At 37.4% G+C, this 288358-nt stretch overlaps 6 protein-coding genes across 10 annotated transcripts; 4 read left to right on the forward strand and 2 right to left on the reverse strand.

The window, feature by feature from the left end:
* Positions 1 to 12405: 12405 nt before the first annotated feature.
* On the forward strand, positions 12406 to 108869 carry LOC306885919 (muscarinic acetylcholine receptor M3-like). Of its 3 annotated transcripts, none has more exons than XM_079442737.1 (4): positions 12406 to 12607; positions 37973 to 38084; positions 46471 to 46592; positions 105313 to 108869. In XM_079442737.1, the coding sequence occupies exon 4, from the start codon at positions 105332 to 105334 to the stop codon at positions 107114 to 107116; it is 1785 nt and encodes a 594-aa protein (XP_079298863.1). In that variant the 5' UTR covers positions 12406 to 12607; positions 37973 to 38084; positions 46471 to 46592; positions 105313 to 105331; the 3' UTR covers positions 107117 to 108869. The 3 variants fall into 3 exon arrangements, with proteins under 3 accessions (XP_079298863.1, XP_079298865.1, XP_079298864.1); XM_079442738.1 differs by having other exon boundaries at positions 12421 to 12607; positions 37973 to 38103; XM_079442739.1 differs by lacking the exon at positions 37973 to 38084.
* A 2925-nt stretch (positions 108870 to 111794) lies between these two features.
* On the forward strand, positions 111795 to 153139 carry LOC306886751 (formin-2-like; the record flags this gene model as incomplete). The annotated part of the gene is made up of 17 exons (XM_079444066.1): positions 111795 to 113892; positions 115409 to 115587; positions 123482 to 123586; positions 125804 to 126783; positions 126933 to 127077; positions 130061 to 130148; positions 137173 to 137234; positions 139246 to 139337; positions 139506 to 139635; positions 139781 to 139927; positions 143760 to 143819; positions 144439 to 144559; positions 147137 to 147229; positions 150096 to 150147; positions 150688 to 150837; positions 150985 to 151066; positions 151167 to 153139. The coding sequence occupies 17 exons, from the start codon at positions 111795 to 111797 to the stop codon at positions 151191 to 151193; spliced, it is 4611 nt and encodes a 1536-aa protein (XP_079300192.1). The 3' UTR covers positions 151194 to 153139.
* Positions 153140 to 154825: 1686 nt separating this feature from the next.
* Positions 154826 to 155467, reverse strand: LOC306886556 (gremlin-2-like; the record flags this gene model as incomplete). The annotated part of the gene is made up of 1 exon (XM_079443745.1): positions 154826 to 155467. One exon carries the CDS (start codon positions 155465 to 155467, stop codon positions 154883 to 154885), a length of 585 nt encoding a protein of 194 aa, XP_079299871.1. The 3' UTR covers positions 154826 to 154882.
* A 9850-nt stretch (positions 155468 to 165317) lies between these two features.
* LOC306886557 (regulator of G-protein signaling 7-like) lies at positions 165318 to 215858 on the reverse strand. The gene is made up of 17 exons (XM_079443746.1): positions 215736 to 215858; positions 184590 to 184686; positions 182026 to 182076; positions 180076 to 180182; positions 179635 to 179686; positions 178962 to 179026; positions 174391 to 174467; positions 173861 to 173942; positions 172344 to 172418; positions 171884 to 171982; positions 170290 to 170351; positions 169206 to 169316; positions 168988 to 169113; positions 168682 to 168868; positions 168481 to 168570; positions 166804 to 166843; positions 165318 to 165980 (listed from the first exon to the last, which is right to left on the reverse strand). The coding sequence occupies exons 1-16, from the start codon at positions 215811 to 215813 to the stop codon at positions 166823 to 166825; spliced, it is 1380 nt and encodes a 459-aa protein (XP_079299872.1). The 5' UTR covers positions 215814 to 215858; the 3' UTR covers positions 165318 to 165980; positions 166804 to 166822.
* A 3341-nt stretch (positions 215859 to 219199) lies between these two features.
* LOC306886554 (receptor expression-enhancing protein 3-like) lies at positions 219200 to 230032 on the forward strand. Of its 3 annotated transcripts, XM_079443742.1 has the most exons (8): positions 219200 to 219523; positions 221679 to 221751; positions 222175 to 222251; positions 222933 to 223053; positions 223373 to 223486; positions 224443 to 224572; positions 226306 to 226442; positions 226600 to 230032. In XM_079443742.1, exons 1-8 carry the CDS (start codon positions 219492 to 219494, stop codon positions 226672 to 226674), a joined length of 759 nt encoding a protein of 252 aa, XP_079299868.1. In that variant the 5' UTR covers positions 219200 to 219491; the 3' UTR covers positions 226675 to 230032. The 3 variants fall into 3 exon arrangements, with proteins under 3 accessions (XP_079299868.1, XP_079299869.1, XP_079299867.1); XM_079443743.1 differs by lacking the exon at positions 221679 to 221751 and having other exon boundaries at positions 219215 to 219523; positions 226600 to 228545; XM_079443741.1 differs by lacking the exon at positions 219200 to 219523 and having other exon boundaries at positions 221486 to 221751; positions 226600 to 228545.
* A 42015-nt stretch (positions 230033 to 272047) lies between these two features.
* LOC306886553 (cytochrome P450 26B1-like) lies at positions 272048 to 278592 on the forward strand. Its single transcript, XM_079443740.1, has 7 exons — positions 272048 to 272106; positions 272834 to 273182; positions 274436 to 274660; positions 274823 to 275098; positions 275267 to 275422; positions 276048 to 276473; positions 277291 to 278592. Exons 2-7 carry the CDS (start codon positions 272979 to 272981, stop codon positions 277666 to 277668), a joined length of 1665 nt encoding a protein of 554 aa, XP_079299866.1. The 5' UTR covers positions 272048 to 272106; positions 272834 to 272978; the 3' UTR covers positions 277669 to 278592.
* The last annotated feature ends 9766 nt before the right edge of the window (positions 278593 to 288358 follow it).

A 288358-nucleotide genomic window follows, 5' to 3' on the forward strand; every position in this document is an offset into this window, starting at 1 on the left:
CATTTAGTATCTCTAAAAAGCCCTGAATGTGCTCTGTACAGGACAAAACTGTGACATGTGAGGTCTCAGAGAAATTCACTAAAATAGAATGTCCACTACAGAGGCAAAAACTCCATAGCTGGGTCTCAGGAGGGTATTGACTGCAAAAACTTTAATCAAAAGATATATCCTCAGCATAATATTCAGTTTTTACTATGCGAGCCCGGTCTCATGAAAATGCGAAACAATAGCTTGATTTTCTATTTTTATTTTTGTAATTTACATGCTATTTATACGCAGGAATTGATTTTGGCGTGCCTACGATACGCACGTGTTGGACGTGCATATAATATGCAGTTTTTGCGTGCATATGATACACACTTTGTTGGTGTGCATATAATACGCATGTTGGCATACATATGATATGCACCTACCCCACACCCCTAAACCTATACCATACTATAATATACTATAATATCATATGCATGCCAAAGTCCAGTTTGGGTTATATTTAACATACCTCAAATCCCAAAATAACAGGGAATACTCAATTTCACTTCTCTGAAAGTGATCATTTAGGTCTGAACTTTGGTTGAAGTTCATAAAACATAATAACCTTTTAATAACTTAAAGGGTGTGTCTGTGTGGGTGTGGAAGAAAGAAAAAAGAGATGTGGACAATATAGGATGGCGAAGAGAGATGTTGAAAGAGGCAGCCTGAAAGAACAGAAAATAGAATGCGAGAGAAAATGACCTTCGAAGATAGAGAGTGAGCGGATGGCGAGGAGAAAATGCCAGACAGAACAAATGACCTCAGCTATAAAAGTATTAGTTAAGGCGAGGGTGTGAAAAAGGTTGGCCAAAGAGCTTTTATTTATAGCAACAGGAATATAACTCTATCTCCTACCTTAGTGCAACATGTGCAACTGTGTGTGTGTGTGTGTGTGTGTTGTCTTTGTATCCCATCATATCTGTTTTAGCTGTGTTCACAGACCACATTAATGATTCACTGGTCACTTAATGTGTGTTTTCACTCATATCTCTGCTCAAGGATATTGATGACACCCTCATTTCTCAATATCTGCCCACAAACTTCCCCCTCTCCACCAGATGTGTAAAATAAAACCTGTCCTCTGGCCTCAGCCAGTATACGTCACGATCGGAAAACAAACACCAGTCAGTGAGCCAATTCGTCTCTATTACGGATTTATATTTAGCACATCATGATAATTACCTATTCAAGCGCAGCTTCCCTCCCGCAACCAGATATCAGAGGTGTCTTGGTTTACCACTAAACGCTGTTTGTCATGGTCAACCACAGATTCAGACGGTTTATGAGATAAGAATTTAAATGCGTAGTCAATTTTAGGAAGTTGATGTTTATTTGGTTTGGACTCTAATTTCCTGACCCAAATCTGTTTTGGCAAACGTGATGCTTAATGACTGTAAATCAAGAAGCAAATATAATTGTCAGAGTAGTAAATCTCTCTCATATTTAAATATTGATGCCCATTCGCTGCCATGCAAACAGCTGTTTATTTCTCAGCTCTGCAAAACATGTTGATTAGATAAACTAATTATGAGGGTAAATGTTTCCTTTGGGCTGAAACAAGTGATTCTTGATGCCAGGACACACAATGGGAGTGTGTGATGGTGTGTGTGTGTGAGCAATGATATTTACAAGTCTTTGATTGCTTGTATGCCTTTCAGTATCATTGATTGCTTTGATAGTACCCTTGACAAGTCTGTGTCCACAACTGACCTTTTCTATCTTCCCATCCAGTGAGGTATTAATTAAAATGGTTATTTATGCATAAAGGTTTGCCGTGGGTAAGTGATTGTACAAAAGGTTGCACAAGGAAATAAGCACTTGAAAGGAATGTTTCACCTAAAAATGAAAATGTGCCGAAAATTTACTCTCAGGCCATCCAAGATGTAGACGAGTTTGTTTCTTCATCTGAAAAGAAATTTAGCAATACATCACTTGCTCACCAATGGATCCTCTGCAGTGAATGGGTGCCGTCAGAATGAGAGTCCAAACAGTTGATAAAAACATCACAATAATCCGCAAGTAATCCACACATTTCAAGTCCATTAAATAATGTCTTGTGAAACTCCATGTTTGTAATAAATCCATCAAGATGCTTTTCAAACCATTGCTTCTGGCTTAAATACAAGTCCTGTACTCATAAGGAACAGGCCAAGTCGGGGGAAGTCGTGGCCTAATGGTTAGAGAGTCGGACTTGTAATCCGAAGGTTGCAGGTTCGAGTCTCCGGCCGGCAGGAATTGTAGGTGGGGGGAGTGAATGTCCAGCGCTCTCTCCACCCTCAATACCACGACTGAGGTGCCCTTGAGCAAGGCACCGAACCCCCAACTGCTCCCCGGGCGCTGCAGCATAAAATGGCTGCCCACTGCTCCGGGTGTGTGTTCACGGTGTGTGTGTGTTCACTGCTGTGTGTGTGCACGTTGGATGGGTTAAATGCAGAGCACGAATTCCGAGTATGGGTCACCATACTTGGCTGAATGTCACTTCACTTCACTTCATAATATTTCTTTCCCCTATGAAAAAGTTGTCTCGTCTGAATCAGGAGAGAAATATGCACAGATCAAGCACCAAGCACAAGTGCAAACAGTTCTAAATAGGTCTAAACAAATATGCCGGTGGATTTTGATGTGAAATGGCAACAGGGGATGGAATGGTCTCTGTGACGTTTGTTGTTACGTCAACATGTATTTACTGTACCTGTTTTTGACCCTTGTTTTGTTTTACATTTATTTTTTTAGCAGATATTACATTTTGAGATACTACACAAGCTTTCAAACCGAAGAGGGGAGACCAGCTGTAGACCAAGCTGGTATTTTAGAAAGGTTTGTCTGTGTACATGCAAATCAAATGCCCTGATTATGTTTTTTTCTAACAGCTGTGAGACAAATAAAAGTCCTGCTTCATCTCAACCTCCGTTTGAGACCACTGTGTGTCCCAGTTTGTGTGCATGGAGGCACTGGCACCTGAAGTGATGCTCTGAACGCTCCATCTGTCAAAAACCTGTCTTGGCACTTACAGTAAGAGTAAAACCCAGATCTGTCCACAGATATCACACCACCGAAAGTGATTGTAATTTTGGAGTTTGCAGGTGGGTCCACAGGATATTTATGGTCATTTTACTTCCAAAGACATCATTTCCAATATGGATTCTCCCATTTTAGGTTCAATTAACTTTCTTAATTAAATTTCTGGCTTGATTTTGTTTTAAGCTTGGCCTGTTCTAATCTCTATTGCCTCCACAGTTCAAACAGCACTAAGCATTTCCAGCCAATCCAATTATTTTCTTGTTTTGGTTTGCAGCTGATGTGTCAGTGATGAAGGTAATATCTTCCTGACTATTTCCATATAAATAGAGATCTTCGGTACCAGAGTCAGAGTCCTTTTGTAGGTTTGTGCTACGGGAATCATTTCTTTGTTATAAAAAATAAAGCCTGTGAAGAGCCTGTGACTGCTTCTGATCTCATTCAGTGTGTATCAGATGGTGATGGGATAAAAGCAAGATATTTTTGTGCATTTGCAGTTTTTGGAGCATCATTGTTCTTTTATAAAATACTTCATATGCTAGCCGCTATAGAAATCTATATAGAAAAGTTTCGAAAATATCACTAAGCATTGCTGACCTGCTTTGATTGCTTGCATTCCTTCATTATTAGCTCACAGTGTGGCTCTTTACCATTATGTTTATTTATAATCGGTAGTGTGATATGCTAAAATATACAGTGACACAATCTCTCTGTCTCTCTCATGCAGACACACACTTCAGTAGCGGCGTTCAGCTCTGGGCGAAACAGAGTGGAACAAAGGGTTTAGTTTCTGACTCCCTACCCTGCAAAACAAACCCTGATTGCAATTAAATCTCACCTGGGTGGAAACCACACAGAAAGACAACAGCAGCGTGTTCAGTGTAATAAAATAGGATTGTGCTAACCACAACTCTGAGGCCCAGGTTTCATTAAGCAAAGATGGGAGTGCCAAACCAATATAAAACGAATTATTCTGTCTGACGATTTGGTCCGGTGTTCTGCAACTGAGTTCAAAGTCTTTCTTTCTTTCTTTCTTTCTTTCTTTCTTTCTTTCTTTCTTTCTTTCTTTCTTTCTTCCTTCCTTCCATAATGTTTTGGAAGCAGCTCTTTTGGAATTGAACCTTAGCAGGAAGCTTGATTCACAGGTGATCTGACCAATCATAATGCCAAATCCATTATTTTGACCGACAAATCAGACAGTAGATTAACTTAGAAAAATGGAGTGTATTGATGTCTTACAAATACCTTCTGATGTTCATTCATGTTTATTTCATGCTTAAATAAATATGAGATGATTGGTTCATGTGCCGGTTGAACTGAGGTGCTACAGCAATCTGTCACGACACATTAAAGAGCCACAAAACGGTATTTTTTGTTTGAAGTTCTTCAAAAATAACAAAATTTAATGCCGTTTTGTTACACTGTAAAAAAAACAACCGCACATTTTCCAGTTTACGAAACCTTTTGAGTCTCAAATACTAAAAAAATTATATTTTCTTGAAACTTCATAAATACCCTTGTTAGACCAACAAAATTACCACAAATGTTGTCCCAATTAGTCAAACACAGTTGTCTGAACAAAGAATTTTATATTGTTGAAATGTTAATGCTTTGTCAATTATTTTTCACCATCATCCCGGACACCCTTCAGAATAAACTGACACAGCTCTCCGTCCCCACCTCTCTGTCTCTGTCTGTCAGTGGATCATCAGCTTCCTGACAGTCAGGCAGCAGCTAGTGAGGCTGGGAAAATTCTCATCCAGCACCCGCACCATCAGCACTGGAGCTCCTCAGGGCTGCGTTCTCTCCCCACTGCTCTCCTCCCTCTACACCAACGACTGCACCTCTAAAGACCCCTCTGTCAAGTTCCTTAATTTTACAGACGACACCACACTGATCGGCCTCATCCAGGACGGTGACGAGTCTGCTTACAGATAGGAGGTTAAAGAGCTGGCTGTCTGGTGCAGTCTTAACAACCTGGAGCTTAACACGCTCAAAACTGAATGATCATGAACTTCAGGAGAAACCCTCCTGCTCTCCCCCCACTCACCATCATGAACAGCACTGTGACTGCAGTGGAGTCATTCAGATTTCTGGGCACCACAATTTCTCAGTACCTGAAGTGGGACAATCACATTGAGTCCATTGTGAAAAAGGCCCAGCAGAGGTTGTACTTCCTTCGCCAGCTGAGGGAGTTGAACCTGCCACAGGACTTGCTGAAACAGTTCTACTCCGCCATCATTGAATCCGTCTTCTGCTGTCTGGTTCAGCTCAGCTACCAAATCTGACCTCAGAAGACTACGAAGGGTCTGAACCAAACCAACTAGCTGATATATATAACTTTTTAAGGAAGACTTTTAAAAAATCTATTAGGGAAAAATGAATGGGAAAATGCAATTCTAAAATAATTTAATGTCCCCATGTTTACATATTTGGAAATTCTCCTTGTACTAATCAATATAATATACAGTCAACTTTGGTAAACATCGAATGGAAGAAGTGGATGTGTTATTCAGGATCACTTATCCAGGTTGCTTCAATCTATCTGTCCACATACACTCACTGATGTGTCTATATTTTATGTCTGACCAAAAACGAAATCTAATAATAACGCTTTCTGTTGTCATGGTAATTTAAGAGAATGTTCTACCTGTGACTGACCTACTGTTCTTCAACGATCTTCCTTTCTATTATACTTCTTTCAAGGTGCAGCCTCACCTATTACTACTGTTTATGAAGACTCTGACCATACGAAAACAGCATCATTATGATAGAACAAGGGGCTCTTTGAGACGTTAATCAGATCAGAGGCCTCTCCCACTCCATCAGCTATGCCTTATTCTCCATTACAAAGAGAATTAGCCTGCTCCTGCAGTACGCCACCTTTACAGAATACTAATATGAGTCCAACACATAAACCCAGATGTGCGCCCAGGAAGGTGAGACAGGACAAGACATACACGCACACACACATACACTCACACACACAAGCATTCATACAAGCACACACATATCCACCTGCTCACAGCTTGTCCTCCGCTTTAATGTCTTCTGTCCAAACAAGACCTTCAGTTTCCTTCTGCATGATCCTGCCTGGATGTCTTTCTCGGAATTCATTGAGGCAGATGAATGGCAGACTGCAGAGACACTGTTGAAGTTAATGCGAATTCAGTTTTTTTTTCTTTCAAGATGTGGAGCAAAATTTAGATTAAAAACGCAAATATTTTCCCATTACGACCATTCATCCATTTTCATTTTAATTGAATTTCAGGAATGCACAAGTGAGAGAAATTGAACTGACGGCAAAAGGTGAATGTGATCCGGGAGTTTGATTCCTCAGAGTCTCAAAATGCCACTACATGAGAAGAAGGATGAACCATTACCCATAGTCCACTGCAGTGAGTCTGTGCAGATGCAGCTGGATCTCCTTGATATAGAGAGACTGTGTGTGTGGGTCCGCATATATATGCATGTGCAAGCAAGTCTTCACATTTTTGCATCTATGTGTATGCGTTTGTCCATGTAGGTGACTCCTGAAAATGGAGATGACTCTATCAAACATCTGTTAAACAGATGCAGCGCGTATGCAATAACCACTGAGAATTTCCTTAAAAGAAAATTACAAAACCACCCATCTCCCATGTTCTTCAGAATGAACTTTTTCAGATACAAGTGGTCTTGATGGGTTGCTGCATTAAAAAGGTTTAATGGTCTCCAATTCAGATTGTATTAAAGCACACTATGCGTTTGAAGGTGAAGTATGTCATTTACTGTGAGTATTTTATTGGAGTTCAATATAAGTAATCAATAAATGCAGTTTCACTAAAATATCTTGCACTGATCTGAATCGTCTAATTAGCCCAGATCTCTGCACACAATGTCCAAAAAGTCACAGACAGAGAAGCTAATGCAATTCCCTCCATGGTTTTTTTCATTGCTTTGGAGATGTTTCCTACAGATGCAAGTGATAATGCACACCTTAATTCAATAGTTCATGATGAAAACAGTCTATGATCAAATTATTGTTGATTAAACTATTGACAACAAGGCCATAAGCAATTTGTGGGAGGCATGGCAGGCAAATGAACATGGTTAAGACGATGACGCTAAACATAGTAATGTGAGTGCGGGACTCTTGTAAACAGCTTGTGAGATCATTATAATTCCGACTGCCCTGAATAATATGAAATCAGGGAGGGTTTCCACCAGTCAACCATACAGTATAAGGGACAGTAGGCGTGATGGCTCATTCTAATAATAGCATTTCTATCATTTCTGTGTGTGAGTGATTCTGGTCAATAATAATTCTGACTATTTCCTCAGTGAGTCGGAGCACTTCATCAAACAACTTTTCTGCTGTACTCTGACGCAACCTGAGTTCAAGGAGCAACTCTCCTTTTCTTAAGGTAATAAAAACGAAATTATTCATGCTAAACGAGAGCGGGAAAGAAAAGAGAAAGTTATTGCAAGTAAAATAACTTCAGATCAAAGCAGAGCACTTTCATTGTTCATTTTGAAGAAATTCTATTCAGTAGTGCATACACAAGGCATATGAAGATTTACCAGTGTAAGTCAGCGGCTTTTACCCTTCTGTTAGCACAATCATTTTCAATACAGTGGCAATAATTTAGAATGCATTGACATTCAGATTTTAAGGACACCGTATATCATATCACATATTTGAATTGTAATTATTTGTGATCATTGACCATGTAAATAGTAATATTCCCAGTATTTCTCCTAAAGATATGACAATATTCATGCTAATGCACTTAATCTTTCTTTGTTTGTTTTATAATTATTATTGTTTACATTGTATTATTATGATAATTTTTAAATAAAAAATACACATGCAATGCATGTATTAGTACATTTGCTTGTAGAGGACACTTTTTTCACTTATATCAAATGTTAAAATGTTTACAATTTCTCACTGCATTACCAGCTCATTTTTTTCTGGTCTATTCATGCTCTGTCAGTTTAATTGTATCTCTTGTATTTCGCATTTGCATCAGTGATTTTGTGAGAAAAGCATTTACATGTAAATTGCATGTGCACTTGACAGGCTATTTTATCCAAAGTGGCAGGGCGTTCAAGTTACACACTTTATCATATTTTGTCCTACCAGCAAATCAAATGCATGACCTTGACATTGCTAGTTCCATGATCCACTGGTTGAGCTACAGGAATACTAAAAAGCAAAAGATAACCCAAAACAACTACTATATTTTGAGTCTAAATGGAAGGGCAGCTGGAATAGGGCCTCACTTGCAGCCAATGAGGACACTCCTTTTGTGTGTGAGTAAAACAGGAGCCAATCAAGTAGTAGTAGCACTGGCAGGAAGTTTGTATAGTATTTAGTTTCTACTAAGCCCTCTGTTTCAAGGTCTACTCCTGATGTATTGAGACAGACACAACGATCTACAGCCTAATTAATTGCAAACTATCTTTATGGTGCATCTGTGCGTCTGCGTTTTACTAGCCTTGATGATAGCATGGGCACAGGTGGTGATCTGTTTTACATGTAGATGAGCCTTTCACTGTGGAGACGGTCTGGTGGTTAAGTTGTCAGGGAAATGAGTTTGTTGATATGGACTCGCAATGACAATGTAAGTCATTTATGACAACAGTGTTTGCCAAGCTAATACTCTGTAGGTGAAAAGACATTCAATTTCCTGGAAAGACACCGGTTTCTGACATAATTAGTCCCAAAGGCAAGGCAAGGCAAGGCAAGTTTATTTATATAGCACATTTCATACGCAATGGTAATTCAAAGTGCTTTACATAAAATAATGTGAAATAGTCATTAAAAATAATAATCACAGCAATAAAAACAGGGAATTTAAAAAATATATATAATTTTAAAATGATATAGAAATTGATTTAAAATGAATTTAAAACAGTTAAGAATAGAAAATGATTATACATAAAATACAGTGCAGTCAGTTTGGATGTAGCACAGTGCTCATTCAACAAATACACAGCTAAATAGATTCGTTTTGAGTCTGGATTTAAATGTGGCTAATGTTTTAGCACATCTGATCTCTTCTGGAAGCTGGTTCCAACTGTGGGCAGCATAATAGCTAAAAGCGGACTCCCCTTGTTTTGTGTGAACCCTTGGTTTCTAACTGACTTGATCCTAATGATCTGAGTGGTCTGTTAGGTTTATATTCAGTGAGCATATCTGCAATGTATTTAGGTTCTAGGCCATTGAGTGACTTAAACGAGAAAAAGTACTTTAAAATCAATCCTAAATGTAACTGTAAGCCAGTGTAAGTACCTGAGGACTGGTGTGATATGCTCAGATTTTCTGGTTCTATAGAATCCTGGCAGCAGCGTTCTGGATGAGCTGCAGCTGTCTAATGGTCTTCTTTGGAAGGCCGGTGAGGAGACTATTACAATAATCCACCCTGCTGGTGATAAAGGCATGAACGAGTTTCTCCAAGTCTTGACTGGAAACAAAACATCTAATTCTTGCAATGTTTTTGAGATGATAGTATGCTGATTTAGTTACTGCTTTGACATGACTACTAAAACTAAGGTCTGTCTCCGGAATCACTCCAAGATTTTTGACTTGATTTTTAGTTGTTTGACCCCTAGAGTCAAGGTATGCATTCACCTTGAGAACTTCATCTTTGTTTCCAAATGCAGTGACTTCAGTTTTCTCCTTGTTTAACTGAAGAAAGTTCTGGCACATTCAACTGTTAATTTCATCAATGCATTGGCAGAGAGAGAGTCAATGGGGCTGTAGTAATTTGGCAATAAGGCTAGGTAAATCTGGGTATCATCAGCATAGCTGTGATCATCATCAGCATTCTTTCTCATTATCTGACTTAGTGGGAGCATATACAGGCTAAACAAGAGCGGTGCAAGAATTGAGCCTTGTGGGACTCCGCATGTCGTGGCCGTCCACTTAGACTTATGCTCTCCTATACTCACATAATAACCTCTCCCTTCTAAGTATGACCTGAACCTTTTGAGTGCCATCTCAGAAAGCCGACCCAGTTTTCCAGTCTCTCTAGAAGTATGTTATGATCGACAATGTCAAAAGCAGCACTAAGATCTAATAGTACCAACACTGATATTTTGCCGGAATCAGAATTAAAGCGAATATCATTTATTATCTTAATGAGTGCAGTTTCTGTGCTGTGATGCGCTCGGAAACCAGATTGAAAATGGTCCAGGTATCCATTTGAGTTTAAGTAGTTGTTCAGCTTATTAAAAACTACATTTTCAATACTCTTACCTATGAAAGGAAGATTTGATATTGGTCTATAGTTGCTCAACATGGTGTTGTCAAGATTGCGCTTTTTCAGAAGTGGCTTAACAACTGCAGTTTTCAGGGAGTTTGGAAAAGTCCCAGAAAGAAGTGAGGCATTGACCACTTTTAAGAGATCAGCTTCTAAACAGTTAAGCACAATTTTGAAAAAAGATGTGGGAAGTGAGTCAAGATAGCAGGTTGACGATTTAAGATGCTGTACTATTTCTTCCAAAATTTTGCTATCAATTTCTTCAAAAACAGACATAGTCACTTCTTTTTTAAATTGTGGTCGAATATGTGTGACCTCTGCATAACTTGAGGATGTGCCAATCTCCTTTCTGATATTATTGATCTTCTCAGAAAAGAAGGAAGCAAACTCATTGCATTTGCTGTCGGAAAGCATTTCACTGGGAATCTGACTTGCGGGGGTTTGTCAGTCTCTCAACAGTCGCAAAAAGAGTGCGAGTGTTGTTTAAGTTACTGTTTATAAGGTTTGAGAAGAAGGTATGTCTAGCTGTGGCTAGTTCCACATTGCAAGCATGAAGGCTGTCTTTATAGATGAATTTCGAGTTTCGTCTTCCGCCACATCCGCTCAGCTTTTCTGCATTGTCTTTTCATATTCTGAACTGCTGTTGATTTTCTCCAAAATGATTTTTGTCTGCCAGTATTCTTGCTGACCAAAGAGCTAAACAGGGAAAGAGAGAGGACATTGATAAACAGTTATCAAAGTCTGACTTTTGAGTTTGATTTTCTTCCTTTCTACCTTCGTTTCACATCAATAATCCCAAAGTCTATTTGTATACTTTTTCTTCACATTTTTGCTCTGCTCACACCCCTCTTCCTCCATCTTTTCCTTTGGCTTTCTCCCTGAGGTGAATAATCATTAGGATTGTAGACAGTGGAATTGACTTTGAATCTATATCTAAGTTCCTTCACTTTTTCCAGACCTTCACTTTCTGAAATGAATAAAAACATTGTGCCTTGGACAGGTTTGTTTAATATCACCGACTCACAAATAACAAATAAAAAATGCATACAATAGCATATTCAAAGAAATATAATTACAGCTCCTGGCTTTATTTGGGAGTTTAGTCTAACATTTTTATGGTGTATGTAGAGGATCACTTCAAACAGTACTGTATAATACCCCATAGTAAACTAATCACAGTGAGTCATTACCTTCTCTATAAAGTGAAAGTGACATACGGCCAAGTATGGTGACCCATACTCGGAATTTGTGCTCTGCAATTAACCCATCCAAAGTGCACATACAAAGCAGTGAACACACACCCAGAGCAGTGAGAGCTGCTAAGCTGCTAAGCACTTTTTACATTCAATTTCCTTCTTGGCATATTTATTCACATTAAATCAGGGATAAACCAGCCTCACATTCATGTAAACATTACATAGTACACTACTTAAACTGTAGGTGTCCATATGTTTATAATCTCCAACATACTCTGAACACAAAAGACAAACAGTGGAATTATGGAATATTCATTTAATTGGGCATCATTAAAACAACCCTTTTACAGCTGTTCTTTGAGTATGCTGGGTAATTAGTTCTTATTTGTCATAATGCGAATGGGAGATCTGAAACAAGCTAATTTAAAATCTCTTTTTAAAAAAGCTGGTCTTAGCCTGAGATGAAAATAAATAAATAAATAGCATAATTATTGGAATGCACTAGTTTGACAAATCAGTTAAAGCAAAATAAAATAAAATAAAAAATATGTAGGCTTTAGTAAAATATATTGCCACATGTGTTTTGAATGTTATCTAAATGATATCTCGGTCAAAACAATATTTTGTATGTTTCCTATTTTTGCAGTTTGATTGTTCTGTATTTCGTAATTGTTTACCATAAGCTTATCATATATATATATCCAAGATATCATTGCAGTTGCTAAAGCTAAAATGTTTTTTTTGCAGACAGTCATCTTCAACAGGTCTGTGCAGTTTGTGAATGTGTTGGTGCGGTCTGAATGGCTCTTATATATGAACGCTCTGCCACCTGCTGGTGCGTCACTGACACTCTAGCCAATCACGCTCACGCGCCGGGAGAAGCCTTCCTCTCGTGCGCTCCGGGAGATTCCAGTGGCCTGGCAATTAGTGACCAGGGTGATACGGAGAACCGACAAGCAGATATCCGGACGGCAACGGACGATCGAGGACAAGCCGTGCATTTCTGGAGAGGAACAACGCGCTTTTAGTGGATCTACCAAAATGCAAAGGAGTGACAAGAACAAGTTCTTTCCTTTGAGCATCTTTACCTTTCAGTGAACTCTAGCTAGTAAGGTAAGCACTGTTAATAACGTTAAGAATTACATTAAATTAATAGCGTAAATAATTAATAAATTAAACTCTGCATGTACAGTAAAGCTGTTGTATTTTACAGTTTCAAAATTGTTTCTGTGAACTTACATTTGTGAAATTTAGTTAATCACATTGTTAGAATATGTTTCTGGAATATAATTCTGGAATAATATTATATAATCAATCTGAATATAATTTTTCATTATTTACAAAAATAGCGTAGGGCAGTGTATCGTCACTATTGCAAGCTATTTAACATTTCTTAGTAATGAGATGGTATATTTTTAATTAACGAGGCAAAACCATTTTGCTGATAAAGTAGCGGACTGCTTTATAAAATGTTTCGCTGGAAGTATTACACAAATCAAATATCTTGCCTCGTGTTTGCTGTCCTCTGTTTGGACTCGGAGCTAGCGATGCGTAATCACGAATAAATCTTTTGAGTAGACAAACGGGTTCGCAAAATTATGTACCCTATACAACTGTACCAAGGTATCCTGTGTGCTTTATATCTTTAATATGTATAAACATATGAAGTATTTGATATATGAAGTAAACAGGCCTATCTTACTTTTTCACATTGCACCTTTTTCCGTGGAGTATTTAGTAACTTTGCTAGCAATTTTTGTTTTGTTTTGGGGAGCACTGTGCAAAACCTTTTGCTTATACATCATGACTGACGCACGACGATTGTCTCAGTGTTTTAGCGTTTAAGATATATGTTTAAATTGCGAGACAATTTTTAACCATTTCGGTTATTCATTTCATATGCCTTAATGCGGGGGAGAAGCGATGACTGATGTGTTATAATAACCCGGTGCCAGACGTGCTCATCATGAGATATTTTGTTTGTTTCGGGAAATCCGAAAGCGTGAACTAAAATAGATCTGAAACATCCTTTAAATGCTGTGAAAGTTCGCACGGACCTTTGCGCACAGGGTCGGAAGCTTTTAGAAGATGAAACTGATGGAAACGGATGGCGGGGGTGTAGTGAAGGAATGTTCTGACAATAATGAGATGTCAATCAATGTATTCTCCCTTTAGAATAGAGAAGAGTCAGCCTGCACTATCAACAAGTAATGTGCAATTATGCATAGCAGATAAGTTTTATGGGTGTAAATAGCCTAACACAGGCCTAATGTAAGGCCAAATGTAAAAATTGTAGCACAACACTGTGCAAAATGTAAAAGAAAATATTTTTTTTGCATGCATAATTTGTAATTAGTGAACGGTGTGAAGTTACACCACAAAACACATATGACAACTTACCCTAATAAAAAGATTTGACATTTATGAAAAATTCCCATGTGACAAGCCCTGGTCTCCCCTATATATAATAGAAGCCTGATATTATTTATAAGGTAATCACTTTTGACATTGTTTTACAGAAGAGCCTTTCATTCAATAATGCAAAGGCCAATAACCAAAGTGCACAAAATGTTTAATGCATTTTGATTCGGCCAGTGCTTTTAAGTCACAGGTGTCCACAGACAGACGGCATGCTCATGTCAAATAGTGATAAGAGCAGCTCATGTTTAATGTATTAGGTCTTATCTGTGCTGTTCGGCCCTTAATTTTGTGGAAATGGCACCAAAGAACACAGTGTCTTTTCCTGTCTTTGGAAAAAGAGTTTCAGATTGTGTGCGTCTATGTCTGCGTGAGAGAATTGGCCAGAGGATCAGATTAAAGGAAGGAGGGAAGAAAGATGCGGTGGAGTGTGCGCTATGCCCTTATATGAAAGGATTTAAAACACCTTCTAAGAAGTGAAGTGATCCCTGAAAATTTAGGCAGACCTGTCTTTCTTACAAAGTCCATTTTCCCTCATTCTTTTCCTTTCATTCTACTTTCCCTGTCTCTCCTCAGTCTCATACTTCCACACGCTCACACACACACACACACACACACACACACACACACACACACATGCTTTCACAGCCTCACGAGGTATTGTGTTAGATTTGATGTCTGTCTGTCTGTCTGTCTATCTAGCTGTCTGTTTGTTTGTCTGTCTGTCTGTCCACCTACCTACTTGTCTTTAAAAACTTCTGAAACACAGTTAGATGTAACGCAGCAAGAACAAACATCCACATCCACAAAGTACCCACCTGTCTTTCCTCCTGTCAGTCATGCCTCATTAACTTGTTATCATTAGGCAAACATGATTTTAAAATGATTTTGTATGCTTCACTAGTCTGCTAAAGCTATTAAAAGATACACCTCTAAAGAACATCACTCAAGAACAACAATGTCAGTGCTAGGCATCCCTATTTTTTTATTTTATTTTTTACTTGTCGAGGGAGGTCAAAATTGTCAACTCCACATGCTAAAAGTATTTTAAATAGATCAAAATATCGTTGATTAGCTTAATGTGTTAATTGAATGGTTATGTTAGTTGAATGCCATTATCCTTTGTGAAACTCTTCAGGTGGAATGAAGTAAATTAATGGATTAAACCAATCAAGGTGTGGCAAGGCCAGTCAGGGTCACACTGATGTGCAATGCATCAAAAGTGAACACATTTCATTGGTATTCCATTGTAGCAGTGCTTGTTTGGCCTATCTTGGATTCTGTAGTCTTCTTAGACCTCCCCAATGTCAAATGGCTGAATGTGGTGCCTGAAGCAAACACTGACGTGCTGGACTGCATGTCCTTACTTGGAATGTGATTAGACACCTGTCATGCTTTAAAGACATTTCCAAGAATACGGGGATAATTATGTTTACAAAACCCTGTCCAGTGCTGTGTTTAGGTGGTTGGCAGAATTACGGAAATAAGCACGCTCCATCTACCTATATGTTGCCTCTGGTTGTTAATATCTGTACTGATATCTAGCCTGAAGGCTATATGAAAACTTAGGTTAGTTTGTCGTCTATCACTCACTGCAGAACCTGGTGTGCTTTCATGGTCAGATCGAGCTGATAAATATCCAAAGAATCTGGACCGATGGGTTTGGACAGATTTACCTTTGATTTGGATTTAGTTAGTACCCTGCAGTGCTAACTTGGTTGGAGATTTGCTGTTACATAACTTCTGAGTACCATTTAATATTGGTGTTTCACTTTGTCATTCTTAGTAGTGGATCATTGCACATGGAAACGAACACATTAATTTGAAGCCTAACTGTTTCCTTTTCAACTTCCTCATGTTCCTAATTTCACTGCTTTAAAAGCCTTTGAGGCTGCTCATTGATAAGAGACCAGTTTTCTTTGAAGCATTGGTTTAATTTAGTCATCTGAGATCAAGTCGTCTCTGTGCTTTATTGCTCGAGAGAACTTGGTTGGACTTCACTAAACAGTGATGCAATGCAAGACATTATTATGCTTAGGAGGTTATATCCTCCACCTGTGTCACACCCCAAGGAAGTTGAGTTCACATGTTTTCATTGTCTATCATTCCCTTGTGTAATGCGTTTTTATTTACGCAAATGGGTGAACTTGGTTTTACTAATGTGTATCTTATAGCGGTGCTGAGGCAGTAACTCTGACACACACCCCATTAGCACTCTAGATTGCTGGTTTATAATCCCTCTTATTAAGTGTTCTTCTGACAAATGTAATCCAGACATAATCCAGGAGAATTGTGACTCCCACCCAACGGTAGCTCTTCATCTCCCACCTAAGCTGATTTACTTATATACGAAGTGGATGTGACACTGAATTTATAGTTAGCACAATAAATAAAGACTGTGATTTAATTTAAAGTCTATTTACAGTAAATTCAGCATTGAATGACATCAGAAAAGCAAAGTGGCTTCAGAATTCATCTGCAGTGTTTTTAAAGTTTTTTTTTTTAAATAGGTTGTATTTGGTTCTTGGTAGGAGCTACTGTTCATGTTTTATAATGCAGACCAACTAATTTGTGGCAGGGAATGTTGCACGTTCTGACTCTTGTTACTGAATTCTTTCTATTTTCCAAACATGACTCCGCTTAAATGCTTTAGGCTATATACGCTGGATAGGCTACATTTGAAAATGGCGTTTTCGTTTCAAAACACTCTCCATCCACACTAGCATTTGTAAGCGTTTTCTAAAACTTCCTCATCCACACTGAAAACACTAAATTCACTTTGCTGCGGATGCGTAAAATCTCATAAAAGGTCACTGAGATGATGCAGACAAGTGTTTTGGCCTTTTGTTTTGGCTGCGGAAGCATGGTAGCGGGCTTTGTCTTGAACGCACGTCATTCCACAAAGCGTTTATTCCTTCTTCTTGTTTATTTAGGTAGATAATTGACCAACAAAAAATATATTAAAATTAAGAAACAAATTATACCAAAGAAACTCGTTCCAAAAAAGGGATTCTATAAACAAAAACGTATGAAGTGGTAAAACATTATGTCTGACCCACTCCCTTTCTTCCGGCGTACTGCCGTCCAATTTACCACGCCCTTATGACGTTTACAATTTTCTTTCTTAATTAACAAATTGAACTAAACAAAACTCAAACAAACAATATTTAAACATAAATAATATAAGATAAAAATACACTTTCTTAAATGGCTAGGCAGGATAATTTTATTTAGGAAAATATCTCACCATTCACTGACGCATCCAGGTTGCACTCAGACAGCAGTTGCAAGTGCATTTTCTGTCGTCTTTGCATGACTGTGATATGAAGAGTGTACAAAGTAACTCACCCTTGCAAAAAATCCAGTTGCAATCAATTTCTTATTTACATACTGTTCACACTTTGTTGGTTATAATGAAATGATTCAAGGAAGTGAACAGAACAATGTTTTAAGTGCTATTAAGTGGACCTAAATGTCTCTGATTGACCATTGCATTCACACGTTCATGTCTGTGAGTGGCTACAATACATTGTAAATAGAAACTCTTGACACTCTTCATTACTCAGTGCTCATTACTCAGTACTGCAGAAAAGCTAGTATCATTACTTTTTTACAACAGGTCCTTTGTTGTTGTCGTTGTGCGCTAGTTGTAATGGCTGCAATGATTTTGGATGCATACTGATCCCAATTGGCATTGATGCAGCATCATGCAAAAACAAAAGGTTTCATTTACCAATACCACTAGAAATGCTTCTATTCATAATCATCCATGACTCATTTAGTCCATGAAAGTAGGGTCACATGATGTCAGCATGTAAGCTCCCATTCGTCAACCAACTTCATGTAAGATATTGTTAGTCTATTGATATGACTGCAGACTGAAGTCATTTCTTCATGTGTAAAACATTTTATTAAGCAAACATTACTGATAGCAGCTTTATCCACACCACAGAACAATTCTTGGTTATACAAGCACCATGGACAAAATTGGTATCTTGCTGCGTCTTTGAATGTGCGTGGTTTGGTAGTTCTTTAGCGCGAATTCGAAGGAGCTCATTAAAGGTCATGTTCACTGCCAAAGCCACAAGAGCCAACCACAGAAAAAGTCCAACCTGATCATTGTTCTCCCACAAAGAGAGTAGCTGGAGCCATTAAAATTGGGAACAGGACTTGTGTTGGCAGAGCTTTCAAAACTCATCCATTGTATAACCAACAATCGATGGAAAATTTGGTTAGAAAGCTGCTTGCTTTATAGGACTAGAGCCCCCAAGTCTAAGTTGACATTCAGAAGCCTCCAAAAACGCAAACAAAGCAAAGTGAGACGAGGTCCAGGCGTGTATTGTCCATTATAAATATGCTGTAATTACTTCAGACATCTCAACAACTCAGACTTACAACTTCCCTTCAAATATGACTGCAACAAAGTGCACTCGCTCTAAATAGAAGCCCACAGCACCAGGCTTAGGGTTGGGCGTTATATCGAGTTTGTACGATATATCGATATATTCTTTATAAGCAATACGATATAAGGCAATACCGTTTATATCAATATACCGTAGTTTGAAACGAGCGCATCTGAAAATAGAGGACACAGACTGAGCTGCTGCGGAGAAAGTGCATAGTACAATTTGTTCTAAACATGTTACAAACTTTATATGAAGGGCTTTAAAAAACTCGTAAAATATAGAAGCCTATAGTTTAGTTTCATTTTAAAACTGCTCTGACAGAAAGGCTGCGTGTGCCACTGACAGAGACTCATGCTGTTTAATGTGTTTGAGATGTGCTGTTTTCCAAAATGCATAACTTACATTTCACAGGTATATTCTCCATCTGTAAATGTTAGAAAGCCATGGAAATATTTCCATTTTGCTGTCAGAAGTGCATGAGCCTTCTGCTTTGAAATTCTCCGCTAAACTTCACAGACTTCATTTAGAACGAGCGCCAAACAGACGAGCAATGTAATAGGAGAGCAATAATTCTTACTAAAATATACATTTTGCTGAAATACTTGTAGTTAATAAACAAATGTGACATATGTAGAATTTTAAACCTACAAGTGTATTTGTATGATTGCACTAACTGTAAAGTGACTCTAATGGGGTAATCAAAACAGCCTTTTTACTCAATTAGTCTGTGCTTTTTTATTATTTTCATTTTTAATTTTGTAAATTTAACTTCTGCTTTAAAATCATTATTTTTGTTTTTAGATTGCAATGTTAGAATGTAATGTGATTTTAAACCTTTTTTAACATAACATATGCCTATGTTTACATTCACTTTATTTGTTTATTTGTTTAATCCAAATACAAAAGGTGAAGGTGAAGTGACATTCAGCCAAGTATGGTGACCCATACTCGGAATTCGTGCTCTGCATTTAACCCATCCAACGTGCACACACACAGCAGTGAACACACACCCGGAGCAGTGGGCAGCCATTTTTTATGCTGCAGCGCCTGGGGAGCACTTGGGGGTTCGGTGCTTTGCTCAAGGGCACCTCAGTCGTGGTATTGAGGGTGGAGAGAGCGCTGGACATTCACTCCCCCCACCTACAATTCCTGCCGGCCGGGGACTCGAACCCGCAACCTTCGGATTACAAGTCCGACTTTCTAACCATTAGGCCACGACTTCCCCACCCACGACTTCCCCACACCCCACACAGAGATATATACCGTATACCGCAAATCAGCCAAAAAATACAGAGATATGAATTTTTGCTCATATCACTCAGCCCTAACCAGGCTACAATATACTTTCGATATGTGTCATATTATATAAGTAACTCGTGTCTAGGCTGAATCTTGCATGGCAGAGGCGGACCAGTCAACATTGGAATTAAGACGAAATTGACAGATTTTGCTTCTATTATTTACTGTTCAGACTGTAGTGCTTTATCCCTGAGGGCTCCCGGAAGTGAATCAAGCTTTGTAAGCACCCCGACAGAGAAAGTGACCCCCGCCCCCTCACTGTGCAAGGCTGTGAGGTGCAGAAACACTCTAGAAAACATGAAAGCCTTCACCAAGATGGCCTCCACAGGGTACCCTTGGGGAAAAATGCCTAGTGAATAAAGGAATGAACGTTGACAAGGTGTCGTTTCTGTGAACTGGACCGTTTTTGTGGAGGTCTTACCTTTCTCAAAGGTCACCTCAGAGCAAGTATCACTTAGGTTGCTCCCTTCTTTGGAAAATGTTACATTGACATCTTTTTCTTTTTCCTGTCTATTCTGTAAAACTCAAAGAAACATTTTCCATCTAGTGAAGTGAAGTGAAGTGACATTCAGCCAAGTATGGTGACCCATACTCGGAATTCGTGCTCTGCATTTAACCCATCCAACGTGCACACACACAGCAGTGAACACACACACACCGTGAACACACACCCAGAGCAGTGGGCAGCCATTTATGCTGCGGCACCCGGGGAGCAGTTGGGGGTTCGGTGCCTTGCTCAAGGGCACCTCAGTCGTGGTATTGAGGGTGGAGAGAGCGCTGTACATTCACCCTCCCCCGACCTACAATCCCTACTGGCCCGAGACTCAAACCCGCAACCTCTGGATTATAAGTCTGACTCTCTAACCATTAGGCCACGACTTCCCCTGCTTTATTGCTAGCTTTATTGCTAATAGAATAACAAGTTAAGCACAAAAACAAAGCTATTCTTTTGTCAGCAGCTGCTCAGTGTTGTATGTTCGTTCAGATTACTGGCTTGTGAGAATTTGTAACGTGCTGAGCGGTTTCTTTCTGTATGGGTACAGACATTTTATGTGCCCTTAAACTACACTGTGTGTTGCCACCAGCTGTGGAAGTCTGGTTTGCTTTCTCTTGTTGTGTTCAATTTTAACAGCTCAGTCAAACAGCTGTAAACAATTTTTCTGGCTTTCCAAATCCTGTTGATTGTTAGTGGAGCCTGTTCACCAATGCAATGTTCTGCATCAAGCTTGGCGTTAGGAGATATTTATTTTGTCAGGGTAAAACCTAAAAAAATATGGAACTATTCCTTTAAAAGCTTTATGGGTAGAGCCTGCATAGGAGGTTACAGATACTGTAATTTTTTTGTAAGGCTATATTAATGTTTTACTCTTGCTATTCTCTATATATTGCTATAAATACTTGCACTTTTATGTGTACATTTGCTGTTGTGTGTTAGATTTGAAACAGAGTTAGTGTTGAAAACAGAAGTTAGCATTATTGTGGCAGTAGCCAAGAAGTGAGGAACCTCCTCTGCTTCTGGAATTCATTTTCCTGCAATGAATAAATAGTTTATTTCTTTGCAGTGTAGAATGTGTGTAGTCTTTATCTATTATCACATTCTCTCTTCACACACACACGCACACGCACAAACTTATCTTTCTCTCCTCTCATCATTCAGTGGTTAGTCTGTGGTTACTGATAAGTAGAATTTTGAAACCAGAGGTCACCTGGGAATCATCTGTGATTGGAGGACACATGCCTTCTAGTCTGCTCTTATCATTGGGAGAATGCATGTTTGGAAAACCATATTGACATACTCTTGATATTTTTGCAGTAATATGTATACTGTGCAGTTACATGTATAGTGTGTACAGAAGCTGTGCGATAGATCATACTAAGTGGCAAACGGTATTTCACAATGCAGTGCCCTTATTTGCATGCAATAAATTTACTAGAAGTAATACGATTTTTAACCAGTGGGTCAAGGATGGTTGGTTAGCAACCATCTGACACCATCTGGTTCTAAAAAGCATTTTTCTTTTTCATTTTTCTTTGCTCTTGCAAATTCCACCATGTAAATAGCGAATCTGCCATGGCACGAGCGCAACTGGCTCTTAAAGGGAATGGGAGATGAAACTCTGATTGGTTTATTGCACGTTATGCCCAAAACATACCCATTACTCATTGAAAGAATAGGGACAACCCTTCTACACCATGCGCCGGAATATATATATATATATATATATATAAAATTACATGCTCATTTCCTCCAATATTTACATTTAGATAATCTAAAACACTAAAAACGTTTACAGTGTTTTATTTTTAATTTACTTAACTTGAAATCAAGGGTAAATGAAATGAAAAGCAAAATCGTAAAGTTCTAGAATGTAGGGTCTGTTGTATTGGCTGAGATCTCCAGAAACTGAGTTTATTCTTGATTTGTTCACACTGGATGCAGTTCACGTACAGGTATTTCCTCTGGACTGCCTCCCTGCCGCATCATTAGTAAAATATCTATTAAGGTCATTAAAACAATATAAGACTTTCCAGTTAATCAGTCAGAGCCAGACTGCTCTCTCTCTCTCCATAATCTTAGCCTTGGTCTGCAATCTTAATCTTCATTTTAACGTGTGCTGTACCGTCATTCATTACATCTCTTTATCCCTCCCTGACTCACTGAGATGAACAAACATGAAGTGATTGAAGTGTTCAGACCTCATAACCCCAAATCAACACAGATAATGTTGGAACAGTGGGAGTCTTCCCCATTTCAACACCATTCATTTCACATACCTTTGCTTGCCTTTAGAGACAAGTCATATACCGTCTGTCCATTTCATTTACCCTGCTGAACTTTTCAGTTATGTTGTATAGTATGGTACTGCAATGTATTTCTTGAGGTTAATTCAGTTTTTTTTTTGTGGAAAATTCAGTTGCTCTTTCTCAATCTATACTGCAAGCAATTGACACAATGCAACTTGCAACGCAGGCAGATGCAAAATGGTAAACTTGAAAACAACCTAAATTAAATTCAGATTAATTCACAAAATATTTAATTGAGCCATTTATTTTGAATAGTGAAGCAAAGCATCAAGATATGTAAATACAGTCAAAACTGATTGCGAATTTGTTTTCTTTAATATTAATTATACGATATTTGCATGCCATCACAGTTGAGAAATTCAAGTACTGGATGATTACATTTTATATACATATTTGTAAATAAGGTTTACATCTTTACATTAACATTGACTGTATTCTTGATAATGCAGTGCGTGTTTCAAAGTTTTGATGAATAAACATATGAGGTTTTAGTTTTAAGTATTACTTTTATTGGGTTATTCAAGTTACAAGTCTTTGTATAGCAGTGTCAAACTTGTATTCAAAAAATAATATTTCTTCAACCATTGTCTTTAGTTAATTCAGCAATGAATAAATAAATAGTGTGAAGGATAAATCTGATTCTGTAATTGGAATTGTCATGATTATTATATCATTCTGGCACTGTGAATGATATTTGATCATAAATTGCTTTAAGTATGTCTAACATATTAAATAACAATTATAAACCAATTTTTTGGCACTTTTTTTGTTGACAATGAGGCACTATTTTGAGCTCATTTTTTAAAATTGATTTTATGTAATTCCAAAGTAAATAAACTATGACTAAATGTTATTTGCCAGGTAATTAACCTCAAATCCAATGTTCGAAATGCATCGCTCAGCTCCAGAGCGCTGCTAACTAAGCTAGAAACTTGCTTTAGTGGCCAGACACATACACTGCCTCAGCTAATGTGCTGTAAAGTTCATTCTGGTTACATCAACTCCTTCGCGACCCCCCACACCTCTCACAGGGGGAACCGCAGGCCGGTTCATCTATCTGAAAGACCCTTTTTTGCTGTTGATGCTGGACAGCGTGACCAGGGGATCTGTGACTTACATTTCAGCGAGTTTTAAGAATGTCACTTATTTGAGGCAAGAAGGTCAGACTTTCCACTTAAAGTCTCTTTCCCTCTCTTTCTCTTTCCAGCTTCCTTCCACCCTCCCTTTTCCCCCCTTATGATTTTCCCCAGTTTGCTATGAGTTTGATGTTATGTCTGGCAGAAGACTGCATAAATTCATTTTCCACCATCACAAGCTCGCTGAGTGCTTATGCAGGAGTTAATGAGCCATTCATTCAGTGCTGTCTCCAGCAGACCACAGCCATCTCCAGCAAATTAGACTTTCGTTCTGCTTCAAGACGACGCAAGGAAAACACAACACAGAGATTTAGTCTAGGCCTCGGTGGAGGGTTTAAGCTAGCAGGGTTAGCTTGAAAAATATGTGGCAGAAACCCAAAAATTAATTTTTTTTTGGAAATGCAGCTGTGATGCAATTTAATGCAATTATTATGCTACCGTGACTTTGAAGGCTTGTTTCAAGGGAGTTATTCTGACATTATTTACTGTAATTTTTAGCTGTAAACAAATGTTTGCTTATTAATAACATCAAAGCATTTTGCAACATTGCATTTTGTTGTGTTGCGTATTCTTAAACATTCACATCTCTAATGAGAAGTATAACAAACTAAATTTAGATGTAAGCTGAGATCTTTGAGAACATATGAACATCAAAACTGGAAATAAATATTTCCTTAATGTGTATTTTTCTGGTTTTCTAGTAAATTTTTTCTTTGCAGCCAATAAATGCACAGAGCAGGGCTATCATCAGGAATCACCAGAGGAAAGGATAACATGAGCATATCGGACATTCAAACTAATGTTTTATTGAGAATATGAGATTGGTCTGAAGAATGAATGCTGGATCAGATGCATTTTATCACACTTTCTCAGTCAATCTCTCTCAATAAATACTCTACTGCACATAATACACTGCTTTTAATACATTAATGCAACCCGAATTCCGGAAATGTTGGGACATTTTTTAAAATTTGAATAAAATGAAAACTAAAAGTATGAGCCAATATTTTATTCACAATAGAACACAGATAACATAGCATAACAAATGTTTAAACTGAGAAATTTTATGCACAAAATGAGCTCATTTCAAAGTTGATACCTGCTACAGGTCTCAAAATAGTTGGGACGGGGGCATGTTTACCATGGTGTAGCATTTCCTCTTCTTTTCAAAAGAGTTTGAAGATATCTGGGCATCAAGGTTATGAGTCTCTGGAGTTTTGGTGTTGGAATTTGGTCCCATTGTTGCCTGATATAGGTTTCCAGCTGCTGAAGAGTTTGTGGTAATCTTTGACGTATTTTTCGTTTAATGATGTGCCAAATGTTCCCTATAGGTGAAAGATCTGGACTGCAGGCAGGCCAATTCAGCACCCGGACTCTTCCACTACGAAGCCATGCTGTTTTAATAGCTGCAGTATGTGGTTCCCTTCCAGGAACTCGAGCTGCGTCAAAATGCTAGGGGAACGTCTTCAGCGTGACCGCGCTCTGAATCACGTGTGTAATCTGACCAATGGAAGGGCGAGACGTCATAGGCGGGTGACGTCACCGACCAGGAAGCATAAAAGCACGTGCGGTGGAGCCGGCGTTTGCTTTTTATCATTCAGCAACAGCCACTCTGTCTGTGTGTCTGTCATTTCATGTTGTGAGTCTTATTTAGTGTTGTTTGTCTCTTATAAGCACACTATAAGCTCCAGTTAAACATGTCTAAGAGTGCTCAGAAGTCTAAGCACTTGGGCGACAGCAGATCACATTTCAGACCGTGTGTTCCCCCTTGCAGACACTACATCACTGCGGGGGATACTCACGGTCTGTGTGTGGTCTGCTTGGGAGCGAGTCACGCAGAGTCGGCTCTCGAGGGAGCTGCCTTCGCCAGCATTCCCCGCGGCGCTGGTCCCGCTGCCGCCAAGGCACTCGTGGGGTTCGCAGGTGGATCTGATAGAGGGAATGGAGACGGGCCAGTCCCTATCTCCTTCCCCGCCTATCAGACCCAGGGGCCGCTCCCCGGGGAGGCGGCTCGACGCTTCTCCTATCTTCCTCCGAGGAGGTTGATGTGGAGAGCGCCGATGAGGTTTCGCATCCTCAGTCGCCCCAGTATGAGGAGCTCGTGGAGGTGGTTACTCGTGCAGTGGCCAAGTTAAAGTCAGGTGGCCCGCCGAGAAGCCGTCCGAACCGCAGAAAAGCAAGTTAGATGAGAGATTTCTGCGTGTCAGGCCGCCACCTTCACGTCGGAGCCGTTTTTCCCCGATCTACACCCTTCTCGATCCGTCTCTTCATCCCCGCACGGTTACAGAGTGATGCCCCGGGTGGAACAGACGCTTGCGAGCTATCTGTTCCCTGGCGCGGTGTCATCTCTGAAGGCTCCGACCTTGCCTACCAAGCCGCTGCACACAACTTCAGCGCTGGTGGGCAAGGGGTACGCAGCTGCAGGTCAGGCTGGTGCGTGTCTGCACACCATGGCGGTGTTACAGGCGTACCAAGCCGACCTGCTCAAGGAGCTAGATGAGGGAGAGGAGTTCAGTCCTGAGGATATTGCTGAGCTCCGTAAAACCGCTGATTTGTTTCTCCGCCCCACCAAAGAGACCGGCTGCGCCATCGGCAGGTCTATGGCAGCACTGGTGGCTGTGGAGAGACACTTGTGGTTGACCCTATCCGACATGCAAGAGAAGGATAGGATCTTCCTCATGGACGCCCCGCTTGCGCCTTCTGGCCTGTTCGGCGACACCGTCAATTCCGTCGTCGATGGGTACCAGGAGGCCCGTAAACAAGCGGCGGCGTTCCAGCGGTTTCTCCCTCGTCGGTCTCTAGCTCAGAGGGCTGCTGGGCGGGAGCCGAGTCGACAAACGCTCTGGGTCGGAGACTTCTAAGGCTAAGCCGGATCTGCGGACCGTACTTCAGTCTAAGAGGTCCTCGGCCAAGAAGTCCTGACGAGTGTGGCCCAGGGCTTACGAGGGCAGGCCCCTCTGGGGACGAGTGAGTTACACCTCATTATATGGTGTCCGTCTCCCCCCAGTGCCCTCGGGAGAACAGTCTGTTCGTATCGACGCAGCTCGAGTTCCTGGAAGGGAACGTCTCAGGTTACGTATGTAACCCTGGTTCCCTGAAGGGAACAAGACGCTGCGTCTCGAGGGCATACTTCCGGCATCCCTGCAGGCGGATGCTTCATTCCTAGAAGCAAACGCCGGCTCCACTGCACATGCTTTTATGCTTCCCGGTCGGTGACGTCACCCGCCTATGACGTCTCGCCCCTTCCATTGGTCAGATTACACACGTGATTCAGAGCGCGGTCATGCGGAAGACGTTCCCCTAGCGCTTCGACGCAGCGTCTCGTTCCCTTCAGGGAACCAGGGTAACATATGTAACCTGAGACGTTTTGCATTGACCTGCAGAAATACACAAGGCCTTCCCTGAAATAGACGTCATCTGGAGGGGAGCATATGTTGCTTTATATACCTTTCAACATTCATTGTGCCTTCCAAAACATGAAAGCTGCCCATACCGTATGCACATATGCACCCCCATACCATCAGAGATGCTGGTCTTTGAAGTGAACACTGATAACACGCTAGAAGGTCTGCCTCCTCTTTAGCCCGGAGGACAATTTTTAGGTTTATTTGAACTGTGAGAGACAGAATAATAATAAAAAAAAGAATCCAGAAAAACGCATTTAAAAAAAGTTATAAATTGATTTGCATTTTAATAACTCAAATAAGTATTTGATCCCCTATCAATCAGCAAGATTTCTGGCTCCCAGGTGTCTTTTATACAAGTAAGAAACTGAGATTAGGAGAACTCTCTTAAAGGGAGTGCTGCTAATCTCAGTTTGTTACCTGTACAAAAGACAACCTGTCCACAGAAGCAATCAGTCAATCAGATTCCAAACTCTCCATCATGGCGAAGACCAAAGAGCTGTCCAAAGATGACAGGGACAAGATTGTAGACCTACACAAGGCTGGAATGGGCTACAAAACCATCGCCAAGCAGCTTGGTAAGAAGGTGACATTATTTATAGGTGATTATTCGCAAATGGAAGTAACAGAATAACTGTCAATCTCCCTTGGACTGGGGCCCCATGCAAGATCTCACCTCGTGGAGTTCCAATGATCATGAGAACGGTGAGGAATCAGCCCAGAACTACACTGGAGGATCTTGTCAGTGATCTCAAGGCAGCTGGGACCATAGTCACCAAGAAAACAATTTGTAGCACGCTATGCCGTGAAGGACTGAAACCCTGCAGCAAGCAGGGTCACCCTGCTCAATAAAGCACATGTACAGGCTCGTCTGAAGTTTCCCAATGATTCAAAGGAGAACTGGGTGAAAGTGTTGTGGTCAGATGAGACCAAAATCGAGCTCTTTGACATCAACTCAACTCTCCATGTTTGGAGGAGGAGGAATGCTGCCTATGACCCCAAGAACACCATCCCCACCGTCAAACATGGAGGTGGAAACATTATGCTTTGGGGGTGTTTTCTGCTAAAGGGACAGGACAACTGCACCCTTTAAACTTGACCTTCTAGTGAAGCTTCTTATCATCTATATTTTGAAGTCCACATAAATTAATGTTTTGATGATGGTTAATTTAACTCATATATTGAGGCACATACCTATAGATCTACACACACACATAGGGTTCATGGTTCAGTGAGGCATATAGTCAGGACACACCCTTTAATTAGTGCCAGAAATAGTTTACCTCTGAGCGCTTTGGCTTGGATTTAATATAGTCTTGCAGATATCATCCTGGCTGACATTAGTAGCACCATTTCCTCTCTTAATCACACCATGTCTGTGTATATACATTCTCCCTATACATGTTTTAAATACTTCACCTCATGAATCATTCCAAGACTGGGCATGGAAAAACACCTTATCAAACACATAAATAATAAAGAACGCAGGGTGAAGAAATATTTGATTATTTGTGCGTAGTTTATGCATTCTCTACAATGTGGATTTATGTCAGTCAGTGCATAATGTTTAAAAGTTTGGGGTCAGTAATATTGTTTTTTTCCAAGAGAGAAAAAAATTATTCTCATTCAGAAAGGGTAATTGATCAAAAGAGACCATAAAGACATTTATAATGTAAGAAAGATTTCAAATAAATGCTGTTCCTTTGAACTTTCCTTTCATCGGCAATAATAACATGTTTCTTAAGCACCAAATCAGCATATTATAATTATCTCTGAAGGATCATGTGACACCGAAAAGACTCAAGTAATGGCAGCTGAAAATTCAGCTTTGCCATTATAGGAATAAATTATTATTTTAAAATACATTGAATAGATATAATTGTTTTGAATTGTAATAATATTTTATATTACTGTTTTTAATGCATATACTGATCAAATAAATGCATTGGTGAGCATAAAAGATTTCTTTCAAAATGATTATAAAATCTTACCGACCCCAAACTTTTGAATGGTATTGTGTTTCAAAAAATCTGAAATATTTATTTCATTTCATTGGACCGAAATAGAATGTACAGTATGAAGTTAGTTTTTCATTCCCCTAAAATTCATACAGATGTCCAAATAACCACCAGTGTAGTTCATTGTTAACAATAAGCATATTTCACAGAGATTTAAACACTTTTGGTCTTTATTTTAAACAATAGCACTTTCAAATTCTGATTCTTCATAAAAACCTAATTTTGTGAAATGTTATATATACTGTAAAATGTATTGTGCTTGTACTATATTACTTTAAATGCCACTTTGTTATATAATATAATTGGTTTTTAGTCCCTTTGTGTTTTCATTTTTGTATCCAAGACGTGACTAGCACGTTTCTGAGCAAAATATAGCGGAAATGACTGACATATTGATCAAATAGCTGGTGTCTGAACATTGATTGATTGGACGTTTGATCTGGGGATTGATTTGTTTCATGCAGTTAATGTGAAACAGTAGGTGATGTAAAATGCTCTTAGCAGCCAGCAACCTCAAGAATCATAAATCGTCTCAGGTTACGTATGTAACCATGGTTCCCCAAAGGGAACGAGATGCTGCGTCGAAAACGCTAGGGGAATGTCTCCAGAATGACCGCGCTCTGAATCACATGTGTAATCTGTCCAATGGAAGGGCGAGACATCACAGGCGGGTGACGTAATCGACCAGGAAGCATAAAAGCACGTGCGGCGGAGCCGGCATCAGCTTCTAGGAATGAAGCAGGTCGATTACGTCACCCGCCCGTGACGTCTTGCCCTTCCATTGGTCAGATTACACATGTGATTCAGAGCGCGGTCACGCTGGAGACATTCCCCTAGCGTTTTCGATGCAGCTCGAGTTCCTGAAGGGGAACATTAGATTTCCCAGTGATTGGATGGTTTGGTTTTTCCTGAAATTTTCCCCTTCGTTCCTTTCTCTGGTTCCCCTCATAACCCCTGAGGTCTCACAGTATGGAGGCAATTATCTGTCCAATCCACTTAGAGTTTATTAAGGACACACACACACCCCAGTGTGAGTTAACCCTCATTACTGGAGCTTGATTTGTAGCGGTCAGGAATTTACCGTTAAGGTCATTGGTAAGAAAATGTGTAGAGAAGTGAGAGGATTCATTTAAATTAGTTTTAGTTTTATAAACAAGGCAGGGTTAATAAAAGTCATGCTTTTCACAAATGGATTCTATTGTATGCTTTCAATAAACACAGTAACAGGTGATATAGCTCTGCAGATTTTCCAAGATCATTGATTGGGGAAATAATTCAGTTCTCTTACAGAAGCCAGTCTTAAATTATTGTTTTGGGTTCAATAGGCTCTTTTAACAGCATTGTCATGCTGTCAATTACTTTAGAAAACAATGTTTTCCATGTAGGGCAATACATGGCACTGGGATAAATGCTAAAAAATACAGCATTTTTTATTGTACACAATACTAGTGTGATGAAGTTGCCTGCTAATCTTGTTTGTGCCAAACTCAAGTTTTAGTCAATGAAAATTTAGTCACCTTTTCATCATGCCGTATAGTGGTTAAACTATTAAAAAATAAACAAATATTTTTGCTCAAAATTATAATCACAATGATTTTTGTCATTTGAGAAAATTAGTTTTACCATTTTTACAACTATTTCACAATAACAGAATGTGGCTATTACAGGCTATTTAATATTTAAAGAGATCATTGGATGCCTATTTTGATATGATTCTTTAGGGTAGGGGTCGGCAAGTAAGCTTGGCATTGAGACAAAAAACTATTTCGCCACTAAATAGCGGGCCAGGATAATTTATTAATTTCAAAGTAAATTAATTGATTAAAAATGCAACTAGAATTGCCTGTGACAGACTGTTACAGTGTCTTTTGTAACTGGAAGTGAATTGTTACTCTGTGTTAAATCCTGTAGTAGGACAGTCATTAACAAAAACCCACATTTGTGTGGCAGTGTCTGGCAAAGTATGTGAATGGAGTGGAGCGTCAACAATTTCCCCTCCGCGCTAATATTTCCCACTCCCGCTCCACTCCTCGCTTACTGATATCAGAAACACCGCTCCGCCTTCGCTCCACGTCTAAAGTATTTCAGTATGTTTGAAATATCACAGTTCTGCTAAATAACAGGAGTTTCAAAGTGTCTTTTTGGAACACTAGTGTGCAAACTTTTTTCCTACCACATGACAAGCTAATAACATAGTTGTCTGTCAGCATTAAAAGGTATAATTGCTGCTTTTTGCAGTGCAAATTTAGTTTGTGATGAAAATAACAGTAAGTTTTCGTCAGTTATTTTACCTAGGGATCAATGCATTTCTTACAGATTTCTGCTCATTCGAAATCGGATACAGATGAAGTAGCACTGTAAGATTAGCACTCTCTCAGGCAGAACTCTCTAAACTCATCCTTTCCAGTCATCCTACTACCTGTCCGCTTGATCCTATTCCATCTCATCTCCTTCAAGCCATTTCTCCTGCAGTTGTACCTGCACTCACTCACATCGTTAATACATCCCTTCACACTGGAATTTTTCCCTCAGCATTTAAACAGGCTCGTATAACTCCACTTCTTAAAACACCCACTCTTAACCCAACTCCTTTAGGGAACTATAGACCAGTTTCCCTTCTTCCTTTCATTGCAAAAACACTTGAACGAGTTGTGTTCTCACACAGAACAACCTCCTGGACAGTAACCATCTGGCTTCAGAAGTGGACATTCGACCGAAACTGCCTTGTTTTCTGTTGTTGAAGCCCTAAGACTTGCAAGAGCGGCTTCCAAATCTTCATTACTTATCTTGCTGGATCTGTCTGCTGCTTTTGATACGGTCAACCATCAGATCCTCTTGTCAACACTATTGAGAAAGGGCATCTCAGGAACCGCACTCCAGTGGTTTGAGTCTTACCTCTCTGATAGGTCCTTCAAAGTATCTTGGAGAGGTGAGGTATCCAAGTCGCAACATCTAGCTACTGGGGTGCCTCAGGGCTCAGTTCTTGGACCACTTCTCTTTTCTGTCTACATGGCATCACTAGGTTCTGTCATTTAGAAACATGGCTTTTCATATCACTGCTATGCTGATGACACTCAACTCTACCTCTCATTCCATCCTGATGATCCGACGATAGCTGCTCACATCTCAGCGTGTCTAACAGACATCCTTCAACTCAACCTAGCTAAGACAGAACTGCTTGTAGTTTCAGCGAACCCATCGCTTCATCACAATCTCACCTACCAGTTAGGCTCATCTACCATTACTCCTTCAAAAACAGCCAGAAACCTTGGAGTTGTGATTGATCCTGCAGTCCTGCAGATTTGCATTATACAATATTAAGAAGATCAGGCCCTTTCTCTCGGAACATGCAACACAACTCCTTGTTCAGGCTCTTGTTCTGTCCAGACTTGACTATTGCAATGCTCTCTTGGCAGGTCTTCCAGCCAATTCTATTAAACCTCTACAATTAATCCAAAATGCCGCTGCAAGATTAATCTTTAATGAGCCGAAAAGAATGCACGTCATGCCTCTGTTCATCAATTTGCACTGGCTACCAATAGCTGCTCGCATTAAATTCAAGGCATTAATGTTTGCCTACAGAACCACCACTGGCTCTGCACACCTTTACCTAAATTTATTACTTCAGACTTATGTGCCCTCTAGAAGCTTGCATTCTTCAAGTGAACGACGCATTATTGTGCGATCCCAAAGACACACAAAAACACTTTCACAGACTTTTTCATTAACTGTTCCCACCTAGTGGAATGATCTGCCCAACACAATCCGAGCAGCCGAATCCTTACCCATCTTCAAGAAACAGCTAAAAACTAATCTGTTCCATCTTTACTTGACCCTCTAAATCTAGCACTCTCTATTCTAATTTTATTTTATCTATATGTATTTTTATTTTTAAAAAATAAAAAAATAAAAATAATTATAATAATAATTATCTGTACTGTGTTAGGCTAACCAAGACTTGTAATAGCACTTGCACGTTGTTGCTCTTTTGTTGGTTTTGATTGCTTCTTATGTCCTCATTTGTAAGTCACTTTGGATAAAAGCGTCTGCTAAATGACTAAATAAATAACGATTACATTTGTTTGAAAGCATTATTGAGAGAACGATTGCATGTGAATAAGTATTGTAGTAGGCCTACTTGTTTAAATCATGCTTTCAGCTGAAAATATTCAGTATCTAGAAGGAACAAACCAATTCCTTGAGAACTATAACTTCCCGCTCATGTCTATTGCCTTCATCATAGCCTTTGTCATAGGGCAGTCGTGGCCTAATGGATAGAGAGTTGGACTTGTAACCTGAGGGTCATGGGTTCGAGTCTCAGGTCCGGCAGGGATTGTAGGTGGAGGGAGTGAATAACCAACACTCTCTCCACCATCAATACCACGACTTAGGTGAGACCCTTGAGCAAGGCACCGAACCCGCAACTGTTTACTTTGGCTGCCCACTGCTCCGGGTGTGTGTTCACTACTGTGTGTACACTTGGATGGGTTAAATGCAGAGCACAAATTCCGAGTATGGGTCACCATACTTGGCCACACACCTCTTCCCTTCCCCTTCCCTTCCCTTCACATTCTTTCTGATTTGAGTGATACTTCTCTATCAAGCTAGCTAAATATGTTTAACATGTGAAGTCTTGCTAAAATATGCAGTTACATTACGGGTCATTGGCATGAATTGTACTCGTGATGGAGTGGTGGTAGAGTGCTCTTGGAGTGAGTGAAAACCACGATGTTCCGACTTTAAAAAAAATCCGTTCCTCGCTCCAGTCAAAATCACACCACTCCACTCCGCGCTCCGCTCCACTCACATACTCTGATTGTGAGTTTTAGTTTTAGCACATGTTCCTTTAAATGCTAATAAGCTCTGCTCATCCCGCCCCTCTCTTCCGTGGGGTGACAAGCTATTCTCATACTGTTTACTTTAGCCACGCAACTTACTATCTAGAACGTTATTAGGAAAGGCGATTTGCAAAGATTCCTAAAATAACCTTATACTCACTTCTTCTGTATAGGTGAGGCTGGATCACGAATGATTTGCGTGAACATAAACGCCTTTAGGTAGATCGGGGGGGCGCATTCCCTTCAAAAACAAAACTAATCCACTGCGTCTTCAGCGGCTCAGATGTCGGGAGTAAATGATGCTTGCTATGTTCATTATTACATCCAACAACAGAACACCTCAATCTCTTAGGGACCATTCTTGTCTACTCCTGCTCCAGCGTCGAAACAATGGCAGACTGATGACAGCACACTCAGGGCGGGTCTAAGGTAAAACGCTAGTGTCAATCAACAATCGTGGGAGGGGCCTGGGTCTGTGTGACGTCACACAGACAGGCATCTGAGAATGGCTTGATATGAGAAAGGGTAAATGATTTAACAAGATTAAAAAAAACACTGGGTGGATCTTTATCATTATAGGGTGGTTGTATACACACACTGCCAACACACATTTCAGTTCAAACAACTTGTAAAAGCGTGTGTCGCATCCGATGACCCCTTTAAATTAATATCAAAGACTTGCACTCTACATGGGAAATGAAAATTGGTAAAAACAAACAAAATATCATTACAGTAATATTCCTAATAGTAATTCCAATAATTATAAATTGCTATAATGTTTCTCTATTGAAAAAACAGCGGTTGAGTGAGTGTATTTATTCAGCAACTACAATAGCAAACAAAATATTTGAGATCTCATGAAAGAGCACAGACTGGCTGAATGACACTTTCATTTTAGCCAAACATCTCGCATGGAGATTGCTGGACTTCAGCTTGTTTGTTGGTGTTTTCAGCTCATCGTCGGCATTTCCGTAATGAAGAGTGAAGGCATGCACATGGTTGCTTGATTGCAAAAATTAAGCAAAACACAGGGCAGAAAATGTATCCCTTTTTTGTTATTTTGCCTTTATTAAGATAGCGAGGGGGTGGGATCAGGAAATGTCCTCAAGCCGGGATTCGAACTCGGGACACCTGCTACGCAAGAGTGTTATATGTCGACGTACTGCCCATAGGCTATTGGCGCAGACAGAAAGTTTATCCTAAACAGAGAAGCTCTGATTTGGGGATTTTAATTCTTGATATCTGGCAACCTAAAACATGTAAACTCACATAGAAAAGGCACGTAAAGCAGTCAGCAATAATACGGCTGGCAGGAATTGTAGGTGGGGGGAGTGAATGTACTGCGCTCTCTCCATCCTCAATACCATGCCCTTGAGCAAGGCACCGAAACCCCAACTGCTCCCCGGGCGCCGCAGCATAAAATGGCTGCCCACTGCTCCGGGTGTGTGTTCACGGTGTGTGTGTTCACTGCTGTGTGTGTGCACGTTGGATGGGTTAAATGCAGAGCACGAATTCCGAGTATGGGTCACCATACTTGGCTGAATGTCACTTCACATATATATTAAATACATTTTACTCTCATCTTTTATCTTCAACGAAACTGCATGTTGATATAGACACAGTTATGGTTTATTGACCTTATTGTTGTCTCGTTTTAATCGTGGTGGAAAAGCTTGTCAACGAAAATTTTTCAACAAAATTAACACTATACTTAGAATTTTGGCTAACATTCTGGCAAGGTTCTCTCAAAGTTATTTGGGCTTTAATAATGTTCTCAAAATGTTAGCACAAAAACATCTTCTGGAACGTTTTTCTGAAACATTTTATTTGGATGTTTGTCTAACATTTTTTAAACGTTACCAACTAATTTCAGATGGTTTAGAGAACATTAAAAAGTAACATTTTCATGATGTAAAATAATAAAATGGAACTTCTCTTAATCTTGCATTTAACATTCACATAACCAAGAAATGTAATTTAAACATTAAACAAAACTGGATGTTTTGAATGTGCAGAGAATATTCAGAAAAAAAAGGTTTTCATAACTTATTGGAAATGAAAACGTTTTTAGAACATATTTTTGTTGAACAGTTTGAATCGAGCAAAATCTACTGACAGGAATTACATCAGTAACACGTAACGATAAAACACACATCAATGTATGAAAGAATTAAAATAAGTGTTTAAAGCTGCACATTTCTGCTCCGGTGGTTTCAGGGTGATCGTTTAAATTGCTTTAATAAAAGCATCTTCTCAGTGATTGCATATTAATTTATTAAGCTGACGAATGTTATTTTAGGGCATTTAAAAACACTTCAGCATTGCCTGATTTAAATGATTTTGCATCAGTAACGTGATGTCATCATTGACTGCGGTTAGCAGCTATTGCTGTAGTATTACCTCATTAAACTCATGCCTGAATCAAACGGCATACTTGCAAAAACCTTATGCATGACTCACCAAGAAACGTTTGATTTATCAGGTAAGATGCTTGATGACATCTAGGGCTTTAAGTGTTTTATATTATGGGATGTTCCTATTCTTTCCCACATACAAATTGGCATTAAACCAAATGCATGTAAATGCATTGCAGCATTCAGCCTGGAATGATTTCTGAGTGCTGGCCTTGTGCTGAGAACAGCTTGGGGGACCAGGACTGTGAGTAAGCAAACAGAGCCTGTTCCATATTTTTATATGCCGTTTATTTAGGGCTGTCAACAGTTTGTAATTCTGACATCCGCATTGAAGGGAAGGAGAATAAATTCAACGGGAGATATGCCTGACAAGATTCAATGTTTGTGGAAGTAACTGTGTCAGAGGCACACTTTGATCGTATTTGTTTGTGTGGAGGTGTGACTGTGTTGAGTTTGTGTACAATTATAAAAATACTATTATTTTTGGACTTTTTAACGTGATGATTTCTGTCAGAGCAAATGACACTTGACATTTCTTGCAATGCTGAACAGTATATGTTGAGTTTTTCCTGCAAGCATTAATCAGTGCATCCACTTGAGAGTGTCTTTGAAATCATTATTCATAAACCCACAAAACAAGTCTGTAAGGACAAAAGGTTGTGTAGCTGGATTTTTTTCTTCTGTTATTTTTAATAAAGACAAATAATACCAATAAAGGTCAGATAAAGACATAATACAACTTAATTTAATGTATATTCTAAAAGCAATAAAATAAGTTTCATTTATGCACAGAAAAAAATAAGAAAATAAACTAGAAATAAATAAGTTTATTTAAAATATTTTAAATCATTTAAAATTTTCACATTTTAAAAGCACACTGTAAAAAAGCCAGTTCTAATGTACTTTGTTAATATAAAGCTTTTTTTAAAAAAAATTCAAAGTGTTTTCACTGTATTACACATTGTATTGTGTTGTGTATTAGGGTTAAAGGAAATATCCATAAACTTCACAAACTATTGGAGATAATTACTAGTACCTCAGTTTTTCTACAATTTCTTTTCATACAGTGCAATTAATCAATGAAAAAAATGAAGAGTTCATTTGCAATAACAGTTTTCAAAAAAATCATGTTTTTTCATCGTGCATTCCAATTAATCTCAATCAAACTGCAGTCGGGTTATTTGGATTAGGTAAAAAATAACTAATACAGCTAACTGACACAATAAAACACAATAAAAACATAACATAATAAAAAAAACATGATTTTTGAAAAATAAAATGGAGCTATCTGTTTTTGCAAATAAACTCTTCAAATGTAATTGCAGTATATTATTTCCAATAAAGTAATGAAATGAATCAAATTTATTTAATGTATCTAGATATGCAAAGAAAAGCTCACAAATAAAGATGAAACATTTTTGAAGCAGTAATTTTATTCACCTTTTTTAAGTAATTTACACAATAAATTGATAGCTCTAGTTAAACTCAGTTATTAATAATTATTTATATAAAGCAAAAGCAAGACTGTGCCATAGTTTATGTACTGAATAATACAAGCATATCGTAATGGAAAATATGAAAATGTATTCACCCAATTCAACAGGCTGTTGAAAGTAGGCACACACCGTTGTCTCTGTGTTTCCTCTCGTCTCTCATAAGGAGAAATCTCTGTCTGATTTATCCTGCCTGAAACAGACAGTGACACTTATATCATCTGTCTTATTGCTATGGTCCCTGCAGGAGCAGAAACATAAACACAGCGAGGCAGGAGACGGCGGCATACACCTCTGCCTGCGGTGAACATTGCTGTCAGCGTCAGGAAACGTTCTCGAGAAAACCTGTCTACACTCTGGTGAGCTCGTCTCTCAAGGGTAAATCTCAAGGGGCTTTTAGGCTAATATTCATGGATGACTGAAAATAGTTTTTTTTTTTTTTTTTCAATAATAAACTTTGGGAAGTGTAGGGAACATTCGTATAAGGTCATCATCAGCTAGTTGTAGGTGACATGTTTATAGACTGAAGTAACCCCAGGTCGTGTGAAGCTGTTTATATGTGCTTAAACTCATTCTCATGAGAGTGTAGACAGCTTGTACTCTAACTACAGGAGCTTCAGCTCTCATCTGGCACCCTTTACCTATTTTCCATTCCATGACCTACTAGTGTCTTCTCACTGCCCTATTAGTCAAAATGCCACTCACATATAAACGGCCTGTCCTTTAGCATTACCACAAACTCACTCACAATGGATGGGAGGTCTTGATTATTATCCAGATGTGTTGTTATGGTTTACGAAAACAATCTTTTTTGTTGAAATGTGAAATAAAAAGATTATAAATATTATATTATATAATAAATATTATAGATTACAAATAAAAATTAGAAATGTTTCTTCCAGGTAATCAACTGAAATTTAAGTTGAAGTGTGAACATTTCATAAACTAAATTTGAGATAAAAAAATAAAATATATTTACATTTATCTGACGCTTTTATCCAAAGCGACTTACAATTGCTATATATGTCAGAGGTCGCACGCCTCTGGAGCAACTAGGGGGTTAAGTGTCTTGCTCAGGGACGCATTGGTGTCTCACAGTGGATTCGAACCCGGGTCTCTCACACCAAAGGCATGTGTCTTATCCACTGCGCCATCACCACCCATATAAAATATATAGTTATAGAAATACAAAAAAACTAATAACTAAAACTAAACTAAAATGACAAAAACATACAATAACTAAAATATAAACTAAATTGAAACTGAAAACTTGACTATATATATATATATATATATATATATACATATATATATATATATATATATATACACACACACACACACACACACACATATATATATATATATATATATATATATATATATATATATATAGTCAAGTTTTCAGTTTCAATTTAGTTTATATTTTAGTTATTGTATGTTTTTGTCATTTTAGTTTTTTAGTTTAGTTTTAGTTATTAGTTTTTTTGTATTTCTATAACTATATATTTTATATGGGTGGTGATGGCGCAGTGGATAAGACACATGCCTTTGGTGTGAGAGACCCGGGTTCGAATCCACTGTGAGACACCAATGCGTCCCTGAGCAAGACACTTAACCCCTAGTTGCTCCAGAGGCGTGCGACCTCTGACATATATAGCAATTGTAAGTCGCTTTGGATAAAAGCGTCAGATAAATGTAAATATATTTAATTTTTTTATCTCAAATTTAGTTTATGAAATGTTCACACTTCAACTTAAATTTCAGTTGATTACCTGGAAGAAACATTTCTAATTTTTATTTGTAATCTATAATATTTATTATATAATATAATATTTATAATCTTTTTATTTCACATTTCAACAAAAAAAATCTAAATATTAATAAAACTAATATAAAACAAATTAAAATATAAAAAAAATACTATAGTATATTAATAATACTACCACAACACTGCACAGCACAAGTGGACATTTGATTTACCAGTTCTTACCACATAAGCAGATCAATATAAACAAGTATAGATTATTAAAGTCAGTTTAATTATTTAATAATATTAGTATTTACACAGACAATCACAAATGAGTACTAGCAGCATATTGGTAGTTATTTAAGCAACTCAAAAGCAGACGTGTATATATTAATTGTTTTTAGTGGCACTTCAGTCAACTTAAATAATCTTGCCTATTCCTATGCATCAAACATTAAAGGCCAAAAAACATACGTACTCAGTATTGACAATGTCAGAACCAAGTTCTAAGTTATTGTTTAGGTTTTAGAAAGCTGGGATTCAGTTGAGTGTCTTCAAATTAATTTTCACCAAAAATCACCTCATTTGAGCTTAATTGAAAGTTTTGTTGGATAATGATTTAAATGTGGATAATTCTTAAATGTAAAACATTTTTAAAATGAAACCATAATATAATAATTATTTCAATCCTCAAATTAAACAATTTTCTTAAAAAATTTATTTTAAAAATATGTCACACAAAAATTAAGACATTTTATCATCGCATGCATGCAGCAAATGATGTTTTCCTTGCTGAATTTCGAATGAGGAATCTGATCCTAGATTAGCACTTACGGGCAGCTTTACCCTGGAGCAGCAATCAGAATTCCCAATCAGCTTGTATGTTCATATATACGCATATCATGCCTGCCAGAAGAAGGCTAAGCTTTCCCCAACCTATCATGTGCTGTGTTTATGCCAGTTGACCAAACAAGGAAGACTTCTGCACCCTTTTCTCGTCCATCACTGGAACATGCACATAAACAATAGCTGTTTTTAACGCAAGTGCATGCCAGAGCCCACTTAATACATGTACTAAGTCACATTTGAGCCACATGTACTGAACCTGTTGTGCCTGTTGTCTCATACAGGTCTAGTGAGTTGCATTTTCTCTCATTCATGATGCTTTAAAGATGATGCTGATTTTATTTTTAATGTATACTATAGCTGACCCTCGTATAAAGAAGTGTCATGGTTTTATTGACCAGAACTGCTCTGTTTGTTATGATAAAGCATTAGTCAGATTCCACCATGATTTTTGTGTCAATTAGAATGAATAGCACTTTGAACAAAATCATGTGAGGAACATACGACTTCAACCATGATGTGAGCCATGTTTCGTTTGGCACAGACTCTGGGTTGTGAAAGGGTCAGTTAAATGAGCTTTTACAACCAAAAAAGGCCAGAGACATGTTCACATTAAACTAAAACTGCACAAGTAATAAATCAACAAGTAATAAAAAAAGTAATAAACAAGTAATAAAAATCTGGCACACACTGTCTAAGGACACTTTCATTATGTATTTTTGAGCTTTCTTTGGTTTCAAACCAGTGAATTAGCAGGGCAGACTTGTAGGTTCGGATAACAATTTGTAAGTGTTCTTTGTAGTCAGCAAGTTTTGTCATTTAGATGAATTAACTGATTGTGATTTCCAGGTTGCTGTAATATTCCTGAGATCTCAGCAGTTTCACAGTGTCCTAACCAGCCGTGATAAGATGGGCAGTTTTCCCATACTAAAACCGAAAATACTGTGGGGTGCAGCAAAGTCATAACTAATCAGAACAGTGTGTGGATGAGTCCTTTTATGGTTTTCAATGTAAATGAGGTGTGGGATTTTATTGTGGAGTAGATAGTAAAAATAAACAAGCTTTTAGTACTTTTGTTGCGTTGCACCTGTTTAGAACATGCTGTAACAGGGACGTTTCTGGATCAGAATGTACTATACTTTTTTTAAGATTCCACAAAGGATTTTTTTTTTTTTTTTTTTTTGCAGTGATGCCATAGAAGAATCAGTTTGAGTTCTTAAAAAAGAATCATGTTTTTCTTAGTAGAAAGAACATTGCAGTGGAAAGGTTCCATGGATGTTAAAAGTTCTTTATGTTTCTTCATCCATTAATTTAAATAAAAAACACAGGACAGGATAATAAGGACACACAGGACACTGAATAATGAGGTGAATTTCAAATAAATATGCTCTTCTACAAGTGACACACTACTCGCTTTGTTTCATTCGTTCACTGGCTCAGTTTATGGTGTCATGCTCAGTTTGTTGGGTTCCATATTGTAGCAGATTTTTGTTCATGTCTGACATAAACAGAAATTGTGTGTCCCAAGTAATTTGTCAGACACCCTGTTGCATCCCAGGTTCGTCTAATGAAAAAGTGCGAGTATAATCTGTGTCCAGATGGAAGGATGAAATTAATTCTGTCGTGCCTTGATCAACTCGTTTGTTTCCTCTTGCTTATAATTCACTGAAAGGCTCTACGGTACGCCTCAGATGCTGAAGATTTTACACATGGCAAAAATATTGTGCAATATTTGTTGACTTACAATTATGTCAGTCTATTTAAAATTTTAAACGAATTAATCACATTACATGCAGATTAACTAATGAGCAGTCAGCCATCGTCATCGCAAAATAAACACTGACAGGACTCCCACACGCTGCTCTACAATTAAATAACTACATGAAATACTGATTTAAGTGGACATTCTTTTAGATTTTTTACCTGTCTATTATCTGTTGTTCAGCTAAGAAAAGAAATCCAATAATGTACAGTCGGTCTTGCAACAAGATGTAGGCTACGTGAAAACTGAAGTCCTTTCAAGAAACAAGAGAGCTACTTTTAGTGTGATAAATGTAGCTTTGGTGTAGTGAGAGTAACCGAATTAAACAAAAACACCCTAATTTACATAACCAAGTCGAAAACAGTTCATAGAATTGGTGACCCATTCTTATTTACATGAATCACACGACGGGCCGATTCACTAGAGTGTATCCAGTGCTGCATTTGAGAGAGAGGACTAAAGTAGGGTGAACGATTCACAAGTGTGTGTTATTACTCCTATATCTATACATTTGAATTTTTTTTGCGTGCGCGCTACACAGCGACTCTTTGGAAAAAGTGGCTTGTTTTTGGAATGTCTACTTTGAAAGCTCCTGTCACACTAAAGATCACTGTAGGTAAGTTAGTAAGGATACTTCATTTTTGTCAGCAATGCATTTATTGCTGCACATACAGCATTTTACTGTTCCATCACATTTCTTGTCAGCTGACTGTTGATTTTCAATCAAATATTAAAGTGGTATGTAATGATAGGATGTTTCCATATTATTTTTTTGTGTTCCACTACGCTACTTTTTAATTTTTTTCTATATAAATGCAGTGGACGGGCGTCTTTGAACATTGCGTCGCATCATTTTTCCTTTCCTATTTAGTGTCTTGTGCATGAGCGTTACATTTTTAATAGGCCCTGTCAAATAGTGTCAGTTTCAAAACATTGGGCCGCAACGATTTGATTCAATTCTCAGCGCTACGTCTCGCATTTTTAAACACAAGAACAGCTCTGTCATGGTCCTTTGAAAGTTTAAATAATGCATGATTGACAGCTTGTGTAAGTCATGTTAAACATAAAAAAGTTAACAAGACAGAGTATTTTGGTCTTCAAAGATTTACAATGTTTTGCCCCTTACACTGTTACAAAATAGAAAAAGGATAGCAATTCATTATTTCTGGCACATCATAATCAATTCAATTTGTGGGCATTATTAAGGCAGCTGTATGAAAGTGACTTCGTGTGATAAGTCCATACTGCACACATTTTACCACAGTGGATGCTTCTGTCATTATGGAGGAACTGTCTTTGTTAGGTTGTATAAATTATTTCCAGTGGTTCTTTTTCAGCGCTGTGGTGGTCTATTGTTTGGCTCAGACAGGGTCTTAAACAAGGGGGAGATACTCATACATTTTGCATGCTAAGAGACTTGATAGCTGATATATTCTGATATATTTCTCTTTTCCCTCATTCTCGATCTTTATTATTTGAAACATTTCATTGTTAATGAATTCTCATTAATACCTATATTATTCTATTCTTTGGGGCCATTGTGCTTTGTTGATTTTAGACCCCACATAACATTCACGTAGTCAGAGAGTAAGAAAAAATTGTTTTCTGAAAGAATGGCTTAGGAAAATTGTAATTCTCTCAAAATAACTATCTATCTATCTATCTATCTATCTATCTATCTATCTATCTATCTATCTATCTATCTATCTATCTATCTATCTATCTATCTATCTATCTATCTATCTATCTATCTATCTATCTATCTATCTATCTATCTATCTATCTAATATAAATTTAGTGTTATCGCACTGCAGGCATGCTTGTAAAAGTTGTGTTTTTTTAATGTTGCTTGTATCTATGAGCTGATTAGGTAAGTGTGAATTATTGAATTTTCTTTAATAAAATCTAATTTCAACCTGCCATCCTTCACTTTTGATCATACTGAATAGCAAATGATACTAATGCTATCTAATGATGAGCAATATTTGTCTGATATTACGGTGCATATTAAATTTCCCTGATTTCACATGCCTTCATCACATCTCGCTGTGAGATCCAATGGGGTTGTATGTATATTCGTTTTTTACCAAAATCGTGCCGGATATCCTGCTGCGAGCTGCTTTCACAATTGCCCTGCATTTGCTGAATGATGATTTAACCGTCTACATTACTACATAATCTGCCCACATATTAACATAACACATTATAGTGTTTGAAGCTTAGGAGTTTTGAGCATATTTTAATATTCAAAGAAATGTGATTCAGTGCCTTTGTGTAATAATGAGCTGTTTTAATGCAAGGTCAAAAATTGCAATATATAAAATTCTTAGTAAGCTCATATTAAGCAATCCTATCTACACCGATGTTAGCAGTCTCTGATTTGAGACCAGCAGGTTTTAGGGATTGATATGGAAATTTTTATTTATTTAAACAAGTAATTACCTTAAGACTAGGCACTGGCTGTGGCATTAGTGAATCTAATATGCCATTCAGTGTTGCTCCTCAATGAGTGATTAAAAGGGGGGAATTCACTGTTGGCACAATGGGCTTTTAATAAAACTCGGTTGTCTTAAGAAACTTAAGACTTAAGAATATTCATTTGAGACTGTTGCTATATGACCAGAGAAAAAGGGATGTGGCCTTCACATTTGCCACAAAACTTTAACACCCATAATCCACTTTTGATTTTGGCACTGCTCCTTTGTTGATCCGGCTTTAGATGGAATACGACAATGCTTCTACCTATAGTTTTGACAAAACATATGTGTTTTGAGTCACCCAGCATATTTTGGCTGACAAATACATGGAGATGTCTAGGTGCAGGTAATGCAGAGAAAGAGTACACATTGTTCATTTACATACTAGATCAATACAAACATTTAAGAATCATTTAATTATGGCCAGAAGAGGATAATCTATTAAGGATAGGATATATAGGTTAATTATGTGTTGGATATTTAGTTTGCTGCCAGGTTTTTCAAAAATAATTCTTAAATATTTATTTATTTATTTAGTCATTTAGCAGACGCTTTTATCCAAAGCGACTTACAAATGAGGACATAAGAAGCAATCAAAACCAACAAAAGAGCAACAACGTGCAAGTGCTATTACAAGTCTTGGTTAGCCTAACGCAGTACAGATAATTATTATTATTATTGTTGTTATTTTTTAATAAAAAGACATAGATAAAATACAATTAGAATAGATAGTGCTAGAGTTAGAGGGTCAAGTAAAGATGGAACAGATGAGTTTTTAGCCGTTTCTTGAAGATGGGTAAGGATTCGGCTGCTCGGATCGAGTTGGGCAGGTCATTCCACCAGATGGGAACAGTTAATGAAAAAGTCCTTGAAAGTGTTTTTCTGTGTTTTTGGGATGGTACAATAATTCGTTGTTCACTTGAAGAACGCAAGCTTCTAGAGGGCACATAAGTCTGAAGTAAAGAATTTAGGTAAAGGGGTGCAGAGCCAGTGGTGGTTCTGTAGGCAAACATTAATGCCTTGAATTTAATGCGAACATCTAATATCTAACATTTAGTGCCATGGACCAAACTTTGTCGAATCTTGTGAAAGTTCCTTTGTATGAGACTGGTACCAACGCTCAGACAACATACAGAATTACCAAATTTTGCCATAAGTTAAATATATTACGTTTCTGCAATATATAAATATATTGTAGAAACTTAATTTCCTGTAGAGCTGCTTTGCAATGATTTGTTTCATAAAAAGCGCTATACAAATAAACTTGAACTTGAACTTGAACTTACCTTGTAAACACTGCAAAGTGATAAAATTGTGCATCCTGAGTCCACAAAATAGAGCAAAAACCAGCCTAGCAGATTGAAATGGGTGATTTTAATCAGATAATGTTGTTTTTGCATGCAGTATGCATCAAACATTTAGTGAACGGTCTGTGGACATGTCATCTAATGACTGCAACTAGGAACAGAGTGATTTCAAGAATAACATCACTGATCTTAGTGGCCTATTGAAATAAGCATGATTTATGTGTATTCAGATTGAATACACATAAATTCACATGAAGGCAGATGGTTTGGAAATCTTTCAAGATGCTTTGAGATGCTGACTGTATCCCTTGACTCGTTCTGTAGCTTCAGTGGTTCGAGGATTAAATCCAACAGCAGCCCATGACTTACTTGTTTATAAGCTTTGGATGGAGCAAGTTATTTCTGATGTGTTGAAGTTTGAATTCTTGTCAAGTGTTCAGCCAGTGGCAGCTAAAATTACACTTATAACGTTTTTTACAGATCAAAGTTGAGTTATTCATTTGTTGATGAGAATGTCTGAATACAGATAGGAGAGTGCTACTTCAGACTGATTCTTTTTGAGATCAAACAGGTCTGACTGTATATTTGTTTGTGTGCCTACAGGTCCGGTGCAGTATGAACCTGACTGATGTCCTGTCTCCATGCCAACCAAAGTCTCTGGTCGAGGTAAATCTAAACCATCCTGTCAGAAGGTGACCTCTCTGCCCCAATCCAAGTTCTACAGGGTGAGTGATCAGAATTAACGCCCAAACGCAGCACTGTTGTTAAAAGGTAGTTTTTGTTCACTTCTTTATTTTAAGCTTTATTATTTATTTAAGCAGTTTATTCTTCTGTCATGAAATCGCAGCTTAGGTGAGTCTTTGGAAATGGTAGTGAAATGAATTTGATAGGGAGTAATGATTATGAAAATAACTCATTCTGACGCCTGTCTGAGTTCAGACACCTCACTTTGTGCTGATTATTACTGAAAGACCATTAAAGGTTATATACGTTCGAATGAAGGAAATGTCAGTGAGGGAGACTTTTTGTAGAATAATTAATCTTCATGTTCTTAAATCTCACTTTGATTCCCTCAGTGTTTCTTTCCATGTATGTTTATGTAGAGAAAGACATTGTTTTGTCATATTTTCTCATAATATATCCTCTTATCATAAAGTGGACATAAAGTATTTAGACTACAAAAACTGAGCCAAAAAGGAACAAATTTCACCTGTTTTTTTATATACTGTATGTAATGCAATGACATTTATTTGAAAGAAAAACAAAAACAAACTATTCATCCAACAAAATTTTCAAAATAAATTATATAAATGAAGAGTTTATTTGCAAAAACAGATAACTCAAAAATCATGTTTTTTATTATATCATGTTTTTAATTGTGTTTTATTGTATTAGATAGCTAGTATTTTTTACCTAATCAAAATAACCCAAATGCAGTTTGATTGAGATTAATTGGAATGCACAATGAAAAAACTTGATTTTTAAAAACTGATAAAAACGGAGTTATCTGTTTTTGCAAATTAACTCTTCAAATGTATTTAAATGGTAAAAAAGCTGAGAGAAAATTTACACACAACAGTTCAAGAGTTTGAGGTCAGTAAGATGTTTTTGACACATTCAAATTATTATTATTATTAAAAATTAAAATACAATTTAATCATACTAATCTGTTCATTTGGTGCTTAAGAAACATTTCCTCTTGTTATCAATGTTTAAAAACTGTTGTGCTGTTTATTATTTGTGTGGAAACCATGATACAGTTGATGCTTGATATGTGATACATTCTGAATACTTTGATGAATAGAAAGTTAAAAGGAACAGCATTTATTTGAAATAGAAATATTGTGACTATAAATGTTTACTGTCACTTTTGATCAGTTTAATGAGTCCTTGGCGAATAAAAGCATTCATTTCTTTCAACAAAAAAAATGAATGAATGAATAAAATAAATCATACTGACCCCAAACTTTTGAACAGTAGTGTGCATTTGTCGATATGATTGAAGTGTATAAATAGTCTTTGGTGCCACTGTGCAATCTCTTTGTGTCCATACCTAGTTCTGAGGTGCTCAGGAAAAGCATACGGTAACTTTAATGTGTTTTGTGTTCAAAACTAAAGTAGTGATTGCTCTCCCTGTCAGAAAGGTTTCTCTCTCTGTCTCTCTCCGTGGGTGTGCCGGTAAGCAGCTTGACAATGAAATCTTTGGAGCTTAATTATGGTCCTGTCACATCGGGAGAATGAAACGTTTCGATCTCTCACCGTAATCATTAAGCATCAAAATCGACCCATCATTAACACCATCCGAGGTGCATGACTTTACATAGAACGACATGTGTTTGTTTGTGTGCTGAATGACAGTAATAGATGAGATTTATGATGGATATGGATTAATCATCATTAAAATAGCCTTTCGCTACCTAAAAAGTATAGTGACTATGTTTCAGTAATGGTATTTGATCATACTTTGATACATATACAGTTCATGCCAATACTGAAGTTTAGTAGGGTATTTAAAGTGTGCTTCTTGGTCTTTTTTCAGTGTTGATGTGTGTTTGACTCAATCACATAAATGGTATTTACATGATACACTCACATGATACACTCAACAGTAAATCAGGGATTTTTATAAACATTCACTGAGAGCAAAACAGTGTCACGTCCTGCCATATTATCAGCTTTGTGTTGTCCTGCAAGTGGAGAATTAGACAGTATTGGACTGAAATTGTGTTGATTATTTGTGGTTGGTTAGTCAGGATAAAAGGACACCCATTGACTATTTGTAGGCAGCTTCCTGTTTTTTTCCCCAATCAGCTTTTAGATGTTTAGGCAACATGATTAGGGTACAAAATAACAGGGGACGCTTTCTCAACATCTCTAATCCTCTTCTGGTGACCCGCTGAAAGATTCAGATAGATTATTTTGCTCATCTTGATTAGATCCAAATCAGTTTTAGAGAGGCTGTGTTATGTACACATTTGATTTGTATGAATTGCTTATTTATGGATTTAAATGACCAGCACAATCTGTGTATTTACAGACAAATCAGGGGTCTGTCAAAATGCATTCAGTGTGGTGTCACTCAAAAAGAAATTACATACAATAATGCAGAATATGAATGTATTTATTTATAAGCAGTGAGGTCAGGCCAGTTCTGTAGAAAATAGTCAGACTGTTCTCTGTGGTTTTAGGTAGGGCTGAGTGATATGAATATTTGAATATTTCTAATGGAGTCATTATTATTTTGTTTTATAGATAATATAAAGTTAACCAACATCATAAACATCGCAGTGGTTTTGATATATCCTTTTTATACATTTCTGTGCCATTAGGTCAGTGTTTTGTGATTTCAGTGTTTTAAGAAAATAATATATTAATAGCATTTCTGATTTAAATGTCAGGAACAAAAGATAGAGCTGGGAATGTTTATTTTTTTTTTATATTTTTGAAAAATGACAATAAAGAATGTTACAATAAAAAAAAATCTATTAAACATGCTGTTCTTTTAAACATTCAACATCAATAATAATAATAATAACTATTTCTAAGAAATTTGAATGGCTGTATTTGCCACCACAGGAATATTTTTTTTAGGAATATATTAAAATAGAAAACAAATATTTTAAATTGTAATAATGCTTCACAGTATTACAGTTTTTACTGTGTTTTTGATCAACTAAATACAGTCTTGGTGAGCATAGACACACACACACACACACACACAATCGATAATATTTTATTTATTACTTTTTGGGGGTTTTTGTATATGTATCGTCCTGTACCTTCTAATTCACGGAAGGTTTTCACTCAGCATTGATTTTGTTTCTGTAGAATATTGTTTGTTGCTTCTTCAGCCTCTCTTTGAGTGTGTCTCTTCATCTTTGTCTTATCGTGTACATTGTCCATGCTGAGATACGACCTGAACTTTCTGCAAAGTTGCCCCGTGTTTCAAACAGATAAGACTGACATGTTTCAGGTTTTCTGTAGGATTAGGCTTCAGCACAGAGGCTGATGTAAGTTAGGTCTCCTTTGCCTCCAGTTACTGACAGCACAGAGCGAAAAAACCCCAGCAATGCTTCTCATATCTGAAATGAAGCTCTGCTATTTTAGCACGTTCTCATTTGATATACACAGACCTCCCCCGCATCTGTCTGGATTCTGTAGGTGTGTGTGTGTTGGTTCATCTACTATCAGGGATTAATTAACACTCTGGAAGGGGAAGACTGGAGGGAGGTAGAGAGTGTCCAGTGCTGAGAGGAAAAGATGGATTGCGATGAGGGGAAAAGTGCAATAGAGCAAAAAAGAAAGAGGGCGGTGAGCCGTTGATGGGCGAACGAGTCTGCGATGGGATTTAATTGGCTGCTTTTACAGGCTGTAGGGTATTGTACCTGCCTATCACACTAACACACTCACCATAGAGTAAAGTTTAAGTGTATGAGGCTGCATATATGTGAGTTTGAACATGTTATCAGCAAACATGACATATGGAACTGAACAAAGGAATAGTTAATTGAAAAATGAAAATTCATGTATTCTCCCTTATATTGTTCCAAACTTGAATGACTTTCTTTTTTTCTGCATGTGAAAAGTGCTATTTTAATATTTTTATGTACTATTATGGTATTTGAATTAGCTTTTATTTTCAGTGTGCAACCCGTTTGGGACGTTTTTTTAAATTTGAATAAAATCAAAACTAAAAGACTTTCAAATCACATGAGCCAATATTTTATTAACAATAGAACAGAGAGAGCATAACAAATGTTTAAACTGAGGAATTATCCACTTTTATCCACTAAAGGAGCTCATTTAAAATTTGATGCCTACTACAGGTCTCGAAAAAGTTGGCAGAAGGGCAACAAATGGCTGAAAAAGCTAGATTTTTTATTTTTTTTAAAGATTCAGCTGGGAGAACATTTAGCAACTAATTAAGTAATTGACATCAGGTCTGTAAGATGATTAGCTATAAAAGGGATGCCTTAGAGAGGCAGAGTCTCTCAGAAGTAAAAATGGGCAGAGGCTCTCCAATTTGTGGAAGAGTGGGTAAAAAGATTGCCGAGTAAACATCACCTCAGCTTCCAAGCCATGCCTATCCATACAGATTCATGGCACTTATTTGGGGTACACTAGCACAGGGAATTCTATTTCATTGTACGTTTAACCTTTGGATGGAAGCAGCACCAAGAATTTCGGATGTGTTATCAGAAACAGCTTATTGGATTTGTCTTACAATCATGCAAGTAATCATCGTAGCATCTACCCCTTTTAGACAACTCAAATGATCCTGAGTATTGAACTTCCTGTCAGATGCTGCAAGAGCACTTCCGGTGGAGCAATATGTTTCTATGTCGACTACCGGCGAGACTCACCCATCCGATGCCGTGAGTAGTGAACTCTCGTCGGATGCAACCTCGCTTTTCCGTCCGTCAACCGGCGAAGCTAACACGTCCGATGCCGCAAGTGCGGAGCCCCCGTCAGATGCTGCGTGAGCCTTCCGGTTGAGTGAATCCATTTCCCTTTCAACTACTGGCGAGGCTTACCCGTCTGCTGCATGAGTATCAAACTCCTGTCAGTCGCCGCAAAAGCCTCCCAGCCCAGCAATCGTACCTTTTTGTCCTACGGTCCTCCCATCCCTTACCGTCTCCATCCTACGTTCCGTGAGGCTTACCTGTCCGACACAGCGAGTATTGATCTCCCGTCGGATGCTGGCGAGAGCCTCCCGGCCAGACAACCTCACCTTTTCAAGTCCCAAGCTGGAGATGCTTACCTGTCTAACACAGTGGGTATTGTGCTCCCATTGGGCGTCGACGAGAGCCTCACAGCCAGACAACTTACCGCTTCATCGCTACATCCTACAGAGACCGACCCGTTAGACTCAGTGTGTATTGGCCTACCGTAGAGCGTCAGCGTCAGTCTTGGCCACCCACCTAATTTTCCGTCCGACGGGTGGCGAGGCCTAGCCTTCAGCTGCTTAGGGTCTCGTCCGCCCGCACCGAACACCGTCCAACTGTCTCTTCTTGCCTCACACCTTTTCCCCCCGCCTGGCGAGGCTTACCCGTTCAATGCTCTGTGAGTCTCAATCTCTCATAGGATGCTGCGAGAGCCCTCCCAGTTCCGGGTTTTCTCTTCTCCCTACTCGCCGGCGAGGCTATTCGTCTGACATCGTAGTCTTGATCTCGTGTCAGACATCGACGCTGGTCTCCCGATGGGCTCCTATGCTTGCTGCCCGCAAGAGAGGCTCATCCATTCGATGTCGTGAGTCTTGATCTCCCGTCGGATGTCGCGAGAGCGTCCTTGCCGGGCGTCCCAAACTCTTTTTATCTGCCAAGCTGATAGGACTCACTCGTCCGAAGGAGTATTGCGCTCTAGTCCGAGGCTTCATGGGCCCTCTCTGCCAGACACCTCCCTCTGTCCTCTGATTAGCAGGGGCTGAAGGCCAGTAGAGTCCGTACGCTGACTCCGTGAACTAACCCACTGCAGGCAACTCGGGTCCTCCTGGTCAGGGCCTTAACCACGCTGATCCTCCAACGGTGGGCAGGGCTCACCCGTCCCAACGTGATGAGCACACCGTTGAGCTTCGGTTCGAGCCCTCCTCGACCGGTCACCCTAAACCACACAGTTCACACCAGCGACCGGTGGGGCCTAACCATGCCAAAACGCTCCCTCAGAGCTCATAGGCTCCCCCGGCCCTGCAATACAGGCCACTCCTCGTAACTAGCTCCCGCCAGATCTCTAGTGCATGTTTTGGGGGGGATCTCAGTCTGGCGGCTGTACTACACCCATTGCTTTTTGGGGGATACTCTGGGTTCGGGCCATTCCTGAGCTCAGAGCCCTTCCCCAGGACAGCACGCCAACTACGTATTACTATATTTGCCAAATTACGCATTACGTAACTCGTGCTAAATATATGTAAGTGTGAACTCGTGAAATTATGTTTTATTAACAAAGTTCGGGAGGAGCACGCCTAATTAATCACAAGTGGCACGCAATCAAGTCAATCAACTCACGGATATAAATACAGCTGACATACCTGCACTCATTTGACGGTCTATCAGCATTCCTCCACCACCCCTTCTCCACCTATATCATTAAGTTCTCACCACACTATAGGGGATACTCTGGGTTCAGGCCATTCCCGAGCTCAGAGCCCTTCCCCAGGACAGCACGCCAACTACGTATTACTATACTAACCAAATACGCATTACGTAACTCGTGCTAAATATATGTAAGTGTGAACTCGTGAATTGAACTTTAACTGAAATTTTAGTAATTTTGTTATGCGCTTTTCTCATTTTATTATTATTATTATTATTATTTACATTTCTATTTAGCTTAAATTTATTTTTTTTAATTTTTATTGGTATTTTTATTTGAATTTATGGAAAGAGGGGAGTTTTTGTACTTCAACTTAAACTAAAGTTATTTCAGCATTTCTGATTTAAGTTTTTCATCCAGTATTTATATTTTATTTCAGGTTTGTTTTAATTAACAAAAGCAATTTTAATAAGTTTAGTTGACAGTAACAATGTGTGAAACAACACAAAGGAATATATTTAGAACTATGCCTTTTATAAGTCAACATTTGCGCTTTCATAATTTATAATAATTAATAATTTTCATAATTTAGAAACCTGCATGTTTTAGGAGCTAATCATACTCTGTGTATGGTGTATTATTCATTGTCATTCTCTGTGTTACGTTGTTCCCTTGACTGATCGTGTTAAACAGCTGCCATCTGAATTCCAATTTTTCTGAGAAGCTGAAAACTCATTTGACTCTCTCTGGTTGATTGGGTTCAGTCATAAGCAACTTTATCACAGAAAAGCATGCATAATGCCATAGTTTTGCCCCACTGGCCCAAGGCCACGTTCACTATTGAACCTCATGCTTCTCAACCAATCACATCACAGCATCCTCCTAAGCATGACAGGGAGAAAGTTTATCCCCAAAGACATTGTTACGACACACACACACAAACAAACACACGCATGCTGCCACCACTACCACGACTCCATAAAAAATGATCACCACTGTTGAAATTGGTAATTATGGAAAGAGGGGAATAATTTTGGTTTATCTATGTCTGTCACGCTTGCTACACTCTGTCTTTTGGCTTCGACAGGAACTGCAGCGCAGAGCGTAGGAATGCGTTTCTAACAGAGCGGGAATAATCACATTGAACTGCCGGCCTGCATGAGTAAATAGCATTGAACAGTGTGTTGAAAAATTGTGTTTACTTGACGCCACTAAATGCCTCCAAATGCTTGGATTATCCAACGGTAATTCTGCCTCTTGCAAAGATCAAGTCTCATTTATCAGTGTTTAATGGTGCTGTACTGTATATCATGGTAGACCAGATTTTACATTTTCAGGAAAAAAAGAGTCAGTGGCGCTCATCACCACAGTGCTGTGGTGTTTATTGTTGCCACCGATGTGCAGTTTTAGCTTTATTTTATGATTGTTTTAGGTGGTTGTTTACTGGCATAACCCATAAGAGCTCAGCCAAAGTGATTTTCTAGTTTCAGATATGACCCAGGTTCCTCCTTCAACGTAAGTCTGTTTTACCAAAAATATATTTCATTAAACAGTATATAGTATATTAATATACTGCATATATTATCTTGTGGAAATAATCAGCTTTATCCCACAACCCTGTTTCTGGTTATTTTTCACCATATCGTTCTGACTCTTACTTGTCAGGCAGAAATTTATAAACAAATATTTATTTATTAGTATTTCAGTTTAGCAATAACTAAAAGCCAGTATTTGCTCAAATGAGTAGATTTTATTTGATTTTATTTTACATTGTGTATATCCAGTTTAATGTTTGTTTTGCTAGAAAATGGTAAAAAAAAAAATATTTTTACCAATTTTCAATTATATTTTATCTATTTTTCAACTGTATTCTTTTAAAAAAAAATAATTTTGTATTTATTGATGTTTTTGTGAAAAAAAACAGCTTACTGTATGTAGTTTAAATATTTAAAATTTAATGGAGTCTAAGACACTATTTTGAACTGTAGTAATGGAAAGTGCCAGTAATAGTGAATAGGTTGCCTTAGCAGACAGCGTTATATACAGTTAAAATCAAATTCATGAATTGTGAGGCCAAGTGCCTTTAAATGCCTGTTTAATTAGTTATCTATGGACTAAATAATCGCAATGAAATGAATGACACGAAAGAAAGGTCACACCATCACAGTTGTGCAGCAATCTTTGAAAAGCTCATTTGAATATTCTACATATCTGCAGACGACTCACTGAACAGATGGTGGGAGGCAAAGTTAGATTATTCGTATGAAATGAGAGACAGACAGACAGACAGACAGACCGATAATGGTACGTGCATGTGTGTGTGCTATAATTGAAGTTTCTTGGGGCATAGAATAGAATCTTCTCTGAATAAGCTCATGTTATGCCTCCAGAGGTAAATTCCTCATCTTCACAGGTGCTTTCACCTGCACCTGTTATCTTTTCATCCACTTGGATGGATTTCAATGTCCATGTGCCTCTCTCTTTCTTCATATTCTCTTTTCTCTTTTCACACACTCAGTTCGTCTGGACTGGCATTGTGCACACACTTTGGCAGGTGTTATAGTGCAGGTGAAAATATTGGGTGTGTGTCATAATATCTTTAACAGAAGGCCGTCACCCAAACCACATCACTTCCATGCTGCTCTTTCTAACTCAAAGTCGAAACAATTTTTATTCAACCTATTGTTTGACGTCACTCCTTCCTTCTCCCTTCACTGGAGTTTCTATCTTTCTGTGTTTGTCAAACAGCTGCGGTATTTGGTAATTAACCTGAAACACTTTGTCAGAGATCGCAGAGCAAAATTTGACAGACCGAATCTCTCCCTAGATGCGTTCCCTTTTGATCATCTGAGATGTGAGATATGATTTCACAGAGCACAGGCAATTGTGATTTACGTGTCAAATTTTGAGCAGACGCTGCATTTTGAGTTAGATCGAACAGTTCATCTGTGGTCACTTGGTTCATTTCATTCTTAGCGTAAATGAACAGGTCAGTTTAGCAGATGTTGGATTGTTGCAGGAGAATTGACAAGCATGGAGCTGTGTGTTTCAAACCTGTCATTGCTGAATAACAGTTTTGATGTTTTTTTTTTTTTTTTTACTGACCCCAAACTTTTTATTTTTATTTTTTTTCATGTGTGACTGCCTTCAGTTCTTATAGTGCAAACCCTGCATCAGTCCCATCTTACAGACTGAGGATCCCTGTCCTTGTAATATAATATTAATAACAGAAACTACCATATTCTTGACAACTGACACAGTGAAATCTACAACTGCTGAAAGAGGCCGTTTCAGGTCACTGCTTGAGAGTGAAATGCCTTTACTCTGTGCAAATATCCCTGAGGTTCACTGAGAAAAACACACTCGATCCACATCCTACATCGGTTCAGTGAAAGATGGAGTTTCTGTTATTTCTCTTAATGTATACATGAGGAGGGCAGAGATGATGGCATGTAGACAGAATCCAATGCTGAATTGAAAAACTTCAATTCACTTCTTTCTTTTCTTGATAATATGGTGCAGTGAGCTAGTAACGTTATCACTTTTTGGCACCTGTGCTACATAATCACTCTTTTTTTTTTATCCTGAAGTAGTAATTGGAATAAATGAGTTTTAAACTTACCCTGGGATGCAGTTGATTTTGCCATTTTCGTCAATAATTCTGTACTAAATGACTCATTCTCTCATTTCGGTTTCACGTGAAATTAGTTCCTAAATGGTTGTCCACACCACAACCACTCATGAACAGATGCTTCACCCTCACTGCAATTCAATTTCATTATATAGCTTGTTCATTTATTTTTCAATCTGGGTTTGGCTTGAGTGCAACTCATGTCTGTAATAAGCATTTTAAATACCTCCAGTATTTCATTGTATTCTTCTTATGATGTGTTATGACAGTTTATCTCAAACTGATTGACTGTAAGCGATCTGTCTTAATTTCAGGGTAATTTTATATGAATCAATCAAGACTTGCTGAATATGCTTTGACAGTGATGCAGCGTTGTTACAGCGCTTTCCAAGGTAACAGCTTTAATTTAACATTATTATCGTTAAATCTATCATAAAATGCCATAAACTGTCTGAATCAACTTGTTGTCATGGAGAGATGGGCTAGTTGTAATTAGCCTAATGACAGAAAGGAAGAGACCACAGTGGAAGCCAGACAATTATTGCATTATGCTAATGTGAACTAAGACCATAATGGCAACTAGCATTGAGTAGAAATATCATTGTTTCCTTCTAAATACCTCTGACCGACATTAAATGTCTCCCAGCCATAATGACTGCTCTTCAGTTAATTAATCCTGACCACACCAACATTGACTTTCCCTGCTTAATCAAGGCCTTTTTAAGGTTCAAGTAATCTTGGAGACATGATGTCAAGCCAAAACTTTCAGTCCAATTTAACAAGGTGTGAATGCACTGATAGAGCAAGAGCACTATAAGTATTTATTATTGTAATTCATTATTATTCAGGGCCAACACGCCTCCTTTATATGTAAATTTGAGTCATTATAAATTAAACGTTATTCGCAAAACTCGCACCGTTTCATTTAAAAGAGGTGTTGGTGTACATTTCCAGTTAATTATGGATGCAGTGATTCATCAAATGATGATCAGTTAATGGAGAAAAGCATTATAAGCAGGCATATATGCAGAAGTGTAGATGTTTCCTGGCTTGTTTCTAGATGTCTTACAGTCCCAGTAATATATGCCATATCTTGGTAGTCTGATGCATTTTTCTCAACCTAGCACTAGAAAATGGCCAGCAAGGTCAGAAATTGCACCATGCAAATTGCGTTGAGCAGAATGTGTCTTTGCATTTGTGGCATTGCACTGATTTGCATGCTTCTTTTAATAAATTGGGCGATACAACAATGCATCCAAAGTGTGTGCAAATAAACATCTGTGATTCATTCTTTGTGAATATTCTGAACATTTTTATATATGACAGTTAGTTGCTATGAGCTTATCTATTTATTCAGAGCCATGCATCATTCAAACATAAATAATAATGCAGGAGACAGGGGTTGCATATTGTGAAGAGGATAATTCACAGAGAAGATGTTTAGTGTGATGAAAAGACCCTCTTCGGGGGACCCCTCATTTCACATTCATCTTAGATTTCCAAGAACCCCTCATATTTGTTTTTACTCATGATGACTTTGCTCTGAACGGGTTAGTTATTGCCATAATCACATGCCCTGTGACATACAGATGTTTATTATAGGTTAGTCAGACATTCATCTTTGTGAGAGCTGTGACTTTTGAAAAACAATTGTTTTTGAGAAACTATGGCAATTGTGGAACAGGGATGAATTGTGGATCTGCACTGCGATCTGAAAAGGGATATTATTGCACCGTAAGTCATATGATGTAAATAACAGCCCCCCCCCCCCCCCCCCCCCCCCCCCCCAAAGGTGTGTTATGACTGCAGTTCAAACACGCCATTATGCAGTATCGCCGTTTTTCAACTTTTGCTTTTGTTCAAAAACTTTCTGATGAAAACTAATGCTTTTCATTTACAGTGCTGCCTTTTGGAGGGAAACCTTTAAAAATCCTGAAGATCTAAATTGATGATTCTGGCTTTAATTAGTATAGCCTGTTTTAGTGATCACATCAATTCTTTACAGGCTATGCTAATCTATGCCAGAATTAGCAATGCATGTGGGACGGACTTACTCTTCGTTTACGGGCATCACTTTGTGTTAATAAGTGGCACCAGAACAAGTTTTGAAGTTTGTGTGTTATTCGATGGTTATGACATCGCATAATGCTGATGGCTTAAATTAATTAGATTATCCTTAAATATTTTAATGTTTCACAATTTTTGTGTTTTTAGTGTATTTTTTTTAATCAAATAAATGATGTCTTGATGAGCAATGAGCATAAAATAGTTATTGTTTGAAAACTTACTGACCTCAAACTGTATTATATTATATTATAAAATTCCAAGTATTGGGGACAAGTAAAAAGTTGCATGTTTCCACTGTCATTTCCATTCTTTATGATGCCATACTGTAATGTTATCTCTTAAAGGAACAGTTCACCCCAAATTACCAAGCTGTTCTTTTCCATACAGGGATAGTGAATGGTGAAAACAGCTGTCAACTAAGATTTTTTCAGTTTTTTTGTGCTGGTCCCCATCCACTTTTATTGTATGGAAAAGAACAGCTCAGTCCTTCTGCTAAACGTCTCCTTTTTCAGAAGTAAGTGGTGGAGTTTGGAACAACATAAGGGTGAGTAAATGATGACAGAATTTTTATTTTTTGGGTGAACTAGCCCTTTAAGATTTTTTTCTCTCTTGCTCACTGCACATTTTACATCCTAAGATATTAAAAGTATGCATTTACACCTCACTTACAGAGCAACTATATTCCATATGCTCTGAGGACCTTGATTTCATTCAGTCTAGGTATTTGTGTGATTGCCTGACCAAAATTGTACAATACCACCAATAAGAAGAATAAAGCCAACATATACAGTAAAGGCATTTTACCTAGCAAGATGTCAATCCATTCTACTTGTCAGCTTATCAGTGGCCCGAGATTAGATAGTTTTGTCCACTGACCAGAAACATGACACAAAGAAGACCTCATACAGACAAGAGCTGTGTGTCATCACCTGTTAGATGGTAATCTCCATGCAGTCCTGACTCAATGTTATAGGGGCAGCAATGAACGTAAAAAATAAAAATAAAAATTGGGTCAGGCTTCAGCCCTGATGTAAGAGCATTTTTCGTTAACCCAGGAGGTCAGAGGTCATCAGTTCGGTGAATGGCCCTTGGAAAGTAATTTAACACAACACCGCACCTTTGGAGAAGTCATTATCAGTTGTTTGAATGATTTCTGCGTATAGTGGGTCGATACCTCTGTGGCGTCCCTCCAAACTTGTGTCATGCTCCGGTGCACTTGGACATGTTCCCAACATGTATGTGAGTGGCTTCACATTCCAAAAAAGCTTTAGTCCAAGTCTCAAATATGCAGTTTTTTTATTCTTTCTTTTTAAGAGCAAAATAATAAATTATTTGTATTGTAAATGTTTATTTGTTCATTCTGCCTTTTTATCACCCCTCTGTAATCTCTCTCGGCCAGACTTTTCTTCGCATTAACCTTCCCTGTGGCACTCAGGAGAAATCGTCTTGGGAAAGGAGCCATAGTCCTAATTACTTACCCATGTTTTGTCCTTTTGCACTATTGACAGGTGATATTAGTAGACATTCCCTTGTGTGCCTGATCCCAGATCGGCTTTACGGCCTAATCACATATCTGACCTTGACAGGGCTGCTGATCTCAGATCAGCCTGAAATGTCCACCTCTGCCCGGTAACAGTTTGGCATTTGAGTGGCAGAGCAAAAGGCCGTGAGCGTCTGTAGGCAGCTGCTACACACCCCTGGCATCCAGGTCCATGAATGTTAATGTGGCGCTGTAAAGCTCACGGGTACCAGATCTCTCCACAGTGGGATCACCCAAATTTACATACCCCGTCAGTCATAATATTGCCTACTTAAAGGGATAGAGACCTAAGCTGGCGTGGGCTGCAGAAAAGAGGAATAACTTGTATTTACCTGGATTTTATAAAGGGAATTTGCATTTCGCTGCAGGGCTTATGTCGTTAAAGGGGAGTAATATCATGAGAAAGTGAATTTCCTTGATCTTTTGAGATAAAAGAGTTCATTTACTATGAAAACACACTGTTACTTTCAGAGCTTAAAACTTCTTTCCCAGTCCAACAGGTCCATATTTTGAAACAGAGCTGCACTCCAAAGTCCTTGGATTTCTTAAAGTCAGAAACCTGAAAACATTACTACTTTTCAAGATTCAGAATTTGCCAGTCATGATGGTTTTAATACTGAAAATGTAATAGAAATTATCTCCAAACACTATAATGATAAGATTAAGATACGTAAAAGTGTCAAAAATTGTGCGGTTCCTTGCTTCATATCCACTCCCTGTATCCATTCAAATGATCCAAATATTAGGAAGTTTTTTTATTTTATTTTATTTTAAAAAAATGTATCAGTGTCCCGGTAATTTATTTGTAATTGCAAGGGTCAGAGAGGCTGTAAATATTTATTACAAACTAAATTATTTCTCCACAAAAAACTTTAATGATTTGATTCCTCAAGGAATTTAAATTAAGTCCTCATCATCTGTTTTATCACTTGTCCTGCACATTAAGACTGGTTTCTCAGCTTCAAAGAACTTATAAATATATTTTTATTTTGGTTTATACTTACATATTGTGATAATAAACTCATATCAGTTTACCTAGCTTGTAAAATAATTCCCCAAATTTATTTTTGTCGCTCATAAAGTTGTTAGTGTTTGAGTTTAAACGTGGAAATTCTTATTCTCTCAGCAGCCAGGTCTCTCAGCAGTCCATTTAATCTTGCTGGAACTGTTTATGCATTCAGAACTAATTAAGGGTTTCATACAGGGACCCATTTATTTGCAAAATTCATTTATTTTCCTTTTTAACTCCTACGAAATGTGTATGTGCTAATTTGTATTCCTGGCAGGCCGTTAGTGGATGTGCTGGTGTCTTGGGATTGCTAAACTTTTCTTCAAAAGCTTTTTTTTTTTTTTTTAACCTGCCGTGTGAAGTCTGGACTTCTATTTGGGATATTATGAGCAGATGAGATTTGAGGCGTTGGAGCAGGTTAGCCTTATGGCTCTTTGTGTGTGTCTGATTAAAATCAAGATAAGCTAGCAGTGTGAACTGGGAAGTACACTGTAGGTTGCCAAAATTTAATGGACAGGGCAAAACAAATAAGCAAAAAAGAAGAGAGGAATTTGTATATATTTGGAATTTGTGTCTCGGTTTGATTTTGGCTTTATAAATTTGAAATTAATAATTAAAAATAAATTGAATTGAAAGTAAAAATTGTCATATTTACTCACCTTCATGTCATTCCAAACTTGTGTGACTTCTGTGAAAACTGACTAATGTTCTCATTGTTCTTTTACATACAGTTGTAATAAATTAGGAGATTTTAAGCTACAGAAAGAATGTTATAGTGTCCAGATCACTGTGTAACTGAACTGAGAACCGAAACAGTCCAATTCATCAACTCAAACCTATTTTATTAAGTTTTTTTATTAACTCATAATTCAATCTGTTTTTCACGCAAAGCTATCGTGTGGTTTCAGATACCCTCAAACATAGCACAACTCCTATGAACTGTTTTTTGCTCTTTATTTGTTGCTTCAGCCCTAGTCCTCATTTTACTTTTATTATTTTAAGACTACATTAGGACTAGCAAAACATTCATTAAGAACGTCTCCTTTTGTTTCCCACAAAAGAAAATCATATAGTTTTTGAATGACATGAGGGTGAGTAAATGATGACAGAACTTTCTTTTTTGGGTGAACTATTGATTTAATAATAACCCTGTCTTGCTTTGTTGTCCCTTTTTGGAAAGCTCTGCTTTACATATATAATCTGCCAGATAAACTCTGAAAAACATTGTAATAATAACCTTTGAGAAGAGCTCATTTATTGACCTTCTCTTTTTGTGTCATCTCCGACTCCTTTCTACGATGACAAATGCTTTCACTTTGACCTGATGAAAGGCTGTCTTTGTTTTTATTGGTATCATTGATTCAACGGATAAAATTCGTTCAGCAAGAGATTGTATCACTCTTTGTTTTAAAAGTTTAATTTAATTTATTTTCCTCATGAAACCCGATGTTCTTGACACAGACCATATTACATAAATGATTGGCGAGTTTTCTATGCTGAGGTAATGTTATTAATTTCTTGCTCTTTTAATGTCTGTGAAACACTGAGCTGTATTTACTGTACTCTTTCTCGCTTCTTGATCCTGTTATAATGAAATATAAAGCACACAGCAGAGTAGCAGCTAAAGCTCATGACTGCCAAATGAAATGTTTGTGATTATGATAGTTCACTTAAAAATGAAAATTCTGTCATAATTTGTCTCAGTGTCAAGAGTCAAGCTGCAAAAAGAATAGAAAAGCACCATAAAGGTGGTTTGTACAACTTGTTTGATATATGACTAGATTTCTGTCCTCATACACCAGTCATTTTTGCTGAGTCTTCTCCTCTGTTGTAGGTTTTTTTTTTTTTTTACAAACATAGCTCATAATTTCTCTTAAACACATTCTCAGCACTTGTATCTCAGCTTAATCAGGTTGCCTGTTCAGCTCTGACTGTGAACTTTGCTAACCTGTGCAGAGTTGACTAATTCTAGAGTGAATATAAGAAAAGAGCGTTCTTGCTCTGAGTGCATCCTTCAGCACTTTGAGGAATGGCTTGTAATTTCCTAAGGGCAGAGTCATTACAGTAGTCGTGTGGTTGTCTGGGTTTTATAGACCCAGGAATAGCCCAATACATGGTGGAGGAAGTTTCCCATCAGCAAAAGCTCTGTGTTGTGATAGTCAGCGTTTGTGTGGTCAGAGACCCAGTGTCTTCAGGAAGTGTGTGTGTGTGTGTGTGTGTGTGTGTGTGTGTGTGAACATAAATGCCCAAATCCCACAGCTAACCATATGTTTGTTTTGTTGTAGAGGTCTACGGCAGCAATCACATTATAGGACTGGACTTATTTTAGGACATGCAAACACATGTATTTTATATAATTTCTAAATGTTCACCATTTCTGAAATCTTGCAGTCAACTTGCAGGTGTGGTTATTTACTGTTGCTCTGTGAAATTTCACAGGTGAAAGAAAGTGGAAAAGGGTGTGACAAAATACAATTAAAAATGAAAAAACTATTCTGTTGGCTCCAAAATCATTACTGCAAATCCCATTAAAATGACTGGATTTTGAGCAATTATTTTGAATTACTGTAAATGATCTACATCTACAGCTAATTCTGGCCAAACTTTGACAGGATGTGGCCATCTGACCTATTTGTAGTGTCCAGTGGTAGTTTATTTCGTTTGGGTATATTTGAAAAACAATAGGTCAGCGTCAAGGGTGGCATTTCTGTATGGTATAGCCCAATCAGGTGTGCCTTGGAAAATTATCCAAACTTCATATCTCTTACGTTTCATTATTATTATTTTAAATCAGTACTATTGGTCATCGTTATGTCTGTTTGTGGGTTTTACAAATGTCAGACAGATATCAGCTCGTTCGCAATGCAAGGGTAAATAAATAACTGATGTTTGAATAAGTACAGTGTTTTCCTTACTCAAACACTAAAACCAGCTGTAGATGCAGTGTTTAATTATTGAAAAAATAACCTGCCATACCCTATGGTTTTGTGAAATGCCACCACTGGTCAAGGTGAATACATTTTATTCAAAATTTGGTAAACCAGTCTTCATGAATTGGTTGATTATTGATTAAACTAAATACATCTTACCTACTTTACATATGAAGTAAAAGGAAAGAAACAGGAATATTCCTGTTAACCTGCTAATGAGCACCTTTCAAATTTGATGCCAAACTTTGGCAAATCTGTTTCATCCTACAAAGTGTTCTGCACTCTTTGGGTTTCTAATTGACCATACAAGAGTTTATTTTTCTTACTAACTTCAAACCGGAGAGTTCATCATACAGTATGTGTTTTTCTCTCAATTAAAGGCCAAAAAAGGAGAAGAAAAATACAGCTGGTTAATGTCAAGGAGGAGAGGAGCAGGAGTGAGAGAGTGAGTGATCGTCTGTTATAGTGGACCACAGAGGTTCTGTGTGTGCCAGATTCTTTGGCTTTACATCGTCATGCAGCCTGATAAAAGCTTCACACCTGCACTGAATACTGCACAGAATCAATCATCAGTCTTTTGAGAAGGAACAAAACAGAAAGTTTCTGCTGCAGCCGCTGCATGCGTTTATTTGAAAGGGAATCAGATCCCTTTCATAAGTCAGAGAGAGTGTGAAGTGTAAATAGGATGAGAAGAAAAGCATTAAAGGACATTTTAGAGGCATGATGCGTTATAAAGCGTTATATCTCCATTCTTGGAATCAAGTGTGAAGATCTGAAACAGGAAATGTGAAACTGACCTTCAAATATTGGCCAAACACTTGACAAATACTTTGAGGAGACATCCATGCCTGAGTAATAGAGCAATTCCAGACATTCTTGTGCTTTGCCAGAACCAAGATCAAATTGTAGACCAAGCATTTGTGACCACTATCAAAACAAATCTGTCATATCGGTCTTTGTAGTGTGCTTCAATTAGTTTTATTTATCGTAATGTAGTAACTATTGCAATAAAATCTGGAAAACGTTGTACAGCCACCCGCCGAGAAAAGAAGAGGCCTTCTTACTGGCATGATCCAACTGGTAGTTTAAGGTCCTCTATAATACTGTTGTTTTGACATAACTAATGTAAAACTTATGAGATCAGTCATTATGTCCCAAAAATCTGAAACCTATTAAAATTAGGCAAACTTTGAGTAAAGTGTTTTAATTTTCCCGAATTTCACAACAACAATAACAAAAATAATAATAATAATGAATATTACGAAAAATCTGGAACTATTGAAATTAGACAGTGTCTAAGCATTCACCTTTTTTAAAAGCAGTTAAAAGTGTTATTTTTTATATATATATGTTTAAAATGTAATAATAATCATAGTAGTAGTAGTAGAAGTAGCAATAATAATAATAATTATTATTAATATATTTAAATATTTTTCATTATTATTATTTCCATCTTCTTTAATTTGTTTTATTCCACTGTTTTTATATTCTGACCAGCATTTTGTATTAAACTATATATTTTTTAATTATCATTATTAATAACCAACCATGATTAACGTTTTTGCGATCTAAACCTTAAATAGCTGATTCTGAAATAATAGATCAGTGTACAACATAGTAGCACATCCAAATGCGAAAAGATGTGTATACAATTAACAATTTTTGACTGGTATTTCTCTCCAAAAATAACGAGTTGGTTTCCAGTCATTTTATTAAGAAAAGAAGCCAGCCAATCAGATTTCTGCCAGATCTCGGCACTGCCGAACAGCATCCACTATTTCCGACAAATGCAAGAATAGAACAGAAAAAGCAGATATTTTTTGGGGACTGCAATGTAAGATAAGGTTGTTGTCATCACTAAACAGGATTTAGCAATGTCTCTGACCTTATGTGTTTATTTTTAAGGGCAGATGTGATTTGTTGTGTGCCTGACAGAACGTACAAGACCAAGTGTGCTGATTCTGTTTGCACCTCATTGAATTCATCCTCCATAATCTACTAACCATGAAAAGTGTCCTCTTCTGTCACCCGTAGGTTGGGTGCCTGTCCTATAGAAAAGCATTGTGGGTAATTTAGAGTCCCTGGCAGTAAATGTCAAGCATAGTCATATGTCACCGGGTAAAGAGGATGGTTATAAAATACTTACGAGTGTAGAGACACACAGCATTGCTGCTTAGTAATCCTGTTTGTTTGAATCTTTCCATTTAGTAGGAATGGCTAAAGTCAGCACTGGCAATCAATCATGCCTGGTAATTTAACAGTCTCTTAAAAGTCTTTTCATAGCCGTTTCTCCTTTACACAGATTGCAACAGTCTGTCACGTATGTTAGAGAACTCTTCCTGCACATTCATACCGTCTTACCACCTTTAGTAAATTACACCAGCAGCTTTGAACGAGATAATATTGATGCAGCTCTGATCTGAATCAAGCTTTACCCTTTCTTTTTTTTTGTCCAATTTCACACTTCCACTGTTATTTCAGACTTCTCAAAATAGTCCTGAGTGTGAGGTCCAAGCTAGTCCGAACTAGTCTGAAAACCTGCGGTATCGTCATATTCAGTTATGTCCTCAGTATTCATTGAATATTCATCATGTTTGACAAAAACTGATTAATAAAAGTTCATTTGCTCAGTGACACATCTATATCATTCCATTGGGGTCTTGTAATTTACATCTCCTCGACAGTCTCTCAAGTTATTAATCTCAAGACTATTTCTACCATTCTGCGACCCCACTGTTTAGCTCAGGCTCATATTAATAAATCAGATGCTCGTGTTTAAACTGTGGCTCTGGCTATTGACAGATCACCCATCATGATGTATGTGCCTGCCTGGCTGAAGTAGATGTGTGTTTGCGTCTATTGGGTCCCAGTGTCATTTGTACTGATGGCTTGTGAGCGTTTCATCTCTGGCACCCTACCAGACAGCATCTGAAACAGAGCATATTGTACAGCACTCTGAGAGCGGAGAGAAACATCTCCAACGGAGCTGAAGATTGTGTTCTTGAAAACCGTACTATGTCTGATGTGGTGTAGAATGTGTTAACTGGAGGCCTGAAAGGACGCCAGAAAAGCTTTAATCTTGCTTTCACTAAAAGTCTTTAAAGGCTTTTGGCATACATTTCAAGTTGTTTGCTAGTCCTGGTATAAAAATAAACAGGCACAATATCTGAAAACCTCTGCTCTCTAAGGCTGGTCATATTTTAATTATCGTTCAAAGGTTTGGGGTCGGTAAGAAGTCTTTTATGCTCACCAAAGCTGCTCTTTTTTAATCAAAAATACAGTAAACACTAACATTGTGAAATATTATTATATTTTAAAATGTAATTTACTCCTGTGATGTCAAAGCTGAATTTTAAGCAGCCAAGAAACATTTCTTATTGTTATTAATGGTGAAAACAGTTGTAATGGTTATTATTTCTTTTCAGGATTGTTTGAAAAGAAAGTTTGAAGGAACAGCATTTATTTGAAATTGATTTTTCTTTTTTTAATAATGTAAAAGTTTTTATTGTAATTTTTTATTCATTAAATGCATCATTGTAAAATAAAAGTATCAATTTCTTCAAAAATCATACTGACCCAATTTTATTTTATTTTATTTTATTTCATTTATTTTTTTATTGAACATGCTGTCTGCATTGTTTTAATGTAAAACAAAATTCATCTGAATTCAACTGAATGCAAATACGGGACAAAACTAATTTTTGTTTTGTGAAATGTTATTTGCCTTTGGTCAGCCACTCACTTTTTATAAATGGAAACTTATCATAACAAAGTTAAAGATTTGAGTTATCATTCTTGTATAATGTATGTGACTTTTGCACTGTTTTGAGGGACAGTTAACATTAGCATTCGTTTCTCATGCTAGACATCACAGACGCCTTCTAATCATAATTCTGTGATGCTCTCAATGTTGATTTGCCTCATTACTTGATCGACACAACTGTCTCAGTTCCATTAAGGCACTCTAGGCGTCTGCCAGCATGTCAGTCATTAGATTTCAATGGTCCCTGTTTAATCCATCAATCATGTTCATCAATAAACCTCATCTCACTGTTGGTGATGAGCAGAGGTCAGAGGCTGGTGTTATGTCAAATATCACTTGATTAGAAGTGTTTTCATTTATTATTTTGGAACAGTGTTCAATGGGGAATATGGGAACAGACTGATGGCAGACATTCCTATCAAATTAATGGAGTTTTTCTTTGCAGCTCTGCTGACTTTGTTGTAACTCTTGAGCAAGTCTAAAAAAGAATATCCATATTTCATACTGTACATTAAAACTTTGTGTTATATAGATTTTTTTTTTTTTTTTATCTGTATCATGCTATATCATGGTTTTCATGGCTATATCATGAAAATAACTACTGGCTTTTTGGCATCACACCAATTTTTTATAGTATTACATTGCATTCCTATTTGAAACGTACTACGTTGTTCATGGTTAGGACACACTGTAAACTATCTTTGACCAGCTAATAGCCATAAATTATTAAGTTTCACATCTAAAAACCACTAGAAACCGGTATAAGCTGGATTTCCCAGGCTATGAGGAAGACAAGCCTGTTAGTGCTGCACACTGACATTTGCCAGTGTGAAGCTTTTTTTTGTTTCAGTATTATACAAAACGTAATGAGTATTTAAGAAAAAGTAACTTCTATTATAGATAATGTCTCTCTCCTGAATCTGTTGAACATGAAACAGATCTTTTAGACATGTGTCCTCACCTTCAAGTCCTGTTGGCTCTGAATAATGTCAATATTTAATAAAAGGATTTGGAGTGATGAAACTTCATATTCTATTATTAATATGCTTCATTCACCGTATAATGAGGAAATCCTTTGAAGGAATGTATCTAGGAGGAACCGTTCCTACAGTTTTTGAAGACTGCAGCATATTTCTTTTTCTCTGTCTCTGTAACGCACACTTGCTCGCTCTCTTTGTGCTGACAGGAAACAACTGATTTGGATTCTTATTAATGAACAGTGATGGAAAGAAAAAGACAGCGTGAAAGAGGAGTCAGGCACTTCATAATGTTAGGTTTAATGGAAACACAATGTTTCACTAATTGAAAAAGGAAATTGATGCAGGAAATATGTAATGTACAATTGGGTTCAGGTTTCCCATTTAATTTGTTTCTGAGTTCAGGGTGAATCGCAATGAGCTGCCACCATATTTCAGCCTGTCTCAAAGCCTTTGCCTTCTGTTTTTTGGGTCCATCTGAGAGAGTGGGTCTAGAGAGAGGAAAAAGAAAGACAATTTTACTGCATTCAAATTTTATGCACTACTCTTCAATAGTTTGGTTTAGTATTTTTCTTTTGTAAAGAAATTAATGGTTTTATTCAGAAAGGATGCATTAAATTGATCAAAAGTGACAGTGAAGACATTTATAATATTATAAAAAGATTTCTATTTTGTGCTGTTCTTTTGACCTTTCTAGTCATCATAGAATCCTGAAAAAAAAAACAAGATTTCAGCTTTGACATTACAAAAAACTATTAAAAAATCTTGGTTTGAATGGTATTATACATTTTTACAAACATTAAGGAGCTAGCAACATATAAACTCAACTCAATCATTAATGTATGGTTAAAACCATATACAATTTCATGGGTTCTTCCAATCGATTGATCTTTATTTGAAATGCGTAGGTGGTGAGATGTGTGCAGTCATGTATAAACGTTTTAATGAGGGTTTTTGGGAATGGAGAATGTGAAGACCTCAGGGCCAGCGGGGGAGTCAAGGATCTTGTACCTTCATGCCAAAGTCTTCAAAGTCCAAAACTTTCTTAACTTATTGAAATGTCATTTTAAATCTGAAAAGAAAGAGAGAAAATTAATAAGCTCACTTGCATTTTGATATTTCCTAATACACTGCATTTAAAATTCTGTAATCACTCAGAAATTATGTTTACTCACTCCGAATGTCATTCCAGATGTATTTTTTTCTGTGAAAATTTGTTCTTAAAGATCAAATTGATCTTTACAAAAAACAGTTGAAAGTCACCTCGGCCTGTCAATCTCAAAAGAAAAAAAAAAGAAGAAACTTTTCTAGTACTATGTCCCACACATTGAATTTTGTCACTACATGGGAAAAAAACATATATTTTACACAGCTCCTGACTGCAGGCGAGTTCTTTGCCTGACAGTGTGCTAATGCATATTTTAATGTATTTTCATATTCTTTAACAACCAGTCCATCTATTTTCCTCAGATGATGGCTTGTTCCCACAGGGCAGTAATGATGAATCATTGCTGAAATATCGGCTGACTGTGAAGGGAGGGATGGTGTTTATAGTAGACTTTACAAGAAGCCCATCTGGATGTCACATAGATGCTGTGTTTGATATTACCCTCACAGATCGTCTCCTGTCAAGCAATTACTCAAGACACCTCATCGTTGTTTAAGATGTTCATTATGACAGGGCAATGATTGGTTGAGGCAATGTTGCTGTGTGAGGCCAGACATATTTTCAAGGAAATAAACCTAGAGTTGTATAACTTATATTTGCTGGTATAGGAGAAAGTCTAATTAAGAATCAGTCCTTGATACCCAGCTGTATCACTGATAAACATTGAAAGGCCATATTTGCTCAGCTGTCCATATGTTACCAGTCAGAAGGAGATTAACATATAAACAGATGTTGTTTATCAATCCCTAAGGGGAACTTCAGGAATGTCTTAATTAGTGTTATTTCCTCAAAGGGAAAAGCTTTTAGATTGTCATGAGGAAAATTCTGATGATGATTTAAAAAAAAAAATTTTTATTTAATTTTAGATATTAGTATTTTATGTGTCCTCCTTAAATGCATTTAAACATAATAGAAAATATTTTAATTATTTTCTAGTTTTTGCATCCATGTCTCATCCTTTAATAATGTGTAATAAAGTATACACTGTAAATATGTAAATACACAATTTTAAAGCTGTTATTATATTATATATAATTATATTAGTTAATTGAGAAGTTATTTTTCAAATAATTTCTCTACTGAGTGCATATTTCTTCATAGTTTCTAATGTAAAAGCTGAAAATACATTAGAAGTTCACTAAAACAGTGAGTTGTAATGAATTTCTCATCTATTTTCAGCTTTTTACATGATAAGCTAGCAATTTCTGAAAAAAAAATATTCTAGATATATTCTGTTTTCTATAGTGTTGTAATTGTTAATTATGTTATCGATTTGTCCAAGTCCAAGTTTGTTTGTTTTTTTTTGGTGAAAACAACATCTTATACACGGGCAAGTATTTGATATACAGCATTCTGTGATGCGTTAGTTGTTTCTCACTTTAAAATATTCAATCCTGTTTTGCAGAAAATGTGCATAAGCCTTAAAATCATATAAAAATAGAAAGATGATTAAAAAAACTATCCAAAATTGACTTTATGTAAGCTAACTCTTAATCCCTCACTGAGAAATGACTAACTTTCATCTTGTTTGGTTTCATCCTGTTAGGGCTAATAGAAACATTTTCATGCCATTGTGTAAATAATCAAGTTTAAATTAATATAGTTTATGTGGCTTAGCTTAAGCAGAGCATATTTTTTGAAGGTCTGCTACAGTGTACCCTTTTATGGAAATACTTCCCTAAATTACAACACAAGGGTATTCATTTTTTATAAGTTAAAGAGTTCACAAGGTACAGCAGAACAGGAATAGCTCAAGTACATCGTGTCACCTTCGTCACTCAAGTCTGCAGTTTATTCAGTTCTGCGGTTGCTCACGTTCTTTCCTCCTTTGAGCGGCTAGCTGGGACTTTCATAGGCTCAGAAGGCCTATCTGACCGGAGAGCTCATCTATCAAATAGCCCTTGGAGTCTCCTTTTTACTGTAGGTTCTTGTGTACGTTATGCTGTTATCCAGTTAGCAGTCCCTTCGCCACAGAGGTCATGTTGATTTCATATTCATAAGGATTGATGGCTGCAATGTGCACTTCATTTCCCATAAGGACCGTGCTGAAAAGCCGTAATAGTCTTGAGTGCAAAGGCCAAGTATCTGAACCTCATTCAAACTAACATTGTATACATGATTTAACCTCCACCTTAAACAACAGTATTACTGTTAGAAAGTTCATATGAGTAGTACAATAGCACAAAATCAGTTTAAATGTCTTTTAAGATTTTTAGCCGCTTAGCAGCTGTGATTTTTCTATGAGACTACCATGAAGTAAATATAAGACCCCACTGGCGAGTCAATGCGGCATGGGTTGTTCTTTAAGAGGTAAAAAGGGAGGACACTTTAGGGCTGATTTGGAAATAAGATTTTAAATAGCATGGACACAGGTGACTCGTCTGCCGTAGATCTGTGGTCTTCAGAGACGATCAGAGCCATTAAATTTAATTAGCCAATTCAGACACGTGCCCATAAATGCAGTCCTCATCATCACAGAAGGCGAGAGAGTGAAAGAAGAAAGAAACCACAGGTGGGAACTGCAGCATATGTATCTACAGGTGTCAAAAGAGACAATTTTGATACGTTAAAATGTAAAGTTATGGACAGTTATTAGCTGTTTTGATCGGTTAACGGGTTAATGATTTCTTCAATTAATTTGATATTTCATATGACTCCGTATGTACATACATACACACCAGTTCACTCCATCTTTCGTCTGCAGTACATTCAAAATTTTGCTGCCAAACTATTAACTTCCACAAAAAAATCTGCTCACATCACCCCTATTCTATTTAATCACTGGTTTCACTGGTTGCCTGTATCTATTCGTGTGCAATACAAAATTCTTCTGCTCACCTATAAGGCACTCAAAGGTCTTGCTCCTTCCTATCTTTCCAACCTACTCTCTTCTTATATTCCTTCTCGCTCACTCCGGTCTTCTAGTTCAGAACTTCTTTGTGTGCCTAGGTTCCGTCTATCTTCAATGGGCGGCAGATCCTTTTCTGTCACGGTACCCAAACTTTGGAATTCGCTTTCCCTGGCACTCAGAACAGTCGCCTCTTTAAGTGAATTTAAATCAAAGCTTAAAACATATTTGTTTAATCAACACTATCACTAAATAAACTGCATTGTGTATTTGTCCCATTTGTTGAATATGTCCTTACTACATATTCTGTGTTAAATGCATTATTTTGTTAGAGCTTCATTTTGACCTGAAAATTGGATGTTTGGGGAATTGGGTGAGACGTTATGGATTTGTGTTTACTGTTTTGAGAATACGAGGCATAGTTTCAAGAAATGTGTTTAAGCAATCGAGAAAAACTGTAATAATCACTTTGATAAAGAGAGTTCAAAAATATCAGGATTTATTTTAAATATATCGACTATATTGCAATATTATAAATGTCTTCACTTTATCAATTTAATTTGTCCTGGTTGAATAAAAGCATTAATTAAAAAAAATACTGATTTATTTTGAACTTTTGCAAATAAAAGGCTTAAAATATATAACTATATATATACAGCATTTGCAATAACAGTATTTTTAATAGCTCGTCACTCATTTCAGTGACTTTGTTGCAAACATCTAAAGAACTAATCAGAATTTTACAAAGTATCGTCTAACAATATAATTTGAAGTCACATAAGGTCAAAATCTAAAGGAGATAATAATAATTGTTGATGATAGTCAGATTACACATAGAAAAAATTTAAATAGCCAATTTCACTAAGATCTACGTGCTTCATTAAAATAGAGACCTTGAAGTCCCTCTATTTTCTTGTAATAATATGTTGTGCATATAGATGAGGCTCCCTAGCATATCATATTAACACCTGTTACATTTTAGAGCATGCTTTAAAGGATTCAAACAAAATATCTCTCACAATGCATGTGTGGTCTCTGCTCTTCCACCGTGGAGTAAGTGATACTCTTAAATTGCTGAGCATCAGCTTTGTTCAAATCTTCCCTTTCACACCACGCTGCTCTATTATTTATTGCCCAGCCTGATGACTGAGCGTCACACTAAACCTGACACACCTCATGTTACATTGGCATGGAGCCAAACTCATTAGATACTACCTTTAAACCTGTTAAAGGTCAGGCGAGCAGAAATAGCCATGCGGGCCAAACAAATCATGTTTTAGAAATGCTTATTAAAGCAATGTGACATTTCATACCGTGATTGGGGTTGTAGTGTCCATCGAACTGGTTAACGTTGGACTTAAATGGATGGAGGAGAAAAAAAGGTATGGCTTTGTTTTAAAGGAAGAGATTATTATAGCAAACTGACCTTGTTTTTTTCTGGATTTTTTTTGTAAGGTTATCTTTAAACAAACCGCTTTCTTGCATGCTCTAAGCGTACACTATGTTTTGAAATGTCAACCGCTTTTACTTACATATGAACTGTTGCCTAATGAGATTTTAATAGTTGATGGGGGAACAATGCAAGGTGCTAATTGCGAGACGGAATTTAATGCTGTCAGTCAAGTTTTATGGACAATTGCATTGGCAACAGCCAATCGACTCGCTCTACACGTTTTTTATTCAGGCAGCCTGGCCAGTCTCATTTTTAGCAATCGACGCTTCCCATTTGTTGGACAGCTGAAGGACACAGATGTCAATGCGACGCTCAAGACAGATCGTGATTGAGACAATTTAAGACCTTAACGTGGGAACAAATTACATTACAATGTTTTATTCAGAGCTTTCTCTGTCAGAGGGTGCACGGGTTACAGTGATGGAGGGGGAAGTCAAACAGTGAATTATTAATTTGGCCCTAATAATAGAAGCAAGGCTGTTCTGGAGAATTAAGCCAATTTTAAGTCTGATCGTACCTCCTTTCTGTGAATTCATCGCTCTCTCTGTGTGTTTCTCTTCTATCTCAGCCTTTGATTTTACATATTAATTGGCGAACGGACGGTCGTGCCATTACACAGAAGTATTGATGTAAGGTGACTGGCCTGAGATGGCTTTGATCATGGCTATTATCAAGCCTGAAGTTATGCTTTTCTCTATCCATATGGTTTGTAATGAATCCACTCCACTTCCGTACAACACAGATTTTCCCCTCTTGTTTTATTTCATCTTCTGCTTTCACCTCTCTGGTTGGAACCAAAGATGATCAATAAATGCTGTGGATGGGAGAACGCTAGCACATGATTGGCGGAATGAGAACTCATACATCCTGCTTGCATGTAGCTACAGGTAGCGTACATCATGCTGTCATTCTTCTAGATTAACGAGGAGCTGCCTCCTTCATATCTGAAGGTTGAGATGACAGATCGGGGATTTTGTACATGGTATACGCCGAGAGATGGGAAATAGTCACTCTCTTTGTGTAAACGGAGGACTGTTTCCTCTGTTTCCCCTCTTTGCGTCTGAAATTTGTATTATCAGATGGTGTGTATTTTGCACTAACGCATGTGAAATCTATATTGCCAGATGGTTGTTTCTCGCATTATAGCATGTGCTTTTCATTTTGATCCTGGTTTGAACAGTTGTTTGTTTCATTCTTGGCATTCATCTCAGTTGCAAAATTTACTTTGAGTAGGGAAACAAACAACAACTAAACTAAAATCCTACAAGACGTCATAACATGATATAACATGATTCATTTTCAGATTGTGTTAAGTTAAATTATCTCATTTTAAAGTATGTCCAGCCTAAATATTATTTAATAATAATAATAATAATAATAATTATTATTATTATTATTATTTTATATATATATTTTTTTACAAAACAATAGTAATATTTTTCTGTCATCATTTTTACATGGCAGATTAAAGCCTTTAGCTTTTATGATTATATATTTATTTATTTATTTATTATTTATTATTAGCGTTTTATAGATTAACTGTTAGATTATGGCAGAGGTAATCTAAATGTAATAATTAGGGGAAAGAGCATGCACAATTATATATTCAATAGCCGATTTGATACGGATATATTCATTATTCATATATTTATTTCAATTTCAATTTTTTTTTTTTTTTTGGGTATACACAGCTGTTTTTGAATGGCTTTTAATGGAGAGGGATGCTGCTGTACCAGTAGAGGCAAACTTGGCCATGATAACCAGCCTGACTTTGACCCCTTGGCATGAATAAGCCTTCTGATTGTATTGTTTGGGTTATGGATTTGATGATTTGAAATTTAAGATGTCCTAATCCTCTTGGTTCCTTAATGAGGAACATTGGAAAATGAAAGTAAATGAAACATTACATGTCATCAGCATTATGGAATGCTTTTGGATACCACAAAAACAAAAATCTAATTTCTAAAATAGAAATGTAATTGGGTGGTGATGTAGACTGATGCTTTTTCGTCATGTTGCTGTGGTCCAGTTTTATATAAAACCATTTTTGGTGTTCCTTGTTTATTATTTTTCATTAACTTGAGGCATAAATTCCATCTTTGCATGTTTGTGTATGTTTTAGGTGTCTAGACCCATCCAAACCAAGAACTGATTATGCCAAGTGTGCACCGCTACATTCGTTCCGTCCCAGGATGCCTGTTTCTTAGGCGGATCGAACAAGGTCACAGCTCATGTACAGCCTCATACACCCTCAAAACACACCCGCAAACAATGACAGAGCTGATTCTAGCATTAAATGCCTTGTATTACTTAGCCACACTGCATGTTAATAAAATAATGTACATTATTTATTTGAAAATGGGTTTCTCTCACTTTTCAGACTAGTAGTAACAGAAAAAAAAATTACATAAAGAGACAATTTAAGAGGAAAACATTTGTTTAAATGACATACTTGAGGCTTCTGGGTTTTGTCTGCGCTCTGTAGTATTTATGATGTGTCTCCAGCAATTGCCTGTCTATGGTCCATGCAGTTTTCCACAGGAAGAAACATTTCGATTAGCAATCGTTATACACTCGGTTACATGTGATTTGTTGTGAATGCAGCTCTGCTTTGATCAGCCTTAATGGTTCACTGCTCTATACTTCCTTGCCTTAAACTGGGAAGAAGCTTTCTGTGCTGAAACTGCAACATATGCTCTTCCCAATTAAGTGTTGTAATAGAGGGACGTTCATTATTACAGTGGAGCCAAATCTCATTAGTAGGAATAATACATCTTTATTTCAGCCAAGAAGTTACTACTTTACTTAAGAAACTTACTTCTTTCACAATATATTTACTTAAGCAGTTATATATAGTATTTGGTTCATTATCTCTTTATAAACTAACAAATCCAGATTCCTAAAAGCAAAAAGACAATATTTTTATTGAATAGTGAGTGACATCTGCTTGATTGTTCGCTCGTTCGTTCGTTCGTTGGTTCATTCATTCATTTATTTAAAAAAACAATAGTAATATTTTTGTGTTGTAATTCCTTTATTGTTACATGGAATTACAACACATTCAGGTTAAAGCCCCAAACTTTTCAGAACAGAATGGGAATGAAAAATATAAAAATTTTAAAAAAGTATTTAAAAAAATAATTACAGTGTCATTTATTATGCACATTAATGAAACTACCAGTGTGTGGGAAATGCGCATTCAAATCAACAAATCACGTACCTCTTTCATTCTACATGAATTCATAATTTGTGTACTCTTTGTAAGTTCTGTGTACTTGATGGTAATTGCTTTATATATTTCATTTTGGAATATAAGTCGCAGCATGTTTCAGATGATAAAAAAGATGATTTTGTGCATATTGCACTTTTAATTTTCGATTAATTTTGTAACCTTAAAGGTGCCATAGAATGAAAAACTGTCTTTACCCTGGCATATTTAAATAATAACAGTTCTGTACATGGAAATGATCTACAGTGAGCCTCAAACACCATAGTTTCCTCCTTCATATGTAAATCTCGTGATTAAAAAAGACCACTGAAAAACAGGCGAATCAGAACATAACACTGACTGTGACGCAACAGTCGGGATCACTATGCCCCCAACATTTGCATAAACCCGCCCTTGTTCTAAGCCGGCCGAACCATCAGAAGCTCTGCAGGTATTGTAAATAAACAAGCGCGGACAACAGCGAAAATAACAAAATAAATTTTATGTTCCAGGCCGTGCAGGGGGTGTGAAGTGCAGGGATGGGTTGGTGTCTGTATTCAGAAAGGCACAGAAAGCAAATAACGCGAGCCACTAAAGGGACATGGTTAGCTCCTTGCTAGCGGTAGCCTGTTACAGTACATAAGATTTCACTCTCAGTAAGGAGAGATGAGGATGATGGCGAATGACTTACAGATCCTGAGCACCACTGACAAGCATCTGATCTTGTGAAATGTGTGGTAAGTACTGTTGCTCCATAATGTAAACATAGTTTGTGTGATCGCGTCTCTTGAAAGTGAAACTATAACGCGATCGATGGATCGTTCAAAAGCAGTTTCAATGCCTCGCATATTAATAACGGCTCACTGATGCCCGCGTTTTATATACAGTATAATTACCCGACGATATAATAGCAAAGAGAGATATGCAAACTTGGGGGAATATTTTTTTTCCAACGTCTTTGAAAGACTTCATGCCCTTCTTCTGTATCTCTCCCCTCCCTGTTCGGCTGTTTCCCTGACAGAATTATTGATCCATCGCATCCCAAATTGGCTTGCGGTGCCTGAGCCTCAACTCTAGTGTCTGGGCTGAATGACACCGATTGGCTCCCTCAGTTCAAGAGCTTTTCCATTTTCAGGTCTATCAGTGCCTTAGGGGCTTCGGGAGCGACATATCATTTTTCTGGGTTCAGGTTTCTTTGAGTTGCAAGCCCCACACAAAGTCCAGCACAAGTCCTTAAACTTGGCTTAAAAATTGCAGGCTAGTTGAGCCTGCATTTGAGCTGCACACAAAGGTTTTTTTATTAGCTAGAGGACAGAATTCTTTGTCATTAGGATTACTGTGGGATTGGACTCTCTGCAAAGTTTGTATACCCCATCCTTCATCATTCTCAGAAGGTTAACCGCCTCTGCCAAATGTCTCCCAAATTAAGTCCTGATAGGCATATGTCTGCACCCTGTTATTGTATTTGGCAGTTGTGTATTTCTCATCAGACTGTAATCAGGCCGTAATCAGAATAGGGCTGGTGAGAGAGTAATTTGTCAGGCCGACATGCAGATTGAAAAGTCGGATGAGGAGGTGGAACATAATTCCGCCGGAATGATTTCTAGCTTCCAATTGTTATTGTTTTTTTTTATTCTTGGTTAATTATTAGATTGTGCCATGGCATGCCCTTCCTACTTGCAAACTGTCTTCCCTCTGATGTTTTTAAGCATCTCCATCACTTAAGCAGTTCTTGAGACATGTGGGACAAAACAGTGTGGCTAACTATTAACTTTTTAAAAATCAACATTTGCACTTTAAAGTTACTTCTGATCACAAGCATGTCCCTTTTCAGGTGTGTCCTACAGTATGTTTTCTGCAAGATATTTATGAAAAAAGTCTAAGTTAGTCTTCATGCTGAAGGTCTTCTTTGCTTAATGTATCTCCATCACACTGGCTTTGGTCAGATTTTTTTATAGATATAAATATCCTTAATTGTTTTTTTGTTCCAACGATGATATGTCAGCTACATCAAACAAATTCAATTCTTTGAGATTTTTAGATAATTTCCCTCATTTTTAGTAGATCATTTTAGTGGCTAGCAATAAAAAAAGGATACTACATTTAATGCATGCGTGATAGGGCAAATATGATTATTTCATCAAGACTTTAAGACTGTCTGACTGACTGTGGTGACAGTTCGATAAATGGAGCTGAAAATCATCCTGTAATTTCAATAAATTCATTAATTGAAGTGAATTATTCATTTGTTAATAAGTAGCATTTGTATAATAAGTATTTGGCACATTATTTTCAGCGGTGACCCATGTTTAGTGATACTACACATTTTATGAGAAAATGGAAAAGGAAGGAGATGCACTTCTGAACATGATTAACAGAGAGTAATTTCTTGATGAACTTACACCGCTGTCCAAACATTTGGCCTCTGAAAGATGTTTTCATGTTTTTGAAGGAAGACTCTTATATGTTCACCAAGGCAGCATTTTTTAAAATAAAAAATAGTAAAAACAATTATGCTATGAAATATTATTACAGTTTAAAATAAATATATTAGACATTTATTTTATTTCTGCGATGGCAAAGCTGAATTTTAAGCAGTCATTAATCCAGTCCTCAGTGTCACATGGTCCCTCAGAAAAAAGGCCATAATTATATATGATTAGAATGTTTGACTCTGAAATGTTTTGCATAATAATTTGTGTTAAATACTTCATGTAAATATGAAGTGGCCCTTTCTGAATCATTTAATGTATGGCTCCAGATCAGTGCCATTTGACTGTGCATTTTCTTTTCAAAGCATTTTTCTTAAGTGCTGCTAAAATTCTCCTGAGATAAATTTCCCGCCTTTGATGTTTGACAAGAGGTTATTAGCCTTACTCATAGTTTGACGACTTTATGGTCCAGATAGTCCATATTTTATGGTCAGTCAATGATTGTCATCTTTTGTATGAAACCCATTTACTGTATGGAACAATTCAGCAAAGCAATATCACACCTGTCCAGGTCCTCGTGACTTTCCTTTATAGTTTCCTTTGATGCTTTTCCTTTATAGATACCACCCATATATTGTTTTAGACAGCCATCAGTACGCAGCCGCATAAGCCGTATGTTTTATCACTATCCCCCAGTTTCACAGACTAGGCTTAAGCCTAATCCTTGACTAAAATGAAAGTCTGAGCTGTTTCAACTGAAAGAAACTTTCACTGACTGATCTTAAAATATATCAGTGCCTTTGTTTTGTCTCAAGATGCACACCAGTAATGTTTTTTATTAAGTACACTAATAAAAATTACTTAAATGTCCTAATTGAACTATGGCCTAATCCTGGTTTAGTCTGTGAAACCGGGCCTATAAACCATAGCTGAAGCTTAAAAACCTGGTGTGAGGTATTTTATTTTGTTGGGAATACGTTGGGAATTCAGGACCACAAACCATAGTCATAAACACTATCAGCTCCCTGTCAGGCACTCAAGATAACTCAACCATCTCCCCGTGGAAGCCCCTGCTAGTTATCATCACATTACAGTAGTGAGAGAAATACATAATAGCCTTAAGATAATGCTCTCCACGGGGAAGTGCAAGCATAAAAACACATTTTAAGTAGCTGAGAATTCATTTGCTCAGGTTTGTAGATTTAAGGTATCTCTGGGGAGCACTTCAGAGATGAGGAATTATTATTGCTGGTTTGGGATCAGAGCTCTGTACCTCTCACAGTCCACATTAAATTTGTATACAACTTAATATTGAATTGATTCACACTTGAGGGGAAACTGTGGTGTGCATGTTCTCAGTAATAGGAACACCTTCTGTGTTTTTCTCTGGCTCTCGTTCTCTTCTCGTCTTTCTCCTTAGAGTATTTGGCAGGCTTTTGCATCCTTAGCTGTTTCATTTGCAATAATGTAATATAAGCGTAGCAATGCTTGGGATGTTACTTTGAAATGGCAGCGTTTAACTAAATACTTTGCTATAGGACTGGACGTCAATGAATCATTTACTTACATGAACCATGTACTAAAATCGCTATGCACTAAAAGCCGATTCACTAAAATCAATCGTAGACATCTCAATGCTTCCCAATGAGAGATCAAGATAATAAAACATGATGTTTTTGAGTGGCTGTCAGCGGTTGACTTCTGCTCTTAGCGTCTAACTGTGCTGAAATTATGCATAGAGTAGACATTCACCATTCTTAAGGATTACACTTGTAGTTCCACTGCCAAATTTAAAAGTGAAGGGTGTAATTTATGCACCATACAGGGTTGCAAAAATAAGTGTTGTTTTTTAAACAGGAGGACACCCATCGTTTTCCATTGGCCAGACGAACTGGTAGCTCCACCTTAATGCCGTGCCATTAGTTGGGACAGTGTTGCTGTGTCAGTTTGGCCTGGATCCTAAAACAAACAGCAATGTTTTGAAAGCACCACTGAGCTACAGTTTTTACAGTTATCTGGGAAATCAGCATAGGAATGGAGTACTTATGTCTCTGCGAATTAAACTGGAATATAATAAATATTTGGCTTCAAAGATATTACATACTTCACTTTTAATAAAAATCTGAAACACAAATGTAGTTAAGCCAACTCCAGTTTTTCTCCATTTGAAACTACTACATTTTCATTGCAGTGCCAGAAACTTTTTTCGTAACCTCTTCAGTAGTTGTTAATGAGATGGCGCCAAATGAACCATTTGGAAATTATAAACGGGAATTATCTCAAAAGTGACAGAAGTGACAAAGTGACTGGAATTAATTCATTTTCAAAGAGAGTTGCTGATGTGAGATGAAATAAGTGATAGCGACTGTTGACGATGTGGAAAAGGTTAAGCAGACTTTATGCAAATGAGCAGCGATCCGCCTCCTGATAGTGTAGTTGAGTGGGAATGCCAAGAGTAAAGTGATGTGACGACCTCTTTATAAATGCACTGTGAGAAATTATAGACTTTTACCCATCATAGGTGACACTTATAAGCTGTTATATATTTATTAGGAACAATGGCATAGTAACATTAGCTTTCTGTCACACATTGAACATCTTAATTTTATTAATAATCATAAAAATTAAAAGTCAACATGAATTGAAAATATAATGGTACTTTATTTGAAATTTGTTGGATGTTAAAAAGTAGCTGTTACCGTAAATTCCACTGAATGTGATTGAACTAAAATAGTACTTAAATGAATAGTTCACCCAAAAATGAGAATTTGCTGAAAATTTACTCAGAAATTTAGCAGTACATCACTCGCTCACCAATGGATCCTCTGCAGTGAATGGGTGCCGTCAGAATGCGAGTCCAAACAGCTGATAAAAACATCACAATGATTCACATGCACAACATTTACAACTAAAAACAAGTCGAAACAGTTCTAAACAAATATGTTGGTGGATTTCTCTGTGATAGGAAAACAGGGTATGTTTTTTTTTTCTCAGGAAGAAGCATTATTATGGATGACTGTATGTATTTTGGCCTGAAGTAATGGTTTAAAGTTAAAATGCCTTAATGGTGGATTTGTTTATTACAAACACACAGGAGTCATGAGTCGTGTGCATTACTTGTGGATTATTGTGATGTTTTTATCAGCTGTTTGAATTTTGACGGCACCCATTCACTGCAGATGTATGAGCAAATGATGCAATGCTAAATTTATCCAGTTCTGTTCTGATGGAGAAACAAAATCATCTACATCTTGGATGGTCTGAGGGTGAGTAGATTTTCAGCAAATTTAGATTTTTGGTTAAACTATTCGTTTATTTTTGGCTATTTGATGTAATTGTCCAATAGCCCACAAAGCGTAAGTGACTTTAGAAGTCAAAGCAAAGTAATTTTAGAGAAAGAGTGAGTTATTTTGATAAAAACTTACAAAGACAATTGTATTCTATTAGAAATACCATGATCAGTCATTCACAGTATGACCAAGAGCATTCATTAATAGAGTAATGATCAGTTTTTGTTTCAAGAAAAATAAATAATTTTTCTTTGGCTGAAACAGCATGTTTGTGTTTAAGTAATCTATATATTATGCTGACCTCGCTTATGACACCCCACCAAGCCACTAAGTGCCTACCATTAATACACCAGCACAACTAATCTATCACCAAGCTTTCCTCCTCTAGCATCCATGCTTGCAGGAAATTCTACACGTTCCTTTGGTATGCGGCTTAACAGGTCGATATTATTTATCAGTAGTGTGTACATACATTTTTATTCATTCTCTTTTCATTTTTGCCAAGACTTTTATGTGTGCATCTGTGAGTAATGAAACATACAGTTTCAGACAGCTAGGTATCAGTGATTATGGGTCTGTCCCTGATAAGACCCCTCTTCCAACTGAAGTATTCGAGAATACAAAGATTCACTTTGCTGTTTCTAAATTAAAAAAGCTCTTAAATATTCATGGCCGCCTCAGGCATCTTGTTTGCCAATATACTGTACACTCTCTGCAGTGTACACATCACTTGTAGATACATTTTGTACGCTGCAGGAAAAAAATGAACTGTTTTTCCCAGATTATGTTTTTCAAGCATATTAAATTCCAGGCATGTCCTCACGATGTCATTGCATTGAATACAGAATGCATTTCTCCCAGGATCTGTTCCAACATGACCAGAAATCAGGGTTTATGTGTGTGTTTTTAAATTTTTTATTATTAGTTATTTATTGGCATACAGTGCAGCCAAGCAATTACAAGGGACTGCCCTCCGAAGGTGAAGATATAAAAGGAATATTTAATGCAATTTTGGCTGCAGGGTTATGGTCGGATGAAAGGGAAAAGGGAACATTCATTTTGCTCCAACCCAGGAGTCAATGTAATATACAGAGACATATCCAGAGGAGATGAGTTTGCTTCTGTGGAAAATAATTGCTCTGAACTCACAGGGAATAAAACATCCTGCAAGGAATCAGATGTGATTTGGTTTCCCAAGCTCTCAAGTACAATACTGTATGTGTTTACTTCATTCATCAAGTAAATGCAGGTGGATCATTCCAAATTCAATGCAGAATGCAGGATTGTGCATGTATATAAACCACAAAACAAGCACTTGACCACATTTACCCTCACATGGGCCAGAACATTACTTCAATTTATTGATATTTTCATATGACTAAACTATTTATCTATTTTTATATTTATGTACTCAATATATTGCTTTAATACATAGTTTTACAGTTCACATTGGCAATGAAAATAACTAAATTAATTAATTAATTAATTAATTAATTAAATTAAATATTTAAGAATTTTCTTTTGTTTTTAATTTCAAAATGTTATGTTCTTTCGTATATTAAAAAAAAAAATACTCAAAATTTACTCACCCTCATGCCATTAAAGAAGTAGATAACTTTGTTTCTTCATTAGGAATTTTTTTTGTGGAAATTTAGCATTACATAACTTGCTGACCAATGGATCCTCTGCAGTGAATGGGTGCCGTCAGAATGAGAGTCCAAACAGCTGATTAAAAACCAGAATGAGAGTCCAAACAGCTGATTAATCCACAACGACTCAAGTCCTTCAAATAATGTCATGTGAAACAAAAAGTTTGACATGTTTGTGATAAATCCATCAAGATATTTTTCAAACCATCACTTCTGGCTAAAATAGAGTCTTCTATCCTTAATGTTTTCTCTACTGCATATAGTCGTCTCGTCTGTATCAGTAGAGAAATATGCACAGGTCAAGCACCGTTTACAAGTGAAAATTATTGTCTAAAACAGTATTGTAATTTTCTTGTATTTTTATATATTGTTGCCTATCTGTCGGTCACTACGAGTTATGTTGTGACAACATTAGGTGTATTCACTTGGGAGCCCCAATCATCTCTGACTTTAAGAGAAAACGCCAATGAATATTGGCCAGTGGATTTTGCATACCTGAGCCACTCCCCGTGCATACGGGTATAAATAGGCGACAGGTGCATCTACTCATCAGATTTTTGCTTCAGAGCCGAGTGGATGAACGTGTTGATCTCCACAAAGCCATTCATCGTCTGTCTGGAAGCTGTTCTGGTTGGCGTCACGGTGCAAACTGCGGCGTCCCTGTCTGCAGTGATTCCCCTGGGCACTTCAACTAAAAGAGCAGATTTTCTAAAAGAGCAAATCATGGTCGGTTTGCGTCTTTTTAAAGACGCCGTTCCGGCTGTGTCCTCTTGGTTGCGTCATTTCCTATCCTCCGTCGACAGCCACGATCGTTGTCTTCAGTGTCTGGGCAGCCAGCACGCTGAAGCTGCGTTTGTGGATGGTTTATGCATTCGTTCTGAGCGTGTAATCATGGCAGCGCTGCTATCACGCCTCTCTCTCCTCACGTGGATGGGAGGGGCTCCCTCTGTCACTACCCGCGCTGGCTTCTCTGCCACGAGCAGAGAACCATTGACTAGCCTTGCCTTCTGGCCGATCTGAGGGTTACAGTGAGAGCTTTCCGCTGGGCCAGTCCCCAAGGACCTTTCACTCCTTCTGCAGCAGCTGTTCTGTGCGGCTCCCCGGTGATTTTGCTGTGCCGTCTTATGGCATGCCCAGCGTTTCATTCGGCCGATAGAGGATTAGATGTCGATCGTAGCATCGGGGGATGGGCAATCGTCCTCTGAGGATGAAGATTCGGCGGGGCTGCCCCCCTTGGGTGTCGCGGCGGCCGCCGAATCGGACCCAGAGCTGGCATGCACACCTACCAGTCCCGAGCCCTCACGGCGAGATGATTGGCTCCTGATTTTGCTCCGACCCGTGCTAAATCGTCACCTAGGCCGGTGCATCGAGCCTCTCATGAGAGCGTGTTCCAGCTGGCCCCGATGTTGTCCAGAGAGGCGATAAAACGGCCCTGACACAGGCAACCCGGAGATGTGGGAAGCTGCTCGATCTCAGGAGATGGCGAGGACAGCACCGCTCCTTCCCCCGAAGGAGGGCAGGGGGAGAATCAATTCATTTTGTAACCACATTGTCAAAGAAAGAGCAATTTCCCTTTCCTCCAGGTTCTCAGGCATGCAGGCTGTCTCCTCACTCTCGCCTGCTACGCCCCCTCTTGCCAGCAGCCAAGAGATTGCAGTTGGGAGACGCAATACCTCTCCACGCATCTCTGGCCAGTCCCCACGGGGACCTGGGGAGTTTGGGCGGGGATGTGTCAGAACGCAACGCCTTCTGTACCATCCAGCTCTGCTTCCCTCCACTGCACCACAGTGGGTATGTCGATTGTCCCTTTGGTACCACTCGCCCGGAGTTTGGGGGCATGGCTTGCGCTGCCCAACCTGTCCTGCTGGCTCATTCGCACAATCCGACTCGGCTATGCGATTCAGTTCACCAGGCGACCTCCCAAGCCCAGCGGCGCTCTCGAGACTTCGGTGGCAGTCCGAGATGCACTTGTCTTGTGCGAGGAGATTGCTGTCCTCCTGGCAAAGGATGCAATCAAGCTGGTCCCTCCAGCCGAGATCAATCCTGGATCTGCGAATCTCGAATCGGGCCCTTCTCAAGTTCCCATTCAAGATGTTGACGCAGAAGCGCATCATCAGGTGCATCCAACCCTAGGATTGGTTTGCAGCGGTTGACCTAAAGGACGCTTACTTTCATGTCTCGATTCGCCCTCGACACAGGCCGTTCCTACGAGTCGGGCATGGCAGTACAGGGTCCTCCCCTTCGGGAGCGCCCTGTCCCCTTGTGTCTTTGCAAAGGTCACAGAGGGCGCCCTTGCCCCGTTACGGGAAGTGGGCATCAGGATCCTCAACTGTCTCGAGCATGGCCCGCATGCCAGTTGGGGCTTCGGGTAAACTGGGAAAAGAGCAAGCTCTCCCCGTGCAGAGAAACTCTTTTCTCAGTATGGAGTTAGACTCTGTGAGTGTGGTGGCGCGTCTCACCAACGAGCATGCCCAGTCCATGCTGACCTGCCTGAGTTCCTTCAGAGCCAGGATGGTGGTACCACTGAAACACTTTCAGGGGCTCCTGGGGCATATGGCAGTCGCAGTCTCGCCGCTCGGATTGCTTCATATGGGATCACTTCAGCACTGGTGACACTCTGGAGTCCCGAGATGGGCATGTCACCGCGGTACAGTTTGCGTGACCATCACGCCAACTCATTCAGCCCCTGGACGGACCTTGTCTTTCTATGGGTCGAAGTACCCTTAGAACAAGTGTCTCGGCATGTCTTTGTCACGATGGATGCCTCCAGTGCGGGCTGGTGCGCTACATGCAACGGGCAAGCAGCCTCTGCTTTGCCATATCAACTGCCTCGAGTTGCTGGCAGTGCTACTAGCCTTTCAGTGGTTCGGCCGCTGCTACTTGGCTAACACGTGTGGTCCACACTGACAACACTGCGGCTGTCTCGTACATCAACTGGCAGGGTTGTCTACGATCATGTCGCATGTCACAACTCGCCCGCCATCTCTCCCTCTGGAGTCAGACGCAGCGCAAGTTGCTGCGCGCCGTCCACATCCTGGGGGAGCTCAATCGTGCAGCCGATGGGCTCTCACGACAGCTCACATTCCCCGGAGAATGGAGACTCCATCCCGAGATGATCCGGCTGTTCTGTAGTCGATTCGGGGAAGCTCAGGTAAACCTGGTTGCCTCCCATGAGTCTTCCCACAGCCAGTTGTATGACTCCCTGACCGAGGCCCCTCGGCACGGACACACTGGTGCACAGCTGGCCTTGGGTTTTACGCAAGTTTGCGCTTCCCCCAGTGAGCCTTTTCGCACAGACACTGTGCAAGGTCAGCGAGGACGAGGAACAGGTTCTGCCGGTTGCGCCGTTGGCCCACCCGGACCTGGTTTTCGGAACTCATGCTCCTCGTGACAGCCCCTCCTGGCGCATCCCTCTGAGGAAGGATCTCCTTTCTCAGGGGCCCGGCACCATGTGGCACCCGCGTCCAGATCTTGGAACCTCCATGTGGGGTTCCTGGATGAGACGTGGCAGACTTGAGTGTTTTGTCCACCGGTGGTGGAAGACACTTTCACTCAGGCCAGAGCCCTCTCTACGAGGCAAGCTCTTGCCTTAGAGATGAGTCTGTTCGCGATCTGGTATTCTTCTCGCCGAGAAGACCCCTGAAGATGCACGAGTGGAGTAGTGCTTTCTTTCCTGCAGGAAAGGTTGGAGTGTAGGCTGTCACCCTCCACCTTGAAAGGGTATGTGGTTGCTATCGCAGCACATCACGTTGCAGTGGACGGCCGGTCCCTGGGAAAGCACGATCTCATCGACAGATTCCTGAGAGGTGCCAGAAGGTTAAATCCTCCTAGGCTACCCCTGGTGCCCTCCTGGGATCTCTCTATCGTCCTGGCTGGACTTCAGAGGGGTCCCTTTGAGCTGCTGGTTTCAGACGAGCTGAAGTTCCTGTCTGCTAGGACAGCACTCCTGACTGCGCTCACTTCCATCAAGAGAGTCGGGGACCTCCAAGCATTTTGGTGAGCGGAGAGTGCCTTGTGCTCGGGCCAGACTACTGTCACATTGTCCTGAGACCCCGGCCTGGATACGTGCCCAAGGTTCCCACCACGCCCTTCCGCGATCAGGTGGTGAACCTGCAAGCACTGCCCTCGGAGGAGGCAGGCCTAGCCTTGGCGTTGCTGTGTCCCGTTAGAGCTCTGCGCATATATGTGGACCGCACCAGGAGTGTTAGAAGCTCTGAGCAGCTTCTTGTCTGCTACGGAGGTCAGCAGAAAGGGAAGGCTGTCTCCAAGCAGAGGTTGGCCCACTGGATCGTGGATGCCATCGCCTTGGCGTACCTATCTCAAGGTGAGCCGTGCCCCCTGGGGGTGAGGTCTCACTCCACACCGAGTGTTGCCTGCTCCTATGCTTGGCGCACAGTGCCTCTCTGGCAGACATCTGTAGAACTGCAGGCTGGGCGACACCAAACACCTTCGTGAGATTTTCAGTCTCCGCTTTGAGCCAGTTTCTTCCCATGTTTTGGGTAACAGGTAAGTGGCGGGAAGAGCTGGCCGGTGTCACACTTGCTGCGCCATTCCCCCTCACCCGGGGATGTGAGCGCCTTTTTCCTCCTCCAGTAGAGTTCCACGGACGGCGAACCCTGGTGGAGTTCCTCCAGCACCCTCGGCAGTCAGACTGGGTGGAGCAGTCTGACACCAGGCCCAGTACTGCTGTTAGTTCGTCAGGGTCTCCGGTCAGCCCCTGTACTGGGCTAGGCAATCTCATATGTGTATTCTTCCACTGTAAGGTTTCCCCCTCTGTAAACCTGTGTCTTCCCTTTGTCAGAGCACTCTGTCTGGCTCTGTTGGCACCTCTCCTCCCTACTCCTAGGTAGGATCTGCCTCAGAGTCCCATTTCGTATGTAGTACTGCCCCAGGCCTGGGTCAGTCCATATCAGTGTCTCCACATGTTACCTCCCTTCGGGCAGGATATGGCCTCCGTAGTGCCCTTCTCCGGAAGGCTCGCTTCCCCGTCATTACTGCCAAGCTGTAACAACAAATAGGAAAGACTTGAAGCAATCTTTCGTTGAAGGTCGAAATCCCTTCTAAATTATGTGGTGAAAGGAACAGCGGCTTGGCTATCTCTAGCAGCGATGTACTCACCTGTGGTCGCTGCGGGTACCAAGGTCAGCGAATTTGCGCTGGGACGATGGGAAGTTTATGACCTTTGCATGGCATTTGTCTGTTACGCGTTTGCTTGTCAACATTTGCAATGCCATAAGGTTGTGATGGGGTTGCAGATGCTTTTCCTCAGCGGAAAACCTGATCAGTGGATGCACCTGTCGCCTCTTTAAAAACAGCAATGCGTTTCGGCTGACCACTTGCGATTGCCTGAGATGGATGTTAATACCAGGTGTAAACAGGATCACAATCATCCTTCCAGATCAATACATTTATGACCCATACACATGTCTTTGCTCATCTCAGCTCTAACATGATGTTGATTTAAGCTGCACCAGTGGACGTCCCTAAGCTGATGTCCTACAGTAAGCCCTCTCTTGCTCCCAGCTTAAGCATTCCTCTCCCGCTGCTGTGTTTACACAGGAGACTGAGTGTGCTTCTTTTCTCAGACAGGTCTGTGCAGGAGTCCTGCCTCAGGCTGCCATGTAAGGCCTGATTATCACTGCGCAACATACAGATATGGAGAGCATTCATAGACACACATGGCGGAGGAAGTTTACAGAATGGCATGGTCAGAATGTGTTTAAGATAAGGATGATTGTTATGACGGTAGCTTTATTTTAATGTTATGAAGAACAGGTATCATAAGATATATTTTTAGCAGATGTTTCCTACGAGAATAAGAAAATGTATAGATAGATAGATAGATAGATAGATAGATAGACAGACAGACAGACAGACAGACAGACAGACAGACAGACAGACAGACAGACAGACAGACAGACAGATAGATAGATAGATAGATAGATAGATAGATAGATATTTGATAGAGTATTTATTTGATAGAGTATTTTTAATAATTGGTTACTAATAATAACTTAGCCCCAAATCAGCATATTTGACTCAGTTCAGAAGGATCAATATTATTGTTTTACTGTATTGTTGATCAAATATATGCGGACTTGGTAATCAATGCAGCCTTTTGAAAGACTTTTTTCTTTTGACTGGTAGTTGATGTTATGCTGTACTGTGAATATTTAAAGTGATGGACGTTCTTTTAATGCAAACAAGACTCATTTTCATGGCAGTAATACTTGATTGCTGATAATAATTGATTGCTCTTTCTTCACATGTAAAAAGCAGGCAAATATAGTTTCATTTCTAAGTAAAGTTTATATACTTTTTCTAATGGCAGCAATACTTCATCAGATGATGGAGTAGAGTATTATAACTAGACATATTTCCAAATACATATGTAGGCAAGCAAACTTTCAGCATTTTAAAGAGTTAATTGTAACTAGGAGGATAATCTTTTGTGTGGCAGTGCTGGCAATGAATGCAGTTGCATGGTGGGCTGTGTTTTACCCCCACCTAAACTCTCTTCACAGGAATCAAAGAAATCCCATGAGCCTTTGAAACAGTGTGCATTGCAACCACTCACTGAAGAGATTTTATTTAATCTAGCCCTCTCACACAAAGCTATGCATGCAGACATGTTTTCTGCAACTCTGCACGCTATTTGCACTCAAGCATGTTCTCAAACATGTGCGTCTGTGTCCATGTTTTCAATTGTTTCCATTTAGTGCACAACACAAATGGTGGCATATGTTTCCACAGCTTATCATTATTATAGGCTGCTATTATATTTGCAATGGCATACAAATAATATGCACAAGCTAACAATAACATAAGCTAGTATAACAGGAATTCCTATTGTAGCCTTGTGGCAGCAGAGTTAGTAAAAACAGTATATGTACAGTAAGATATTGGGTTTGAATGTCTGCGCTATAGTGATTGTGTTTATCTCTATCTCTGCTAGTGTAAGCATTCGTCTGGGTGCTCCTGGCGGCTGGGTAATACTCAGAAGCACAGCCCTAGTACTTCAATAGAAGGCTGTTGAACTGCATGTGGTCCATCCTTGAAGGAGTAGAGACGAGAGGTTAAAAAGACCTGTTGCGCTTGCTATTTACAGGGTCTAAGTCTCTAGCAGTGGATCTTTTTTATTGATACAAGCATGTGGTTTTTCGCTTAGCATGATACCTAGACTGGGAATTAGTTTTGGGAGTAAATAACAATAAGTAATGATGCCACTAGTTTTTTATCAGTAACATGAAAGTACTTCAGATTTTACTTTTTATCAACACACTTTGGTTGAAAAAATACTTTTGTATTGGATTACACACACAGCTATTTCAACTGTACAGATGTAGTAATAATTGTAAATGTGTTCTCCTAAAATGTCCTCTTTTTATATATATGCAGCTCTGGAAAGTCTGATTCATTCTAGTGAATCAATTTGTTTGGATAAATAATTTAAGTCAAATTATATCAGTGACATTTACATTACATTTACATTTAATCATTTAGCATACGCTTTTATCCAAAGCGACTTACAAATGAGGAGAACAATAGAAGCAATCAGACCAACGAGAGAGCAACAGTATACAAATGCTGAGATAAGTCTCAGGTAGTCTAGCACAGTGCACATAGCTATTTTTTTTTAATGATTAAATGATTAAGATAAAAAATATTCAGCAAGTTTAGATCTTTTTTCATTTTATTTTTTATTATTTTCTCTGTTATATTAATTATTGTAACTTCTTTTAGTTGTATTTAGCATAGTTTTATGTTTAAGTTTAATGTTGTCATTTTTATTTAGATTTGAAATTGCAAAATGTTTGGATTTGGTATATGAAATATTTAAATTAGTCATAAACCTTTATTGTTTTTGTGGCTGAAAATGTCTCATTAAATTATTGGATTGTTATTTAAAAAAAAAATTAAAAAAAATGAATATTGGTTATTCTGCTTAGGTAGATTAATTGTGCAACCCAAATTCTGGAAATGTTGGGACGCTTTTTAAATTTGAATAAAATTAAAACTAAAAGAATTTCAAATCACATGAGCCAATATTTTATTCACAATAGAACATAGATAACATAACAAATGTTTAAACTGAGAAATTGTACAATTTTATGTGCAAAATGAGCTCATTTCAAATTTCGTCTGGGCATTGAGGTTATGAGTTTCTGGAGTTGTGGTGTTGGAATTTGGTCCCATTCTTGCCTGATATAGGTTTCCAGCTGCTGAAGAGTTTGTGGTCGTCTTTGACGTATTTTTCATTTAACACTAGAACCGCTAGGGGTAAATTTTACCCACACACATGGCAACTGTTTTTATATGGCTAAAGAACATATTGTTTCACAAAGAAGTCAAAGAAGTGTCTAGAGTCATGAAATGATTATGTCTAGTCGTCAACTATATTTTATGTTCAAGACTTTTTAATGCAGCCTACACTAATCCATTATGGTCAGTAAGCTAAAAAAAAAAAGCCTGCACTGACAACGAAAATTAGAAGGTAGTAAATATTTGGATGGTGTAATATTATAATACAATGTCATTAATCAATATATTAGGATAACCCATGTTATTTAAATGACTAAAATAGCCAATAGACAATAATGAGCAATAATAATTCACCACACTGTATAGGATGATGCTATGACAAATTCAAGCGCACAGCTTCACCTAGGCACAATTATTAATTTGTTTAGTTATATCATTTATAATTTGAATAAGAGAACATTATGATGTAATGAAATTTTATTCATTACATCATAGATCGGATTTTTTTCTTTTCTTCAGGAAACTGCCAGACTAGAATAAATAGCAACACAGTAGCGAACAAACGATATGGCAAGACAAAAATGAAATAATAAAACCAAAGTTTGACCAATTATGAGTAACGTTAGGCTAAAACATCTAAATATGTTGTCTGGATCACTGTCAGTTGAGCCGTCAGATGCTAAGCCGACCCAGGACGAATAACTTAACCATCAGACTCTCCATCACTGATGGCATTTAGTGTTTCTAATACCTATATTCCATAAATCGCCTTCTTTTAGTCATTTTGATTTTATTTATGAAACTGATGACCGCCAAATCAGTGAGTGAAAGGCATTACCTAGAAATGTACAATGCTAAAACATAACCGGCAAGAAAATTACAGTGCGAAAATACATGCATTATATAGCGGGTAAGTTTGACCCGCGCGGCTCTTATAGGTATAAATGCTCTGTTTTTTTATCTGGTTTTATCTAAATAATTTTTAACAACATTGGATTGTAAATTACATCATTTTAGTAAAAGTCAATGACTGGGAGACTTGAATGTTTTGTTGAAAATCTGTTATGTACGTTTGAAAAACAGCCACGGGTAAAATTTACCACGTGGCGGTTCTAGTATTTCTCTAAAGGTGAAAGATCTGGACTGCAGGCAGTCTCTTCTACTATGAAGCCATGCTGTTTTAATAGCTGCAGTATGTGGTTTTGCATTGTCCTGCTGCAATACATAAGGCCTTCCCTGAAATAGACATCGTCTGGAGGGGAGCATAGGTTGCTCTAAAACCTTTATATACCTTTCAGCATTCATAGTGCCTTCCAAAACATACAAGCTGCCCATACTGTATGCACCCCCATACCATCAGAGAGGCTGGCTTTTGAACTGAACGCTGATAACACGCTGGAAGGCCTCCCTCCTCTTTAGCCCGGAGGACACGACGTCCGTGATTTCCAACAAGAATGTCAAATTTGGACTCGTCTGACCACAAAACACTTTTCCACTTTGAAACAGTCCATTTTAAATGAGCCTTGGCCCACAAGACACGATGGCACTTCTGTGTTCACATATGGCTTCCTTTTTGCATGATAGAGCTTTAGTTGGCATCTACAGATAGCACGGGAGATTGTATTTACCGACAGTAGTTTCTGGAAGTATTCCAGGTCCCATTTAGTAATGTCAATGACAGAATCATGCCGATGAGTGATGCAGTGTCGTCTAAGGTTCTGAAGAAAATCTTTTAGTTTTCATTTTATTCACATTTAAAAAATTCAGGTTTAGTTGTGTTTTGGTAATACTGTAGCTTTTTTGTTTGTTTGTAATTTTTTTGTATATTCTCTACTTTTTTATAGTTTTAATTATGTATATAATGTACTGTATAAATACTATATTATGGTGTAATGCTATATACAGTGGGGAAAATAATTATTTGATCCCCTGCTGATTTTGTAAGTTTGCCCACTTAAAAAAATAGAAGGGTTTATCATTTTTATGGTATGTTTATTTTAACTGTAATGAGAGTCCACTGAAGGCGAGCGTAGTGAGAACCCAAGTGCAGTGTTATTTACAAAGGTGAAATCCAAAATCCAACATAATCCGAGACTTGACTTGACTTGACATGAACAGGCTTGACATGAAACAGATTTGGCATGGCATGAACAGACTAGACTCACCGACAGCAGGTTACAACATCAATACACGACAAGGAACAATGGCAACAACATGGCTACTTATAGCAAACAAGACAGGACACTTGACAAGAACCAATCAATCAGAACATGACACAATGAACAAGAGAACCAATAGCATGAATACACAAGGGCAAGGGAAGCATGACACAAACAGCATGAAACAATTGCAAAATAAAAGACATGAAAGAAGACCATGAAACAGTACCCAAAACAGACCTTACATTAACTGATAGAGACAGAATATCAAACAAAACATCCAGAAAAAAAGCAGCGTACAAATGTTAAAAAAAGATTTTAGTAAGTCAAATAGTATTTGATCCCCCCAAAAAACATGACTTAGTACTAGGTACAGAAATCCTTGTTGGCAAGCACAGAGGTAAGACGTTTCTTGTAGTTGGTCACCAGGTTTGCACACATCTCAGGAGGGATTTTGGTCCACTCCTCTTTACAGATCCTCTCTCTATCATTAAGGTTTCTTGGCTGTCTCTTGGAAACTCGAACTCAAGCTTTCTCTGAATCATGATGTCCATTGGCAGGGCCTGTACATGTGCTTTCTTGAGCAGGGGGACCTTGTGGGCACTGCAGGATTTCAGTCCATTGTGGCATAGTGTGTCAGCTCCTTCCATGTAGTTCTGGGCTGATCCCTCATCTTTCTCATGATCATCCTTACCCCATGAGGTGAGATCTTGCATGGAGCTCCAGACCGAGGGCGATTTATGGTTATTTTGTATATCTTCCATTTCCAAATAATCGCACCAACAGTTGTCACCTTCTCACCAAGCTTCTTGCTGATGGTCTTGTAGCCCATTCCAGCCTTGTGCAGATCTTCAATCTTGTCCCTGATTTCCTTTGACAGCTCTTTGGTCTTGCCCATGGTAATGGAGAGGTTGGAATGCAAGATACAGATTCTGTGGATAAGTGTCAGGACAGGAACAGGAAGGCCAAATATGGACACGAGAGGAGGGGGAAACAAGACACAGGACTGACACCAAGCCCAATGGCTGCCATGTGCGGTGCCATCTTGTTATTTGACTTACTAAAATGTAAATCTTTTTTTTAAATTTGCATGCTGCTTTATTTCTGGATTTTTAGAAAAAAATTGCATGCTGCTTTATTTCTGAATATTCTGTCTCTATCAGTTAAAATAAACCTACCACTTTTTTTAAGTGGGCAAACTTACAAAATCAGTAGGGGATCAAATAATTATTTTCCCACTGTACCAATCATATCATATCGTATTGTGTATCATATCATGTCATGTATCATACATCATATCATATCATATATCATCTATCATATCATAAAAACAGTCATAATTTTTCGAAATTGAGATTTGTACATAATCTGAAAGCTGAATAATTAATCTTTCCAATGATGGATCAGACAATATTTGGCCGAGATACAGCTATTTGAAAAGCTGGTATCTGAGGGTGCATGATCTTTACCTAATATCCTAATGATTTTTGGCATAAAAGAAAAATGGATCATTTGGACCCATACAATGTATTTTTGGCTATTGCTACAAATACACCCCAGCGACTTAAGACTGGTTTTGTGGTCCAGGGTCTTATATCATATCATATAATATATCATATAATAAAAGTGCTGGATTAAAAAAAAAAAAAAAAAAAATTTTGGTAGGTTTGAAAATTTTCATATTGACAGATAATTCAAAATCTCTGCCCAGATAAACAACAATTATCATTGCCTTGGACAATGTTTGGGATTGGGAATGAAACACACTTCTATGATTACGTGAAGATATTTTGAAGACGTGCAATCCCAAATCCTTCTGTAGTGCAGCAGTTCCTTCTTTTCAAAGCAGACAAATTAAATGCTGGCCAATCACACAGACAGAGGATGTGCTGCTGCCCCGGGGATGTAGATCTTGTCAGAGTCTGTGATAGATTCTTTGGCCTGCCTGAGATTAAGGTATTACTTACAGCGGAGTGGGTCGATACAGACACACTGTCGATGACTGGATAAAGGAACATGTTTTCTGTTCTACCAGTCTTATATGATCACTTTTCATGTGCCTGGGTGTGTTGCACATACAGGATCTCACCCTCACCTTATCAGCCACTCAAATTCGTGATGTCAGGTTGTTGTTTGTGCAGAGAAAAAGGGTGTAAATTAGCCCATCATGCTGATCTAACCCTACAGAGGACCCTGTGTCTGATATTGAGTGCTGATGTAACAGATTTTATTCTGACTGGCATTTTCATCTAGACCGTAATAAGGTCACCAAATTGCTATGGCATCAGAGAAAACCTGTTTACCTCTAGCGTTGTATACAAACATCTCTCAGGTGATCCGGCTTCGAGGCACAATTGAGGTGTTTCAACTGAGAACAGATGGAGCAGAGAATTACAGCTTCCTGATACCCAACCAACCAGAACGTTTGACCAAACATAGTCAGTAAACACTACTAGAAATGTCAGGAACAGGCAATAAACACTATTAGAAGAGCGGATAAGGACAGTGTTATTAGTGGTGAAAGAAAAGAAGAAAACAGGAGACCAGGGAGCAGATAGACGAGATGGAGAACCAGTAGTATCAGTCAAGCTATAGTGAATACTGTACATTTCAGTGGTGGACTGTAACTAAGTATTGTTACTTCATAACTGTATTTAAGTACAATTTTCCAGTATCTTTCGTTTACTGGAGTATTTTTATTTTGGGAAACTTTTACTTTTACTTCATGACATTGCACGTCATAATATTGTACCTTTTACTCCACTACATTTTATGTATCGCTCCTCGTTGCGACTATGAGATGTGATAGCGGTGTCCGATTTGTGAACAAGCTGATTCTTTTCAATGAGCCAGTTCGCCAATTACACTGAAGGATTCATTCGCAAATTGGATTGAGCAGATTACAGATTTTTTCGAGTCAGCAACTCACTGATTCAAATAATGCGGTAAAAGCGAGTCTCTAATTAACAATTCACTGAATTCACTTAATTCTGACTCAAAATGAGCCAAGAATGGGAGATCATTAGAGGTTATATGCATGGGCGACCAATGGCGCTAAAAGTTACTAATGCCGAATTTTAGCATTTATTATTATAAATGAAAATCATATTTAGGTCATAAGTGTCAATCGTTGTGAACTAAAGCTGCTGTAAATGCACTGTTTAAGCCAAGTGTATATAAGGCTTAAACTTAGACATGTCCATATTTGTGTATTACCATCTGAACGAGGCAGGATTTATTTAAAAACGAAACATGATGTTAAAATAACACAAATGAATGCCCATGTTGCCGTAGCACTTTTAAATTATGTAAAATTAGTATGTTTTCATAACGTTTTTCTTAAAACACATTTTGCCCAAAGCAACCTTTTATTTATATATATATATATATATATATATATATATATATATATATATATATATATATATATATATATAACACATGCTGTTTTTTTGTCATATCTATTTACTATATTTTTTATTTTGTTATGTTTACTTGTTTGCACACTTGAATTATCAGTAATTATCAGTAGTAATCAGTGTATGATGTATCAGGAAAGAGTTGTATCAGGATTCAATTGTAAAATAAATAAACATTCATCAATCAGTACTTACTACTTTTAATACTTAAAAGTAGTAAAAGTAAAATACCCAAGTAAAATTGAAAAGGAGTACTTAATTTTATTGGAGTACATTTTTATTAGATTTAGTTTTATTATTTATTACTTTCACTCTCAAGTACTTGATTTGTGTACTTTGTCTACCTCTGATACATTTAGTAAATTCACAGTTTACACTGAACAAATAACCATTATAAACAAATTGTTCATTTTGCACGGTTTTTTTTTTTTTTGTTTATAAACTATAGTAATCAGTGTACCAATGAAAAGTTGATTTGAAAAATCTACATGAATGCTAGAATGTCTTAGTATTTGGTTTTCCTCTCTTTTGATTTAACAACAGCAAACTTCAAGCTGCATGAACTTCACAAGTTTGTCAAACCTCATGATCATGTTCTCCAGCATGATTTGAGATAAACGCTGGAGCCTCAGTGGAAACGAACATCTGACCGTCTGGACAATGTCACAAATTTACTTCTTTGATTAGAGATCTAGAAACAGAAACTTATTCATTTTACATTTTTATGTAAAACAAGTTTACATAATAATTGTAAAATTAATAATTATATACAATTCTTATAAAATATTTTTAAAATATTTTTTAAATATTGTTTAATATTTGTAATTATTAATCTTGCATATATTTTTTTGTTTTGTTAAAAGTTATTTATATAATTTATTTGATGGTCTTTTGCATTTTTATTTATTTTTTAGTGGCATTTGGTAAAATATCACACTTAGCCTTCAACTGAACTGAAAAAAGGACCACAAATTATGGGTAGAATGTCAGACGATGATATGCAGAGGTAAAATAAGTAGAAGGAAGTTGCTCGGGGACGAATCCCTTGCCATCACTTTTAATCATAAGAGATCAGTAAATAATCTGTTAGAGAGCAGTCTCTCATGCTTCACTGACCTCCTCTGACTGTCGTATTGAGATACTGTGAGATAATTATGGCTTTCCATCTATAATTGTACCCATGCCAGTGATTAATTCCAATTCCAATCAGGCATATTGATCAAGGTTCTGCACGCGTTCACCGCTGACATTTCTGTCGGTTAAAGGCCGTATGAGGTTATCACGGATCTCCCTCAAACTCTGGAAAAGAACGGTTGACATTTAACCATCATTCTTCAGAAATCCTCATTCACAGCACATGCCTTACATCAAAATACCCAACACACACACACACAGAGTGCTCTTACTACACACACTCTCGTCACACTTAACTACCATGCCAGGGGGGACAGCACCAAACATGCCAGTCTGTTTTCCTGATAAAAGTGTGTTTTCCCAAAGAAGACCATGAAAACAAAAGCAGTCACTGCGGTTTTCAATCCTTTATCTCCACAGGCGTAGTTCACTTTGGAATATTAAATATTGCTTTGTGTTTATGGGATCATCAGACTGGTAAAGAATTCTTTAAATACGAAGAGGAGTGTTTTTACACACAAAACTATGTTTGATGTACAGTACGTTTGAAGTCATGCATATAACTCCAGATGTTCGTTTGATTCTCCGGTCTGTCATCAAAGGCTTCACACTGTGTGTGTGTGTGTGAGCACATGCTGCTGTGCATTTGTACATTCACTCTGTGTGTGCGAAAAAAGGACCACTTAAAAATGGAAATCTTTTTCTCTTCACCTGCCCTCTGACATCTTTACATTTGAACCACATTACAGTTTCACAGATGAAATCAACTATGGGTGTGTGTGTATGTGCAAACAGTTGGCTCTAACCTCATTCGCCGTTGTGTGCCCCTCACGCTTCCCTCCACATCCTCCTCGGTCACCATGACAACAGCCCGCTCATCAGCTGCATTTGCGGATCAGCTGAAATTAAGACAATTCCCAAATTCCACGACTTAATGGAATTACGCCTATGCGTGTCACTAGTTTTGTACAAAATGTGTTTGCTATCCTTCATTTGAGCTTGTGTGTTTGTTTCAGGTCATAGCACAACCCTGATAGGATAAAAGCACAGAGCTGAACGCAGGAGCGCAGGGGCCCAAATCAGAGTCCAACGCCAATTAGATTTCTCTTTGATTTCATCTTTTGTTGCTTGATTCCCTCTTTGCTATTGATAGCTCACTCAGATGAATGAACAAGAAGCCTGTATTTATCATCAAACTCTCTTTGAGGTTTTATTTATTGCATTGAATGCTCTTGTTTTTTAGTCTTTACTTACAAAGCCTATGATTAAACACTAATCAGTCTATTTTTTATGTAACATATGTGATATCTCCTTTAGAGATGAAACACACTGCACCACCTAAAGCTATAAGCAGTCAAGCTTTACTGATTTACACACAATTTGAATTTTTATTCACATTATTTTTTTTTTTTAACCAACTCCAAACTTTGAAACAGTAGTGCTTTCAGCTGCTACACCTTTACCACGTTGAATTCTGATAATCTGACATAATAAAAATAACACAATTCTTCTACAGTTAATATAGTTTTTTTCACTTAAATGCAGACAATATTATCCTTTCCATTTTATGTGGAAGTGATGTGCAGGTGTGTGTAGAACAGCTTTGAACGTGGCTCATGTAAGTCGGAACTGAAACTGTTTAGTTAAACACTGATATCTCTTTTCGCAATTATGGTTTTACATACAGAGATACTGTATCTCTCATTGTTTATCTGCCAAACATGTATTCAACATTGATATGTGAGCCTGGACCACAAAACCAATCATAAGTAGCATGGGGAAGTCGTGGCCTAATGGTTAGAGTTGGTCTTGTAATCCAAAGGTTGCGGGTTCGAGTCTCGGGCCGGCAGGAATTGTAGGTGGGGGGAGTGAATGTCCAGCGCTCTCTCCACCCTCAATACCACGACTGAGGTGCCCTTGAGCAAGGCACCGAACCTCCAACTGCTCCCCGGGCGCTGCAGCATAAAATGGCTGCCCACTGCTCCAGGTGTGTGTTCACTGCTGTGTGTGTGTTCACTGCTGTGTGTGTGCACGTTGGATGAGTTAAATGCAGAGCACGAATTCCGAGTATGGCTCACCATACTTGGCTGAATGCCACTTCACTCACTTATGTAGCAATAGTCAACAACACATTGAAATTATTGATTTTTCTTTTATGCCAAAAATCATTAGGATATTAAGTAAAGATCATGTTCCATGAAGATATTTTGTAAATTTCCTTCTGTAAATATATCAAAACCTAATTTTTGATTAGTAATATACATTGCTAAGAACTTAATTTGGACATTTTTTTTTTTGCACCCTCAGATTCCAGATTTTCAAATATCTTGCAGATATTGTCCTATCCTAACAAACCATACATTTATTCAGCTTTCAGGTGATGTATAAATCTCAATTTCCAAATATGGACCCTTATGACTGGTTTTGTGGTCCAGGGTCACATATAGAGGTTATTTAAACAATATTACACAGACAGAAGCACTGTTGTACAATTTTGTACAGGTTTGAACTTTTTTTCTTTTAAAATTATCCCATATAAATGACCAGTCAAAAGTTTTAAATAACTATGATTTTTTTAATGTGTTCATCATTGACTTTAATGATAAGAAATGTTTCTTGGGCAGCAAATCAGCATAATAGACTGATTGCACTAATAGACTAAAGATTGGTGTAAATTTACATTTTCCATCACAGGAATAAATTACATTAAAAAAATATTTAAATAGAAAGCAGTTCTTTTAAATAATAATATTTCACAAATGTATTTTTGAAGAAATACATGCAGCTTTGGTGACCATAGAGGCTTCTTTCAAAAACATTTTAAGAACGGAAATCTTTTAGTAATTTAAGTATTTTTTTCAAACAAATCACGTTCTCTGTGACAGCTTTGTTCACACAGTTTTAAACAGTGTGTATATATGTATTCTTGGTCTGCCTGTTGTCAAATAATTATCCCTTTGTTTCCGCTGTAGGAGAACTGAGATTGAATCCAATAGCTAATTACCTCTGACTCTTTGGTATATGTATGTGTGTGTGTGTGTGTGTGTGTGTGTGTGTGCACCTGGTATTTATCACGTCCTGGGGACCAAATGTCCCCACAAGGATAGTAATACCAGTAAATCTTAATCTTGTGGGGACATTTTTTGGTCCCCATGAGGAAACAAGCTTATAAATCATACAGCATAAAGTTTTTTGAAAATCTAAAAATGCAGCATGTTTCCTGTGAGGGCTAAGTTTAGGTGTAGGGTTGGTGTAGGGCAATAGCACATACAGATTGTACAGTATAAAAACCATTGCGCCTATGGGATGTCCCCATAAAACATGGAAACCCAACATGTGTGTGTGTGTGTGTGTGTGTGTGTGTGTGAGTGTGTGTGTGTGTGTGTGTGTGTGTGTGTGTGTGTGTGTGTGTGTGCAACAGTGGTCATATCCATTTGTTCTTTTCTCTGTTTTAAATATTCAAGCCCATTTATGGTATTTTAGCGACAATATGATTATAAAGTGTGATTATGTGATCAGGTTGTCGTTCCCTAATCTTGCATCTCACCTACTTTTCACTCTCATATTTGTTTTCTCCCTCGCATCCCGCTGCCTTATCAAGATGAAGAAGAGTTACTGAAAGAGAGACAGATGTTCTCGGTTCAAAATCACCTCTTTCCCTTAAAAGTGTATGACTATATTTAGTAATGTAGGCCGGTTCTGCTGAATGATGCTGTATGATTGTCAGCCTTCTTTTTAGAGCAGCAGTCAGCAGCCTTTTTGACTTATTTCTGAAATTAGATTGTCACTTCGTAAGGTCCCCCTCCCCATGTGTTTGTGTGTATTTGTGTGCAACTTCTGGACAAGAACTAGATATCATTTTTATCTGAAGAGATGAGACGTTCAGCCGTCCTTGGCCAAGAGCCAGTTACATTCTATTCTCTGCCTCTATCAATGAGATTAACTGTGCGTTTGTGAGAGGCATTCTGGGAAAGCTCCACAACAACTTCCTCTTGCAGAATCAAAGTAAAGAAACACCTCACCCATCTTTCATCTTTCTTGTTGTTAACATTTTTCCTGCTGTTCATGTGCCTGCTAGCTCAGAGACTGTCACATACGGATGTGCTTTTAACTGGAGAGTAGCTATTTTGAAAATGTTTGATCTGCTAGTTGTCGGTACAGGCAGAGCTTGTGCTTTTGCATATAAACTAGTTTTAGCATGCACTGTATTCAGATTTAATGGAATGAGACACTAGTTAATATTTATGTGCAGGTTTATAATAAGGCCATTTTGATAAATATTTTAATATCTGTTATAAACGTAGGCTCTTAAAATGTTGCTCTATAGTGTTTCCAAACCTTTTTTTGTTTTGTGTATCCCCATAAGCCTGTCGGTAGGTTCTGATACTCTTTCATCAACATATGAAAATATCTGAGATGTATTCTTTTGTTTCTTATACAAAAAATAAATTAGCATCATATTAAAATGGTTCTTATTACAATGATTCATATTTGAACTAAGAATTCACCAAGTAGCTTTTTCTCCCATTGATGAGCTTGTTTGAAGTTTTGATGGTTCTGGGGAAACTTTCTATGAGAAAGGCTGTATTTATTTATAAGTCCAAAAAGTAATTTCAGTAATGTTCCATAAAACAAGTATGAAATAGCATTGATGATTGAATACAGAGTATTAAATATCACCTACGAGTCTTTTATACAGATTTAATGAGAATTTTCAAATTGCAATAGGCAACCAAGGCTAAAAAATTTTCAAGAATGCAAAATCAAAATCTTGCCTGGATTTCCCCCCACATTTTCTAATATAAAATGTACATTTGCAGACATTTTTTGTTTAACAATAAGGAGCATTACCACAAGTTCCTTGTAACATAAATGAGGAAAACAACAAGAAGTTAGAACTTAGAACAAATTAATGAATGTTTCTTTCTTTATTTATTTCCAGAAAATGATCTGGTGCTTTCAACATACACATATTTGGATGCAGCATGATTCACAGGATATATCTTATGCTATATTTGAAAACGGATTGCTTTTAATCCTTCCAAGATTTATAAAATTAAACTAAGATTTAATACTTGTACATTTAATAGATCAACATCGCCCTCTAGTGTAGATATAAAGCAACAGTGATCTTCATTTATTTAGGAAGCACTCCTACATCAGAATCAGAATCAGAAGCTTTATTGGCCAAGTATGTTTACACATACAAGGAATTTGTTGTGTGACAGAAGCTCCATAGTGCAACAGAAAGACAGCAACAGGACAGGACACAGGTAATAATAACAAAATAACAAGAAATAGCCAATAACCAATGTACAAAGCAGCAAAAAAAAAAAAAAAAAAACACAATATATAATATAGACAACTACATAATACATAGAGAGCAGTTTCTGTATAGTTTCACTGCAAACATTTGACATAAATGTGAAATGAATAAACATAAATTGATTATTGATGATTGTGTTCTTTTTCCTCAGAATATGCCCGGCCTGCACGATGGACTCCAACAGCACCGAGTTGGGCCTGTACTCACCATCAGACGTCCTGGGAGTGGTAATCTACCCGGCATCCACTCCGTGGCCACTGCTCCAGAACACAAGCCTCATCAACCTCAGTGCTGTTTTCGAGCTCAATGGGAGTAATGTCGAGGTTGAAGGTCAATCCTATGATCCTCTGGGCGGCCACTCGCTCTGGCAGGTCATTCTCATCGTTGTCTTTACAGGACTGCTTTCCCTTATTACTATTATCGGCAACATCTTGGTCATGGTGTCGTTTAAGGTCAACCGCCAGCTCAAAACAGTTAACAATTACTTCCTACTCAGTTTAGCCGTGGCAGATCTCATCATTGGGGTCATCTCGATGAACCTGTACACTGCCTACATTGTCATGGGCCAGTGGGCAATGGGAAACTGGGCGTGCGACCTCTGGCTAGCAATAGACTACGTAGCCAGCAATGCATCCGTCATGAATCTGCTGGTCATTAGCTTTGACCGGTATTTCTCCATCACAAGGCCTCTGACGTACCGTGCCAAACGTACCACCAGGCGGGCAGGAGTGATGATTGGCCTGGCATGGTTTGTGTCGCTCATACTTTGGGCTCCTGCCATTTTGTTCTGGCAGTATTTTGTAGGAGAAAGAACGGTTCCACCGGATAAATGCTACATTCAATTTCTCTCTGAGCCCATTATTACATTTTGCACCGCGATGGCGGCTTTCTACCTGCCAGTGACGATAATGAGCGTTCTGTACTGGCGAATATACAAAGAGACAGAGAATCGTTCTCGGGAACTTGCAGGATTACAAGGCTCGGTTGGAAGGTTCGGAGGTGTCGAGCGACCGCGCTTCCACCTCCACGCCACTGGGGGGAGCTCTAGAAGCTGCAGCAGCTTTGAACTGGGCCAACCTGGCCACAAACAAAGTGCTGTTCATGGCCTGAGTGGACGATTCCACTGCTGGGGGTGGAAGTCGGGTGGCAGGGATAAAGGTGGGCCGCACCGGGAGACAGATCAGAGCAGCAGTGACGGCTGGAACAACAACGAAGCTGGACTGTCAGCCGACCACTCGGGCTCATCTGACGATGACGATAGTGCACCATCCACCACACGGGCAATCTTCTCCATCGTTCTCAGTCTGCCTGGCATGAGTGCAGCTGTAAACTCCCAGGTCACTTCTTGTGATTTGGACACCGAGGAAGATCCATTACGGTCCCCTGTGGAGAACGACGGTAGGGATGGCAGGATCTCCCGCTCCGTCACCAATGGGAACAAGTGGTTTGTCGGAAACATGAGTAAAGTTCAGTCAATGTCCACCATACAGCCGTCAACGGATCCAAACATTGATTGCACCAACACCACGGTCAAATCTCCCTCAGCTCCCATAACTTTCAAAGAGGCAGCTCTAGCAAAACGTTTTGCAGCTCGCACAAGGACGCAAATCACCAAGCGGAAGCGCATGTCACTAATAAAAGAAAAGAAAGCGGCGCAAACTCTAAGCGCCATCCTTTTTGCTTTCATTATTACATGGACGCCTTATAACATCATGGTGCTAGTAAACACTTTCTGCAATGGCTGCATTCCTGAGAACCTCTGGGCGCTAGGCTATTGGCTTTGCTACGTTAACAGTACGGTAAATCCTATGTGCTACGCCCTTTGCAACAAGACTTTTCGTAGCACTTTCAAGATGATCCTGCTTTGTCGCTGGGATCAGAAAAAAAGCAAGCCAAGCTTTCCGCAAAGACAAGCTGTGAGGTTTCACAGAAGCATTCCCACAGACTCTACATAGCAACCTGATTGCGAAGCTAATTTGCTAATGCTAAAATGTAAGTTTCAAGGGGTGATTCCTCAAGTATCTGTACTATATAATGAAGCTTTAATGTGTGAGTCTCAATGTGGACGTGTAGTTCAGTCACTTATGATTTCGGGTCACTAGATTGTAACATTTTAAGACACTGTGGTTTAGTCAAAGAGCTTCAGTGATACTGAAGCACAACTGAGCAAGTGCAATTGCCATCATTACTTCCTGTGGACTTTTATATACCTTGTACTAAATCAGCAGTGCCAACTTTCAGGAGTTCAGCAGCGACATATAAAAAGTACATTTGAAAGGAGACTGTATTTTGACCTCAGAGAGCTGATCGGATGTGATGCTCTTAATTACTTGTTTGAATATTTTGGGGTTGAATATTAAATATCTCATTTTTGTCAGTAAAGAGAAACTAAAATATGATTTTTAAATAAGGGGATGTACATCAAAGTATTTACAGTGAAGATATTTCTTTTTCTAAGTGGAATTTGCTGATTTCTGTGAAAGCGTGCCACACAGAGGTTCAGTATCTTTGGTGTAAGTGTAAGTGTTCTTCTGCAACATGTGAGCCACAGTTGAACAGTTTGTAGGTTTTTCTCTCCTGTTGAGAATTTTGGTTATTCATAAACAGCACTTCCTTAAGCTGCTCTTGTATAAAGCGTGGTTGTTTACATTTGTTTTGCTACAACTATTTTAATAGCTATTATGTAGGTTTTTAGTGCACATTGAAGATGTTTGTATATGTTTGGAATGCCTTATGTTCGGACCTTGAGATTGTGCACTGAATATACTGGGCTAGCTGTGAAATCATTTATGAATCCTAAAGAATGTTTTTAACTGTTTAATGGACATTCATATTTTGACATTAGTGCGTTGGAACGTAATTCCATTTACAGCCAAACTGTTTGCTGTCACCACCACATTTGGGAATGCCAGACTTTAACACAACAAGCAAATATAAGCTTCCTAAAGTAGCTGCAGATTTGCTTCATAAAAAGCACATAAAATACAGACCTATCAATCAAACATGCATCTTTCTTCAACTATGGGCTCCTTTGGCACTGTGGAGAAATTAAAATAATTTAAAACACACTTTTTACACACAGTTTATTTAATTTGCCTACTAACAATGTCCAACAGTGGTCATATTTCTTAAACATCACAAATGATGTATTTAATAACAATAATAAAGTTTATAAACATTCTGTGATGGGAATTGCATTTGAAACATTTATGGGATAAATGGCCTACTCCCTTTTCACGCTAAAGCTAATTTCATAGCATTTTATGGATCCTAAAAAGACACAATTAAATAACATTCCTTACAAAAATTAAAGCTTGATTGGAAATTACACAAATTTTGCACTTGCCATTCAATTCCAAACCTAGTGTTTTGAAGAAATATGAATAATTGCCTGATTTGTAACTTACCCACCATTTGTATTAGAGTAAAGAAACAGTCACTTTTTTGTATGTTTTTATGTTTTACATTGCAAAAAAATGCTGTATGTTTTGTAAGGCCTTGTAAGATCAAAGTTAAAATTGAGCTTCTGTGCGGTGTGTTGTTTGTGGCTGTGCTCTCGTTTTGTTCCAAATTGGCTGTGTACAACTTAAAGTTAAATGATAGAGTTACTGTCAGATTTGTGATAACTGTTGAATGTTACAAAAATATAGCCCAGTACAAAATGCATTTTTATCCTCAGATTGTTTCTCAAAATAAATGTAACATTTTAAAATGAACCGGTGCTCTTTTTAAATACACAACAGGTTTGTGGAAACTTGCTTGTTGGTTTGTTGTGTTAAGTCATAAAGCCTTAACGCTGCATGTGTACGAAAGAAGATGCATCATTGCTATTGGCGGCATGTAATAGGAAGAGAAGCCATGTGATGACAGTATTCATGTGATCGAGGAAGAGGAGCAGCCCAGCGAATGTCACAAACACTTACTTGTTCCCTCAGTTTACTAGAGACTTCATCCAGGCAAGTATGTACTATATTTCCGAACTTCTGTCTTTATCCTTTTCTGTCTTGTTCGACAGGTCTCCTGTTCATTCTTGATCCAGGTCAGATCAATTTGGATTAGCAGTGACCTTCTAGACTAATCATACAGCAGTAAATCAGACCTCTTACACAACTGAGTGATTAGAGGAATAGAGAGATGTATCTGCATGTGACAAGACATCAGTAGTTTCATGCCTTGAAGAAAACATTTCATTTGTAATGAAGGTCATGTTGAACTTGTTCTAAATTAATGCAGGAATATTTTCTTGATATTTAGAAATGTTCTGCTCCTCCATAGACTTAACTGTATGGTTGCTGAAATTTAGTTTAGTACTAATCTTTTATTGATATAAAAATGTAATTTCTGTAGGCATCGATATCTGTGTACTGTTTAAAATGAATATAGTATAAATCGGTTGAAAGCTCATGGGTATGTGTCTGATGCCACAAGGCTGGAGGATAACTCTGATTTCAGGCCTGCTAGCCACAGTCGTTCATCAGTTTATGAGATCAGTCCATAAGCTCACATGACGCTGCGCTGGCACACTGTGTCCTTCTCTCTCTCTCTCACACACACACACACACACACACACACACACACATGAAATTCCTGTGCTATTTTCAGATGTTCCGTGTGTGCAGGATTGGATAAAAAAAAAAATCTTATTTTTGATCATATAAGGCTAAATGTGTGTGGTTTTGAAATTAAATGATGCTATTACATCTAAATGTATGTGACTTTAAAGGTATGGTTCACACAAAAATTTTAATTCTGTCATTAATTCCTCACCGTCATGTTCACTCTTAAAAATATAAGTGCTTCACGATGCCATAGATGAACCTTTTTGTCTAAATGGTTCCATAAACCAGCGCACTAGTAGGCTCACTAGTAGGGCGCACTAGTAGGCTCAGGAAGAGCTTCTTCCCCGAGGCTGTGACACTTCTGAACGCCACACCACCAATCTAACCTGCACCTGCTTATTACTGCACTGGTCACAGTACTTTACACACATGCATTTGCACTACTCATATTTTGCACAGACTGCACATTGTCAAAGTCATTACACTATAAACTGTCTAAAGTTGTTACTGTACAAGCACAGTAAACTATTTCTAAAATATTGCACTACTGCTATTTTGCATAGAATACATTGTTCTATCAATACTTTGCACACTCATCCAGCTGTATTTATTTATTACCACTGTTCTTACGTTTCTGCTGTTCATAATGTGTATATATAATCTGTAATCTATATAATCTACATTGCTCTGTTCATATGTACATACAATCCCTACATTGCATTCCTATTTTATATTCTGTATATACTCTGCTCAATACTGTATATAGCAATTCCACTGTACATTCTGTAAATCTTATCTTCATTTACTCTGCACTTATATGTATATAAAACACTATATTCTTGCACTTCTGGTTAGATGCCAACTGCATTTCATTAGCTCTGTACTTGTACTCTGCATAAATGACAATAAAGTTGAATCTAATCTAATCTAATCTAAAGAACCTTTAACATCTGAAGAACCTTTCTGTTTCACAAAATGTTTCCTTTATGGGGAAAGAAGGTTCTTCAGATTATAAAAAGGTAAGACAGAGATGGTTCTTTAAAGAACCTTTGACCGAATGATTCTTTGTGGAACCAAAAATGGTTCTTCTATGGCATCGCTGTGAAGAACCTTTGAAAGCACCTTTAATTTTAAGAGTGTTGTTCCAAACTCGTAAGACCTTTGTTCATCTTTGAAACACAAATGTGACCCTGGACCACAAAACCAGTTATAAGTAGCACGGTTATATTTGTAGCAATAGCCAAAAATACACTGTATGGGTCAAAATTATCGATTTTTCTTTTATGCCAAAAATCATTATGATATTAAGTAAAGGATTAAGTAAAGATCATGTTCAATGAAGATATTTTGTAAATTTCCTACTGTGAATATATAAAAACTTATGCATTCCTAAGAACTTAATTTGGACAACTTTAAAGGCAATTTTCTCAATATTTAAAATATTTTGCACCCTAAGATTCCAGGTTTTCAAATGGTTGTATCTCAGCCAAATAATGTCCTATCCTAACAAACCACACATCAATGGAAAGCTTATTTATTCAGATTTCAGATAATGTATTAAACTCATTTAAAAAAAAAAAAAAAAAAAAAAAAAAAAAAACCTTAAGACTGGTTTTGTGGTCCAGGGTCACAAATGAAGATATTTTTAATGAAATTCGAGATTTTTCTGACGCTGAATAGACAGCAACACAACAGACATGTTCAAGACCCAGAAAGTAGTAAGTACATTGTTAAATGCTTTGTGCCTTGTTTACAAGCAGAGAAATGAACACGTGTGGGTCATTGTGTCTCTCGTGAACGTGCACTGAAGACTGACATGGAAGAGAAGAAATTGTTGAATAAAGTTGTTCTTTTTGGTCACAAGTAACACCTAATTTACTTTCCTACTGCAAAACAAACAGAAAAGGTAAACAACTTCTTGCTTTCCATAAAACGTGGAAAGTAGTTAGCTTTTTTTGGGGTGTAATGTAATAATATAATATGTCATTTAAAAGTGATTCCTCTCCTGCTGTTCATTTAGCTCAGTTTTAATCAATTTGTGTCGTCCTCTCAGGTCAGTATAGCGAGAATCAAGATGCAAACCATTCAGACGATAGAGATGCAGTTACCTGTCCTGCGAGAGAGTTTCCACTCCTCTCCCTTCAGAGAGAGAGTGAAAGAACGGAGGAAAAGCAGCCTGACAAATCTCATCAGAAGACAACAACAACAGTTATTACTGCAGCAACAACAATCAGAATTATATCAGAAGCAACAGCTGTTCTCACCCTCAAAGAGCCACACTGCACATGCTCAGTTGGTCCGCTCTTCCAGCAGCCCGTTATGTGACTTGGCAGAGCAAATAGATGAGCAAGAGAAAGTGAAAGAGATTGGGAGGCAGGGGGCGCTGTCTCTCAGACAGTCCTCGGCTATGGCGTCACAGCCTGCATCATCAAAGCCGATGGTGAAGAGAGTGAGAGAGGGATTAGAGAGGGATGGGGAGAAAGTGCAAGAGAGTATGGAGAGGGAGAGAGGAGAGAAGAGAGAGCAGCACAGAGAACGAGAAAGTCAGTCCTATCACACACGTTCCCAGCATGGCCTGATTGCTAAAGGTTTTCGCCTTCTGAGGAACATGGGAAACCAGGAGGCCAAGCAGAAGAAGCCCACTGTCACGACAGGAGTGGAAGGTGCTGGGAATGGGGCGAGCACCGAGGACCGAGACCATGAACATCTCAAGAAGATTACGAAAAGTAAATTGTCTGGAGACTCGGGCAAGAAGAAATCCAAATCGGAGGGCTCCAAAAGTTCTGTATTTTCCAACATCCGTATCAGAAAGGGCCTCTCCCGGAAAAGGTTGTCTAAAGAGGATGTACTGGACGATGGGATTAGGATTAAGAGCATGGATGCTAATGGCAGCAGCAATGGTGGAATATCGGGTGATGAGCTGGAGGGTCTCACGCCTGACGGTAAGCAACTCACAGACGAAAGCAGGCAGTCAACTCTGGACACGACAGAAGATGATGCTGAGAGAGAGACTGAGGGATCAGGGTCAGATACAGACCTCTACAGCTACCACTCAGCCACCGAGGCTCAAGATCTGCTGTCGGATATCCACAGGACTATCAGACAACAGCAGCAGATGGAAGGAGATGCTGAGGGGCAAAACTGTAGTGGACAAGTAGGGTCTGAAGGCCAGACTGAGGTCACTCAGGGTCTTACTTGTAGTAGCCTTGCTTGTATGGGCGAAGCAGAGAAGGTAGAAGGTGTAGCTGCATCTGACAGCAAAGAACAAGATCTTAAATATAGTGGGGATACAGTAGAAGGGGTGATTACAACAACACTAAAGGCAGAATCAGGTGGCGAATTGACTGATGTTGCAAATAAAGCTGAATGTTTGAGCAATTTGGCCATTGACTATTGCATTCGGGACAGTAGCAATGAAACAAGTAGTGTCCAGGATATCATCGCTCTTACCAAATCATCCAGTAACTACAGTTTTCAGGATACTACAGCAACATCCACCTCCTATGAGAGTGCCGAGGAGACCCTGGAGAGTTCATCTCTATCGTCTCCTATTGAAGAGTGTAATTATGGTAGCAATAGCCTGACTCAAAGCCTAGAAGTTGGTCTCAATTCAAGAAATCAGACCAGCTCAACGTCCAAAATCAGACGGGTCATTTTCGTCCCACAGAAGAGCATTAGTAGTGTAGAGCTGAACATAGAGGGTGATGGTCATGTAGAGGTGGTAGATCGAGAGTATTCCCACCAACAGAGAAGGAAAAGCAGTGCGGCATCCATCACACAGTGGTCATCTGAGAACTTTTTAGGCTTGGGGTCACGACCACGTAGAACTTCCAGTGCTAACCTCGGGGTTAAACCTTATCCTACAGTACACACTTCTTACGTTAAAACAACCACCAGACAGCTCACTTCCCCCATAATATCTCCACTGACCACTCCGTCCCTAAGCCCAATGTTTCCTCGCAGGTTCGGCTTAGAGTTGGGCTCAGGTCAAAGGTCATACAGAGCAGGAAGCTGGAGAGCACAGAGACAACGGTCCTGTAGCATTGCAGGTCCGGTGGGCTGTCATGAAGAATGGTGTGAAGCCATACATGATCAATCAGAGCTTATTGATCATGGCTTCCAAACCCTCAGATCCAGGCAAACACCATTAGCCTTTCCAGATGTGTTTTCAGGTAAGTCATTGTGTATTTTGATTGATTTAATATCAATGTTCACTTTTATAATCAAAGAGACCTGATGTCCAGACCAACAAAAAGATGCTGGAACATATCTTGGCAACACATTACTCACTGTCGCAGAAGTTCATATTTTTTAATTAACTTTTAAGATGTGTAATTCCAAGTCATAAGGGTTGGTTGCCAAGACGTGGTATAAATACCTTCTATTTTTCCATTCTTTAATCTGGTTCACTACCCTCAAGATTCAGCGAGTAGTCAAAAAACATAAAATCTGGCTCTGAAAAATGCACACTACACACATACCCACAATCCCACAGAAACACACACAGACACACGTTAGCTACTGGCTAAGAAAGCTCTGGTTTCTGCCTCATTGAGTCAGAGTGCCACAGGAAGTCACTCAAATACACGCTCATACAAAAGGACTCACTGTTTTTTAAGTGGTGATGCATAGTGACTGCTCTTGAAAATTAAGGTTACAGCAGGACTAATCAGATACGAAGGAATAGGAAAAGATAAAAAAGGAGATATGGACACTATTTGGGGCTATTGGGGTCCTGCCTTTATACAAAGCTAGCATCCATATCTGAATGTGTTTACAAAGCCTCGAAGACACTGAAGCATTATTGTTTATTTAGCCAAATTTTAAATGTCTTGGAAACTCAAAGGCCCATTTGTGATCTGAAAATCAAGCTGAAATAATAGTACATGTAGTTATATAGTTGTTTTTATGCTTTCTGATTAACACTAAATGTGTTGTGTATTACAAAAACTTTCTGTTTAAACTGACTCCTAGACATATTAATTTGCATCAAATATTTGCATGCTGTTTTTATATAGTGCATGCATTTACTTGATGCTTCAAGTAAAACTTTTGAAGAGTTGTAAGTAAAAACTTGATCAAATTCAACAATTAGTTATTCCTGCAAGCATTAGCAGGCTGCTAACATTAGGTCAAATGAATCTGAGACAGTTGAGAGCTGAGCAAGCATAAAACTATTTATTAGTAATTTTACATCCAAATTCAGACAGCACATGACAAAGTATGTATTAAGAAAATTAGAGTCATGTTTTGTAGAAAGAGCTTTTTTTTCTTATCGATGTTACACAGAAATTGGCCTATTTACCAGGCTATGATAAATAGGAAAACTAGGATGAGCTATTGAGTTTGTGTCCATCTGATAAATGAAAGAGAGGAAGTTCAAGAGTATGCATGCTTGGGGTGGAGAAATAATTATTTCAGAAACGTGCACACACATCAGTTGACCAAATGAAAAGGCTCTACTTGATTCAGATGTGAAATGAATTACAAAGATAAAAGCTCCAGAGTTGCACTGTCCCCAGACACTTAGTCAGGGACAGGAACAAAAAAAAAAGAAGAAAAAAAAAAGGATTTAGTGAGAGGTACATTTACTGCAGCACAGAAGAACTGAGCAGTCATAAACAAATGCAGTATTTTCACCTTCTATATTGCTTTGAATTTGAATTTTTCCATTTCAATCTCTTACAGGTCGCTCTCTGTTCGAGAGGTGTCTTGTACAGTGGGGTTGTTCTGAAGATGACAGTGCTGCACAGGATGTTGAGAGATTCTGTTCCCATATTCTGGCTTTGGGGATTCTACAGCCTTTCAGTGACTGCATCAGGGAACCACCCACAGGAAGTGATGATACAGATAAGCCCATTTTCAATGTATGACCATTAAATTCTTGTCTCTTGCTTTATAAGGGCACTCTTTCATATTTTATCAAGCGCAACTTCACAAAATCATAATTTTTGTAAATAAAAGCATCTGAGAATTTTTTTTTTTGACACTAAATTATCTTATATAGGGATGGTTCACCCCAAAATAATGATCATTCTGTCATTATTTACTCATCCTCAGGTTGTTCCGAACCTGTATGAATTTCTTTCTGCTGTTGAACACAAAATAATATATTTTGAAGAATGCTGGTAACCAAACAGTTGCTGGTAGCATTGACTTCCATGGATTTTATTTCTTCATACTTTGGAAGTCAATGGCTACCAGCAATTGTTTGGTTACCCTTAAGATTTCAGATAACTTGCTAAAGTTTGCATGAGGAAGTCAATGGCTACCAATTTCGCAGGCACTTTGAAACCCGTTTTCAGACTTCCGACTTCCAAAGCATGGCAGCCACAGTGCTTAGCTCTCCAGTGTTTGTACTGTTTTTGTTAGTTTTTCCTGTTTCTCAAACATGATCAGTTTTACCAGGGATGAACTGCTGAACATTCGGCAGAACACACCACAAAATCTTTTACCGGATTTCGATCATTCCAGCGTTTTGCTGAACGTTGTAGTTGGCAGAGCTGCGGTGCTGTTTAGACGCTTCAGGGGGAAGCGAACTGGCGGCCTCGTGAAGCTCAGACAGCATGGATTCAGAACGCCGCTGCCTAGCATCCATCTAGCGAATCTCCGCTCTCTACCCAACAAAACAAACGAACTCCCTCTGTTCTCCTGGATAAACAAAGATTTTTGAAATCTTGAAATCGGCTGCTCTGTGCTTCACGGAAACCTGGCTGAACGATGCCATTCCGTACAGCGTGTTAAGTCGGTCGGGCTTTCAGCTGTTTAGAGTGGACCGCGACGCAGAATCAACGGGGAAATTGCGCGGCGGCAGGACGTGCTTTTACATCAGCAAAAGGTGGTGTACAGATGTAACTGTGTTAAAGAAGATGTGCTGTCCTGATCTTGAAACATTCTTCATTAACTGCAAACCATTCTATTCGCCGCAGGAGTTTTGCTCGTTCATTCTCGTAAGTGTTTACATTCCTCCGCAAGCGCACATGAGCTCGGCTTTACAGAAACTCGCTGATATGATCACAGAGAGTGAGCAACAGCACCCGGACTGTGTTTTAATCATTCTCGGGGACTTTAATAAAGCAAATCTCACACATGAACTGCCAAAATACAGACAGCATTTTACATGTCCGACCAGAGACAGTAATATACTGGATCACTTTTACACAGCTAGAAAGGATGCATATCACTCTGTCCCACGGGCAGCTTTAGGACTCTCTGATCACTGTTTAGTTCTTCTCATACCGACCTACAGGCAGAAACTGAAATCAGCTAAACCTGTATTAAGGTCTGTAAAAAGATGGACTAATGAAGCAGAGCGGGATTTACAAGCCTGTTTCTCTCTCACTGATTGGACTTTTTTTGAAGCTGCTGCCACCGATCTGAACAAGCTCACAGAGACTGTAACATCATATATCAGTTTCTGTGAGGATATGTGCATTCCTACTAGGACTCACTTAACTTACGACAATGTCAAACCATGGTTTGCTGCAAAACTCAGACAGCTCCGTCAGGCCAAAGAAGATGCTCGCAGGAATGGGGACAGAGTCTTGTACAAACAGGCCAAATACACACTGGAAAAGGAGATCAGAGTGGCAAAGAGGAATTATTCTGAAAAGTTACGGATTCAGTTCTCTTCTAGTGACACGGCTTCAGTGTGGAAAGGTCTGAAAGACATCACCAATTACATGACACCATCTCCCAGCACTCTGGAGAATCAGAAACTGGCAGACGATCTGAAGAGTTTTACTGCAGGTTTGAAAAAACACCATTCACACCTCCTGCAACCCCCGTCTCCCCCACACCTGCAATTCAGTTCAGTGAAGATGACGTTTGCCAGGTCTTCAGAACGAACAAGAGAATAAAGACACCAGAAACCCAAAATTACTGGACTTAATGACTACAGACCTGTGGCTCTAACATCTGTGGCCATGAAAGACTGGTTTTGGCTTATCTGAAGGAAATCACTAGACCCATACTGGACCCCCTGCAGTTTGCCTACAGAGCAAACAGGTCTGTGAATGATGAAGTCAATATGGGACTGGATTATGTTCTGCAGCATCTGGACAGACCAGGGACTTATGTGAGGATCCTGTTTGTAGACTTCAGCTCTGCTTTTAACACCATCATCCCATCGCTCCTCCAGCCCAAATTAACTCAGCTTTCCGTGCCCATCTTCATCTGTCAGTGGATCACCAGCTTCCTGACAGACAGGCAGCAGCTAGTGAGGCTGGAAAAATTTTCATCCAGCACCCGCACCATAAGCATTGGTTCCCCCACAGGGCTGTGTTCTCTCCTCACTACTGTTCTCCCTGTACACCAATGAGTGCATCTCTAAAGACCCCTCTGTCAAGCTCCTAAAGTTTGCAGACGGCACCACACTCATCGGCCTCATCCAGGATGGTGACGAGTCTGCTTACAGACAGGAGGTTAAAGAGCTGGCTATCTGGTGCAGTCTCAACAACCTGGAGCTGAACCTGGGGCTCAAAACAGTGGAGATGACCGTGGACTTCAGGAGAAACCCCCCTGCTCTCCCCCACTCACCAGGAGTCATTCAGATTCCTGGGCACCACAATCTCCCAGGACCTGAAGTGGGACAATCACATTGAGTCCATTGTGAAAAAGGTCCAGCAGAGGCTGTAGTTCCTTCGCCAGCTGAGGAAGTTCAACCTACCACAGGAGCTGCTGAAACAGTTCTACTCCGCCATCATTGAATCTGTCCTTTGCACGTCAGTAACTGTCTGGTTCAGCTCAGCTACCAAATCTGATCTCAGAAGACTACAGAGGGTAGTCCGGACTGCTGAGCGAATCATTGGTCCTTCCCTCAGGCAATCCATCTCTTGAATACTTGACAATAAACGTGGAACACACAACACTATAATACATTATTTATTTAACACACATACTTATTTACATTTCAAATTTGCACATACCATAACTGTACATACATAATTGTCTATATTATATATTGTGTTATTTGCTATTTTGTACATTGTCTATTTTGTATATTTGTATATTATTCTTTTTATTATTTTTATTATCTGTGTCTTGTCTTATCATTGTCATTCTGTTGCACTGTGCAGCTTCTGTCAATAAAACAAATTCCTCGTATGTGTAAACATACCTGGCAATAAAGCTCATTCTGATCTGATCTTCTGAGAAGACATCAGTCATGGGATCTTGAACTTTCTGTTATGAAACATAAACCACATTGAAATGCAGTTTTCAAGTGTACCAGATGTCTTTTTAGACCTATGTGTTTTCCAAATGTTGAAAAAGACTGAATTGGCTTTAAAATAAATCAGTCTGTATGATTGAACATTTCAATCACATTATTGATATGAATATAATTCTTTATCAGACATACACACTGGATATAATGCTAAAAAATTGAATCCATACATCATCAGCACAGGTTTTGTTTTAAGCTCAGCACTAAATTGCATGAGGAAGAAACAGAAAAGCTGTTGATGAGTGTTGATGAAAAACATGCCAGATTTCACACATTTTATATCACTCCGTTGAACAACCCACAGAGTTGATTCTGCCTGAGCAGATGTGAGATGCGCTCGGCAGAAGGGTAACTTTGTACCATTGTTTGAGACAGAGGAAGAGATAAACATTATATAATTATTATCTCACGCATGAGAAAATTGTGAGATTTTGAGATTATTCTGCTTCAACACACAAGGCATGTTGTAATGCAGTATGTTAGAGTGAAATGCTAAAACATGCAACAATGTTTTCATGTTTTTGTGCTCAGCCCAATGTGACCTGAATAGAAGGACTCTTTCTCTTTTTCTCTTTTGCTTCACCAGCCAAAGCAGATTTGTGTCTGCACAGATAAACATTTAACACTGCTTCTGTGACTTGCCCTTCCCCCTTTCTAAGTCTTCACACACATACACACTTACCCTGCTTTAGCAGTGTGAACACACATATTCATGTTGTGCGAGGGTACAGTATATTTATAGACCAAGTACAGTACACTTTCACAAACACGTGTAAATATGTGTATTCGGTGCTTGTGCACGCTTAAATGGACACATCTGCACGCATAAGCCATCTGACTGGCTTACGTAAGATGGGTCACATGCCCTCTAGTGCTGCTCCATCTTTGTATTCATCTCTGTATGTAGCAAAGATCAGATTCATTATCTGTTTCTATCCAGTTATCTATCTGTGTATTTTATTCCTATATGTTTTCTATATTTTCTATATTTTGCTGTCACCTATCTACAGTATTGGAATCATATAATTCTTAATAGTCATGGAAATGTCGTTCCAAACCTGTAAGACTTTCATTCATTTTTGAAACACAAATTAAGATATTTTTGATGAAATCCGAGAGCTGTCTGACTCATCATGGACAGCAATGCAACTGAGATGTTCAAGACCCAGAAAGGTAGTAAGGACATTGTTAAAATAGTCCATGTGACATCAGTCAACCGAGTCAGTTGCGTTGATGTCTATGCAGGGTCAGAAAGTTCTCGGACTTCATCAAAAATATGTGTTCCAAAGATGAACGAAGGTCTTATGGGTTTGGAACAACATAATTTTCATTTTTAAGTGAACTATTCCTTTAAGCATCATTCACAACGAAGATTTGAATTTGAAAAAAGTGAAAATATCATTCTGTCCCAAAGTGTTATTCCAAAGATTCTTAAATGTACAAAAACACTCTTCTGGTAATTAGTTTAATCATCACTTTATATTTTATTATTCTTATCCTAGAGCAATTTTATTTCTCTGAATCTGCTCAGACAAGTGTTTCTTCTAACCCTCGTCTAATCAGCAGTCATCATCTTTTAATTTCTCTTAAGCCATTTCAATATTTTCTGTTCTGTTTTGGCCTGTTGTACACCTTTCCAATTACGTTATGAGACATGCAATCCAAGTGGATCACAAGTTGAACTCCAGCTGAAACTGCTCCATTTAGAGATGTTTATAGCATGAACGTTCATGAAAAATAGAAAAATCTGTCGTTATTCATATACTGTTCCAAATTCTTATTACTTTATTTCTTCTGTGGAACACAAAAACTGAAGGTTTGCAAAATTGTCATGCTGCTTTCGTCACTATAATGAAAGTTGACGTGATCCAGGGGATGTCAAGCTTTAAAAAAGACAAAACAGTACAAAGGCATCATTATAATTTTCTATTACTTGTGCACTTTATTCCAAGTCTTCTGATGTCTTATCATAGCTTTGTGTGAGGAACAGACTACAATTTAAGTTTAACTTAAATCTTGCTATTACCATTCAGTTTCATTGTATGTCAAAGAGCAGCTTCGACATTCAAACAGGTTTCTAAAGACATCAGTTGTGAGTAAATGATGACAGAATCTTCAGCTCTGGGTGAACTATCCCTTTAACAAACTGCTGCTCAGTGACTGAAATAATTTCACAATAACCCTGTTGTGCTGGTAGATGGCAGAGCATAACTTAATACTGTGATTTCACTGGCGGTGATTTCAAGAGGACAGCATAATGGCAGCATTATTGCTACCATTCACTCTGACTGTTGTCTAGAGACAGATTTTATAATTTTCATCAAATATTTGTCACAAACACACATGCATGATGTAATAAATGCAGGTTTCTTAGCCAGTAACCATGTTTATGTGTCAGAGCAAAAGTTCATGTTAATGTTTTGAATAGGGGCAGACTGATGATTGACAGGTATAGCCATTAACAGAGTATACTGTATACCACACTGTATGAACACGTATACAGGTACATCTCAAAAAATTTGAATATCGTGAAAAAGGTCAATATTTTTTGTCACTCATTTCAGAAAGTGAAACCCATATATTATATAGATTAATTACACATAGATTGAAATATTTCAAGCCTTTATTGAAATTTTGATGATTATTGCTTTCAGATAATGAAAACCCAAAATTCAGTGTCTCAGAAAATTATAATATTACATAAGATCAATAAATTATGAGTAAATAATAATAAATAAGTATGTTCATTTCTATGCACTCAATACTTGGTTGGGCCTCCTTTTGCATGAATTACTGCATCAATGTGGCGTGGCATGGAGGCAATCAGCCTGTGGCACTGCTCAGGTGTAATGGAAGCCCAGGTTGCTTTGATAGCGGCCTTCAGGTCATCTGCATTGTTGGGTCTGTTGTCTCTCATCTTCCTCTTGACATTACCCCATAGATTCTCTATGGGGTTCAGGTCAGGCGAGTTTGCTGGCCAATCAAGCACAGTAACACCATGGTCATTGAACCAGCTTTTGGTACCTTTGGCAGTGTGGGCAGGTGCCAAGTCCTGCTGGAAAATGAAATCAGCATCTCCATAAAGCTTGTCAGCAGAAGGAAGCATGAAGTGCTCTAAAATTTCCAGGTAGATGGCTGCATTGACTGTGAACTTCAGAAAACACAGTGGATCAACATCAGCAGATGACATGGCAGCCCAAATCATCACTGACTGTGGAAATTTCACACTGGACTTCAAGCAACATGGATTCTGTGCCTCCCACTCTTCCTCCAGACTCTGGGACCTTGATTTCCAAATTAAATGCTAAATTTACTTTCATCTGAAAAGAGGACTTTGGACCACTGAGCAACAGTCCAGGTCTTTTTCTCCACAGCCCAGGTAAGACGCTTCTGACATTGTCTCTGGTTCAGAAGTGGCTTGATAGCCCTTTTCCTGAAGACGTCTGAGCTTGGTGACTCTTGATGCACTGACTTCAGTCCACTCCTTGTGAAGCTCTCCCAAGTGTTTGAATCAGCTTTGCTTGACAGTATTCTCAAGCTTGCGGTCATCCCTGTTGCTTGTGCACCTTTTCCTACCCAAATTCTTCTTTCCAGTCAACTTTGCATTTAATATGCTTTGATACAGCACTCTGTAAACAGCCACACCTTTCAGTAATGACCCTCTGTGACTTACCCTCTTTGTGGAGGGCATCAATGTTCGACTTCTGGATCATTGCCAAGTCAGCAGTCTTCCCCATTATTGTGGTTTCAAAGAACAAGAGATACCCAGAATTTATACTGTAGGGATGGTCATTAATTGAAACTCAAATGTAAATATTCTAATATTTTGAGATACTGATTTTTGACTTTCATGAGCTGTAAGCACTAATCATCAAAATTAAAACAAACAAAAAAAAAACGTTTGAAATGTTTTACTTTACATGTAATGAATCTAAAATATATGAAAGTTTAACTTTTTGAAATAAGTTAGAATAAAAAATAAACTTTTTCACGATATTCAATTTTTTTGAGATTGTACCTGTAGGCTATACAGATGCACTCAGATACACACACTTTTGCATGTAAAAAACAATCATGTTTGTTAATTTACAATAATGTATCAACCAAGAAAATGTGTTCTGTGTAACAGTCATACCTGTTATATCCAGCTTGTTTAACTTTAAATGTTGTACAGTCATGCAGTGCAACTCTGCAGCAGGTTCACTGCATGCTTACGCAAACCTTCACTGATGTGAATGGACAGCCTCAGGAACAGCTTTTCAATTTGTATGTGTGAACATGCTGGCAGTGTCAGCAAGACAAATGCTATGTATTCTTTTGCCTCTGGCCAGTGGTGCTGTTGTTCTTTCAGTCTGCCAGCAGAGGTCGCCATTCACACAGCGCTGCCACAGAATTCGACATTTGTCTTGCTGTCTAATCAGAAAAGAAGCCCCAGGAACAGAAGGCTAATTTTAGATTCTTGTGTGCAGTTTAAAACATTTCTTGCCATAATCAGCTGTGTTAATGCCAACTCTTTGTTTCTTGCATACATACAGAAGGAGCAGCTGTATACCTGGGCTCCAATGGGACAGAATGAGATCAGAACACCTGGGCAGCTCCAAACAATGTGGCCTCCGTGTCCGTTCCCCACTGCTGCACAGGTGAGAGTATGTGAACAAATATTATATGCCCAAAGAAGGAACTGATCTATCATTATTGCCATTTTTATGATATCTGATGTATATCATGGTACTGAATGATTGCCATAGATATGGTCATTCTAAGAAAACCATGGAATCTTACATTTAGACAAATATGGTGCTATATCCAAAGTTAATATCATCCTACTTACTAAACATCTTGGAATTATCATGAAGTATTATGTAAATACCACGGTACGTGAATTTCAGCTCTATGGTTTATCTCAAAGTCCCCTAGTATTACCATCGAATACTGTACCATCACTGTACCATGGTGACACCCTAGTACCTTTTATATGGGTAACACAAACTTCCCATGCTAGTACCATGATTTAGGCATTTTGATGTTATTATATTTTTGAACATGGTACCATGTTAATACCGTGTTTTTGGAAATGTTAAATGATAAAATAATGATATTTGTTTAAAGTATATTGGATTACCATGTACAATTTATAGTGTATGAATATGGTAATCATTCAGTACCATGCTAAATATCAAAGTACCTTGGTATTAAAATCTGATCCTATACCGTAACTGTGCCATGGTACCACTGCAGTACTTTTTATAAGGGTAACTTCCAAATTTATAATACCATGTTTTTGGAAATTCTGATGGTACTGTTTTTTTAACTTGGTGGCATGGTAATAACAATGTTTTTTGACATGTAATATGGTAAAATCATGTTATTATTTGAAGTACAATGTACAAACCATTGTGTATGAATATGGTAATGATTCAGTACCATGTTAAACACCTTGGTATTACCATCTGATTTCATTGCTGTACCCAAGTACATTTTTGTTAGAGCTGTGTGTAATTAACCATTTATTTGCTTTTCTGTATCGTCCATGAATGTGCATGTTTGTGAGTGTAAACACTTAGCTAGTTTTAAATTATTCTCAATCAGGTTCAACACCCTTACATTGCTAAGAAAGTATTTTAGCACCTCACAAGCCATGCATCTCTTTAGCGTTGCTATGAGACCCTCTGTAAACAGCATCCTAACAGCATTTAACCTGATCTAAACATCTGTCCAGCAGGCGCAGTGCCTGCCATTGCGTTTTAAGATCCACCATGTTTGAATTCTGAAATGATACATGGCCGCTTGCATTCCAATGTTCAAAGCACACACGCAACACCTTATGTTACAGCTTATTCCTCGTGTTTCTGGTAGGACTATTCTTTAATGTGATTCGGAATGCAGACTCCTTTGCATTTGGTACTGGCTTTACTGCCCTCTAGTTCTTATGTTGACATTTTTGCAGAACATGTCTTTTTTACAATGATACTTTACATACATACATTATGGCCTGGTACACATGTGACTATATCAAATCGCATGAAGGAACTTATCTGGCTACTAATGACTCTAGAATTCCTGAGGCCTAGAAGTTTGGAGCCAAACTTTTCCAAGCCTCCCTGGCTGTGGAAGAGGGTTTTGTGAATGAAAGCTTCCCCCCAAACCCATGTCAGTCTGACAGGGCCCAATATGTAACCAGACTCCATGTGTGTAATATGTTCTCCGTTCCCCCCAACCCTTCACACAGACCCACACAAGCTCTTTGAAGCCGTTTGAAGCTGTGTAATAGAAAGGCACAAACCCTTCCCTCTTCATTCTCAGAGACTCTGCGGCTCGCCTTTTAGGAGTCCTCAGAGACAACTTCTGGAGTCTAGACTTGTTGGACTTCCTTGACCCTTGCTGCCAGATTGTATGTGTGTGTGACGAAGTTTGTCTCTGTATGTTGTGTGTGTGTGTGTGTGTTTATCACTGTGTTTGTGTGTTTGCCAAGTGCATCCCTTGTGTGTTGTGTGCTGATTTTTACACGCTGACTGTGGTGGTTCATTCATTTCCCTGGGCTCGCTCTCTTCCCTTAATCCAGGAAGCACCGCTACGTTTTCCCGATCAGCCAAAGTGCTTTTATTGACTTGTGGGACGCCACATGCGTGCCTGGTCTCTGTTATTAAGAAACACAGCCCCTTACTCACAAACACACACTCACTCATACCATTCCTCAGAAAGCAGGTTCTCGAAGGGGAAACTAACATCCGCTAAAACAAGGCACTAACTCATGCTAGTATGATCACATGTGACAGGAGGTGTCTGTGTTTTTCATTCCATGCTGCTGTTTCTTTTTAAAGATGTGAAGTCTTTTTTTTCTGTCCTGCTCTCCACAGGATGGATCCACGGGGCAATCTGGAATCATTCCGGAAGGAACTTCCGTTTCCATTCAGGAGCTAGAGCGAACAATTGAAGAATTACTTGTGAAAATATCAGATATGGAAAAAGACAATAATGTTTTAGATGGCACAAAGCTTGGAACGAGGGATCGAGAAGTGGGTGGTTTCAATCAAACCATTAAACAGACTAAAGTAAATGAACAAAGAGTTCTGCACCACGTGAAAGCCATTCAGACATCGCCTGTCGAGGAAGCCTTTAAATTCCCAGTGCCTTTATCAGACCAATTGCATACTCCCAAATTAAGTGACACCGCCACTTCACCAGTGGGATTGCCCAATACCTGTAGCTGCCAAAGGACACAGGAAATCCCTCTCCCTGCACCACCAGTACTTCCTATTGTTTCAGGTTTACCGACACCTTCAAAACAAGATGCATCAATACTTCCACCTCCTCCACTCCCAGATATGACTCTGCTCCATCTGTCTTTCCCAGGTATGCCTCCACCCCTTCCACCCCCACTTCCAGGTATGGCTCCACCCCATCCGCCACTCTCGGGTACAGCTTGTTCCCCTCCACAACCTCTACTCCCATGTTTGGCTCTGCCCCCTCCACCGCCTCCGCTCCCAGGTATTGTTCCACTGCTTGCACCTGTGGGCATGGCTCCACCTCCTCCTCCACTCCCAGGCATGGCTCCACCCCCTCCACCTCCACTCCCAGGTATGGCCCCACCCCCTCCTCCTCCACCTCCTGGCTGTGGACTTCCACCTCCTCCTCCTCTGCCTCCTGGCTGTGGACGCCCACCACCCCCTCCTCCACCTGGTTTTGGACCACCACCACCCTTCGGCCCCCCTCCACCCTTCATGGGGTTGGTGTCGTCTAACATGACTCAGGAGTCTGTCCCCCTGAAGGCTGTCATCGAGCCTCCACGGCCCATGAAACCACTCTACTGGACACGGATTCAGCTACATGCCAAAAAGTAATCACATGCCTCGTTGATTGAATGCTGCATGTTTTTGCAATGCGTATACTGAATGCTTGTTTCACCTTATTTAAATTCAGCCAAGGCTTGATTATGATCACACATGCGATAAGGCAAACTGATATTTTTATTTCTCTCGCTCATAGGGATGCCAAAAGTGCCCTGGTGTGGGAAAAGGTTCAAGAGCCATCAGTAGACTTTGATGAATTTGTGGGGCTATTTGCCAAAAGCGCAGTCAAGGAAAAGAAGAAACCTATCTCAGATACCATAACAAAATCAAAGGCCAAACAGGTAAGAGGACTTTACTATACTCCCATTGATTAAAAACACTGGGTCCAGGACATTTTTGGATGTCCCAACAAGTAGTGGACCTTAGTAGGCGCCCCTTGTCTCAGCTCCCAGGACAACATTCCTGGTTGTCTTTCCTTGAAGATAGCTCTGTCCAGGCTCCCACCTCACCACACACAAAACCATTAACACTGATTTCACACGCACAGCTTGTGAATCAGAGCCTTACAGGCATTCAGTAAATGTTATAAGCTTTACTTAATGTTCCCTCAACCAAAGTGTGACTATGAGACTCTTTGATAAGACTGTTTACCATCAGAAACAACCCAGACATCTACCACATCTGAAGCTAATCTCGCTCTCTCTCTTCCTCTCTGGTAGTGGTGTGAAAATTAGTCACTGGTGAGAGTTTTGTGGTTCCTTCGTCTGGAGTCATGCAGATTTCTGATAACAAGCCACAGCTACACAACAAGCACATTACAAACTGCATCACACAAATTGAATTGTCCTGGAGCTGTGTTCTTCAACTGTGAATTATGTACACACATTCTGTGCCGTAATCAAGAAGATAATTTAATTTTCTTAAGAATGAAATACTTTTATTCAGCAAGGATACATTAAATTGATCAAAAAGACATTAATAATGTTCAAATAAATGCTTTTAACTTTTTATTCATCGAAGAATTCTGAAAAGAATGTATCACGGTTTCCATAGAAATATTAAGCAGCACAACTCTTTTCAACATTATTAATAATAAGAAATGTTTCTTGAGCAATAAATCAGCATATTAGAATGATTTCTGATGGAACATGTGACATTGAAGACTGAAGTGCTACTGAACATTCACGGGAATAAATTACATTTTCAAATATTTAAAAATAGAAAACAGTTCTTTTAAATTGTAATGATATTTCATAATATTGCTGTTTTTACTGTATTTTTGATCAAATAAATGCAGCCTTGTTGAACATGAAAGACTTTTAAAAAATCTTATAGTCTCCATACGTTGAACAGTCATATATATATGTATGTGTACCATCATAACCATGTTTTTGGGATAATTACCATGGTGATGCCATGTTTTTTCAGACATGTACCATGACAACACCAACGAATCGGGGGGGTTAATATAAACACGTTTTGAGAATACACTGTGGTATTGTCTACAAATAGGATAAATAACAAACTGGATGTAAATATTGAGAAATTCTGAGACTTTTGAAAGTTTTCTGTTTGCTCTCTCTCTCCTCTTTTTTTCTCTGTGGTCTGTAAGATCTGAGGAATGGGAGGGGGGGTCTGTATTGAGTTAAAACCCACAACCCTCAAACCACCAGCCAACCCAGCGACTCCAGTCAGCCTAGAGTGTGGTCATGCCACACTTTATATGTGTGTGTATATGAGAAAGAGAGACCGTGTGTGTGTGTGTGTGTAAGCATTAGATAATCTCTTCAGCATTATTCACAGAACAGTTGCTTTAGGCTTACAGTTTGCACAGATCAATCAATATTAACGTGCTAATATAATAAAATGCCTTTATAATTCGTGTGCATTAGAGTATAAATTAAAAACAACTGCCCGAAGCTTCATTTGAGCCCACATAATCATGTTCATTTTATGAATCATATTCATTTTACAGCCCATTGCTCTGGCAGTAGTTATCTAGTCCTTCAGCTGGTAGTTACTGTATGACCGCCGAACCGCCATCCTCCCGATACAGCAACATCCATGCTTCCCACCGAAACTAAAGTATGGAATCAATTCTCATTGGTCGGTAAGCGTCTGGTTTGAGATCTAGCTCATCACAAGCATTAGTGTGTTTCCCACATCATTAACACAGCACAGCACTCTGCAGTCGCGCTGTGTTTAGTGGTCATGAGCCCTGTGGAGATAATGAGAGCCAGCGGCTTACTGATGATCACACTGGGCCGCCATCACGCTTTCAAGTGTGGCCTGTACTAGAAGGTTTTCACGACTCCAAATTCTTTCCAACAATCAGAATTAGCATGTTGTTAACAGGCGGTCGTGAAAGAAGATCTGTTTGAGATGGCACTCAATGTATATGTGTTAATGGACAGAAGACGCGAACCTACAGGAAAACTAGTAGAGGGCAAAGCACAAGGTTTCAAAAAACATATTAGAGCACTGCAAAAAAAACATTTTCTTACTCAGTATTTTTATCTTGTTTTTGAGTACAAATATCACAACCTCATGAATTCAAATAATAAATTCATAAATCAAGATACATTTACTTGAGTAGTAAAATGATTGAAAGATATTAGGGTCTTGTCTTCTAAAAAAAAGCCAGTTAAACAAGATTATTTTTCTTAACCCACTGACAGATGTCCTTATTTAAAAGCATAAACTTGCTTGTTTTTTTCTTTTCAGAAAGCAAGACTTTATATCTTGTATTTTGATTTTTTTAAAATATATTTTTAATACTAAAAAAGGCAAAAATAAAGAAGAAAATAATTTTTTTGCAGGATGAAAAGACTGATTATGTGAGGTATCCATGTATCCACACACACAACTTATTTGGAGATGCCTGATTTGAAGGGGCTGTCTGAAAGTGTCAAAATCTAACTTGGTTTAATAGGACTAGACAAGTCTGTCATATGCATAATTACTGTGGTGTTCCTTGGCAGAGCCAGAAACTGGAGAAAGTAAGTTATTTTGATATATGTGGATGCTATGCATGAAAGAATGAGAGACGAAGACCTCTCCATAATACCATATGAGGAAGCAGTCATAAATACTCATACTTTGGCTTTGTTTTTGGCTTCCTTATTAGGCTAAAGTACCTCTGCGTGCTATTAAATTTATGAGGGCAGCCAGATGAAATACTATGTTTATGTATTTTTGTCACCAGCAATAATATTGAGGGTAAACTGCGTTTAAATAACTGTAGAATCTTTTTTATAGTATAAAGTGGCTGATGTTTTATAACAGTAACAAAATATACCTTCTCTCTCTCTCTGACTCTCTCAGGTTGTCAAGCTGCTGAGTAACAAACGTTCTCAGGCGGTGGGGATTCTGATGTCCAGTCTTCATTTAGATATGAAAGATATTCAGAATGGTGAGGTTATTTATGACATTTTTATTATCGAATCTTGATAGTGTGTCTTTGTGGCTATACTTATGAGACCCACTACTCTGAGAGATTCTGCTCAGCCTCCTGTCAGCATCTGACCTCTCTAAGGGGGGAAATATGATGTCACAGCCAATTAAGACTCAATGTTCGGCGCTGTTTATACAGTTACTGATTGTGTTTGAAAGCTGGAGGGAGAGGGGTTGGTTGCATTTCAGGGTTCACGAATAGGTTGATACTGTAGATCTTAATGGATGTGATGATTAGAGCCGCATCATCGTTCTCGTTGTGTTCTATTCTTTTACTATAGTTACTGTTTTACTCTGCTTTTGCATATACCCTCAATGTCCTGTTTCTCTGCTGAAGATATTTCCTTGTCTATCTCTGGGGTCTTTTTCTCTCTAATTTGTCTCTCTCTATCCTTCTTATTGCTGTCATCACTCTACCTGCTCATTCATCTCCTTGAATTGAGTATAAAGGAAATAATGCCATTTCTTCTCATCACAGGTTTGGGAATGTTAGATCTGTCTCTCAGCACACAGAGCTATCCAGAACTCTTTATTGTGGATTTCTTGAGTTGGCAAAGGCGTAGTTGTAATAGAAAAGATTGGGAAAACACTGCGACACCAAAGTAGAACAATTTTCAGAAGGGTTGATTATTTCACATATATCTTCAAAATGTCTACACACATCTTTTGTCCCTTTCTCTTCCAGATATCTCAGATGACCTGTGTGTTCCTTGAATTAAATTAAATAAACTTGCCTGTAAAAAGCAAAGAGAGAAAATGATGAAAAATAAGAATTATTATATTATATTACAAATTTTTAGTAAATCTTTCAGTAAACCAAATGACAGATTGTATGAGTCAATCATTCAGGAATGAAGCTAGTCTTTATGAGTGAGTCTTTTATTCAAAAGATTCATTGTGATTCACTGATTTATTCAGGAAAGCCAAAACTCTGTATTGTTTGATTCGATTTCAGAGCAAACATGGAACCAAAAAGAAAGATACTTAAGAAAGAGTATTCTTCAACAATATTTTTTTAGCAGTGTGTATTTTTTAACTATTCATTAACAAGAGCCATAAACTGGAAAAAGAGCAGTTATATATACTGTATATATATATATATATATATATATATATATATATATATATATATATATATATATATATATATATATATATATGTGTGTGTGTGTGTGTGTGGATTTTATACATAAAAAATAGATATATTATTATATTATATTAGATTAGATTTGATTCTATCTTGGGTTTTCAGTCGATTCAATTTTTTAATCTAATTAATTACATTATGTGTCGATTAATTAATCTAATTAATCCCAAAATAAATTTGACTGTGGAAATACCCACAAAAAATTATTTTGTGTTAAATGAGAAAGGATCAAGTAGGCATTACAAATTGTAGCTTTAGAAAGAAATATTTTATTTGATTCAACATAAAATTTATTACACATAACCATTTGGGATAACATAAACTAGGCTATGGAACATAAGAGAAAATCTCAGTATTTTTGCTCATACAGTTTGTAACCAAAAGAGCTTAGTTAGCAACAATCTTCAAAATACCTTCTTTTATGTTCCATAAAAGAAAGGTTTGAAACAATATGAGGGTGAGTAAATGATGACAGAATTTTATTTTTTTGGGTGAACTATCCCTGTAATATTTTTATTATTTATTTATTTATGAAATGAAATGAAACTCTATATAAGAAACTAAATGTGCCAGCAGGTGGCAGTAAATGTCTTTGAGTCATTCATTCATTCATTCATTCGATTTGTTCAGATGGCTGATTCATTCAGGAATGAAGTAAATAGCTCTCTTTAGGAATGGGCCTTTGAATCATTGGTTCACACGATTCATTCAGAAACTAAACTGCTGTGTTGCTTGAATACACGCAAAAACAATTCTGCTATGGCTTCAAAGGTGATATGTTCTCTGCGAAATTGAGCAAAAACACATAATATTGTGTTTAAAACATATCAACTTCTTATTTACTGAACTGTTGTATAGAATCACATTTAAATTTGTGATATTCGGACAGAATCAGCACTCGTGTAAATACTGCTCGTGTGATATAATATGATATAAATATGAGACAAAAACTCATATGGGGCATTTTTTGCTTAACTGAATTATGGAGTTCTTGCCCTGCATCATATTTATTAACAGTCAGCTATATGAAATGTAAGATGTACAAGTCTTGGCACGGAACCAATATTTCAATCTCGTTATTTATATAACTAATTAATTTAGTTATGGTTTTAAACTGACAGCTATAATTATATCAGATTACATTAGATTATGATAACTTTACAAGGTTACATTCATGAGCCAGTAGGTGGCAGCAAATTACAGATTAAATGAGTGAATCACTTTAGTAGTGAGTCACTGAATCATTTACTCAAACAATTCATTCAGGAACACCATTGCTGTGTTATTTGATTCAGTTTGATTTCTGAGGGGAAAAAATGTAACCAAAAAAAGTTTATTTTTTAGTATCAGGATGGATAAATAGTGTATTTTTCAGCAGTGTATTTTTAGCATTGTGTACTTTTTAGCCATTCATTGGTTAACAGGCGGCAGACAAGCTTTATTCTGTTTTCTTTCAGTATAATTTCATGCATAATTTCCCTCCAGTCTAATCCACTGTAACAACAATCCTTTGTTAAATTCTATTTTTCTTTCTTCATTTTAATGAATCAGCAAAGCTGGATGCAGTTTTAAAAACCACATCACATTATGTGAACGGATACCTAATATTACACACACGCACACATGCACACACATCCTCAGTTAGTCTTTAAGCTGCCGGCATATTAAGACATTTTTACTGGCTCTTTGAGAATTTATGGGCACAGTCCCCATTTATTATGAAGCTCAGTACCCACAATTCAGCACTGGTTGAGTCTCATCGGGTCTCGCTGCTATTCCATCCATTGCAGAGGCCAGTATGTTTGGCCAGAGTAAACCACCAAATAGAAACAAACAGTTTCTCTGACAGAGCTATTTACCCAGAATCAATACATTCCTCAACATCACGCTTCACCACACTGACCTGGATCAGGCCCTTTTGAGGAACTAGGAAAGAATTTCGTGAATTGGTTTAATTGCAGAGTTTAAAGGTTCATGCAAAGTTATGAGGCATTTATTACAGTCAGTAGAGAAGATGTTGGCCGTCTGTCTCTCTTTTCTTTCATTATTCAATTATCAGCCATCAAACAACATTAAAAACACTCTTTTCAGGATTATTAAGGAACCTAAACCTAATCTAGTGCAACTCCTTGGTGGATTCTCACTGAATCACTCCCTTTGTGTCAACTTTCTTGTTTCCCTCAGCTGGTTTTCATAAGATCTCATGTTTGAGCCTGAAAAACACTCCTGCATGATTGACTAGAGCACAGGCAGCTCTTGCACAAACACACTGGTGACAGGCCTTTGATTTCTACCCATAACAGTCTCAAAGTTTCACAAGTCAGCTCGGCGTTTGTGCGTGTGTGAGATTGGATTCATCGGCGTGTGACGCCGACCCCCTCCGGACGATTTGTTTGTTATGTTTCTTCAGTGACTCACACTCAGTTGTTCTGCAGCGCCGTCTGTTTGGGTCTTCTGAACTGTCACAGGACATTGTTTTGTGGAAACATTCTGAATCATGGCAGTGATCACAAAGAAAGCAACCAGAAAACATATGTGCACAATCATGTTCTAATATAAAATCCTTCCTTCTCTTCTCTTTTCAGCCAAACATTGTGCTGTTTTATACTTAGCAGTGTTTAGAGAGAGAAGGTGGTGTGTGTCCATACAGCTGAAGAATTGCAAACATGGTAGCATTCTTTGTGTATTTTCTTTTGTCTGGTTGTGTACGTTTGGAAGATAGTAATTATGGAAGCTTGGCACAAACTGAACATTGTAAACCTGCGAGGAACTATGAAACTGCTTGGAGAAAAATGTTTGGCCAATGAAATATGTAACAAGAGGAGTTACAGAAATGTAGTTCAGTTCAAACCTGATCCATAAGCTACTTAACCCAAGGTTGCTCCAGGGGGATTCCTCCTGTAATAGGTGTTATTTGGATAAAAGCATCATCTAAATGATGAACTATATTACAGTAAGAGTGAGTGAATTTCAGGTGATTATAGTCATTGGGGTGTAAAACATATAATTGCGTTTATTGTTTCAGAAATGTGTGAATTTTTACTCAGACACTGCTTCTATAATTTCCACTGAGCCTTTCTGTTTATCAAAACAAAAGATCTCTGAATGGGCTTAGTTATTATTATTATTATTATTATTATGTGCGCTGCTGGCCCAAATTAATTCAGTGTTCTTTAGTGACTCACATTCAGTTGTTCTGCAGTGCATGATATGATATGATATAATTTGATATTTTTATATTACTATCAAATTTCTTTTTAATGCTAAACACATCTTTTGAATTAACATGTTTTATAATAATAAAAAGAATAATCAATAATAATAATAATAAATAATATTGACAAACAAATGCTTATATTTAGAGCAAATTACATTATAATTATATTAATTACATTATTATTATGATTAGTAGTAGTAGTAGTAGTAGTAGTAGTATCAAATCATATAAATATTATTTTTTATTATTAAAATGTCTATTTATTATTGATGAACAAATGCTAAACAGATCTAACTTTAGCTCAATGTCCGCTACATACAAAGTCAAAAAATTCAATGCAAATAACACATTAAAATATGTAATTCTTTGGTATCTCTAATGCAGAGACCATAACTGGCCATACAGTATGCAAACTTTGTTGTGCTGATTGCTTTTTTTCTACAAACTTTTGAAGCTTTCAAAACGGTCTCTCCCTCAGATTAAAGCAAACCTACCACTCTAAACTATTGCATAAATTATTTGGGGAAGCACAGAGCACATCCCTGGACATCAAGTGACAAATTCTTTGTTTTGGAGACTTTGTTGTGGGGGTGTGGGGATTACACTGTTGTTGTTTGTGTATGTGGTGACTGGGCTATAGATCTGGTGGGATGCTGTTGTCAGGTTGATGACAGGTTTAATTACCCAGTCATAGATCGTGCATATTTTTTTCACTCTCTTTCTCGGTTTCTCTCTCGCTCTGTCATGTGATTCTTCTCCCCACCTCTTTTAAGGCTGTAGTTGCTCTCTTTGATATCTTTCTTCCGTAACAGTAGTAATGCTTTGCTGTCTGTCTACATTTTCTGTGTCTGTGCATTGGCCATTTTGTTATTCTTTCTTGTGCGGTTTTTGGAACACGCCAATGATCAATTTCTCAATTCCCCAAAAGACTGAACACACAAAGATTACCCTGTAATAGCTCTGTTTAGCACAGAAAAATATTGTTCAGTCTAGCCAGCTCAATAACAGGCCTGCTAGAGATTCAGATGCTTTTATGTAAAAACAACTCTGGAAAATAAATGTTTGGTGCTGAGTTAACATGTTTTGATTGTCAGGGTGAATTCCAAACGGCTTTTTTGCGCCCTTGAAGGGCACTTCGGGAAGGGGACGCCATTTGTAGGGACGATCCAAACGATCGTCCCTACAAATGATTTAAATATGATTTAAGATGGAAGTGTAAGCAAGTTTAAGCAAGTTTAATTTGAAAAAGTTTAGTAGTAAATAAAACACAATTGTTCTATATTTTAGAATGTAATTTATTTCTGTGATGGATGAATATTTAGTTGCTATATCTCTAGTCTTGAGTGTCACATGATCCTTCAGAAATTTTTCTAATATGCTGATTTGGGGCTCAAAAAATGTCTAAAATGTATTAGCAATGTTGAAAACAGTTGTGCTTCTTAATATTTTTATGGAAATCATGGCACATTTTTTCTTTGATTCTTTGATAAATAGAAAACTCAAAAGAACAACATTTATTTGAGATAGACATTTTTGTAACATTAAGGGTGTTTCTCAAACTGAAGGCTGCTTCCTATGAAGGCTGCATTACTCGGCTGCCACATCATCAAACGTTGCTGAAGGCCATCTCAATCGGAAGGATCCTTGGAAGGCAGCCTTCGTTTCGCGTCCTTCATTCAGCTGAATTTGAAGGATGCATGGGATGTATCCTCCGCGACCTTCAATCACCCACATTCCATTTCATGAAAATAAACTGACGAAAAACGAGTCATTAATGAGCTTGTCTGAATTTATTATGTTAGACAAAAATATTTTTTTCAGACATGAAAGCATAGATGTTATTTTTTGTTTTGGTGTAAATTACTCAATAAACGCTATAAGTGCCAATAACTTAAGCCACGGGGAGACTGTAGACAGCTGTGATTCACTGTATTGCATTAATAGAAAGCCAAATAATATAAAGATTTGTAATACAAAGTATTTTTCCAAAACTAAGTTTTATTAGTATTTTTGTGTCGTGGCTGTGAAGGCGGGAACATATGTGACGTAGCCACGCGCACTTACTAGACCGTCTTATTCTAGCATTTATATGCTGAGAAGGACTCTAGTCTACAAGACTCTGAAGGGCTGAACTAGGAAGGACGCAGCCTCGGTAGGATGCAGCCTTCCGTTTGAGAAGCACCCTAAAAATGTCTTCACTGTCACTTATAAATTTAATTAATCATTGCTGAATAAAAGTATTTATTAAAAAAAATAGTTTTTAATTAAATAATGATACAATATTTGTTTTATTTATTTATTTTAAAGTAATTTAAGATATCATTTAATACATAAAATTTAAAGTTGTTTTGATTTATGGACGTATTATGATTTTGATTATGAATTCATGAAAGTATGAATGACTCTTATTTTGGTATTATTGGAAAAATTTTATTTGGCCTTTTAATTCATTGGAAAATAATTTCAAATTCCCAAACAATTGACAAGTGGTACTCATAGATTTTCCCAGCAGCACGGACTTCAGTTAAAATCTTTGCCTGATAAATCATTTGAACAGATCCTGAGTCCTGAGTGGTTGATCATTGATGCATTTTTCTTCTCTCTTTCTCTGTCTGACAGCCATCTTGAACATGGACTGCACCGTGGTGGATATGGAGACGCTCCAGGCGCTGTATGAAAATGTAAGTCCACAACATGACAAGACGTGACAGTCCAGATAAGCAAATGTGATGAATCCTGACATTTCTTATGACGTATGAATTCCATAAGTGATCATTTAACATATCATTAAACTCTTAAACCTCTCAGAACTGGACAGGATATATCCTAAGCTCTTGGAGCTTTGCCTTGACGTGGTCCGCTCCAAAAGAGAGCCACGGAAATGTGTGTTAAATACCAAAACAAACATGCAGGCCACAAACACCGCTGGAATGAGTAAGGTTTACCATGGAGCCGGGGTGCGTGTCACTGTCTGAGGGAAAGCGAGAGAGGAACACAACAACTGTATAAGACAGACATACAGACATGGAACTGACATCAGTTTTCCCCCTCAAGGAATCAAAAGAGAACAGTTCAAAAACTGACTGAGCTTTGAGATTTGTAGCTTAGGTAACTTATTGGCAGTTACAGACTACGTCAGTTTGACATGGCAACATAAATCAAACCTCTTTCTTGGAAGATCTTTGACTCACTTTTAGATGATTGGCTGATATTTTCTTTCATTCTTTAAGTGTGTGTGGGTGCTGATGAGTTTGCACACTATGATTGCCATGTGCATTGCAGCAACAGTCATAAATCTTGCTGTCAGCACTAGAGCTCCTTTACATGTTTTCTGTATGCGAGTGTGTGCCGCAAGTCATTATGATGAGATAAAGACAGGGCATCATAGCCACACATCATCTTAAGACCTACAAGATGCCAGAACGTTCCTCACACATGTCTGATAATTATTTCAAAACACTTCATATGTTGGCACTTTTCTTGTGATTTTGCTCCATGTATCATTTCGAGAATATGTAACATTTTATAATAGCTTTCATGTTTATATATATTTGTTCATGAAACTGATTAAAAATAATAATCTATATTTACAATCAAAATACAAAAATGAATAATAGGCTATACAAAAGTGCAATTGTTGAATTTAAAGCCACTGTTTTTTTTGTTTTTTTTAATAAAAAATAACTATATGAACAAATACACTTTGATAACCATATGATTTGATTTATATTTTAGAGGTGTTCAGATAGATTTTGCGGGAAACTGCATACAAACATCATTCACCTGTCACATCTGTAAAGAGAGAAAAGTAGCTCTGGCTGTGTGTAGCATGAAGGCAGCTAAACGTTTGTGACAAAAAAAAAAATGTCAAAAATTGATCATGAATAATTCAGAACGGTAGATCTCCAGTAATCATCGGTTGTAAAAACAAACCAACAAACAAACAAAAAACATTAATTTTCCAACCGCTGTCAAAACCACATGCATCCGCGCAGAGCCAAATCACAACCAAAATAATGTTCTTCCGCAAGATGCATGCAATTTTATTTTTCTACTAATAGAGGGCCAAAAGTCACATAGTGGAGCGTTAACAACTAATAAAGAAACATGAAGGTGTGGTGTGGGGTGTTTGTGTGTTCGTATGTGTGTGTGTGTGTGTGTGTGTGTGTGTGGAATTATGTGTATGTGAAGTAACTTTCTGCTGAAAACTATCTTTCCTTCCATCCCTCTGTTTTTCCTCCAACCCACCCACCCATTCCCACTGTAGCTTGAGGCGATGTTGTTGAGTTTAAACGTTGAGGTTGTTTCTCTTTAGTGTGCGAGACTCCACGCTGTCTCTGACTCCTTCAACCAAAACCACAGAACACCCCCTCACACACACACTCACACACACATAGTATATCCCTTCTTTCCTCTCTCCCGCTTGTTCTCTCTATTCTCTTTTTCACTGTCTGACTCAAGCACAGTCTGAAGTGTGGATCATACTTTGTTTTTTGGATCATAAAAAGACCATAAAGATCATAAAACAACACACCCACACCCACAAACACACTACAAAGAGCATTAGAGTTTATATCACTATAAGATAGTTATAAAATGCTTTATAAGGAGAATATAAGTGTATTTTCCCAAAAATGAAATCACATTTTCCTCTCTCTCAGTGTCCTTTCATTCTGTTTTTCTGTTAAACAGAGAGCTCAGAAAGAAGAGATGGATCAGATTGAGAAACACATCAAGTCTTCAAAAGATAAAGAAAATGCAAAACCACTGGACAAGCCTGAACAGTATCTATCTATCTATCTATCTATCTATCTATCTATCTATCTATCTATCTATCTGTCTATCTGTCTATCTGTCTGTCTGTCTGTCTGTCTGTCTGTCTGTCTGTCTGTCTGTCTGTCTGTTTGTTGTATTCTCCTTACATCATTCATTTTGCTCCCTCTCTCTGTCAGGTTTCTGCTGCAGTTGTCAAAGGTTCCTCAGTTCTCGGAGCGGGTTTTCTGTATTCTCTTCCAGTCCACCTTCACAGAATGTGTTACATCAGTTCAGCGCAAGCTTGAAATACTGCTGAGAGTCTGTACGGTGAGAGAGAACATGAAGCACACTATTCAGATTCCACTGACAGCTTCACCATTATCGTATTTCAAGTTAAAATTTCAGCTAGAAAGCAGTGAAGAAAACATCTGTTTCACTCCCTCGCTTCCTCGTCTCCCTTTTCTGTTTAAAGGCTCTACAATCAGGTCAAGCCGTCCTGCAGATTCTAGGTTTGGTTCTAGCATTTGGGAACATTATGAACGGGGGTAACCGGAGCAGAGGACAGGCAGACGGATTTTCTCTAGACATCCTACCCAAGTTAAAAGATGTCAAGAGCAGTGTGAGTAAAAATGAGATCCATATCACAAGTTTAAAGGGATTTTTCACAATAAAATGAACATTCTGTCATCATTTATTTATCCTCATGTCATTCCAAACCTGTATGACTGTATGGGACACAAAATAATGTTTCTGTCTGTTGTGTCCATACAGTGAAAGTCAGTGGGGTCCTATTATTGCACTCTATTGACTTTTTATTTTTCCATTTTACAAAGTGGAAGTTTAGATTCTATTCAGCTGCTAGAAAACAACTAGATAAATGACAAAATGCTAGTAAACAGTAAAAAATATTTGTACTCCAAACCAGTGTGTTTATGTATATGATAATAAATTAAAATAATATGTTAAAAGAATGATTTCCCCAAAAATTTTAATTCTGTCATTAATTACTCACCCTTGTATCGTTCCAAACCAGTAAGACCTTTGTTCATCTTCGGAACACAAATTACATTTTTTTTACGATCGCTATGACATTTTTTCCTACACTTCTAACAATTTTCCTAAACTCTTAACGCACCAACACACCTACAACACACAATTGACAAAACAGTTAATTTCATGCTCAAAATCACACATTGCAAACTAAACTCTAACACTAATTTTCAAATTACAATAATACATTAACACAATACACTACACCTACCAAAACACTGCAAACATGTCTCAAAATCAAATTATTATTAAAACACTAACACATGTTCTCTTCCAACAGGAACATTTAGTAAATCATATCACAATATTATAAAAACACTAACATCAAATGGAATTACAGAAACTGCATTATTTTAGGTGTCAGGTCTGACATTATACAATAGACAGTACATTGCATTGATCATAGATTGTGTTTTACACTACAGTTTCTTTTTCTTTTTGGGTTTAGTAAATGCATGTATTTTGTCTTATTGCTGCAGAAATTCAATACAAAATTTGAATGAACTGTCTCAGAGTAGCTTTATAGAATGAACGGTTTATGGGAGAAAAACAGATCGAGACAGAATTGCTGCATTAAAGGCTTTATTTGCAACAGGACATTAGAAAAACAAGAAAGAAAACAAGAATGCATGAAAACAAAAGATATGCAATATAGCTATCATTTATTATGTGAAAGTACAAAATATACAAACAGAAAAGCCACAGAAGAATTATAAATAAATGTAATCTAACCTGCCCGGTCTTCTGTGTTTGGCCACATGTTCTCATCCACATCACACCTGATATCTTCTCTGGCAAGGCATCTTGGGAAGAATCTTTTGGTATGCCTTATCCACCCCTGCAGTGTTCAGCTGTAATGTCTTGGTATGCAGCATCCATTGAATCCAGGAGGGACATTTGGTCAAAAGCCTTCCATCTCCAGGCTCAGAAAAACTCCTCAGTGGGGTTGAGGTAAGGGGAGTAAGGGGCAAGAAAAAGAAACATCATTCTTGAATGGGTGTCAAACCAGTCTCTGACTGCACTGGGAATGGTGGAATGCCACATTGTTCCATGTGATCACATACTGTATATTGACAAGTGGTCAACTGGTCAACTGGTCTCCCACCCATCCCCTTTCTCTGGCACCAGTCTTTGGTGCAGATCTTCTAAAATCTCACATTTATGCAGGAGTGCACTTTTTATGCAGGAGCCCAAAGAGGACGTCTTTTACTGTATCATATGGCCATGTGATTGAAAGAACCCCAACACCTGAGTGTGTTTCCTAGATGGGAATCAGATGTAATTTACATTTACATTTAATAGATGCTTTTATCCAAAGCGACTTACAAATGAGGACAATAGAAGCAATCAAAACCAACAAAAGAGCGACAACATGCAAGTGCTATGACAAGTCTCGCTAACGCAGTACACATTGCAAGTTTTTTATTGTTTGTTTGTTTTTTATGAAAGAAAACAAGTAGAATAGAAAAAAGCTTTTTTTAATGAAAGAAAACAAGTAGATAGAATAGAAAAAAGAAAGCTAGTGCTAGAGGGTCAGATAGATACAAAGAATAGATACAAAGATGACAGATAGATAAAATAGAATTAGAATAGAGAGTGCTAAAGTTAGAGGGTCAAATAAAGATGGAAGAGATGTGTTTTTAGCCGTTTCTTGAATAATTCTTGAAGGATTCAGTTACTGGGATTGAGTTGGGCAAGTCATTCCAACAGGAGGGAACAGTTAATGAAAAAGTCTGTGAAAGTGATTTTGTGCCTCTTTGGGATGAACAATAAAGTGACGTTCACTTGCAGAACACAAGCTTCTAGAGGCACATAAGTCTGAAGTAATGAATTTAGGTGCAGAAAGGGGTGCAGAGCCAGTGGTGGTTTTGTAGGCAAACATTTATGCCTTGAATTTTATGCAAGCAGGTATTGGTAGCCAGTGCAAACTGATAAACAGAGGTGTGACGTGCATTCTTTTCCGCTCATTAAAATTAATCTTGCTACAGTATTTTGTATTAATTGTAGAGGTTTGATGGAACTGGCTGGAAGACCTGCCAAGAGAGCATTGCAATAGTCCAGTCTGGACAGAACAAGAGCTGAATTTATTATTATTATTATTATTATTATTACTTGTAATTTATATATAACTTCAATCAGCTGCTTCTCATTAGCAATGGAATAAAAATACAGGGGACATATTTGTATTTCAGTTCACAATATACATACAGCTGTTCACTTTGACTTTAGCCTACAAGTTAGATTTAGAACTTGATGTTATTTGTTCTGGCATACTGTGTGAAAGCATTTGAAAATTTAACAGTAAAATTACTTTGTTTTGGTCTTGGTAGAGCTTGTGTGTAAAAGAAGTTAAATCATTTTAAATTTGTGTTAACTGTATGCATTTTGTGTCAAAGCAACAAGAAATGTGTTAATTATATAGCCTACACAGACAGATGTTGTGCTAACTGCGTTAAGAGTTTAGGAAAATTGTTAAAATTATTGAAAAAATTGTCATAGCGATCGTAAAAACTAAGATATTTTTGATGAAAACTGAAAGCTTGACTGACAAGGAAGAGAAGAAATTGTTGAATAAAGTCATTAGTTTTGTTTTCTTTGCACACAAAAAGTATTTTTGTAGCTTCATAAAATTATGGTTCAATCACTGATGTCACATGGACTATTTTAACGATGTCCTTACTACCTTCCTGGAACATGGTAGTTGTGTTGCTGTCTATGGAGGGTCAGAAAGTTTTTGGATTTTATCAAAAATATATTAATTTGTGTTCCGAAGGTGAATGAAGTTTTTTTTTTACAGGTAAAAATAATTATAAAGCACATGAATTTACTAATATTTTCCAAAATATCTAATTTTGCCTTACACAGAAGAAAGAAGGTCATACATGTTTTGAATGGCGTGATGGTAAGTAAATGATACCAAAATCCACCACATAGACCAGCACTGAAATAGCATAAACCTTAGTCTGAACCTGCATGCAAATTTGCATACAGTACCTTGATAGTCTCCTGACCCCACTAACCAGGGGTGCGTTTCCCAAAAGCATCGTTAGCCAACTATGGTGGTAAGTCCCATTGAACTCTATTGGTAACGATGTAACTTGCGACCATAGTTGCTTTTGGGAAACGCACCCCAGGTCATAAAGAACCCATTCTGGCAGTATCATTCAAAATGAGCGGTTTATATAGTATTATGCCAAGGCAGTAGCTTATATCCACATCCCATGCGGTGTGTGTCTGCACACATGTGCATGTGAGCGAGCGCCTTTGCAAGCCACCAGGTCTGACATCTTATTCACAAACGCTTTGAGCTAAATGAGTGTATACAATCCCAAAACATGAAAAATGATTATTCTCCTGTGTTTATTTCCATCTCTCTTCTCCTCCTCCTCTCGCTCCATCAGGATAATTCTCAGAGCCTCCTGTCCTACATAGTTGCTTACTATCTGCGACACTTTGATGAGGTAGGTTTGACCAACTGTTTATTTCACTGGCTTGACTAACAGACCCCCAGGTCCCTTAGAATCACCCTTCATGGTAGACAAAAAAGTGGCTTTGTATTTGGTTTCATCACTTTGATTTGCCTTTCTTTCCCTTCACCATATAGACAAATGGCCGCTCTGAATGAGCAGAGGCCTTTGATTGCTTGATGCCCTTTTTGGACGTAGATTAAAAGCGCTGTATTGTAAATACCGTCAGCAGTCGGTCCAGATGTTGTGATTACGAGGTTGTGTCCAAATTGACAAAATATGATCCACAGGTTGTTGAAGTGCTTCTAACGTTCAGGCAAATAACAAGGAGAGAGCATGTGTGTGTGTGTGTGTGTGTGTGTGCGTGTGTGCATACAAGCGGCTCTGATCTCTGACAGACGGAGCGTTATTGAGATTGATTTGTTGTGTTTGATGTTTTCATTGTTTTTGGAATCATTATGATCTTTACACACCAAACTATTTGAACAATTCACTTTCAATTATTTTTGAAATCAGCCATTGCTACACTTATGATCTCATAAACACAACATCCTGGGTTTTTTTATTTTTTTTGTATGATTGCGCTTTAGATTTTCTGTTGTTTGTGTGTCAGGATGCAGGTAAAGAAACATGCGCGTACCCAATTCCAGAGCCTCAGGATCTTTTTCAAGCTTCGCAGATGAAGTTTGAGGATTTTCAACGTGACCTACGCAAGCTACGGAAAGATCTTAAGGGTGAGATATGGACACACGCAAACGCAAAGCAAATAAATGAATACACGCAGGCTTTACACATGCTTCCATGCATATACATGAGATCACATACGTGTAAACACCTGTGGACATATACACATACCCACAAACATGAACTCACATTCAAGTGTGCATGACACACAGACACGTTTAGTTTGTATACACCAGCACCAATGACCCATGTTCTCCTTTAGAAGGCTCATTGATTTTCAGATGGCTGTTTTTACTGAGCCCCCAGCTGGCTGCCACAATGATCAATACTGCAAATGTGGTTTGTTAAAGGCCCCAGCATGTAAATAAATTAGAAAACGGGGTCATTTCAGCACTTTTCCTAGGAGTCTAACCTGTTTTTACAGGCCTAAAGCACTTAACTCTGCAGGTGAACTGTCCTTATACTATATTTCTACATTACCATTCAAAAGTTTGGGGTCATATGATTTTCACAAAAATATGTTTTAAGCATGGATAAATTAAATTGATCAAAAGTGACAGATAAATCAGTACTATTCTGTAAATGCTGTTCTTCTAAACTTTAGCTTTCCCATCACATAAATAACTTGATCAATTATTTAATAAATCAAGTTCGATAAGTTATTTAATAAACTATTAAATAACATTTTATAATATCTTAAAATAGAAAACTGTTATTTGAAATCATATTTTCATAGTATTACAATTTGAATGTACTTTTGATCAAATAAATGTAGATTGGATCAAATAAATGCAGCCAATTCTTTCAATTTAGTTTGACAGTTTGAGTTTTATATAACATATAGACATTCTTGTAATAGGAATGAAAATTCATGATTACAGTATAAATCCACATTTTCTAAAGGTTAACAAATATTTTCACTTATCATTTGTGAAAAAATTAAATGCATGTATAAATGAATTTCAAATTCTCTTTTGTACCCTGTTAGTAGGAAATGCCATATATTCTTATGTTTTTGAAAAGAAACTAGCAGGTAAAGGGCTTAGACTGCCTCTTAAGCACTCGCTTTGCTCTCTGACCAGTAAAGCAATTTATCAGGGTCTTCAGGAGGTTAGTGAGATTGGTTCAGCTTTGTGCTGCAAGTCAAAGGTTGTACGACCCAGCTTAAGTGCACAACGGAGTGGGAATGAGGTGTAAGAATCCGATTACATCCTCAAAGCCGAGTTTAAATCCCTGCAAACATTTTCATTGCCAACACAAAAACACACACACACACACACACACTCACACAGATGTGGAAATACTCGCATTCCACTGTCGGTGTGTTTGGCTTGTTCAGATCCTTGAAAAAACCACTCGTGGATGTTGATGTGATTAAATTAGAACACTGCCCTACATCAAAAACACATTTACAATCAATCACTTATCCAGAGTGAGATTGTCTACCACACACAAATAATAACGTCCAAGCCTTTTTAGTTCCACTCAAAGCAGTCAAACATATCAGATGGATTTGCATTTGGCTCATGGAAATTTCGACTGAAGGATGGTCGGTTTGATGCATTGCTAATACAGCCTATTAGCTTCGCCCCTGCTGTTAGCCATATTTCCGCGTGCCTTCGCTCGAATCCCTTGCTGGCGATTTGCATTGTTAATCTTTCAAAAGCTTATTAGTTAGGCCCACTATACATGTGGTTGATAAATTATAAATGTACTTTTCCAGAGCTTTTATGCTTAGCTAAATCGTTTTGGCATACACCTGCTGAACAGATCAAGCCTACATTTGTTTAACGCAGGCAAACATTTCTTCTCTGGCAATGTTCTGCGTTTCTCTGAATTCTCAACTATCTCTAAAATCTCCCCGTGGCCCAATAAGCATGGCTTCTCTCTTACGCCAGGCTCATACAATAAATGGATCATCACTACATTAACAAACTAAGCTAAGCTCTAAAGCAGATGTGCGACACTGACAGCTGGAAGGGGCACAGAGTTATGCAGGCGACCCGGCAGGTCCTCGCTTTCACAGAGCCCTTGATCCAGCTGGCAGGGACATTAGCATGTGTGTGTTTGCATTGCACTGATTGCCATGCGAGGCTGTGATCCATCACCGGCTGTAGTGATGGAGTGTGACACGGTGAAGCCTGTTGGCCTGTTGTAAGACTCCAGGTGTACAGCGAACAGAAGCGAAGGAAAGGTTCATGAAATGGGATTCATTAGCATCTGTTAGCACAGGTCACAGATTGCTAATTTTTCTCTGTAGTGATACATCTATGAAGTATTGGAAGTGGAAGCAGGAGGTATGTACTGTAACATGCTAACCTGGTAACAAAAGTCCATGCTAGTTGAAATGCTCGTGCTGGTCCTGACAGTTTAATCGGTGAAGACAGGTTAAGAGACGTTTAGCCATATGGTGGGGCCATCACCGTGCTAGTCTTTTTAAGATATCTGGCTGACTTCCCCAAGAATCACTACAATGTGTCTTTTGAAGGTTATTTATGTGGATAGTAGTTTTATAGGCTGACATAAGATGTTTTCACTGCTTAAAATAAACTGTTCTTCAGTTCCATTAATCATTTTGTTTGTTTCTATCTCATATCTCTGTTCCTGCTCTCTACTTTATTTTACAGCCTGTTCAGCAGAAACAGAAAAGGTGTGTAATGTCTCGTCTGAGGAGCACCTGCAGCCCTTTAAGGACAAAATGGAAGAATTTCTCACTAGAGGTAAAAAAACATTGCAAACGTAAGCCCTGTTCAGACATTTTATTGCCTCTTTATTGATTGTATTGCCACTCCGGAAGGAATTTTCCTTTGGCATCTCATGGATTTAAACAAGAAACCAAAGTAATATTAGCCATAAGAACTGTATTATTGGAGTGAATTCCAAAGACAGCATTTATTTTTGAAAAACATCATTTTCAGGAGTGCATTCCAAAGGTGGTTCATGAAATTTTTGTTGGCATCTCAGGGTGTTTTTTACTATGAATCGAACATGCTCTGATATATATATTTCCGGCAACAAATATATATATATATTTTTACAGTTGTACAATATAAACAAATATTTTTATTGTTTTTAAATACTCGTTTTTTTATATTACATACAGTAGTATTTTTCCAATACATTTCTTATTTTTAAATAAAAAAATTATAAAATAAATAATATTTAATAAAAATCACAATTAAAATAACATTGTTATTTCATTGTCAGTTATTAAAAACACTGGGAATGTAACCTATCAAAACTCAAGTGGAAGGAGAATTTCTTAATTCACTTTATGGTTACTGAAAAAGGTTTGAGTTGGTTCTTGTAACAAGTAAACCCAAATGTGAACACTCAAAGTTGTCAAATTATTCCAAAATTGTTCATCAATTGTTCATTCAGGGTGGTTCACACTCAACAAAAACAAGTCATCAAAGTAAAAAGTTTTTTTTTTTTCTATGCTTTTTAAATGTTTATTTTCTATGCAAATGCACTTTCCAAAAAAAATCATTCTAAAATGATTCAGTTTTTCAAATATAGCTATTCAAGTCATCTGATGAAAATGCCTGTACTTTTTAATATCATAATATATACTATTATATATATGCCCTATTATGTGTCATTGCCTATATGAATAAAATGACATCACCTCCCTCGTCCAAATATATATTACAGAGGAGCCATGCAAATATTCTTTTACAGACGTCACCTTGGGAAACAATTAAAGTCTGAATAATGCTGGGATGGATGTACAGTGACCCTGTGTGAGAGGAGAGATGAGGTGCTGAGAAATAAATGTGACAGAGGCCCTGTGATGGCTTCTGGGAGCCAACAAGAATTCTGGGAAATACATCTGACCTGACCCAGACCCGATCGCTCCAAAATTATTTATGTAAAGCCAGTGACAATAAAATTGAGAGTCCTTAATTTCATTATTCTCACTAATTTCATCCATGTTCCACCCCGATGCGTTAATCGCCAATTCAACCCTTTCAGTATTTTGTTTCTCTGATGAAGGCGAGCCGAATGATCCGGCGATTGTGTTTTATTATAGTTGCTCTCCTTCTTGTTTATTTGCCTTCTCTATTCTCCATCTCTGCATCGATCCATCTCTGTTTGATATCGTTTCTGTACTCGTTTATTTCCTCTAAGTGTGTCTGAGTCAACCTGCCTGATCTGTCTGTAGCACTGAAGACTGTTTCTGTCGGCACTTTATTCTCGTCAACAATTCATTGGCCTCTTTTCGTCTTTCGCACTCCAATCATCTTCAATTGCCATAGCGTAACCTCTTTTTCCATCGCTCAACTTGGAGTTAGCTGGAACGTCTTTCTATTTTTCATTCTTTGCTTCACTACAGGCTTTAGCAAATGCTAAATGCGTTGCCGTCTCTCTTTCTTTGTATTCAAATTGGTCCTCATAACAAAACCCACATGTGCTCTGGCGGCAGGGTGGGGTCCTCGCTGAACGGCCCCCTCCTCATCTCTACCCCTTTGATCTGGAGACTCATGGGTCTCCTTCACTGAGCTCTCAGATGGGTGACATGACCACGGAAAGACCCCCTTCAACCCTCCACACTGCCTCCAGTTAGAGAAACAGACAAAACGGGGAACGGAAAAAAGGACTGGTCTTATTTTTTGTTATTTGTATGATTTTGAAACTCCAGGAGAGTAACAGTCTCTGGCTCCAGCGCTTCAACCACTACTGTTTATTTTTCAGAGCATGAAATTAACTACAGAATGGAAGAGAGGAAGAAAAACCGAGTGAGACAGGCATGTGTATGTGTGTGAGAGATCATCTCTGTGCTGTTTGGTCTACGCTCCGTCTTCTCATACCATTTTTTTTAATGCTGTACTATTTCCGCTGCCCTGGGCACTGAGAAGCAATGTGATAATCCATTTACCGTGGTAACAGGTACAATATATAAATAATAGTAATAGTTATGAGTGCCTCAGCTATCACCACTACCAATCAAAAAGTTGAATGCTTTTTTGAAGCACAAATGCTTTGAGCAACATTTTAAGTCAGTTTAAAATGTTGGGTCCATGAGGTGTGAACTGAAGTGATCTGTATTTTGGGGATTCTCTGGTTGCACAAAATTGTATTGGTGAGTGGAATGAAAATGTGTACGAACACTGGGCTCGTCATTTAATTTATTAGTGGATCACAGGAGACTCTCCATGCAGGAGTAAATGAAGTGACATTGACATTACCGCAATAATGACTTCAGAGACCTGCTTCTCCGTCTGCAGTCAAACTACGCCTCATCAAATGTTCATGCTGAGACTATTTGCAAATATGATTTTACAATGATTTGCTCCTTGATATTTTATGTCAGCGGATTACAACTGGCTTACGTGTAATCAGATTTTTGAGGCTTTATGTTTGTCATGAAGATCATAACCTGCAAGGACTTACACAGACATGTATGCTCAATCTCACACCTCTCACTTTGACTGAAATGGGAGTCTGTGTGTTTAAAACGGAAACAAATCTCTGATAACCTTTTCCTGATAACCCGTGTCATTCAGTGACCAGCAAAACAAAAACATATTTTAAAAGTATAAAAGTCTGTGTCACATTTACAATGTCCTATTTTTATTCCCACAGCCAAAGCAGAGCTGGAGCTCCAGGAAAAACAGCTCGCTGACGCACAGAGGATGTAAGTTGTCTTACTGTGTTAACCGTGCCAAGTCTCTTGTTCACTGATTATTGTGTCATATCGGTTATGACTCTGTCTGTGTGTGTGTGTGTATGTGTGTGTGTGTGAGCGCATTAGCATCCACCTCTCTATCTCTATTTCTGTGATTTTCCCTCACTTGTGGATTACTAATAGTGCAATTCGCTGAGATTGATTGACAGTTTGTAGACTGTCTTCTTTAAATGGGGCTGTTTTTCAAAACCTTGGCTCTTGGAGTGGAAAAAAGAGCAAATATGACACGTCAATTAATTCTAAAGTTCTTTGTATTCATTGTCTGAGTTTTGCCATTTCTTCCAAGTACTAGTCTTACGATTGCTGTGGGTGAAAAGAAATTACGCTTGTCATTCTTTATGTAAGAGCATTATTTTTATAAGCTAAAATTTCACATTTCACATGCTTGAAGTAAGCCGATCAATTTCACAATTCCTCAGTGTAAACTTTCTAATCTTATTTTGTAATATTTTGTTAATAGTATCATGCTTTTCTTTGAATGCTTTCCAGTTTTCTGGAGCTGAGCGTGTTTTTCTCAGTCAAGCCTAAGGCGGGAGAGAAGGAGGTTTCACCAAACACATTCTTCACAGTGTGGCACGAGTTTTCGTCAGATTTTAAGGAGCTCTGGAAGAGAGTGAATAAATGCCTACTGCAGGAGCGGTGAGGAATACTATGCCTCTGATTGTCTTCACTGCAAGACACCTTTATTTCTATAAAGTTGTAAAGCAGCTCTAAAAGACAATAGTGTCATTATTTAGCTCAAGTCAGTCTCTGCAATTCATTGAATTTAATTAGCAAATTTTTTAGGTTGAAAGCTGCAGAAGAGACTTTCAGACAAGCACGAGAGAAGGCTACCTACAACGTAAAACCTAAACATGCATCAGGGATAGTAAGTATTTAAAAATCCCTCGATTTACATTGAATAACGGACTCTTAACAGTGTAAACTCTAATTGCAACCATGATGTGTTTCACATTCTTCTCACTCAGAAAGCCAAGCTGGGACAGAAGATGTGAATCCTGCTTTACTGAATCCAACAAAACTCCTTGTTTGCCCGGTTCTTTCTTTATTTTTGTACTTAAGTTACTTCAAAATAAGAATAATAGCTATGAGAAGGTTTGCATTATTTTAGTATATGAATTTTGTCATTTCTGTAGTTTCATATGAAGACAATCAAAGCTTAAAGTGCCCATATTATGATCATTTACAAGTTCATTTTTTATTTTTGCCGTCTACTAAAACTTTGATTTAAAAAAATATATTTTTCTCATTTCTCATGCATTGCTGTAGCACCACTATTTCCACTCTCTGCCTAAAACACTCTCTCTTTTACTTCCTATCTCTTTAAAGCCTACCATTCCAAAAAGCCCAGTCTGATCTTGGTTTGCTGGTCAACCACTTACAGCATGTCAGAAATGTAACTTTACAGTTTTCAGCTCCAACTATGGCGTCGTTGTTGGAAGTCCATGATAATTGTTCTTTGAGGGTGGGCCAAAGCAAGCCAGTCTGTGAGCATTAAGCAAATGTATATCATGGTGACATAAGCTAAGTCATGAAATAATGGCAGGACAACAAACGAGGCGTTTCAGGCAAGTGTTTTCTGTTAGAGAGATTAACTCCCTTTGGCGTGGACTTTGTGCTTTGTAATTTTGTAGATCGTTTACATGCACAAACAGCGATATTACACAGTAGAGGAAATGTAAAATAAAAAATCATAATGCCATAGGTTCACTTTAAAGCCATACATTGAAACTATTTTACAAAAGCACGTTGAATATTTAGTATACATTGAATAGTATACACAAAATCGGCACCTTCATTTTCATATCTTCTGTCAAGAAAGTACTGAAAGATCTATTGTAACCTGTGTATTTAATTATCATAAAATAGCACTCTTATTTGTAGGTGAAAGCCACAATATTTAATGAACTAGAGCAGATTCAATTCAATTCAAGTTTATTTGTATAGCGCTTTTTACGATACAAATCGTTGCAAAGCAGCTCTACAGGAATTTAAGTTTCCACAATATATTTATATATTGCAGAACCTTAATATGTTTGACTTATGGCAAAATTTGGTAATTCTGTATGGTGTCTGAGCATTGGCATCCTCAGAAGTCCTCATCATCTTTTCTCAGGTGTTCGGTCATCTCGGATCATTTAAGGGTTGGCTCCAGACTGAAGCTTCTGTCATTCCTAGTTCTCTAGAAACAGAGAAACAAATAGAGACATAATTAGCGTAGCTGCTGTTCCATCTAAGCAAAAATGATTTGTTCAACCCAAGCCAAAGAATAATAATAAACGTACATTTGATCAGATATAACTGCAGTACAAGATTATAAAATGCATTATGTGAATGCTTGGCTAAAGAGATGTGTCTTTAATCTAGATTTAAACAGAGAGTGTGTCTGAACCCCGAATGTTATCAGGAAAGCTATTCCAGAGTTTGGGAGCCAAATGTGAAAAAGCTCTACCTCCTTTAGTGGACTTTGCTATCCTAGGTACTACCAACAGATAAATAGTGGATTTCATACAGGTTGACTAATTAAACAATCTGCTTCGACATCATCTTTGTTTATGCTGAACTGGCAATGACAATAAACTGAATACATAAAGAAATGGCAATCTCAGATAAAATATCTGACTATGTGACCTGTGTCATGAAAATTTCCCATCTCATTTTTTAAATGGAAATTTGGTAATATTCTGCGTCCATAGTTTCCTCTCCACGTGTTTATATACTTCAGCCTATGAAATTGACATAGAATTGAGTGATATGTTGTGAGTTTCTCTGTTCCAACTGAACTGTGAGGTGTTTAATGAACGGTTGTTGAGAAACATATGCAAATATTATGATTTATGACTTATACCATTCTTTATTTTGTGTGTACAGCTGTTATCAGTAGTTCAATCACCTTTTATTTACCTAAATGTATTTTCAATTAAAGAAGCTGACAGCTTTATAGCTCATGCGTGATCATTGCTGTGCTATTCTGTGTGTGTTGCATTAAGAAATGAAGAACTGAAGCAGCTGCCGTATGAATAATTCCCATTATTTTGGAGAAACTGTAGAAACTTACAAAGATGCATAGAAAATACGGAGAGAAAAAAAAAGCAAAAGTCGTATTGTAACGTGAAATAATAGATTTATTTTTATAAGACATGTTTATTATATATTTTACATATATTCATAGATTTTCTAGGGTTGCTTTGTCATATAATTTCCTTTATCTACACATTTTTTGCTATTTTGTTAAATATTGTCATTAATGCAAACATGTCTGTTAGACTTTAAGGTAAAGATTTAAACCATTATGAATCTCAGTTTATGTTGTGCACATGACTCATCATAACAACGGTAAGGCTCAAACTCTCTATGGGCTTGATCAAAGTCAGCCCAGACTTGATGAACTGAAACCAACAGCATCATTTCCATCGGATGCAGCAAAGCTAATGGCAGCATCAAGTCAAAATATAGTTTATCCCATACTGACAACCTGCCCTTAGTCAAAATATAGCAACACCCCCCCCCCCACAGGGTCCACAGTCACCCAGGATCTGTTCATGTCTTCTCCTGTCCTTCATTAGCGCTGATATATACAATGGCTTAATGACACAAGATGGTGAAGATAGATGGTGGTCAGACCGCTTTCACTGTTCTCAAGTATCAAGAGTAAGAGTGCTACAGTGCCCTCCCAGTATTTCAGCAGCCTTGATTCCGAAAGTATTTCTCCCATTCATTTTCATTGAGGGATTTTTAAAACATTTTTGTTAAAGAGTTAAACCAGCAGCTAAGAGGTGAATCACAACATTACAAAATGAAAAAAATAAAATAATAATTTTTGAAAAAGGCAAAGCTTACAAGACTTAATTTACTTAATGCACTTAATTTTAATGAGATAAAGAACTACAATCTCAATGACGTAATCAAAATTAAAACTATGTATAAATATAAAACTATTGATTTAAAGATGTTGATTATATATAGAAATTATATATTTAGTTTTTTTGTAAAATATACAATATACAATAAAAATACACAATTCGCAGTGGCCAGCTCTTTTCTGAATGTTTTTTGCAGAATGATAGGTAATGTAGTTTTTCATCAGGAATTCAAACATTTAACATAATTATTTACAAAAATGAGTTGAGCTAATACAGGGTTATGGCTTCAACAGAGGCAGATACCATCTATTAACAACATCAGGTCTGTCTCTTGAGGTTTGTAAGTTATCAATTAAAATGAGTTAAATCAATCCCCAATGGAGAAAAAGCATGGGATTTTTACTTCCGGAACCCTTGACTGTTGCACTCTATAGAGAATCAGCATTGCTGAGGTAAAGCAGGAGATCACTGGAATACAGACGCTCCATGTTTTGCTAAAGAAAAGCTTTCAAGAGGTCAATGATCAAACACTGTTCGTTTAAAACACATGAGTGTTATTTACTGTTTCAGTCTTGTATGTAATTGTACTCTCAGCTTCATTATATTTGTCAAAAAAGAAGAAAAATCCAGCTTTGTGTTCCATCGCTGCTCGGCAGCTATTAAGCATTCCCGGGGTAACATAGTGTGGTACAGTCCAGACATAATGAAGGTGGCCAGTCTTCTGATTAGCGGTTGTCTTTGGCAGGTTTCACACATTGATTGTTGGGCGGCCACAGTTTTTCCAAAAGGATTTTTAAGCATTGTTTCATTTGTGTGCCTTCTCAGTTTGCGGTATTGACGTTAACAGACACACATTTGCACTGCTTGATTCGCTGCACTTTCTGTTGTCGGTACGGCGGCTGGAGCCCAGGACAGTGAAGTCGTATGGTGACCGTGGTTATTCGGCTGGGCCGACAGAAAGCACAGGACTGGAATGAAGTGTTGTGGTCTGGCGTGGATGCTGTTTTTCGACTTCGATGCGAGGTTTGAGATGTCAAGTGGCGGGGGATGTAGAAGGAGTTACACTGGCCATAGCAGAACCTGTTGATGATGGTTCGGCTCAGGCACCCCTCCAGGCTCACTGTTTGACGTAACGGCTGTGTTTTGCACCAGTCGCTCTTCAGGTACTTCCTTTCGGTGACCACCAGTGCCTCACGACTCGACGACAGCATTTCGTGTTTGCCTTTCTGTCGTCGTGCTGATGTGTGCTGGGGCAGTGATGCTAGTGTGTGGGATGGTGATGAAAAATCATTGCCTTTTAGCTTGTAAGGGGAGGGTATGGAACCCTGGGGCCGTGGCTTCTTGGTCTCTGTTGATACAAAAAGGGTCCATGCCAAAATGGCAGGTATTGCCAGCTTCCAGAACATCCTGAGAACAGATTCAAAATAGGGAGAAACAAAATTCCAATTACTTTTCCAAAACCAGCATAACAAAACATAACACAGAAGCAAAGATCTATTTTTATTTAGGCCTATTTTGTTCTAAACACACATTTAGTAACATAACTGACCAAAATTAATGACTACATAAGAGCTCGGCGCTAAGCTTCCTGGGAAATGGAATTCCCCTGCCCGACGTCTCACAGAGAGCCTTTGAGCCTCTGATCTCACACTAAAAAGAACCGACTATTAAGATTCATTCTTCTTTTAATGAAGTCTCTTAAGGTTGTGAAAGATATTATGGCGTATTTTGGCATTGTGTGAATGTTTTATTTTTGTTAACGCATTTAATATTTGTAATGTTAGTTCTTAAAAGTTGTTAAAAAAAAAGATTTGTTCATTCGTACTGGAGTTGCACTACTGTTCACGCTATATGTTTTTTAATCACTAAAAAGAACCCACTCATAGGATTCATTCGTTCGGGACGCTATTTGTGCTAGTTTTTGATTCACTAAAAGGAATCTGCTCATACGAGTCCCCGCCGGAATCAGGCATGAAAGCACTTTTTACGGAGCGTCATTCTTAAAACATGGACGGTCTTGTACTCATTATTTGCGAAACACGCGTGGCCTACTCGTTACTTTTAAGTCACCCTTACAAAACGTGAAGGTATCAAATATTACAAGTTCCAAGGTACCGCAAATGATTATTATGAGATTTTAACATGGTACATACAGTATCCACAGTTTATCATGACATATCTACAGTATACAACCATGGTGATAACTTGGCACTTTGTAGCAGTTGTAGATGAATAGACTGACGACTGCAGTTTTACAGCACTTTGTCTATTCTTAAAAAGCAGCTGTTCTTATGTATTGCTGATAAAGTTAAACTCTGTCTTTGGTCTGAACTCTCAATCTTGTTTATCATGGTGCCCTCTGTCAGTTTTGCTTTAGATAACCCTCTGATAGCCTCTGACATTTGTGATACTCTGCAACCATTGGCATTCTCTGTTTCATTCATGTTCACTCTCCTCTCATTGCCAACAGCCTCTTTCATCATGTGTGCTAGGTAGATTGGGAATAAGGCACAGTTGTATTTCATCTATTTAAAAGACATACTCTTTAGTTTGTTTTTATGTCTCAGAGGCATTTTTAAAGGATTTTTATGTTTTTCAGGACAGACAAACCAGAAGAGCTCACAGAAAGACTGGCGCTAAACAACACCAGAAAGTTACATAAAGAAATATTACATTCTTTTTCACATGATTAAAAAAAGAAACGTTGTGCAACATTCAAGTCAAGGAAATGTGAAACTTCTATAAAAGAACATACATGCACAGACATAACACAATCTTGATCTGTCAGGTTTACGTTTAAACATATACAGAGTTCTGGCATGAAACTCTAGATGGCGCAGTCCGATAGGTCTAATTAAATCTGACCTAATGACATCATTATCACATGGCACATCTGATTGGTTCTCAGCTGTATCGGTAGCCAATAAGCTCTCTGCTCAACATTCAAATAAATGACTAGTGCTTGTTGTAGCAGTTTCACAGTGGGCTTCAGAAACCCTCCACCTTCCCCAGCTCCACCTGTATAGATCTGCTACGAGGTGAATCATGTATGCTATAGGGGGTTATATCTTGTATATTATATTTGCAGCAGCACTATTTCTTACATGCTCCAGCAGCATGTTGTGGATGTATTGGCAGTAGTAAGTCTCGGTACTTGCTCTGCCACAGCAGCAGCGTAGCAGACCGCCAAGACCAAATACATTAACAATGTCATGTACATTACCATGCAGATCCCTCCGAGAGTTGTCATGGTAGATTTCTTTTAAAAAAAAAATAGGTACCTTTTGATTTAACTTTCTTTGGGAATCGTTAATCCAAAAATTTTAATTTATAATTTACTAATCCTCACATCATTCCAAATCTGTATGACTTTCTGGACTTTCAAGCTTGAAAAATGATTCAAAACAACACATTCAAAATCTGCTGAAGCCATATTATGGCTTTGTGAGAGAAACAAATTGAACTTTAAGCTGCGATACACGGGGCAAGTTTTTGAGCCGTGCCACTTTTTTTTAGCAATGTGGGCACTTTCCCACTGAAAATGGGTAACAAATATCTATCTGGATATCTGTCTGCAACATTAACTAAAGTTGCCCTGTGTACCATCAGCCTTAAGGTGTTTTTCACTGAAAATATTTGTTTATTCATAAGAGTTCAAGAGCTCTGTTTCATGAACAAACTGTTCTCGATTCAAATCTCAGTAATTCTTACTGGAGTAAATTCAATATCAGTCCATTTCTCACATAAAGCTATTGTATAATTTAAGAAGACATCAAATACAGTAATTTTATGATATTGTATGGTGCTCTTTGTAACTGAATGGAAAAGAGCGACTAGCGCAGTCTTCAGAATTTCTTTTTTTGAAACAACACAAGGGTGAGTTAAAAAAAACACTATTATATTTTGGGTTAACTGTCTCTTTAAGCTCTATAAATCTGGGTTACTGGGGAGAATCGGCTACTTCTGAGGCTACAGTTAACTGTGACTCACACGGTGGCAGAAGGGAATGGATTAATCATCCGTATCTCCCTTCGTCAGTGTCGCTGGCAGCCATTAATGCTGTTTACTTTTACACCAGTCCCAGAATGCTCATGCAAATAAACAGGGTCGCCCATCAAAAAGGAACACTACAGAAGCCACGAGGTTACGAGGAAGTGGCCTTTATGTCTCTGCTGAGGCAGGGTTAAATAATGAGGGCTTTGCTTATGCCGGCGGAGAGATATGCAGGGGATATGTAAACAGTGGGGAGAGCACCATGTGAACATTATTAGATCAGGATGTGGAAAGTTTAGCAGTTTTGGGTTTCTCTCCTTCAGATGACCACAGGCTGAATAGAAGTCTTGGTTTACTGGTAGCTTAAGATTATGTGTGAAGAGACAGGGAATGCCAGGATGTGACAGTGACTCAGAGGGCTGTGACATACATACACAAACACACCACCTAGCTCACTTGTCTATAAATGAAACACATTTCAGATTGAGAAAGTGAATCACACACACAGACATAGGGGCTATAAATCTCCCCTGAGAAAAACTGTGGTTTGGAGATAATGACAGAGTCTAGGTGGAACATATTCAAGAAAATAAACACAAAACCTTCCATCTCTCTCCCATCTGTCTGTGTATGTGAGAAAGTCAAGGACAGATCATCCACACTGTAAAAAATAGTGTGAATGTACAGCACAAACTAGACTGCCGTTTACTGAAGTTTTTATACTAGTATTTTTACACTTTATTGTAATTGAAATGCATACTGTGATATAGCACAACTGTTTTTTTATTGCAGTTTTTTTTTACTACAGTAATGTTATGGGATTTCCTAACATACACTGCATCATTAACATTTACATTTACATTTACATTTAGTCATTTGGCAGACGCTTTTATCCAAAGCGACTTACAATTGGGGAATACAAAAAGCGATTCATCTTGAAGAGGCAGTCAGACAGAGGAAGTGCTCGTAACACCAAGTCTCAGTCATTGTTCAAATAAGTACAAACTAGTAGGTGGAGAGAAAGATAGAAAGTTGTTTTTTTTTTGTTTTTTTTTTTAGTTTAGGATGAAGTCAAGTACTGCCGAAAGAGATGAGTTTTCAGTTATTAACAAACGATTATCATTATATTAAATAAATATGCAGTTCATTTTCTTCACTTAGAATTATGTGGCAACACTTTACAATCAGTTAATTCAATAATCAAGTTGTATTATGTATTAAGTATGTATTATGAATGAATGAACACAATTTAACAATGAACTGTGTGTGTATAGCATGAAGAAAATTAATTAACAAGATACCAGAAAAAAATATAATAATGCAATATTGTGTTAGACTAACTTTTAACTGTATATTGCAAATGGCCTAGCTATTCATCCATCCATTCTCCAAATCTTATGTGGGGTCATGGGAGAGCTGGATCATGGAGAATGTGCAAACTCCACACAGAAAGGCTCAGATGGGAATCAAACCTGGGATATTCTGGGACCCTCCCTGAGGGGACAGTCCTACCAACAAGCTACAATGCCACCAAATGGTCTACTCCAGGAGTGTCCAACTTGTTCCTGGATGGCTACTGTCCAGTAGAGTTTAGTTCCATATTTGAACCAGCTAATAAAGGTCTTCAGACTCACTAGAAATGTCTAGGCAAGTGTGCTGGAGCTGGTTTGGAGCTAAGCTTTGCAGGACGTAGGCTCTCTAGAAACAGGATTGCACACCCCTGATCCAGTCCATACTGTTACACTTTGAATCCTGGAAGTATTTAACATGGCACTGTTAGTCTGATGATACATGGGGCAACTTTTTTTGAGCAATATTGCTTGGGCACTTTCCCTCTGAGAATGGGTAGCAAATTTCTATCTGGATACTTTAGATCGGTCGTGGGCCCTGTGTCTGCCCCTTGTTGCCCGTTGACGCAACATTAACCAACATTGCTCAAAAAGTTGCCCGGTGTATCATCAGCCTTACTCATGGAAAAAAAATTCTATAATGTACATGACAAAGAATAAAATGAACAAAAATAAATGAATAATATGATTTGGTATGAGACAGTAAGCAGTAATTTCCTGAATGCTGTGTGTTTCTCCCAAAAAATTCACATCAAAACTTTCTTGCAGATCTTGTTGCTACAGAGCACAGCTGCTAAAGACTGAAGCTGAATGACTGATGTAAGAGAATCAGTGTAGCGTAAAACAACCAAACCACAAGTACCAGCATCTCTCATTGAGCAGAAGCCAGCATGCACAGCCAGTGATACCAACATTTGACCGACCACTGTCAAAACCCACAGCGAGCCTTCCCTCACACTTCCACAACATCTCCAACCCAAAACAACAGTCACACGAAGCCACATGTCAAACCCTGAAGCTCTCTCTCTATCTCACACCTATACACACATTAAAACACACAAACATCATCGCACGCATAAACACTAACTGGCGCCACAAAATTATGAATTTGACAGTAGTTATCATCACAACAATTATGTACCTCCCTCTGCCACAAGACAATGTCTTTACGGAATACTTATGCAACATACACACACACTTACTGACTGCATTCAAACAAATTTCCTCAAGCACGGCCCCTTTTGCTATTGGTTGGCCAAATGGAACAATGTTTGGATTGCATTGAGCTCTTCACACTTTTGAGGGGAATTAACCTATACATGGCTTACTTTAGTTGTCTCCGTGTTAAGCTGGGTTTAGAAAAAGTATCTGAATGAAACTTAAAAAAAGTTTTTGCACATTACAGTTTTGAAACATGAAAAATGTATTTATTTCAAACTAGATGCCATTATCACACAAAAACTCACTATCGCAGAAGGTGTCATTTCTGATTCAAGAAACATTGTAATGCTTTTTAAACATGTCAAGACTACATCTGCCCTGAAGCCCAGTCTACCTATTAATGCTCAGATTTTTTTCCCCTTAGATATTGTCTTATTTGAACAATTTCATTTGAACATACAGTACAAATGTCTGCTATTTTAAGTGTATTTTTAATGTAAAGATGACAACTTTAGTAACCAGTGGGCACATATCTCTATATAGAAAATATTGGAAAGATTGCGATAATGAGATGTTTTCGCCCACCAGTTGCCAGGTGCATTCCTGTGTAAACACCTAGAAATGGCAGCATGAATTAAACTCCACATGACAAGCTGTCAAAAGTGGCTTCTAATATTATTTCCACTTCCAGTTGTTTTTAAAACATCTATTTACAGTATAGTCACTCCAAAAATAAAACAAAATAAAAAACTAACAGTTAATTTTTCATGTCCAAGGTCTTTGTTATTTCACACCACAACAACCAGGATGTTCTACCATGAAACTATGGAGTGCTGAACACAAGAACATGAATGTTACCCTTTGAATCTAACATTGTACTGAAGACTAAAGACAAATAGCCATCAACAAAAAGCCAAAGTCCATTTAGGATAAGTAAGATTGTACGGAGAGGTTTGCAAACTCCAGATGAATCTAGATTACAGTATGAAGTGTTTCCACGGTGTGATTTGTCACCATGTGGTATATGGGTATCTGTATCAGAGAGAGCAGATGGAATATCTGTGGTTTGGAACTGTTGGGTCAGACTCATGTTACAATACATAGCTGAGGTTTGAAATGTGGTTGAACAGTTCAACCATATCAGTAACTGAATTCTCTGATGGCTGTCGTCACATAATGCTTCGAGTCTGACTTTAACTCCATCAAATACACACACAACACACAGTCAAATCTATCTTTCTCAAAAGTATTTCACATCTATTGTTGTTAATGTAGGATAATTACAGTTACAATAAATGAATCCTCACCTAATCTTATTATAACAGCATAAACCTTCCATAACATTAACCCTACCCTAATCATAATTATAACTATACTCTAGCCCTCAATCATAGGCACACACATTGCCATCATTCTCAATAGAACTGGTTAATGAAGGAGTGGTGGGGAATTAGAAGGTCACTGGGAAACTCAAAGGCTGTCAGGCTCATATCCGCTCAGTTTAATGCGCTCTGAGGGGCAGTCACCACTTTGAACTGAGTTGCAGCTGATCCGTTTTCATGCACTTCTTTATAATGCCAATCATGTATTTCAGTTGCAAACACACACTCATGAGCAGGATTGAAGCTAATACAACCTCACACGTTCTCTCATGCACATGTCCCCATCATCAAACATTCACTGTCAGACTCTCTCCATCCCTGCTCTCAATAGCAGTTCTCTATGATAAACAGTATCGGTTACATCATGGTTAGATAATAAAGAACTACTACCAAAACACTAACATAAGGATTTAGATATAGAAATGGTTCTAAAAAGCACCAGGGTTCTTTAGCTTACTAAAGCAGCAGGACCCAATTAGAATCCTATTTTTTAAAGGTTATATGAAGAACTAAAGAACCATTCCAGCATAAAAAGTTTCTTCACACTCTTAAAAATAAAGGTTCTTCATTGGCATCTATAGACCCTTTCCATTGCATAAAATGTTATTATAATGGAAAACAGTTCTTCGGATTATTCAAATGTTCTTTGGACTAAGAATTTTTTTATTTTTTTTAATGCACTGAAAGGTCCTTTGGTGAACTAAAGGTAACATTGCTGCAAAAACTCCCTTTTGGAACCTTTATTTTAAAAAGTGTATAAACTAGATTCTAATAGAATTCATGAATTCATTAAAGAATCTTCTTTTTAGAATGTACCTGTAGATCTGGAGTTCCGAGTCACGTTTTATTGCTGTGATTCCTTGAGAGGTCACTCAGAGGTCAAAGGTCAAGCAGCCAGTCAGCGATCGGCCAAGACTCAGAGCTCCAGATGTAGAGAAGCAGTGTGGATATCCATCAGAAGTACAAAAACTCTCTCAAAGCTCTCCTGAAGATTGTGCCGTGTGCGTCTCCACCAGACTTCCCTGTTTGAGTCTAGCTCTGCAGAGGCCAAACTGAAGCAGTCACGCTTTATGGCTCATAGTTCCCCAGTTTCACTCATTTATGTGGCATCCAGCTCGCATTCTGTTTCACTGAGTCCTTCCCGGTGAGTTTTTGAATCATCTTCTCTCTGATTTACTGTTACATCCAAGTGGCTCTCCAAAGAGAAGTGTGTGAGTGTGAAGAGAGCAGAAGGAAAATCATCAGTTGCACACAAGTTACAGAAAGATTCATCTACACCTCTCTCCCTCTCCCTCCCTCTCTTTTGGTCTAGCACTCTCTGATACCTCCCCCAGAAGCCCACTGTTAATCAACCAGTCCTGAATACATATTGTCTCTCTTTCTCTCTCTCCTCAGTTTCTCTGCCTCTCTCGCTCCCTGAACTGCAGCACTCAAGTTTGCATCCCTAGTTTAACCCCGTCCCTCTTGACTGCTGCAGTTAACATACTCAGTTTTCAGTGAAACATCTTTGTAAATATAGAAAATACTTCAATAAACCCATGGGTTTGATCCAGATGATAATTTTATACATATTTATATTGGTTTGATCAAAAAATTTGTGGGCTTAGTTTCTGGAACATTTTGGAAATTTTCACTGTGGCTTTACTGAGGTCCCGCCTGAAGGTTTTTCTCGCGTGTCTTTCCAAATAAAAATGGTTTTATAAACAAGTTTTGACAGTACATCAAGGCAAGACAAAGCAGATGTGTTATGTGGCCTAAAAAAGACAAAAGCTTTCAGATGCAAAATCATTAATCTTTCACTACAGTTTATCATTTTAAGTTGAAATTTCTGTGCCATAAATCTTCACTTGGCTTGGGATTTTACACAGGACTGACTGTTCTCCTTTTGTTTTCTTTGCTTATTCTGTCATTCGTTCTCCCATTCTGTTGTTTGTGTGGTTTTGAACTCATCTACATTTGACCACAATGAGAATAACATCCCTCTCTTGTTCCATTTCTTCTCTCTCAAACGCACATACACGCACAATCTGGATAACTAGTGTGGAGAACATAGGAAAACACCCAAATGACATTTTACACACTGGTCGGACACATACATACACAAATATTCTGGTTGAAATTAAAGTAATGAAATACTCAGATATCGTGTTCAATTCCTCACTGTATTGATAGCAGCAAACTTGAATGTTTTGTTCAGAGCTGACTGTTAGTGTTGGATGGGTTAGTCTCGACCTCAAGATTTAATGCTGTTCTCACCAAACTGACCAAATAATCAAACACAAACAGTAATTCAAAGCCTCTTAAAGAAAAAGACCTGGTGGATGGAGTTATTGCCCTCTAGTGGTTAAAAACGAAACAGCAACCCTATGGTTATTATTTGGGCAGTCGTCAACATGCAAGCACCAGTATGAATGTTTTTTTTTTTTTTTTTTTTTTTTTATATAAATTCTTTCATTCATTCATTAGAGTTAACACCTGGCACAAAAAAAGTTGAAAAATTAATTGAAACAATCATGTAGTATATGAAGTCAATGCTGCTAGTATAAAAAAATTTAAATATAAAAAAAAAACATTTTATTTATATGCAGATCAAAGTAGCTAAAATAAGCCAAAATTATCAGAATTACCATAAGCTAAAAAAATAAATAAATAAAAAAGTGTAGGACCAGCAATTTAATGTATTTTTTAAACAATTATTATTTAATATTTATTATAATAACTATTTTTTAAATAATAAAAGTAATAATTTATTATAAATGATTATTACTTAAAAAAATTAAAATAAATAAAATAATAAAAAATATTTTTTTTTTACTTAATCAAGTCCTGCTCTCTGTACACTGCAAAAAATGCTTTTCTTACCTAGATTTTTTTGTCTTGTTTCCAGCCAAAATATCTAAAAAAAGACAAGTAAAAATTATTGTCTTGTTTTAAGAAAAAAAAAAACCAAGTCAAAATTAAGTAAGTTTTTGCCTAGAACAAGCAAGATAATCTTATTTCAAACAGAAATACTATTGGGTTTTTTTTTCAGAAAACAAGAATTTTTACTTTTTAGATTTTTTATTTTTTTTTTATTTTTAGATATTTTGGCTGGAAACAAGACAAAAAAAATCTAAGTAAGAAAAGCATTTTTTTTTTGCAGTGTAAATATGAATAATAATAAAATTGCCAACAAAAATCACCTAAATTCAAAATATTCTGGAGTCATACCATTTGTTCTGGCCCTTATATTAGACTGGAAAGTGACAGTACAAGTGGGACGAGCACATGATGCAAAACTCAAACCTGCGTTCCTTTGCTGTACCACTGCGTGACTAGTCATAAACAGTAGTACAGGTTGCACAGTGAAAGAGAAATCAGTGCATGACTTTCAGATAAAGGACTGACTTTAATACATCTTCAAGTAAAAGTGTTTACACATGGTATAAAAAAATAAACGGAGGGAGCCAACAAAGAACCGACGAGACAGATTGCAAGACCAGTCGCTTTCAGATATATCCCATGCGACTTCACATGTGCGATAAGCAAGTGTGTGCTAAATCCTTTATAGTGCAATAAAATCAATGCAAAAAGAGATGAAAGGTGAGTAGGAAGAGATCATCTCTGTGTCTAAAGCTTCTCGATTTTACACAATGTGTCTACGCTGTTATATTTAACTGTGGTTATGACTTTAAATTTTCTGGATTTGACATCATTTGATCGGTCTACAGTTGGAGACAGTCCTGACAGACAAGAGGAGAGGAGAAGATCATTTTCCTCTTTTGAAAGACATTGCTGCATTTCCCAAATATTAGAAGTCCATGTCTAACTGTCTTAAAGACTGAAACTAGCAAGTAGCAAGTAGAAACTGATGTAAAAATTCAGTCTCTTGGACATGCATGTGATTTGGTCCATTGTCCAGGCCAGGGTATTTGGGATCTGGACCAATCAGACGACAGAGATGAAGATGACAGAGTCCTCATCCTTGGTGGATTGTTTGAGGCTCAGCAAGATTGGACAACAGCAGGCAGCCTCTTCGATATCAGAGATTTTCCCTGAAACACAGGACAAATAAAAACAATGAAAAAGACAAATGATTTTGAACGGTATTGATTAAAAACCATCTTTACGCATGCTAAACAGAAAATGACTCCTTTGCAGTGGGTCATTTACATAAATCTGTATCTGTAAAGGGGGGTTATTTTAACACTGACACCTCATGACAGCACACACAAAACAAACAACTTGAATTTCAGAGGGGATGCATTATATGGTAAGTTCACCCAAAAAGAAAATTGTTATCATTTATTAACTGTCATGTTATTCCTAACCATCTGGTGTGAGGAAATGTTTTTGTTTACCACTGTAGTTCTCAGTTTTTTAAGTATCCTATGCTCACCAAGGCTGGATTTATTTGATCCAATATACAGTAAAAGCAGTAATGTTGTGAAATATTATTACAGTTTTAAAATAATAATTTCCTATTTTGATATTTTAAAATGTAATTAATTTTTGTGATAGTTAAGCTGAATTTTCAGCACTCCAATCTTCAGAATCACATGAGAAATAATTCTAATATTCTGATTTGGTGCCAAGAAAGCATTTTTATTATCATCACTATTGAAAACAGTAGTGCTGCTTAATATTTTTGTGAAAACCTGGATACGAGAAAAAAAACATACTGGAAAAATGGAAAAAAAAACAGCTTGGACATTGTGCCTAACATCTCCATTTGTATTCAATGGAAGAAAAAAAAAATCTCTCAATTTTCATTGTTGGGTTGTCTTTTACTTCAACAGAAACATCACATGTATCCTCGACTACTCAAACAAACATGAACAGGAGCTACACATACGGGTAGAGGAAAAGCAGGGTTACCTGGAAGCAGTGCCTTCCTTCAAAACAAGTTCTTACTTTTCTGTGGACAAGATAGAGAAAAGTGAACAGGTACACATTTTGGCAGCCGTTACAGCAAGAGACCAAAATGCAAAGTCATGCAGAGAGTGACAAACCACAAACACTCCCTGTTGGAACTGTCATGACAACATGATTTAACGTGACATTACAAGGTTTGGGGACGGGACAAAGCACCAGACAAGCTTCATCTGACCAGAACTGCTGTCTGATTGGTCAGGTAAGCCATCATTGAGGGGGCAGGGCCACTACCACTTACCACATTACGAGTGAACTTTTCAAATGAGGTTCTGCGATCCTGTATACTTCCCAACTTTAGTCAACGAGATGAAGAGTGAAAAAAGGGACTACAGCATGGTGCATATAGGTTTTTATTAAGTATAATTAATATTGTATCAGATTTAACTATCAGAATTAATCACTTTCTTGAACTGCTGAATCACTGATTCATTTAAAAACAAGAGATTTTGGGTTCTAACAAATATAATAGTTGCCCAAATAATACAACATTACAATACTTCCATTTTACTGCTGTTATTAAAATAACATTATAATCATAACAACTTACCTACATCATCCTATCCTACCCTAATCCCAAAATAAACCTTTTGTTATTCTAGAAAGTGCGTTCTTGCATTTAAAAACAGTTGGACAAAAGGAGAGCTGTACTTGTACAATGCGTACTGTATTTGAATCTAATTCGTTTTCATAGGTATTTGTATGCATGTGGTTGCAGCAAGGGCATTTTTGTGCAGTATTATACTTTGCAAACAAATACCAATGAATACAATTGCGATCACCCTGTATTATGGTCACCTGATCACCCTCTCTCAACACACATTTTTTAAAGTTGAGCTATTTTTCAATTAGGGCCCTGAAAACATGGCTCTAATAACATGTTCAATGCAATGCAAATAAAACAAACAAACTGACTTCTACATTCAATGATTTACAAAAATAATATGCCAGATTTGGGTCTTTTCTCAGCAAATACTTTTATATATGATTAATTTAAAGCATTATGGAAAGATAACTTCACATACACTACTGTTCAAAGGTTCAGGGTCAGTCAGATAAAAAAAAAAGAATACTTTTATTCAACAAGGACATAACATTGACAGTAAAAGTGACAGTAAAGACATTCAAGTTAATTTGAAAATAAATGCTGTATTTTTGAACTTTCTATTCATCAAAGTATTTGTACTTTATTTTCCCCACAAAAATATTAAGCAGCAACTGTTTTCAACATCGATAAGAAATGATTTTGAGCAACAAATCAGCATATTAGAATGATTTAGGAAAAATCATGTGACACTGAAGACTAATGGCGTAACTGAATTAATGGCTGCTGAAAATTCAGCTTTGCTATCACAGAATTAAATTACATTTCTAAATATATTAAAACAGAAACGTTATTTTAAATTGTAAAAATATTTCACAATATTACTGTTTTTACTTTTTTGATAAAAAAAAAATGCAGTTTATGTAAGCATAAGAGACACATTTAAAAAAATATTAAAAATTTTACCGACCCAAACTTTTAAACAGTAGTATATCTGTATCAGGGCATTCTTAATGTATTCAAGATGAGTTACTCTGTACTGATTATGACTGTAAATCAAATTGCTTAAAATGTTTTACCTTTTTCTTAGCCTGCAGAAGCTCCTGGTAGGCACTGGATCTAATAAAACGGCTGTAAGAGTCACTCTTCATCAACTTATAGATGTGTTCCTGGGACACACACATTTACAGTTCATTTGCATGTTTATACGGATTGTTTTCATAAATTTTCATTAAAAAAACAATAATCAGTGTAGCTGTTCAAAAACATAAACTCCTCACCTGTGCATCCTCAAAAGCGTATCGTCCAGGGTCTTTGACGTTCTGTGTGGTTTTGCCGTAGCTCTTCGAGTCAACGTTGATGGCACTGGGGGCTCCAGGAGCCAAAAACTCCTCCCAGATCTCCTGCACCCGTGTTGGCACCTCACGGATTGGCCTCCTCTTTAACTCCTGCACTGCCAGCCAGAATCTGAGTTTTGGATAACAACAGAGAATGAATTAAGAATGAAAAATTAGTTGCTCAGTGGATCTGTTTTGTAGTACTCATTACCCGCCAGCAGGGGGCATAAAGGGGAAGTGTAGGTGTACCTGAGGTTTTCCGAGCTAAATTCAGACTCCAGGAACTTGAGGAACTGCTCTCTCCCAACGGGATCTTTCAACACCTCATCGATTCCAAAACCCCAGCGTCTAACTCTAGTCTGACCAGGTTCCTTACTGTTCACACATACACAAGATATTATACAGATAGTACACATTTATCTGTAAAGAGACAATAATAATATTCACTGTGTGTGTCTGAAACAGACCTGGCCTCCATCTCCCACAGCGTTGTGTCATCTGATATCCAGGGGTTGGATGGATCAGGAGTGGACAGGAAGGGGTCATAGTCTGAATACTGTTCAGTATAACTCAGCAAACTACAAGAAAATCACAAAAACAAAGTAAGGGATAAAAAGAGGAAAGAAGAGAAGTAGAAAAAAGGATGATATTTATTAGTAAAATAGTACATCAAAACACAATAGCATTTACATGCACATACTAATCATGTGTCTCAATTTCCATTCAAATGTAACCAATAAATAAGAAAACAAAAACATGGGTGTTTGGTAATGTTTTTTGTTTTTACTTTTTATTGAGCCACTAATGATAAAAAGCAACTTTTTATGAAAAGTAATGCAAAGGTAAAAATTGCAATCATTATTTTGTTTGTTTGTATTTTAAAGTGCTATTTTTGCTGTGGACAAGTGTTTATCCCCTGCATGCAATAATATATAGTTTCTGAACTTTATTATAATACATTTTATAAAACAATAATTTTAAAAAACGAACTATTATACTGTATGCAAATGTGTTATGCTTATCAGTGACTTTATACATAATGCAACAACATAGTAATTGTTTGCCATGTATATAATCCTAGCATGGGGAAGGAGAGTTTTTTTTTGTTAATTTTTATTATTTTAAATATTAGTACACAAAATGATTAGATAGGTTTCATACATATTTAAAAAAAAAACATTGATATTAAAGTGTACATTTAAGAAATCATTACAATCTAATTATATCTAGCAGACGTAGCACACATTACATTTTAAGTAGTTACCTCCAACACTGATGGATATTTACATTTTATATTTTGATCTATAACATGTTGCAAGTCGGTTTCATTATACATTGCACTAAAATCTTCAAGATGTTGTGGCATTCTAATAGAGCCATTGATCTCACAAAGGGAGTAAATTTGAGGACGAGAAACAGAAACATGTTTGTCAGCATGAGTAATATCTACACAGGCCATTAAAGAGGTCGATAAGAAAATGTTTAAGCACTGTAGATGAATGAAGACCTGTGGATCGATCACAGCACACATACACACTCTCTCTGACTTACCTCTCTGCAACTTTGGACATTTTCAATCGATGCCGGTCTAACTGTGCTTGCCCAAACTTGATCTGGAAAGACAATAGTGGTATTAGTCAAGGTGAGTGTATGTGGGTATGTGTGTGTGAAAACAGATGGCAAATGCAGCCATGGCAGTTTTCCACACAGCTGCCAAAGAATAGCCAATAGTTAGCTGGTCACCCAAGCTGGTTAGGCTGGTCAGTTCTGTAGAGTTTTTAAAAAATTTGATCACTTTTCTACAGTGGCCCTGCACATGCAATGTGGGAGGGAAACTAGATATTGTGGCCATGAATTATAATTTGTTTCCACAAACAATTAAAAAGAATACAGTAGTTCACCCAAAAATGAAAATTTGCTGAAAATCTAGTCACTCTCAGGCCATCTAAGATGTAGATGATTTTTTGTCTTCATCACAACGGTTTTAGAGAAATTTAGCGTAACGTCAATTGCTCACCAATAGACTGCAGTGAATGGGTGCCATTAGAAGGAGAGTTCAAACTGATAAAAACATCATGTTCCACATAACTCGAGTCCATCAATTAATGTTTTGTGATATGAAAAGCTTTTGGAGTGTTTGAAATAAATGCATCATTAATGTTTTAATAGTCTGCCCAATGTTGTCACTCACAACCAATCCACCAACATATTTATTTAGAACTGCTTGTAAATGGTGCTTGATCTCTGCATATTTCTCTCCTGATTCAGAGGAGATGACTTTTTCACTGGAGAAAGTGATATTATGGACTTCAGGCAAGTAACAGTTTGAAGTTAAAAATGTAATTACAAACATGCAGCCATGTGAATTATTGTGATGTTTTTATCAGTTGTTTGGATTCTCATTCTGACGGCACCCATTCACTGCAGAGGATCTATTGTTGAGCAAGTGATGCATTGCTAAATTTCTCTTCTGATAAAGAAACAAACCCATCTGCATCTTGGATGGCCTAAGAGTGTTATTTTCAGCAAATATTTTATTTCATGGCCAAGAATTAATTCCTTAATTCCAGTTAAATCAAAGCCACACTGTACTAATATGTTCCATCATTTTAGTTAAATTGTGGATATGTTTTACTATTTTGTTTCCTCATTTTAATGTAGCTAAACCATGGTCACAATTAAACTAAAACAAGGGAATGAATTAGAACAACTTGGCCACAATTTTACTATATAACAAATGAAGTTGTGAGAATTAATTATTAATATATGACTATGGTATCTTTCACCCCTCTTGTCTGGGGCTCTGTACTTTTCAACCTCTCTACTGTCCACATAAACACCAACTCCAAATAAACCAACTGTATAAGTGACCTGAACAGAAAATAGTAACATACAAGTCGGTTTACATAAAAATATATTTAAAAACAAATACAGAAAGCAAAACAGCATATCAAATATGTAAAGGAAGCATAAAAGTTTATTAAAGAAATTTGTCACTATGGTAACACAAATCCCTGTAGTCTAGCAAAGGGTAAAAATTAAACTTCATCTGACATCAAGTTATCAAATAGAACACTCAGATTCATTTGAAATTCAAATTCAAAAACTTAAATTCAAATACTCTGCCGATACAATCAGGTGTTACCTGTTCCTGAAGCTCTTCCTCAGTTGGTTGCTTGGCCTCAGGGGCGGGTGTGTGGGTGGGGCTATGGCTGCGAATGTCATTCTGAAGGCCGTACACAGACTGTGAAAATCATCAGAATAATTTACAACCATATTTACATAAATTTAAAACAGGCTCAGATATTAGAGAGGATATTTCTGTGTGATTGCATCAGTGATTGGGGATTTCACATGGGCAGCTGTGTGATTGCTGAGGTGAGCCATTCTGGATTGGTAGAATTTTGTGATTGGTGGATTGATACAAGATTGATTCAGTATTCTGATTGGCTCAGTGGTTGATTGATTCATAAAATGCAAACGGTCAATGATATAATGAGTGGAATAACTGCTGCAGTGATTAGTCACATGGTTTAGGATATTAAAACCTTGAGTAATTTGATTAAATGCTGGATTTCGTGCAGAGCTAGTGGGTTTTGTGTTACCTTTCTTGTTTTTTGAGGGTTCTTCATTCTGGATGATTTCTTTATGTCCACTTCTGTTGTGTTCACACACCCTGGCTGATACACACACACACACACACACACACACACTTTGTCAATATAACGGTCAACTATCTAGGTGACCTATAGTTTATGGCTGCCAGGCAACCGTGTTGCTTTGACTGTAAACCACCTGACGCAGTGCACCTAACCAGCATACTCCCTCCTGTTTTGGGAAACTGAGATGATATTTTAAAAAAGGCATGGAGCTGTCAATCAAATGGTTTCCTGCTGGTTAGACTCAATGTTTCCACTCTCCAGTATAGGATGAACTTTAGGTCCAGGCTTCTAATGTATGTTAGAGAGAAAATGAAAACAGCCTCAAGACACTGATGCAATAAAACCCATTTGAACCTGTACTGGCTAAATATGGACAAGAACTGCAGCATCTCGGGAATTGCACATCGGCTTGAAAGATCAAGCCAAGTTAGCATGAAATCGCTAATGAGAAGGATTAGCTCAGAGTAATTGAGGGAGAAATTGCTGCTTCCTTCAAAACAAACAGCTCACAGAGACACAAGTCATGAAGCAATATACACCAGGTGATTCACACATATGATTGAGGCACTCAAAACTACAAGGCCCGGTGCAATAATAATAATAATACTGTAAAAACATATTGTTTAATGACTATAGTAGCTTAAGTTACACTACTGTAATAAAACTATAGAAACAATGAGTAAAAACATGAATAGCTTTAGACTTTCTTGATTAGATCAATATCATAACTATATTATAATTTCTACATACTGTATATAAACTACAGGTTTTGAAACATACACATTTAAAAACTATAACTACCATAGATGAAATAATCATGAAGTACATTTATACATTTTCTTAACATGTTAATATGACCATATAACATTTCTATTAAAATACAATATTTCTTACAGTATTAATATAATAAAACCATGGTAAATCTTCCTAAAGCTTTTCTAAGGATTCCTAAGGGTTTTAAGCTGTATTTCATCATGAATAAAATGCTTTGATAGGAAATATGGAAAATGTGCTTCTTTGGGTAGTAAAATGATCGAACAAAATAAAATAAAACCTTAAATGTAGTTTGTTTAAAAATATTGAAATACAATATTTACTAAATATTTTGTATAACTGAATGAACTGCATTAAGCAGAAATTTTAAAAGGCTGGATCAGGTAGGAATAGCTCTTTGGGGGACAACTGCACATTTTCACTTTTTACTTTGCAGAATATTGTCTAAGGAAATGAATGATATATGATTTTCAGAATGTGTGTTTCAGTTTTATGACTAGCCAGCAATTCTTCAAGCACAGAGGCGATTCCATTAACTCAAGGGGGCTTCAACACTGTTATGTCATTCCTCTGTGAGGGAACAACTTCAAACACTCGAGAACAACAAAGAATAATTCTGAAGAAGAAAAGAGCTGCATTGTTCTTCCACAGAATTCCAGCACTTAGACAGACATACATTTACTCACCACTGGTCTGTGCACATCCCAGAAAGCTCTCTCCTGACTGTCCAGTATTTTCCTCTCAATTTTGTCTCTTTTCTTATCGACTCTGTAAAGACAGAACACCAAGCCAAAGCAATTAAAACATTTAACTTCCAAAAGAGAAAGCAAACATGCAATGAACCATGCGACTGAGCTGAAAAGTCATAAAGCTGCCTAATGTTTTGGCACTCAGAGGCACTGTAGTGCTCACAGAATGGCCTTGAGGAACAACAGCAGACGTGACTTATAAGACAAGTTCTGTGCAATCCAAAAACAATTTTACCGCACAATTTATGTCCAAGAGATTTTTAAAATCCATTAGCACAGACAACATAAGAACAACCAACAGCTTGACAGATATTTCAAGAAAACTGTCCATTAATATTTTAATTCTTACTATGAAAATAGTCAATTTCCTGTCTTCTGATTGGATGGATGGCTTTTATAAATGCACAACAGAAAATACATAATATGATCACAATATTTGAAAGACTCAAACTTTGAAAGATTCATACTTTGCTTGAGCCTCTGCTTGCATAAATATAAACTCCCATTTCCTGGCGAATGCCCGCTGTAGTCGTGCTAAACTCTCCTGAAAGAGAACAGAAGAGCAGAACATTTTTAGATGACCAAAATTTAAAAAACAAATGCTTTTTTGTAGATAAGGAAACCATCTGTTTAATGTTGTGTATCAGTCATTTTTATCCTTTCATCCAAAAATCCTAGTTAGACTAAACTTACCTTAAGGTCAGTATAACAACTTCCCCAAAAAATTGGATACTTTTTATGCTTTTTGATTTTTTAGGAACTGGCTGATCGTAGGCATCAATGATCTGACCTGAGCAGTGTCAAAATCATCCTTAAATAATATGTTTTCACTCAAAGTCACAATCTCTGTCAAACAATCTCTGTCTCACAAAGTCTGTCAAAATCACAGTCCAAATTTGACATTCTTGTTGGAAATCATGGATGCTGTGTCCTCCGGGCTAAAGAGGAGGGAGACCTTCCAGCGTGTCATCAGCATTCAGTTCAAAAGCCAGCATCTCTGATGGTATGGGGGTGCATAAGTGTATACAGTATGGGCAGCTTGCATGTTTTGGAAGGCACTATGAATGCTGAAAGGTATATGTTTGAGCAACATATGCTCCCCTCCAGACGATGTCTATTTCAGGGAAGGCCTTGTGTATTTCAGCAGGACACTGCAAAACCACATACTACAGCTATAACAACAGCATGGCTTCATAGTAGAAGAGTCCGGGTGCTGAATTGGCCTGCCTGCAGATCTTTTAACTATAGAGAACATTTGGCACATCCTTAAATGAAACATACGTCAAAGATGACCACAAACAAGAATGGGACCAAATTCCAACACCAAAACTCCAGAAAATCATAACCTTGATGCCCAGAAGTCTACAAACTGTTTTGAAAAGAAGAGGAGATGCTAAACCACCTTCCTTTTTTGAGACCTGTAGCAGGCATCACATTTGAAATGAGCTCATTTTGCACATAAAATTGTAAAATTTCTCAGTTTAAACATTTGTTATCTATGTTCTATTGTGAATAAAATATTGGCATCTATTGTGAATAAAATATTGGCTCATGTGATTTGAAAGTCTTTTAGTTTTCATTTTATTCAAATTTTAAAAATGTCCCAACATTTCCGGAATTTGGTTTGTACAAAACCTGCGCTAACTGAAAGAAAACAAGTTCTCAAACAGGTATGGTGAAAATATAGCATAATTAGAGATTACAAGCATATTTTAAAAGGGTAACACTACATTAAGTAAAGGATTTTCAACACAGCACAAGAGTTCCCTGTCAGTCGGTCACTCCGAGTCACATCGGGTGACCGACGAATTGGGATCTCGCTTAGAGAGACCAATCCACTTCGAGTGTAACTAACTGATCACAGCACGAGTATATTTAGGCAGCAGGTGCAGCGCATATTGAGCTTTTTGCTTCGGAGCCGAGCGGTTACATCGTTCTGCTCCTGACTTCTGCTGACGAGTGAATTCAACGAGTTAAGCATGCTCTTCGGAAGACTCTCGTGCTGGTGGTACAGTGCTACAGCAGCGGTGGTTCTTCCCGTGTCGAGTGGATTGCACACATCAGGCTGCACTACCCCCTGTTTGTGTTGCAGGTGACCATGTCCCCTGTGTGCTTCAGCACGCTAAAAGAGCTTTTTCCCTAAAAGCGCATTCACGGGTGCGTCTTTTTAAAGACGACGTTGCATCTGGCAAACTCGACGTTACGTCTTTCTAAAGACGAGTTGGGTCTTGCTACAGACAACGTGTCACCCGTGCGTTTGTGGATGAGTCTTCTTCTCATTATGAGAAGATGATCATCTCGGTGTTGCGGGCTAGGCTCCGTTACCTCGACTAAGGGGCAGAGCTCTGTTGCCTCTGCCTCTATCTGGTTCTCGTTCTGGCTGCAGACAGACGAGGACTACTTCAGGCGGTGACATGGGTGGTCTGAGGTTTACAGTGGTGGCAAACCCTCCAGGGAACCAACCCTCGAGGGATCATCGCTCCTCTTGCGCTCCGAAACCAGTTGAGCTGCCAGTGGAATGTGCTGGGCCCTCTACAAGGGGCATACCAGCAGTATCCTTGGCGCTCCTCCTGACGACCGGATGTTGATCACTGCATCGGAGGGTGAGCTTTCTGGGGAAGAAGATTCTGCTGCACTGCTGCTCCGGCAGTAGCAATGCCTGAGTCGGATCCATGACGGCTATGCTTTCCCAGGCAGCTGAGAGGGTAGGGCTCGAGTGGAGACCTCCACCGTGGCCCGGGCTCTCGAGGTTGGATGACTGGTTTCTCGGGGTAGCTTACGCTGGTTCTCAGCGCCCTGCCTCTCTTCCCGGAGGAGCATGGGGAGCTTACCAGGTTGTGGACGGCACCTTTTACTGCCAGAAACCGACCTGCTAGCTCCTCCTCCCTCACCACCCTCGATGGTGGTGCAGTTAGGGGGGTATACGGGGGTCCCACCGGTGGAGCGGTCGGTTGCGATGCAATTGTGTCCTAATACTGCCTCCACACGGCAGGGCAAACCGTGCCTCCTCTCACGGGCCTGTAGGTACTCGTCTGGTCTGTCCGGTGATGCTTATGTGGCCTGTGGAGAAGCTGCCTCCACCTTACGCTACGGTATTACTGCAAGTTCTTCAGGCTAAAAGCACTGAGGGACATGAACGAGTGTGGTCACGATCCGGAAGTTCTGAAAGAACTGAAATCCTCCAAGGCCCCCCTCTATTACCTCTTGGGACCTGGTGTAGTGAGCACCTCAGAGCACTACAGCAGGGCCCATTTGAGCCTTTGCAGACAGTTGAGCTGTAGTTTCTTTCAATGAAGACTCTGCTCCTGCTTGCATTGGCTTCCATCAAGAGGGTAGGGGACCTGCACACAATTTCGGTCGATGATTCGTGCCTAGAGTTTGGGCCGGCTGACCCCCATGTAACCCTGAGGCCCTGGCCCGGCTATGTGCCCAAGGTTCCCACTACTCCCTTCAGGGATCAGGTGGTGAGCCTGAAAGCGCTGCCCCCGGAGGAGGCAGACCCAGCCCTAGCTTTGCTTGTCTCGTCCGAGCATTGAGATTCTACTTTGACAGGACGCGAAGCTTCAGGACCTCAGATCAGCTCTTTGTCCGTCACGGAGGCCGGCAGAAGGGGAATGTCATCTCTAAGCAGAGGATGGCCCACTGGATAGTGGACGCCATCACCCTGGCTTATCAAGCACAGGGTATGCCCTGCCCTTTCAGGTTGAGAGCTCACTCTACTAGAAGTGTTGCATCCTCCTGGGCGCTGGCTCATGGCGCCTTGCTCGCAGATATTTGTAGGGCTGCGGGCTGGGTGACCCCTAACACGTTCGCTAGATTTTATAGCCTTCGTGTGGAACCGGTTTCCTCCTGTGTTCTTACCTCAAACGGGTAGAAGCACTGAGAGGCTCCGGTTTCGGGTCGGCTTGCTAAAACTGCTCCAGAGAGTCCGTACTGTAGACCCTGTCGAGCTACTCCATCCCTCGGCAGCCAGACGTGGCGGAGCATCACGGATGAATCCGTGAGAACCTGTAGAGGGCTGGGTTCCATATGTGAGACCTAATTGGATCCCATATGTGTAAAGTCCACAGTATAGCATCAGAGCCCGTGTTTCCCCGGCAGACTTTCTGCCATTGTCCAAGAGGCTACAATCACAAGTGCTTCTGAACCTCCTTCAGGAAGGATGGGGTTCCGCAGCGTTCCTGTTCCAAGTGGAACGGGTACGTTTTCCCAGTGTTATCCAGTCTTACTGAGTGGGTAGTGCCATAGCAACAGTAACTGGTCTTCTTGTGGTAAGCCCTGACTTTGTGAGGCTTCCACAGGACACTGGAAGGGGCAGTATCCATGGCCCTTTGGTAGGGATCCCAATTTGTCGGTCACCTGACGTGACTCGGAGTGACCGACTGAAAGGGAACGTCTCGGTTACGAATGTAACCCTCGTTCCCTGAAGGAGGGAACAGAGACGTCACGTCCCGTCGCCACGGCTGCTGAACCACCACTGAGCGGCCGGGTCACCGGCTCGGCTCCTCAGTGAAAATCTGAATATGCGCTGCACCTGCTGCCTACTTATACTCACGCTGTGATCAGTGGCAGCTGGATGCAATAATCGCATGCCAATGTGCATTGGCTCGTTTAGTTACACTCAAAGTGGATTGGTCTCTCTAAGCGAGATCCCAATTTGTCGGTCACCCGACGTGACGTCTCCGTTTCCTCCTTCAGGGAACGAGGGTTACATACGTAACGAGACGTTATCTTAATAATAGAAAAATGAAGAGGAGGCCCAATAATTACATGTTTACAGTTCAATATGAGAAAGACGTTGGTGGAAAGAGATCTATCATTATGCAGGCCTACCGAAGAGCTTACATGGATTATGCAAACAAAGCCTGACATTTAAAGCCCGGCTTGGGTTAGACTAACTTTCTTTTTAAAGATTGTCATTACCTTATTATCTTCCTAATATCTTCTATCTAATAATGTCTGAAGTACAAAGCCTGGGACGTGCATTGTTACAATTAAGAGAGAGAGAGGAGGGAGAAACAAAGAGAAGATTACTTACAGCTTCATAATCAGCAAGTTCCAGACGTGCTTTGTTCTGCATTGTTCTTTTGCACAAGTACACAGCTGCAAAGAGATGCGAGGTGTGTGAAAAACACTGCTCACACACACCTCAGCAGCCCTCAGGGCTTTCAAATGAGTTGTACTAAAATATTTAGTAAACATTTAACATATTTCACACCAGCTTGTACCGAATCGCACCTGAGCGTTGCTTTGTTCTGATTGCTGAATTCAAAGTTGAATACTTAACCCAAGGCACACTCATGCACACAACCATAATACAGGGTGATCGCAATTGTATTCATCGGTATTTGTTTGCAAGGTAATACTGCACAAAAACGCCCTTGCTGCATCCACACATTTTACATACAAATACCTATGAAAATGTATTAGATTAAAATACAGAGCGCATAGTACTGCTCTCCTGGAAACCTAGATATAATGTTGAGGATGAAGGATCACTTTTTATGTAGTGACAACAAACGCATACACACGATCCAGCTGGAAGGATTTGGTTAGGTTATGTTTATACAGGCTAGTCTTATTAAATCGCACACACTTCTAACATTCCATGATCCAGCTGATCTCCAGCCATCTGTAGGACTTCATTAAATACATGTTCATATAGACCGGTCTCAGTAAGATACAGATAACAGATCCTGCACAAAACTCACCGTAGTCAGTGTTCTCGGGCTCCCAGCAGTTTGAGGGCCAAAAATACGGAGTCTGACAGATGAAAGAGTACTATGAGTAAGAGTAATATGAACTCAGCTTTTCCAAGCACATATACTTTTAAAGCTCGGTTTATTTACAAAATAAATAAGACACTTACAGTTGTTTTTTATGAAGATTTAGTCACATTTTACATTGATTACAGTGATTATTATATATTTACATTATAAAGTACTGATTAATTCTAATTAACAACATGAACTTAATGTGTAATTATTTGATGGAGTGCTCAGTATCTGAGCTAGCTACAGTATTACATGTTATTAGGCTGCTATATAATTAACTTTAATAAAATGCAATATATTTAGCATGGATGCTGCATTTTAAAGTGTTTCCAAATGTTCACTCTCTATTTTGCTTCTCAAATCAGCAAAACAACTGACCTGAAATCTGTAGAATGTGCCATCGTCTTTAAGAGTGAGCACATGGTCGGAGATGGGGAAGAAGTAGCCATGAGCCGTCATCAGTGTGCCCAAATGAAGAGCTTCCACTAGAGAAACAATTAATAGTGTTATTAGGGGCCCAAGTATGACGTGACAACCCAACTCTTTATGCCAAGATTTTGATTATTTTTTCTGCTCTAAAATTGAATGTACAAAACAAGGGGTTTAGCAGAATATCAGAAACATCGACTGTGATTCTGGAATCTGGCATTTTATCTGGCATCTGGGTATATATTCTTATAGTTCTTTTTTTCTGCAGGTTTTTGTGTAGGTAAATGTAAGGCTTTTTATGACCTTTTTTATGACCAGAGAACATATAAGAAATATACTGAAGGCAACATAATATAACAATATGTTATTTAAACGTGAATATAGGGAGCACACAATGAGTTCTATTTAAAAAAAAAAAAAAGCCTAAATGCTTCTTGCACACTGAGTCTGAAATTTTCGTATGTGTTTTGTGCAATGCATGCAACATTTAATGCCATGACTTTATGAATTCAAGATTTTCTGCTCTGATTTAACACCTTTTTAAGGTGTGGAAAGGTGAATTAAGAATCTATAGGAAGTTTATTTTTTCCCATTCTAATCTAATAATCTATCCTTTAAGAAATTTTAATTATATTACAAGATAGACTGTATGACCAGAGGAATATCTACTCTATCTAGCAGAGGATGCATGGAAAAAACGTTCTACTGCAACATACTGAACCAACATCACACATTCCTCTGCAAGAACCCATAGCAGAGGGAGTTAAGCATCAATAAATTATTATCTATTAAAGTTTTACAATACAGTGTTTACTGTGAGTGTGCACATTAGAGCATGTGTCTGTGCTGATTACAAATTAATATCCTTTTGCTTTCAAGGGTGCAGTATGCTTTTGCAGCTGTTGTTGTTTTGATGAGAGCTTCCCACCAGGCATGTTCACAAGGTAAATCCCACTAATCAGCAGTGCAGCAAAGAACTGAACAGAGAGAAACTTTTTTAAAGTTCTTACATTTTATCTCTCCTTTGTTTCAAACACAGTCTATTGAGTATACTGAGAGGTTCAGTGCACTTATCTGCTGGTTCTTTTCCTGTCTGAGAAGAGCTCCCTATCACACTCTTACTCACACACACCTGTCAAATCTGTCAGAGGGAATCTAAGGTAGAGGGATATACTCCATACTCAGAAACAAATCACTTTATCTTCTTTGCTTCTTCCCCAAAACCTACTCCATCTTCACAATACCTCAGACTATACAGTACAATTTGGCTTTTTGAGTAAATAAAACATAAGCTGCAATTAGCTGCAACAAAGAACAAATATATTTTCATTAAAAAAAATACATAATTTTAGTAAATTGTAGCATGTGTTCTTTTTTAGTAGCTTACTAATGTACACTAAAATACAAATTTTGCACTAAATTAATGTCAACATTTATTCATGTTTAATTCAGTGTTACTTGTCATTATTTGTATTCTACACCAATTGTTTTTCAATGTAGTAGTGCATTGCTTGGCAAGCTACAGTTTCAAAGGAGTTTCTCCATTCTTGTTGCTGAAGATGCAGATGTACGAAAGTGAACCAGCAGTTAGAACAAGCCTTTGGGAAACATAATCTTCTCTTTCAACGACTATCTCCTGTGTGTTACTGTAAAATGTCCTCCTCCTCTCCTCTTCTTCAATTAAAGGAGTAACAGGAGATGCTGACATTAGCTGTTTGCCAATTTATAATTATGAATATGCAAATCCTGATTATATTATCCTGTCAGCTGAAGCTATGATTTTGACTTTTATAAAAAGAGTGCATTTGAATTAATCAAAATAAGAGCAGATTTTTAATCTATGCACATCACAGCTGCAGCACTGTCAGTTAAAGAAAAGAAAAGAAAAGGCTGCATCACCTTGATCCTCGATAAATAGATTCTTCAGCAGCCACTGCACAATGTCTGAACCTGGAAATGAAGAAAAGAAGGTTACTGTTCAAAGTTTAAGGAGATTATGTGTCTCTTTTTAAAGAGATAAATGACAAATGGGATGCTCAAAAAAATTCAAATCAAGTCTCAATAGCAGGGTATACTAAGAAAAACCTGAAATGTGATTTAATAAGATATTTTTTAGTTTACTTATTTATTTATTTATTTATTCATTCATTTATTTTATTTTTTTATTAAAAATCAGCAAAATACTGTTTCATGGGTGGTAAGAAATGCTTTCAATTCACTTGCCATTAGAATTTGAGGAAAACCGTTATTTGTGATCTCTACCATAAATTCATAATCAGTGGAAAAATGAGTTAAACCACACCACAGATAATAATGATAAAGAGTATTTGTGTATTGTCTAAGATATTGTCCATTCAATATTTTAATTTTGACATTATCTGTTCAGCTGAACTTTATCTTTTATTCTTCATCCCTACTGCATCTATTCTTTTCATCCACCACTTCCTATAATTACAGTTTTTTCGTTCGTTTTGCTTTCTACATTTTCTCAGACTAATCCTTGTCTCTCTCTCTCTCTCTCTTGCTAAGCAGCAGAACTGTATAAATTTAAAGGCAATACAGCAGTTCTGAATGCTCCAAAGAGGATCTGAGTCCAGCAGAGCTCTGCTGCAGTATTTCGTGGATTAGCAGAATGGTATAATCTTCACCCCTGCGCCCCTAAACCCCTATTTGTCCTCTTTCTGTCTGACTATTGAAGCAACCAAGAAGTCAACACCATGAACTAGTTCCTGCACATCCACTTACAATAAATGAATACCTACATTAAGGTACGTATCTCTATATAAATTATTACAAATGTCTCTGTAAAAGGGCAAAACATTATGTTGGACCACTGTTTTAAAAGTGAAGTGTGATTATTATATAGCTGTAATTATTATATCTTAATATTCAGAGATAAGTATAAGTACACCACTGGTAGATTGAAAATCTTCACCTTTCAATGAATACTTCACTCAAAAATAAACATTAGCTGAAAATTTGCTCACCCTAAAGCCATCCAAGAAGTAGATGAGTTTGTTCCTTCACCTGAACAGGAGTAATTTAGCACTATTTAGAGCATCACTTGCTCAACAATAGATGCTCTGCAGTGAATGCCGTCAGAATGAGAGTCCAAACAGCTGATAAATACTTCACAATAATCTACAAGTAATTGATCATTGTTAATTGATGGATTGGAGTCATGTGGATTACTTGTGGATTATTGTGAAGTTTTTATCAGCTATTTGGATTCTCATTCTCATGGCACCCATTCACTGCAGAGGATCCATTGGTGAGCGAGTAATGTTCTGAATGGTGCAAAATTACTCCAAATTTGTTCTGATGAGAAAACAAATTCATCTACATCTTGGATGCGCTGAGGGTGAGTATATTTTCAGAAAAAAAATCATTTTTGGGTGAGCTATTCCTATAAGTATTACTAACCATTTTACAGTGAATAAAATGGGTGTTTCATTTAATTTCAAAGTTTTGCATTCAGTATTTCATTTTCAACCTGGTCACTGATAAATTAATAAACTGTGAACAGGTTCTTCTGAGAAAAATATTTCTGAGATACCCCTTACCGACCAATCAAATCCAGTATTCCCAAAATATGCACAGAGCCACTATTGCCACAGCCAATCAGCAGTGAGAGGCGTGTCCCCAGAGACAGCAGAAGCCAAGAGCTTGAGAGACTTTTTAAAGCATAGAGAGGCAGAGACTGGGGTGTTAGAGCTTGAAGCTAGCCTTTTAATGAATCCTCCGGGGCACCGCAGTCAGAGGAACGGAAGAATATTCTTCTGAGAATTTCTCTCTTGCTTTTTCATTCCTAATCCTGCCCTTCTAAAATGGATTATGGCATATACTGGAGTATAACATTTGCACTCTTCTGATATGTAAATAGTGCAATCATTATCCATTAAAAAAGAAACATTCTAATTATTCTATTTAAATGAATAATGGATCCAGTCATTTCCTTCCTTTCTGTAGTTTTCTTTTAAAAGATGTTAAATTAATATTATTGGTTATGGACCACAGATAGAATACCACAAACAATCATTTCAACTCATCCCTTCTTTGTGAAAATTAACTGTTAAATTATGGTTTGTGGCAAATGACAGCATGCCACTGATGATGTCCATAAACATTAGCTTGAAATTAAGCCAGACTATTCCATTAGCTACGATTATAATGGCTGTTTCCGGCTGTTAGAATAACTATAATGAGTCAAATCTCCTGAACAACCAATTCAAGCCCTGATCTTTATACCCAGAATTCATTGTGCTTCTCCACCAGAGCAATGCAGGCCAGAGACCTTTGATAGAGATCAGTAGACAACGGGCTCTGGTACAGGCGCTGCACTACAGAGTTCTGGCCGAGTTTTCATTGTGCTGGTCTTCAGGCTTGCTGTGGGGCACTGGCTCCTGCTGAATCCTGCTTTCTCAGTGCCAGCAGTGTATATAAAACAGATGTAGGGGAATTACCAGAGAAGACGCTGGGAATCTTGGATAGGAAACTCTTCACTGTACGGATAGGTATGCCGTTTTTTTCATCCTGCATCCTGGCAATCACATCCTCCATCTGAACAAGAGAGAGAAAGGCACATTAGACTGAATTAATGAAAACATATGTGCACGTAATTCTTCTGCATCACGGAAAATAAATAAGAATAAAAATCAGTGTCAATATTCCATGAGGTGAAAAATATTATTTTATATACAAATATTTTCATTGCAAATTTTAATTGCATCTAATGAAGCAAAAACCTTTCTTTATACCTTATAATAGAATAGAATAGAACAGAATAGCAAACAATATTTGTTTGCTAGATTTAACACTTCAAAAATGAATTTATGCATGAAAAAATAATATGAATGAATAAAATAAAATAAATAAAACATGGTCTCATACTTTTGAACCTCACTGTAATGTAATGTAATATCATATCATACCATAAGAAACAATATTTGTTTGCTAGATTTAACACTACATGAATTAATTTATGCAGGAATAAATAAAATGAATGGACTTTTGTATAAATATTGAATTATGTCTTCCTGGTAATGCGACTCGCTCTCTCATGTCATACAAATGGAACTGGTAAAAACTTAAAGCAGTTTCATCTTAAATAAATATATTTTATTGCCATAATTATTCATGTGGTGAAATGCAGTGTATTTAGTTGTGTGACTGAACCATCACTCAATGTCAGTCTAGTTTGAACTTGCCACTTGCTAGCAACTGCTATCTTCACCGAAGCTTTGTGTACACACAGTTTAACTCAAATCAATATTTTGTGTCTAATTATTTAGTTTTGTGGCAATTAGCATCGGGCTGCTGCTAAGCCTGTTGGGTTTTATTCTGCGATAACAACCAGCTGGATGTACATTATCCATTAAATATAAATGTAATATAATACAATTGTTTGCTAACACTTCATGAATTTATTTATGCATGAATACATAAAATGAATTAAACATCCAATCAGGACTCAAACATCCTGAGTAATACAGCCAATCAAAGTAAACCATGAGGCCACAGAGACCTGAGATGACAGGCCACAGGAGGCTTGTCAGAAGGATCCACTCAGCCTTCAGTAAATGAAGTCATTGGATATAACAGCCCTATTTATTAGATGAAGAGAAACCTAAAGCAGAGAAGGACCGATCACGTCACCCGCTCATTGATCCGCTGACATTTGGACTGTTCTCAGAGACGCTCCGAGTGTCTGAGTTAACAAGGCAAGCAGCGTCGCCAGGGAACTCACACTCTGGACATGTGACCGAGTACTTCACAGCTGCCAGTGACATCATTCCAGCGTAAGACCGCATCGAAATCAGGTCAACGATACGCACCCTGAGACACCTGACATATGGAGGTGTGTGTGTGTGTAGGTATATGCAGAACGCGTTGTGAAAGTATATGAGCTTGTGCCCGTGAGTGTTTTGATAGATTGAGAGTGAGAGTGAGTTGTTGCAGTTTCCTCAAGGGGAGGCCCAGTAAACATGCAAAATTACATCAGTGGGTGCTGCACTGATGCAGAGTGTTTCTCCAGGCTGTAATGCCTTTGGAGATAATCCTAACAGAAAACCTTGTTAAATTCCCTTTAAAACTGTCTTTATGACTCCAGAAATAGCTTTATTTTTTAATATCTAGAGATCAAATGCTTTTGATGGCAGTTACTAACCACCTACAGCGCACACGCACTCACTGAGGGAGGGAGAATTGCACATACACTTTGTCGACAATGCAGACCGGGCTAGTGTGCAAACACTGAAGTGCTAATTTAAGGTAATGAGGGATCTGAGCATTCCACTCACATTCACGACTGTAATAGAAACATTTTAGAGAGAAAGACGAAGAGAGAGAGAGAGAGTTAAAGATAAGCACATCTCAGCTGTATGGTGCAATGGTGTGTGATGATATGAAGTCCCAAAAGCCTCACTGGCATCAGCTGTACTACTCCAGACAATCTGTGGCCTGGAATTCTTTTAAACTGATGCAGAGATTCATGGGTAAATTTAAAGTCTTGGCTTTAACTCCTGATTAAACTAAAATGAACTTCAGTGTGGAGGTGGCAGGCATACCAGCGACCGGTAAAATGAATCGTTTAATGAAAATGCTTTATAAATCATACACTGTGCTGTTACTTATGTGAATAAAAGATTTGGTTTTAACTGAATCCAATAATTAATTAGATTAATTCATCTAATTAATCATACATGCAAATATCTGCTGAAAAAATATACTTAGTAATATAAAATATACACTACTGTTCAAAAACAAACCATTAACTACGACTTTTGCTTTAATAAACTCCTAATTTGCTGATTATTAATAGTTAGTAAGGTAGTTGTTAAGGTTAGGTAGGATTAGGGATGTAGAAAATGGTCATACAGAATATGGGCTTTATAAATACTAATAAACAGCCAATATGTTAATAATAGGCATGCTAATAAGCAACTATTTAATAGTGAGAATTGGTCCCTATACTAAAGTGAGTAACCAAAGTTTTTAAGATTACAGTAAATTTATCAAATGTGACAGTAAAGACATTTACAAATGTTACAAACAAATGCTGTTCTTTTAAACTTCCTATTCATCAAAGAATCCTTAAAAGAAAACATATACGAATCATGGTTTCCACAAAAATATTAAGCAGCACAAACACAGCACAACATTGATAATAATAGGGAATGTTGCTTGAGCATCAAATAAACATATTAGAATGATTTCTGAAGGATCATGTGACATTGAATACTGGAGTAATGGCTGCTAAAAATCATCTTTACAATCCCAGGAATAAAGTACATTTTCAAATGCATTCAAATAGAAAACAAGTATTTTAAATTTGTAATATTGTAATAATATTTCACAATATTATAGTTTTGATCAAACAACTGAAGCCTTGGTGAACATAAGAGATTTTAGAACAGAATTACAGTATAGCATTAAATAGACTTGTATTACAAAAGAGTTTTTGTTTTTTTTAATAACCAATAGTTAATTTATTGTAGTAACAGGTGCTGTGCTGATTGTGAATTCAAACATGAAGGTGGTAGCTTCAAGCTTTCTACAGGAAAATCCCTAATTATGGAATATACATATGGGCAGTGTGCTTGATTAATTGATATTTATAATATAACAAGCAGCATACTTGAAACATTCACACAGACACTTCTTTCAAAACAAAATGTCCTCTGGCGGTATATATCTCCAGGGATCACACGTCTGTGGCTGCAGCCAATCACAGAACAGACTGATAAAAGCCAATAAGATCAGTTGCCCAGAAAAGAGATATCAAATGCAAATTGAGTCAAAGACCAAAGGACACCATGTGCACTACAAAACATTTTTAGATATTTTCTGATCACTGAAGTTGAAACATTAAGCACACTAATGAACCCGGAGGCTAAAATGCTGGCTAAATAAATACAATAATAATAATAATAATAAATTCACACCAGAATCTGAGGCTAAAGTGTTGGTTAAATAGTAGAAAAAAAAAAAAAAAAAAAAAAAATTCACACCAGAATCTGAAATGGTTTAAAGAGCAACTGAATGCATTTTATTTTTTTAATCCTGACTATAAATGCTTTTTTTTTTTTCAATCTATGAACAAGGGGCATAGATAAATCCCCAGTCATAGATGACATTCCAATCAAATTGTATACTACTTTTTGGTCGGATTTAGGCCCCCTCATGTTATATATGATACATTTTTCAGTTAGTCAAGGCTCATTTCACCCATCTATTAATATACCTGTTATTTCTCTCTTGTTAATAAAAGATAAAGATCCGACTTCCTGTTCTAGTTACTGGCCACTTTATTTGATAGGGACTGATGTTAAATTATAATACTAATGTACTATCTCGTCTAGAGAAATTTATGAATAGGCTAGTTCATCATGACCAAACAGGATTCATTAAATCTCGCTCAGCTTTGGATATCTCACACAGGTTATATCATATTAATTCAAAGAATAGTTTGTCCTCTCCTCGCGCAGTATTATCTCTAGATGCGATGAAAGCTTTTGACCAGCTAGAATGGAACTATTTATGGGTGGTTCTACAGCATCTGGGTCTAGGATTGAGTTTCATAAATATGATAAAAGTTCTGTATGTCAATCCAGCAGCCACTGTTCTCACAGGTGCTGTTCGTTCTAACCCATTCTCGTCAGGGTTACCCGCCGTCTCCTCTGTTATTTGCCCTATCCTTGGAACCCTTAGCTCAAGCGGTCCGACAATCTGAAATTATTTCTCCCATAAATATACGGAATACTCATCATCATATTTCTTTGTTTGCTGATGATATCTTATTGTTTTTGGAGAAGCCGTCATTCTATTCCTCATGTGCTGATTTATTTGACCATTTTGGATCTTTCTCAGAGTTTAAAATTAATTGGAGTAAGTCATGTTGACTTCCCCTCAATTCTAAAATTGATTCCAGGTCCCTTTCTATATCTATTCTATTGGTTCAAAACTTTAAGTACTTGGGGATAGATGTTTTTCCTTCCCTGTAGGAAATCGTCTCAAAAAACTATAATGGTATTCTAGCCAAAAAATCCTCAGATTTGGAAAATTGGTCTCGTCTTCCTACTTCTTTTCAGGCCCGTATATCGGTGAATAAAATGAAAGTTCTCCCACGTATCAATTTATTTTCTTCCATGATTCCTCTCGCTCCACCAGTTGGCTACTGGAACAAACTAGATGCATGTGTTTCACGGTATATATGGGATGGGAAACATCCTCTTATTAAACTGACTACCTTACAACGATGTAGATTACATGGAGGTCTTTCTTTCCCTAATTTTAGACTGTATGCTCAAGCCTTTTCCCTCCACCCTTTAGCAATTTGGTTTGATCTTGACGCTTCTGTGTCTTCGAGAGCAATTGAGGAATCTATTGTTTATCCGTATAAATTGATGCATCTTGTTTTTTCGGGAGTTACGCTTAGGCAGTGGAAATCTCGGTTTGATCCCATTGTAACCCACCTCCTCTCCACATGGAGGGATGTTGAAAGACGTTCACAACTAGCTACAAAATGGCATAGGCATTCACCTATTTTCCCCAATAATAACCTTTTGTCAGGCAGTGCTCCATTTCATTGTCTGAAATGGACTCAAAGTAAAGTAAACACTCTGGGAGATCTCTATGATGATAGTGGTTTAAAATCCTTCCAGAATCTTAAAACTCAATATAATCTGCCAGACACCTCCTTTTTTATGTATTTGCGTATTAGATCGGCCCAATGAAACGTTTTTATATGAATCTGTCAAATTATTATTATTAATTTTTATCACTATTATCAAAGTGTAATCTCTGTTCCCAAGGAGTTTTAGGCACGTTTTTGCATTTTTTTTGGGGGGAGTGCCCCTCTCTCTCACCTTTTTGGACTCAGCTCTCACTGGACCTATCACATTTGTTGGGTACTGAGATATGTTAGACTCCGTGCCATTTTTTCATGAATGACTTTTGGGACTTCACCTTGTCCGTCCAACAAAGATCTTTACTGTTAGCTGCTCTCACAGCAGCAAAAAAATTGCTCGTCAACCGTTGGAATCCTCCTCACACAATGGACAGACGAACCTGGACGGTATATTTGTTGGACATTATTTCGACGGAACTCTCTACTTCTCGTATACATGGATCTAACGTGAAAACTGTTCATTCATGGCATTCAGCTTTTAATGTTGTGTCTTCTTTTCTAAAATCTTTGTAAAAAATTATTTTATTGTTATCTAATTGTTTTATTGTTTATCTATTAATATTAATTAATATATTTTTATTATTATTATTTATTTTATTTATTTATTTTTTAAGTCTACCAAGGGGATGGGTTGGGGTGGGTTCTAAATTTGTACAGCTGATTTTTGTTTTGTACTACTGTTCCAAAGAATAAAATTCAATAAATAGTTGTTAACAAAAAAATTTGAGCAGACAGAAGCTGCTGCAGCGCCTCCAATATACATTATATACCACTTCCCAGACTTGGAAATTATGGCCAACTCAAATATTCATATACTAAATGACTTAAGCTTTGTCACTGAGTCATGGCAGACTGTGTCCTGTCCTCATTACTGACACATCTTAAAATATATTATATTAACAGCCCTTGCATTGTGGAAAGCGTATCACGATCAACGCATGCGTCTGCTTCCGGTTCATGTAAATGACGTTCATGCGTTGTTTACATGGACCCGAAGCAGACGCATGTGTCACGATCCTCTTTCCACAATGGCGGCTCACCTCTGCAGACGGGATGAGGAGGAGAAGAATTGTTGAATAAAGCCTTTATTTTTTGTCTTCTTTGCGAACAAAAAGTATTCTCGTAGCTTCATAAAATTACGGTTGAACCACTGATGTCACATGGACAATTTTACCGATTGCCTTTGCAACGTTTCTGGACCTGGGAACATTTTAGTTGTATTGCTGTCTATGGAGGGTCTGAGAGCTCTCGGATTTAATCAGATATATCTTAATTTGTATTCTGAAGTGAATGAAGGTCTTACGGGTTTGGAACTACATGAGGGTATGAGTAATTAATGACACAATTTTCATTTTTGGGTGAACTAACCCTTTAATAGTGGGTCAAAGGATTGGAAAATTTCAGTTTTGGGAAAAAAAAAAACAGATGGAACTGCCTGATACTCAATTAATCTGTCAGTTGTTTGACTGATAAATTAATTGTATAGTGTGCACAATGCTCACCTTCAGATAATGTAATTTTTAGTGCTATTTATTGTGCACAATCCCCATCTGAGCAGTTCAAGCTTGAAGTACCACTTAAAATCTACAAAGCCCTGGTCGCTACCACAGGCAATGCACTTCACCAAACCAAGTGGCACAGAATGAGTCAGGAGTCGTTCACACTGGACAGGGCAAAACATAGTGCAGGGGTCTTTCAAAGTCAACCCACTTTAAAACGTCTTAAAAACACAGCACTTATGCTGAAGCAGCAGAAGATACTAGAAAAACAGTGAAACTCGAACAAACTTCCATTGAAAGGCTTATGTTAAATGAATTGGATATAAACAAAATATTTATTTCTAAAGTTTTTATAACATCTACTGATTGTTTTATTTGTCTGCCACAGTCTAGTACAGGGGTAGGCAGCGTCGGTCCTGGAGTGCCGCTGTCCTGCAGAGTTTAGCTCCAACCCTAATCAAACACACCTGAACAAGCTAATCAAGGTCTTCAGAATTACTAGGGCTACAGGTGCTAGAGTTTTTTTTCAGGGTTGGAGCTAAACTCTGCAGGACATCGGCACTCCAGTACTGACGTTGCCTACCCCTGGTCTAGTATAATGTAAAGAATGCCTCAAATATATTTCAGATGCTTTATGTCCTTTTAAAATAAGCTTGCCCTTCAGCAATTTACAACAAATACACAACCTTACTTCCTATATTTGGCCTTCCATCTTTCGTCTTCCATCTGCGTGAGAGAAGAGACCAAAGGTATGAGCGCCCTTTCACAGAAAAATCACATGAATATTCAATACAGCATTACACATAATTGAATATTCAACATCAGAGAGTACTGCTCAGTTATTCACTGAGAACATGATGTGGTTCTCAGCATAAGAGAGCACACTGTCAGCTAAGAGAGATGATGACACACACACATACACACACACACACCTAAAGTTTCCAACCGATTCAGTGGCTTTGAAGTGTTGCTCCAGTCCTGCTCACACACACACACACACACGCTGATTCACTCGCTCACACACAAAAAGGCCACACATTCTGTCACGAGAACACAAATGTGCACACAACAAACAAACGCTCACACACTCGCTATCAAACGGGTAGGAGGACATTAATTCAGTGTTAAACTCGCCTGCGAGCTAAAATCAGACTGTTTATATGACCCTGATCCTTCCAATGTAGTGTCATGCAACCTTTTCGTTCTCACATACACATATACAAATGCATGTACACAAACATGCACATCTATGCTCATGTTATACACACATTTCCACTTTCTGTACACAATAGTGTTTTGTAAAAAAACATCCCAAAAGCTGCAGTGCATTGTCCATTATGCATTATATAAATCATATTTAGTAAGCTAATGCTTCACCCACACACACACAGCTTGAGGATGCCCTTTAAAGGGTGCCACTGTATAACTCTCTTTCTCTCCCACACAAACAAACAAACACACACAAACACAAGCTTCTGTCAGGGAATCTTTCCTAACAGTGTCCTTCTCTTTGGACTAAAAATGCTGAAAAGGTAATACTAAAAAGTCTCATGATATTAATTTTGGACTTGGTACACATTTTACACATGGTATGGACAAAAAAAGCTAGGGATGCACCGAATGTTCGGCAACTGAAATGACCAAAATAGCCGAATAAGCGAAAAGACCGAATAAATTGTACCAAACAATAAAGTGTCATGATCAAATAGACACACACTAATGCAGCAAACATGTCAGCAGTGCTGAAGCATTTAAAAGTGTCAGAGAAAAAAACAAAAAAAACATTATAAGCACTGACAGCCAGAGACTGTCCTCGATGAGAAGAGGAAGGGGTGGTTGTTGCTGGTTACTGTATGATGATTGAAATCGTGAAACGGCCTTAAACAATTAGTAAATGAATAGCAGAACGTTATTATGTTTTCTAAGACACGCACGGATTGCATGTTTTTAAATTGTTGTTTTGTAATTGTTTTTTTCTTTGAAAAGCAAGACAAAACAGTAAAAAGCTAAATTTGGATATTTAATTTATGCAATGGTGAAAAAATTTGGCAAAATACATTAAGAAAAAAACGCGAAAAACCGTGTTCGTTATTCGGCCCGGTGTTTAATTTTGTTCAGCTTTGGCCAAGAATTTTCATTTCTGTGCATCCCTAGTTCTAGCATGGTATTTTGGACTTTAATATATTAAAATTATTGGACGTATCTTGCAGTACATGCATAAATACCATGGTAAATACATTTCATTACAATGTTATATATCAAAGTACCATGGTATTGCTAATTGATAGCAGCACTGCATCATGGTACCACCAGAGTAATTTTTTGTAAGGGTACATGTACTTTAATATTTATTTATTTTTCTAGATTTCAGATGGCAATACAATGATTTGCTTTTAAAGAGTTAGTACACCCAAAAATGAAAATTAGCCCATGTTTTACTCACCCTAAAAGCATCCTAGGTGTATATGACTTTTTGGATTATTTATTTATTTATTTTTTTTCCTTGTTCTTCCAAGCGTTAGAATGGGAATAGGTGGGTGTTTTTGTTCAACAGTCCAAAAGTTATCAAATAAAGCGCACGCATCTGTAATAAAACGCGCCTCACACTTTTTTCTCACTTCTGCTGACTGTCATATGTGCAAGCCGTTCCGGCGGATGACATAGCACGTATGCATTAGATGTAAGATTTGTCTAAATGTAACGTGCCAATTAAGGTAACACAAACACCATGGTATTGATTCCTAATGTGGTAATCATTCAGTATCAGTTACTACAGTGCTACCATCTGGTAACATCATCCTAAGTAGTTTTTCTTACGTCCTCATCTTTGTGTTCTAATAATGATGAATAGGGAAAATATAATGTGTAATTTGCAAATACCATGGGATTATTCTGTATATTAAAATACCATCTGATTATGTGGTACCACAAAAGCCTTTCTGTCACGCATACAGTGAACGGTGAAGAAAATACAACAATACAAGCAAACAAGGATGCAATACTCAACAATTAGCCAATTATCTCACTTCATCTGTAGTTTTCACACATACTTCCTCATTTTGGCCTTACTGGTGATATATCACACTACTGAAAGTGTTCAGCGCTCCAGTAAAATCCTGTTTTCACCATCAATCTAATAATTTGTTTTATCAAAATTTGTAAAAGGTTTTATGTAATATGTTTGGCTGAAATAATCATCATCTCTGGAGGTGGAACCATGTGCTAAGTAATTAAGGCCAAGCGCAGACAGACTTGAAGGGCAGCCCTATTCATCTCTTCCTCGTTCTCTGTTTTGCGTATTTTTGTGTACATGTGCTTGTGAATTTGCGTTTTTCTGTGATTACATGCATGTGTGTGTGTTTCTATGAGAGCATGTGTGGGAGGGATTTTAGTGGGTGTTCTGACTCAGCTCTGGAAGAATACGATTCCGCAGAAAATGAATCCGACCACCCACCTGCTGCTTTTTACCAAACAATTTTACACACACACACACAAATACAAACATACACAAACTCACATGCACACTAATTTAGAGCGTTGAAATAAATATGGCTCATAATAACCTGCTTTAGTGTATTTCTCCACAGCACTTAGCTGACATTCAGCATTTGAGAATGATCTCGACAACACCATTATAAACCTCTAAACCACATAGCTTCGGACACTAGAACAATACTTAAAACACTGGATTAGGTTTGTCAAAGAAGTTTTTTTTCTTTTTGGTTCCACTTTATATTAATTGGCCTTAACAACTTACATAAAAAAATAAGTACAATGTACTTATTAAAAAAAACTTTTGCTGCTAGTGAGGTGGCATACGGGTAAGGTTGGGGACAGATCGATCGATCTAACATATTTTTTTTAATTTTGGCCATAGGTATTTTTGGTAATATGTCAAAAATGTTTAAGGCAACATTTTAAAGCACTTTAAAACCTTTTCTGAACACATGAGCAAAGAAGTGTTAAAATTATTCAGAGTATGCAGTAAGCAGACTGCTATCTCAGATTAAGCCAATTTTGAAGCCACAAAATTTCCCAGCGGCGTCACTAAAGTTTAAAATTAGAACAGTTTGAAATCTGGGTTAAAACGTGTCCCTATAGGACATACAAGGTAAACATAGGAAGAAAAGGAGCAGATAAATAATGTCAGGAGTTTGTAACCAACAGCTACTGCACAGTTGACGTGTCCTCTTAAATAAAACAACATTCAGGGTATGGAAAGATGGGGAAAGAGAGGACATGAAGAAACCGGTAGAGAGAGATGTGCAAATACAAGGAAATAACAAGAGTAGAGGAGAGAAGGATGAATGGAAAAAAACTGACACATTTTGGGGTCTTTTATGAAAAGCAGGAGTGAGTGTGGACTATTTTTAGCCCAAAACCTCTGACCCTTCGTATTCACACGTGTCTTGAATAACAACAAGGCATTTGGAGACTTTGTCCTCACTAGCCGGATGCCATTGTGATAAGCTTTAAGCTTTCACCAACTGAGAATAATTATTATGAGGAAAAACATTTTTTTTATTAATGTACTGGTACATCTGTAGAGCCATTTCCACTTTCAACATGTTAGCATTAATAAATGATAGTAGTTATAGATTAAAGACCTTGACCACTCACTGTAAGAACGCCTTATTACTTTCATCCAGTGCTTGTTGAAAAGAAAGGAGACCAGATGAAATGCATACAAATGACCTGATCTCAGTTAGGCTGTTCTGGAGGTGTTTAATAAGCCACAACACTGGCCTTGAGACAAATCCTGTGAACCGCACACATTTAGCAAAGCCGCACAGTGTGTAGCAGCCACATAAAAGCATTCAAATGATCAAGCCTGAAAGAAATGAAATATTAGAGCGATTTGTAGGTACGCCTGTAATGAGCCAAATGTAATAAGTCAGTCACTTAAAGCAGGGGTTGTCAAACTAGAGTCCGGGGTACCCCAGGGAGGCCACAAAGAAATAAGCTGAAAAGTTCAGAGAGAATTAATACAAAACAAAATGAATACAAACAAAAGGATACAACAAAGCAAATAAAAAAACACAACAAAACAAAAAACACAACACAAAACAAAAGGTAGGTTTTTTGCGATATGCTATTTACATTATGTGCAAATAGATATAGATTCTATTTACACTGTTAAAATAGCAAGATTTTCTACTATTTATGCTACTTATTTCAAATAATGGCAGTTATCTGCACCTCGGTATTGAAGTACATTATAAAACAGTATGCAATAATAACGTACTGAGTGTAACTTAAAATGTTAATTCAAATTATTAAATGGATGCCACCTTATTGGGACAATAAAGCCCTCCTTACACCTACCCTAAACCTCAACTTTTTGATTATTTCCTCCATTTTTTTGATGTGATATGAGATTTGAAAAGGGAGGGGGAAAAAGATAGACAAAAGCCGATTTTGCACTCGGGTCGATTGTATCAAAAAGACTACGGTACGTGCTTTAACATTCACGCCACTGGAGATGATGAGTGACAGTCGTCTTTTGTAGCGCTGACTACCCCGATCACACGTTGGTGGGCGGAGTTAGTGTAAATGGCCTCTGCCAATAAGGCGGGCTATTTGCACTTATTGTAAATAGACACTCCGTAAAACAAAATCAGGGTAAGTGGATAAATTCTAAGTAAAATAAAATAAAATGAATCCCTCGCAAGGTATCATCATATCTGGGACAGTGCCAACAAAAATATAATTTTCACGAAAATATTAATCTTGAAGTAATTTCAAAATGGCGAAAAAAAAAAAAAAAATGAATGGTCCAAAAATTAATGTTTTTTTTTCTCTGTTTCTAAAATATAATGTAATATTTTGACAGGTTTGATGACAGGTTTCATGTGATTCAACGTTTTTACATATGCTTTCTCTTCTCTTGTTGTATTAAACTTTGACTTGTGTTAACAGCCACAGTAAAGCACACCTGCTGTTTCACAACAAAGGTGTCAGAGACACTGAGCAAAAAAGTCCAGAACAGGCTGGCAGTTAGCGGATGCTATAGGAGTTGAAATCGATAGAGGAAGGAAAGGTGAGATGATGATGAGATTTCCTCATCACATAACAAGAAGTATCAGTGCAGACAGGCAGGGCTTGGGGGACATTTACATTACTGTGGATTTTAAGCTGTGGAAACTGGAAGAAAGTGTAGGTCTGTAGCTGTGGAGAAATTTTAGAGAACAATCGATTGAAGCAATAAGCGTCCCCTCGCCTCTTTCTTCTTCTCTCTGTTTCTTTTTCCCTTTTTCCTGTTCTCGCAGCTCTCTCTCAGGAGGCTCGGTGGGTGATGTATGGGGCAGCGTTCATACACAGCGTTCGTGCAATGCTGTGAGAGTTACCCTCAAAGCAACCAAACCGATAATGAAACACTCAGCTCGTGTTTCCTCTCCTGTAAGACACCATAGCTGCAAGTTGTCTCCATCTATGCAGGTTCACACTTTTGGTATTCGTGTTCTAAATGATATCTTCACTATTATAGTATAGCAGGCGCAGAAATATAAAACGTAAGATTTAAAATATGGCACAGTGAAGGTGGAAAAGTCATGCATGCCCGCAAAATATGAGCCTGTTTACATCTTCTGCAGACATATTCCAGTTACCTGAAAGACCTTTAACTAGAGACAAAGAAGTCATGTTAAAATGCTTCACAACTAATGCAATATGGTGAGTGGAACACAGCCATCTGAGAAAGAAAAAACTGCACCACTGGACATGAAGAGTCGATTAATGCAACTCGTAAGATCTACAAATCATGTGTGTAGTTGAAGTTTCCAGTATGCAAGGACTGTTGGATCAATGCATCGTCTTTGCATTGAATTTCACGTTCCATCCAAGTAGACTGTAGGATTGGTTCTGTCTGCATTTTATTAGTTTATTCAATTTAAACATCCACATATAGTGTGCAGTGTGAAAAAGTAAACACACTCCATGAAAAAATAGCCCTTTTTTTAATATAAGGGCGTACAGATATTGGATTGACATTGAACCAATGACAATAGAAAAACAGCAATATAATTTAACAAATGGCATCTGGAATGCATATTTTGTAAAGATTTATATGATCTGAATATAATCAGATCAAATTTGTATGTTCATGCTTACAATTTTATTTATGGTAAAACATATTTTCTCATTGGATCCTTAGCCAGTGTTCAGTTGTCAAAGGCTATATGTTTATTATTATTTAAGCATCAATTTTAAACGTCAAAGTTAAATGTCAATTTATAAATAAAAATCAAAACATGATACATTCTAGTTAAATATTAGCAATGTACAAAAAACATAATTCTGAATAGACTGTTATTTATTTATTTATTAATTAATTATTTTAATGGAAAAAGATGTTTTTGGTTCCAAATGGTGTAGTTATGACTTATACTAGCACAGACTATCAAAGCCAAGCCAACTAGCAAGACATTGACTAAATAATTTGGACTAGAGACAAAAATCCACATACTGGCACACTGAAACTGGACTAGCAGAGCAGCACTTCAGATATTTTGTAGTTCTGTCTCAAAACAACACGTAAGGTGATGCTGACTTTCAGCTTCGCTTTGAAATGATTAGAGACTCTCATAACCTTACATTAAAAAGTTCACTGAGAAATCAGCAGTGAAATTAATTAATCCAAACCCCAGTTGGCAGTGCAATAATGTTCTGACGGCTCTCCACTCTCAAGAGCGTTTTGTGGCAGTGAGTCATTTCATCTCCTGCCTGACAACTCAGCTTTTCTTCATGTTGTACTGCCAACACAGGAAGAGCTGATCATAGGCGGGATCTCGGTATGTTGAAGAAAACACAGTGACACATAAAGGAAACGTCACAAACATAGATAGAGAGATGTGAGGTTAAGAATTTCAAGTTTAAAAGAAAAGATGATAGTGAAAAGATGGAAAAGCCAGACTGTTCCAAGGGAAGGGATAAAAGGCTAGGAATAAGAAAAGAGGGTGGAGAGAGGGATCAAAGTAAGAGGAAGGAAATGATGAAGAACAATGATAATGGATACAGACTAGAAATGTCAATGTGCTTGCCTTTTGATTTATATCATCTTCACTTTGCCTTTAATGCATAAAAATACAATAAAAACCACTGAACAGTCAGACCTCGGTACACACATAGGAGCCTTAGCGCTCTGGTAGAGATGTCCATATTTTGTTTAAGCCTGTATCTTGTTCGATCCCATTCCAATAGCTTCACCCTCTCAATAAGTTCACTCTATAATATTCATTTCCAAAAACAGCATTCATAAAAGCCCATAAATATTATCTAAAAAAAAAAAATCACTGGCCAAAATGTTTTTTTTTTTAATAATGATTAACTTTTGATACTTAGGCTACTTAAGACTGGTATCGACTCGACTCGACTAGACTAGACTAGAATAGAATAGATCGAAGATTCAGTGACCATGGAAGGTATGAGTAAATAAAATGTATTCACTGCATTAGGATTGGGTGATGTCTACCAAATTGGCATCAGATGATGTCTAAAGTCAATTTCCTATAGATGGTCATCTGCCATTAAAAACATAACATTCTCATTTTCCTCGAAATATTTTTGTCTTCATCTCTTCAGCAATTTCGATTTTGGGACGCTCTCCCAGTGTTTCCCCTACCATCCCCCCCCCCCCCCCCCCCCCCCCCCCAACGCCCTCCTTGAAGATCAAGTTAATTTTATTTTCTCTATAAAGCCAGATCACAACAGAAGTCATTTAAAGTTACCTTTCCTATGCTTTGAAAAGTCACTTCATGAGCATTTGACCCTTTCATTTGAGTAAAACTATCCTCATCATATCATATACACACAGAAATGTAAAGTTATTCACGACAACCTGTCAAAATAAACGTTTGGTTTACCTTGAAGTCATTACGGCAGAAATAGCCAATACTACTATTGATAGTTTTCAGTCACGTGACCGGCCCGAAGACTTGGAGGGCAAAACGTCCATAGAACTGCTGCACAAGCATGTCAATGTTTCATCTGTTTCACAGCCGCAAATATTTAGATCACCTCTCAAAAGAATAAAACAAAGGTATTTCTGAACAAAATGCCAAAAAGTTTTGGCCATTTGCAATCCATATTAAGCACCCGCGGCAATATTTCAATCATAAACAGTGCGACAAAACGTTGTAAAAAACACTTAAAGTGCCTTAATATATTTAAAAGAGTAATATTAAAAGATCAAATTCAGTATTCACCACATTAATGATGCATAGTTTACACAGGCAAGCAGATGAGGCCGGGAACTAGAGGTCTTCACGGGTCCACTTGGATCCGACAACCCGAGGTCCGACCTGAGACCCGAACGGGTTCAGGTCCAAAACTTCTGCAAGTGCCTCGGACACGGGTCGGGTTCGTTATTAGCAGCCTCGGGTCTGGGGTAATTAAAATATATGTGCTTTTCCCAAATGGACCCAATTAGACTCGAATTCTTTTAAACTTTCCCGGATGCGTAGCCTACTTGTGCGTTCACGTTAAGTTCATTTTTGAGAAACGCACGTAAAAAAGGAACATATATTTGTAACCTCAGAAATCCATCTTATAGATATGAGATCCATCAGGAAATCCACTCACTTCATTGCACTGCGTGTCAATGCAAGGCTTTTCTTTTTTGTGTGCAGAAGCCCTTCACCGGAGATGAGGTAAATAGCGTAGCAAACAAAACTAGCAAATCCATGATTTATTAACCTATCGATTTAATTTTTATAAAACTATCACATTTATATTTCAAATCCACTGGTTACCTTACAATTGAAAGCCAAAGTCATAAATAACATGTATCCATTAGGGAGGCAAAAATATAAAGTAATAGGCTAATAAATAAGTAAATAAACTGAATGAAAGTAATAGAGCAGCGGCCAAATCAGTCAGCAGGACCCCAGGATTTTTCCAGACCGATGCGGGGATGCAGGCTGTGCACACGTCAATGCCGTTTACGTTCGGGTCCAGTCAGGTTCGAAAATAAATACGGTCGGGTCGGGTCAGATACAGATATAATTTCATCGGGTCTGTCTCGGGTCGGGTTTATCTTTAAAAACAAATTATTTATGCACGTCAGGTTCGGGTAAGAAGTGATTTGGGTCGGGTATGGATTTTAGGACCCGAGAAGACCTCTACCGGGAACATGAACACAATCCGCTTAACAGTCCTTCTAATGGTTTTCTACGGGAAGCCATTTAATGTGAAACTTTGCACATTGCGTTTATATTCTGGCTTCATCCTCTTGCCTGTACAAAATATACATCATCAATAAGGTGTCCACTGAATCTTGCCTTTTAATATCTGCGTAAAAACAATCTGTGTAAAAATAGCTGGCGGTCAGTGGAGCAAAACTGTGTTTCAAAACTGTTATAATTCCTATAAGGGTGTGACATCACGTGAAAACTATCAATAGAGTGGCGGAACTATGATGTCACTTTGTAGACCAAAAACACCCGGAAGCGAGTTAGCATTTTAGCACTTCCGGTTCCATCGTCCCAGAATCAATGGGTTTTTTGAATGGGATTTTGGTTAAATCCCTTAAATAAGTTCTGTGGTTCACACAAGCTCAAGATACTTTCACGTTTTATTATACGACATAAAACACACCAGTTACACCACACTCGTGATTTTTTTAAGCTGTTACGTTTCTTAAAAAAGACGGTTGCAAACAAGTTGCTAAATGGGACTACAGGCACTGACATTCAACGTCATCACGCTGAACATTTGATCAATTTACAGTATTTTCCAGTTGTAGTATAATTTGTAATACAATTAATTTTAGAATAACCAACTAATAGTTTCCCGCATTTTATATTGTTGTTCGACAAGGTTTTTTTTTTTTTTTGCTTTGCCCCGAAATGCGATACATGTCTTCGGAGGGAAGATGCTCAAGTTTATCGCTTACCGAAGGCGATAAACTTGGTCTGGTTCGGACCATAAGGTAAACACCACATTTACCAGCTTAGTCACGGTGAAAGTGAAGCTGAAATGTGGTACTTTGTTCACTAAAATAAGTTTAATCTAACCATATCCAAAAACTTGCACACTCTGCTGTTATTTAAAAGATTAAATACACGGGGATACGTTTTTAATTAAAATATTCATATTAATCAAGGATTTATGGACTTTTAATGCACCTTATTTCAAAAAGTACAGAAATACGTGGTTTTAAATGTCTTTTAGTTAAGATTATTTCATTTATATATATATATATATATTGTATTTATTCCAGTTTATATGAAAAGGTTCATGTAGCGTTGATTAAAATTCATATACAGAGTAAATATGTTTCACTGAACATGTTAAAAATAAGTTTGAAAAAGTTGTCGGGAGCGCAGTGGGGGTGACGTTGAAGGCAAGCGACCGTGGTGCAGTAGTTCGTTTATAGCCTAAGTTTAGCTTTTCAGTTCTGACGCTTTTATTTAGGCTTCAAAATTCGTCAGTGTTATATTTTTTTGTGAAGATTATCCTGATAGACAAAACGTGTAAGTTTCATGAACTATGATTGAACACAGAGCTTATTTTTTTAAATAATCCAAAAGCCTATGGACAAATCCTATTGGCTTTTTGTCGAGGGAACCAGGGGCACGTACAGGTTCACACCGGTGCCCAACATTTTGCTACGGTTTCCGAGTTGAACGACATGTTTCCTGGAAACGGTGTGCAACGGGGTTTGAGATACGTTTTCTCTTGTTTGGTGGGTGTGTCAAAAAAGTCAGCCCAATTAGCAGCAACATGTATATAAACCACGCGGCATTAAAGAGACAGATCGCACAATGGGTCCAAGTGAAGTCATTTAATATGTGTCCACTGCAGCTCAGTATACCCAACAATTGAAGTTATTTGAAGACATGTTTGTCGTAAGAGTTTTATAGTAACATAGCATATCAACATGATGATTATACATTTGTAAGTAAATGTAATCAAAATAAATTCACAAGAGCAAGTATATTGTTTGCACATGTCTATTTACAATAAAGGCAAAATAACTGAAATAATAAGAGCACAAGTATAGATCTGGAACTTCTTTAAGTCTGTCTAAATATCATGTAGTAACTGCAATGTCTTCTGGTCCATATCCTTTCCTTAGGAAGGTGTGCTAGACACTGATTAATGCAACATAAAAATACTATACTTATTTATATATTTTGCTATTGTATTGTGGAGTGACACTTTCATAAACCTTTCTATGCTGATTATATAATGGTAAATATTACAATATCATAGCACAACAGCAGTGATCAGCAATAATGATAAGCCTAATACTCACAATAAAAATAATAAGGTCATATAGATCATAACACAGTCTCGGAGGAAAGAAGTGGATCATCCTTCACCTGAAATGTTTGTCTTTTCATCCTGAAATGCGAGGCAAATGTTGGATCACAATAATTAACCACAGTTTCCACAAATCCTTTCACTGGATAGGGATGTTATTTTTTATTCTGGATGGCAAGGGCAGTGACTGTAACATCAAGCGTATTTTGTATTATTAAACACATATTTATACCGATTTCATCAGGCTCTGAAAATTCTTCAAAAAGAGCACAAAGAACGGCCTTCTCTCTGCCTTTAAAATTGCAATACACAACACAGAATTTCTGAGGAAAACAAAATATAGGGCTATTGGAAAAATAAATGAAACTTGTTTTTATGCTTTCAAATAATTAGACATGAAAAACATAATTTGGTAACAATAAAACATAAGGTTGGAAAAATTTAACATTTCATAGGGCACTAAACATGTAATTTTTGTTAAACGTGTAATAAATTGATGTTCAATTGTTCAAGTTTCATGATTTTAATTAGCTGGACATGCTTTTTGATTAATAAAAGTTCAATTTAACCATTAAAAAAGAGTCCAGAAAAATTCAAACGGAAAAAAAACAATTCCCATCATCCATTGCACTGACGACACACACAGCTGATTGCATTGATCACACACCCTACATAAACAATGGACTTCCTCTTCCTCTCTGCCGAGTATTGTTTAGCATATATCCTAGCGATAGCTACTCTACAGAGCCCTCTCAGTTGGTATAGTTTTGCCTTGTTAGTTTTCTCGTGTTTGATACCTGCCCGTGTTTCCTGGATTAACCCTTTGCCTTGCCGTTCGGACTTTGTTTGCACCTCGTTTGGATTATTGCTGTGTACCTGGATTATCTCTCTTGCATTGCCCCTGTTGGATATTGTTCGCCGATCGAAGAACCACGCTTGCCCTAGGACTACTCTTTGTCTTGCCATTTATATACCTGTTTGCCAATGCTTGACCCATGCCTGTTTGATGACCTTGCCTTTGAATAAAGCTTGCAAATGGATCTGCACGTCTCACGTCTGGTTCGCCCCGTAACACACTGAATGTAAATTGTGCGTCGCTATGTAGGACGATTTATAAAAAGGTTTCTATAAAAATGTCATATGCATAAATATAAATGTCAATACACAACAGAATATAATAAAATACAAATGAATATTGTATTGCTGGACTGGTGGAAATTGATAGATACAATAGAGACAATGCATTAATATACAGTTACATAAATTTGCACTATATTGCATTATATATTATATTTAACACTGTGCATTAAATACAGTATACCATACTATACCAAATATGGTAAATGGTATATACATAATAAACATTGTTAAAAGCAAATATAAAACCCAAATAACCATAAACGTGTGCATAGTTAGGATGGAAAAATAAACAGTTCTATCAACTTTTAGATGGAAGAATAAAATATGTCTAATTTCTTCTGTTATTGATGTAAAAAGATGCATGTCTCCTCAAACTCGATGCTATTTTGGTTTAAATTAATCTGTCACAGATGCTAACCAGTTAGGCAAATATCAACATAGACAGGCTGCATGAAATCCCCAAAACTACACAAAGTAAAAGCAAACATAACCCACATTGCATTAAATACAGGTTCACTTGCAGGGAGGATAAGGTGAATCATTGCCTGCTGAAGCAAACAATATAGATAAGCAATAGGATAAACAATATTGGTACTGTTTTGAATCAACATATGATTCCTAATGTAAAACCTTTTAAAGATACTGGAGCAAAACCAGTTGAGAACATCAGAGGCTTGTCATCTTAGCATGCAGAAAAAAATTATTAGCAGCAGTGATGGCAGTGAAATCAGATGGAGAGGGCAGAATGAAAAACATGAATGAAGAGAGTGAACGGAGGGAGGGAGTGCAGGTGACTGGAGACTTCCATTTCATATGAGAGCTTTAATATGTGAGAAACAGGATTAAATGTGGAGGTGATAAGAAAGAAAGGGAAGGAAGAGATATACAACGGGCTGAACAGCCTGATACATGTGTTCAAGACAAGCTTGCCAATGAGGCTGCAAGGTACGCCTCATTTTCAAAATGCTGAGGAAAAAAACAGTATGTTATATAACGATTCTGTGCTAAAGCATTAGGAAATGAGAACATCATATGCAGCATAGATTGGCAAAGCCCTCAGAGACTACTTGAGTGTATGCAAAGAACAAATCTTATTTATATGATTACTGTGGATGCATAAATTGCTTTGGTGCATTAAAAATGATCCAAGTTGCTTTAAATCGCTCCCTGTTGTGGTCACCTTTTCAAACACTTCACAAGATGAATGTGATTGACTACTGTAGTCCTAATTGCCTGTTGGAGGAAAACGTATGTATGTTAAATGACACCTTAGAGACCAATTTAGCTCAGATGTAGAAATATTTTCCCAAGCATTACTTAACATGTATTTGTGTCGGTGTCTGTAGTATATCATCATATTTTTATATTAAATCTATTCACATTTTAATAACAGAGTAAGCCCATCCATAAAAGAAATACTTAATTGAAACCATATTTCAAGGTAGGATTTCACAGACTAAATAAATAAATAATCAAAATAAATAAATCTTAAATACATTATAATTATAAATATAAGTAGTAATAATAATAATTATAAAATATATACATGAATTAATATTAACTAATATTTTAATGATACTAAATTAATTATAATAATTATACATATTAATTATTATCAAATGTATAAATGTATTCAAATTAAGTGAATTAATAAATAAATAAATAAATAATTATAAACATAAATAATAATTATAAAATGTATAAACAGACAGATAGATAGATATTAATGAATAAAAAAATTTAATAATTATACATAAATGATAATAATTATGAAATGTGTATAGATAGATAGACAGATACAGATTAATGAATAAACATTTTTTAATAATTATACATAAATTACATAATTGTAAAATATATACATAGATCACATACATCTAATTCAAAAGCTTTGCTCTAACTTTCCAGGTTTAAATGATTTTCATTTTGGATTAAGCTGCCATAAACCTAGTCAAATAAACAACCATCTATTGCCTCCTGAGGGCTACAATAACAGATGAGACTTTATTGACTGACGTGCCTATCTGATTGTCTCTCTGTTAAGAAGCAAAGACTCATGTATGGATATTGAAGTCTTCTGGCTGGCTGACACTCTTGTCAATATGACACGGATCGTTTATGCAGTCAGACCTTCCCGCTGCCAGCACTTATTAGGACACTCACGGACATCTATGACCCTTATTAGCATTCAATGCACACAAACAAACACATCAGTACTATCAATAAAACAGATCTATACACACTCTTAATAAAGATTAAGTGTAAGGCATGTTGCATCATTGATATATATAGATTTCATTTAATCCTGGAAATAAACCTGGAAAATTTTACAATTATGAACATTTAAAAACAAAAGGTCACTAATCAAATAAATTTGTGCAAAACTTGCTGAGTTTCTGCAGGTAAAGTTTCGCTGTCATTAAAGCCGAAATAAGACATTAACCCTCTAAGCGCCAAAGTCGCAAAATTGCGACAAGACGTCATACTTCATGAAATGGGCTGTAGTTCCTAATCTGGTGTAATGGCTCATTTGTATTCCCTTCCACTAGATGGCAGACATGTAGTACTTCGATTCTAGACCAAAATTGTTCGAGGAAATAGCAGCGTAAGTGAGCTATCGTGTCACTCATGCGGAAGCAATTCAGTTCATAGCACCTGAGTAAATTGTGAGATTTGTGAGAGAAAATCGCCAAACGGCTAATAAAAAGTTGTACTGTGAGGATGTGTTGCAAATGTTATTGGCCGATTCTGACTCTGAAGGGGAATATTTGCCTTTTGGAAATGACGATCGGCCGTCTAATGATCGCGCTTCTCCCGGTACACCTTTTCTGCGCAATGGTGCCGCGCGCAAGGCGCGATCGTTCACAAAGCACAAACAAGTGATCATTTCAACACTTTGCCCAACGGGGATGGGGGTGGCAGGGGTGGACGTGGTCTTAGTGTCCATAGGAGAGCTGTTTCTCTCTGATGATCGGCCAGATTGCGCTGTTTGTTCTGATCGCGCGCGCTCAAAGTGCCGCCGGCAGACAGTACAGGTGCAGTGTGTGGGGTCGGTCTGTGCGCTGTGCCATACAATGAGAGGTACCATACTCTCAAGAACTATAAACTGTCACATAGATACCTGATTGGACAGATAGCTGGTCAACTGATCAAAAAATAGGCACATGTATTTTACTATGGCACAGTAATATAGTAATAATTTACTACTTTCTCCTGTTTTACTGTTGATTTCCTCTTTTCCTGATCATTTGGAATGAGGATAAAAAGACAAAAAACAACAACAACATGCAAATAAGTTCAAACATCCATTCAATATCTATTATTTCCTGAATATTACTGATGAACTGATCAAAAAGTAGGCTACTGTTCACATGCGTTTTACTACTATATAGAATAGTAATATAGTAATAATTTAGTACTTTCTCCTGTTTTATTGTTGGTTTCCTCTTTTCTGATCATTTGGAATGAGGAGAAAAAGACAAAAAAAACAAACAAAAAAATCAAACATCAATTCAATATCTACTATTTCCTAAATATTATGAAATTCAAGAGGGCCGCCCCTGATGACGTCATAATATGCAAATTAGATGAGTATATTTACACCCCACATAAACGTACGGTCATGCCCAACATTTTTCTAATTTACAGTAGATCTCTATCTTTAAGCCCTTTCAAGCCACAAGCTTTTGAAATCTTGATGTCAAAATCCAGCATTTTTTCCAAAAAACCCTGGCGCCTAAAGGGTTAAGACATATTCGCAGTTTTACTAAACAGAGCAACATGTCATTTACATATCGACCAACGCTATATACCAAGCGCAGCGCAAATTAGTGTAGTCGCAAATAAAGAATAAAGAAATAAAGAAAGCCACAGTACGTTGAAAAGAACCGAAAAATGAAGACTTGCTAGAAGTTTTGATAGACCTGGTATTGCGTGACTCCTAGTTGAGGGTTCAAAGTCGTCTTTTATTTCCTGAAGCAAATTAAAAATAACATGGCTTGGCAAACAATATGTTCAGATACTGGTTTCTTCTGGCATTCAAAATAAATTAATACTTGTGGAAAAAATCCTCTCTCTTCTACCATGCGCTCTTTGTTCTCTGCAGTGCCTCCTCTTAGCAACACTAATTACAGTTATTTCAAGTGCAAAATAGTTTAAGACATGCTTTTTGGGCATTAAATAATGGTGCAAATACCAGTAATTTGACAAGCGCAAACGTTAGTAAAACGAGTTGTGTGATTCATTTGAATACTCTCCTCCCATAACTTTTGCGTCTGAAAGGGAAACTCCTAGGTCAAGTAAGGTCAAGTGCAAAAATAACGGTGTTCACGCCTTTTGAGCGCTAATTCTTCACTGCACGTCTTTAGTACCTGACAGTACAATTTTAACGCCAAAAAACGGTTTGCGCTCTTTGGTCATCCGATGACCCCTTTAAACTTGATATTTTTAAACTGATTTTTGTATCCTACTATAGAAGCATGATTACATTTAGCACAATTGCTAACTTCACAAATTCTTGAAGTGTCAATTTAATTAATTTTCATTAACACAGGCACAGCTCAGCTATACTAAAATAATTATAGCAATAAGTAAAATGCGATTTAAGCACTGAATCCACAAGAAACTCAAAAGCTGATCATTTATGAGACATCTTCACCTCACACCTGGCTGCCTACCAATGATTTTCCCCTCTCAAATTGCACATTTCCCAACTCATTGATGATCTCACCACTTGCTCCACTCTGCTGTCAATCCCATAATGCCCCTCAAGTCTGCTGCTTGGCTCCCATAGAGAAAGAAATGAAAGCCTCACCCATGCTCTGCCTTCTCCACTCCAGTAGACAAGAGAAGCAGCATAACATTAATTGAATAAATGAAACATGTAATTTTCAAACCCTGTTTTCCAGACTTCCAGACAGAAATTGGTGGAAATATGTATTTCTTTGCATCTTTATATCGTTGTAGACTGAAAAAACAACAGGTACTCAACAGGGATATCAACGCTACAAAAATTTGAGATGGATTATGCAAAATAACAGGAACATTGCTCTCAGCAAACAATTTGAAGACTGACAGTAATTGTCTTAAAATGTATTGAAAGTGGTCGACTTATTGGAAAAGTGGTACTGTAATGGTTGTAGCGGCAGGGCTTTAAAGTTAATCAAATTAAACATAAGATGCAACTTCTCAGGCATAGTTAACTGTCGTCAGTGATTCACTGCATTTGGCACAACGCTCTGTGAAAGGTTGCATCTCTACAGTCATTCCCTTTAAAGCACCACTGCTAAAAATATTATAAATAAGTCAATCATGCAATCTACTAGTCTGTCGTATGACTTGATTGACACCGTTGAAGAAAAAAATTATTCAATACATCACAGCAAAATAAATATGAATATGAACTATGACAATGGTCTATTTTGTGGCTCTTATAAGGCAAAAAAAGTTTTTTATGCATGAAAATGAAATTATGCATTTACTACCATTCAAAAGTTCGGGACCAGTAAGATTTTTTTTATTTTTACTTTTACTCTGCAAGCACACATTTAATTGATCAAAAGTAAAGCAGTAAAGCTATGTAATACTTCAAAAGTTGTCTATTTCAAATAAATGCTGCTCTCTTGATCTTTGTTGTCATCAAAGAATCCTGAAAGAAATGTATGAAAGTTTATACTAAATTATTAAGCAGAACAACTGCTTTCAACATTCATAATAATAAGAATTATTTCATGAGCACCAAAACAGCATATTAGAATACTTTCTGGAGGATACTGAAGACTGAAGTAACGGCTGCTAAAAATCCAGCTTCGCCATCACAGGTATACATTTTATTTTAAAATATATGAATACAGAAAGCAGATATTTTAAATTGTAATAATTTTTTACTGTATTTTTGTTAAATAAACACAGCCTAAAAGACTTCTTTGAAAAACACCTCAGAATCTTACAAACCCCAAACCGTTGAATGGTCGCGCATCCGTAAATTTGATGCATAAATACTGCATTAAAAATATATTTATGCATGCTCGGATATGGGAAAGGAGGTGCACATGAGTGTGTCAAACAAGCACACACACAGTACAAAAAACATCAACTAAGACCAAGAACAGTCAAAAGAACATATGACATTAAGTGTGATAATAAGAGAAGCTGGCACATCCGCTTAAGTGTCAGTCACGCAACATGGTTTTGAGTCTAAAAATTCATCCAAGAGACAATTCCTTATTTCCATCTCATTCCTCACTACAACCCCTGCTAACAGCACATATGTTACCACTCTCAAAACCATACTGACGTAACAGCCGGAAGACATTAAGATAGCACACGATGAGTCATAATAGTCTGTCACCGATGGCACCCCCACTCAGGGTCACGGACCACCAATGAAGGATGTGCATTCCTCAAATCAAGAAGAAGGGATAAGAAAAGACAAGCCATTCAACACTCGATTAAGTCAGTATGATTTTCTCATACTGTATGGAGGCCCGCATAACAAAATGGAGCTGTTCTGTACTGGGCTTGGCCAAGATACCGTAGTAGCCACTCAACATAGGGTGTACAGCGTGATAAAAAGAGAGGCATGCTGGTCTGGATATGAATTATGTATGAAAAGAAGGCAGAAGTGGAGATGGTCATGTTGGAACAGATTGGTGTCTCCATCAGCTAAAAGACATTTTTATATTCACCAGCAGCAGTTTGTGTGACTGGGCATTTTCAACACAGTGTGATAGCTGGAAAGTCTAAAGCTCCTTTAGAAGAAAACAGCATTTTCTGAGCTTCTTTTAATGCGAGAAATTTATGCTGCCCTTGGGCTATAAACAATAGCTTAAGTGCCTTAGGAGCACCACAATATATGTGTGTGTTTATGTTTATGAGCCAATACGTTTGCCTAGGTGTGTGTCTCAGTATATATTTAGCTATGAGTGTGCTTGTCAATTGTTTTACCCATGGAAATTGAAGAAACATTTTGGATCAAGCCTTTGACAGCCATTATACAATATAATTACATATTCTTGAAACATGACTGAAATGGCTCAGAACAGACAGTAACTTAACATTGCATGCACCTTGAGTGTTTTAGACAATAAGAAAATAACTGAGATTTTAGAAATGTCACTGCTAATGTCTAATTTAAAAATTTAAAAATGTTGATTTCACTGTGTGCATATAGATAATTCTGTTATTTTGTTATTTTTCTGGATTTGGTTCATGTAGTAATATCTACATGAACCAATTAATTAATTAATTTTATTCAAGTCAAAAATTGCATTTAACATCACTAAATCAAAGATATTAGGTCACACCAACAGATAAAAAATTATAAATTAAACATAATTAAAAGTATTAAAAAGGAAGATCAGATAATAAAGATTTACACATTTACAATTTTGTGGTCAAACTTTTTGAAAAAAATCTCTTAGGCCCACAAAGGAAACCATGATACATTTTGTGGAACAAAAAGAATAGAATAGTTCAAAAGAAGAGCATTTATTTGAAATGGAAATATTTTGTAGTATTATAATATTGTCACATAGTTTAATGCATGCTTTCTGAATAAAAGCTATAATTTCTTTTAAAAAATCTCACTGATAACAAACTTTTGATTAGTAATGTACATAATGAAATACTACTACTACTACTACTACTACTAATAATAATAATAATAATGCAGAAAGCAAAATAGAACAACCACAAAATGTTCACATTTGGAGGAACTATTTCCATCTCTATTTTCAACTATTTAGGCCTACCTTCAACTTCAAAAACTGCACTAATGTTTGGTCAATGGACATACAAGTCAATGTTTTATTGTAGTTTTCACAGCTACACTTTATGTGGACTACAGTGTGAAGACAGCAGCTTTGCATGCAGAACTGTGCTGTAACATGCTACACTTTATGTGGACTACAGTGTGAAGACAGCAGCTTTGCATGCAGAACTGTGCTGTAACATGCTACACTTTATGTGGACTACAGTGTGAAGACAGCAGCTTTGCATGCAGAACTGTGCTGTAACATGCCGAAGGCTGTACTTGAGGGACATGTGACTCATCTCTTATCATCTCCAGCACCTTTGGACACTATGTAGGTCTGCTACCAGCTCCACTTCTTGATTTAGTCTCCCCACTCTCTGACTTTGTATCTGCCTCTCCCTCATAATACGAAACCAAGCAGGACGGCTCAAGAATGTACAGGTCTGTGCTACAAAAGACCAAGTTAGATAAAACTGCCATCATTTACAATTAAGTAAGATCATTATTTCATTTCATCATTGTGTTATGTGTTGAGTGCGAAAAGGGTGTATAAAGATATGGAATGGTAAAACTTTAAGTATTAAAAAAGTTGCTGAATAATTTAGAGAGTGCCAATGTTTTCCCTCCAGTTATTAGTGCTGATTCTTTCATTAAGTCACACTAAAATTGGAAAGTATTGCAGGATTACTAAGTAGACCCACAAGGCTCAGGTCTAGGTCCGGTGACTTTTACTACTTTATAATGTTGACGGATCATGTTGTGCAATGTACTGCAAACCGATTTAATGGTATTCACATTTAAAATGTGGTTTGAAAGCTTATTGAACAAAAAAAAATCTTGCTGGCATCTTGCTTGATGACCTGCTACACTTCCAACAGCAAGTAGAAAACTAATGAGAATGTATCATCAACTGAGGAATTCATCAAGCAGTCTACTGAGAATTACACTCCTACAGTTCAACAGTCTTACAGTTGTAGTTTATTGGCATGCATGCTTTTTAATGATTGGCCAATCACACAGAGTGCACTTTATGATTTAACATTTCCAAGCCAATTTTACACCAAATTCCTCATTATATACAGTATTTCTCTCTTTTTCCAAAGAAATACAAACTCATGAATGGGCAATCATGCCTAGAAATTCCATCTGTTCATACTGAATTGGAACAAATTTATGCACCATTCTCCTATTGTAACACAACACACTTACAGTATATTATATTATATCAATAGTTTATGATCAATCTAGTGAGTGTCTTTTTACTGGGGTTTTAATCACTACTGTAATTATGTAAGTGTACTGTTATATTTATAATTTTTTTATGGAGCACATGGCAACAGTGGGGCACTGCTGATAAATAAATAATGAGCAAATAGGTACATCATGTTAGAAAGTGGATCACATGCTACTTAAGAATAGTTTCTTGTTATTGACATACTGTCTTTTATATATAAAAAAATTATATATATATATATATATATATATATATATATATATATATATATATATATATATATATATATAAAACAAATAAAATAATTATAAGTCATTGTATACTGAATCAAGTGTAAAGGCATCAGAAAAGTAACTGTGTAAGTCTGCCTCTTTACAGTTACTCATAATGACTTCTAAATCTAAGATTTTCAAGAACTACTTAATTTACAATGCTTTTGAGAAACAGTCCGTAATTCTATACGGACTTCTAAATCTAAGATTTTCAAGAACTACTTAATTTACAATGCTTTTGGGAAACAGTCCGTAATTCTATTCTCATATTTTTTACAATCCACTTAAGGTTGCGATGCTTTCGGGAAAAGAGGCGCCATTCTGCCTAAGGTCCTTCATAAATCTATTCAGCTCTTTGAGATCTGTTAGAAAAGCCTGTGATAAGGGGCTGGCCAGTAGTTATTAGTTCTGAATTGGGTGAGTTAATGTCTTGCGATGTGAAGAGAAGAGTCACAGTATCTCTGACTGCAGAGCAACGCTCGTTCATGCACCTCCACGGCACAGCACACCTAATAGGACTGAAGCAGCATGGAGGTAATGTGAAAATCAACTGAAGGGTGAAGGAAATGAATTGAAAGAAGGAAGAAAAATAGAGTCCTGCAGGAAGATGCTGCAGCCTCTGATAGATGAATGATTCACTGTCTCCAAACTATATCTGACTGCCACGTTCTGACAACATATTTCAGCCGCACCTGAGGGAACAAATTGAAATAGAACATGCTCAGGAGAGACAGGAGGGCAAGCTGGTACAGGACAGAGGAAATACTAGTCGTGATCTCACAGGTTTTGGGTCGCAGTCTTTGCTGTATCAAGAGGGTTGGGTCAAGGTTTGGCTGGTTAACATGGCCTTGTTAGTCCCTGCTGGTAGATGTCGTAACTACACCATCTGGCAGCAAAACTCATCTTTTTGCACAAATCTCGAAATATTTATTCCGAGTTTTATTGAAACTAACCATTTGAAATCATTTATAAAAAACATTTACATGAGAGACGCTACTTACACTTTAAGAAAACAAATGTACAAATAAAAACTGCATTATCGCAGTGTTAATAAATTTGATATCGCTAGGCAAAATCGTCACAAATGCCTAATAAATATTCAATAGATCGCCCGGTCCTAATGTCAGCATAAAAAATAGAATTATGAATTCATCACCGAGAAGCACTCAGATACCTGATTCATCATCAGAGCTCATTTAAGTGGGCTACTAATCAATGACACAACGACTGACCATGATTGAAAGTGTAATTTTCCACACAAGTCTTTAAATATGTGATAATGGCTTCGTGAAAAATTCATGTTTCTTTTTTGAGTCTCCATAGGATGAGTGGTAACATTAGTGGCTCTCAGCCACAATTACAGACTTTAGTTCCCAATCATGACTCAAGCAGTGATTTGCAAATTACCGATCATCAGAAAGATGGAGAGTAAGAAAGGTCAAAAAAGTTTTGATGTCTATCTCTCCTTTTTCAAAACACAAATTTTTCCATTCCTGTTGCTACTCAAGAAAATGTCCTACAGAGGGACTCAATATCACAAGGCAAAATATTAAATGTAACACGCTATCAGATTCCCATCGTGACAACTTACCCCACATATAGCCACAAAAGGTCAATGTGTGGTAGCAAACAATTTCTTCTTTTTTTAAACAAAAAGCTCTCAGGATTTGTCCATACAGAAACAGACTTTCCAAAATAAACTAAAAAGTGTTAATACCTTTCACAAAGTAACCATCTTAATGATTATTCAAAGTCCTACCTTTCTGTAAACCAGCATGTTTGGTGAGTCGTCCGTCTCTCCATTGCTGTTTGGATGGAGGCTGTTGTTCTTCGCCATGGTTCAAAAACTCTGCAAAACAGCTACTCCAGTGGATATATGCACCTGATGGGGAGAAGCAAGGTACACACACACACACACACACACACACACACAGAGAGATTCACCTCCTTGCTTAAAACATCAAAACTTGCATGATATAGCCTACAGTATTACTGGACAGAAATAAAAGATGCTACAACAATGCAGAACTGATCAGTTGGCAATGTCTTTGTGATAATCCCCACCTAATTGTGTCATTTGTAATTACAACCATGCTTTACCAACGATATTTTAGTGAAAACCAAAATGCATAGCTATCATTTGGATTACAATCATATTTGGTTGTCTTAAAATCATTTATCAGCTGGTGGTTGAAAATTTTCCGCTCAAGGTTAAAAGGTACCGGTTATTAATTAAACGCTGAAAATCTGATGACAGCAGATAACACATCAGACACACTTTTCAGTTTGTGTAATATCTGTGGGACAGTCAATTAAATGCAAACACTGTTCCACCTCGCGCTGCACCCGTAGCCTATGTCATGCAAGCGACCGCTTTATGATGTGTCAAGCGAGATTCGCTGTCTTATCTTGCTTCAACCCGCCAGAAACGGGAGCAGGAAGCTAATTTTCGTGTAACCAAAAATGCACAGTCTTGCACAGACACCCGATCCTTTCAGAACCACAGACAGCTCCTCGGTCGGAACTGCAGCCCTTGCACGAGTCCTCAGAAACCTGGCATCACCAATAAAATGCACAACACAATCATAAAGCATCACTTCTGTTCACTCTCACCTCAAACACGCCTCGTCTCCCCCTGATGTATGGATGCGCGATGCCAGAGTGGATCAAGCTCCTGCAGTTTGTCAGCTATCAAACGTATCATTCATTGGAAATATTAGTGATCCTTTGCTTGATGCTGACGCGTTATCGCGCGCAGGGATTCTGCTGAAGGACGGGGCACGCGCCAGCGACAAGGGCACGCGCATCCAACCTTGAACCAATCCTGGAGTCTACACAAAAGAGGAAGGAGTGCTTTTCTTTGAGGGATTTGGCATTTTTGTTTGGTAAATAGTTTAATTATGTCACTCAATAATAATAGTAATAATAGCAATAATAGCTGTATTATAGCATGAAACACTGAATTGCTCAATAATTAATTTGTGTTAATTAAAATATTTATTTTAAACATGTTTTATTATTTAATATTATATTAATTATATTAATTAATATTAAACTCTTGAACTACTATATTTTAACTTTATTAAAATATAAAAATATTTTATTATTATATTATTATTTACATTTTGCAGACACTTTTGTCCAGAACAACTTACATTGTATTCAATCGCATTTTATCTGTTTTCTTGTTTTCCTGAAACCATGACCTTGACATTGTTAGCTACATGAACTACTGTTTGAGCTACAGAAAAGCTATTATTATATTAAACAGTGGTAATCTGTTGAAAAAAAAAGTTACATTTATGACAGCTATTGGGAAAGTGATAAAATCTAAGGAAATGTTATTATCCAATGATTGTGGCATTACCTGGAACAGACAAAAAAAATTAGAAATACAAACTGAGAATCTTTCTCAAAATGTGTATTTTTAAGGATACTTGCTCTCTCTCTCTCGGTCTCAAACCTGCAATTTCTGCATGCTCTGTATATACACCACACTTACTCCCTAAAAAGTACCCAAATCTCATGTTTTGCAATAACAATGCATAGAGTTAATCAAAATGATAAACGGTCAACCAACTCTACTGGACCACTTGAGATGGACTGACCTTGTTTAGCCCCTCACACAGTTTTTCTTTAACACTGAACGAGAGTAAAGACCCTCAGAGGCCCCTTGCATGTAATTTTCTCTTCACACTACATGGCAACAAAGCCAATACAGTTCTTAAACACCTGTAGAACCCACAACACAATGTTGCAATGGATGCAAAATGAACCTTTTCCAATATTTATATCATTCTTTGAGACCGATTTCCTTAAGGGTGCTCTTTAGAGACAGTGTACTATAATCAAGAATTTTAATTTCTATTCTCAGTGTGGATCACAGATAGGAAGGAAAGGGCATGACGTGTGGCCACGTATGGTGACCCATACTCTGCATTTTAACCTGCATTTGCACACACAGCAGTGAGAAGTGAACACACACATACACACACAGAGAGCAGTGGGCAGCCATTTATGCTGCGGCCCGGGGAGCAGTTGGGGGTTCGGTGCCTTGCTCAAGGGTCTCACCTCAGTCATGGTATTGAAGGTGGAGAGAGCACTGGACATTCACTCCCCCCACCTACAATCAAACCCACGACCTTTGGGTTACAGGTCCAACTCTCTATCCATTAGACCACGACTGCCCCAGGACATCTAATGTAAAGGTTAAAGTCATCATTAACTACCCTGCTTCTCCTCTCTAAGTAAAGGCTATATTAACAATATAATGCACACTGCAAAATTGACTTTAGGGCAAATTAAGAGAACCTAAAACTGATGTGGCAGAAAATCTGCAGCTGTTGTTCATTGTTTAGCAATGCATAAACATTCTGTTGCATCATCTTTATTTTTTATTCATTCATAGGACGAAACAATGTTGCATTTACAGTTACCATCTATTATCTCGTGGCCTAATGGATAGAGAGTTGGACTTGTAATCTGAAGGTCGTGGGTTTGAGTCTCAGGTCCAGCAGGGATTGTAGGTGGGGGAGTGAATAACCAACACTCTCTCCACCCTCAATACCACGACTGAGGTGAGACCCTTGAGCAAGGCACCAAACCCCCAACTGCTCCCCGGGCGCCGCAGCAATGGCTGCCCACTGCTCCAGGTGTATGTTCACTACTGTGTGTACACTAGGATGGGTTAAATGCAGAGCACAAATTCCGAGTCACCATACTTGGCCACACACCACTTCCCCTTTATATAACTAACCTACAACATTGCAACAATAAAATATATTTGATTTCTCTCCAGAACCTGCCAGGGGGATCTTTTAACTGGAAATGACCTACAATGCATTTCCACTGAGATAACCTGGAGTTATGATGCTTTTAGTCTAACGTTACCTCTTAGCTTTCAGGTCATCTGCTAGTGTACTTCTAAAAGATGCCAAAAGATGGCAAATCAGACTACACGACAATACGTTCATTTTCAAAAATAAAAATATAAATGCATCACCCCATTCACTGAAGAGCATTTAAAATCTTTAAAAAAAACGTCTCCAAATTACCTGTTTCAAACTCAAATCATTGATATCCTAGTACGCAAACAGCATGCAAGCGATGAGCAGCTCCGCCCTGTGACCCTGTTTGGCGCTCAGTAGTCCAATCAGTAAACGCAGAAGGCGGGACAAACCAGAGGCTACGTCCAATCAGTGGCCAGTTGTGCCATCAATCAAAGGTGACATCGCCCCTAGTCCGAAAAGGACAGGCGAAGAGGAAAACAATACATACACTTTTAACACAACGGAACATCATGTAGAGAGAAGACAACAGCTGAAACCAGTGCTTATTCGTCTAATAACAATGCCAACTTGCAAACTTGTGGATATTAGGTAGCAAGCGTTAAAAAAAACAACTCAGTGGTTGCGTTTTAGCGGTTGGAGAAGCGAGACAGAAGTTATTATTAGTTATAGTTTATGCCTCTGGACTGCATCGAATCTCATAATTTAAAAGTGCAACAGGTTGGAAGATGGTGTCTTGGATTATATCTAGGGTCATCGTGTGAGTATTTATTGAAAACTATTTGCGTTTCTGAGTTTAAAGTACATTAGTAAAACTGCTGACTGCGCATTTATTTCATACGGATAACATCTATGCATTCTGTACTGTCTCTACAATTCAAAACAATATTATGAGTACGTTATGTAAAACAAATTGTAGTTTATTTGTTGTTGGTCAGGATTAAAAAGGGAAAAAGTAATGTATAAAGTATGATATTTTGTCCCCCAATATAATAAATAACACTGTTACAGTTACTAAATTTCTGCAGTATTTTATATATTTTCACTATCAACAAGGTTCTCACAGTCCTGGAGAATCTAGAATATACTATTTAAAAGCTTAATTTCCAGGCCCAGAAAAGTAATAGAATTTAATGCAATTTTAAAAGGTCATGTAAATGTTTACAGTCAATATAAATGTATAGTTATGCTCAGAACTTAAGTATTTAGCAGGCTGGAAATGACTGTTTTTGTGAGTGCACAAAAACCTTATCTAGCCATCACAAATCATGAGAAAAGTAATGGAAAAAAAATCTTGGAAATTCACTGGTAATAAAGTTTAGGAACCTCTGAATCAACCATAATAAAAATTTACAAATTATACAGAAGTCGACAAAAAACCTACATCAATTTTGCTGACGTAGTGGAGTAGAGCAGGAAATTCATCATGTTTTTGGCTGGAGACCTTTTATTCAAAGTCCCTGTCTGTCAGGGAGGAACTGCTGTTTTCCTGCTAGACCGTAATGTTAGCGTAGGTGTGTCCCTTTCTTTGCGGAAAAGGTCAGCACAGCAAAGCACATTCTGTGCTGTTTGCTGTGGGTTTGGTTATCTTTAGTGTACTGACAATATAAGAGATAGGGGTCTCTGGTTGTCACTGATAGAAATACATTTATATAGTAGGTTATAGTGGGTTTCAAAGTCTAAAGGTCTTTTGAAACGCCTTTTGTGTTTTTTCTGTAAGTTAAAATGATGAATCATTTGCCATCGGCAAACAAGGCCTAGCTGTTTTAGAGATGTGCAGTAACATCTCATACACACACACACACACATTCCTAATTCTTACCCTTCTTTTTTTACCCTCACGAGTTCTCCAAGAAAACAGCGTAATAGGAAATGCATGACTAAACCATTGTGACTCTAATGTGTTCTCACAGCATTCGACGTTTAAACACTTTCTTCAAACTAGTAGTAAAAGCAAGGCAGGCTGTGTTTGGAAATAGTGACTTGGTGATTCTGCAGTTGTTTAATTACAAACAGTTTCACTATTTTAAGTTAAGAGATGGCCTCTGCTCTTGACTTCAGCACTTATTTTGCTTTATGGTAGAGATGTTTTAGAGTGGAGAAACGTTACGCAATAAATGGAAACCATCCAACAGTCCCTCACCACACACACACACACACACACACATGATCACACACAACTTTAAACGGTATCAGGCAGTGATGTCGTTCCCATAGCTACTCGAAAATAAATGGTTCGGGGAAACACAAGCCAGTTACAGTGAAGGCGGTGAATTTATTGCATGTATGTACTGAGAAGTTAACAAATCTTTGAAGAAAAAAAACAACTACATGATTTCGGTCTCACCTGTCACAATAAATAGAGCATTTTGAATGATCAATGTTCAGATTTAATATTTGAGTAGGCCTGTAACCAAAGGCAAAGGCTGGATTTGCCATCTGGATGGATTATCATCAAATATAAGATGCATAGGGATCCACCGATATTCAGTGTAATGGCCGATAATTACTAAATTCTACACTATTTTGTCTAAATAAATATAAAATAAAACACTAACTAAGATCAGTCAATTTACAAGTGAATTTCGTCATATACAAGATTTGCTAAAGATTACATTTAACAATGTGTCTAAATACTGTATAAATATATAAAAATAAATATTAGTCTTTTTAAAGACTTAAGTGTTACATGAAGGCAAAGATAATCCAAATTCAAAAATAAATGAAAAATCCATAATATTGTCCAGTAACTTATATAGATGTCAGTATATCTTAAATTTTTATATCAGTGTATCTAAATTTAATTTGCTAAATTGTAGTTTTTTTTTTTTTGCTTGCATATAACAAATGCATGATATTTTTGAATATAAATCATGTCACGTGTGTACTATATGTATGTGTGTGTTTTATCACAGTCTTTTGTTTGGAACGCTGTATCCTGCATACAACTCCTTTAAAGCCGTAAAATCCAAGAATGTCAAAGAATATGTGAGTATTCAATTTATAAAGGCACATGAATATCTTTATCCATGTTCTACTGATTCTTCACATCTTTGAGTTTAGAGAATGTTAACAGCCAGAATAGGTAAAGAGCTCCATCTAAACTATCTGTTTATCCTGGTTACTCTTCGTATCTGACGGAGGCTGTCAGTAACTAAACCCTGAGCTGTTGAGCAATTTAATACTGTTCTTCCACCATGTGTGCCCTGTTTGTGGTTTGTGCACTTCCTTTTCTTTCCTTACAAAAAAATACTGTGACTGTACCATGGTACAGTGATGTGATACCATTGCACTTTGATGTATAGTGAATTAATAATATTCATATATTATAGTACGTACATGGTAAGATTTTGTAAGTAGCACTTCTATACCTCTAACAGACATTGTGTGTATGTGTTTGTGGTTTGACAGGTGCGATGGATGATGTACTGGATTGTGTTTGCTCTTTACACAGTGGTGGAGACCATCACAGATCTTTCTTTGGCTTGGTAAATATACACACACAGTCTGGAAAGATGCAAATAATTAATTGTTAATGGATTGCATGGAGTAATTTTGCATCAAGTGGTTTTATTAAGATTTTGCCATTCTTCTCCATTGTATGACTTTTCACTGTCTAGCCTTTGTGGTAAATGCAAAGGGCTTTTATCTGTTGTTCCATTTTTTTTTTCCTCAGGCCAGTTAGAGGAACCAGTCTGTTAGGTCCAGTTTCAGTTCGGTTATATTCCAGTGCGTTTCATTAGTTTCGTGACATAAAAAAAAACAGCTCTGCTTATTTTGCTGGCTCTGATTTTCCTAAATTAGACCAATTTTATTTGCATGGATAGCGGCATTAAAAATGCACATTGCAATTTTATGATGTTATGATATAAAAAATCTATAAATCAAATCCAGATGAGATTTTTTTATTTTAAAGAAAAATGACACTCCTTGTTAAATATAATGAATTAAATATAAATAATAAAGAAATATAAATATAATGTATTCTTTTTTTGGGGGCAAATTATTGACTTTGAATTTGAGTATATTAAACAGCTGTAATTTTATTATATCGATCCACCAAGCCTGAGGTCCAAGAGACTAAAATAATAGCGAATGCATAAATCAAATTTATTGTTTTGTCTTCCATCATCCCTCTGTTTTCAAATTGATTGCACTTGATGTTTCAGGTTTCCAGTTTATTATGAACTGAAAATGGCTTTCGTCTTTTGGTTGCTGTCTCCCTACACCAGAGGAGCCAGTGTCCTCTACAGGAAGTTCCTACACCCTATGCTGGCATCCAAGGAGAGGGTAATGACCTAAACACATCATCAGTTTCCCTGGGAATAGGCGTTCACTGACAGCGAACACATAGCCATACTGAAATGTATTATGGAATCGAGAGGATTACATAATCAATGATTACATAAATGACGTTAAGAGATAAACAGACGGATTGGGTTAGTTGGATGTGTCGATTACATGATCATTATGAACTAACAATAAACTGTGCCTGCATATTTTGTTCCTGGCCCTCTGTAATTATTTGTTGTCAGACAACTCTTAGTTGGAGGTTAATGGTGAATTTAAATGATAGATTTATTTGACTGTTTCACATTCTGTTTTTCAGGACATTGATGAATATATCGTTCAGGCCAGAGAGAAGAGTTACGAGACCATGGTGAATTTCGGGCGTCAGGGTCTCACGATCGCAGCTGCTGCTGCTGTCTCCGCTGCTGTGAAGGTATTGCATGAACACGTGCTCATTTGTACACCAATGCACTGTTTATACTAGGCATTTGAGCTAACCTAGCTAACTAAGCTGATTTGGTCAGCTTTCATTCCATGTAAGCAGAAACTTTATTTTGCATTGATACATTACTTCTTTTTGTGATTTATTGTTTACTTTAATTTCTGTTATGCTGTTATAAACTTAAAATAAAAAGGATTGACATGAAAGGGTATACCATATTTTAAGAAATATTAAAGAACTTTTGTTAGTTAAATGCTCACAAAGGCTTGATTAAAAAATACAGTTATAACAGTAAGAGCAGCCATTACTCTAGTCTTCAGTGTCACTAGATACATGAAATCATTTTGTGGAAACTTGTATCATTCTGCTAATACACACACACACACAAAGAAAACCTTAAAAATATACAGCATGTTAAGGACATGCTGACACAGACACGAAAATGCACTGCAAATATTACATGTGCTCTTCACCGCAGCCTCTCCTGTTCTCTTGACTGCTTTTTTAAAATCAAATTTGCTGTCTGGTCATGTCTGGTTCCTAAAAAGGAACTAAATCACTAGTGCTCTCCTGTTTTTGATAACGCTCTTCTGTTTTTGCTAAGGTCTACTGTTCTTATCTTGATTCTTATCTAGAAACAAGAATATCATAGACATGCACCACTTGCGTAAAAATCTAGTTCAAATCTTCCTGTTTCCTTTCTCTTTCTGTCTACATGCTAAACTAATCTCCAGCAGTAGCTGCTGCACCTAGTCCAGGTAACTTGCTTTCTTTTTCAATCTGCTTTAACCTGTCGCCAGCACATCATTAGACCATTATTAACTGGGAAGTTAAATAAAAGATGTCTTTGTGTATTATAAAGGTAGCCACAGCTTCAAAGGTTTTTGGTTCTTGAATTCTGTTTACTCCGTGCACCATGTTAGCTGACCACATGACTCATGTCACAGGGACAGGGTGCCATCAGTGACCGTCTGAGGAGTTTCAGTATTCCAGACTTAACGCAGTTACCCTCTGAACAATCAGCGTTCTCAAACCCCAGCCGACAGGCCCTCCAGCCTGCTAACCCTGCTGATTCTGGTGAGCACTGTACATTGATTAAAGGAATAGCTCAACCAAAAAAAAAAAAAAAAAAAAGTCTGCAAATTTACTTTCAAGATGTAGATGAGTTTGTTTCTTCATCGAAACGGATTTGGAGAAATCTAGCATTACATCACTTGCTCTCCATGGATCCTGTGAAGTGAATGGGTGCCGTCGGAATGAGAGTCCAAACAGCTTATAAAAACATTATAATAAGCAAGTAATACACACGACTCCAGTCCATTCATTTACATCTTGTTAATTGAAAAGCTGTGTGTTTGTAAAAAAACAAATCAATCATAAAGACCTTTTAACTTTAAACTGTCGCTTCTGGCTGAAATACTTGTCCAAAATCCATAATAATGCTTCCTCCAGTAACAAAGTCCATCCTCTGTGGTCCTCTCACATTTAAATCCACCAATATATTTGTTTTTGCTTGGAAATGTTGCATGATCTATGCATATTTCTCTCCTGATTCAGAAGCGACAACTTTTTTCACTGGAGAAAGCATTATTATGGATTAGTATTATTATGAATAGAGGACTCAGATGCAACAAAGTTCAAAAAGGTCTTAATGGTGGATTTATTGCATACACGCAGTTTGTGGATTACTTGCGTAATTTGTGGATTATTTTAATGTGTTATCAACTTCTCTCATTCTGATGGCACCCATTCACTGCAGTGATGTGAAGCAAGTGATGTAATGCAAAATTTATCCAAATATGTTCAGATCTTGGATGACCTGGGGTGAGTACATTTTTGCAATTTTTTTTTATTTTTGGGTCAACTTTTCCTTTAATAACATCATAGCGGATTGCATAATGGTAAAAGTCAAGTCAAGTGAAGTTGAGCTTTATTGTCATTCCGCTACATGTGGGGACATACAGTGGAACGAAATGTCGTGCCTCGCAGGACCACGGTGCTACATAAATACAGACATACAACAATCAAGTAAAAAACACTATAAACCTATACACAACTAACCTACTGACAGATTTTAACTATAAGTATACTATATATATATATATATATATATATATATATATATATATATATATTTACCCTATACAAACTAAAAAATACAAACTATATGAATGCTTCACAAATACTGTACATGTGCAAAGAGAAACATTTTGAGTCAAGCAGCTGGTTTGGGAACAGTGCAGGATGATTTGTAGAAAGATTGATTATGTAATTAAGAAAAATTACTATATACTGATTTAACTAAATTAAACTAAAGAAACAAATGAACTGGAATAAGAGCCAAAATTTGCTTTTTAAACCTCAAGGGCAAATGAACCCTTGTCGAGCACACTGTCTGTCATCAGAAAATAATTATTATGTCTCCCTCTAGTGGTAGAACAAGTATTGAAAAGCAATCCTGAAAGTTCAGCTGGTCAATCAATACATGTAACCAAAAAACAAAATGAAAACCATTAGTATGAAAAGAGACCGATGATTAATAAGCTCCATACAACTTTTCACTATATTCCAATCATTTTTATTGCACTTTTGCGTCCTTTATGAGGCTTGAAAGCTTCAGAATCCATTTGTTGTGTTTGTATGGAAAAAATTTTTTTTTGGTTTGTTCCACAAATTCACAATATGGGTTTGGAGCGACATGAGGGTGAGTAAATGATGACAGAATTTAAATTGGGGTAAACTAATCCTTCAAGGTTCAGTTCCTCTTGTTTGAGATCTTTATTGCTTCCTCTGTGCATCTGCTCCAATAGAGCCATATAAACAAGCAGGGGAGGGGCATGAGGAGGAAACAGATGGAGTATTCTCTGAAGACGAGGCGTCAGTACAGAAGGGTCTGCGCAGATCTCAGAGTGTGAAACTCGCCCGTGCCAAAGCAGTACGCAAAGAGGTACATGTGCACATGCAAACATTTCATGTTCAATTGTGTCATAATGTAAAGCAGAATATAAAACACAAACATTTTCCTTGGTGGTCTCAGACTTTCAGACCCCACTGTAGTACTTCTGGAAAATTAACTGTGAATAAATGTTGTATTGTTTCTAAAGCCTCGCTATGGCTCTCTGAAGCTGAAACCCAGAAGGCGGCAGTTGATTGCATCATCCACTTTTGACCATCCTTGATTGTCCAATACAAACCCACATGGGATCAGCATCAAAACTGCAGTCTAATCCTCGGTTTAAAATTGTTTAATCCTAAACTTTGGATTAATGTTAATGCTCTTTCAAAGCAGCACTAAACACAAAACTACAAACAGACTTACAGCTTTTACGTTTATTCATTTAGTAGATGCTTTTTCCAAAGTGATTTACAGATGAAAAATACTACAATACAAGTGACATTGATGCAGAATGATGAATAGAGAATACTGCATGCAGCATTATTTGTTCAGAAAAAAATACCAAAGCCCAATATGAGTACAGGAAGACTAAGAATGTGGATCTGAGCGCATCTGATCTGTAACTTGATCTGAAACTGCCTTTGTAGAGACATCTCTTATTATGCATAGCGTGGACACATTAGCACAGATATATCCCCGATGGCCTCGCTCTCCCTATACAGAGGCAGGAGTCAAAAGTCAGTGTCAAGTGGTGTGTGCCCTTCGGCCTGTTTTCACAGTCATGAAATGGAGCAGAAAAAAAACTGACTAAAAAAAATGCATGTTAGTGGGGTTTTGTCTATGCATAAGTGCTTCAGCTTGTTAATGTTTACATTTCCATAGTTTGCACAGAATTAAAGTTCCTTCATCATTTATTCACCCATATGTCATTCCAAACCCACATTCATTTTGTTCTTTTTTAATGGAATGCAAAAAGCATATTTTTGAAGAATATCCTGTATGTACTTTTCCATATAATTTAAAGTGAATGGGGATTCGACCTATCAAGCAAGCTCCAAAATGACAGATAAAGAACATACAAGTATCATAAAAGTGGTTTATTTGACTACATACATCAAAAAACATTGAAGCATTTCTCAAAAAACATTTTAATCAAGTTCAGTATTATTGCATTTTGTCTTGGCTTTGTGAAGTTAACAGTTATTTACTCAGAATCTTCTCCGAAATTCTAAAATGGACTACTGAAAGTAATTGAAATTGCATGTTAACACCAAACACCATTGGTTCATTTTGGAACTATCATGTAAGGGAAGATTTACAGTTAAATTTAATGTTCCAAATAATTCATACAGGTTTGGAATGACATGAAGAGTAAATTATTTTTTTCCTACATTTTTGGGTGAACTATGCCTTTTAACTTTTAAATCTGTCATGAAATTCTGTAACCGTAATCTTAAGTTGTTTTTAAGTAACAGTATTTTTAAAAGTGGTTTCAATATACATTTCTTAAGTTTGAATTGTATTTTTAAAAACATTTTGTGCAATCCATCTTAGATTGATGTATGTTCATTTTAATCATGTGTGTACTTGGTCTGTCATTCTAACGTTTTTCAGCCTTCTCGAATTTAATTAGCATATCATTTGACCAAAACGCTCCAGCTTTATCTTTGCAAAGCATGACAGGAGAGTGAATCTGACTAGTTGACAGAAGACTTTGCTGTTTGTACTGTACTTGTGTAAACAATGGGATGATTTTTCCTTTTTGTGTGTGTGTTGGACAGTTAAATGTGTGGGAAAAGAATCTGAGGATTTGGTTTGTTAGTGTGTTTTGTGTGATAGAGGAAACCTGTTGATTAGGGATATGTATGCAGATATTATCTGTTTTAAACCGTATTACCGGTTTAGATCCAAAGTTTATTTTCTTTGACCCTCGAACAGGTCATGGGAAACCTCGGAATATCAGGGAATTTTGAAAGGCCTGGAAAAGTCATGAATGTGGAAAAAAATGTGAGGGACAGGTGGAAATTTCTTTAAAGAAAATGTATTATTCTTGGTTTCTATGTTTTATGCTATTTTAAGGGCCAGACAGTGTTGTAAAGTCAGTGTGAAACATCAGTCTGTCTGTTGAGAGTCTAATAAAACTTATAAAACACTAAATTTGTTTTTGTAAACAAGTGCAATCTATTAAATCCACCTTCTAGGCTTTTACCTGTGTGATGTACCAAAACATCTGCTTTAATTATTTCCTGTACTTATGAACAAATGGAAGGGAAACGCTCATTGAAATTCACTAAACAAAATACCCAGTGTGTACATATACAGATTACGACATAATTTAGCAGTACACACACCAATTAGTCATAAGCTCCTCTAGGTCTGTTTGTTAATAAAATAAATGCTTTGTATTGCCATGTTCATTTCTTTATAGCACCTACTGTCATACTGCAGTTTCTCCATTGACCACTAGAAGCAGTCACGTTTTGTTTTTCAAAGTCACTCTTTGGTTTGTCCAGCATATTTATACACCAAAGTAGGGAACACTTGTAGTTAGTTTAGGAAACATCTGCAAAGGCGCATATTTTAAAAGCTTTAACCCTATCAAACCCATGAAGTTTTACAATGGTCTTTCTCAACAGAATCTTACTACTTCAGCTTCAACATGCAAAACAGAACAGGGGAAATGAAAGATTTGCATCACTTTTAGATTAACATCGAGATATTGAGTGTGTGCATCTGAAAGCTGCCTTTAGAGACTGTGTGTGTGTGTGCGCACGTGAATTAATGTGTTCAACCTTTATGAGGAAATGCCTTATTTGAATATTCATGCCTTTAGGCTATAAAGAAGAAAGAGATTAACGTCACAAACAAACTGCCACGTGTTGTGCTGCTATAGTTTTGTCTTGATCTGCAAACAACACCCTGTTTAATGCCACTTATATTTATATATAAGGTCCAACAGCAGTTGTTTCACTGAGGTCTCTGTCACAGGACGTGTCCAAGTCTTTCAGCACTTTAGTATGGAGACGTCCTGTGTCTCGGACGCACGCTATCAGAGAAAAGAGGGGAAGAGAAGAGGAAAAGGATGAGAGAATGAAAGAGAAATGGGTTCATCTGTCAGGAAGTCAAGTCCTCCTGGAATATGAGAGTGTGTTTGTGGAGACATCAGTGAGAGAGTGAAACCTGTTGGTCCACAACCGTGTATATCAAAACCACACTTTTTTTTCCTTTCTTTTTCTTTTTTTTTCTTTTTTTATTGGACAACTACAAGGTATTTATTCAAACAAGCTCTATTAGACAGCATCTGTTGCATACAAAAATTGCATTACCAAAAATGTACTGAAATGTGCAGTTCGTTCTTTTTTGATTAATTCTTCCATACAAAAGTGTGTATTAAACTAAAAGTTACATAAACTCGTATTTCTATCAGTGTGATATTCTGTTCTAGGCGGATGAACTTCTTGTACAATCCAGGGTTATTATTGTTAACGAAAACTAATAAAACATTTTTGCAATTTGAAATAAATCTGAAATCTTAAAAACTATCTAAAAAAACTAAAGAAAATTTAAAAGTGAACTAATAATAAAACCTGATTTATTTATTTTTTTAAAGGAAAAGGAAAACTAATTCATATAAAAGCATCAAATTAATAAAAACTAAGAAGAAAAACTGAAGATTAAATAAATGAATCTAAAAATCTTTAATAAAGGGCATAAAAAGGTCATTAAAATATTATATATAATTATAATAGTATATAAATAAATAATAATAAACATGCTTCGATTTAATCAGGTGTACATTTAATTGATTGCGATTTAATTACACCGTATAGTTACATGTTAGCAAGTATAATGTTTAAAGTGTTGCTTGTTGTTTGCTGCTTTAAACGTTAACAATGAACATAATGGCAAGTACATTTTAAATGCATTACCAAACAATAAAAAGGTTTTGCATGTTTTTACAAATGTCACAGATGCTGTTGACATAGCTTAATTTCTATTGAACACGGAACATGCCTTGAAGGTCCATTAGACATTTGCAATGACCTCTATCAGTTTATTGTTTCATTGTGTGTTATTGTAAAGCTTTAACTGCAGTGGAGATAATACTGTGTATTGATGTAATTGTGCAGTTTGTTTTTATGGGCGCTGATGTGTAGAATTGACATCACTGATGAACAGGTAAAGGTTGTTTAATTCCAAAACAATAGCATTTCTGTCTTTAAAGTGTAACTTTGAATGTTGACTTAATAAAGCCTTATTAAAACTTGAATCAGTTGCACATTTAATTGATTGTGATTTAATCACACTAGTTACATGTTATTAAAACAATAGCATTTCTGTCTTTAAAGTGTAATGTACACTACCATTTAACAGCTTGGGGTCAGTTTGTTTTAACGTTTCTGAAAGAAGTATCTTTTTCTGTGATTTTCAGGATTTATTGATAAATAGTAAGTTGAAAGAATATGATTTGAATACATTATAAAATCTGTATTGCTCAGGAAAAAATCTGATTTCAAAATAAACCATGTGATTATGATGTATACAAAGTGGGTCTGATATTACCTTGAAGGAGTTTATTTGGTCCCACTTTATATAGTGGCCTTAACGACTGTGTACTTCCATTCAAATGAATCATTTAGTACAATGCACTTATTGTGTACATACATGTTTTTACATTGTACTTATATGTAAGTAAAGTAAGCATGTAAGTAAATACATAGTCGTTAAGGCCACTTAATATAAAGTGGGACCAAATTGATTTTAAACATTAATTATAAATACTTTGTTAAAGAAAGACACCAAAGTCATACAAGAGACATGAAACTATCACAACTATGAAGGAAATTGTTTGCGGGAACAGTTTAGAGATCATTACACAAAAATGTTTAACCACTGAATGTCACGAATGATTAATCAGAATCAAATATTCCTAAAACAGGTACTGCACTACTCTACAATACTGTATATTATTGTTTTTCATTTCATTAAAAGTGTGGCTGAAATAGTCACTATTTATTCTATTTCTTTCTTTAATTCTTTCATTTTCATTGTTTTGACCTTGTGGTTTCTCCAGCATTCCTTGAATCTCATTCCTTTCCTTAGTCTCTCTTTGAATTTTTAACCCCCATCTCACCCGCTCTTCCTTTCTTTCTCTCTCTCCCGCTGGGTCAGACTGCTCTCTGCCCTCATCTCTCCTCAGCCTGTCCCCAATAATCCTGCCCTCAATACCCGGAGCCCCAGACCCTTCTGCCCCGGTCCAGACCTCCAGCACCCAGCCACTATCGGATTCCTCTCGCTGCCTTTTCAGGATCTGACACCTCTTGCCCCCTTTGCAATTCCCAACTATCTCTCTAGGGATTGAAATTCAAATGAACTTCGAATGTTGGCTTGACAAAGCCTTATTAAATGTTTTATGGGGGAAAAAATGATTAAAAAGTCAGATAAATAGGCCTTCATCTTTACATTATTGAGAGATATAGAGTGACAACTGCTACAGTATTTATATGCATTTTTTTGTAATTAGAAGATCTCATTGATTTACATAACAAACTATCAGAATTTCATCTTACTTTTTGTCTATAAACATGTGATTTGCAAATTTTCTTATTTCAAGCCTCTGAGTAAAAGGTATTTTTTCTTCCTTGAGTATGAGCTCCTAAAATATATGCTAACTATGTATTTATGTATCCATCCATCCATTTATTTATTCAGTTTATGTGTATAAAGCTTCAGCAATGGATGTTTTGCAATATGAGTATGAACTCCAAAACATATGCATTTTTTTTTTAAATGTTTGTTTATCCATCCATTCTATTTTATTTTTTATTTCATGATTTTGCCTAAAGCTTCAACAATGGATGTTTTGCAATTTGAGTATGAACTCCAAAACATGCAAACTTTTAAAAACATTTGTATTAATTAATTCAGTCAGCAATGGATGTTTTGCAATTTGCAACTGATCATTTTCATTTGCTCAGTATCCAAATCAGATACTTTTGTTGCAGACAACAGCATAAAAATTGGGAAAGCACTGGTTAATGCTGTTACTTTGGATGCTTGTTTTTATCTTGTAAAAAGCCATCACACAATAAATGGTTAAAAACATGAAATCTGGTCTTATCTTTCAAACTGAAAGAAAAAAAAAGATTTAATTTCAAACCAAATATAAAAGTGAAAGTTTCTTTTTTTTCCCTGTTCAGACAAAATAAACTGGTTTAAATACAACAGACAAAAATTCTCACCAAGGCCCTACTGTAGCTTTCACATAAAAGAACATTTTCAGTGTCAAAAAGGTCAAATGAAATTCTTTGTGGTTCAAAGTTGTAAAACAATAAAACATGAGAACTTTCAAGGGAGCAAATACTATTTATAGTCACCACGCATTCATATTCATCCAGAACAAGAGTAAGTATTGTGTTTGAATAGGTGCCTGACACATCACTGGGGTGGCGTCCCATGGACGAGTTCATTTTGCAGAAATAATGTGTCCTGGGACATATTTGGAAGAGAACACTACCATCAAGGATATTCTTGGAGCCTTGAAAGGCACATGCTTATGTATATTTAGTGTACGTGTGGGTTTTGGTGGCTCCTGTCTCATAAACCTTAGTGATCAGAAGTGACTCGAGAAAGTCAAGCTGTGTTTTTGGCAAAGAATCGTGTCTATTGCAGTACTATATATGTGTGTGTTTATGAGTGCAATAACACCGACACATGCGTATGAACGCATCTTTAGCTCCATTTACACCAGCAACCATTAGTTCCTGCACGTAGCGTTCATACCATGGTTTATTCACAACGTAATTAAACCCTATGCGAAAGGATATGCATATAACAAGCTTGGTGCCCCCGGGAGCAACGAGGTCAGTGGCTCGTCTTTTGTAGCAACACTAATGAGAATTCAATTAAACAAAATGTGCTTCCGTCATCACGATGACCTAATGAGCGGGATGGTATGGTGGGAAAACCCAGCACCTGTGTGATCACGCAAGTGACACTACGCTGAACCCCATTCGCTAATGCGAACCCACCAAACGGTGCCCTGCAATGAAAGAAAGAGTGGGGAGAGAGAACAAGCTTAATTACCAGAAAATGCAATCACTGCTAGACTTCATTTGTAGACAATAGACGGGGCATGGACCTCATTGGGGTTACCCGAAAGGGCCCAGTGGACAATTGGGTCATTGACATCAGATTGCTTGACAAGTCCCCGCAGGGCAGAGGAGAGTTCAAAAACCAGAGCAAAATTGAGAAGTTTGTCGCTGAATCTGTCAGAAAGGGCCTGTCAGGAGTGATTAGTGTGCCCTCCAAGCACCCAAATTATCAAAAGGTCCTGTCCCTAACACACAAACACACACACTGACCCCCGCCGCTGCAGGTTTAATCTGAATTTGCATGGCTCTGTGTCTCAGCCTTCCTCAGGCATGATATAATTACGGTGATGAGCGCTGCCCCATTGGATCAGTGCTGTCTGGGGTTGTAACGCGAGCTGAGTTTGGAGAGTAGTGTTGGTGAAGATTGTCTGCTAACGGTGATTTAGTGCTGTTATCAGTCTGTCAGTTTTCTTTGGCACTCTTTCTTTTTGTCTCTAATACCATCGTATGAGCTCTGTAATGTAAGGTGACAGGAGGAACTGTTGATCTGAACTTGCAGTTGAACTTGCCAGGGTGTGTATCTGGGTATTGTTGGAGACAAAGTTCTCAGGACTGAGTTTCAGATTTTGGTAACACTTTATTTTAAGGTTTCCTTGTTACATGTTACATGTACTTACTATTATAATAACAATAAATTATGCATAATTACATGCAAGTAACCCTAAACCAAACCCTAATCCTAGCCCTAACCATATAGTACGTACATAGTTAATTAACATTATTCAGTGCTTAAATGTATAATTACACTGTAACGAAGACACCTTAAAGTATAACCCAGATTTTTTACTTAAGGCATCTTTAGATCACCGGTGCTGTTGATGCATTTGAATTTTATGTAAATTAATTGCTGAATCAGAAAGACCCTTGAACTTTGTGTCATTGTCAGTCAGAATGCATCTTGTTTCTTTTTGACTGTGCATAAATATTTATTTAAAAATGTCATTGTTGTACATTGTTTTCCTTGAGCACTTGAATATCATGTGGAAATGTGTTTTTCACCCGAAATAATAAAAATTATTATTTGCTTAAACAACAAATACGATTTTTAAAATTGTAACATTAATGACAATTGATTGTATTTTCCCTACCAAATTCTCATTACTGAAATATAATCATCAAAATCACCCTGTCCAGACACAATTATGAATCAATGCATGAATCAAAGTTTCAGTAAGATTATAAAAGTTTGAGTTTCAGCCAAAAATAAATAAATAAACAAATACTTTTATTTAGCAAGAAAACACTATATTGATCAAAAGTATCAGTAAAGTAAATGTAATGTTACAAAAGATTTCTATTTCAAATAAATTATGTTCTTTTGAACTCTATTCATCAAGAAAAAATGTAGCATGGTTTTCACAAAAATATTAAGCATCACAGCTGTTTTCAACATCAATAACAATAAGAAATGTTTCTTGATCAGCAAATCAGCATATTATAAGGATTTCTGAAGGATCATGTGACACTGAAGACTGGAGTAATAGCTGCTAAAATTCAGCTTTGCGTCACAATAATTACATTTTATTAAATGCATTCAAACAGAAAATTTGTTTTTACTGCATTCTTTAAATCAATGAAAGACTTGGTGAGCATACTGTAAGTGATTTCTTTCTAAAACATAAAAAGAAAATCCTATGGACTCAAAACCTCTGAACGGTAGTCTATACAGTTGTATCTTTACAAATGTAATTTAAAATTTACATAATGCTGAATTACTCATTTATGCATTGCAGTAATGAAAATTAGTTTTTATTTTTGTTTATTTTTTCATGTTAAAGTGGGCTACTAACTATAGGGGTTTAAATATGCTTAACTTGTGAATATTTGAATCATGTCAAATCACATCAATCGCTTGGCCAATGTCCTTAGAGAAGATCTGCAGCATAATTTAATTCAAATGTATTTGTTTAAACATGAAAAAACATTCTGTGAACTTCTGACAGTTATTTTTTTTTACACTGGTCCAGTACAATTGTCCTGTTTGTCTTCTAACATATTTTCTCACCCCTTCAGGCATAATTTGTCCATTAAGAAGCGACAAAGCCACTATTATTCAGCACCTTGAGTGACTCCGTCCATAAACAACTGACGTCAAAAGACCAGACAGTGAGATTACAGTAAGAGTGTTTTTGGCTTGGGACTGAGGGCCCATGTACATAGAGTACATACTGATCTCTCACTGAAAGACTTATCCCCTTTCATCACTGTCTGTTAAATCTATTGTGGCAGGTCAGGGAGGAGTGCAGCCATTCCAACTGGGCACAATTGACCTTGTGTGCCCTTCCCCAGCAGCTGTCACTTTGCCAACCTGTAATGGAGGCAATTAGCCGCACTTTGTCTGTTACTATCACAGTCAAATCTACCGCACATATCTATGCATACACACAGGTACTGCAGACAGGTCTATGGATGTGTGAAGTTCACACTGTCAGAGTAACCACAGGTGTAGTTCATCACATTAACTATGGACATGATCCACTAGCATTTGACAGCCAGAAAATGTACAAATGCTTTGTCTTAATTGTGAACAATCTATTTATTGTTTTATAATTTGAAAGAAACTTGGCATGGGAGGCCGGCGCTCTAACAAGGAGGCTAAAGGCCACAGCCTCTAGCGTCAGTCGCCTCTTTTTTGAGATCAGGGGAGTTAGGTTTACACGCACCAGTACTTACTTGCCTACGTCTGCTACACTGTTTTTATCTAGTATAATGGTACCATGCATTAAAGGAATAATTTACCCCCCCCCCCCCCCCCACCCCCCCAAAAAAATTTAGACTCAGGCCATTCAAGATGTAGATACATTTGTTTCTTCATCAAAACAGATTTGCAGAAATTTAACATGACATCACTTACTCAACCAATGGATCCACTCTAGTGAATGGGTGCCATCAGAATTAGTGTCCAAACAGCTGATGAGAATATCACAATAATCCACAGGTAATCCATCTATTAACGTCTTGTGAAGTGAAAAGATATATATGTGTGTGTGTGTGTATGTATGTATGTATGTATATATATATATATATATATATACAGGTACATCTCAAAAAATTAGAATATCGTGAAAAAGTTCATTTTTTCTTTAAGCTTATTTCAAAAAGTGAAACTTTCATATATTTTAGATTCATTACATGTAAAGTAAAACATTTCAAATGTTATTTTGTTTTCATTTTGATGATTAGAGCTTACAGCTCATGAAAGTAAAAAATCAGTATCTTAAAATATTAGAACATTTACATTTGAGTTTCAATTAATGACCATCCATACAGTATAAATTCTGGGTATCTCTTGTTCTTTGAAACCACAGACTGCTGACTTGGCAATGATCCAGAAGACGAACATTGACGCCCTCCACAAAGAGGGTAAGTCACAGAGGGTCATTACTGAAAGGTGTGGCTGTTTACAGAGTGCTGTATCAAAGCATATTAAATGCAAAGTTGACTGGAAAGAAAAATTTGGGTAGGAAAAGGTGCAGAAGCAACGGGGATGACCGCAAGCTTGAGAATATTGTCAAGCAAAGCTGATTCAAACACTTGAGAGAGCTTCACAAGGAGTGAACTGATGCTGGAGTCAGTGCATCAAGAGTCACCACGCTCAGACGTCTTCAGGAAAAGGGCAACCAAGCCACTTCTGAACCAGAGACAACATCAGAAGCGTCTTACCTGGGCTGTGGGGAAAAAGAACTGGACTGTTGCTCAGTGGTCCAAAGTCCTCTTTTCAGATGAAAGTAAATTTTGCATTTCATTTGGAAATCAAGGTCCCAGAGTCTGGAGGAAGAGTGGAGAGGCACAGAATCCATGTTGCTTGAAGTCCAGTGTGAAGTTTCCACAGTCAGTGATGATTTGGGCTGCCATGTCATCTGCTGGTGTTGGTCCACTGTGTTTTCTGAAGTCCACAGTCAACGCAGCCATCTACCAGGAAATTTTAGAGCACTTCATGCTTCCTTCTGCTGACAAGCTTTATGGAGATGCTGATTTCATTTTCCAGCAGAACTTGGTACCTGCCCACACTGCCAAAGGTACCAAAAGCTGGTTCAATGACCATGGTGTTACTGTGCTTGATTGGCCAGTAAACCCACCTGACCTGAACCCCATAGAGAATCTATGGGGTATTGTCAAGAGGAAGATGAGAGACACCAGACCCAACAATGCAGATGACCTGAAGGCCGCTATCAAAGGAACCTGGGCTTCCATTACACCTGAGCAGTGCCACAGGCTGATTGCCTCCATGCCACGCCACATTGATGCAGTAATTCATGCAAAAGGAGGCCCAACCAAGTATTGAGTGCATAGAAATGAACATAATTTTCAGAAGCCTGACATTTCTGTTTAAAATATCCTTTTTTTATTGATCTTATGTAATATTCTAATTTTCTGAGACACTGAATTTTGGGTTTTCATTATCTGTAAGCCATAATCATCAACATTTCAAGAAATAAAGGCTTGAAATATTTCACTCTATGTGTAATGAATCTATATAATATATGGGTTTCACTTTCTGAAATGAGTGACAAAAAATATTGACCTTTTTCCCGATATTCTAATTGTTTTAGATGTACCTGTATATATATGTATGTATGTATGTAGATATAAACAAATTTATCATTAACTTATCATTGATCCAAAATAATGTCTATCAACCAAAATAGTATTTCCTCCAGTAAAAAAGTCTATCCTCTGTCATCCTCTCAGTCTCACATCAAAATCCACCAAAATATTTGTTTAGAACTGTTTTGGGATGTTTTCACTTGTGATCGGTGCTTGATCTGTGCATATCCATAATCAGCATGTTATCCATAATCAGTCCTCTATCCATAATTGAAAAAATCATCTTGTATGAATCAGGAGTGAAATATGCACAGATCAAGCACCGATCACATGGATTTTTAATGGATTCGTTTTTACAAACACACAACTTTTCACTCCACAAGACATTCATTTATGGACTGGTGTTGTGTGGATTATTGTGAATGTGTTATCAGCTGTTTGGACTCTTGTTCTGACGGCACCCATTCACTGTAGTGGATCCATAGGTGAGCAAATAATGTAATGCTGAATTTCTCCAAATCTGTTTTGCTTAAGAAACAAACTCATCTACATTTTTGATGGCTTCAGGGTGACTACTTTTCTTTTTTTTTTTTTTTTTGGTGAACTCTTCCTTTAATTTTGGCTTAAGTGGCCATACACATTTTGGACACTTTCAGATTATGTAAATATAAATGCAAATATATTTGATCAACTACATGAAAAGAGGGGATTTAAGGACAACTGCAAGTTAAAATTCTTGGCCAGGAATGAAGGAAATTCCTCTCATACTTTTAAGCATGGGTGTGGCATGTGTCATAGGGTATTGTGGTTTGCTATTCACAAATGACTGTGCAATACTTACTGACGGAGTTTCAAAACACAAACACCCACACCTTAACACATCTCAACTCGAACGCTCTAGCTCACGGTCGTTCATAGCAGAATTCAGCTCTGAATGGTGGTTAGTCAGTTGAAACATGTTGAAACATTCTTCTCTAAGTCTGTACAATGACACAGTTCCTCATTATAAAACCCGCTCAACATCAAAGAGGAGTCCGGGGCTGAATCATTTTTTAACAGGTTGCCAGTCACACAATTTCTTAATGAATTAAACACCTTTCAGACAGTTTAACTTTCATATGCATAATTCAAATGTTTGGGGTTTTTATGTTTTAAAAAGAAGTCTCCTATACTCAATTAGGTAACATTTACTTGATCAATAATACAGTAAAAACAGTAATATTATGAAAGATTTATTAAATAACTGTTTTATATTTTATAAATATAATATATTTATGTAGTGCCAAAGCTGAATTTTCATTACTCCAGTATTCAGTGTCACATGATCCTTCACAAATCATTCTGATATGCATATTTTACTGTTCAAGAAACATTTTTTTATTATTTTTATTATTATTATTATCAATGTTGAAAACAGTTGTGGATTAATTATTTTGTGGAAACTGTGAAACATTATTTCAGGATTATTTGTTGAATACAAAGTTCAAAAGAACATCATTTACTTGAAATAGATTTTCTCTAACAATTTCTTTTTACAAGCCTTTACTGTCATTTTTTTTTGATGAATTGAATGCATTTCGGCTGAAGAAAAATATTAATTTCTTAAAAATCAAAACTTTGGTTATACACAGAGAGTTAATAATTCTTGCCATTCTCTTGGTTGTACTACTTAATGTATTACTTATTTTCTAAATTTATTGTAATGACAGCAATGAACACAATTTCAATTTCCTATCTGAAATTTGAAACTGTCCCTATTATCATGTTATCAAAGGGCAAATAAGGGTGAAATGTTCCTGTTTCTCTTTTTAATAACGTGGTGTATGGTTTACAGCTGGAAGGCAGAATTCTTTGGGACTTTCCATGTTCTGTCAAAGGCAGTTTCAAACAAAGCTGAGCTTAATCTCAGAGCACAACTGTGCTAAGAAATGCAATAATTCTGCTTTTTAAATATTAATATACATTTACAACACCTTTGTCAGCAGATAGACACGGGACACAGAGGTAAGTGCAATACAAACAACAGGTTTATTGAAAAGCAGCAGAGGGGAATGATATGAGCAGTAAGTCGGGGTAAGCAGGCGGGGAATGGGAAAGTCTCTTGGAGCTTATTGGAGTGTTAATGTCCTTGTTTCTTTATCCAGAGGGAACAGCGGAGTGTGGAGATGGTGGAGCACAGGAGCGATGGAGAACGGGGATAGGAATACAGGAGCAACTGGTAGGTAGACAAAAGGTAAATGGGTCAGGTTAGTCAACATAGAAAGTTTGAGACCAGACAGTGAGTGAACGGGAGGAGTGCAGGGATATAGTGCTGCTGATTAGTGCTGACAAGTGGCAGTGATCAGAAATCAGGGGATTGGGATCTAGTGAGTGCCGTTGGTGGAGACTGCGGTGACTGTGGTGACTCTCTGACAACCTTAGTCTGATTAGATGCCATACTGAATTTAACAAGGATGAAAATGAAACTGTGAGAGATTACAGTACAGTCCTAGATCCCATCAATTTCACAACTCAAAACTGTTTTTTTTTGTCTATTGAAAGTTTTCTTTGAAAAGATATTTCATCAGCTGAACAATCAATATGTTAATAAACATCGATACAATCCACTAAACACATTGTACTATGGTGATATATTGAAGCTAAATCATCAAAAGGTCAGAATAATTATTTTGTATCCAAGATTTTCTTGCAATTCATTTGTGAGGTTGTGAAAAACACAAAAACTTTTTTTTTTATCAGAAAATTTGTCGTGATATTGAAAGACAGCAGTTTCTTGGAGCTCACACTAAAGTCACAATTATGTTTCTCATTGTCATATGTGAAGATTAGTACCATATAAAAGAGTAAAAAAGTTCATTCAGGAAAAGAAAAAGAACTTCATTCTATATGAGCCGATTCTCAAAGAGGCGAGGAGGCCTCAGACAGTTATAATAAAGTTGACCCTGTCCTTGTTTTCTTTTGTACTCTAGTGGGTCAGTGGGCCACATAATCTCTGCCTTTGATTTAGGCTTTGAGCTCAACATAGCAAGGCTAGACTGAAGTTTAGCAGTTGGAGACTTGCTCGCTCTCGTTCTCTCTCTCTCTCTGTCCTTTTGTGCAGACATAAGCCTATAGGATGGAGCAAGTGTAATCCTGTGTTCTTAAGACCAGCACACTGCCGTGCTCCTAATGAGAGTGACCGCACACTCACCCCCAGCAGCAAAAACACACTGAGCTCAAGTATTCAAAGGGAACCTGTTTTTACCATTACGCTCGGTGACTGTAGTGCTTTATGCTTTCTCTGGTCATAGATTCGCAAGACTTTAGCTATACTGTTGTGCAAAAACGTATTTTTAATGCACTGGTCAATTTTGAGATTTTGGGCTATTTGCCTTTTTATAATGTTATTTCAGACTAATCCATGTTTCTCAAAATAATAAAAAAAAATTATCATGCACTGAGATAGAAATCTCCACTTTAGTAGTAATTATCAGGGTTATTATATAGTAAAACTGAAAATAAAAAAAAAATTGTTACTTGAAATAAACTTTAACTGAAAACTTAAAACTTATTTTATTTCAGCTAGTTGCTAAGCCAATATTTCTAATAACTAAATAACTAAAACCAAAACTGAAAAAAAAAAATTAAATATATAGACATATTAAAAAAGAATGAATGAACGAAAAGAATGAAGAAAAATGACCAAAACACACAACAAGATTAAAATAACTAAAATTGAAACAGAAAATATTAAAATTATTTCAAAATAATAATAGTGTCCCAATTATACTAAAGTAAATCTTTACAGTTTTATTCCTATCTGTATTAAGATCTTATAGAGGGTTTGTTCATATATTAGTTGCCAGATTTATATAACATTTTATCTAAAAACAAGGTGATTTTTTTTTTTTCATTATTTTATGATGGAGTGATAAAAAGAAACATCCAAAATCCCCTTTATAAAAACCTTTGACTCTAATATGTCAAATAAATAAATAAATAAACAAGAATTTTGAACTTGGCTTTAGCCAATTCTGAAAATTAGTGCTTATTTAATTGGGTGAGTAATTTGATAAACATTACATAAAACTACAAAAATATTTGCAACTCTCAATGTGATCAATCAGCTGGGGAAGTATGGTTTATTTTAAACCTTATTTCACCTGGGTTGACTTGCCTTAAATTTGAAAATTTGAAACGGTAAGAGTCGAAAGATGAAATTAGGGTCTCTTAAAGGGCCAGTTCACCCAGAAATGAAATTTCTGTCATCATTTACTCACCCTCGTGTCATTCTGAACCTATTTAGTTGTTGTTGTTTTCATTTGTGTTGCACAGTATAAAGAAAATTTTGGGGCAACATGAGGGTGATTTTGGGGTGAACTGTCCTTTTAAATAATTCTGATAGTATCAGCCCTAGATTTTTCACATCTCTTTCCCATTCCATCTCGAGAACTGGATGAACCTCAAATGTGTTTTAATTAGACCTGCAGATGGAGAAACTGAGATACAGACAGACAGAGGCAGAGACAGCAAGACTGCTTTAATCAACAGGCCTTCAGGCAGTGCGTGTCTGTTTCACACAAGTGGAGGAAAAATCCCCTCTGATCTCACTCCCATCATTCCCTTGTTCTCTCTCAGCACCTCTTTTCTACCTTTCTCCCCATCACTCTTTCTTTCACCACTAAGCCATGAATCTTTTTCAATTTACCACATCATTTTACTGAATGAATGTTTCCCTGCCTTTCAAACAGCATGTCATGCTCGTTCAGTCTGAGAGTGCATGGACTCTCAGATTTCCCAATTTTGAAAAAACAAACTATAATTTGTCTTTGTTAATTTAGCTGCAGGATTAGTGTAGGTAAAATATGTTTTCCTAAAACACTGTCAGCAATTCATTTGTCCAATCTAGTGTATTTTTGTAGCCATTTAGAAGTGTACTGAGAATCTTAAATTTAAATTTATACAGTTAAAACAAAAATGAAATGAAAAGAAATTCATTATTTTTCATTATTATTTACTAAATTAATTGTATTGCATTAATTTTTATTCAATTTATGTTTAATTGGTAAATTCCACTTAATGTAGTTCATGTTGCATTTTGGTCTTAGTAAAAAAAAAAAAATGTTGGAGCTATTATTATTATTATTGTGTTTTATAGATGCATGACATTGCTAAAGTGTGTGTTTGTGTGTGTGTGTGTACACGTGCTCAGAAGTCTTAGATTTCATTTAGATTTAACACATGCCAAGTTTTTGACCCTCGCATTCAACTTTCCTGGTCTTTCTTTCTTTTCCGTTCTCTCTGTCATTCATTCCTGTTATTCATCTTCTGTCTCCTTCCTTCTTTTCCTTTAAACTTCAGTCTCTAACGCACACTCTCTCTCTCAATGGGCTTTTTCCCAACGTAAATAATTCCTCAATGTCTCTGCAGAGTTGACAGGTTGAGAGACGTGCATATGAGGTGATGAACTCTTGCTTAACGCTTAGCGAGTCAGATCCAACAGAGGTCAAAGGAGGCTTAGTGCAGATTCAATTTAGATTACCACCACAGGCAGCTATTGTTTTAACTTGAAATAGAATCTGAGTCTTCTGCTGGAAAAAAAAGAGAGACAGAAGTTCAAGGCTATATATCTGTTGTGACAGAAAGTAATTGGTGGTTTCACAAGTGTTTAAAATAAGCAACACTGATAAAGTACATCTTATGATTGCCAAGTATTTGGATATTACTGCGACTTCCTATTTCACAGTGAAGGTGAAAATGTAATAAATTGATTCACTGATGTTTTTATAAGGGATTTAAAGGCTCACAATAATCTAGCAACCACCTAGAACACGTTGCTAAGTAAACGTAGAACACTAGTTGCTAAGGTGTTCTGAGTGTTATTGCACATTTCTATGCAGTTGCTAAGATGTTCTGATTGTTTTTAGCACATTTCTATGCAGTTGCTAAGGTGTTCTGAGTGTTATTGCACATTTCTATGCAGTTGCTAAGATGTTCTGATTGTTTTTAGCACATTTCTGTGCAGTTGCTACGATGTTCTGATTGTTTTTAGCACATTTCTGTGCAGTTGCTACGATGTTCTGAGTTCTATAAACACATTTCTGTGCAGTTGCTACGATGTTCTGAGTTCTATAAGCACATTTCTGTGCAGCTCTGGAGTTATGCATTTTTTGCACATTTCTGTGCAGTTGCTCCAGTGTTCTGAATGTTTTTGCACATTTCTATTCAGTTGCTAGGGTGTTCTGAGTGTTTTTGCTCATTTCTATTCAGTTGCTGAGGTGTTCTGAGTGTTTTTGCTCATTTCTATTCAGTTGCTGAGGTGTTCTGAGTGTTTTTGCTCATTTCTATTCAGTTGTTAGGGTGTTCTGAGTGTTTTTGCTCATTTCTATTCAGTTGCTGAGGTGTTCTGAGTGTTTTTGCTTAGTTCTATGCAGTTGCTTAGGCTTTGGTGTATTTTAGCACATTTCTAAGCAGTTGCTAGGGTGTTCTGAGTGTTTTTGCTCATTTCTATGCAGTTGCTAGGGTGTTCTGAGTGTTTTTGCTCATTTATATTCAGTTGCTGAGGTGTTCTGAGTGTTTTTGCTCATTTCTATTCAGTTGCTAGGGTGTTCTGAGTGTTTTTGCTCATTTCTATTCAGTTGCTAGGGTGTTCTGAGTGTTTTTGCTCATTTCTATTCAGTTGCTGAGGTGTTCTGAGTGTTTTTGCTTAGTTCTATGCAGTTACTTAGGCTTTGGTGTATTTTAGCACATTTCTAAGCAGTTGCTAGGGTGTTCTGAGTGTTTTTGCTCATTTCTATGCAGTTGCTAGGGTGTTCTGAGTGTTTTAGCACATTTCTATGCAGTTGCTAGGGTGTTCTGAGTGTTTTTGCTCATTTCTATGCAGTTGCTAGGGTGTTCTGAGTGTTATTGCACATTTCTATGCAGTTACTAAGGTGTTCTGAGTGTTTGAGTGGTTTCTAGGTGGTTGCTTCAGCAGACATCATTCCTATAAAGTTTATTTTAACTAACCAACTGTTTAACAAACTCAAGCTTTACACTACTGGTCTAAGGTGTGACATTTTCTTTATCAGTGAGTCCTTCCTTTGTAGCTACTATATGCTTTCTGACCACCTGCTAGGTGAAAAGTCCCATTTGAGACCACCGGGGTATGCTGCAGTCACTACGGTTGCACCCGGCTTCTCAACATCCGGTGGACAATACTAGTGCGTGAGTGCAACAGAGCGGAATATAACATCTGAGATTTGAGAGGACATTCTTTCTCCTTTTCTTTCTTTATATCTCTCTCTCTCCAAATGCCCCTCTCCCCACCTCTCCTTTTTTTGTTCTTTCTTTCTCTCTGTGGCACGTTTTCACTCAGTCTCTCAGTGTGGCATCTGACCTATCACACACTTCAGTGCCCCGTTCGGTTTGTGCTCAAAGCGAGGCTGACATGCTATTCAACATGTTCACATTCTAGACATATTAATGCACACTCATGCACTGATGCTAACAAACTAACACACACACATAATGGCATAGGGGGCTGCTGTCTGTGTCTGTGTGTTATTGGGATTAAATCACGTTTGAGGATAAACGTTCCCACATCTGACCTGTGTGTGCTCTGCTAAATTATCTCATTTCATTGCATGTTTCTCTCATGCCAAAAATCTGCAAAGGCAAAGCCTGCGAGTGTCTGTTTATGCATATATGTTGCATCCTGGGGCAATTCTGTATCTTTCAGCACCAGGTAATTAGTCTGAACTAACATGCTCCCCTGTTGTGTAATGCTAGAGAGACAAGAGGTATGTATGTTTGTTATGTCCAATAAGTGTATGTTTAAATAAGGAGTCAACGTCAATGTATTTATCAATTGTGCAACAGTACAGTAGAGCTTCACAGTTGGCATTCAGATTAAAGATTTCGATTAAAGATTATGTTAAAGATTTAGATTTAGGTATAATTTATTCAAGAATAGAGGTAAACCGTAAAAAAAAAAAAAAAAAAAAAACTATAAGGCATTGTAAAGTTGTTTTAGGTTTGTGTAAATCTTTTCATATATATGTCATAATATAATATGCTATATTTGAATAATAACACACACACACACACACACACACACACATATATATATATATATATATATATATATATATATATATATACACACATTTAAATAAAATAAATTATTATATATAATTTATTTTTTAAAATGTTTATAATGTATAATGTATATAACTTTTTGTTTAATTTCTATTATATAAAGTTCTCTTTTTAAAATATAGAAATGATATATAAAGTGATATGAGAAAAATGTGTCTAATTAAGTTATATGATTTATAAAATGTAATATATTTTTATGATATCGCTTTATATTTTTAATTATACATCACTTTTGTATTACATAAAGTGTCATAATATGCTATATTTGAATAACACACACACACACACACACACACACACACACACACACATATATATATATATATATATATATATATATATATATATATATATATATATACACACACATATATGTATGTATGTATGTATGTATGTGTATAATGTATTTGTCCCCAGCTGCCCCCTCCACGATTTCATAACTAAATCCATAGGATGGGACAGATGTCCATCATCTCAGTCGAACTAAGCGCACTCTGAATAGGCGCAGTCTAACCCCCCATCAAGACTAGCTGAGACCAGACTGACCTCTGACCTCTCACTAATTACATACGGCTAAGGCAGTGATGATGGCGCAAATCCAGTATTTTCCAAACAATGCGGTAATGGGGATCTTGGAAGTAGAAACACAAAACATGCTTGTAATTCACTGAGAGATCAGTCAGACAGACATGGAAATCATAATGCTGAAGAGACAAATGTATACTAACATCTGTTGGAACACTAATGTCCCGCCTTAATATAAATTATAAACACAATATAAAAACAATAAGTTTATGGTTTGCATGAAGATATGTAAATTTTATGTGTATTTTAAGAAAAAAGAAACAAAAATCAAAACAATAGATGCTGTTGCTTCAGTGATCAGCCTAGTGAACTAGCTTAAGATTGAATTAATTTAAGAATGTATTCATATTTCTGTCTGAATGTTTTCTAAAACAGAATATGTAAATAAACAAAGAAGCACAGCACAAAATAATTGTAATCATAATGAGCTTTACTGAATGAATTTCCCAGCATTAAAGTGTGTTTATCCCTCCTTATTGTATTAAAACAAAGGAATGCATCTTCTCAGTTCACTCTATCCTCTTTGCCTATGCAATTTTCATCATTTCTCTTTTAAAATGTCAATTACCTGTCAACCTCTTCTTTCAGATGTAGTTACAAACAGGCTATGCAGTACAGTAAGAGGCCAAAGAACATACAGGTCAAAGGTCAATTCCAAAATATTTATACATTACACTTTATGTATTTAATTTCTTTTAATCAAACATAGCATATAGCTATACTTATTTGCTCCCAGATGGCCCTCTCCAACATCTTATAAAAGGTGTAAAGTCTTTAAGGTGTAAGTGCTAAGTAAGTTGTTATTTGTGGTTAAATTCTGAATAAAACATTTAACAAACATGCTACATTTTAGAACATGTGCAATGCACTTGATTTCAATTTCCTTTGGAATAAATGAACCAGAATATAAGCCGTTTAACATCTCTTTCTTGAAATTGGATTGGCCTGCCAAGAGTTGACATTTCTGGATTTTACAAAATTATTTTGTTTATTTCTGAGATGAAAATATCATGTGATTTACTGAATAAAAAATGATGAGGTCATGTGAGTATTTTAAATGTTTGTTACACAATGTAGAATGATGTTTTACTATTCTTCTCTAAATATGAGTAGGCAGTATACAGTGAGCAGTTAGCAGTACGCTAGTTTTCCATTCCGGACATTCCTGATCCTGAGTCACGTTATTTGACAGGTTCTGCATGTCTTGACTGCATCTATGTGTATATACACATCATCCTCTTTGCCAAAGAACTTTCATAATCTAACATGCACACAAGTAAAATAGTTTTAGCATATTTTTCATTTTCAAAACAACCTTTTATTTTTAATCTCATACTTCTCTTGAGTGTATATATATTTCTCAACAGAAAAACATCGGTTGGATGGTGAAATGTCTGTTGTCTAAATGTTCATGTGGTGTTCTATGGAAGCACGACCCTAGCAGCCTCAGCATGCTAGCTCATGCCTGGAGAAGAGTGTTTCTTGCTAAGTGTTTCTTGTGCCGTCTTGTGAGGTGGAGCAATGTTTTCTTGAGCATTACCACAAATATTGTGTTATATCACATTTATGATACTTAATGCATTGACAGGAATCCTATGAGGTAAAAATTATTTAATCATTCAATGTAAAATATCTGTGGTTCTGCAGCTTTTGCTAACAGAGACAAACTAGATTATGACTATTATTACTAGACTATGTATATTAATTATAAGAATTACAAGCGTAAATGAAGGAATTTGAAGGCAAAATGAAGGAAAAAATGTTATGTCGGGAATTATAATTTTTTAGCAAATAAATTAATAAATATTTCTAAAGTTCAAGTTCTTTAAAGTATGTTCATTTCTGCACTCAATACTTGGTCGGGTCTCCTTTAGCACAAATTCCAGCATCAGTGAGGAATGGCATGGAAGCGATCAGCCTGTGGCTCTGCTGAAGCGCTATTGAGACTTCAGCTTGTCTGGATTATTGGATTGACTGTTTCTCATCTTTCTCTTGAAAATATCCCATAGATTCCATATGGGGTTCAGGTCAGGCATGTTGGCTGGCCAATCAAGCACAGAAATATCATGGTCGGCAAAGCACTTGGAAGTGGTCTTGGCACTGTAGGCAGGTGATAAAGTTCTGCTGGAAAAGGAAATCAGCATCTCCATAAAGCTTGTCAGCAGATGGAAGCATAAAGTGCTCTAAAATCTCCTGGTAGACGGCTGCATTGACTCTGGACTTGATAAAACACAATGGACCAACACCAGCAGACGTCACAGCACCCCAAACCATCACTGACTTCGGAAACTTCACACTGGACTTCAAGCAGCTTGGATTCTGTGCCTCTCCAGTCTTCCTCCAGACTCCAGACTTTGATTTCCAAATGAAAAGCAAAATTTTAATTTATCTGAAAAGAGGACTTTGGACCACTGAGCAACAGTCCAGTTATTTTTCTCCTTAGCCCAGGTAAGATGCTTCTGACGATGTTTCTGTTTCAGAAGTGGCTTGGTAGCCATATTCCTGAAGACGTCTGAGCGTGGTGACTCTTAATGCACTGACTCCAGCTTCAGTCCACTCCTTGTGAAGCTCTCCCAAGTGTTTGAATCAGCTTTGCTTGACAGTATTCTCAAGCTTGCGGTCATCCCTGTTGCTTGTGCACCTTTTCCTACCCAATTTCTTCCTTCCAGTCAACTTTGCATTTAATATGCTTTGATACAGCACTCTGTAAACAGCCACACCTTTCAGTAATGACCCTCTGTGACTTACCCTCTTTGTGGAGGGCGTCAATGTTCATCTTCTGGATCATTGCCAAGTCAGCAGTCTTCCCCATTATTGTGGTTTCAAACAACAAGAGATACCCAGAATTTATACTGTATGGATGGTCATTTATTGAATGTAAATATTATAATATTTTGAGATACTGATTTTTGACTTTCATTAGCTGTAAGCTCTAATCATCAAAATTAAAACCAAAAAAACATTTGAAATGTAATGAATCTAAAATATACGAAAGTTTCACTTTTTGAAATAAGTTACAAGAAAAAACGTTTTCACCATATTCTAATTTTCTGAGATGCACCTGTACACACACACACACAAACATACACACGCACACACACATTTATTTTTATAGAAATCATTTATTTGCTAAAAAAAATATAATTGCCGACATAACATTTTTTCCTTCATTTTACCTTCAAATTCCTTCATTTACGCTTGTAACTCTTATAATTAACCCTTTTTGATTGATTAGTTATCTTCAATTTCTTCTTTCCATCCTGGACCACAACCTTTTGTCCTAAAAAAGTGCAGTTGTACTGAAACTGAGTTGTCCATATCAGCAGATTTTATCTATGCAAAAGTCAAGACATCAGCTATTCCTGTGGAGCTCCCTACAGGCCGTGGTGCACACTTAGACAATCACACAGATCTGAATGAGAATCAATCCCACAATTCCCCCCTCCACAATGACCAACCAATTAACCCTCAGTAAATATTTACCACGACTGTGACGAGAAGCCCCTTAACTGCCAGCTGTGGGTGAGAAACCCCTAAAAAAGCTGAGCCGTGAGCCGGTGTGTGTGAGAATGTCGAATGATTATCAGCTCACTCAACTCCTGCCATGTTAAGACAAGATAAGCACACTTAACTTTACCTCCGCTGATGATGCTGCAGATTACATAGAAGAAACACTGAATAAAACAACACGCTTTTCCAAGTAATTTGGCTGGCGGTGTCATCAATAACAGTTTGAGATAAAGATAAAACCAAAGCGAAAAGTAAGAGTCTAGAAAATTTCCCTAAAACAGTTCAATAGTTGTCAGACCATATCATCTGCAATTGATAATTGGTTTGTGGAAATAATCCTGTCAGACTTCATCCTCCACCCTTTTGAAATCCAGATCCGTACAGCAACCGTCCCTGTGACAGCAGTTCCGCAATCGTGTTTTCATTCAAACTTACACAAACAGTCCGTGACACGTGTACTGTTTAAATAGTCAGCCCTCACCAGAATACGCCGTTATCTTCTGTTGTTCCTGAGGTCATAAACTCTAGACTAATTGCCATCATGGCATGAATCTGTAAGAGAAGCCATAGAGATTGTCAGAATCGCACAGAGCAGTGGGAGAAGGAAACAGGCCTTGGGGCAGGCATGAGTAGTGTTGTGTAATTGCTTGTAATTAGTGTAATTAAAGGCAGTGGTGTCGGAGTGAGAGCAGAGGTTAGAGTCAGGTACGCACAGGTATGGAGGGGAGGGGGTGAGGATGTTTTTGAAATTCAGTCGACCACAAAGCTGTGGAAACACTGGTACCGTGCCAAATGACAACACTCTCTGGAGCTTAATACGTGTGCGTGTGGGTGGACTGTTCACTCGTGGGGGTTTGTGTATACAGCATATCTAATATAATCATCAAAGGTGTTGTTAATTCACGGCTTGATTCTGTTTCACTAGATCTTTGTTGTCACAGTTTATTTTAGCAACATATGCTCAGCCATGCGTTAATACCAATGATCCAACAGTTGCCAAATGGTTATGCCATTTTTTCTATGCCAGGAAAATTCTAATTTTTTACAAATCTTATGTATATATATCTCTCTGACCAAAAAATAAAAAAAAAAAATAAAAAAAAATCTAAGCAGAATGTAGTGATGCAAACTGTGTTGGGTGTCTTTGTCAGTGTTTGCTGGGTGAGCATGTTATATTTTGTTGCTCTGGTGGGTTTTACTCAAGCTCTGCTGATGTAAGGAACCTCCGTTTTGATGACTTGAGCATACCTGTTGTTAAGAGAGAGATGCCTAGGAACCAGGGTCAAGGGGCAAGGGTTATTGGGGTGAAGACAGAGAAATTAATGATAAGGAAAGATTGATGAGGTTATTCTGCTGATGTAACACATTTATTGATTGTTTTCCAGTGTATGTGTATGTTGGAGATTGATAGAAATGGAAAGAAATCTGGGGGGGGGGCAGCAGCAAAGTATATTGCAAGAATTATTTTCACAAAGCACAAATTTTCACTGTACTAAAAATGATGGCGTATTGAACATTAGATCAATTCGATTAATTCTATAGACCTTTTTTCTTTTAAAAAAAACTATAATGGGCTGCAAAAACAAAACAACCTAAATGATTTTTGATCATGTGTCCATAACATTAAATTGGTGGAACATAGAATCTGTAATTGGCAACAAATATTCAGAAGTTGTTTTTAAAAGAAGTCTCTTATTTTCACCAAGGCAGCATTTATTTAACCAACGATACTTTAAAAACAGTATAAAATATAATTACAATTTAAAATAACAGTTTTCGAATTTTTAGCAGTCATTACACCAGTCTTCAGTGTCAAGGTACTCAAGAAACATTTCTAATTATTATAAATACTGAAAACTTTTGCTGCTTATTATTTTTGTGGAAAGTATGATACATTTTTTTCCAGGATTCTTTGATTAATAAAGAACTCAGAATAACAGCATTTATTTTAAATAGAAATCTAAATGTCTTTATTTTCACCTTTGATCAATTTATTGTGTTCTTGCTACTTCTGAACAGCAGTGTATATATGTTTTTATCTAATTAGCTGTTTTTACAACATCAGATATTTTACGTTGAATATAGATGCCATATATGATTTATTTTCCCCGAAAAACCTATATTGGCCTGATGATTTTAGAAAAACTAGCTATATCCACCCGGCCACATCTATCTGATCATCACCTCACTCTTGAAATGACCAGGGCTGCGTTTCCCAAAAGCATTGTAAGCTTAGGTTCATCATAGACCCATTCTGCCGTGCAAAGGCAAAAGACCGTAACTTTGATTTTGGTCGAAAATTAGTTATTGATATTTTTCGGACATTCAAGACATCCTTTATCATGTGCATAAGTATCTTGAGTCAATTTCGTTGTTTTTTCCGAGAAAATAATGAGTGGTCTCAACCGTAACCTTGAAAAGCCCTGGGGAATCCAAGGCAGAACACTGTATAACACCAGTAACGGCTCTTTCACTTTGTTTGGAACGCTCAAATTGAGTTACGGCGTTCTGCCTTTGTTTAAAGGGGTCATCGGATGCCCATTTTACACAAGTTGATATGATTCTTTAGGGTCTTAATGAAAGGTCTGTAACATACTGTGGTTAAAATATTTCAATGGTAGTGTAAAAAAACACCTTCTTTACCCTGTCAAAATCAGCTCTGTTTTCAGCACGCTGATCTAGTCCATTTTTTTTTTAAATCCTAGTGAGCTCTGCTGACCGCACCCTCTCTTCCGTGGAGTGAAGAGCAGACTATAGATATATGTAGATTCCCTATTCGACCGCTCCAGATTCGTTAATGTGTCAGCCATCTCACATTCACCATAATAATCAATGAATATTCAAAGATATACACGTGTATAACTTGCTGTTGTACCCCCTTTACTCGGTTAAGTTTTGCCACCACGCCTCGTCTCCAAGTTCAACTGGAGTCTGTGACAGCCTCAAAACTTCTACCAGCCACAACTCCATTGGCTTCCCAAGACGTCACTTCACGACTACTGAACTCTCAACCAATCAGACACTTCGGGGAACCCCTTTCCTGCAACGACAACGACGACACAAAGGAGACCCCTTAACACAGGCATAGCAAGCAAGTAACACCTCCAGATTCTAATTGAATTGGTGTATTTAATATAAATTTTAGCCTCATTGAGAAACTCAAAGCGAGGGTTAAATAAGTGATTGATGGTTGTTCAGGTCTATGCAATTGAACATATTGCTGTAAACTTGGGATTTCACATTTCCATTCTCTTAAACTCATCCTTTCCTCACTTTCTCTCTTTCTGCAACGTGTGAATGCTTGTGTTCATGTGTTAGATTAGTTTACATGTCTTAGGTTTATGTAAATAAAATCTTATTTATATTGAAAAGAGAAGTATCTTGTGTTTTGTGCTCACAAGTTAATGTCTTGGGCTACGTCCACACGAAGCCAGATTTCTCCCTATCCGATCTTTTTTTTGCCTCAAATTCCGTAAACACGGAGTCGTCTCAGGAAATATCTGCATACACACGGAATCACTGAAACCGACTGATGACGATGTAGTACACATGCCAGACCAATATGTGGCGCTGTAATTCTGCCACAGAGATACACAAAAAAACAGAGAAGAAGACTTGGACCATGTGCGTAAACCTTGCGCGCTGAATACAAACTAACACACAAAGCAGAAGATTTTGCTTTAATAAAACTAATGAGCTCAGTAGGTTCTGCAGCACAAACACAGGCACGTAGTCTGACATTGTTGTTGTTGTTGTCGCTGTTATGTGACGTAGCGGTGTCTGATTAGGGGTGAGACGTGGGCTGATGACGTCATCGTTTCAGAAAATATACGGATTCGCCGTCCACACGAAAACGTTAAAACGGCGTTTTCAAATTTATCCACCCTGGGACCCGGTTTCAAAAATGATCGGTTTCACTCTTCGAAAACGCCGGATTCGTGTGGACGAAACGCCTATACGGTAAAAAATGTATGCGTATACAGCAAAACGCGTCTTCGTGTGGACGGGGCCTTAATCTGCCGATCTTGTTACTGTGCTATTAAATAGTGTTTTCACTATATCCAGTGCAGAGTTTGTTATACGGCTCGTTCAGTGAATCGCCGTAACAGTGATTCTTTTCAAATCCCTATAAAATCATAAATTATTCCCTTTGAGCTAAATTAAACAATTTCTTTAAATTACATATTAATATTATGTTTTTTTATTACATTACAGCGTGCAGAAGCAGCTTCCCCACAGGCCGCATAAGCACTGCTAGTCAGGGCTGATCAAGGGTGGTGAAGGAGGACGAGCCACTAGGACGGTTTCGGGCAGTTAAAGTTGCCGTCCACGACCCAGTGAGCTCATCATGCACCTCCGGGAAGAAAGGTACCGGGGTGGGGCCCTGAGAACCAGCGCGAGCCCTAGATCTAGGCAGAGGCACGGGCATCCCGCCCCGTCGCATGAAACGGAGTCTGGTCCGCAACTCCGCGACAGTCATTTTCCCGCAATGGGAGCATGACTCTTTCATGAAAGCCACCTCAGCGTGCTTAACGCCCAGACACGAGAGGCAGCAATCGTGACCATCACCCGGTGCCAGGTAACGACCGCATCCAGAAACGCACGGGTGGAAAAGTATCTTTAAAAAGACGCGTCTTTAAAAAGACGTTCCACCCATGAATACTCTTTTAGAATTCGCTCTTTTAGTGTGCTGAAGCGCACAAGGGAAATGGCCGCCTGCAACACAAACAGGGGGTAGTGCAGCCTGATGTGTGCAATCCACTCGACACGGAAGAACCACCGCCACTGAAGCGCCGTACCACCAGCACAAGAGCTTCCTTGAAAGCGTTGACTCGCAGGCACTCGTAGCAGAGGTCAGGAGCAGAACGATAAGACCGCTCGGCTCCGAAGCGAAAAGCTGAATATGCGCTGCACCTGCTGCCTACTTATACTCACGCTGTGATCAGCGGCTGCTGGATGCAATAATCACATGCCAATGTGCATTGGCTCGTTTAGTTACACTCTAAGTGGATTGGTCTCTCTAAGCGAGATCCCAATTCTTCGGTCACCCGACGTGACTCGGAGTGACCGACTGAAAGGGAACTATCCCTTTAGGCTTACGATGCTTTTGGGAAACACAGCCCAGGCCTTTACTCTCCAGCTCAGGTTCCTCTTTCTTGCTCTCTCTCTCCCTCCCTTCTTACTCCATTACAGCTAGCAGAAGCGGTGCCACTTAAATTCTGTCAAATGTCTCTCTCTACACAAGCTCAATTTCTAATCCGTTTCTAAAAGACAAACACATACTTTCACACTCATCACAGATTAAGTCAGGAGGGTTAAATTCCCTTCAGTTTGTTTAGCCTAATGAGCATGTAGCAGTTTATCTGGGAGTATAATGAACCCCCTGCTGCTCCAGGACCAACAGGAGTTTTATCTCACTGATAAGACATATTTGACACCAGAATGAGCTAAAGGTACTGTTTTGTTGTATACACAATTTCAATAAACCCTTTCCAACTCTCAAGTCTAACATTAACATTCTTAGGTTTAAGATCTTACTGATAAGTGCATATATCAGCCATTAAATAAATATGATTGTATGCACAGAGATGCAGTATTTTTACATAGTCAAGCTAAGCTACCGTTTCAAAGTTTTGATCATGTGGACAGTTCAGAGGCTTCAAAAATGTGTGTATCAAATAGGATACCGTATGGATTACAGGGTTAATATCCATCAAATCATCGCTCAGCTTTTCTTCAAAAACATTGCTACCGATAAGCCTGTATGACTCAGTATATTACACACAATGCTCCAGTTTTCCCTCTGTTATGTTCATTTATAACTAGCTTGGTGAGTGTAATCATAGCATACAGCTTCTATAAACAAACACACGTATTGCTATGACCTTAACCCTAGTAATGCCTGATGAAGACTGTATAGTCTGAGCCGGAGGCTTAAGCATCGAGACAGCCGGGCATTAAATGCTGGCACACCCCGGCACACCTGTCTAACTGATAGTGGGCCTCTCTCGGACAGTTCGTGAGAACTGTGGTTTTTAGGTGAGAGGAGATACACATCAGGTCTTGTTTGCTATGAAGCAGTACAGGTGATAGATATAGTTTCTCACCTGAGTGGCCTGCAGTTGAATAGGGCACTATACACATCTATAGGGCTTGACACCTTTGGCAATGCTAGTGATACTCTCACAGGTGCGCGTACACACATAGAAACACAGCGTGTTCATTTACACTTAATCATTGATGGCTGTGGAAGGGTGGAGTAGAGAGCGCTTTCGATCGCCTGCAGTTGTGTGCATGTGTGTGAGAGCCGAAAAGAAACAGAAAGATGTTCCTGCTGGTCATTGTTTGCTTGCAAGATTGACAGGTGTATATCGTACCATATTGAGACCTAAAACACACATACACACAGACGAGGTCACCAACGGACCCTTTAACCCTCTGCTAAGGTGTCAGTCATTTCGAATCAGGCCGTTCTGGGACTGGGCCCTCTAGTCGACCCCCCGCTGAAAAAAGCCCGCCCTCCATCTGCCCCCCAACAGAGTGTGATTGACAGCTTGACTATGAGGATTGATGGTGTATTGAGAGACCCCCTCCTTCCCGTACTTTGCCCTGTCAATGCACCAGGCGCTTGGTACATCAATGCTAAAGTAATTAGCCAGTGGTAGTCATATTTCTCAGTCTGGGAGTTCCCTGAGTCTGAATAACTGCCATAAATCATACTGAGTGACACTGACACAGAGAATAAAAGCTGGCCTGCCACACTCTCAGACTGTATGCCATTGAACCAGGGAAAAGAAGCTGTGTAATGCTCTCTGAACTCTTACATGCCCTCACTCTCTCTATCCTCAAATTATAGCCTATTATTCTTTCTTCTTCAAAGGAAAAGTTTTACCAAAATCATTTACTCACCCTAATGTCATTCCAAACCCATAAGTCTTATATCTTACATTGAACACAAAAGGTGAATTTGTTGAAGAATACGGCCAGTCTTTGAAATATAATTAAAGTGAATGGGTTTGTCAAGCTCAAAGTCTGCGCAATTAAAAAGCTGATTAGTTTGAGATAGACTTCTCAATATATCGCTACACTGTTGACTATTGGAAATGTGACTGCACCTTTAAAATTCTTCAGAAAAATAGTGATGTCTGATTTGTGAATGAATCGTTATTTTTTGTCAGATATTTTTCAAAACATTGGTTTACACAGTTCACAAATCCAGTCTGAATGATTCATTCAGATTGATCTGTTTCTTAAGTTTTATTATTATTATTATTTAGTCATTTAGCAGATGCTTTTATCCAAAGCGACTTACAAATGAGGACAACGGAAGCAATCAATTGTAGTATTAAAACAACTAAAAACAGATCCAAAACTAAAAGCTAAAACTTTATGAATACTACCTATACACATTTTAAAAATAAAGAAATTAAAAATAACAAATGCATACAACAAAATTTCAAAACTTAACATTTAAATGAAAAAAATAAAAATAAAGCTAAAAACAATTAAAAATATTAAAGAACAAAAGGTATAAGAGTATAATAATGATTCTAACATAAAACTATAAGCCAAACACCAAAAAAACAACGACTATATATATATATATATATATATATATATATATATATATATATATATATATATATATATATATGTATGTATATGTACAACCACACACACATACATACATACATACATATATATACAGGTGCATCTCAATAAATTAGAATGTCGTGAAAAATTTCATTTTGTCTTGTAAGTTCTCAAAATATTAGAATATTTACATTTGAGTTTCAATTAATGACCATCCCTAGTATAAATTTCGGGTATCTCTTGTTCTTTGAAACCACAATAATGGGGAAGACTGCTGACTTGGCAATGATCCAGAAGACGAACATTGACGCCCTCCACAAAGAGGGTAAGTCACAGAGGGTCATTACTGAAAGGTGTGGCTGTTTACAGAGTGCTGTATCAAAGCATATTAAATGCAAAGTTTACTGGAAGGAAGAATTTCGGTAGGAAAAGTTGCATAAGCAACAGGGATGACCGCAAGCTTGAGAATACTGTCAAGCAAAGCTGATTTAAACACTTGGGAGAGCTTCACAAGGAGTGAACTGAAGCTGGAGTCAGTGCATAAAGAGTCACCACGCTCAGACGTCTTCAGGAAAAGGTCTACCAAGCCACTTCTGAACCAGAGACAACATCAGAAGCGTCTTACCTGGGCTGTGGAGAAAAAGAACTGGACTGTTGCTCAGTGGTCCAAAGTCCTCTTTTCAGATGAAAGTAAATTTTGCATTTCATTTGGAAATCAAAGTCCCAGAGGAAGAGTGGAGAGGCACAGAATCCATGTTGCTTGAAGTCCAGTGTGAAGTTTCCACAGTCAGTGATGATTTGGGCTGCCATGTCATCTGCTGGTGTTGGTCCACTGTGTTTTCTGAAGTCCACAGTCAGCGCAGCCATCTACCAGGAAATTTTAGAGCACTTCATGCTTCCTTCTGCTGACAAGCTTTATGGAGATGCTGATTTCATTTTCCAGCAGGACTTGGCACCTGCCCACACTGCCAAAGGTACCAAAAGCTGGTTCAATGACCATGGTGTTACTGTGCTTGATTGGCCAGCAAACTCGCCTGACCTGAACCCCATAGAGAATCTATTGTCAAGAGGAAGATGAGAGACGCCAGACCCAACAATGCAGATGACCTGAAGGCCGCTATCAAAGCAAACTGAGCTTCCATTACACCTGAGCAGTGCCACAAACTGATCAAACTCCATGCCACGCCGCATTGAGGCAGTAATTAAAGCAAAAGAAGCCCCTACCAAGTATTGAGTGCATATACAGTAAATGAACATACTTTCCAGAAGGCCAACAATTCACAAAAAAATGTTTTTTTATTGGTCTTATGAAGTATTATAATTTGTTGAGATTTTTGTTAAATGTGAGCCTAAATCATCACAATTAAAAGAATCAAAGACTTAAACTACTTCAGTCTGTGTGCATTGAATTTATTTAATACATGAGTTTCACAATTTGAGTTGAATTACTTAAATAAATGAACTTTTTCCACGACATTGTAATTTATTGAGATGCACCTGAATATGAGGCATTTATAAATTCTCTCTCTCTCTCTCTCTCTCTATATATATATATATATATATATATATATATATATATATATATATATATATATATATATATATATATATATATATATATATTTTCCAGTTTGTTGAAGTATTAAAATAACTCAAATGAAATAAAACTACAACTTAATAAAAGACCTATACAGACATAAATAATTCAGACATTATTTAACTAAAATTAAAATAGATAACAAATACAAATCACGACAGTATAGTTTAACAGTAATCCTAAGAAATAACACTACCAAACACACATGCTAAAAACAACAACTTACTTACACATAATAAGAAATGGTTATAAAAACTGAAACAGAAGTGAAAAAGAGGAGAAATCAAAAGCGATACTTATATCCTTTGCCGGTGTCCCATCCCGGAGTCGATGGTCTTTACACTCCTCGGTCGTCACACGAGAAGCAACTAACAAAAATATTAATTGAATTTAGCTGGACACACTTTCCTTATTTTTCCACAACAAATGGCCAAGCAAGCTCAGACACTGACAAGATACGCGAGACAGAAGAGACCAAACGCGATATCAGCACGTCTCCACACAGTTTTGATTCAATTTTCCTTTCACAACAGTAAACAATGCAGTTGAGGGAAAGATTAGCAGTGATGATGTTTGTCACAGAAAGTTATCGCATTCAGCTTCAGAAGACTGGCGTTTTTATTGTGCTTTTGTATCCTTTTTGAAGTTTGTCATTAATATGTTCCTCTTGTTGTTTTACAGAATAAATTGTCATACAGGGTTGAAACATGTGAGGGTGAGTAAATAATGGCATAATTTTCATTGTGCAGCAAATTAATCCTTTAACCAAAAAGAAAGTAAGTGCAGGGGCGCGGGAACAGGGGGGGTGGGGGGGTGGGGGATGGGGGTGCTGAGGGTACTGCAGCACCCCCTGTTTTTTTCTGTGGGCAACTAAACTGTTGTGAATAAAAAAAATAAATAAATAGGCTATATATATATATATATATATATATATATATATATTTATATATATATATATATATATATATATATATATAAATATATATATATACTACTGTACATTTATACTTGAATATTTGGGATTTGACTATGAAAAGAGATTTGATTATGTTTGAGTTTTGAGTTATTCAGTAATTAAAATCAAATCATGATGTGTATTATTAACCAGATTAATCAGATTTGTTGTTGCCGATTACAACGCGTAACCAAGGTTATCTTGAGGGACGTAATTTCAGTTAGACACGTAGCGCATGAGCATGTCGCAAAAGATAATTTATGAGTTTTTCAAAAACCCTAAAAAATATTAAAGTTTCAAGGAGTGAATGATTCGACTAAGTTACCACCAACTCCGTGTCCAGCTCCACCACCGGCGGCCCTTATGTTTGTGAGTGTTATGTTTGTGTTGTGGGATCTGTAGGTTGTGGCTTAAAAGCGGAACATGGAAATATCATGGATGTACTGGGGAAAAAAAATACGTTTTAAACTTTTTTTTTTTTTTTTTTTTCTCAGCAATATGAGGCTTCCCCTTCTCCCGAAACAGCTTATAGCTATATTAAAATAGTTCAGTTTTGTATGTAATGGAAAAGTGATTAGGCTATGTTTCGTTTTTTTTCTTCATGAAGTTAATTTAGAAAAACCTTGGGAGCATTTTTTGTTCGTTAAATGTTTCCTTTTTTATTTCTTTTAAGCAACGACCAAGAGTTGATCGCCTAGTATGTTTGATTAATTTAGCCTTATCAAATCATCACGACTTGACTAAAATAAAATCGATAGATATGCCTATAAAACAGTTCAAGCAGTTAGTTTAAATGTTTAACCTATATAAATGTGCGCTGTTAGACGCATATCCAACAGTTTAGGACACAGAGGCTCCAGCTGGTCACTTGTATCTTTTTTTCTTACAGTAAAAACTACTTAAAATACGCCGTGTGATTTTTGCTCATAAAGGTAAGAGTAATATATCATTTGGAACTGTAAATGGTCTACTTTTATTTGTGTGCCTTCACAATATCAACATTGTGCTTTTATAAAATAGGAAAAATACTCTTCATTAGTATATGTAATCTGTTAAAATGCATATATTTCTCTCTGCTCTTCCAATGAGGAGATGGCCAGTCATTTTTGCCCCGTCACCGTCTAAAATATAAAAATAAGGGAAAGCCTAAAACAGGCCCGATTATAATTTGCGTTTTATTTTATAATTGTATTCAATAATAAAAAATAAAAAAGTATGTAATATTTGTCCTTGAAATTTAAAGAATTTGCTGCGACACAATTTTGTCTGACTGATAGGCCTTTGCGAATTATTTATTGGCCTATCTTTTTAATCCATGCAGCAAATGCTTTAACAATAGCTTTAAAATTACTTTATTGCATTCCAGATGCTTTTAACGAACTTTTCACTATGCATTTTAAGGGGTTTTAAGCTTGAATGTAGCTTGAATGTAAAACATTGTAGCCTAATGAATTCATTGTAGCCTATTCCCATTTGTAAAATAGCTAACTGATGTCTAACACGATCTCATGAAAGTGCATAGGCTATAGCACGATTTTCTGCTTCTATTTGGTGTAATATTTATACGTGGAAATTGACTAACACCCCCCACCCCCCACCAGCACACCCTACATAAAACACCTTCCTGCGCCCCTGAGAGTGAGAGGAATGTGTTGAATGGGTGGGTGTGTGTGTGTGACCCCCCATTGAGCTTTTCTCTTTTAAATGTATTTCTTGCAGTAATTGTTTTGTCAGTTCTTAAATAACTTTTGAGCTTCTGTCTGAATAGAGTGACTGAGTCAGCAGGGTTTTTTGGGAGCTTGACCTATCTGCACTGCTAAAGGTTTGGTAGCTAAGAAGAGTACCGGAATCTCAAGCATTGACAGACAGGGAGTGGAGTTTTCCTTTCAGAATAACATTCACTCAGCACAGTGAAACTTAGGTCAGCCATTAGAATAGATATGGCAGATGAAGTCCAAACTGCTGGCAAATAGCTGATATCTGAGTGTGGAGAAGAACAAATGTCAGTGCAATGTCTGTATTTTTTTTAAAGGGGTCATATGATGCGATTTCTTGTTTTCCTTTTCTTTAGTGTGCTATGTAGCTGTTTGTGCATGCATAAGATCTTAAGTTACTAAGCTCAAAATCTCCCACAAAATGATTTATTCTATCTAAAAGAGAAGGCTGATTCAGACCGGGCTAAAACGCCTCATATAGCTTTACATATAAACATATAGCTTTAGAACTTAATGCTTCATTCAGGTCCATCTAATTGGCATATCAGTTTCTGGATTTTTCTAAAGAACTGCTAATAAGTAGCATAAGGACTACAAAAAAAGTTTTTTTTGGAACTTTGAAAACACTCTCCTATGACATCAGAATGCAAAACACCAGTTGGTTCTAATTGGAACCCAAGGCTGATCAATCCATGAATCAATGAAACTAAGTGCCTCTTTCCCCGCTGTGTTCATTCTCTATGCCACAAATGTGAATATAATGGATCAGTCAAAGCATGGTTAAGGATTTTACAGAGAGCATCCGAATGTGGCTGATGGATTAGCTCCATGTGGAACGGCCCTTCATCCTCAGACCTGAGATGCTGATCTGCCTTCAATTGACTCTCATTCCGAAGAAGCTCATTCATCGGTCTCTATAACAGGGGGCCACATGTGTGTAATGTGAGTATGAATGTGAAAGGACAGCAGATAAATCCAGTTAGCTGTGATTAGATTACACTAGGCTAGAATGAATTGGATCAGTTGGAGAGGTGACAGAGAAAGGGGGGTAAAACCACACAGACCCCTTTAACTCAATCCATTAGAGTACAACGACATATTAAGTCAAGCCAGCCCAGGACTGAGGTTTAAAATGAGCTGCGGTCCCCCCTCCCACTGCTTCTCCTTTAAAAACTTCCTTCCTTTTCTCTTTCATATTGATAGTCATGGAGAGGGCTTAAAGGTAACCACGGTGGGGGTTGTGTGTGTGTGTGTGTGTGTGTGTGTCACATATATGTCATGTTAAGAAAGGATATCTCAAGTGTGTTCAATTCAGTAGAGATCTTCTGTCAAAACATTAAGAGATCCTGTATAATTGGTTGTGTTAAAGCTCTTTTTTCAGACATGCAATTAAAACAATTACCTTGTTGAAGAAATACCAGAGGAATTTACACTTCTTAACTTATTCTACATTTTAAGTAGAGACTTTAAAATGATTTGAAGGGTTTAACTGAATTGGGTTCTTTATTGCAGTCCAGGCCTGTCATTCGCCACAGGAAACTCCTGTCAGTGGGGAGGCGGGATGTTGAGTGATTGGCGTTTGGCCATCCAGACAGCTTCCTCTGGTCGGAGGAAGAACATTAAAATGTCAAAATAACCTGCCTCTCTAATGTCATTTTTAACCTCTACCTGCTTTTGAGGCATTAACTTTCCATGAGTTTCTCGAGAAAGGTGATCTACAGATATACATATTCTAGACATAAAAGTTATATAAAATACGTGATATTGTTTAATTACTTACTGAATATATAATGTGTATACTTGTATATAAATTCATACACACATATTAAATTTAAGCTAATTTTCTATATTGCTACCTATTATTTTTACATCCTTAATGCGAAAAAAACAATAATGGATGAACTTATTTGACATTTCTGTGCTTTTACAATTTAATTATTTCAGTACCAGCTTTGGGCCAACGTGCTGCATGTTTGGATTTAACTTTCAGTAAACTGATCTGTACAAAGACAGACAGAACGACGGAAAGCGAGGTGCATAGGTAAAGTAGGCTGGAGTGTAGAGGGATTAGATAGACATCAAATTCACACCCGTCAGAAACACATTCCAGACAGTGTGTGCCTGTGCAGAGGCTTGTGTGATATATTCTTGGGTACCTCCTACTGTAGCTAAGGGTGAATGTTCAGACAGCTGGAACATTAGACATTCCGACAATGTATTTCTTCTTATATATGATAAATGTGTGTGTGTGTGTGTGTGTGTGTGTTTCCCATTTTCAAGTCAAGCTATGATATGCGAACTGCTTGGGAGAATAAATCAAGTATACACAGATACACACAGATACATACTGACACAGTGGTTCTTCAAAGTGGTATTTTCTGAAAGAAAAAAAAAAAGTAGTAAATATTAAGATGCAAGTAACCTTATAATTGAGGGCTGCATTCCATATCTTTTGTTGCTGACATGAGAGCCTGTCCATCAAATTAGACTACGGTGCTAATTCATTCAACAAGGCAAAAGCTTAACAAATGCTATAGGTCTCATCAAATTCCTTCATCCTCAATAACCATGAACACACCACACTGAATCCAGTCCTGAAGCAAAAGCAGTTGAGAATCGCCAATCTAACACACACGCGCAGCCTGAAACTGTTGTCATTTATTCTAACAGCCTTTTTGACCCCTTAGGCCTGAAGACACCGCAAGAGCAGGTGAGTAGAAGGAGAACAGATAGCTTTAATGGATTCAGGTTTTTTTTGACTGAAACACCTTTTGAAAGCAAGCTTTAAAAAAACATTTGAGGGCCTTTTAAAGTCTTTGTCCTCCTATTTCCTCTCTTCTATCCCTCTGTCTGTCTATCCTTTTTGTACTGAGGTGCATTTGACCTCTTAATCACTGCCTGAGGTGAGCTCCACATGGCTAATGGATCTTTCTCTCTCGCTCACACACACACACACACACACACATCTAGAGTGTTGGTGTCTAAGAGTGTAAACAGGGCGCCTCTTCAAATTGCCATTGTAGAGTGTGAGAAGAGAGGGAGATCCTATCCTGGAGCACAGCGACCATGTCATTATGACCTCGGGAAAGAGAGAAGTGTCTTCCTGATGTTAAAATCTCCAGAAATGCCTTTATAATGGATGCAGATGCTGATATATATCAACACAACTATTTTCAAATGATTCTTGAGCACCAAATCAGCATATTAGAATGATTTGTCATGAGACACTGAAGGCTGGAATAATGGCTCCTGACAATTTAGCTTTACCTTCACAGGAATACATTACATTTTAAAATATATTTAAATAGAAAACAGTTATTTGTAATTTTAATAATATTACATATACATTTTTTTACTGTTTTTATTTTTAAAATTGTAAACTTTTTTTTAAAATAAATATAAACTATATAATTAATTGATGTCCCAGGCAACCAATATCCTATGGTCTTATGTAATAAATTATTTCTATGTTCAGCCATAAGTCATGACCAGTTATCTTATTTGATAATTAGCCTAATAAGCATGATATAAAAACCTGGTGATATAAAACCTGCTCACCCAGGTTTAGCTTATCTAGTTTTTGAATAATTAAACTTTCGACTATCCTGTATTCTAGAAAAAACATGAATCGCAGTATTGTTATTGCCGTGTCACTATAGCGGTGGGAGGAAGTGTAGGCCTCAGGGGTCAACGTGTGAGGTCACGGGGCGACACCCAGAACAGAACCTGATACCCGCTCAGCATCACACCCCTCTGACAGATAAGGAAGTCAGTCGGGTGGCCAGAAGATGTTAGACATCTAAAAACCTCCATCATGGCCTCAGGGGCTCAATGCGCTTCCCTCAATTCACACAGTGAGATTCAAAAGTCTGGGGTTCAAAATCTCATTTAAACCTGAAAAGGATATAGGATTTTGAACATTTTAAAACAGAAACATTATGACATTTAATAAATAATAATGTTTCAGATCAGATTTCTAGGTAAATAATAAAATATGTATATTTGTGCCGACATTCAGATGAATTTTGGATGATCTTAAATCATACTGGACATGATTATGAGTTTTTACACAAACTTGCGTGTTCGAGTGCTTCTGTCATTAAAGTATGAAATTCTAAGACGTTTCGAATTCATGTTATTTTTATTTTTTGTTTTTTTTCAGCTCAACTTCTCACTTAAATTATTATGCTTATTATAAAAAAATAGACAAGAGACGTTTTTTCAGACTTTGGACCCAGCATATCCAACCAAGTCCTTTTGGTATACCGCCCTCTCTTTCTCTCAAACACACACACACACACACACACACACAGTGATGACAGACAGCGTCTGAGAGGAGGGAAAAACCCTTAAGAATCAAAGCAGGACATCCAGGAGACGAGTATGCATCTGTGTCTCTGTGTGTGTGTGAGATACAAGGGTGGTTGGGGACTGCAGTGTTCAAAGATAACTGCAAGTGAAGAAATACTGCCTTCCATTTCTCTTTCAGTGTTTTTTATCTTTCATTAATAGTCCTAATAATTCTCTCACTGCATTCTGTTTAGTTATCATACACCTTTATTATAGCATCTGATGGAGCCTGTTCACACTGACGGGTGTCTCGGTGTCCAACAGGAAGGGTTTTTTGTACCGTTGACAGATGAGGCTGTACCTCTGATCATCGGCTGAGACACTTTCTCTCCCCCTGACCCCTCCACTGAGTCCAGAAGCTGCAGCCGGGAGCTGATGATTGAGCAGCATTAGAGAGCGAGGGATAAGGTGACCACTTAAAACGCAGTTGTGTGTGTCTCCTTCTGCGTATCTCTGTGTTGGTGAGCATTTGTGTGTGCGCTTCTAGATTCCACAGAAACATTATATGGTTTTCCCCTAAGAGTCCACATCAGTGGAGTAGTACGTTTGCAGTTTAGCTTGAATTCCATATGTGCTTTGTTGTGGGTTTTTGACCTAGCTATACTTGGATCAAAATTTCTGAAATATATCACTAGAAACTAGCTAAACCGAAGGTTTAACTAAAGAGAAAATTATTTGTGTAGACATTAAATTAGCCTGTGTTCACTTCTAAAAATCCCAAATGGTTGCAGGTTTGAAGTCGCAACGAAATGGAAGTAACAAAAGATCTTTTAAAACAGATTTTTTTAAACAACAACAAAAAAAAGGTAGGGCAGAGATTTGGTTTTGACTGAATGCGAGTTTGTAGTTGATTGTAATAAACAGATGGAATCGATGATTGGAGAAATCTGGCAAATGAGAATTGTGACATTTTGATTAAGAATTATGTTTATGCACAGATTAATCATTCACAATAAAACCTATATAACATGTTTTTAGAAAATAGATGGGGGGATTTTTATTTCATGCCAACTTTAAGGTTTCACTAGGGTTAGTAAGTTACATTTTCATGAAAAAAAATCTCCTTCATGATCATTGGGGTTGTGGGCTATTGCTACAAGGTTGCTGAGGTTCTCTGAGTTTTCGTGCATTACTATATGGTTGCTAGGGTATTTTGAGTAGTTGCTAGGTGGTTGTTTATGCCATTTTTTGTCTGTTTTACCATCTGCCAGGTTAAAAAATTATACTTAAAAACTAGAAATTGTCACTTAGTATAGCCACAGAGATTTTATCTATGCACAATAGATGTCAATGGGATGACTCAATATCAGATTTTAGAAAGGTTAAGTGTGTGTGTGTGTGTAAATGTCTGGAGAGCAGACAGTAGGTCATATCTGTCATTAAGAGCAAGTCTGAACAGAAAAAGGGACATTTTCAGCACATCACCTAAACAGCCACTGTAAAATGATCCTCCAAATGTGTGTCATTACACAAAGTTGATCAAAGACAGTTTTGATATCAAAGATCAGCATTGTCATTTAGGGCAACACTCTTTGTGTGTGTTTTAGCTAGGAGAAAAATCAACAAAACGATATTATTGCCTTAGTCAACATCAACAGTTTCAGGTTTCATTTTAATAAATTTCACACAGGTAAAATTCCATTCTAATTTATCTGGAGTTGTGATGTGGTTTTGGTGACTTGTTTGATGATGTCATCCTTTGGCATCTTACGAGTGATGGGTAAGAGCTCAAAAAAGTATTAACGAAAAAATATTTACATATGCTTTAGCAATTTTGTAAGATTGATATGTATGGAATAATATCCATCAGATTATGGCAAATAAAACATAAAAATAAGATCATAGTATGTATTAGAACTGAGTACAGAAGAAGTACAAAAAAATTTATATAAAATGGCACAGGGTTCCTTTGGCCTTTGCCAAATGATTAATCTTGTATTTGGCACATCTGGAATAAGAATGGTGAATTATCGTGACTTTCATTATTTCTGTGCTTATCTGAACATGAATAGAAATATATCTGGATATTTTGAAAATAGTAAAAAGTACAGATGTTTCAATCTCTGGTTTAAATCTATGCATTTAGGGAAAACGAATTACTCCCGAATCACTGATCCTTGTGTGTTTTATTATATAGTGCCTCTGAATGTTTATGTTTGTAGGTGTGCATGGCAGATATATGTGAGAGGAGACCTGGCCATGAGTGTGTGACTGTGTGGCAAGTCCCTGCCTGTCTTTAACCTGACTTTGAGCTTTAGTTGGTATTCTGAGTCTCTGTTGTTAAAATTAATAACGGGATTTGTTCAACCACCCCAGACAGGGATGTTTGTCTTGTGTGCCTCTCTATCTCCTGCCCTTTCTCACTCTGACCTGAAATTATTCAAGAAAGACAAATGCAAGCCAACTTCATCTTCTGACCAGTTTTAGAAATGCAGCTTGGAAATAACAAAAGCAGCTCTGCCTCTCTGACCAGAGGGAAATTAGCAGATCATTTACAAATACACAACTTTCTTCTGTTTGAATGCGATAATATTATTCCACATGGATTCTATACATTTAAATGAAATTAATTTTAAAGACATAGTATGCTAAGATTATTGGTAAATGTATTTTGCATTTACTTATGCATTTGTGTGTGTTTGTGTGTCTATAATAAAAAAAAATTGCGTATAGACGAAGGTTAAACGATTGCGTTGAGAAACTTACTGATTTGCCTTTTTTTTTTTTTAATTGGTCCTCTGGAAGTACCTCAATAATCCACAGATGCTTTAAATTCAGTGTCGTCTGACTACGTAAAGAAACGTTTTAATTTATTTAGTCTAAAATGTTATTTAACACCAAACAGGTGTCTTGCATGTTTTGTAGCATCCAACTTCTCTGTAAACACATGTAATCATGTTATTTTTGATTGTCTGAAAATAATTCAATCTGACATAATTAAAAGAATAACAATTTTTATTTAAAACATTTTAGATGTAGGCATTATAAACTAGAATGCTTGCCTAAACTGCCATGCATGAAAATGACGACAAGTAATAATAATAATAATAATAACTTTTATTTATAAGCGCACCAGGAACTCATCTTGAACTTCGGAACAGAAGATGATCTCAAAGAGCGCAAAGGAGTATACAAATGAAGAAGATCTGAAAGATAATGAGGTGCCAAATTATGAAGAGCTTTGTATGTAAGAAGTAAAATTTTAGAATGAACACGATAACGAACAGAAAGCCAATGCAGCTGAAATAGAATTAGATATATATGGTCAAAAGTACGTGAGTTAGTAACTATCCTAGCTGCTGAATTCTGGATTAAATGTAATCGATGAAATTGCTTTTCAGGAATGCCAACTAAAAGAGAATTGCAATAATGAATCCGAGATGTAACCAATGCACGAATAAGCACTTCAGTATCAGTAATCTTGAGAAAGTAAAGAACAAAATCTAGCAATGTTACGTAAATGAAAAAATGCAGAACGTGAAATATTACTAATATGAGATCCAAACGAAAGCAAACCATCGAATATAACCCCAAGGCTTTTCACCTGGGTAGAAAACTGACTGGGCAGATCTGACAGATCTAGAACCCACAAGAAGGGCTTCTGTTTTGTTAGTATTTAACATTTAAAAAAGTATTGGTCATCCAAATATTAACATCCTGCCAACATTTAGTGAGGTCAGGAGGAGGATAAGAAACGTTGGTCTTGTAGAACTATACACTTGTGTGTCGTCTGCGTAAAAAATTAAATTAATACCATAAGAGCGAAAAATACGACCAAGGGGTAGAATATAAATGATAAATATAAGCGGACACAAGACCGACCCCTGTGGAACACCATGAGTAACCGAAACAGAATCTGATTGTATATTCTTAATCTGCACAAACTGTTTTCTGTCACTTAAATATGATGAGAACAACGCTATCTATTCCTATGCAAGGCAACCATTCCAATAATACTGAATGACTAATAGTATCAAAGGCAGCACTAATATCTAAAAGAATACGAATAGACAGAAAACCAGAATCAGCAGCTAGGAGAAGATAATTTATAACCTTAACAAGAGCTGTTTCTGTACTATGTTTTGGTCAAAAACCTGACTGAACATGCTCATAAATATCATTACTTTGCAGATGTTATTCAAGTTGAGCTGCTACTGTTCTTTCAAGTATTTTTTAAATAAAAGGTAGATTAGAAATAGGCCTGTAATTATTTAAATCATTAGGATCAACACCAGTCTTTTTGAGAATTGGAGTGATAGAAGCCGTTTTTAAAGATGAATGAACAGTAGCAGTTGATAATGAAGAACACACTATAGCTGTAATAATAGAGGAACCTGAATGGTTACAAGACTTAACTAAAACAGTAGGTAAAGGATCAAGTGAACAGGTAGAAGTCTTAGACTTCATAATCTGCTTAGTAATGTAGTCAACTGAAGGCAGCTCAAAATTTGACAAAGTACTTGCTGACCAACAAATATGATTATGTCCATTTTCATAATCACTAGACATTAAAACAGAATTAAGCAATTCATGGTGTATACTGTTAATCTTAGAGTTTCAAAAATTAGAATAAGATACACATTGAATGGGAGAAAGTGAGACAGCATCGTGAGGTTTCAACAGTTTGTTAACATTACTGAACAAAGTCCTTGTATTAGACTGTCCATTAGAAATAATATTTGCATAAAACAATGATTTTTCTCTTTCTAGTGCAACCTTGTAGGAAACCAGATGCTCAGAATACATGTGTTTATGTACAAGACCAGTTATTTTGCACAGTCTCTCCAATGGACGACGTAAAGCCTTTTGATGACGAAGTTCAGAAGTATACCAAGGAGAAGGGTTAACAAAAGATACAATGCGGGTCCTCATAGGAGTATTTGAAAATGGTGTTGAAGTATTTGAGACAGACTGTTATTATAAAAATGTACCAAATCAGATGTAGAAGTAGAAAAGCAGCACTGGTTTACAAAGTAACCAATCATTCCATCCAAAACATTAAGGTCAATATTTTTGATATTACGAAATGAGACAGAGAGTTGAGGTTTTACTCTTGCCAAAAAAAGGGAAATATTAAAAAATATAGGCTTCTGATCCGAAATAGGAGATATAGTTGAAGTAAAATTATAAGGCATAACACCAGAACAGCATACAAGATCTAAAATATGTCCCTTATAATGTGTTGTAAAATTAACAAACTGCACAAGGTCAGCACTGTCCAGAACCAATTTAAAATCATTATATTGAGTGCTGGAAATATTATCAAAATGAATGTTAAAATCTCCCATCAACATGACTTACAGTGGATCGAATAAGGAAATAAGTAAACCAATAAGTAAAACCCCTACAATCTCTCTCTCTTTCTGATTCCCTCTGTAGAACCTACGATCTCAAACGTTTCCCATCCCCTGTGATCTATCCACGACCTTTTCAACTATTAGAAAAAAAAAAAAAAACTGCTCACACGTCACTGGTGAAGGTGGATCATAACATGTGCCAATACATATAAAGCTAGAGCGCGCGAGATGCACAGAAGACACATAGTTCACCTAAGAGATTCTCTTCGCTATGACTTTACACTCTTCCTGAGGTGAGTTCACACTTATTGTCTGTCTCTGATTCATTTGTAAGGTCATCATTAGCTCAGTTATTAAGATGATTTTATTTTAGATTACCGATTGCATGTTTTAGCAATAGATCTGAGAGACAGATTTGTTTTTTGTTACACCCTTAAAAATAAAGTATCTTATTTATATTATTTACTTATATACTTATTGTTATACTGATTTTAAGGTATAAGAACAATTTTATAAAGAGTATTTTTTTATGCGTATAGCTACTAAGGCGATTTAAATTTCTTAATGTTTCATGTTCTTCAGATAAGAATCAAAAATGTGTTAACAGACCTGAACCAAAGAATTAATGTAGGCTAGTTTGATGTTAAATATTATGATGTTGTTAAGAATTTATGAATTTTACTTACTCGGAATTGTTTAAAAGCAGAGAGATCTTCTGCATTAAGCACAGATGTGTGCTCGTTTCCAAAGTTCTCATATAATCTCAAGTTCAGTTCGAGCCTGATTTACAGCCGGAGTGGGTGAGAGCAGGGCTGTTCCAGGGGTTGCACCCCAAGAAAAGGTGGATAAACTCGGATGAAAGACATGCCAGCGCATGCAACTTGTAAAACTGTTTGGAATAGTTGTTCAGCTTCTTGTCCTTCTCTGGGAAGCTGGAGAGACTGACAGCGCGATAGATCTTCTCTCTTCATAAAGCCCATGTTAGACCGGTGTAATGTCCCATTCTTATTCCATTCCTAGATATCCAATGAGCGCGTAAGGGGATCTTCTTGCGAGTTACACAACTTTTGAAGGCGCTCCATCATAAAGAAATTATCACTGGAACAACACGCACAGGCGCACGTGGATTCTTTGCTTTCTTTTTTGGCTTTGCTCATCGCTGGAGATGTTCGGGCACGATATCTGTCTCGTGTTCGCGTTGCTGGCGGCTGCCGGTGCTGTCTTACCGGCTCTGCTGTTGCTTGTGGTTTCGCGGCTGCTGTGGGAGTTCAGGTGGAGCATCACCCGGGATCGGACGTGTAAACTCCCACTCCCGCAGGGCTCCATGGGCTGGCCGCTGGTCGGAGAAACTTTTCACTGGCTTTTCCAGGTAAGACTTGAGCATATAAATAAAATTATACTCTGTTTCTCTCAATACTTTTTGCTCTTATTTATGATTTATCGGTCATGGATTTCATGGGCTATTATGGTCCTTCTATTCTAATATATAGCCTAAGCATGCATTAGGGGGCTATATTGTAATTTTGTATTAGTAACATGTTTTAGAAGCAATAATAATAATAATAATGAAAAAGGTAATATATAAGTAAAATACTGTTAAAATTAGTTCTCGCATTATTTCGGCAGGGTCATCTTTGCAAAAATAAATAAATAGCCTAAATAAATAAAAAAATAATAATAATTGTATTTATTCGTTCGTTTTGTGTGTGTTTTTGGCGCCCCCAACGCATTAAACTACCAACAATGCGTTTTAAACAAATTTTTTTCTGATATATCTATAGGCCTATATATATAGTATATATAGCATATATAATCTATAGCCTTATAAATAATGACAGTAGGCTACTTACATTTTATCGATGCACCTTACAGCGATCAAGCGCGTGTTGCTATGATTACCTTCTCACGCAAAGCCGATTTCTTTATGATCATAAACATTTTAGGCTAGTGCACTCAGACTCGCTTGTGAAACGTAGCTATGAAAACAATACATGAAGCCCCTGGTTAAAATTATGTAGCTAGTAGGTAAAAAATTATTAAACGACATGCTAACTTGTGAGGAAAAAGTCGAATTCCATTACAAACCATCACATTTAAGTTATTTAGAGTTTATATAGGGCCTAAGTTAATTATTTTATTAATGTTATCATATGTAGATTAGAGTGAGCTATGTTGCATTTTATGTTATTTTGCTGACATTTATGCATCACCTTTAGTACAATGTTTTTCAAAGGAAAATGAGGCATATTTGCCAGTTCCTCTGCTGGCCTGATGTGCAAATCCACAAAGGGAATTATTCCCTGCATGTGTGAACTTGATGAGGGTGTAATTTTTCACTGTGGTACAAATAAATGTTTTCACCTTGATTTAATGCAGAGTGGCAGAACTGATCAATCCAATCCAGAAGATGCAATAAATAAATAAATAAATAAATATTGCAATATGTAGGCCTGGAAAGTTAATAAAATAGTATGGAAAATTTGTATTGAAATGTTTTTAGTATGGAAATTTTAAAATCCGTATAGTCACAAATGACTGGAAAAGTCTTGGGGAAGTAGTGGGGACTCGGGGTATTGCATCTATCTAAAAGGTTTGACATGAAGCTCTGTTGTGTTGTAACAGGGATCCAGCTTTCACATCTCTAGACGCGAGAAACACGGCAATGTTTTTAAAACTCACCTTTTGGGCAAACCCCTCATCCGGGTGACCGGCGCAGAAAACATCCGTAAGATTCTACTGGGTGAACACACGCTGGTGTGCACGCAGTGGCCCCAGAGCACACGCATCATCTTGGGGCCCAACACTCTGGTAAACTCAGTTGGTGACCTGCACAAGAGGAAGAGAAAAGTAAGTGTATCTGAAAGGCCTGCACCCTGAAAGACTTTTCAATAAAAAAAGGCATCTGATCGAAAGTATTATCCCATTAATTGCTTTATTTCTCCTATAAAGAATCAAAGCATCTAAAGCATATAAAGTTCAGCATTTGATCAATAAAATTTTGTTTTCTAGATCCTTGCAAAAGTGTTTAGCCGTGGGGCGTTGGAGGCCTATCTGACACGCCTTCAAGATGTCGTCAAGACTGAAATTGCTAAGTGGTGCTCTGAGACCGGGTCTGTGGACGTTTACACCGCAGCCAAGTCACTCACTTTCCGCATTGCAGTGCGAGTCCTGCTCGGCCTGCATCTGGAGGAGCAGCAAATCACTTCTCTCTCCAAAACCTTTGAACAGCTCATGAACAACCTATTTTCTCTTCCTTTTGACACCCCCATAAGCGGCCTGCGTAAGGTGAGAATGAGTCCAGTTCTGATCTTCCATCCACAGGCCAAAAGTCACATTGTTTCACAGCTTGAGCAAACAAAATAAAACTTGATGAATGTCACTTGATGAATGTCTAAATTTCATCTACTTTGGAGAACTTTTATTTATGAACACAGTCTATTTGTTTTGTTGTAGGGAATCAGGGCCCGTGAGATTCTGCACTCTGCCACGGAGAAGATCATAGAGGAGAAACTCAAAAAGCAGCAAACCAGTGATTATTGTGATGCTTTTGACTATATGCTGAGCAGTGCGAAGGAAGATGACTATGAGCTTACAATGCAAGAGCTCAAGGTAAACCATAGAAGGCCAAATCCAAATTTATTGTGCACTCTTAAAAATAAAGGTTCTTAATTGGCATCAATGGTTCCACAAAGAACCTATACCATATTTCATTCCACAAAAGGTTCTTTACAGTGGAAAAATGTTCTTTAGATTATTAAAATGTTCTTCACTCTAATAAAAAAATGGTTCATTTAAGAAATGTTCACTGAAAGGTTCTTTGGGGAACCAAAACAGTTTTTTCAATGGCATCGCTGTGAAAAACCCCTTTTGGAACCTCTGTTTTTAAGAATGTGTGCTACCTTTGTACTATTACCTAGTTTTAATTATTTTTATTTTATATTATTCTATTTAGCTTTCATTACAGATGATGATCCCATGATACTGTTTTGATCCAGTTAAATTTATTTAATATATATATATATATATATATATATATATATATATATATATATATATATATATATATATATAAATGAAAAATGTTTAACTATTCCAAACTTTTGACCTGTAGTGAGTGTGTATATGTGCAAAACTAAAAATAATTGCTATTCTCAGTTGTTTGCATTTATTTATTTTGCAAACATGAATCCAAATGAAAATAAAAGACAAAATATTAAATGAAAATGCATTTCAGGAAACCGCAGTAGAGTTAATCTTCGCTGCTCACTCCACTACTGCCAGCGCATCAACATCCCTCATCCTGCAGCTGCTGCGTCATCCAGATGTGAGTGAGCGTGCCAGAGCAGAGCTGGAAAGCGAGGGGCTGATCGGCGACGCACATGGATACTGCCGTTCTCGTTGCCATGGGAACTTCATCAGTGAAGGAAGCGATGCTGCTGAGAAGAGTACCAGTGAGTGGAGATCAGCGATGAATAAAACACCGTGTTTTGAAGCAGGAGACAAGGAAGAGGGGCTTCGCTCTCGCACCCACGTCCCTTATTTGAGTTTGGAGAAACTGAGTCAACTTTCTTACCTGGACTGTGTGGTCAAAGAGGTGCTTCGGTTCCTCCCACCGGTGTCTGGCGGATACAGGACAGTTCTGAAAACATTTGAATTAAATGTAAGTGTTGTTTTGTGCAAAATAATTACTGCAAATACCGTTTTATGGATAGTGCACTCATACATTGTCTGCAAAAGCTAGTTCATTTTTCAGCAACATTATATATTAGAAACAGAAATTACTACGTTATAACATTTGTGAAATTTTAAAACCATGATATTGCTCGAACAATAATAATAATAATGATAATAATAATAATAATAATAATAATATTAAATCAGATGTTGCTGGTAAAAAAAAACAAAAACAAAAAAACAAATATTTTTGTGCACAGAAAAAATACAAAAAAATTATATTAGCAACATTAAAAATATTCCAGTATGAAATGTGTAAAATTATAAATATAGTCTGAATATTAATATAGAATAATATTTTATTTGGGCTTTGAACCCTAAAATGGTGTAAAAAAAATTACATTTTATTTTAGGAATATAAATTCAAATTATTAAATCATAAAATTGAATTACATTATAATTTTTAATCATAAAAAAGTATTAAATCACAATATAGTGTGAAAAAATAAATAATAATAATTAATATTATTAATCATAATTAAAGTTTAAAAAATTTGTAAAATGTTTGTGCATCAAACCATGAAAATGGTGTTGAAAAAATAAAATGATTTTGTCAGTAATATTTATTTTAGGAATATTAATAAAACAATTTATGTTTAATTATAAAATCATGATCATGATATAATGTGAATAATAATACTACTAATAAACAGATTTTGCTGATGAAAAACATGGATTCAAACACTTTAAATTTTACACAAACATCTGTCTAACGTAATAATTTGAATATTGTGCATTTGCAGGGTTATCAGATCCCGAAGGGCTGGAGCGTCATGTACAGCATCCGTGACACGCATGAGACAGCAGAAGTGTATCAGAACCCAGAACTCTTCGACCCAGACCGGTTCTGCGCAGATCGAAACGAGTGCAAAACCGACCGCTTCAGTTACGTCCCATTTGGAGGTGGTGTGAGGAGGTGCATTGGCCGGGAGCTCGCTTTGATTGTGCTCAAAACTCTTGCGGTAGAGTTGCTCGCAACGGTAGATTACACTCTGGCAACAGAAACATATCCAAGGATGCAGACGGTGCCAATCGTGCATCCGGTCAATGGATTGCATGTGGTTTTTAACTACAGAACCCACGGAGTTGAGAGAAATCGGAGGGAGTCCACGCATATATAGACAAAAAAAAAAATTATTTAGACACTGTGCCACATAGAACGCCAATGCATAGATGTCAAACTACTTTTGGGAATCATATGCAGTTTCCTTTATAATGTTTATGTAAAGCAAACCATCTGGAAATGGATGAAATGATGAACCTGACCAATTCATTAGAGAATGCAGTCTTGAGTGGAAAGGGTAAATATCCACTAGAATGCATGAAAAAGTTACTTAAACGTGTAAAAGTATGTTAGGTTTGAATAGCCAAGCCATTGTGATGTGAATGAGGAAATCTAAAAAAAAAAAAAAAAAAAAAAAATCTTAAATATAAAAATAGAAATGCATTTAAATTAGTTCATTCTTTCATCTAAACCTTGTATGTGATGTATAAACAAAACCTGTTTTTGTTTTATGAAATGAAGTAGGATCACAAATAAGCTCTATTTATATTTTTTCTCAAGTGAATAGGATAGCTCCCTAAATAAAAAATTATATTATGCCACTTTCTAATTTCTAGGTCACTGTACTACTAAAATGACTAGTTATCTATACATGCTATCCTTGCAGCTCTAGTACTTACAGAAGTTACATATTGCTTTAAACCATGTAAATAGATGACTAATGCATAGTTATTTGTGTTTATCATGAATGTAAGCTGTGAAAAATGACCCTTGCGCTGTGAACTGGGGATCAGTTTAAATACAGGGAAGGAGAAAACAAGCAGCACTTTTTCTCCAAATTAGGAGTATATGCTTATACATGTTGTATATGTTCAATACTTGTCTAATATTTCTTGTAGTTCCTGTGCTCATGTGTTTTGTCTTGTTGAATAGTGCTCATGTTAATTTTATATCTTTTTTGGTATCTATTTGGAAATGTGTGTTTGGAGCTCTGTTATAGTGTTTAAGATGTCTCTGTTCAATAAAGAGATTTGATGTGTTTATTTGCACTTTGTTGAGCGTGAACATTTTGTTTGGGGTCTGTGTTACATTCATATATGTAAACATTTAACATAAGATAATTTACACTCCCATTCAAAAGTTTGCGGTCAGTAAAACATGAAAAAATAGAATATTTATTTTCAGCTAGTATGCATTAAATTGATCAAATGTGACAGTAAATACAATTATTATGTTATAAATAAATGTTTTTAAACTTTATATTCATCAAAGATTCCTGAAAAAATGTATCACAAAAACATTTGGCAGCACAACTTCCAACACTGAAATAATAAAAATAAATGTTTCTTAATCAGTATATTATGATTTCTCAAGGATCATGTGACTGCTGAAAATTCAGCTTTGCCATCAAAGGAATAAATTACATTTAAAAATTACATAAGAAAACAGTTTTTTTAAATTATAATTACATTTTTAACTGTTTTACTGCATTTTTGATCATATAAATGCAGCCTCGTTAAGAATATGAGGCTTCTATATTTGATACATTGGGGTTTATAAAACAAATTTGGCTACGTTACTGCAATTTCTACTTAGTAAAGGATAGTTTCCTTTTGTCTCAACAAGCATTAAGATTATGTTTACCACAAAACTACCCACGAACATGAAGGACAAGACCGTAGTGTTTAGATAAAGCAGAGCTGTGCCTGAATCAACCAGCAGTAGACATGCAGCCTCTCATCAATAAAAACAGGTCACTGCGCAAAAAAAAAGAAAGCAGCTTTCACACATGTATGGACATAAAACTGACAAAAGAATCTGTCACGGACTGACACACACACACCTTTAAGACAAGCAGCCGAAGGGCACACAGACATACCAGATGGAGAGCATAGTGTGCTTCACTGTCAAGGGTGGAAGAGATATTGGAGAGGATGTGAGAGTTATAGTTAGGAAGAAACAAAGAGGGAAATTGTCATGCAATCCTAATGGAATCATGTGGCTCGTGAGTCTATTGGGATCTTGATCTTTGACCTTGCTCTTATAAAATTTAAGGGGAAAAGTGCAATATATATACAAATGTATGTACAAATTCAAATAAATGAGCAGCACAAAAATTAAATTTCTTTCAGCTCTGCTAATGAAGTCAATGTTAACAGTCATCTTTTCCTTTCAGGTTGTTTGATCTAACAATCAAATTCCACTGAAATCCATGCGGTATTATCTTATTTCTCTCTTTATTGTTCCATCGTGCCCTTGAGGCAGGCTCATAGTTCAGCTGAACTTCTGAACCGGATTACTTTTTGTGTATGTGTGTATACATAATGTCACACCTTCAATCATCTGACTGCCAGCGGGATAAACGGCATGATTTGTAAGTGCCAATGACTTAAATACACTACTAAGGTTACTATCAGCCATCCTAACTAACCTAATCTAAATATGGGCTGGTGAAGAGTTTAGATGTCATAATCAATATTCTAAATCATCTTTGAGCTAAATAAACCCATTGAAGCATGAACGTCAGCAACTACATGTAAGATGTGAAGTGTTTGTCGGGGATCAGTCATGGTGGAAGCTGTGTGTGATGTGTCATGACCTCTGTTGGCAGCATCAGTGTGTGTTGGAATGCAGAAGCAGCAGCTGGTGTCTACACTGTAATTACCCCACAGCACAAATGCTTCCTGACCCAAACACACACACACACACACACACACCTCAGCTACACGTACTCACACCACCCCTCTGTAGTCAGAGTTCAGAAAACAAGGGGAAAGGTGAGTGCACACATATTTATATAGACATTTCTCAGCTGCACATCCTTCATTGTCCAGTGTATGTATTATTTTCAAAATCAACTAGACAGGAAGACAGACAAACAGATACATTTATAAATATTTATAAATTCTAAATTACAGTTTTTCTCAAAACGCAAAAGCCTGTAACTTACTCAAAATCTTCAGTTCATCTCTCAAAACTATACGTATTTATGTCAATGAACATATCAGTGCCAATTTACACATTACTGTATGTGGGATATTGATTGAAAGAGACTGTTTTGAAATATTGAGGATATGGTTGATCTCCCAATATTTAGCTGCACCCTGCAGTCATTGTAAGGCCATGATTGACAACATGGTCCACAATAGTGGCCCTTATTTACTGTAATCTGATATGCACGTCTGTCCTTGGCCTTTTCTACCTCTTTCTCTGTTTTGCCTCTGTACACTTCCATGCATCGTTTTCTGGATGTTCATCCATCGTCAGAATTTGTTACTTTTGTGTTGTCCTCTGTCTATATGCTTTCCAATTGAAGGTTCATGAGATGCACCTTTGAGCTATTTCAGGGAATTGGTTTATCTATATTCTCTTCATTAGTGAGAGTCAAGATTCACCTGCACAATTCATGGGAAATTTACAAAAAGTCTATTAGAGATGTGTAGAAAATATGCTTGACAGTTTATGACAACTAGATCAACCATTTTACATTTAATGACTTATACGATGAACTAGTGACTAGATGTTTTGAGGGGAAAGACGATAGCACAGAGAACTATATAATACATTTTGAGCAACATGATATTAGCAACTGATAATATAGGAAACAGCAGACAAATGTACATACTCAGTTGCACGAATGCACCAAAGCAATCGCAACTTGGCAAAGGAATGAGAAAATGCTCTTATGATGTGAACAAGTGACTCGATGATGTGGAGGTTGACCAAGTAGTTTTGAAAATTTCATATCTGATCTGAGAAATGTACCAAAGTGACTGAGAAAAACTGTAAAATAGACAGACAGACAGACAGACAGACAGACAGATAGATAGATAGATACACACACAACTAGATAGACAGTGTCAGGATTGTCCCATGAAAAGGCAGTGACTCTGAACTCTCTCTAAGCATCCCATTACAGTGAACGGTGTTTGGTGACAATTCAGCCTTCGTCAGAATGAGGATATCACCTCTACATTACTCCTACAGCTTACTGCAACTTCAGATATGACAGCTATAGATCACTTTATTTCCTGTTGTACTCTGGAACATAACCATCCTCACCCCAGGTGCACGTCATATACTGTACTTTCCTTAAGGGGAATATTCATTCATGAGGAAAATATGAGGGAAAATATCCAACTAACTGTGACGAGACTTGCTGTTGACCCGAGTTGACTGAATTTAAGTTATACAGAAATTCTTCCCACAACATTTGGGTGAATCACAGCAAATGGCAGTGCTGCATTTCTAAAGTCATTCATCAGACACATACAGAAGTTGGGTGGGTTTTCAAGGTTCAGTAACAGCGTGATTGACATGCTTTAATAAAGAAGAATCAGCACACTGATAATGCCACACCCACTGTCAGCACATCTGCATAAGCTTTTGATGCAGCAAAAATGCTTATGAATGAATAGGTTCAGCTCGACTGAGTGTCTACAAAAATTCAGGGAGGACTTCGTGGAGTTTCATGGGTAAATGCCCTTTTTAGAGCTAAAATCGAATGGGATTACAAATACAGTAGCATGTCAATTCACAAATCTGTCATCAGACCTGATGGTTAGTAGTGATACTGTCACATAATAATAAAGAAGCTTTTCAAATGTAATTCAGACTAGCTTGGCTAACTTCATGCATTTACCTTATGTTACATGTGTTTGTGTCTGCATGTTTTACTAAATAATATTCTGAATTAAGTCCTTCATTTCCATTCAAGCATTCAACATATGAATCATCACTCCTTTTATCAAAAATAAATAAATAAAAATGCTGCGTGAAAGCAAAATGCACAGTATGGATCATCTAAACAGGGGTTCCCAACCTTTTTTGTCCATTGAGTCCCTTTGATCTAACCCAGACGTGTGCAGTCCTCCTGGAGAGGCACTTTCCTGTGGAGTGTAGCTCCAACCATCTCCAGCACACCTGTGTGGAAGGTTCTAGTGACCTTGGCGGTCTTGATTACTAGGTTCAGGTGTTAATTAGGGTTAGAGATCAATTGGGCCGGAAGGCAGCCATCCAGGATTAGTGTAGAAATCTTAATTATTATATTATTTACTTGAAGTACATCCTGAGATTTTTTATGTTGTTGTAGCAGTTATACACTTAATTATATTTACATGATTTATATATTAACTTTCTGGATGTTGTTATGTCTTGAAATACATGTAAATATGTAAGATAGCATAATTCTAAAAGGCAATATTTGATTGCTTATTAAAAATAAAATAAAATACATGCTTAGATATAAAAGAACATGTTTATTTCTGTTTGTTTTATGCTTTATTTTCAAAGTATTATTTTCATAAGGTTCTTTCACTAATTTATACAGACAGAACAGATAGATACATAGATAGACAGATACAGTATCTCACAGAAGTGAGTACACTCCTCACATTTTTTGTAAATATTTTATTATATCTTTTCATGTGACAACACTGAAGAAATGACACTTTGCTACAATGTAAAGTAGTGAGTGTACAGCTTGTATAACAGTGTAAATTTGCTGTCCCCTTAAAATAACTCAACACACAGCCATTAATGTCTAAACCGCTGGCCACAAAAGTAAGTACAGTGAAATGTCCAAATTGGGCCCAATTAGCCATTTCTCTCCCCGGTGTCATGTGACTCGTTAGTGTTACAAGGTCTCAGGTGTGAATGGGGAGCAGGTGTGTTAAATTTGGTGTTATCGCTCTCACTCTCTCATACTGGTCACCGGAAGTTCAACATGGCACCTCATGGCAAAGAACTCTCTGAGGATCTGAAAAAAATAATTGTTGCTCTACATAAAGATGGCGTAGGCTATAAGAAGATTGCCAAGACCCAGAAAATGAGCTGCAGCACGGTGCAGGGCATTATTCCAACATGATAACGACCCTAAACACACCTCCAAGACGACCACTGCCTTGTTAAAGAAGCTGAGGGTAAAGGTGATGGATTAGCCAAGCATGTCTCCAGACCTAAACCCTATTGAGCATCTGTGGGGCATCCTCAAACAGAAGGTGGAGGAGTGCAAGGTGTCTAACATCCACCAGCTCCGTGATGTCGTCCAGTGGCAACCTGTGAAGCTCTGGTGAACTCCATGCCCAAGAGGGTTAAGGCAGTGCTGGAAAATAATGGCGGCCACACAAAATATTGACACTTTAGGCCCAATTTGGACATTTTCACTTAGGGGTGTACTCACTTTTGTGGCCAGCAGTTTAGACATTAATGGCTGTGTGTTGAGTTATTTTAAGGGGACAGCAAATTTACACTGTTATACAAGCTGTACACTCACTACTTTACATTGTAGCAAAGTGTCATTTCTTCAGTGTTGTCACATGAAAAGATATAATAAAATATTTCCAAAAATATGAGGGGTGTACTCACTTCTGTGAGATACTGTAGATAAATATGGTTATTTATGAAAATATCTTCAAATTTACACATTTTAAAGTATTTGTTTATATTTTTTACAATTTATTTACAACAAAATAAAACATTTCACATAGTTTGGATAAGTAAGCAAGCACAGTATGAGATGTTTATTCCTGTTATTTTAATCTTTTATTCTGAAGACATTATTTTCACAGGTTCTTTTGCTTATTCATACAGAAAGAACCAGTACAGTATGGCCTGCAGCGATGATCTTGCAAGTTCAGTCTCCGGTCATATTGTTCTGATTTTCCAGAAATCTGCCTTCCTCCTCAGGCTTCATACCTGTGTTGATGGCTCACCTCTCGAACACTCTCTTCCCACACCCACATATGAACACAGACAATGATACTGACCTGATATTGAACCTGAACTACTTTTCTGTACAGGTGTGTGACAGTTGTTGTGCTTTCTGAATGTGATGATAAGCTGAAAGCAGGAAAGTGACATTACCCCAGGCGTATAGGCTTCCATTACATACATAAATAAAAAAGTGGTATTTAAAAAGAGGGCTTGATAACATCACCCCCAAAAAAAGCTGTTTATATACAGTCATGGCCAATGGTCACGGCATCCTTGGTAAATATGATCAAAGTGAAAATTAATCTGCATTGTTAATCCTTTTGATCTTTTATTTTTAAAAATTCACAAAAATCTAACCTTTCATTGGATAATAAGAATTTAAAATGGGGTGAAATATCATTATGAAATAAATGTTTTTCTCAAACACAATTATTGGCACCCCTAGAAATTCTTATGAGTAAAATATCTCTCGAGTATATTCCCATTCATATTCACAGAGCACTCCAGGGTGATTATGAACATGAAATTATCCAGCCATGGCTTCCTGTTTCACAGAAATATAAATAGGAGGGAAAACAAAGCCCAAATTCCATTAATCATCCATCACAATGAGAAAAAACTAATATTTTTTCTGATGTGCAGCAAAAGATATTTAAGCTTCACAAATTAGTGAAGTGGCTTTAAGAAACGAGCTAGAGCAGTGAAATTTCCACCATCAGGGCAATAATTAAGAATTTCTAATCAACATAAAATGTTACGAAACTGCCTGGAAGAGGACGTGTGTCTATATCGTCCTAATGCATGGTGAGGAGGAGAGTTTGAGTGGCTAAAGACTCTCCAAGGACCACAGCTGGAGAACTGCAGAAAATAGTTGAGTCTCGGGGTCAGAAAACCTAGCTCATCCAAAAACAAACTCCAGCATATTCAGTTATCAGACACGACTGGAACTTTAAATGGGACTGGCTTCTATGGCCAGATGAAACTACAAAATTAGCTTTTTTGCAACAAACACTCAAAATTTGGTGAACACAGGGATAAAAAGTAACCCATGTGTACAATGAAATATACTGCTGTATTTTTGATGTTGTGGGCCTATATTTCTGCTGGAGGTCCTGGACATCTTGTTTAGACACATGGCATCATGGATTCTATCAAAGACCAACAGATAAAAAAATTGTAACGGAGGTCGTCTTGTCCCAAAATATAACAAAGATTAAACACACACACACACACACACACACACACACACACAAAAAGCGGGAATCGAACCCCGGTCACACAGCGTCCTAACAGCAAGACCACGTCTCGTTGACTACTAGGGTTGCACTCGGTCTTTACTCGACTCAGACTGAAAGCCTCAAAGGAAAGAAAAAACAAAAACAATCAGTTATTGTTGTTCGGGCGCCAGACAAGTATATTATGCCACATTTTATATTAATTTCATCCCGGATAGCAACGGACAAACAAACCATCCGCTACATACAAACAAGAGGAAGACAAAACAAATGCAAACTACAGGAAGAGTACAACTTTCTTTGTTTTAATGAGGTAACGTTTTTATATTTTAGACAAGTTTTTTTTTTTTTTTTTTATCTCCAAGCACTACAATTCCACTTAAAAAAGAAAAATAATCGAGCAAAACCAACTAAAACAAAACAACACTTTTCAAATATGCATAAATGAGTGCAATGTGCATGTGTGACTGTAATGAGTGGGAACACTGACCAAGCTGGCAGCACGGGTGGATAAGTGTTACTCGGGAATATCAGCGGCGGCAGCCGGTCTTGGCTCCTTTAATCGGAGTACTGTTCAAAACTCCAGTTCAATCCCAGAATTTACAAAGAGGCATTCACTGGCCAAGAGAAATGCCCTTTAGCAACAGGCTAAACAGGTAGCACCACCTCCTCTCCACGATCCGCACACTCCGAAAACGACAGATTCACCCGCAAGGACTGCCTCCAAAAAGGTACGTAACTGGTCAGACCTCCCTCCGGTCTATACACTATATACACATTGACTACTTCTCTTAATTAGTGCTGCTTCCAATCCAGATACAATTTCATGGTGATAGAAAAAATGAAAATAAACAAAATCAATAAGTGACTGACTCTGTTAGAAATCTTATAATGGACCATGTTTGGATCTTCCAACCATACAATAATTCAAACATAAATCTCAAAAACAACACAAAAATGGGTCACCGAGCACAAAACCAAACTTCTGCTATGGCCATTCCAGTCCTCTGACCTGAACCCTGTAGAAAATGAGTGAGGTGAACTGAAGAGAAGAAGCACCAACACGGAGCTGGGAATCTAAAGGGTCTGGAGAGATTCTGAATGAAGGAATGGTCTCTGATCTCTTGTCAGGTGGTCTCTAAACTCATCAGGCATTATAGGAGAAAATTTAGAACTGTTAAACTGGCAAATGGAGGTTTCAAAAAGTATTGAATAAAAGGGTGCCGTTAATTGTGGCCAATGTGTATGAGAGAAAAACATTTCATAATGATATTTCCCCCCATTTTAAATTCTTATTATCCAATGAAAGATTAGATTTTTGTGATTAAAAAAAAAAAAGATCAAAAGGATTAACAATGCAGATTAATTTTCACCGTCTTCTTTGATCATATTTACCAAAGGTTCTGATATTTTTGGCCATGACTATATATATATATATATATATATATATATATATATATATAGTTAGCAAGTATAGTTAGTATATAACTATACTACAAGTATATGTATATAGTATAGTTAGTAAGTATACATATGATATAGTTAGTAAAACTTGCTTTATTTTGTTAATAAACACTTCTTAGTTTAAATTTTGCAGATGACCTGCAATGTTACAAACATAATAACAGACAAAATAATTTGTTTTTATTCCAAGTTGAACACAGGGTATAGATGATGCACTCAAGAGACCACACCTTCTGTACCTGCAGTTTATCTCCTTGTGCAGGGTGATATAACGCCCGCCAGACCTTGGAGGAAGACTTGCAGAATGAAAACAGTTATTACAGTTAATGCCTGTTCTCTCTCAACCTGTTCTGTCAGCTACATGCAGCGCCACAGGCTGCGATTACAGCAAGGAAAGCAAGACGGAAACCAAAAAAAAAAAAAAAACAGGTTTGTGATTGAAAGTTTTGTGCCGGCTTCTTTGAAACTCCCAGCTCCTGAATCCTGTGGTTTCCCTGAGCACTGCTCACCTGCGTCAACGCTGACATCATCAGCAGGAGGGCTGGAACAGGTCAAAGGTGACTTCAGTTCAGGGGAGGTGGCCTTCAACACAGTGCCATCTACTGGTGACAGACGACATAAACGCTCATGCGCAATATACAGGTGCATCTCAAATTAGAATATCGTGAAAAAGTTCATTTTTTCTTGTAAGTTATTTTAAAAAGTGAAACTTTCATATATTTTAGATTCATTACATATAAAGTAAAACATTTCAAAAGTTTATGTTTTAATTTTGATGATTAGAGCTTACAATTCATGAAAGTCAAAAATCTGTATCTCAAAATATTAGAATATTTACATTTGAGTTTCAATTAATGACCATCCCTACAGTATAAATTCTGGGTATCTCTTGTTCTTTGAAAAAACAATAATGGGGAAGACTGCTGACTTGGCAATGATCCAGAAGACGAACATTGACGCCCTCCACAAAGAGGGTAAGTCACAGAGGGTCATTACTGAAAGGTGTGGCTGTTTACAGAGTGCTGTATCAAAGCATATTAAATGCAAAGTTGACTGAAAGGAAGAATTTGGGTAGGAAAAGGTGCGTAAGCAACAGGGATGACTGAAAGCTTGAGAATTCTGTCAAGCAAAGCTGATTTAAACACTTGGGAGAGCTTCACAAGGAGTGAACTGAAGCTGGAGTCAGTGCATCAAGAGTCACCACGCTCAGACGTCTTCAGGAAAAGGTCTACCAAGCCACTTCTGAACCAGAGACAACGTCAGAAGCGTCTTACCTGGGCTGTGGAGAAAAAGAACTGGACTGTTGCTCAGTGGTCCAAAGTCCTCTTTTCAGATGAAAGTAAATTTTGCATTTCATTTGGAAATCAAGGTCCCAGAGTCTGGAGGAAGAGTGGA

The sequence above is a fragment of the Barbus barbus genome (genome assembly GCF_936440315.1).
Source record: "Barbus barbus genome assembly, chromosome: 20".
NCBI lineage: Eukaryota > Metazoa > Chordata > Actinopteri > Cypriniformes > Cyprinidae > Barbus > Barbus barbus.

What these genes read in the sequence shown, in the direction of transcription:
- LOC306885919 (XM_079442737.1), top strand. Translation starts at nt 105,332, where the DNA reads ATGGACTCCAACAGCACCGAGTTGGGCCTGTACTCACCATCAGACGTC.
- LOC306886557 (XM_079443746.1), bottom strand. Translation starts at nt 215,813, where the DNA reads ATGGCGAAGAACAACAGCCTCCATCCAAACAGCAATGGAGAGACGGAC. An exon ending in CAAGCAGAGGCTCAAGCAAA is followed by an intron (nt 173,943 to 174,390) that starts GTATGAATCTTT and finishes CTGTCTTTACAG; the next exon opens with AGTCGATAAGAAAAGAGACA. An exon ending in ATGTCCAAAGTTGCAGAGAG is followed by an intron (nt 169,317 to 170,289) that starts GTAAGTCAGAGA and finishes ATTTTCTTGTAG; the next exon opens with TTTGCTGAGTTATACTGAAC.
- LOC306886554 (XM_079443741.1), top strand. Translation starts at nt 221,611, where the DNA reads ATGCATGATATTTTTGAATATAAATCATGTCACGTGTGTACTATATGT. An exon ending in TGCTGGCATCCAAGGAGAGG is followed by an intron (nt 223,054 to 223,372) that starts GTAATGACCTAA and finishes TCTGTTTTTCAG; the next exon opens with GACATTGATGAATATATCGT. An exon ending in CTGTCTCCGCTGCTGTGAAG is followed by an intron (nt 223,487 to 224,442) that starts GTATTGCATGAA and finishes CTCATGTCACAG; the next exon opens with GGACAGGGTGCCATCAGTGA.
- LOC306886553 (XM_079443740.1), top strand. Translation starts at nt 272,979, where the DNA reads ATGTTCGGGCACGATATCTGTCTCGTGTTCGCGTTGCTGGCGGCTGCC. An exon ending in CTTTTCACTGGCTTTTCCAG is followed by an intron (nt 273,183 to 274,435) that starts GTAAGACTTGAG and finishes GTGTTGTAACAG; the next exon opens with GGATCCAGCTTTCACATCTC. An exon ending in TGAAAACATTTGAATTAAAT is followed by an intron (nt 276,474 to 277,290) that starts GTAAGTGTTGTT and finishes GTGCATTTGCAG; the next exon opens with GGTTATCAGATCCCGAAGGG.